The 288,358-nt window shown below is 39.6% G+C and overlaps 1 long non-coding RNA gene and 1 other non-coding gene across 2 annotated transcripts; one reads left to right on the plus strand and one right to left on the minus strand.

Moving 5' to 3' along the window:
- The first annotated feature begins 5,660 nt into the window (after positions 1-5,660).
- On the plus strand, positions 5,661-126,601 carry LOC111751740 (uncharacterized). Its single transcript, XR_002786827.2, has 3 exons — positions 5,661-6,185; positions 7,991-8,051; positions 124,675-126,601. It is a non-coding gene; the product is annotated as an uncharacterized LOC111751740 (long non-coding RNA).
- Positions 62,480-62,584, minus strand: LOC111750447 (U6 spliceosomal RNA). The gene has a single exon (XR_002785579.1). It is a non-coding gene; the product is annotated as a U6 spliceosomal RNA (small nuclear RNA).
- Positions 126,602-288,358: the final 161,757 nt, after the last annotated feature.

The raw sequence follows: 288,358 nt of genomic DNA on the forward strand, positions 1-288,358 counted from the left end.
ACTGTGCGTTAAAGGCTTTGGTTTCTTGAAGATATTAGGTGCATATAGCTTTTTGTTCTAGCAATAAGTTAATAGTAGACCTTCCCAGACCTCAACTGATATCCTTCTTAGTTTTTTTCTTTTCTCTTTGTGATGTTGAAGTCTTTTGGACATTGGTATGCAGTTTGAGCCTAGGCTGGTATAGGGATAATTACCAAAGCTTGGTTGCTGGATTACAAATCTTACCTACCTAACAAGCACACAATAGCAGCTTCCATAAAGGAGTAATATATTCCGTAATGGGTGCCAGAGAGGGCAAAGGAAATGTATTATCCTGCAGCAAATCAACCCACCTCTTTGCTACTGGCTGGAAACAGAAGTTGAAACTTGCCACTGATTACATAAGTGATTCCTTACATACGGTTTGTCTAATTACAAATTTTTAAGTGTAGTGATCATTAGCTTACGGGTAGAGAATTTAGTGTTTTATTTCAATAGAATCTTGGTAATGTTCAGTCCCCATATTTTGCTTCCAAAAAATGTGGTTAGGTGCTACCTTGCTTTTTTTTTTTTTACGCACAGAGCAAGTAGGGGGAATATCGTTACATAATGTAGGCTGAGATGGAATTTCCTGCATTTTGCCGTAAGGCTCTTGTTTGTTAAGGTGAATCAATGAGCTGACTTTGCAGTGTGTGAATGCATGAACTGGGGCCACGTGGACTAGAGACGTGAGTGCCTGGCCCTGGCAGAGCCACAGCTGAATGGGAACCTGGAAGGGCCTATCTTTAGATTACTCAGAGTAACTGTCTACCCTGCTCAGGGGTGCTAGGAAAGCTTTGTTTGCAAATTCCTGCCTGACTTTGGGCCTTATCACCGAAGAGGTCTCTGCTCCAGACAGGGTGGCTGCCTGTTCTCTGGTGAAGCTGCAGGGAGCTGTTTCTCTCTGTAAATAATGATGTATTAACACCTCATTTGCCTATGGTTGTCAAGACCTGTGGAGTTCCAAATGAGTAAAATTTCAGAATAATGGATGCCTCTTTTTAAGAACTGCCTTTTAGCCCTATTTAAGAATTGCTTTTGACCGATGCCTTTTTCAAATGAGGAATCAATTTGGTGTATGGGAAAGAAAACAGTATTAGGCGAGGCCAGCGTGCCACTCCTAGCCATGTCCTCCTGAGCAAATTTGTGATGTCTTTCTGAGCCTCAGTTAACGTATGTGTAAAAGGGACATGAATACACTTATTTTTCGTTAACATTGTTGAGGCCGGTAAACGAGGTACTTTAGGTAAAAGACTAACGCCAGCCAAGAAGTTGCCATAGACTCGACTCCTCCTCATGGCAAACCCCCCATGTGTGTCAGAGTAGAATTATGCTCTAGGGTTTTCAATGGCTGACTTTTCAGAAGTAGATCACTAGGCCTTTCTTCCAACACACCTCTGGGTGGACTCAAACCTCCAACCTTTCAGTTAACTGAGCATGTTTGCACCATCGAGGGACTCTTTTTTAAAGACTAATATACTGTGCAATGGTATAGTGTGCAATTTATGACAGTTACACCTCACATTGTCACGTGTCTAAATTGCCTCCTGCTGACTTGTGAGCTGACCCTTAACTAAATTTTCAGGACATTTGAGAGTTAGTTGCCCTCAAGCTTAAAATCATTTATGGTTGAGTATAAAAGGGACCTTTGCTTTTGTTTGGAGTGTTGGTTGTTAAACATTTAAGGCCACACCACTGACAACCATTAATTCCCCTCAATTTATAACTCCAAACTATATTATAACCCCCACCCCCACCCAGCCTTTTAAAACAAAGCATATAGAATTATAATAGACCAGAGAATAAAACAATCCTATAAAGTAGATTCAAGGTCATCAGAGTGAACATCAGTCACTTTCCATTTTTTAACGCAGAGATGTCATCAGGGCCCATTGAAACCTTTGTCTCCAACCTAGAAGACTGGAGAATGCCTGCTTTTTGAAGTTGGATTTTTTTTCTTTTTAAAAGTATCCCCTCCCAGCCCCACCTTGTTCTATCAGGTTAGAACTGCTTTTCTTGTTGCCAGTGTGTCTGTCTCTAAGAATCCCTCCCCTTTTATGATTTGCTGTTTCTCTTCACCTGTAAGCTGAAAAAATCTGCTGTTAAAATTATGTGTAAAGTAAAAATAAGCTGGCTTCGAGTGACAACCTGAAGGGCCTGTTTAAAAGGGCAGTGCGTAGAATGGATTTCTGGCTGTTTGAGAACTCTTTCATTTTGGTTATTTTCTGGAGAGTTATTATCTTTGATGAGGAAACCCTAGTGGCTAGTGGTTAAGTGCTACGGCTGCTAACCAAAGGGTTGGCAGTTCGAATCCACCAGGCGCTCCTTGGAAAGTCTATGGGGCAGTTCTTTGTCCTATAGGGTCGCTATAAGTTGGAATCAGCTCGACGGCACTGGGTTTTTGGATTATTATCTTAGATGAGCAATGCCCATCCAATGGAATTGTTTTCCATACAGGAATTTTCACTGCCCCTGTAGATGATGAATTCTGAGGGGCTAAAATAAGATTCTTTCTCTCTCTACATTTACGTGTACGGGTAAGTTTAATGGCTTTGGATGACAGTGGTGATGGTGTTGCAGTTCAGAAAAAGTATTTGAATTTAAAAAGATTGAGGGCAGGGGAATGGGGGTGGAATGAGGAGCTGAGATAGCAATACTGGTATCTACAAGTCTCCATGGACGGAGTGGAAGATAAATGACAACTATGTGCGGCCTCAAAACAGCAAACTCTTCCACTTCTGTGTGGATTTTTTATTTTCCTCCGAAAAAAAACTTGCAAGGTATTTTGGTGCAAAGAGTGTACAGCTGAAGATACTTGTGTAAACACTGACCCAGGCCAGTAACTTTCCACATCATATAACGCTCTTGCATTAAACTCAAACCTAGCAGAATCTTCTGTCTTTTATACTTCTTTGCAGAATTGCTGTGAAAATGTTAACTTTATGCCCTCTTTTAGAAAGAATCTACATATTTGAAGAGGAAAATATCTGTGTCACTCAAAATGTGTTATTAAGCACTCAAATGCCTGCCTGAAAGAGGTATCATCCCTCAAGGTAAGCTGATCTTTCCCAGAATGCTTATGCACCGCCTGCAAGATTTGAAAAATAAGAAATGTTATGCTGTGACTCTTCTGTGGTTAATTCAATTTTTAGCTTCTATTAATGCTAGTTTTACGTTAATATTAGGTTTGTTCTTGCTTGTGTTTTATTGCTAGTCATTCTAGTTTATTTTTGTTTACCACAGTGCTCAGGGATTAGATTTTAGGAAGAAAAACAAACAAGGAAAATACTTCTGAAGTTCTGTACCACATCAATTGCCTGAATATAGTAAATACAGGCTAAGAAACACCCAAGACTCCCATAGCTCAGCTTCAACCTTCTGGTGAGGTCTAAATGGGGCAGGAAGGGAGTTAGCAGCTCCCCCCTCTCTGCTCCACGTACCTGCCCAATTGTGCAACCCTTAGCTTGAGCACAGGGTTGCTATGAGTCGGAATCAACTTGATGGCAGTGGGTTTTGTTTGGTTGGTCGCTTGAGTGTGGGGATGTCATTTTCTCAACAAGTACTGGGCCAATTTTAAAGTGCTTTGGGAGAGTATTTCTTTCTGACCTCCATCAGCAGAAGCTTGATCTCTGGAAGGCTGGGGATTGATAAACCCCTGACTTCAATAACCCAAATTGCCAATCTCACTTACACATTTGGGAAGAAGAAAGCAGAGGGGTTGGGGGACATCTTACTGCTCCTGGTGGTCCGTTCTGTGGAGAAATTGCCTTTTGGGAAAGAGGGTGGAAGGAGAGTGGGCAATGATTTGTGTTTCCAGGAACTTAACAGACAACGGTGAATCTAATGACTTACCAGTGGGGTCTTCCTGGCAAGTGCCTTTAATTTTATTGGTGGTGCTAAACAATATCAATATGAAATATTGTGCACCTTTCTGGTGCTAGAAGGAGAGAAACAATCTGTAAATGCTATTGAAAATAATATTTATGAAGCATTACAATGTGTGTGCTTTCTTATTTTCCATCTTATAGAACAACAACAACAAAATGGCTGCTATAGACAAAAAGATAGACTGAGTCCCATGAGAGACAACTGAGACCCATATCAGCTCAAATCAGAAGAAAATTCAGTTTATTTTTGATGTTATTTATAGACAATTTCTAGTCTACCCACAACCTAAGCTGCAAAGATATTATTGTACCATTTTACTTTTATGAAGAACCTATATGCCCCATTATTTTCCTTTCTCATCCATTTCAATTAGTAACTAATTGCTAACTTTAATTTTAAGCCTACCTTGCAGGCATTGGTGGTTCAGTGGTAGAGCTCTTGCCTTCCATATAGGGGACATGGGTTTGATTCCCACCAATGCAACTCATGGACAGCCACCACCCCGTCTGTTAGTGGAGGCTTGGATGTTGCTATGATGCTACTAGGAAGAAAAGCCTGGTGATCTACTTCCAAAAATCAGCCAACGAAAGCCCTGTGGATCACAATAGTCTGGTCCACAACCCATCGCAGGAACGGTGGAGGACCTGGCAGCGTTTCTTCCATTTGTGCACGGGGTTGCCATGTGCGGGGGCCAACACAACAACTTAAAATTTTCTTATAGGAAATTTTGCCTTTCCCATTCCACTGTTTCTAATTATTTTCCTGGATGTTTCTTTCTATTTTTTTTACCACCTTCCTTTGGAAACAAGGTGATTTGAACTGAATGTAGGACAAAGGTGTACCACTGATTTCTGTAATGGTATTGGAATATATTCTCTTACATTCTTGTTGCAATGTAACAGTATATTTGCTTTCCTTTTTTTTTTTTAAACTCTGCTAACCATCATGCATACATCTTCATTAAGATGTCTTCCATGAGCCTAAATCTTTTTTCCTGTAAGTTTAGAAGGAATTCAGAACTCACTCAAGTGGATGAGTAATTTAAATTGCTACTTCCAATGTGCATTACTTTGCACTTGTCTGCTCTGAGTTTCATCTGGCACTGTTTTGCCCAGTTACGGAGTTTGAATTCTGTGTTTCTCACATCCATCTGTGTAGACTTAGGGAATCAAAATAGTTTTGTGTAGTCAGCAAATTTCAATACCTCATTATTTAGCTGGTTTTCAGGGGGTGTTAATAAATATCCTGGAGGACACCGCTCTTGTACCAGTCGCTGACACCCCACTATTTACTCCTTTCCATGCTGAGAGCCGGTCATTTATTCTTCCATTCCTCTTCTATCCCTTAACCCACTTTTAACCCATAATTGACAGCTCTTTACCTCTTGCCCAGTGCTTGCCAAGTTTCCTTAACAGTCTCTTGTGTAGGACTTTGTCAAAAGCCCTTTGAGAGAATAAAGAAATTACATCCACTAGTTTGCCTTTTATCTACCATTTTGTTGCCTCGATAAAACTCTGCATTAAAAATACCAAAGTCACATAAGCAAAATGACAACTTCCAAATGTTTTACCATCTAGGGTTGCTCTTTTTTCCTTTCCCTTAATGCTTCATTTTCTGTTTGTATCGTCCCCAGCGTGTGAAAGAACCCCTGCAAACCAAAAATGTATTTCCGGCTTCGTTTTAATGCTGGTAAGATTCTGAGCTACTTTAAAAAGTAAATAAATTCCACTGGTTGGCCTCTTCAGCACTGTAGGAAACATGCCTCGCTCACTAACCTTCGTTCACCAACTTGTGAGAAATTTCAAGACAGCAAATTTTCTTTTCAGTAGCTCACATTCCAATATTTTGGTTTCAGGGGCATGGTACTTGTCAGGCCTTTTTTTCCTGTAAAGATATTTATTTGGGCCCCATTCATTCTGTTCCCATAACCCTTCATCTTAAACAACAAAAAAGTTTTAAGAAAAGGAAATTTGAAAGTGTCTATGGTAATAGGAGCCCTGGTTGTTCAGTGGTAAGATCTTGGCTGCTAACCAAAAGGTCGGCAGTTCCAATCCATCAGCCGCTCCTTGGAAACTCTACTCTGACCTATAGGGTCCCTACGAGCTTTTTTTTTTTTTTGATATGGTAATAAGCAACTCATTGAAAGGTTTCCTTTGTCATAGCTCCAGGTTCAACTCTGACAATGCTTGCCAGCAATGGCCACTCTTCACCTTGATGAGGTTGTTGATGGCCCTAGCGCTGTGTGGGAAATAGGAAGAAATGCAACATGGAGGTTCTGTGTGAGTACACCATTTCATATCCTTTGAGCCTCACAACAACCTTATGAGATTTGTAAAGCAATTATTATTACTATTTATTTGTAGAGTTGTTGTTAGCTGCTGTCAAGTCAGCCCCTGACTCATGGTGACCCTGTGCACAATAGAACGAAATGCTACCTAGTCCTGCATCATCCCCATGATTGGCTGCAAATTGAATTGTTGTGCTCCATAGGGTTTTCATTGGCTGATTTTTGAAAGTAGATCATCAAGTCTTTCTTCCTAGTCTTTTTTAGTCTAGAAGCTCTAGTGAAAACTGTTCAGCATCACAGCAACACCCAAGACTCCACTGACAGATGGGTGGTTTGCGTGCATGAGGTGCCTTGGCTGGGCATCGAACCTGAATCTCCAGCATGGAAGGCAGAAGTTCTACCACTGAACAACCATTGCCTTCGCAGGGCATGTTTTCTCAAGACTACAGGCTGTGTTAATAACCCTGAACTAGAAATCAAGTTTTTAGATTCTTCCATCTAAAGTTCCTTTTAGTCTTCCACGCTGCCATTGTGAACTCCTCTGTTCCTCTGCATTCAATGTGTAAAAGGATTAAACCATTTTTTAAATTACTTGTAGCTTCTTATATACTATTTATTCAAAGCCTTTTCAGGAGATGTTCAGTTACAAATGTGGAAGGGACGTATCCTTGCCCTCTTCTATCTTAGACCTGCCAAATCTTACCTTTTTCAGTGAAGGACGTTTTCATTTTGGATTAGTATTAAGACTACATAAAAAAGCGTTTTGTTCTCTGAGGTAAGCTTTTCTGCAGTGTTTCAACAAACCATTTATACTTTTATCATATATATATTTTTTTTCCTACAAAAAGTCTCCCTCATTTAAATTGTCACAGCTTGGAAGCCCTGCCTGGAATACATAATAACTGCTTGTAACACTTAAAATGAAAACAAATTTACCAAGGATGGTGGAACAACAACAAAGAGCAAGAAAAATATAAGTACACAGAAAATAGTCTCTCGTATGCATATATTTTCAGCACTAAGTATTTTTATTGAATTTGCTGCAGTCTGTTCTTCTGCTTACCTTCTCTTCACCTGGATTTTTTTTTTGGGGGGGTGGGATGGGGCTAAAAGCTAAAGATGTAAAGACAGAGAGATGTGTCTTTAAAATTGTTATTTGATTTCTTGTGTTTAGAGGGGAGCATTTGGTGAGTACAGAATCCGAGCAGAACATTGATAAGAAGGTAGATGGAGCAATGTTTCTCAACCTTGGTACTGTTGACATTTAGGGCTGGATAATTCTTGTGGGGGGGTGGCGATGGGGAGGCTGTCTTGTGCATTGTAGAATGTTTAGCAGCTTCCCTGGTCTCTAACTACTACATGCCGGTAGCAACTCCCCCCTCCCCCCACCTCCTGAAGTTGTGACAACCAAAAATGTCTTGAGACATTGCCCAAAGTTCCCTGGTTTAGAATCACTGATTTAGATTCATGGTTTTTAGGAGCACACTTCTGGACTCTGGTCAGGGCTTTGGTGAACCTCTCACTTCTCATGGGCAATGTGTCTCCATCCAGGAGCAGTCTGCCCTTGATCCTTGGACATAAATTCACCTCCAAGGAAGCCAGCTTGCTTACCTGGCCCTTGTTATGCTTTTTGCTCAGTGATTCTGAAAGATTCACTTATTCTCTTTTGCCAGAACTAGCTAGAGTTGACAGAAACACTTGGAGAGTTTCCCTGTTGGTTGGGAGGAGCTGATGCCATTTCCTGAACATTCCAGGCTTCTCTCTGGTCTTACCCTGTTACTTCTCCCTTCCACCCAGGGCAAAAAGCTATGATACAAAGAGAACCAAACTGGGTGGCAGCAGACCTCACTGACCTTAGGTAAGTCCTTTCCTGCTCTTGACTTTTGTTTTTTTATACACACTTTGAAATAGTTGGACTACAAAATACATCTTTATGGCTCCTTTTAGCTTTAGAAATTATAGTCTGAAAATTCTTGTTTTTCTTGGCTTCTTTAATCTGCCAATTCAGACTTTACAAGCACCCCCCCCCCCATTTCCAAATGACACCAACCTATAAACCTATTTTTGCAAAAAATGTTGTTTGAGGCTGATTTACCCGAGTTATTTCATCTATACGGTCCACTTTTTCAGAGCTTAACTTTATTAGCCCATAAATGAGAATTTTGGAAAACTTGGTCAAATTTCATGAAATGGACACATCATTTATCATAATGAGTACATCAAGAACTTTTGAGTTTAAACACACCTTATGAGACTACAGTGCGCAGTGTGACAGTAGCTGTAAAGCTTGCGGATAAAAACAAATTTCAGCTGCACTGGGGGAACAGATTACTTAAAGAAACTTACAGGGAAATCCTTTGGAAAAAAGAAGAGTACGTTTTTGTAAATCAAATAATTACTACTGAATTTATCAGGATGTAAGTATGTCGAAAATAATGAAAATCTAACTCATTCTCACAAATGCATGAGACCTTTTGCTACAACTCTTGTGATGCCTGTAGTGTTTATTCTGATGAAGTCCTATTTCTGACTTTCACCAGACATCCCTGGCTCTGCAGGGCAAGGTGTAGTGAAGGTGGGACAGGCCATTGACTTCTCTGTCTTGACTGCCTAGTTGTGTTGGTGTTGTTAGGTGCTGTCAAGTCGGTCCCAACCTCAACCAACCTTATGTACGGCCTACCAAAACACTGCCCTGGACCTGCACCATCCTCACAATCGTTGCTATGTTTGAGCCCCTTATTGGAATGAAAGACTGTGTCAATCCATCTTGTTGAGGGTCTTCCTCTTTTTCAATGACCCTCACTTTACCAAGCATGATGTCCTTCTCTAGGGGCTGCTCCCTCCTGATAACGTTTTCAAGTATGTGAGATGAAGTCTCATCATTCTTGCCTCTAAGGAGCATTCTGGCTGTACTTGTTCCAAGACAGATTTATTCATTCTTCTGGTAGTCCACAGCATATTCAATTTTCTTCACCAACACCATAATTCAAAGGCATTGACTCTTCCTTGGTCTTCCTCATTCATCGTCCAGCTTTTGCATGCATATGAGGCAACTGAAAATACCATGGCTTGGGTCAAGCACATCTAAGTCCTCAAAGTGACATCTTTGCTTTTTAACAGTTTAAAGAGGTCTTTTGCAGCAGATTTTCCCAAGGCAATACATCATTTGATTTCTTGACTGCTGGTTCCATGGGCATTGACTGTGAATTCAAGTGAAATGAAATTGTTGACAACTTTGGTCTTTTTTCTGTTTATCATGATGTTGCTTATTGGTCCACTTGTGAAGACTTTTGTTTTCTTTATGTTAAGATGTAATCCATACTGAAGGCTGGATTACAGTAAGTGCTTCAAGTTCTCTTCAATTTCTGTAAACAAGGTTGTGTTATTTACCGATCACAAGTTGTTAATGAGTCTTCCTCCAATCCTGTTTCTGTGTTCTTCTTCATATAGTCCAGTTTCTTGGATTATTTGCTCAGTATACAGATTAAGTATTGTGAAAGGATACAACCCTGACATACACCTTTCCTGATTTTAAACCACGCAGTATCCCCTTTTCTGTTCTAACAACTGCCTCTTGGTCTATGCACAAGTTCCACATGAGCATAATTAAGTGTTGTGGAATTCCCATTCTTTGCAATGTTATCCATAACTTGTTATGACCCACACAGTTGAATGACTTTGCATAGTCAATAAAACACAGCTAAACATCTTTCTGGTATTCTCTGCTGTCAGCCGTGATCCATCTGACATCAGCAATGAGATCCTTTGTTCCACGTCCTCTTCTGAATCCAACTTGAATTTCTCGCAATTCACTGTTGATGTGCTGCCGCAACTGATTTTGAATGATCTTTAGCAAAATTTTACTTGGGTGTTATTAATTGGGTGATATTAATGATATTGTTCAATAATTCTCTCATACTTCTGGATCACCTTTCTTTGAAATGGACACAAATATGGATTTCTTTCAGTAGGTTGGACATTTAGCCAAATTTCTTGGCATAGAGAGTCAGCACTTCCGGCATTGCATCCATTTGTTGAAACATCTCAGTTGGTATTCCATCAATTGCTAGAGCCTTGTTGTTCACCAATGCCTTCAGCGCAGCTTGGACTTCTTCCTTCAGATGATGGATTCTTGATCATATGCTACCTCCTGAAATGGTTGAATGTGGACCAATTATTTTTGGTACCAAAAACAAAAACTCAAATCCATTACCATCGAGCCAATTCCAACTCATAACAACCCAATATGACAGAGTAGAACTGCCCCATAGTGTTTTCAAGGAGCAGCTGGTGGATTTGAGCTGCCAACCTGTTGATTAGCAGCTGTAGTTCCTAACCACTGTGCCACCAGGGCCCCATTTTTGGTACAGTGACTGTGTATTCCTTCCATCTTCCTTTGATGTATTCAATAATTTGCCCATAGAATCCTTCAACTCAGTCCTGCAACTTGAGGCTTGAATTTTTTCTCCAGTTCTTTCAGCTTGAGAAATCCCAAATATGTTCTTCCATTTTGGTTTTCTTTACGCATTTCATTATAATACTTTGTCTTCTTGAGCTGCCCTTTGAAATCTTTTGTTCAGCTCTTTTACTTCATCATTTCTTCCCTTTGCTTTAGCTACTGTATGTTAAAGAGCAAGTTTCAGAGTATCTTTTGTTTTTTTTCCTTTCTTTTTAATGGCCTTTTGCTTTCATGTATGATGTCCTTGATGTCATCCCACAGCTCGTCTTGTCTTCAGCTTTTAGTGTTCAGTGTGTCAAATCTATTCTTGAGATGTCTCTGAATTCAGATGGGATATACTCAAGGTCATACTTTGGCTCTCGTGGACTTGTTTTAATTTTCTTTAGCTTCAACTTAAACTCACATATGAGCAATTGATGGTTTGTTTGGCAGTCAAGTCCTGACCTTGTTTTGACTGATGATATTGAACTTCATCATCTCTTTCCACACAGCAGTCGATTTGCTCTTACGTATTTCATGAGGTGAGGTCTACGTGTACAGTCAGCATTTTTGTTCAAAAAAGGTATTTGCAGTGAAGAAGTTGTTGGTCTTGCAAGATTCTATCATGTGATCTCTGGCATCTTTTCTATCAGCAGGGCTATATTTTTCAACTACGGATCCTTCTCCTTTGTTTCCAACTTTTGTGTGTCACCTTTGCATGTGTGTGTGTGTGACCATAGGCAAGTCACTTTGACCTCTCTGGGCTTCATTTTCCTCATTGCTCAAATGATGGAGTTGAGTTTGATTTCTAAGGTCTGTTGTAGCTCCAAAATTGTATGTGTTACATCAGAAAGGTTGGATAAGAACATGGCTTTGGAAGACAAACTTCTTCAGCAGGGCTGGGGAGCTGGATCCCAGCAGAACTAGCTCACCCCAAGTGGGCAGACCATGGGCTCTTCTCCCCCGCCCTAAAGGAAAGGTGGGGCTGGAGCTCCCTCCTCACAGCCTAGGAGCCTGGAAGGCTGCAAAGAGTGTCTGTTGATAAAAGGCAACAGTTCTTGGAAAGTGGGTGTTACTCTGTTATAGAAAATGCATGAACAAGTCCAAGGGAAGAAAAGGAAGGCCCTTTATAGGAGTTGGACGTTTTGGTAGAAGGAGAGCTGTTGTTGTTTAGTTGCTAGTGAATCAGCTCCAACCTATGGTGACCCATGTACAACAGAACAAAATATTGCCTGGTTCTGCATCATCATCAAAATTGTTGATGTGCTAGAGTCTGTTGTTACAGTCACTGTGTATTTTGAGTGCCTTCCAACCTAGGGCGCTCATCTTCCAGCATTATATTGGACAATATTCTGTCGTGATCCATAAGGTTTTCATTGGCTAGTTTTTAGATCATCAGACCTTTTTTCTTAATCTGTCTTAGTCTGGAAACTCTATTGAAACCTGTCTTCCATGGGTGACCTTTTTGGTATTTGAAATATTGGGGGCATAGCTTCTAGTATCACAGCAACCTATAAGCCACCACGATATGACAAACTGACAAATGGGTGGTTGAGAAGGGGGATAAGGGGATGTTATCAGCTCATTGTGAGCATACACTCCCTGAGTGGGAAGACGAGCAGATGGGGTGAACAAGACCCTGACTGAAGTGCTCTCACTGTAGAGATTCACAGTGAAATAAGGCATGGAGCCATTCCAAAGGCAAAATCCCAGCTCATTAAGATCTGCCGAAGTCTCCAGAGAAATCCTAGATTCCACTATGATTACAAATCCCTGACTGAAAAATTGTAGCCACTAGGCTTTCCTAGGAATGTTTGTTTAGGAAATTTCCCAAAGACATGCATTCCCTCAACCTTTCTTGAAGGTGCACTGGGGTTCTTGCATTATTATGACATTGTAAATTTATTTGTTAAAAAAATATTGACTTCGTGATTATTAAATGCCAGACACTGTGCTAGATTCTGGGCTACATCAGTGAGCAAAACTAACTGAGATTCCTGTCCTGAGGGAGCATACAGTCTAGCAGGGGTGACAGACAACACACAATATATGTAATAAATAAGTAAATTGGCCAGCATTCTAGAAGGTGATAGAGATAAGAAAAAAAAGAAAAGCTGCTATTTACTTCATCTTCCACCTCTATTTTTCCTAAAGCTATAGCACTCAGAATACCCTAAAATACTTTTGTTTTTATTGCAAATTACTACTGTTCAATTTAGACTCATTACTGGCATGACTGAAACAGTGGTATAGTTGTATTGTTTGAGAATGATTTCATAGTATATTACAACAATTTTATGAGTTGAATGATATTAAAATGGCTTGCATCTGTTCAGTGATACATTTTCTAAAATTATTTTAACAATTCTGTGAGGTGGGTGAGGTGGGTATTATTACCCCTTTTTACAGATGAGGAGCCTATGCTTTCAAGAGTCTTCTCAAAGGTAAGTGTCTTGACTTTTTTTTCAGTATTCTTTTGTAAACTTATCTAGGAAACACCTTTGGTGTTTTATCTATGGGAAAAAGTGTTAGAAATTTCAAACAATTGACTTTAAACAAATATTTGAAACAAAACCAATTTATTCATTGGGAACGTCTAATATGGGGATTACTTTAAGTTGGTACACATTTGATGGAATAGTCCCCATTCTGGGAAAACGATGGTTAAAAAAAATTTACTTATGTGTATGCTTGATCATCTCTGTGGTTCCTGATACCAGTGTTATCATCGTACCCACAAGATTTCCTGCCCAGGATGGGGCGGGGGATGATTTTTTTTTTTTTTTTTCACCCACAACCTAAAATGGATGTAGCACAATTTTTTTTTTTCTTTTCCATTCCTATCTAGACCGTAATGATAGGGGGGAATATTAGTATGTTCTGTGCCATTTTCTTGTTGCCTATCTTCTGGGAATTAACTGCAGCTGCATCTTCTATGAATAGGTCACATCTTTGGTGTTATCTAGGTAAGTCTTTTTTAGAGGACAGATCCGTGCATGTGTGTGCACATGTACGCACACACACAGGATTTTCTAGCGTCCTGGCTATTTTGCCTGTGCAGATTTAGGGTATAATTGGACAGGATATAAAGGTGAAAGTTTCATTTCTGAATTCCTTTGCTTTATTATTATTTTTTTTCCTGGCATTTTTTTTCCTACCTTGGGAGACTGTGGTAAAGCTTTTGCCTTCAGATTAGCTCTCTATAAAAATTCTTGGTCATCATTTCATTGTTTTTTACATGTTCAGTGCCTACAGATTAATTTCAGTATTAGTCCACCCAGAACATAATAAAAGAAAGGTAAATTTATTTCTGCTGGTATTACAAAAAATATGATTGTATAATGCATTCTAACAGCAATGTAAATGACTTTTGCGTTGTATCCCATTGTAAATAATCTAGAATACTGCCCATACCAGTAGTGTGAAAAACTAGGGGTTTTCTAGGTTAGTGTGTACAGTGGGTTGAATTTTGTCCTCCAAAAAGGTATATTCGAATTCTAACCCCTAGTACTTGTGAATGTTACTTTATTTAGAAATAGAAGCTTTGCAGATGTCACCAAGTTAAGATGAGGTCACTCTGGTTTAGGGTGGACCTTAACCCAGCCACTGGGGTCTTTATAAGAGAGAGGAGAGGGAGACATGGACCCGGAGATGCAGATGCACACACACACACACACAGGAAGGAAGTCTGTGTGATGACAGAGGCAGAGATTGGAGTGACGCATCTACAAGCCAAGGAACGCCAAGGATTGCTGGCAACCACCAGTTGCTAAGAAGAGGCAAGGAAAGATTCTTTACTACAGCCTCCTTGCCAGCATCTTGATTTTGGACCTCTAGCTTCCAGAACTGTGAGAGAATAAATTTTTGTTGTTTTAAGCCACCCAGTTAGTGGTGCTTCACTACAGCAGCTCCAAGAAACTAGTACACTGTCTTTAATACCACTTGTTCTTTTTTAGAATATACACCTTGAGGAGAATTCCAAAAGCTTAAAATTAGGCAATCTTGTTTCTTGGAAAGAAGATGGTCTTTCAAGTAAGGGAGCCTTTGGTTTGGAACCTGACATGCTTTTTTTTATTATTATTATTTGTGTGATTTAGCCTATTTAGTTTGCTCCTCTGAAACTTAATTTTCATTTCTGTAAAATGGGTGGGAAAGTACCTATCTTACAAGAATGTTTTAGAGATTAAGAGTGATAATGGAGAAAGTGCCTGGCGTTTAGGTGGAATATACTCAGATAACATCAGTTTTTATCCCTCTTTTTCACCCTCTTCCCCTTAGTTTGGTAATAAACTTTCTTGGGAATAAAGTTTTTATGTGACAGATTTATTTCTCCATCAGGACTTTGTTCAGTCTGAGCACAGTTTGTGGTGCACTGTGGAGGTGCTGGCTCCCCACATGTGCTTTGGTGGTGTGGGAACTGCACTCTCTTCACCACTGTGTCGATTCCAAGACACACTCATCTAAACCTGTGGCTGCAAACATCAGGGCCTGCCTTGCGGCTGATCCTTTCAGTATTGTGGTGTGACGTTTGACCTTCAAATCCACTGGTTTGGTAATTAGGAGATCAGGTATGCCTCACTAACTTGGGAGCGTGCTGAAGAAATAACTGATACTCTTCTGACTTTGTCTCTCATAAATCTCTCCTTCAGACTGAAATGCTGGTGCCAGAGCTTTCTTTGTGGTCGCCGCCACAGAAGTGAGTTTTTGGCAAACAACTCACCCTATAGTCAACTGCCTCTCTCTTGAATCAACAGCTGGTAAAAGCACAATGATTTCAACACTGAGGAAACAAAGCCTGTGTGCAGTGCGGAGGGGCGGGGATATTTTGAGAAGATACAATAGTCCTACCACTGATCCTACCTCTTTTCTGGGAATCAAGTGAAAAGGGTAGTTAGTACTTAATATCTTTAGACAGGGCTTCTCTGGGTGACAAGTACAAATTACCCTTCTTGTAATCTGAGCGGTCAGCACCTGGTCCAGAACATTGGCTTCAGCATTAGAGAGCATTCCAAAACCACATCTAACACTCCACGTGTTGCCTTCCTTTTGAAATAAACAACTGTTCTGCAGAAGAAATAAAATAGAGTGAGGAGAGCTTGCAAATAATTAAGGAAATTAAAATGGGAGTCAGCGTACTCAACTCTCAAAAACATAATCAGACAGAGCTCCATTAACTTTGTGTGAATAACTAGATGAATATACTCTTAGGACTTAAATCACAGAGTCAAAATTGTCCACAGAAGTAAATACTTTCTTGATAGAGCCCTTCATAAATAATCTTGATCTGTCTTTGCCGAATATTTTATATTTAAATCTCCATCAACCGAATGCTCATTTTAGCCACAAGACAAGGGACTGCATTTTTATGATATACAAAAAGCTAAAGACTTAATAGCCAAAGCCAAGCCAAACCCATTGCCGTTGAGTTGATTCCAAATCAACTGTCCCATACGGTTTCCGAGGCTGCAAATCTTTACGGAAGCAGACTGCCACATCTTTCTCCCTTGAAGCAGCTGATGAGTTCAAACTGAAGATTTTCATGTTAGCGTCCAAGTGCTTTAACCGCTGTGCCACTAGGGCCCCTCTACTCAATAACGTCCCCTCAAAATTATTCCTTAAATTCCATTTGCATCCAGAATACAATGAAGAAACGCAGTGAATCAAAGAAAAATAAAACAAATACAAAAACATAAATAATTTTGAAGACTCCTGCATTTTTAATGATAATAATGGCCTTTTAGCATTGAAGTTTTGTCTTCAATGTGCCACAAACAAAGTAAGTGTGGGAGATTAAACCTCTGTGACAAAAGCTAATCTGGGCTGATGTTGTTGTTACTTGCCATCGAGTCGGCTCCGACTGTTGGTGACCTTAAGTATAATAGAGCAAAATATTGCTCTGTCTTGTGCCGTCCTCAAGTTCATTGGTATGTTTGAGTCCATTGTCTGCTCTGATAGGGCTCTTCAAAGCAGTGAAAGTTTTTTCCCCCCATCACTAGGTTTTTGTTTTTTTTTTTTTTGTCTTCAGAGAGGCTCCTTCTAGTCTATACTCACTGAGTTAGATATAACAAAGAGGACCAGCCACTCTGGGTTGGAGATATGAGAACTCTATTGGTTATCAGGGTGCCCTTGGATACTGGTGTGACACCCTTGGTCTCTAGTCTAGTGCAATGGGTTCAGCAAGGGTGGGGGCATCCTCTAGAGTTGAGAATCACAGCAGTGGAGAGTAAATAAATGCTCAGAAATAAAGACTTGTGGGATACAGTGAGTGGCCAGCTGTCAATTTGCATGTGTGATTACTTTTTCAAACAGCAGAATGGAAAAAAAAATATGTGCAAAGATACACGTTTGTTCTCTCTCCCTGATTCCAATTTATCCTTGATTCCAATGGCAGGGTCACCTTTTATATAAAAAGCAGAGCTGAAACCTTTGAAAGGTCTCTGGCCCAGGGAGTCAAGGCCAATCTTCTTGGACAGTCAAGGCATCTGCATCTGCTAACCCTGCCCCTCAAAGCTGTAACTGCCATCATAGCCCCGCTGAGCCCAATTCCTTCACACACCTGTTCTTCCACCTTCCAGCCCCCTCTGTTCATGCTGCTCCCTCCTCCTGGAGAGCACCCTCTTCTCAAACTTCTACATCTTTCCATGGCCCAGATGGGGAGACCTTCTTCTGTGGAGCCTCATCCATCCCTTAATTAGAATTATCTGTTTCTGCTGCCTATAGCTTTTATTCGTCTTTTGGCATCCACCATATTGTTGTTGTCGTTGGGTGCTGTTGAGTTGATTCCAAGTCAGAGTTAATCCACTCCATAAGGTTTTCTAGTCTGTAATCTTTGTGGAAGCAGATCACCAGGTCTTTTTCCTACACAGCCACTTTGGGTTAGCAGTGGAACGCTTAACCGTTCCACCACCAGGCCTCCTTACCATACTAACTCATTGCTGTCGAGTCGATTCTGACTCATAACCACCCCATACTAGGGCTTGTATTCTAGTTACCTGCCAGCCTCTCCCATCAGGTACAAACTCTTCAAGGACCAAGCCTTGTCTTATTCACTCCTGTAAGGGAGTGCCACAGGGACTAGGAGAGTTTTCAGCACAGGGGAGGCTAGGCCAATGCTGGCTGATACACTCTTACCTCTCTGCTTAGATTCTGGTGATTCATGGTTTGAAGATGGAGTAGGGCTTTTAATATTTAAACCCTTTGATACTATTGAATTTTTGATGTGATATCATATTGTGCTCTGGTCTTACCTTCCAAAAAATGCTTACACTTCTGCTTCATAAGAATCTAGGCTCTGGGAGCTTTGGGTTTTATTGTGTCTTTCATTTCAAACCCTGTTCATTAGATTATATTTTCCACGTTGGCTTTCCCCTTACAGCTAAAACTAATTTGAAGTTTGTTCAGATTCAGTGCTGAGTTTTTTAAAAGGGCCCCCTTTGTGCAGGAGCCCTTGGACTGGCATCTGCTAGAGGATTCCAGATTTGTCACTGCTTGGGACTGGCCTTTGGTTGGTGTCTAGTGAGGGTGGTTTCTCCTGTCAGCCAAGGACCCTTCTGGAGAACTTGCCAGGGAAGTGTTTGCTCTTTTTAGATTTTTACGAAATAATTTTTATTCTTTCATAGTTCAGTGCGGATCAGTAATTTTCCACAAAGTCAGATCAGAGTACCTCTGCCAGATGGGCAGTTTCCCTTAGGTTGGTAGAATGTCCCCTGATAAGCTTTGGGATCAAATAAGTTGTTTGCCCATTGTAGACGTTTGGGTGCCAGTGGGGGAAGAGGGAGAAGGGATCCAGGGTGCAGCAGAAGATTGTGAGAGAGTGCAAGAACCCAGAGAGGTAGATGAAATCAGGATTCCAATCAATAAAATACCTAAGCAACACCCAGGAACCTATGGTGACTACACATACTAATGAGATAGCTCTTAATATGAAAGAATGTGTGTTCATTAAAAGCCCAGATGTTTAGCTTCTAATGTTAGGTTGATCTTGCTTGTGTGCTTGCTAGCAAAGCAATAAATCCTAGGGAAAAATAGATAGATAGGTAGGTAAGGAAAGAAAGGGAGAAAGGAAGGGAAGAAATAAAGTTACAGAGGGAGAGAAGGCAGAACGAAAGGAAGGAAGGAAGAGAGGGAAAAAACCACCAACCTCCACCTAGTAGTCAAGGAAGGAAGGAAAAAAGGAAGGAAGAAAGAAACATCTTGTTTATTGAGCTCTTTCTAGGAAAAGGACTTTGTGCTTTACACTGATATCTCTTCAAGTCTTCGTAACAAGCCTAAGAGGTATAATTATCTCCTCTTTATAAATAACCAAAATGGGGCTTAAGGATATTATGTATCTTGTTTTCATACCAATATTTTAATTGGTGGCTTTTCCAAGCTGTTCTTTTTCCTTTGTTTTCCAAAGACTGCAAGAAATAAAGCAGCTTGACAGTTCTTATTTCCATCTTTGACCAAGGGAAAGGGCATTGATGAGGTTTGCTAGAGAAAAACATATCCCTTGGGAGGGCTCAGGCTCCTTTGGCTGAGAATGTGGGCTTGTGAGCAGCAAATATTTTCTTTATGGAGAATATGATATTTTAGGAAACAATACATATAAATTAGGGTATATCTATATTAACCCTTGGAAACCCTGGTGGAGTAGTAGTTAAGTGCTATAGCTATAGCTATAGCTGCTAACCAAGAGGTCAGCAGTTCGAATCCATCAGGTGCTCCTTGGAAACTCTGTGGGCCAGTTCTACTCTGTCCTATAGGGTGACTATGAGTTGATATCAGTTCAATGGCAATGGGTTTTCTTGGATATTAACCCTTTGCTCCTGCCCATTAGCTGAGTGGACCAGAAAATCCTAACCCAGGCCTGGTCAGTAAGCTTCTCTCTCCTGTAAATGTGATAATTGAATTAGAAGGACACACAACTGGCAGCCATGGTGCTGGCTAAACTAATACCACAGAAGTGGGTTGGTCCCAGACTGCCTGCCCCGAGACTTCTGATAGGTGTCCTGCTCTCTGGCTTTTGCTTGGATGTCTTGTGGTTCTGCCATTTAACCAATCCTGAGTTGGGCTGGGAATCCACTAACAGGCATCCCTGTGACATTCGGGCAAGGCAAGGTCAGCCCTGCTATTTTGATGCCTTTTCTGCCTTGAATGTCCCTTTCTATGTTGTTGTCATTAGTTGCTGTCGAGTCAGTTCTGACTCATGGCAACCAAATGTATGTCGGAGTAAAACTGTGTTGGATAGGGTTTTCAAGGCTGTGATGTCTTCCAAGGCACGCTGGGTGGGCTCAAACCACCAACCTCCAGCTAGTAGTCAAGTGCTTAACCATTTTTGCTACCCAGGGAACTCCTCCTTGTCTGTGGGAAGAAGCAGAAATCTATCCCTTCTTTGTGTTTGTGAGGCAGGCACAGAGGCCAATGAGCATCTCCTAAACCTGTGCATGTTACTATGATGCTTGCTAGAAACTACTGGCTCCCCTTCCCTCTCTGCTGCCAGGCCTAAGGTGAAAGGCCTGGGTAGTTGAAGTGAGGCTGAAAGCAATAGAAGGCTGCGACCAAAGGTTGCTGCAGGGTGGGGCTGTTCTCTACTTTGCTCCCTGTTGGGTATGAAAGGAGGAAGAGGAAGGTCAGTTTACAGCAGTAGGAAAGAGCATGTCCACAAGAAATGCGGTGGGGGGATGCTCATCCTAAGTACAGAAAATCTCATCTCTGCCTTGCAACACTGCCAAAGCACTTGAGAATAAAGAATGGATGATTAGGATAAACACCTTGTAAAAATATCTGCTCATAAAAAGTAGGTATCTGAAATGTAAATGCTCTGAAATACTGCAAGTCTGGAAGATAAACTTACTGAGTTATTATTCTTAAAAAAAAAAAAGAAAACCAAACACACACATACACACACACACGTACACACAAACACACAAGAGCTAGGAGGAGAGTCAGAAATAAGTTTGCAAAAGTTGGAACAAGAGCAAGAAGAAATGACCTCCTGGTAGATTAGATATGATGATTTCACGAGAGAGTAGAAGAAAAATCGAGGAAAACATCAGTAGCACAAAACACCTGTGATAATGTAATCAAGGGCCATAAATAATACAGATTTTAAAATGATAAATTATGACAAGCCAAACTGGTGGATTTAAGTTAACTTCTAAGACCAGAAATTGAGGCCAGCCAAGCAGACGTTAATTGTTTATAATTTAGGAAAGCACTTAGGGTGAGCGCTCAAAACATTTTACTTGCAAAATTACTTCAGATTCGTTTGGATGTGCACAGGCTTGAAATCAGACAACAAACATGGGCTCTTGAGAGAGGGAAGGTGCCCAGCAGAAGGGAAGAGACAAGAGGAAGACAGAACTCTCTACAGGAAATAATTTTGTTACTTATCTTTATTCGATAATTATAAGAAGCTGGTTATTTTTTCCTAAAATGTGAGGGTGGGAAATAAAACAGAAGCAAGGACATGGAAAGAAAAGGAAATAAGCATATTAGATTCTATTAAAAAAGAAAATCTGAAGCTGGACATTTTCCGTGTTGACAAGAATCGTGGAACGCAGTGATGAAATCCTGATAGTCTGTTCCTTCCACGAGCACAGGCTCCCCGCCTCCTGTAGGGCAGGCACTGCTCTAGAGCTGTGTGCAGGCTGACTAAACCCAGCCCCTGTCCTGAGGTGCCACTTGGGACCTGAGGTGCCTGTGGGAACCTCAGGAGGGCAGCCCGGAGGACAAAGGGAGGATCTCTGAGAGCAGGTGGGACCTCAGTTCAGTCTTAAGTTATAACAATAACTGCTCATGTCATGTAATATTTTATATTGTAGAGAGCACCTTCACATACAATGGTGTTGAGCTGACTATCACAAATGGTTAAACACCTGGCTACTAACTGAAAAGTTGGTGGTTCAAGTCCATCAAGAGGCACCTCAAAAGAAAGTCCTGGCAATCTGCTTCCAAAAGATCACAACCACTGAAAAGCCTATGGAGCACAGTTCTACTCTGACACATGTGGGGTTGTCATGAGTCAGAATCGTCGGCTTGACAACTGTTTTTAAAATTTTTTCATGTACAGTGTCTTATTTGGTCCTTGTCCTGTCTCTGTGAGGTGGTACAGGGAGTGTTAACCCTCTTGGGTCATTTCACATTACCTCTCTACAATGTTGGCATGGTTGACTACACCTTCCCTTCTGACATCTTCTATGAGACTTTGTGTTAATTGTTTTCTTTCCGTCCCCCTGGGTGCTCCTCAGGTTCTATTGCCAATCATCTCTTTTACTTCATGTCTTAAATGTCTTTGTCCCTAAGGGTACTGTCTCCTGCTAGCTTCTTCACCGTACACCCTGGTAGTAACGACCCACTCCACTCCCATGGCTAACGAGGTCAAGAATTGAGTGGAGTGCAGTTGGGAGTGGAAACAACAGCATCCGACAATTTTAAGGGAATGATATGTGTAGCTGGAAAAGTACTCCAGGTAATTCTGACAGCCCTCCCTCCCCATTGTTTTGACAACCACTTACCTATATATTGGGTGCTTGGGTGGTACAAATAGTTAACGTGGTCGGTTGCTAACTGAAAGTTTGGGAGTCTGAGTGCACCCAGAGGCACCTCAGAAGAAAGTCTAGTGAACTACTCCTGAAAAGGCAGCCACTGAAAACCCTACAGAGCACAGTTCTACTCTGACACACATGGAGTGGCCATCAGCCTGGGTTGACTTGAGAGCAACTGCCTTTTTTTTTTTTAACTTATGTAGGCTGATGGTTATATTCTCAGCCAACCTCTCTCTTGAACTCTGTTGGATCTTTATGGTTGGGTGCTTCCCCTGCACTTTCAATCTCAAATGTCCCAAAGCAAACCTATTAGTTCCTGCTTCTCCCACCCCAGTCGGGAACGTGACTGCATCCTTTATTCTTCTGTCTCCCCTCACATCCCTCACTGCCCATGGTGTACTATCAAGCTCCAAGTCCTTTCAGTTATAACTTTTTGAAATCTCTAGTATATACCCTCTTCTGTCTGGTCCCACTGCCACTGTTGTAGGTCAGGCCACCATCATCGCTATTCTCAACTATAGCAATGAGCCTGTCCTCCTCCTGCTAATCTTAAGCTCTTGATATACATTTCCCATGTTGCTGTTAGAGTAATTGTTCTAAATTAAACATGGCCTATATTACTGTTCTTCTCAAAACCTTTTAATGATGCCTGACTGCCAGTAGATAAACAGGAAGGCTTGTGAAGTTCTTCATGATCAGACCCCTGCTTCCATTGCCAGCCTCACCTCTTGCCATTCCTACTTTATCTTCCCCTTGTATTCTGTGATCGGTCATGCTGTACCACTTCCCCAGATGTGTGATGGTCCCCCCCACCTCCCACACACATCTGTCTGCTCCTCCCATTCCCTGCTCACCACACCTCTGCTAGGCTAACTCCTTCTACACCTGCACCTTCACATTTCAAATGTTCATCCGGCAAATTTCTCCGGACCGTCTTTGAGCCAGACTGAGTTAGCTGTCTCTTGTTTATTTGCCTCCATAATCCCTTGAGTATACCAGTTATCTTACTGTATTGTGCATTTGTTTATGTGTGTCCCCTACTAGAGTTTAAAAGCTCTTTGAAGCCCAAGACAATGGTTATACATCATTTTACACTCAATGCCTGGCACAGAGCAGAGACTCAGTTAATGTTTGCTAGATAAATGATGGTGCGTGTTGAATATTTCACAGATAAAGAAGTAGAGGTTAACTCACATGTCTAAGAGAGACACAGTGAGTCTTCTAATCAAGGATTATTTCCAGTAAATCATGTCTCTATATTCAGAGAGACCTTGTAGATACATACAAATTGCGGTTGAATCTTTATAGCACGAAGCGTTGTTTTACAGGCTTTTCTATTTTGGACTCACAGTATGGTAGCACCCAGTGACAAATAAGGGAATTAGGAGTATATGTGGTTGACAATACAGATACGATAAAGGAGAGGGAAGTAGACTGGAAATCGGGAGACCCACCTCTAATTCTCTGTGTGCTTCTGTTTTAGCAATTAATTCCTCTATGACTCAGCCTCCCTCTCCGTAATAGAGAGGGTAGATTAGATGACATTTCAAGTTCCATCTAACTCTGTAATTAGACTGCAAATGTCACAGTGACGCATAAGCTACTTCTTCCTTAAAAGGTTCAGTGAGCAACTCAGTGAAATGTACCAGGAAGTATGGTGTATTCCGAAGCCTGACATAAGAGTCTCTTGGCACAGGTACCCTGGAAGGTATGCAAGTGAGAGGCACATCTGGCTGGTCTCTGATCCAGAAGATTTCCCCAATCCCTGACCTTTCACCAGCTATGAGGACTCCTATTGTCATTTAATCTCCATCTAAGTATTTGTTGTTAATTGTCATCAAGTTGGCTCCAACTCAAGGTGACCCCAAGTACAACAAAATGAAATGTTGCCTGGTCCTGCTCCATCTTCACAATCATTGGTATGTTCTAGTCCATTGTTGTGGACATTGTGTGTGTGTTTTTTTAAAATAATTTTTATTCTGCTTTAAGTGAAAGTTTGCAAATCAAGTCAGTCTCCCACACAAAAACCCATATACACCTTGCTACACACTCTCAATTACTCTCCCCCTAATGAGACAGACAGCCCGCTCTCTTCCTCCACTCTCTCTTTTCGTGTCCATTTCACCAGCTTCTAACCCCCTCTACCCTCTCATCTCCCCTCCAGGCAGGAGATGCCAACGTAGACTCAAGTGTCCACCTGATCCAAGAAGCTCACTCCTCACCAGCATCCCTCTCCAACCCATTGTCCGGTCCAATCCATGTCTGAAGAGTTGGCTTCGGGTATGGTTCCTGTCCTGGGCCAACAGAAGGTCTGGGGGACATGGCCACCGGGGTCCTTCCAGTCTCAGTCAGACCATTAAGTCTGGTCTTATGAGAATTTGGGGTCTGCATCCCACTGCTCTCCTGCTCCCTCAGGGGTTCTCTGTTGTGTTCCCTGTCAGGGCAGTCATTGGTTGTAGCCAGGCACCATCTAGTTCTTCTGGTCTCGGGATGATGTAGTCTCTGGTTCAAGTGGCCCTTTCTGTCTCTTGGGCTCATAATCACCTTGTGTCCTTGGTGTTCTTCATTCTCCTTTGATCCAGGTGGGTTGAGACCAATTGATGCATCTTAGATGGCTGCTTGCTAGCGTTTAAGACCCCAGATGCCACTCTTCAAAGTGGAATGGAAAATGTTTTCTTAATCAATTTTATTATGCCAATTGACTTAGGTGCCCCTGAAACCATGGTCCCCAGGCCCCTGCTCCTGCTACGCTGGCCTTCGAAGCATTCAGTTAATTCAGGAAACTTCTTTGCCTTTTGTTTAGTCCAATTGTGCTGACCTCCCCTGTATTGTGTGTTGTCTTTCCCTTCACCTAAAGTAGTTCTTATTTACTATCTAATTAATGAATGCCCCTCTCTCACCCTCCTTCCCCGCTTTCGTAACCAGGAAAGAATGTTTTCTTCTCAGTTTAAACTATTTCTCATGTTCTTATAATAGTGGTCTTATACAATATTTGTCCTTTTGCAACTGACTAATTTCACTCAGCATAATGCCTTCCAGGTTCCTCCATGTTATGAAATGTTTCACAGATTCCTCACTGTTCTTTATTGATGCGTAGTATTCCATTGTGTGAATATACCATAATTTATCCATTCACCTGTTGATGGGCACCTTGGTTGCTTCCATGTTTTTGCTATCGTAAACAGTGCTGCAATAAACATGGGTGTGCATATATCTGTTCATGTAAAGGCTCTTATTTCTCTAGGATATATTCCAAGGAGTGAGATTGCTGGATCGTATGGTGGTTCTATTTCTAGCTTTTAAAGGAAGTGCCAAATCGATTTCCAAAGTGGTTGTACCATTTGACATTCCCACCAGCAGTGTAGAAGTGTTCCAATCTCTCCACAGCCTCTCCAACATTGATTATTTTGTGTTTTTTGGATTAATGCCAGCCTTGTTGGAGTGAGATGAAACCTCATCGTAGATGAAACCTCATTGATCTGCATTTCTCTGATGGCTAATGATCGTGAACATTTCCCCATATATCCGTTAGCTACCTGAATGTCTTCTTTAGCGAAGCGTCTATTCATATCTTTTGCCCATTTTTTAATTGGGTTATTTGTTTTTTGCAGTTGAGTTTTTGCAGTAATCATGTAGATTTCAGAGATCAGACGCTGATCAGAAATGTCATAGCTAAAAACTTTTTCCCAGTCTGTAGGTAGTCTTTTTACTCTTTTGACGAAGTCTTTGGATGAGCATAGGTGTTTGATTTTTAGGAGTTCCCAGTTATCTAGTTTTTCTTCCACATTCTTTATAACATTTCATATACTGTTTATGACATATATTAGAGGTCCTAACGTTGTCCCTATTTTTTCTTCCAGGATCTTTATCATTTTAGATTTTCTATTTAGGTCTTTGATCGATTTTGAGTTAGTTTTTGTGCATGGAGTGAGGTGTGGGATTTGTTTCATTTTTTTGCAGATGGATATCCAGTTATGCCGGCACCATTTGTTAAAAAGACTGTCTTTTCCCCCATTTAACTGTTTTAGGGCCTTTGTCAAATATCAACTGCTCATATGTGGACAGATTTATGTCTGGATTCTCAATTCTGTTCCATTGGTCCATGTATCTGTTGTTGTACCAGTACCAGGCTGTTTCGACTACTGTGGCGGTATAACAGATTCTAAAATCTGGTAAAGTAAGGCCTCCCACTTTGTTCTTCTTTTTCAGTAATGCCATATTTATCTGGGGCCTCTTTCCCTTCCATATGAAATTGGTGATTTGTTTCTCCATCTCATTAAAGAATGTCCTTGGGATTTTGATCGGAATTGCATTAAATGTATAGATCGCTTTTGGTAGAATAGACGTTTTTATAATATTAAGTCTTCCTGTCCATGAGCAAGGTATGTTCTTCCACTTATGTAAGTCTCTTTTGGTTTCTTGCAGAAGTGTACTGTAGTTTTCTTTGTATAAGTCTTTTACATCCCTGGTAAGATTTATTCCTAAGTATTTTATCTTTTTGGAGGCTACTGTAAATGGCATTGATTTGGTGATTTCCTCTTCAATGTTCTTTTTGTTGGTGTAGAGGAATCCAACTGATTTTTGTATGTTTGTCTTGTATTCTGATACTCTGCTGAACTTTTCCATTAGTTTCAGTAGTTTTCTTGAGGATTCCTTAGGGTTTTCTGTGTATAAGATCATGTCATCTGCAAGTAGAGATACTTTTACTTCTTCCTTGCCAGTCTGGATGCCCTTTATTTCTTTATCTAGCCTAATTGCTCTGGCTAGGACTTCCAGCCCAATGTTGAATAAGAGTAGTAATAAAGGGCACCCTTGTCTGGTTCCCAATCTCACGGGGAATGTTTTCAGGCTCTCCTCATTTAGGGTGATGTTGGCCTTTGGCTTTGTATAAATGCTTTTTATTATGTTGAGAAATTTTCCTTCTCTTCTTATTTTGCTGGGAGTTTTTTTTATCATGAATGAGTGTTGAACTTTGTCAAATGCCGTTTCTGCATCAACTGATAAAATCGTGTGATTCTTGTCTTTTGTTTTATTTATGTGATGGATTACATTAATTGTTTTTCTAATGTTGAACCATCCCTGCATACCTGGTATGAATCCCACTTCGTCATGGTGAATTATTTTTTTTGATATGTTGTTGAATTCTATTGGGTAGAATTTTGTTGAGGATTTTTGCATCTACATTCATGAGGGATATAGGTCTATAATTCTCTTTTCTTGTGGTGTCTTTACCTGGTTTTGGTATCAGGGATATGGTGGCTTCATAGAATGAGTTTGGTAGTATTCTGTCCTTTTCTATGCTCTGAAAGAGCTTTAGTAGTAGTGGTGTTAACTTTTCTCTGAAAGTTTGGTAGAACTCTGCAAGTGAAGCTGTCTGGACCCGGGCTTTTTTTTGTTGGGAGTTTTTTAGATTACCTTTTGAATCTCTTCTTTTGTTATGGGTCTTTATTTGTTCTACCTCTGTTTGTGTTAGTTTAGGTAGGTAGTGTGTTTCTAGGAATTCATCCATTTCTTCTAGGTTTTCAAATTTGTTTGAGTATAGTTTTTCATAGCAATCTGATATGATTCATTTAATTTCAGTTGGGTCTGTTGTAATATAGCCCATCTCATTTCTTATTTGGGTTATTTGCTTCCTCTTCTGTTTTTCTTTGTCAGTTTGGCCAGTGGTTTATCAATTTTGTTGATTTTTTCAAAAAACCAGCTTTTGGTCTTGTAAATTCTTTCAATTGTTTTTCTGTTTTCTATTTCATTTAGTTCAGCTCTAATTTTTATAATTTGTTTTCTTCTGGTGCCTGAGGGTTTCTTTTGTTGTTCTCTTTCTATTTGTTCAAGTTGTAGGGATAATTCTTTGCTTTTGGCCCTTTCTTCTTTTTGGATGTGTGCATTTCTTGATATAAATTGGCCTCTGAGCAGTGCTTTTGCTGTGTCCCAAAGGTTCTGATAGGAAGTGTTTTCATTCTCATTGGATTCTATAATCCAGTCTTTTTTTGAGCAGGGTATTGTTCAGTTTCCAAGTGTTTGATTTCTTTTCCCTGCTTTTCCTGTTATTGATTTCCCCTTTTATGGCCTATGGTCAGAGAAGATGCTTTGTAATATTTCAATGTTTTGGATTCTGCTAAGGCTTGCTTTATGACCTAGTATGTGGTCTATTCTAGAGAATGTTCCATGTGCACTAGAAAAGAAAGTATACTTGGTTGTTGTTGGGTGGAATGCTCTGTATATGTCTACAAGGTCAAGCTGGTTGATTGTGGCATTTAGATCTTCCCTGTCTTTATTGAGCTTCTTTCTGGATGTCCTGTCCTCCACCGAAAGTGATGTGTTGAAGTCTCCTACTATAATTGTGGAGCTGTCTATCTCACTTTTCAATGCTGATAGAGTTTGTTTTATGTATCTTGCAGCCCTGTCGTTGGGTGCATAAATATTTAATATGGTTATATCTTCTTGGTGTATTGTCCCTTTAATCATTATATAGTGTCCTTCCTTATCCTTTCTGATGGATTTAACTTTAAAGTCTATTTTGTCAGAAATTAATATTGCCACTCCTGCTCTTTTTTGATTGTTGTTTGCTTGATATATTTTTTTCCCATCCTTTGAGTTTTTGTTTGTGTCTCTAAGTGTAAGGTGTGTCTCTTGTAGGCAGCATATAGATGGATCTTGTTTTTTAATCCATTCCGCCACTCTCTGTCTGTTTATTGATGCATTTAGTCCATTTACATTCAGGGTAACTATGGATAGGTATGAATTTAGTGCTATCATTTTGATGTCTTTTTTGTGTATTGACAGCTTCTTTTTCCCACTTGGTTTTATTTTTGCTGAGTAGATTTTCTTTCTATATTGTCCTTTCCTCATGTTTGTTGTTGTTGATTTTGTTTCTGCTGAGTCTGTTTTTCCCTTGTGTTTTATTTTGATAAGTAGGATAGTTTGTCTCCTTTGTGGTTATTTTGCTAAGTTTAAAACTAACTTTTATTTCTTTGTATCGCCATATCTTCCTCTCCATGTGGAGGGTGTATGTGATTACATTTCTTAGTCCCTCTTCATTATTTTAATGTTGTCTTCTTTTATATAGTAACATTGCTGTTTTGGGCTTTTTTTTCTTTAATAATCTTGTTTTTTTTTTTTTATTTCCCTGTCTAGGTTGAGTTCTGGTTGCTCTGTGCAATGTTCTAGCCTTGGTCGATACCTGATATTATTGATTTTCTAACTAAGAACTCCCTTTAGTATATCTTGTAGTTTTGGTTTGGTTTTTATGAATTCCCTCATCTTGTGTTTATCTGGGAATATCTTAATTTCACCTTCATATTTAAGAGACAGTTTTGATGGATATATGATTCTTGGCAGACAATTTTTTCCTTCAATTTTTAAAATATGTCATCCCATTGCCTTCTTGCCTGCATGATTTCTGCCGAGTAGTCTGAGCTTATTCTTATTGGCTCTCCTTTGTAGGTGACTTTTCTTTTATCCCTCGCTGTTCTTATAATTGTCTCTTTATCTTTGGTTTTGGCAAGCTTGATTATAATATGTCTTGGTGACTTTCTTTTAAGATCTACCTTATGTGGGGTTTGATGAGCATCTTGCATAGATATCGTCCCATCTTTCACAGTATCAGGGAAGTTTTCTGCCAACAATCTTCAACAATTTTCTCTGTATTTTCTGTTATCCCTCCCTGTTCTGGTACTCCAATCACTCATAAGTTATTTCTCTTGATAGAGTCCCACATGATTCTTGAGCTTTCTTCATTTTTTTTAATTCTTTTATCTGATTTTTCTTCAAATATATTAGTGCCAAGTGATTTATCTTTGAGTTTAGAAATTCTAGCTTCTACTTGCTCAATTCTGCTCCTCTGACTTTCTATTGAGTTATTTAATTCTGTAATTTTATTGTTAATCTTCTGAATTTCTGATTGCTGTCTGTCTATGGATTTTTCCAGCTTATTAAACTTTTCATTATGTTACTGAATAGTCTTTCTAATTTCTTCAGTTGCTTTATCTGTGTCTTCCTTGGCTTGTTCTGCATATTGCCTCATTTCCTTCCTGATGTCTTGAAGGGTTCTGCATATTGAACTTTTGTATTCTGCATCTGGTAATTCCAGGAATGCACCTTCGTTTAGAAGAGCCCTGTATTCTTTGTTTTGAGAGCCTGTTGAGTTGATAATGGTCTGTTTCTTTATGTGACCTGATATTGACTGTTGTCTCCGAGCCATCTATAAGTTATTGTATTAGTTTATGCTTGCTTACTGTGTCATAGCTGCTTGCTTTGTTTTGTTTTGCTATACCCCTATGGGTTGCTTGAGTGAGCTAGCTTGATTATTTTTGCCTTTGGAGCTCTGGTGTCCTGTCCCTAGCTGGCTAGAGCTGTTATCAGTTATATTAGTCTAGGAGTCCATTCAGTTTTCTTGTATGAATTCAGCTCATATTTCCAGGTAGCTGATATCAAGTGTGTGGTACAGGCTCTGTCCTACAGTCTTAGAGGGGCAGGGGTGATAGGCGTATATACCAGTATTTGACTGCAGCAAGGGGTCATGCTCTGAACAAGGCAGGGGGCTGAGAGGGACCATGGGCACCCAAAATTTTTGTTGTAAGGACTGGGAGGTACCAGTTATCTTTGGGCCCCTGTGACCTGAGTGGAGCTACCAGTCCTTATGTTCCTATTGTGGGTAGGTGAGGACCTTGTTTAATAGGCAAAGCAATGTCAAACGTGAAACACCCACCTCTCCACTGCACAGCTGAAATGGTTGGAGTTTGCCAACAAGGGCCTATTCTCCTGAAATGGGCCCACACAGGTCCATGCAGAAGGGAAAGGTGCTCGAGGTCCACGGACGGTTTATGCCTGGACAGGAGCCACTTCTGTCCTGAGCTCCCAAGGTTAATGGAGCTAGCAAATTATCTTTTCCCCCCAGTTGCAAATTTTTTCCTTCCCCAAGGCCAGGAAGATGGCTCTAGGTGCTCATCAGGGTCTATCTCAGGCCTAGGGATTCAGCTGGTGAAGCCGGCTTGGGGCGGAGGTGGGCGGGCGGTAAAATATACACAAGTACTTAGCTTTTGCTGAGATCCCCGTTCTCCTCAGGTTCCGGAGGTGTGAATGGGCTGTGTGGCTGGCTGCTTCTCCCTGAGGAAACTGCTGCCAACGCTAGTACCAGCCTGTTGCCCCCGCCGCCGCCACTCCAGGAATGCTGCCTGAGGGCTCCCCGTGATTCATGTCCAGTAACTCCTCTCCACTTCTGAATGGCCTCTTCCTCCCCCTGCCCCTCAGTTCGTTGTCTAAGCTTGCCTTTGATGCTCAGGACTCCTAGCTTGTCACAAATATACTCGTTTCACTTGTTTTTTCAGGTCTTTGTTGTAAAGAGGGCTTGACGGAAGCATCTGTCTGTTGTGTCGTCTTGGCTCTGCCTCACATTGTGTTGAGTGCTTTCCAAACTAGGGTGCTTATCTTCCAGCATTATAACAGACAATACTCTGTTGTGATCCATGGGTTCGCTAGCTCATTTTCAGAAGTAGGTCACTAGACCTTTCTTCCTAGTCTGTCTTAGCCTGGAAGCTCCACTGAAACCTGTACCCTGTGAGTGACCCTGCTGGTATTTTAAATTCTGGTGGCACAACTTCCAGTATCATAGCAACACATAAGTGGCCACAATTCAAAAAATTGACAAATGTTATGTAAACATACACCTACCTAATGGTTTGGAGGACTCGATAGCAGACAGACCTTTTTTTGAAATTGTAGAAGGTTGTCAAACTTATGTTTCCCACAGGCACCAGTCCTAAGGCCTGTAGTAGGTAGGCTTATCACCACATCAGTCTATAGAAAATTTTTTGACTTATACCTTCTAATCAGGAAAGTCATTCTAGTGCAGGCATGTGTTTGGTTCCATTGTCTGATTTTCGGAAGTAGATCACCAGACATTTCTTCCTAGTCCATCTTAGTTTTGGAGTTCCACTGAAACCTGTTCAGCATCAGAGCAACAAAGAAGTCTCCACTGACGGGTGGTTGGTGGTTTTGCATGAGGTGCATTGCCTGGGAATAGAATCCTGTTCTCCCGCATGGAAGGCAAGAACTCTACCACTGAACCACCATTGACCCCCACGTCATGAGGTGTCATGATAACCTGAAGTTATGAGGGAACAGAAAATGGAGTTTGGAAAATTTAGAGGTTATGCTTACATATAGGGGTGCCCCTAGATATGAGATAGGCAATGTGGAGTGAAGAACAACAGGTCAGAAAGAAGAGAGTGGACAAGCAGAGAAGGATCCCCAGAACCACACCCACATGTTCCTGCTGGTGCAATCCAGAGCGTTGTCTTGAGACCTGCACAAACTTCTGGTCAATTTTGTGCTCAGAAAACTCTGTCCTGACCACAGTTCCTGCTCCTATTTCTGTGAGGTGCTTCCTCTAACATGTATTCTTACAAAAACCACAGCTTCCTCATTTCTTGTGGAAGCCAAACCAACACAGATTCCCAGAGGGTAAGGCTCCTGATTTCTGACTCATGAGCTCAGGCCATTGGTAGGGCACTCAGGTGACCAAGTCACTCTTTCCCCATGTTCATGTAGCATTTTCCTTTGCACAACACAGCTCCTTAAATATAAATCCCTACACATGGATACTTAAGGGAGTATTTTAATTGGAGTCCAATAATTTGGGGCTTATGAACCCCAAGAAAACCCTGGATGGTCTTCAAGAGAGTCTACAAACCCTCTGAAATAGTGTGTAGTGAAATTGTGTGTGTGCGTTTTTAAGGGGAGAGCTTCCATAACTTCAATCATATTCTCAGAGTGATCTGTAATACCCCCTGAATTAGTTTAAAATCACTAGTTTGTGAAGCAGCATAACTTGCTTGCTAAAAGCTCAGACTCTAGAATCAAAAGAAATGTTACTGAGATTTCGGCAGTGCCACTTATCACCTAGGTAGACTTGCAGTTATTTTACCTCTTTATACCTTAAGTTTTTCACATAAGGTGGGTGTAGAGAGGTAAAATTACTATAAGGCTATCTAGCTGGTGAGTGGTACAGCCAAGATTTCAGGAATTGATGGAATGCCAACTGAGATGTTTCAATAAATGGATGCAGCACTAGAGGTACTCATTGGTCTATGCCAAGAAATTTGGAAGACAGCTAACTGGCCAATTGACTGAAAGAGATCCATTATTTGTGCCCATTCCAAAAAAATGTGATTCAACATAATGTGGAAATTATCAAACAATATCATTAGTATCACACAAGTAAAATTTTTCTGAAGATTATTCAAAAGCAATTGCAGCAGTACATCAACGGAGAACTGCCAGAAATTTAAGCTGGATTCAGAAAAGGACATGGAATCAGGGATATCATTGCTGATGTCAGATGGATCCTAGCTGGAAGCAGAGGATATCAGAAAGCTGTTTACCTGTGTTTTATTGACTATGCAAAGGCATTCTACTGTGTGGATCATAAAAATTTATGGATAACACTTAGAAGAATGGGAAATCCAAAACACTTAATTGTGGTCGTGAGGAACCTGTACATAGACCAAGAGGCAGGAGTACAAACAGAATAAAGGGGTACTGAGTGTTTTAAAATCAGTAAAGGTGTGTGTCAGGGTTGTATCCTTTTACCATGCTTATTTGGTCTGTATGTTGAGCAAATTATCTGAGAAGCTGGACTATATGAAGAAGAATGCGGCATCAGGTTTGGAGGAAGACACATTAAGAACCTTCGATATGCAGATGACACACCCTTCCTTGCTGAAAGCAAAGAGGACTTGAAGCACTTACTGGTGAAGATCAAAGACTACAGCCTTCAATATGGATTGTATCTCAACAGAAAGAAAACAAAAATCCTCACAACTGGACCAATAAGAAACATCATGATAAATGGAGAAAAGTTGAAGTTGTCAAAGATTTTATTTTACTGGGATCCATAATCAATGCCCATGGAAGCAGCAGCCAAGAAATCAAAGTATTGCATTTGGAAAATTTGCAGTAGATTTTGAATTAAAAATCAAAGATGTCACTTTGAGGACTAAAGTGTGCTTCACCCGTGTCGTGGTATTTTCAATCACCTCTTATGCATGTGAAAGCTGGACAATGGATAAGGAAGACCAAAGAAGGGTTGATGCCTTTGAATTACGGTGTCGGTGAAGAATATTGAATATAGCATGGACTGCCAGAGAGTGAATAAATCTGTCTTGGAAGAAGTACAGCCAGAATGCTCCTTAGAATCAAGGACGGTGAGGCTTCATCTCAAGTATTTTGGACATGTTATCAGGAGGGACCGGTCCCTGGAGAAGGACATCATGTTTGGTAAAGTAGAGAGTCAGCAAAAAAAGAGGAAGACCCTCAGTGAGACGGCTAGACACAGTGGCTGCATCAATGGGCTCAAGTGTAACAATGGTTGTGAGGATGCGCAGGATCAGGCAGTATTTTGTTCTGTTGTACATAGGGTCTGAATTTAGGGTGTGACCCTACGAAAAGGTCCTTCTTTGCCTATTTCAATTTCTAGTAGCCGGTGTTCCTGGGCTTGTAGATGCATCTGCCATGTGTGATTGTATTCATATGGCTCCCCACTGTGTGTATCTGTGTCTATTCTGTTCTTTTTATAAGTCAGAAGTTATTATGATTGCATTCTCAGGCACAGGAGCCAGGGCTTCAGTACATATTTTGGGAGGACACAATTTAATCCACAGCAAGTACTTACATATAGGAGTTTGTTATGGATCGGATTGTGTCCCCCAAAATGTGTGTCAACTTCGCTAGGCCACGATTCCCAATATTGTGTGGTTCCCTAATATTTTGTGATCAGATTATCCTATGGGTTGTAAATCCTACCCTCTAATTTTAATGAGGCAAGATTAGAGGCAGTTATGTTAGTGAGGCAGGACACAATCTACAGGATTAAGTTGTATCTTGAGTCAATCTTTTTGAGCTGTAAAAGACAAAATCAAGGAGAGAGGAGAGGGACCTCATACCACTAAGAAAGAAGCACCTGGAGCAGAGCTCATCCTTTGGACCTGAGATCCCTGTGCTGAGAAGCTCCTGGACCAGGGGAGGATTGGTGACAAGGACCTTCCCCCAGAGCTGACAGAGAGAGAAGGACTTCTCCTAGAACTGGTGCCCTGAATTTGGACTTCTAGTCTCCTAAACTGTGAGAGAATAAATTTTTCTTTGTTAAAGCCATGCATTTGTGGTATTTCTGTTGTAACAGCGTTGGATAATTAAGACAGAGTGTCATGAGAATTAAAAGAGATACCACAGATGACCTGCTTAGCACAGTGCCTGTCATATAGCAAGTTCTTAGTGACAGTAGAAATTATGTTTTTATTATATTTAAAAGATGTAAATATAATTAATTCTTCATTGTGACACATGTTATCCAATTCTGAATATATATATATATTACTACTGAGGATGATTTTTGTGTGCAAGAAGTATAAGACTGGAAGAAAGGCCAATAAGTAAATATAATTTTTCAAAAGTAGAATTTTTATTCTCTAGTAAGTCATAGCAGAAATGCAATTAAGTGGGTATTTAATTTTACAAAATGTATTAATGTGTAAAATACTAATGAGCTAAATGGATCTATTTCATACTGATGAACATAACTTTATATATTGCCACAACCATTAATAAAAATTAGAGGAATTTAAAGTCAGCTGCTTGTTGGTTAATGAAATTTTGAAATTATGAAATTTTTGCTTGACTTGAAGAATTGTTATCATTTAATAGACATACATTTAATGCACGTTGGTTTGCCATGGAGAAATAACTGAAAAACCAAATGCAATGACTAGAGTTTACATGAACGTCTCAATATGGCCCTTTTCCCTTGACTGTGTTTCTTTAATGCTAAGTAAGAATCCATTACAAGGCACATTTTTAGCATCAATCATTAACTTGTGTAGGAAAATGTATGATCCACCTCAGAGCAAGCCTTGGAGTAGATATTTTAGAATAAAGCAGATAAAGCAAAATAAGCTGTACTGGAACTAATAGGATGAATGTTATTGTGATACTCTATCGGAATCAACTCGACGGCAACGGGTTTGGTTTGGTTTTATCCAAATGGAAGATACATTTTCTCAACTTACTTCAACTAAATATACCACTGTGGAATCAGACTTCCCAAGCCTCAGGGATGCCCCTAGACTTGGAGAAGTGGTGGAAAGGACTGTGGGCCAATCATGAGCAAGCAATCCGTGGTGGTGACTCAACTGGTTCTAACAGGCAACTCTTAATGAGGCCTCCATGATGGAGAAAATAAATCCTCAAAATTCCTGAAGGAAGTCCCTTGACTTTAATTTGACAGGTGGTTAGTCAGGTGTATGTGAATAATCATTACACAAGAACAAACACAACAAAACAAAACCCAACCCAATTCATGAATGTGAAAAATGTCATGTTTCCAAAATAATAATGTCCAGCCTGACTTTTGGGAAGGGAAGAGGCACACCAATGAAACACAGTGTTCTTTTTCCCCTGAGTGGGAGAAATAGAAGTACAGGATTTCTTGGCCTTCATCCAAACACTCAACCACTGTTGACTGGGTTTTAAGATCTTCAGTTGCTCTAGCCCACAGAGGTATTTGGCTGGACTCCATGTCTGTGTATAAAGACAAAAGTCCTGCTATTTGCAGACTGTGTAGGTAGCAGTGGCCATAACAGCGATGATGACGACGATGATGCTTTAAGTTTGGTGTTCTCTAGCTTTCTGGTGGATATTTGCACATAATGTTTAATCTTAGGGCCTCAAGTACAATATGATAGTGGGACGTCTGTGGGACCATCCTATTTCTGAGAGAATGTTCCTTTGTGTTAGTTGCCTCCATTTGCCCTTGTCCGTGCCCAGGCTCCAATGGCCAGAATTTGGCTTAAATCCAAGGCAGTTGCACAGAAGCTTTCTCTTCTAACATGTTGAGAACTGAATCTGGCCTTTGTCCTGATCTTCCTTCAATAACATATAGGACATTGTATTAGCACTGTGCCTAGCCCATGTGAGGAACTTGTTAGGTACTCTGTACGTGTTTGATGAGTAAATGTTTGATGAAATAAAATATTTTCTTGTGAATGAATACATGAATGGTATTTAATGTAAAGGACAACCTCCTTCTCCTTCCACACTTCTCTCTTTTTGAGGCGGAAGGGGCAGGGAGGAGGAAGGAATTTGGAAAATAATGTACATTGTGGGTAATTGCTTTTTATGCAGTAGAAAATGTAGTCATTGTTGTAATTTCATGTAGTTTCCAGTTTCAGTGTTTGATTTCTATCCCTTTTCTCTAAGAATCTCCCATTAGATTTTGTCCTTCATTCCTAATTTAGGGATAGGAATGAGACCCTTAAGCAAGCCTTATGGGAATTTAGGGCCTCAAGAATGGGGCGCTAACCCTAGGTTTAAAGCACATTTAGGATTATTATAGATATTGTTTTACAAGCTCACCCTAGGGAGGAAAGGGGAGAGGCCTAATGTATGATTTATACTATGTCAATTTAGCTAAACTGCAACTATGTTTCCTAAAATTCCTTTCCTTGCAGAGCTCCAGGTTACAATTAAGCACAAGAGACGTCTGAGTGAGATTAGGAAGGTGGAAGTGAAGTACTAATCAAATGTTACTGAAGGCCAGTGTAGGACTTCAGACAGAATGACAGGTTGTGCTTATCTGCTGGTTCACTTGTGGGCCACTGGGGCCACGGTTCCTCCAGCAATCACTGGTGCTTCTTCATCTTCTCTGAGCCCTGAGCCTGATGTATATGCAAATGCATGACCAAGTGCATTGGCTTCTTCTGTAGGTCACCCACATCTTTGAAGATAAAGGTGATGAAAGGCAGACAGATATAAGTTACAATTTGTCCTCAAGGATTCCAGTTCATCCTGTCAGGTTCCAGTTTGTCCTTACTCTCCCCCACTTCAAGCCCAGCATTGCTTCCTGGCTGCTGGTCCAAGCCCACAGCAACTTCAGGCCCAGCACCAGTCACAGAAGCAACAGTCCTGCACCTTTGGCAGTCTGCAGTCTCACCACTTTTCTATCACTCCTTTTAGTGGAAAATATTTGAGTTTTCCTTTTCTGACAAGTTCCTGCCTTACATAGTTCTGGCTTTTGCAGGTTTTACTGTAGTTGAATTTGTAAGCTTGAACTTGATTTCTGTAACTCAAGTATTATGCTATCTATAGAATGCGAGTAGCTAATGTTTACAGGGAAAAAATAAACAGTCCTTTGCCCTCAAAGGGGTCCTGGTAGCACAGTGGTTAAGAGTTTGGCTGCTAACCAAAAGGTCAGCAGTTTGAATCCATCAGCCACTCCTTGGAAACCCTATGGTGAAGTTCTACTCTGTCCTTTAGGGTCGCTATGAGTCGGAATTGACTTGAAGGCAATGGGTTTTGGTTTGGTTTGACCTCAAAGAGTCAGGTTGAGAGGTCAAACATACACCCAGAAGGTGCAGATATTGGAGGACTGAGTGAATACCTGACGGCATAAGATAAGCGAAGAAAATATGAGGGTCCCACCCAGTGCCGTTGAATATGGGGGTAAGGTCAAGTAAATTAGGGTAAACACAGGTTATGTGTATAATAAACATTTGTTGAATGAATGTATGAGAGGTGTTTTGGCATTTTTAGTTCAAACTAACAAACAAATATACAATATCAAAGAAAACATAAAATTATTTTTTCATCTCCCTTTTTGATGATTCCCCAATACAACTCTTTTCACTTTCAGTTGTTATTCTCTCTATGCATGTGTATGTGTTACATAGTTGGAATCAGTGCATTAGCTTTTTGTTTTTCTTTTCCCACTTATTTTCATATATATGTATGAAAAAATATATATTTTTTCATTTTAAGGACATTTTAAACCTCTGTTCAAAAATGTGTTTTGTTTTTTACTTCAACTCCTGTGTAGAATGTTTGGTACTGAGAGGGACCTGAGCTGTTTTGGAAATCCATCTGACAAATGATTGCTAAAGCAGTGTGTAGCCAAGGTGGGTCATAAAAAGTAAGAGCTGTTGCTAAGGGAACCATTAGAGAAACGTTTAGGGTATAACTTTGCTATCGTATTTAAATTTCTTACCATAGCCCTTGCTTACTGGACTTGAAAATTTAAACAGCTTCAGCCAAGATAGAAATGTCTTAGGGGTGATGGATGTGGCCTGGCAGAGGGCCCTGCCTGAGGAGACAACATAGTCTGCTGGAGGGAAGGGAAGGAAAAGCTCTTGTATGCTGATGAACAAGAGCATTTTCTGGGTCCAAGGATCAGTTCATTTGAATAAGAATCGGTTTCTCATTATAGGGAAATATCAAGAGTCCCTGGGTGCTCTAAATGGTTGCGTGCTCAACTACTAATTGAAAGGCTGGCATTTTCAACCCACCCAGAGGCACCTTGGAAGAAAGTTCTGGTTATCTGTTTTTGAAAACCTTGAAAATTATATGGAGCACACTGGTTTGTCGTGAGTCAGAATAGACTCTACAGGAGCTGGTTTGGTTTTTGGCTTATAGGGAAATATCAGCCCTGTGGAGCTGCCAAGGTCTCTAACTACCTAGGTACGAACGCTGGCTAGGCACAGCCTTATCTACTTTTTAAGCACAAGAACACGATTGAAATATAGCCTCATATTGAACCCCAGTGCATTCAATTGATAAAAATGGAGCTGCTTTGGTTGAGTTTTCATTCAAGTGACTGAGGATTTCTCTTGCTTGGCCTTCTGCCCACCTGTTATGGATTGAATCCTTTCTCCCAAAAAAAAGATATGCCGAATTTCTAACTTTAGTGCCTGTGAATATGACCCTATTTGGAAATAGGGTCTTGGAAGATGTTATCAGTTAGGCTAACATGAGGTCATACTGGAGTAAGGTAGGTCCTAATCCTAAATGACAGGTGTCCTTGTACAAGAGGAGAAGATACACAGAGATAAGGAGACAGAGGGAGGAGGCCATATGATGTCGCAGCGACAAGCCAAAGGAATACCTGGAGCTACCAGAAGGTAGGAGAGAGGCACAAAACAAACTCTCCTTCAAAGCCTCAGATGGAATCAAGATGGCTGACACCCTGATCTTGGACTCCCAGCCTCCAGAATTGTGAGACAGTAAATTTCTTTCTTATAAGTTACCAAGTGTGTGGTATTTTGTTACGGCAGCTCTAAGAAACTAAGACGTGTAGCTTACCCCAACCCATAACCCCTCCATTTCTTTACTACTGCAGTCCCTTGTGTTTATGTGGTTATGAGAAAAACAGTTTGAAAAATGTTAGTTTAGAATCACTTGAGTGTACATTTAGGTCTCCTGAGGAAATTTGATATTTTAATTTTTGAGCCAGGTATTTTGCATTTCTTTCTTTCTTTTTTTTAACCTCTTTGTAATGATAATGATACTGTAACAGCAAGGCTTGCAGTAGCTCTTTACATGCACCAGGCCCCATTCTAAGCGCTTTGCATAGGTCGACTCATTTGATCTTCACAACAACACTGTGAGGTCGATACTCCCACTTTTCATGGATTCTAAACGCATTTTCCCCTCACATTTTAACATCCGTATTATTGGAAGTTGTCTTACTCTTGTTTTTTTTTTTATAATTTTTATTCTGCTTTAAGTGAAAGTTTACAAATCAAGTCAGCCTCCCACACAAAAACCCATATACACCTTGCTACACACTCCCAATTACTCTCCCCCTAATGAGACAGACAGCCCGCTCTCTTCCTCCACTCTCTCTTTTCGTGTCCATTTCACCAGCTTCTAACCCCCTCCACCCTCTCATCTCCCCTCCAGGCAGAAGATGCCAACATAGCCTCAAGTGTCCACCTGATCCAAGAAGCTCACTCCTCACCAGCATCCCTCTCCAACCCATTGTTCAGTCCAATCCATGTCTGAAGAGTTGGCTTCGGGAATGGTTCCTGTCCTGGGCCAACAGAAGGTCTGTCGTCCATGACCACCGGGATCCTTCTAGTCTCAGTCAGACCATTAAGTCTGATCTTATGAGAATTTGGGGTCTGCATCCCACTGCTCTCCTGCTCCCTCAGGGGTTCTCTGTTGTGTTCCCTGTCAGGGCAGTCATTGGTTGTAGCCAGGCACCATCTAGTTCTTCTGGTCTCAGGATGATGTAGTCTCTGGTTCAAGTGGCCCCTTCTGTCTCTTGGGCTCATAATCGCCTTGTGTCCTTGGTGTTGGAAGTTGTCTTAGTCTTCTTGATGGATAGATATATTTTCATTTTAAGGACATTTTAAACCTCTGTCATAGCTTAATTGGCAGCATTTTAAAATTTCTTCATGGGACATAAAATAATGGTATGTTTTGCAGGGAAGGACAGCTTAGATTCCAAGAAATATAATATTAACATCCCCATCTTACAAATGGAAACCCTGGTGGCATAGTGGTTAAGAGCTATGGCTGCCAACCAAAAAGTTGGCAGTTTGAATCCACCAGGTGCTCCTTGGAAACACTTTGGGGCAGTTCTACTCTGTCCTATAGGGTCACTATGAGTTAGAATTGACTCAGTGGCAATGGGCTTTGGTTTTTACAAATAAAGAAACTAAGGCACAGATAAACTAAGTAACTTGCCCAATATCACAAATCCTGGCATCCTGGCTCTGAAGTCCCTGCTCTTAGCTACTGTATTCATTTCATAGGGCTGCTGTTACAAAGTACCATTAACTAGGTGGATTAAAACAAGTGAAATTTATTCTCTCACAGTTCTGGAGATTGCCCTTTGCCCTGTTGCTCTGCAGTCGATTCTAACTCATAGCAACCCTATAGGACAGACTAGAACTGCCCCATAAGGTTTCCAAGGAGTGACTCATGGATTCAAACTGCCAACCTTTTGGTTAGCAGCCAAGCTTTTCACCACTGTGCCACCAAGGCTCCTCTGGAGACTAGAAGTCTGAGTCACGTATCAGCAGGGCTGTGCTCACTCTGAAAGCTCTAGGAATGAATCCTTCCTTGCTTCTTCCAAGCTCCTAGTGGTTCCTGGCAATCCTTGGCATTCCATGGCTTGTAACCTCATCACTCTAATTTCTGCTTCCGTTGTCACATACCTCTGTGTGTGTCTGTGTCCAAATTTCCCCCTTTTTATAAAGCCACCAGTCATATTGAATTTAGGGACCATTCTAACCCAGTATGACCTCACCTTAACTTGATTACATCCGAAGTTTTTCAAAATAGTCTCAATGTCCAGTAAATTTACTCTTACAAGAGTCAGATCTTGTGTGCATGTGTGCATGTTATGTGTGTGTATGTTTTAATTTATGTTATCATCTTAATACCTATGTGGTAGGAGACCATTTGACATACATGCTACACATCTAAAGAGCTATAGAGAAATAAAAATTACCCAGGGAGAAAGCAATGCACACTTTCCATGCTGCCTTCATCGCTGAGAGAAAAAGACGTTAGTGAGCTATTTACTAAGGGAAGCAAGTGACCATGGGGCTTCCAAGATCATCTAAGAAACTTAGCCCAGAAACAATAACTATTAGATCCTGGAGAGAAGTGCTAGATATGTAGGAAGTGATCAATAAATGTTCATTGCTGAATTAAGCGATTATGTAAGTGTTCTTAAACATTCACCTCTCACCTATGTGGGTTATTTTTGCTATTTTCTCTTTTTCTCCTTAGTGATCCTTAGTAAAAACCACAAAACAAAAAGGGCTCATGGGCTTGTCATTAAAGCCAAAAACCTGTTGCCATCGAATTGATTCTGACTTACAGCAACCCTATAGTACAAAGAACTGCCCCATAGGGTTTCCAAGGAGAAGCTGGTGGATTTGAACTGCCAACCTTTTCATTAGTAGCTGAGCTCTTAACCACTGTGCCACCAGGGCTTATCATTAGGAAGGTGTTATGGATTGAATTGTGTCCCCCCAAAATATGTGTTGTAAATCTTAACCTCTATGCATGTGGTTATAATCCCATTTGGGAATGAGTGAGTTTTCTGTTGTGTTAATGAGGTAAGATTAGTGTTGGGTGTGTCTTGAGCTAATCTCTCTTACAAGAGGTACAAAGAGTAGATTAGGCAAGCAGAGATGGGGGAAGATTAATGCCAAGCCACATGGAGATGGCCAAGGAACCAGGAAACAGAAGCTGAAGAGACAATGACCTTACCCCAGAGGTGATAGGGAGAGGAAGCCTTCCTCTAGAGCTGATGCCCTTAATTGGGACTTCTAGCCTCCTAAACTGTGAGAAAATAAATTTGTTTGTTAAAGCCATCCACTTGGGGTATTTCTGTTATAGCAGCACTAGATAACTAAGACAGAGGGGGAAGGAAGTGTGCAGCTGGATAGATTGTACATCACTTGCCTCAGCCTGAAGAGAGAAAACTGCAGGGAATAAACTGGATTGTAGCAAGATTAAGATGAAACCCACAATTGGGTGAGACCTTGGATGTTTGGTAAAGTGAAAAAGAAGGATGTGGGAACAGCTTGGTGTCTGAGGAGAAACTCTTGGGGCCAAGAGTAGGGGGGGGAGTTTGGGTCCCCAAGCAGAGGCTCTATGGGGCCACAAGAAGGCATAGGACATTGATGTTGGCAAGGGGGACAAGAGAAGGGAGAATGACTCTAAAGACAGACTAAGAAGAGATTATGATGGCTTTACAAGTTGCCGGAGTCCCTGGGTGGTGCAAATGTCTATCGGTTCTGCTGCTAACTGAAAAGTTTGGGGTTGGAGTCCACCAGGTATGCCTCAGAAGAAAGGCCTGGCAATCTACTTCAAAAAAATCCCCATTGAAATCCCAATGGAGCACAGTTCTACCCTGACACACATGGAGTCGTCATGAGTCGGGGCTAACTCGACACAACTTTTTTTTTTTAAACAAGTTACCAAGGGCCCCTCCAGTTCTTGTCTCCAAATCGGGCAATTTTAGAAAAATATAGCTTTGTGATGCTTCTCCATTTAGAGCTGCCAAGGATTCAGGTCAAGAAAAGTACCTTCTTTCCTGGGTCTTGGAGTGGAGATTGCAGTAGGTAGGCAAGAAGAAAGGGGCTGTTGGCTAACTCAGAGGAGGGCACCGACTTCACCAGGGGGTGATGTGAAAGCTGGACCGCAACTTTTGAGGCCACCTCCGCTGATATCCTGCACCTGCTCACAGAAAAGTGCTGCTCGTGGTTTATTAACAAATTTGGCTCTCAATAATTCTTTGACTTGGCAGAGCGATCCTAGCTGATTGAAAATAATTATCAACCTCTCCAAATGATTAAATAGCACTTTGGAATTTTCATTTACATCATCATTTTGATTGAATGATGTGGGTATGTGTGTGGGACTGTGTATTAACAAGGTGTCTCTTAAAAGTGATACGAAATACTCAATGAAAATGTTGCTCAGTATAAAAGGAAAAACAAGAAGCTTAGGGCAGATGAACAAAAGAACAGAATTAGAACCTAAAGTAAATTATGAAAGACAGACTGTGGCAGAGATAAAGTGTCATGGGACGTGAGTGATAAACACGTAGAAAAATACTTACGACGTTCCCAGCATAACATCAGAGGTTTGCAAATTCTGGCCAGGATGGGGGAAAAAAAAAGCAGTGTAATTAATCTGGAACAGGAAGAATAGCACAGATGTTTAAAATTATTTTTTTTCTACTAACTGAGTCTCCTGCATATTTACAAATTGAAGGCTGTAGATTAATAACCCTGGAGATTCACGCCCAACAGGCCCAGCTCCAGGTTTATGTTTGCACTCAGTGACATCCTTTTGGATTCAAACTCTTTCCCCTAATCAGAATATAAGAAAAATTAAAGCCCAAACCTGCTTTGTCTCACACTGGCCTCCCAAGTGTATTCTGTTAAGGATTCACTCAACAGGAATAACAAACAAAAACTCCCACCAGAAAGTGCAGTACCTCACTGAAGTCATGCAGGCTGCTGGTCCTTGTGAATGTAACTTAGTTTGGTGCAGACTCACTGCAACACAATGATAGCAACTCACTTGTACCTGGTTCATTTGAATTTCGATTTTGCTTCTTGTCCCCATCTGATTTAACATAAAAACCCAACCCACTGCCACCGAGTTGATTCCGACTCATAGGGACCCTATAGGACAGAGTAGAAGCTCCGTAGAGTTTCCCAGGAGCACTTGGCGGATTCGAATTGCCGACCTTTTGGTTAGCAGCCATAGCACTTAACCACTACACCACCAGCGTGTCTGGATTTAACATAACCAACTTTAAATGCTGGAGAAAAGATGATGCAAACATAGAAGCTCACAAACCCTGACGTTTTATTTCACAACTCTGAGGATAGACAAATCTTTTCATGGGTAGGTAAACTAAGTCACTGAGCTGTTTTGCTGGTAGCTTGAGGTCCCTAGGAAGTCAGAGGGAAAACAAACACTAGACCCTTGGCCCGAAGGTACAATTTTGCAGGTTTTTTGGAGTACTGCCCTCTTCCAGGTTGGTCTTTCTGCTGCCACGCTTGTTAATTAAGCAGGAAATTTTCCTGAAAGGGCAGTAACTGGCAGAGTAGCCCAAATGGTTTGGACAGAGCCAGGTGTACAGAGGGAGGCCCCACCTCACACCTGGCTGCCTTGTCTTTCAAGGTGCGCTGGCTGATGGGAACTCTGAGCTAGCTCAGAGCATGGCTTGCTCCAACCTCTGAGTGATCCAGATGGCTCAAAGAGCAACCACGACTAGACCCATTTTAACCTGGAGAGTTTGTCCTACCCGTCCTATTGGAATCACTGAGTCCTGCAGGGTCTGCACATGCAGAGTCTATCGAGTAGGCCACCAACACCTAAATTAGACCTATGTGTCAAATTGTGAGCTCCTAGATAAAACCTGGGACTTCTTTGGTACGTGTTTGCTTGGGAGCAAATCCCTTAACTCCTGTGTTGTAGGTTTCCTCCTATGAAATATGGCACAGTGGTTAAGAGATTGGCTGCTAACCAGCCGCTCCTTGGAAACCTATGGGGCAGTTCTACTCTGTCATATAAGTGGCTATGAGTCAGAATTGACTCAACGGCAATAGATTTTTCTATGAAATGTTGTTGTTATTTGCTGCCATCTAGTCCGCACCCTGGTGGCGTAGTGGTTGAGTGCTACGGCTGCTAACCAAAGGGTAGGCAGTTCGAATCAGCCAGGCACTCCTTGGAAACTCTATGGGGCAATTCTACTCTGTCTTATAGGGTCACTATGAGTCGGAATCGACTCGACGGCCCTGGTTTTGGTTTGGTTTTTTGGTAGTCAGCACCCGACTCATGGCAACCCTATGCACAAGGGCTTTCTTCCTAGTCCACCTTCACCTGGAAGCTCTGCTGAAAACTATTCAGCAGCTTAACAACAAGCAAGCCTCCAACTGACAGATTGAGGTACATTGGCTGGAAATTGAACCCGGATCCCCTGCATGGAAAGGAAGAATTCCACCACTGACCCACCCCTGCCCTCTTTCTAGGAAATAGGTTAGTGAAATAGAATATGGTGCGAATAGATTAATTCCTGTACTAAAATAAAATGCTCTCATCTCTAAAGAGTATGTATTTGCAATTTAAATGTGATCATAACTTAGAAGTGAGTTTTTGTCCACATTTACTTTCAAGATGAAAAGGTATTCTGATCTACACATACATACACACAAAGAGGAAGTACTCAAGAGATTCTGAGAAATAATCTGTCCACGTGGTAACTAGAATAAAAATAGAAATTTAAACTAGTACAGAAATCATTTCTCAAAGGCTCTGGTTTACAAAAGATCCACTTGGTTGTTTCATGTATTCTGGCCATTCCTGCATTTGCTATTGCCTCTTTATCCTTAGTAATTCCCATCTTCTTTATTCTTCCCAAGTTACCAGGTTCAGAGAATATTAGCAATTATCTCTAGCAAACCCACTTAGGTTATGTTTACATAGCAACAAGCAAATGTTTCAGGAAGGAATTAAACATCGCACTGGAGTGTAGGCATTAATTTCTTCATGTAAGAACCAGTTCTTCTTTACAAAATGTTTCATCAAAATGTTTCAAACCAGTAGTCTCAGCCTAGCTAAGGGGCATTTTCCACCTAAAAGCCTCCTGATTGGAGAAGAACTGGCCTCACCCAGGGTGTCCTAAAACTGTCTTATCTTTTAACACATTTTCTAACTCCTTTCAGACAAAAGAAGGAAACCACAACAAAATTGGGGCTAACAATCTGGTTAGAAAGATAGGGCATCAGGTTGTTCCAGGGACACGTATTCCTGTGAAATGGAAAAGAGAGGATCACTCAATTTCATCATGTTCAGAATTGGAGGGACTTTAATCTAATCTTCCTTATTCTACAGATGTGGGAACTGAGAACCACAGCGAGTAAAGTGTCATCACATTTTCTAAAAACACACACTGGCCTATGTTCCAAGAACTGATTGTCCACTCTAAGGCAGCTTTTTTCTGGGTATTCCAGATAAAATCGTCCAACATTCTCTTCTACTCCAAAATTCAATCATTCTTATTGTTTGGCAGTCTTTTACTAGGTTTCTCTCAAAGTCCTTATGTTGGCTTGCTCAGGAGAGGTCTACTTCTTGGCAAATTGCCTTAGGTAGATGAATATCCCAGGAGAGACCTGGAGTCTGCGTCTGGTTAAAGGGGACCCTACCACCAGCTGAAGACAATCCACTCTAGCTCCCAACTCAGAACTTCATGCCTAGCAATTTGCCCATGATTTAGAGCTGAGGCCCCTTTGCCAACCAAGAGTCAGCATTATAACCAGGGCCCTGTTTTCTGAAGTCATTCTGTTCCTGGCTCAGTCTGAGGGGTAAAGAGAAAGGATAAACCCAAACCTCAACGCCATCGAGTTGTTTCTGACTCATAGTGGCCCCACAGGGTTTCCCAGACTGTATATCTCTATGGACACAGACTGTCTCATTTTTCTCCCGTGGAGCCTCTGGTGGTTTTGAACTGCCAACATTTCAGTTAGCAGTCGATCTCTTTAAAAAGAGAAAGACCCAAAATGAAACCTGTTCCTGTTGAGTCGATTCCGACTCGAAAGATAGGAATGCTTTTTTGTTTTGTTTTGAGCGTTTTGTTTTGTCACAGTTTGACTCTTGTTTTTTCAACAAGTTCACAAGATTGTCCTTCATCTCCCTCTGTCCTCTTTTTTGGATTCTTGATTTCTTTGTCATTTAAAGTTTTCTGTCTTTCCACTTTCTACTCAACTCCTACTTTTAACCTAATTCTCTAATCCCATTTAAGCAAGTAATAAGTTCCTTTTTCTTCTCCCTGTAGTTTTTTTTTTTTTCTTGGAAAGTTTACAATTTCTTATCCAATATGCTTTTTGAATGTTTGGATATTTAAAAATGAAAGTCTTCTGGTGTCTGTGGGTTTGGTCTCCCTCATTTTTTTTAATCACTAAACTTTTTGAAAGGAGTCTATACTTTGTTTATAGTTGGCGTCTTCATATCCCAATAATTCCTCAACCCATTACAGCCTGGCTTCCACCAATACCACTCAACTGAAAAGACTCTCACCAGCATCCTCCCAAATAGCCATTTCAATGGCATCTCTTTCCCTTGTCGTCCTACTTGACATTTATGCACCATTTGACAGAGTTGACGAGTCCCTCACTATTGAAACTCTTCCCCTTCTTGGTCTCTTTTATTTCATTGACTTCTGCCTCTCTGAGTTTCTGTTTTTGGACTCCCTTTCCTGGTTCCTCCTATCCTCTAAGGTTGTATTTTTAGGGTGTTTATTTATGGTCATCTTACACTGCACACTCTTGCACTGCTCTGGTTTCTTAAAAAACCCTACATACATTGATGGATCATAGAGTTCTCTGGCTCATACTTCTTAGCTGCACCCCAGTTCATGTTTCCCATAGCCCAGAGGACATCTTCACTCGTTTTCTCTAAACATGCTGTATTATGATCATTATTGTTATTTTCGTCATCATTATTAAATTCTCTATGCCTTTGCTCTTGTGCTTTCCTTGGCCTACTATGTCTTGCCTTCCCCTTCCCTGCTTGGAGCACTCCTGTTGGTTATTCAAGACTAGGTCTTATGCTACAACCTCCTCTTCAGAATGTTCTCTGCTTAAGGATGGCAGAGTTAGTTGTCATTTCCTTTTGGAACATTTCAATAGTGATAATGACTAACATTGATTGACTCTTAGTTGCCAGTCTTTGCAAGTCCTTCACATGAATTATTTCATTCGATCTGTCAAGCATCTTCCACTGATCTTGGATGAGAAACCTTAGACTCAGTGCCCAGGGCCCAGAAGGATGTTTCAAACTCAGGCAATCTCTGTCTACAGCTAATGCTAAGAATCATGACCTTCTTCTCCCTCCCCAAGTAATAGTAGCTAACTTTTACCAACTGCTAACTTCATGCCTGCTTTTTCATGTTATCTCCTTTAGTACCCAGAACACTATTAGGAAGTAGTAAAATTATTATACCTACTTTATGAATGAGGAACCTGAGGCACAAATAGTTTACGTCCAAAACTTGTTCAAAATTGCATAGTCTACAAATCCATAATCAAGCCTGGAAGCACTTGCATATTTACATCTATTAAAGAATTCCCCAAATTCTCTATGATTGACTATTTAGGTGCTTACATTTTTTCACTCTTCTGTCAGCTCCTTGAGCGCCTGGACTATGTCATGTTCAGCCTTTTATCCCCTTCATCTAGTCACAAAATGGAGGTTCAATAAATGGAGAGGGGAGAGAGACAGAGAAAGAGGGACTGAAATGTGTACTGGCTGTTGTCTTCGTGTTGCTTTTCTAGGACAACTGATATGCACCCACTTTATTATATGTTTTCCATAGCAAATCCTTTTTTGTGTGTAGCATTACGGAGCCAAATGTGAAAATGCTGTCTCTGCAAACTTTCTTTTTGAGTAAAAATAGTTTCAGTTCCCAAAGGTAAAATAATTGCTGCCCTGACAGTCTGTATCTGATTCTGTATGCCTTTAGCAGTTTTTAGCTGTTGTGTCCAGATGGAAGATGGAAGGTTTACTTGAGGAGACCCTTAACATATTCAGAGATAAACACCATATTTCAGAGAATATAAGCCTATAACAAATTTAAGACACATCAGGATTTGAACGAGGCCATTTTCTGTAGAATGAGACTCTATCTACCCGTATTACCTACTTCCTAGCTCTACTGTCCTTCTCCTTCCCTCCCACCCTCCCTCTCTTTCTTTTTTTTTTTTTTTATATTTCTTCCTTTTTGTAGCCGGGTCTCACTGGGTGCTGACGTTTGCACATAAAATCTTAAAATCTACATCCCATTTCTAACAGTGAAAACTCCATCACTCCACCCTCTCCCAAACAGATTGGGTTTGTAGTTTTTCTGTATTTTTGTCATTTTTTTATTGTGGTAAATATGTATGTAACAAATTGCTTGCCATATCAACATTCTTCATATGCACAATTTGGCGACATTAGTTCTATTTATCATGTTCAACCATTACCATTAAGCATTTCCAAATTTTCACGGTTTTACAGTTCTTAAACCATAAAATATAATGCTTTGCATCAGTTAAGTACTATATATTGTTGTTGCTGTTGTTGTTGGGTAGATTCCGACTCATAGTGACTGTATAGGATGAAGTAGAACTGCCCCATAGGATCCCCTAGGCTGCAATCTTTACAGGAGTAGATCTCCAGGTCTTTCTCCTAAAGTACTATAAACATTTGTGTTTATAGTATAAGTACTACAAATGCATATAGTTTTTTAAATGTTTTTAAATTACAAAAGTAATACATGTTTACTGTAGAAAAATATCCAAAAATACAAAACTAAATAGTAAGATTTAAAAACCTTCCTTTGCTGTGCATCCCCAATTCTATTCCTCTACTTGTTTTGCTTGCAGTACTTTTTATATGCATTACAGACATAAATATGCATATATTCACCCATATTGAGTTTTGAAGTTTCATAAATTGAGGTCACATTATACTCTTCAACATATTTTTCTTGTAACAGTGTATCTTCGCATGTCTGAGCTGCTAAATCTACTTCAATCTTTTTTTTTTCTATTTCAACCTTTTTAATGGGTATATAATATGTATTCCTTCTTCTGTGAATTGCCTACTCATAATCTTTGCACATTCTTTTCTTTCAGGTTGTTTGTCTTTTTTCATATTGATCTGCATGAGCTACTTAACATATCTTGTACCTTGGATATGAATATTTTCTTATTGTCTTTTAATTTTGTTCATGGTACTTTTGGACCAGACATTTTAAATTTAATATAGTCAAGTCTCACTTTTTTCCTTTATGATGTCAGGTTTATCTTTTAGCAATTTTACCCCAAAGCAAGGTTATAAAAATATTATACCACATTTCTCCCTTTTTTAAGAGTTGTTAACATTTTTAGATCATTAATTTAAAATAATTTATTTTGGATGTGGTGCAAGGTAGAATCCAACTTTAATTACCTGATTTAAATGTTTTTAAGATTTTTGTTTCTTTGGCCACAAGAAACTTCATAACTAATTTTTTAAAAAGTAAAGATTTTTTACAGGCTGTATTCTCTGATCATAATTAAATGACTTTAAATTAAATCAGAAAACCATAACATGAGATTGTTATATGTCTTGGTGGTGGTGGTAGTTATACCATGTGAAACTGGACACCTAAAATGTTGTACTTATTGCATGAAATTTATACATCCATAAAGGTGATTTTAGGAAAGGTAACCAAAAATCTTAACTGTGAATGTTAAAGAATACTCTCCAAATAACTCCTGGATCAAGACAGAATTTAAAACTAAAACACCAAGTTATCTAGAAAACAGTTCATGTTTTTTCCAAAATGGGTAATCAGTTGTTCCAATCCCATTTATTGAATGTTCATTCTCTCACCTGATTTGAAAAGCTAGCTTAATTATATACTGATTTCTGCTATGTTTCTGGGCCTGTCGTTACAGTGAAAGTACCTGGGGTGGGGGGAGGTACAAATGATTAAGTGCTAAGCTACTAACTGAAGGAAACGCTGGTGATTTGAACTCACCCAGGGGTGCCTAGGAAGAAAAGTGGGGAGATCTGCTTCTGAAAGGTCACAGCCATGAAAACCCTATGGAACACAGTTCTACTCTGAAAGCATGGGTTCACCATGAGTCGGAACTGACTTGATGGTAACTGGTGGTTTGTTACAGTAAATAAAGGAACTGCGTGGCCCTGGAAAGTTAATGTCTTTGGCTTCAGCCTCAGTTTCCTCAGCTCTAAAGTGCAGATAATATTACTTACTGTCATGCAGCCAGGTAACCAGGTACTCAATTAGGACAATGATCCAAGCTGAAAGTAACAATCAAGCCTTTATTCACTTTCTGCAACAGTGTAAGCACGAGGCCAAAAAGGGAGTTGCCAGCTCCCCAATGTTCTATTTTCACCCATGGAATGGTACTGGGTGAGGGTTAGTCAGATGACAGGCAGGGCAGGTGGGGGGAGGTGGATGTGGAACTACCAAGGAGTCCTGAACAAAAGGCTCCTACTGTTTATGGAAGAGGGCGTGGGATGGGGGAGGGAGTGGTAGAGGCAGGGGAGGTGTGGTGAGGTGGGGGAAGAATACAGGCGGAAGGGCTAAAAGTAGAAAAGTAGTGAAGAAAAATATCTTAGTCAAGGTGGAGGTGCATGACAAGTGTCTCAGTCTAGGCCCCTCAAAAAGGAGACAAAAAAAAAAAATATATGAGGAATAACCCATTATGAAGTAGTAGGTTTGTCCCTATGCAGACAGTCTTTGAAAGCTAATACAGAAAAATGTCCTTGATTTGATAAAAGATAGCAACCTAAATGCTACAGCAAATATCACACTTGATTTTGAACTACTCAAAGCATTCTCATTATATTTAGTAAGAAAACACGATATTTGCTATTACCATTTTTTTTTATTATTATTATTTGGCCTTGTTATAAGATGACCTACCAGTAAAATAAAGATTTCATAGATAGCTGAGTACACTGTGAAGCTACAGTAAATAAACAGTGTGGTATATTTGCAGGAATATACAAATAGTAACAACTACAGTGATAAACATTTATGTGCTCACCATGTAGCTGCCCACTCTTTGTGTGTCTAAACACTCAACCCACACAATAATTCTATGAAGTACATGAGGAATCTGGCTCCAAGCCAAAATCCTATAGGTGATCCTTCAGGCCCCACCACAGGCAATTTTAAAGTGGCCTGGCAGGCCCCACGGAAACACCGCCCTCACCGCAGCTGACTTGGTGCACAGTTAATGTACTGCAGTCTCTGGAGGGAGTTGCAATCATGGTCTCAGGTCCCCAGCTCCTACCTTGGGGGACCCACCCCCTTCCCCATCTGCCACTACCCGCTCCCCATTCCTTGCCAACCATGTTCATGACCATTACAGCATTTCTTGCCCAGGTCTCCTTTTTGAGGAGTATCTAAATTATAACGGCATCAGGAAAAAATACAGCTATAGACTAATTTCTTTTATGAAAATAGATACAAGTCAATAAATGGGGAGTGGGAGTGGCAGATGGGGAAGGGGGTGGGTCCCCCAAGGTTCCCATACATGTGTTAGGCACCCTATTTATTTTCTTATATTATCTGGTTTTTTCCCCTTGGCTCTATTTTTCAAATTTGTTTATGTTATTAGTGTTCTCAAAGAAATATCTCTTAGTTTAATTTATCCGCTGCCCTTTTTTGTTTCTGTGTGCTCTCCAAATTTTTGAAGTTTATTAATATTTATTTTTTCATTATTTCTTTCTGTGCTCTATAAGGTTTATTTTAGAAATTTATTTTTTTCCCTCTCTTTTTGTGCTTGTGTTGAGTTGCTTGAGTTTTTTATGCTCCATATTTTGTCTTTAATGCATCTGGAAATATACATCCTGATTCACTTTTCTGTGATTATCCTCAAGTTTATTTTTTAAGAATATTTTCTTCTACAAAAAATGATGTATATGCATTACAAAAATTTTAAACAATAGAGAGAGAATAAAGTAAAAAATTTACTTTAAATTTAGCTACTTAGAAATAATAATAATATGTTAATATTTGGTGACTATCACTCCAGAGCCTGGAGTCCAGACATTCTGTAAATGTGTGAAATGATAGAAAAACAGGTAGATTTATTAAAAAAAAAAAAAAAAGTTAAATGCTACACAAGTCATGTAAAATAAAATTCACTGTACTTAATTTTATTGTAGTTAACAGAAGAAAAATAAGCAGAAGAGAAACATAAATGTTCTCTGAACTTCAGATAAATATTTCTCCACCACCTATTATTTCCTAAAAAATCTCTCTCAAAAATTATCATAAAAATCCTTGAGATTTTAATCTTTAAAAAAATCACCTTAGTATTATTATTGCTCTACTAAAAACAATGAGTAAATGAAAATATTTTTACTTCTTTTAACTTCACTTTTCTCTCCTCACATTGATTTTAGCTAGTCATAAAATTATTTTTACTTTGTCGTTTTTTAGCATATCCATTCTGTTAAAAAAAACATAATTATTTTTACTTTGTCGTTTTTTAGCATATCCATTCTGTTAGGCAACTGTAATTCCAACAATCAAAAAAAAAAAAAGAAAACTACATTAAATAGACTTTGTGCTCAATACTACTATTTTTTCAGTCCTTTGTTATGACTGATTTCTTCATTTTGATTCTTTTGGTTAGAGACTGTCGAAATTTTTCAAGAAAATCTTATGGGTTCTATATCCTGCTTTAATTTGAATGTGCTGTCTTTTGTATCCTTGTAACTGAACAAGCATTCTTTTCCTGTGCTGTTAGCCAATCGAAATAACATGGACGCCACACCGCCAGTTCCAAGGGAAAGAGAAAGCAGAAATTTATTCTCCGTGCAGGATCTAGGAGCAACACAGGGTCTAGCTACCAGAAGGCCATCTGCTCACTGTCTTGAGGGGGTTGGGGAGCTTTTTATTTCCAATAGCGTCTGCGGGTTAGGTTTGGTGCCTGGAACTCTCCACCCTTAGCCCTCCCACGTCAACATTTGGAAATCCCGATGTTGAACCATGTCGGTGATGCTCAGGTCCAAGGGCAGATTGAGGACACAGCTCTTTGGGTCCTGCGCATGCGCCAAAATCTTGGTTTGCGCATGCACAGGATTCTGGCACCAAATTCAAACTGTGGTTAGGGGCGCAGCGTGGTTTGGCCAAACTGCAGTTAGAAGCTGTGGCTTGCCGGGCTGTGAGAGGGGTGGGCAACCACTGTGGAGCGGGGGAAGTCTTGGAGGAGGCTTCATCCTCATACAAAATCTCTTCTTTCCTTTGCCCTGTACATGTCCCTTGTAGTTCCCAGCACCAAGAAGTTGATATAAAAAAAATTTTTTTTTAATAGCTGTTTGAAATTGTGACTATTTCCTTTTTTCACTGAACATTTGAGTTTTTTTTTTCTTTTTTGGAATTTCTTTGTGTAATTTTTGGTAGATTTTAAGGAAGTAAAGTGTTATCTTTAAGTAGAAATCATCCTTAAAATTTGAACAAAAAAAGCTAGATACATATTACCCAACATTGAGGGTTAATCTGAATCTGTAGCTTCCTTCTCTTCCTGAGCATGACAAGACCAGTAACACGCTTTTACCTTTCTCCCTTCTCTCCCACTTTTTTCATTGTGATTAAATTATTTGGAATTTTCTGGATTGTTACTACTGTTTCTACCCGTAGTGAGGTGGGCAGCTGATGGATGGCGGATGGGAGGAGGAGCTAAGCCGCCATTTTTTCTCCGTCGCTGCCCCACTGAGACTGCGTCGACCTGATGATGTTGCCATGATGGCAGGCGCTGTCCACTAATTCTGGGGGACCATGCCCCTGAACACCTCCCCCTCCCCCGAACACCTCCCCCCCCGAACACGCCCTGAAGAAGAGCCCCCCCTACTCTGTTTCCTCCCCATATAAACCGATATGCTGCCCATTGAGGAGTCACCTTGCCAACGCGCGTCCCGGTGTGCTCCTTTGCTTGGCCAACCAAATAAAGTTTCGTTTTTCGTTTTACCCAAACTCCTGTCTCTGTGTTGCACTGAGCAGGACCTGGAGGATCAGTAACACTGTTCATCTATATCTTATAACTTATTTTCTTAATAATTGCATTGAGTTTTATAGCCACACTATCAATTGTAATTTAGGCTTACCTGTGTTTTTAAGCAAGTTAGGCACACTTAGGTTATTTTGCTAAACACCTCCCCCCCAGGAATTTTTGTAAGCACTCGATGCGAATTTTTTTTTTTTAAAGCAAGTGTTAAGAAAATTAGCATAGCGTTCTTACAAAAATACCTGGGGGGAAGGGTGTGGTTGGCAAAAAATGTAAACTGCATTGAGTTATTTATGTAAAAATAAGGTAACTGTTGGTGGTGTTTCCCCCCCACTCATTCTCTTATTCTTGCACCATGTCATTCCTTTTTTAAATTCCTCTTTTGCTGTATCTTTGAATACTTTTTAACACTTGCCACCCAGAAGAGATGCCTAGGTGGTAAGATTTAGAAATCATTGCATGTTTAACAATATATTTTTTTCCCCCTCATATTGGATTGATATTTTATCTGGTTATGGAATTCTCTAATGGCATAGTGGTTAAGAGTTGTGGCTGTTAACCAAAAAGTCGGCAGTTTCAAATCCACCAGATGCTCCTTGGAAGCCGTATGGGGCAGTTCTACTTCCTCTTACAGGGTCGTTATGAGTGGAAATCCACTCCACAATGGGGGGGGGGGGGGTTGGAATTCTAAGTTCAAGGTAATTTTGTCTTAGTTTTTTGAGAGTGTTTATGTATTATCCTCTAATATTGAGAGTTGCCGATATAAAATAGGATGGCAAACTGATTTTTTTTTTTTTTGGCAAACTGATTTTTATTCTTCTAAGTAACGCAATTTTTTTTTTCTTTTTGGAAAATTTTTGGATTTTTCTCTTTGTCCTTGGAATTCAATAATCTTAGTGGGATTCATTTAAATTTGCCTTTTTATTTGTTTATTTTTTTAAGATGTTCTGATTCAGTACTTGGTCAGCCATTTCTAGAAAGGACATCTAGATTTTCGGATCTTAAACTTCTCATAGAAAGGAGATTCTGAATTTTCCTTTACTGTTCTTCCTTGCTTGATACCGTTTTTAAGAACTAACAAGCTATGAGAAAACCAAAGCAAATTTCATGCCTGAAATTAAAAATAGTTTCCCAACGTTTATATTATTTGATCATAGCTTGTCATGACTAATTGTTCCATTTTTTTTCTACTACATAGTCTTGGATATCTAGAAATAAGAAATACTATCATTCTGGCTATGAAATTACTGACAACCAGATGCATGAAGCTTAGATTATAGAACTGATGCATTCCTGGAAAAAAGAATCAGCTTTCTGTGCCTCAAAGCCTATATTCTCACTCATTTTTAAAATAAAATTGGAGATGTACTTGTCTGGAATAATAATTTAGCCCTGTTCATTATGAAATCATTTTCAACAGTTTAATGAGTGTGTTAAGATTATACATGTTGCATGAATTTCTGAGAAAAAGTATTAATAATACACAAAATAACTTGCAAAATATAACAAAGTAATCCCTAGCTTAAGTAAATAGCTTAAATGTATAAAGAAAAAGCAGTGTATCTGACTGAATATCCATGGTTAATCTTTATTGAGTGATTGCTCTGTGCCAACCCAAAACCAAACCTATTGAGTTGATTCTGGCTCATAATGACACTGTAGGACAAAGTAGAACTGCCCCAAAGGGTTTCCTAAGAAGTGGCTGGTGGATTCAAACCACCAACCTTTTGGTTAGTAGCCCTAGCTCTTAATCACTGTGCCACCAGGGCTTGTTCTGTGCAAAGGTCCTCTAATATTCATGTGAGTGTTCTTCCTTTAATCCTCACAACAGCCCGAGGAGACAAGCACTGCCATTAACCCTATTTTACATAGGAGGAAACTAAAGTTGAGAGAATTTACGGAGGGTCACACAATTAGCAAATGATGAAGCAGAATTTGAATCCATGCTTCCTTATTCCTCAGGACTGTTTGGTTGAGGTGCATTATGTATGGAAATGGAGTCCCTGAGTGGTGCAAACTGTTAGCATTCTCAGCTGTTAACCAAAAGGTTGGAAGTTCAAGTCTACCCAAAGGTACCTCAGACAAAAATCCTATAAAGCACAGTTCTACTCTGACACACTAACTGGTTCTGATGTATGGAAAGTGCTGGGAAGACTGATCTGTAAACCTCCCAGTTGAAGAAGACATCCTGGAGGTGGTAATTTCCTGAAAGGATTGGCCAGGAGAAGAAGAAATGGGCAACTTAGGGAAGGGCCATTAAGGGAAATTTCCTGTGTGTTGTTTTATGGATGTAACTATCTTTCTGTGGCCCTCAACTTTTCTGGGGTGTAGTTGATTTGGTACTTTGGTTTTTATCAAGTTTTTATATCTACACAGTTGTCTGCTCAGTGATACCCATTAGTGGTTAAGGTGGCAGAAATAATGGAGCTGATGGAGATCTGTTTATTTCTATCACATAGACTTAGCTTTAAGATTTGGTTTCATCTATTTAGAATTGGGGCCTAAATTATCATGAATTTGAAATTTATTATGAAAATACAATGTGGTTGAATCATATTTACTTAACAAAATAATTGACTGTGAAGTTCAAAACAACGGCATCAGATCTGCATGATTCTGACCCAGAAAGATCCCAAATAAGCTGCCCATTTAGGAGCAGGCACATAACAAAGAAGGGTGAGAATGAATATCAGAGAAAAAAAAAAATGTTCGTAAGTGGAGTACTTTCAAGTTTTCAGAGCATTTTTATGCACATAAATGAATCAAGTGCCAGTTGAACAGTTAAGAAAATGCTTTCCACAGACCTCTTTAAAATTTAACAGGTGTCAAAGAAATTCTACCAAAGAAGCTGAAGTGCACTTGGAGTGTGTTTTATGTTCAGTGTTATTGCCTGACACAAGGACAGAATGTGAGACCAAGCATCTTCATCCAGGGAATGCTAAAATTCTGACTTCAGGTTAGATTTCATCATCAACTAGCAATAGCCTGGATGATTAAATGAATTCACAGCAAAAAAATGCAACTGCTCCTGTAGATCTTGTTCCCATAGGGCATAATGAAAAAAAAGCTGTCTGTAAAGACTCGTTGTGACTTTATGAAGTCAATCCAGTCTATGCTATATGCTATATGTCATGTTTATGTGTGAAAGCCAGTGCAATTGTCTGTATTAGGCTAAATTCCTCCTGTATCTCGAACCCCTCTCTATGGGAGTAATCTCTGGCCACTTGCTATCCCAAACGAAGGCCTCATCTCTTCAGCTCTCACACTGAATTCCATTTGCCTCTGAATTTCAATCAAAGAAAAAGGAATAATCCGATTCCCTTTGAAATAAATTTTTGATGCAATCCCGTGTTGACACGGATCTCAAGAGTGGTCTATGTAAAAGCATGCTCTCTGGCTGGATCATTGCCCTCATTGGTTTTTTGTATCTGATTCAAAGCTGTTTAAAAAAAGTTTCTTTCGGGTCTCTTACACTATTACAGCTTGGACAAATTGACTTTAGAGGGAAACATCTTAGCAGATCAGCTTTGTGAATTTAGGAGATGTAAGGGTTTTCTCAGAGAAAAGTGGTGTGGTTAAGCCTTGATATGATAAACAAATGGGATTCTAAACAAAGCTGTTGTTCAAGAGATAGGCTAAATTTCTAAGAAATGACTTAGAGTCTGGAGCTGGGCTTACCAGGAGGACTTGTGATCTTTGTCCAACATCAAAGGAGTGGAGGATGGAGGAATGAATTTACAAGTCACAACATGTTTCCTGGGGCATGAACATTCTCCTTTCTACACCAGCCCCTAAATTTTATCCTTCAGTGGCCTCCTATTACACCAATTCTCTGACCCTCTCAGATGGGCACTTGATCTATTTATTCTTTTGTCTTGTTTTCAAATTGTTCATGTGTCATCTTGCCTCCACAACCAGATCGAAAGGTCGTGGAGATTAAGGGCCATGTTTTATGCCACTTTTGTGGCTAACACAGCATCTGATACTGTACTGAGTTCACAGGAGACTTCCTGTTAATCCTTGTAAAATTGAACCAAATTAAATAAGTAGCCTTCGTAATCTTGACCCAGGGCCAGGGCAGAATCTACGTAATCTATTAGTTCTCATTAGCAGCCACTTCACATCTCATTTCTCCTGCCAGAGTACCCTCCTGCCCCAGCATCCTACACTCTATTCTTCTCTTCAAAAGGCATCCTCATTTTTGGAAACTTTCTAGGCTATTCTCATCCATAGTCCTCTTTCTTCTTCTTGAATGCCAAATTTAGGCCTATGATGTTACACGATTATTTATCAGTAATTAACAAATTAATAGATTATACCCGTGTGGTTGTCTAGTCTGAACATAAGGATTTAATAATAAGTATAAGCTTACAGGCCTTGTAAGTGGCTTTACAATATTAATATGGTCTGTACTGACCATGGCAAAATAGTCATTTTTGTTGGAGTTGAGCCTTGTCTCCAAAGCCCAAGCTATTTATCTCTTAATTTTTTCTTCCTTTCCTCTTAAAAATGTATGTCTTCTGATTATAAAATTAATAAGTAGTTCGTGTAAAAATTTTGGCAAATAATGGACAACAGAAAATGAAATCCATCCAACATCCCATCACCCCAGAGGTAAACGTTTTGAAGTAATACGTGTACATGGCTCTCATTTCATAAACTTGGATGTTCAAGACAAGTTTTATTTCTTATTTTCTTAAATTCAAGTGAAATCTGACCACATCCTTCAGTCATCCTTCCAGAGGATGTTACAATCGCTTTGTCAACATTGAAGTTTTATTATAAAATTGAAAATTATAAATCAATTCATTAAAAGTAGGTATTTTTATCTTATTCAATCCTTCCTTCTAAGAATATGGCTTATAGTGGTTCTTCGAGTTTTCTTTTGCCTCTCAGAATTTTCTTGGGGGGTGGTAATTATTTTTAGGCACTTAACATTGTTGTTATTGTTGCAATTGTGAAAAGAATCTTTTTATTCTAACAGTGTCTGTGATTGTTGGAATTAAGAGAGTTACTGTGTTGGTTTGTCTTTTTCTTTTGCATCGCCTTTATTTTCAACCATATTGGTAAACTTTATTATTAGTTCCTTAGTTTTTTCTCTGGGATTTTTTATTAGACCACAGTATCATTTGTAAATGATAATTTGCTATACCTCTGATTTCTATTTCGTGTCTTATTAAGTTGACTAGAATTTGAAGAATCCCAGCATCCCTATTTTAAAAGGAATGTCTCCAGTGTTTTAGAGATAAATATTATGTTAGCTGCTGTTTTGAGATAGATGTGCCTTTTCATGTTAAGTAATCAATAGTTATTTTAAAAATGTTCTCTGAACTGAAAGTTTCTTAAGAATTTGATAGCCATCTTTTTTAAAAACTTGTGTCGGAGTAAAATCTATTAATTTATTGATCATTAATGGCTACTAGTAGGGTAATTATAATAATAAAGAGCTTCTGTTGATATTATTCCACTTAACCTAGTTAGACTTTATCATGACATTTACATTTTTGTTTTTATGTTTGTATTTTTCCTTCCTCTTCCATTGCATCATAATCTTCATATTTTTCCTTTGCAACATCTCAGTTTCTTTTAAAGTATCCACATTGTGTGAATATTTGTTATTGTTATTGACCTACTAACCTACAATAACAACTCCGTAATATTTATTGACACTTACTATGTACCACAAAGTTCTAAGAACTTTAGATGCTATATTTTAAATCCATACAACAATCCTTTGGATCCTTTGGGATAGACGATATTACTATTACTCTACGTTTTTTGCCGTACGAGGAAACTGAAGCACTGACAGAGATTAAGCAGGTTGCCTCAGGCACACACGTAAGTAACAGAGCTTGGATTGGAATCCAGGACGCCTAACCCAAGAGCTGTGTTTCCTCCCACAAATGGCCACAGTATTGTATAAATCATGCTGCCAAACTTCTTTAAATGAAATTTGCATCCTCCTTTGAATTTTTTTTTTTTTTTGATATCTATGATGCCACCAATAGGGTGACTAAGACTCAAAACATGCTTCTCTGGAATAGCATTTAACTTTTGTTTTTACTTCTCAGGATTAAACACTTGATTCTTTGATGTGAAATGGCTCTAAGAATGTTTTATTAAAAAAAAAAATGTTTTGTTCAGTATTTTTTACGGCTTGACCTAACCAGTAAAACTGATTTTTTCTTTCTTTTTTTTTTTTTAACTGTGTTTTAGGCTAAAGTTTATAGCACAAATTAGTTTCTCATTATTCAAAAATTTATACAGGAATTGTTTTGTGACCTTGTTGCAATCCCTGCAATGTGTCAGCATTCTTTCCTTTTCCCTTTACACCCCGGTTCCCTGTGTCCATTCCTCCGGGTTTCCTGTCCCTCCCTGCCTTCTCATCTTTGCTTTTGGGCAGGTGTTGCCCATTAAGTCTCCTACACTTGATTAAACTAAGAAGAAAAGTATGGAACGCTTTGCGAATTTGTGTATCATCCTTCCGCAGGGGCTATGCTAACCATCTCTGTACCGTTTAATTTTGATACATGAGCTCCTGAAGCGAGCACTGATTATTTCTTGAATCATTGTTTTCCAAAATTCTTTATTTTTATTGAAAGCAAACATTCTCTCTGCGGAAGAATAAATATTCACTGTTAGCAAAGTTACGATGTACTTTGAATAGCCTACGATCAGATAGTTTTCCCAGGGCTTTCTGGCTAATTGGTGAAACTGTCTGTGCCTGGGGGGTGCAGGGTGATAGCCTCGCAGGGGCCTGGACTGAGGGTGAGGTGGTGGGGCTCTGGTCCAGCCTGTCCGCAGTCACATGGGGCTGCTGGAAAAACAGAAAAATGTTCTCCAGTGTGAAAAGACTGTGTTAAACAAGGTAAAATGTGATTCTCAAGTTTTCTTCCTGGTCTTGAACCTTAATTATCTCTATAATTAATACGTTAAGATCATTCAGAAATTTCAAAAATGTGTTTTTAATATATGTAAAGATAATTCAATGTTTTTTCTTGCCATCTGAAATCTCTCATCATCTTCTTTAATCAATATAAAACAAACTATTTGAAAATCTTAAAAAATTACCAATATACTATGTAAATTAAACCTCTTTGATTTCGAGTGATAAAGTTATCATTTTTATGCTGTTTTAGAAAATAAAATCCATTGACTCTTTGAGATACACTTTAACCACAATCATATTTATGCTCCTCCCTTTACCCTGTATGTCCACACACAAAAAATCATACTAATAACAAAGCAATAGCCACCTCCCAATTCTACTATACAGTGCTTTTGAGACAATGTATTTCAGGTTCTCAAATAATCTCACTCTTCCAAAGTTTTATATCTACCAGAAAGATGCTGTTTTTCATGGTTTTATTTTCTACTAGATTAGTTTAGGGATAGTTCTTGAAGTTGATGTTTTTCAAAATCATCATGGTTCTTCATTAAAAAAAGAGCTAACTTTTGTTCCCACACTCATTTTGCATCTCCCAGTTGTGTCTACCTGTAGTGTTTTAATTGCAGGCTATTTTGGGTGTCTACATAATGCTGAATTTGTTTGGAAGCCAAATTTCATTTTTCCTGCTCCAAAGATAGGTCCAAAACAGATGCAACAAATTTTAAATCCCAGCATTTCCATTGGGATCACAGATGGTATTGATGTGGAAGACATCTGTGGCACAGGCCAGAGGAGAGCTGGTTGGCTTCCTTTTAGAGTCAGGGCAAAGGATGTAGCAAAACAGATCTGAGGATACATTGAGGAGTTCCAGTACTGCCTACATGTGCACACAGATCCTAGTAAACCAATTAGGGCAGATTCAGAGGCCATTTACAGGGGACCAGGGACAGGCTGAGTGATCCAGACTTTTCCTACAGTTTCTAGCAGAGTCTAGAGTGAAGAATAGATGCGATAAAATGGTTGCACCTAAAGAATAGATAGGAAAGGCTTCTAGTGGGAGAAGTGTTTTCTCAAGCAGGAATATGGTCACGGCAAATTTGAGTTCCCATGCACTACTGCTAGGAGAGTTATATGTCTGGAGACAAATGAAGCAGTGAGGTAGATAGATACAACCTATACTGGAAAGGTGAAAATGAAGAAAAAAGTGGAAAGTACTGTACTATGGCGGCCTCATGGTTAAGCACTTGGCTGCTAACTGAAAGGCTGGCGGTTCGAAGCCACTGGCTGTCGCAGGAGAAAAAAACTGAAGACCTGCTCCTGTGAAGACTACAGCCTAGGAAACCCTATAGGGGAGTTCTACTCTGTCCTACAGGGTCACTATGAGTTGGAATTGACTCAATGGCACACAACAACGACTGTACTATTAGTTGAATATATTGACAATGCCAGAAAAGTATATACATGAACTTAGATTATTCATTTAACAAATATTATTGAGCACCTACTATGTGCTATAAACTGTGTCCATTTGCTGAGGAGCCAAAAGCCTGCAAATTAAACATGGTCCTTTTCTTCCCAGTCTTGTGGGGAAGTCTTAATACATATTAAAATACTAGCACAAGTGTAAAGATATATATTTAAAAAAAAGTTACACTTTTTAGTTTTTACCATTCTCAATGTTTGTACTTGTACAGTTCATACATTTCACTATCATAAGCTACGAATGTTAAGTATTGGTGTAATAATGAGCATTTTACGTGTGTTAACTTATTTCTCACACAGTTCTCTGAGGCAGGTGAATGGTTAATATCCCCATTTTATAAATGAGAATGCTGAGGCATAAAAGGATGAAAGTGATTTACCTAGAGTTATATAGCTTCTAAAGTGGGGAGCTGGGAATGAAACCCATACCACACAGTGCAGAGTCTGTGTTCTTAATAGTGACTGTATTGCAACGATGCAATTCTTTGTGCTAAACTTCCTGTAAGACGTGATCCAGAGCATTAGTGTTTATAGGTTTCCCTTTCATTGGGTCATAATGTCCCTATGGACATGTCATTTATGTTTTCCAAAGTGTTCTGTATACAGTGTGTCTTTGGAATATGTTATTGATAAGTGACTTCTCCAGCTGGGCAGAGTCATCTTGTTGCATAAATGATGTTGGTAAAATTCCTTAAATGCAATTTTAATTCTGCATGGTAACCATCAGGTGACCTTAGTTAACAGGGTTTTAAGTTAAAGGTAAACCCACCACCCATCTGTCAGTTTGTCATACTATGGTGGCTTGTATGTTGCTATGATGCTAGAAGCCATGCCACTAGTGTTTCAAATACCAGCAGGGTCAGCACAGTGGACAGATTTCAGCAGAGCTTCCAGACTAAGACGGATCAGGAAGAAAGGCCTAGAGATCTACTTCCAAAAATTAGCCAATGAAAACTTTGTGAATAACAACCCAACAATCATGAAGATGGTGCAAGACTGGCCAAAGTTTTGTTCTGCTATACATAAGGTTATCATGAATTAGAGCCAACTCGACGACACCTAACAACAAAAACAACAAATCCTGGGGAAGTAAGGAGGACCCAAGACTGTTTCAGCTCACACACAAGTCATGATAGTTCCTGGCATTTGGGATATAGCAGTGTTCTGTGGATGCTGGCAGGAAAACTGGTGGCCTGATGGCATCTTTAGAGGAGGCTGCTGTGCCTCCTCTGCCTGCTTTTTCTTCCTAGTGGCATTCTCTCTCCACTTTTATTCTCCATCGCATATGTCTACTAATTATGTTCTGCTTCCGTTCCTTCATGGCTCCTCCCGCAGAGTTGTTCCCACTGTGCTCTACTGTTTGTTGACATATTTGGGAGCCTCAGATTTACATTCCCTGAGATAGTACCTGATGGGAGCCAGTTTAAGGCACCTGGTTTAGGATAGAGCTTTGGGGCTGGTCCTCTGCATGAACTGATGGCCAGTTTGGAACAGGTTACCCTTGACTCAGGAGCTGACCCCAACCCACTAATTTTTAGCCAGGCTGGTATGATACCTAGCGTTTTATATGTCAGTAGCTTTCTGAAGGAGGTTCTGGGCATGTTAGGTACCCTGAGAATCCAAAAAGGGTGGAGTGAAACTTTTCAGACAATTTGCATAGCATTTTAAGTATAAAAATATTTATTTCTTTCCACATTGAGTGCCTGTGTGACTCGTGTCAATGATTTATGTAGCTGGCAGACAGAGAATAGAGGGAAAAAAATCTTTTGGTTAGAATAGAAAGAGAAACTGTTAGAATTTAGATTATTAGAATTTATGAAATTATGAGAATTTAAATGAACATGTTTCACTTTCTATAGCAAAATTGTAAGTTCCTTTGCAGCAGTGCTCATTTTTAAAATATATTTTTACTGTTTCACATGTGGTAGGAAATTAATATATATTGACCGACTCGGAAAAACAAAACAACATTGATACCAACTTTTAAAATAAAAATTCCTTCCAAATGTCTGGAAACAATTCTTTCTTTAGTACTTATCAATATAGTAGAATTGCTGTTAAGAATACTTGCTAATATTTAAGAAACAATTGATCATAAACAATAGGTTGAATCATTTTGTAAGAGTATAAATTATGCCAACACACGTAATTTTTTTTTTTTTAAAGTTTATGTTGTCGTTGTTAGCTGGTATCAAGCCAGCCCTGACTCATGCACTATGGAATGAAACTCTGCTCTGTCCTGTGCCGTGCCCCTTGCTGGCTGTGATACGCAGGGTTTTCATTGGCTGATGTTTTAGGAGCAGATCACCAGAGCTTTTCCTCCTAGTTGGTCTTAGTCTGGAAGCTCTGCTGAAACCTGTTGAGTATCATAGCAACATGCAAACCACCACTGACAGAGGGGCGGTGGCTGTGCATGAGGTACATTGGCCAGGAACCAAACCTGGGTCTCCTGCATGGAAGGTGAAACTTCTACACTGAACCACCAATGTCCCCCTTTTAAGACTATCAAATTGCAAAATTAAAGATAAAGACTATATTAGTGTCCAGTTAGGAAAACAGAGCCTTTACGAGATATAATTCAACAAACACACTTATCATGGGGAAATAGTTACAAAGGGGTTGGAAGAGCTGAAAAGCTAGACAGGGAAAAGAGAACAACCCAGAGATTAGCAGTAGGAGAAGGCTTTCTCACCTTCAGGGCTGGAGGAACCAAGGGAGGAGGTTGTGTTCCCAGAGCCCTGATGCCTGGGACCACAAAGGGAGGAGTTGGCCTGCAGGGCCTAGAACTATAAAGGGAAAGACTTTCTGATAGAAACTGGTCTATGGAGGAGACACAGTTATTAAAGTAGAGAGAGGGGATAAATACTCTGGTCTTTCCCATTCCTCCATTCCCAAATTTCCCAGCAGTGCTTCCATTGGTCACAACTAACAACAGTAAGCTTGAAAGGGATTCCTGGGAAATGTAGTTTATAGAGTTGGCCCCATGCAATACAGTGAGGATCACGGGAAAAATGAGGAATAGTTCTAAGAGCAAATAGGCAAATGATCTGCACAAAAGACATAAAGGAGAAAATAAAATATTTTATCCATGTAATAATCAAGTTTTATAGAAAAAATTTTCAGGTATATTTAGCTGTACACCTACTCACTTACAGACTATCTCCTTATCTGCCATTTTGCATTTACAACAATGGTAAAAAAATCTACTCTTGGACTATTTTGCGCATTAACAATGTACGTCTGGCAGTAACGAATGCCAAGGTGTGAGGTGAGAGTAACACTGGCTGTGATGATTAAGATTATGTGTCAGCTTAGTTAAGCCATGATTCTCAGTGGTTTGGCAGTTATGTAATGATGTAATTTGGCAGTTACGTAATGATGTAGCCATCCTCCATTTTGTGATCTGATGTGGTCATCCTCCATTTTTGCATAATGCCAATTTTTGCATAATGACCTGGTCTTTGGAACATAACAATGTCTATAAGTGAGGAGTGGGTGTAATAATTTTTATACAACCTTTATTCAGGTATATTTGAGTGAGAGTATCAGTGTGGAGCAAAGAACATTGATCATTTCTCAACCTTTTTAGACTCAGGAATATTTTCACAGCAATAGATAATATTGACAATTGCCTCATTAATTCATTATTTTATTTTAACAACACCACCACATGTCTGTCAGTTTGTCATACTGTGGGGGCTTGTGTGTTGCTGTGATGCTGAAAGTTTTGCCACTGGTATTCAGATACCAGCAGGGTCATCCACGGAGGACAGGTTTCAGCTGAGCTTCCAGACTAAGACAGACTAAGAAGAACCTGGCAGTCTACTTCTAAAAAGCATTAGCCAGTGAAAACATTGTGAACCTTGCTTGCTGAAAGTGAAAAGGACTTGAAGCACTTACTAATGAAGATCAAAGGCCACAGCCTTCAGTATGGATTGCATCTCAACATAAAGAAAACAAAAATCCTCACAACTGGACCAATGAGCAACATCATGATAAATGGAGACAATATTGAAGTTGTCAAGGATTTCATTTTACTTGGATCCACAATCAACAGCCATGGAAGAAGCAGTAAAGAAATCAAACAATGCATTGCATTGGGCAAATCTGCTGTGAAGGACCTCTTTAAAGTGTTGAAGAGCAAAGATGTCACCTTGAAGCCTAAGGTGCGCCTGACCCAAGCCATGGTATTTTCAATCACATCATATGCATGTGAAAGCTGGACAACGAATAAGGAAGACCAAAGAAGAGTTGACTACTTTGAATTGTGGTGTTGGCGAAGAATATTGAATATACCATGGAGTGCCAAAAGAACAAACAAATCTGTCTCGGAAGAAGTACAACCAGAATGCTCCTTAGAAGTGTGGATGGTGAGACTGTGTCTCCCTGGAGAAGGACATCATGCTTGGCAGAGGACAGGGTCAGCAGAAAAGAGGAAGACCCTCAATGAGGTGGATTGACACAGTGGCTGCAACAATGAGTTCAAGCATAACAATGATTGTAAGGATGGCGCAGGACTGGGCAGTGTTTTATTCTGTTGTGCATGGGGTTATTATTAGGTGTTGACTCAACGACACCTAATAATAACATTTTAACTACATATTATGGCATCAAAATGAAGTCCATACGTCTGCTCACTCTATGTTAGAAATATTTCTGTTAGTGCAAAAATTAAGCCTTTAGAAAAATAACCTTCTCTGATTTGTTTCTAAATGACAAACAGAGAGACTTTTGAGGCTATATCTGTAAACACTTCTCAAGGAAGGTCTTCCCCCCACAGTAAATTAAAAGCCAAATTAGTCATAACTGTCATTATATTTTTTGTTTTTAACGCTGAGATTTGAAGTAGTGAGACATCTCAATGCGCTATGTAGGAATTCCAATGAATGTACCTTATGGATCTGGTAAGGATCATCTTGAGGTGAATTTGCAGAATTATTATCATTTATTGCTTTTCATCAGCTATATAATTGAGAAGATTTTCCCAGTGATTTATGCCACCATAAAAGACTTGTCTTATTTCTATTAATTATGATTTGGAAGATGTAATATATATAATGCTAATGAATGTGTTGAATGATGTTGGATTAATTGGAATGACAAAAATATGCCTTAAGCAAAGAATAATGGTTTGAGACTATTGGCAAATCCATAGATAAAACTGTTATTTACCTTGACTCCTGCAATGTACTTTGAAATCTGTCAGGTCCATGGCAGCACCAAGAAGTTAGATTGGATCTTTGATCACCATTCCTATTCTTTTTTAAGAAAAAACCTTTTATTATGGAAAATTCCAAATATAACCCCTCAAATACGATTCACCCAGCTTCAACAATGATCAACTCATTATTAGTCTTGTTTTCATATATAATCCCATCCAATTCCCTTTCCTCTCTCCCTGAACTCCACTGGATTATTTTAAAGACAATTTCAGACATCATAGCACTCCTTCCCCGGTTTTAGCAAGGTTTTTGTCTGGGAGAAACTGGTGGCTTTCCACTTAGTAATGTGGTAGCTGGGTCAACACAAAGCTTATCTATTTCACTAAAATGCCTGATGTTAGTGGGCCGTAGTACTGGAAAATTCCAGGGAACTACATATATTTTGGTGTATTGCTCTCAATGTAGATACTAGGTAAATAACTTTGTAAAAGGCACATGTATTTCTTAGGACGGGAAACATGTACGAGTTCAGGAATTATTACTATGTATTTTAAAATTAGATTCATATGCAATCATCTGGTCGAAGGCAGAACCATACAGAAATAGGTTTGGTCTAGTAGATTTTAGAGATAATTAGATGTCACAAAATTCCAGAACCTTCAACTTGCTGTTCATTAATGGTGGCAAAATGTTCTGGAACTTTTGTCAGGGCCAGTGAGGGAAGGAGGAGAGGACTTTGTGGAAAAATAAAGAGAAGAAGGATTTCTTGAATAAGGACATTCTCTTCTCACTCTACACCGCCTTCCTGGAAAATAATATCTCTGTCCATGACACCAATTAATCCCTGTGTTGATGACTCCAGATCTGTATCTCTCTTTAGCTTGGGTTCAACTCTATAGCTCCTAGTAGATATTTCTACATATAAGTGCACAAAGCTCCTAATAGACAACATGTCTGGAACAGATAGTCCTGACCCCTAAACCTACTTTCTCACACTGTTTTTTTTTTTTTTGCTGAATGGTACCATCAACCAATTAGGTATCCAAGTTAGAAAACTGAGAATTTTCTTCTTCCTCTCCCCTACTTCTTGGGCTAATCAACTACCAGTTCTTATGTTGTCAACCTCTTAAAATCCTCTCAATTTATTCTCCTACTGCTACTTCCCCCACTTTCATTTAGACTTTTTATTATTTATTTATTTTTTTGCCAGAGTTGGTGAACTTGTATTAGATCCAATCATTCTCTACCTTGTTATTTGAATATGCAAATCTAATATCTTTCCCATCTTAAATTCTTCAAACTTTTGTTGGCAACTATGACCTTTTACAGTCTAGCTCTACTCTACTTGTTAGGCTCATCTCTTGCTATTTCATACCTTGAACTTTGCCATCAAACCATATGGAAATACATGTAGTTCTCCAAACATTCTAAAATGCCAAAATACATGTAGCTCTCCTAACATGCCAAAATTCTGATTCAGTAGGTATGATTCTGATTCTGCATTTCTACTAAGATTCCAGCTGATACTGCTGGCCCATGGACCACACTTTAAGTGGCAAGGGCTATAGGATTTATTCTTACCCTATCTCTTAATTACCAACAGAATCAAAGTTGTCCCTTTTCCTTGCCGTTCATTCTGTTTTGACTGTTCTCTGGCTTTAACCATTGTATTCTGCAGAATCAGCCACATTCTGTCTTCAGATTACATACTTGACCAAATTCTTTTACCCTTCAAATCTTAGCTCAAATATACCTTTCACTTGGAAAACTGTCCTGAGTCTGTCAGGAAGACTTGAGATACCTCTTCTTCTATGCATACTACTTTTCTTGCATTTTTCTATTACAGAACTCCTACGTTTCATTGTAAATGCTTGCTTGTCTATTTTTCCATTCAAAGAATTCTCAGCATTACTCACAGTGCCAGGCACATGGGAGAAACACCAAAAATATTTGTTGACAGAGGAATTTCTCTAGTCCACTTTATGATTGTCTTTTGATCTGTCCTTTCCATGACATCCTAGTACTGTACGAAGTAGCAAATATTTCTAAAGAGCCCCAAAAATTTCATTGACAACAAACCTTAGAGATAATTACAATCCCATGTTAATATTAGTGTGGTCACCAGGCTAAGGGTCAGGGCTGTCTCTGGACAAGTTTTATTGAGCAGCCACTTGGGTCTTTATTAACTGTGTTATGGTCTGTCTTTAACCTTTAGGCTCGTAGGCTCATAAATCAGATTTGTCAGCATCTTGAATGAGTCTCCTTCTCTCAAGAGGAGACTCACATTAACCCAGCTTTTTAAGATTGATGTACAATTTATAAAGCTAACCAGTTCATTTACCATGAGAAATTATGGCCAGAATAGTGGAACCCACATGATTAGCCCTTTCTTTGCTGTAATTAAGCTTTAAGGGAAGTCAAAGCAAAATTCAAAGTTTGTTTTGTAAGGGAAGAATCTGAAAAGTAGGAATTAGATAAATTGGATGTTTGGCGGTATCAGTTTAAGTTACCCACAAACGTTCAAAGCATATTAGGAATGGTTTTGCCAATGGGATGAGAAATAGTTAAAATTTGTGATCACAAGTTCTGCACCCATCTCCACCACTAGGATTGATTTTCAATGGGACTGGAAATGTTAAGCTCAAAATCTGATGATGTAGAGTGCCGTCACCAGGGAGTGCTTGGATGGCCCTGTGCTATTCGCCTCTGAGACTCTTCCTTTACTGTGCTTCCATGGCAGTGAACACCCTTTTAGGTTGACTCATTTTTGCATAGACCAATTCTCCTTTTTTAAAGGTGACTTTGCATAACTCTCCCCTGCTCCTTCATATGTTGTTTTCCATCCCTTCTAAGTCCTAAGAGGTATATCAAATGAAGCCAAAAAAAACACCCTTCCCCTCTGTGGTGAGGATGGGGCAAGTCTTATGAAGGGGGTTGGTGCCTATGAAATGTAATATAGGAGTTCTTGAAGGTCCACCAATTTAACTTCTTAGCAAGAAAAGGAAAACAAACAATTTTTCACCTTTTCTGCTGTATACTATAAGATGGCACAAATGGTTTGTGCTTGGCTGGTAACCAAAAGACTGGGGTTCGAACTCACCCAGTGGTACTGCCAAAGAAAAGACCTGGCGATCTGCTTCTTTAAAGATTATAGTAAGAAAACCCTACAGGGCAGTCCTACTCTCTAACACATGCGGTTGCCATGAATTGGAATTGACATGACAGCACAAGACAACAAAAACAACTATGTACTATAGACTCAGTAATTTCTTTACATAGAATGAAAATGTAACTGAGGGAGGTAATACTACTCATATCCTCCTTCCTCTCTATGAGCAGGTTTTCACTGGTGGTGAAGGATGAAGCACCCATAGAATATTAAGCGTCTGAGCGGGTAGATGGTATTGGGACCTAAGTTTCTGTTCCAAAGCTCACATTTTGGACTATAGTCCTGTTTTATTGCCATGAAGTTGTTGGGAGAAAGAGAACTCTGGATGTAGAGTAAAGAAAATTTTAGTAAATTCTGAGAGGGGTGGAACCCTGGTGGTGCAACGGTTAAGCGTCGGGCTACTAACCAAAAGGTCAGCAGTTCAAATCCACCAGCCACTCCTTGGAAACCCTATGAGGCAGTTCTACTCTGTTCTATAGGGTCATTATAAGTTGGAATCCATTCAGCGGCAATGGGTTCTGTTTTTTGGTTCTGTTATGAGATGTGTACAAATGGAAGGAACTCTTAGGTGGTACAAATGGGTAATGCTTCTTGGCTGCTAACAAAAAGTTGGATATACAAGGCTACCCAGAAGAGCCTTGGAAGAAAGTCCTGGTGATCTAGTTCCAAAAAATAAGCCATTGAAAATCCTATGGAGCACAGTTCTACTCCGACGCACATGGGTTCGCTATGGTCACTATGAGCCGGAATGGACTGGAAGGTAAGACACAGTGAGTGAAAGGGTGAGGAGTGCAACTGCGTCTCTATCACTGGAGCTAATGGTTCTTGAAACGCTTGCCCAGGAAGTTATGATTTTCCTCTCTTTAAGGTAACTATTTAAACTATTGACAACTTTCTTTAGTCTCCTAGCAGTAGAGACTGGGGCTGTCTTTAATCTGCATGTGAATTATCTAAGGATATTGTTAAAATGCAGATTCTAGTTCAGTAGGTCTGATGCAGAGGAGTCCCTGAAATTCTGCATTTCTGGCAAGATCCCAGCTGATGCAGGTGGGTCCACGGGTTGTACTTTGCAAAGGGCTAGAGGATCCCTCCAGGTCTATTCCGGCCTTCTTCTTGCCATTCACTGTTTTAGCTCTCTAGCTACAGCTGTTTTATTTTGCAGAATTAGCCATGTCATGTGATAGGAAAACTTTCTCAGTCTTGTGGGTTAGGATGCCTTGGAAACATTAATTGGTGTTAAACAACAAGGAAAAATGAAGGGGGGGGGGCACAGTGTGGGTGGAGAAAGAGAGAGCGGGGTGTGTGTTTGTGAGTGTGTGAGTGTGTGTGTATGTGCACGCACGTGTTGGGGGGTGGGGCTGGGAGGAAGAGGATATAATAGGTCTCACTGGAATGTGGAAATGTGTGAGGGACCTGTTAACTCATGTCTAAAATAGCACAACACCCCAGCATGGTTGGGCAAGTACAGTAGCAAAATGTTAAAAAAAAAAAAAAAAAAAATCTAGGGAATGTCAAAGAATATTTTGGAATAATATAACACCCTACATCATAGTTTCTTTTCTATTCTTTACTGTTGCTGGTTGGATACCTTGCTCTGTTGTTCAGAGAGTTTGTTCTGTTCCCTACACTGTTTTGCAGAGATGAGGTAGAAGGCATTACAAAGGGAGAAATTTCTACTGTTTGTGGCCAAACAATATTCAGGATGTCATTATTCCAGTTTCACCTAAGTCTTCTTTCCAAAGTGTTATTATGTAATTTCTCTGCAGAAATCCTATTTAACACCCCAACCTCCCTGACTTTGCTCTCTCTCTTTTTTATAGTCAGTCTTTGTGCAAATTACCATGGCTACATACACATCAATGGTGGAGGAATATTTTTTTCCATTAAAAATAAAACTGCCAAATTTTCAATTGTTAACTTTTCTCTTTATTTTAACCACCCTCCCCACTTCGATTCTCTTTGTCAGAAATTCCACATGTATTTCATTTTGTTATTGTTAGTTTTCTCTTATTTATTAACTGGTCTCCCACAAAAATGCTTTCTAATACCAGGCATCAGAGAAGGGAGACATTTCAAAACAATGCCAATAATCAAACTCTCAAATGGCAGTAAAAACACTTCAAAGAGATTTCCCTTAAAGAAGTGTTTTAAAAATGTAATCTGTCACGAAAAGACTCAAGAAACATTTGCTAGGCCTGTCTTTAAAATCATTTTCCATGATTTTTTTTTTTTCTTCACGATGGTACGAAACACAATATGCATTGACAAAAAAAAAAAAAAAAAACCATGAAGACTGTCAGATATATTGTGATTGTGATACAATTCCAATTTTCAAATTCAAATTCAGTTATGCCTCTCTGCTTTTCTGTTGGGTTTATATTTCCTGTCTATCTGTGCAATACTGTGGATTAGGCATTCCTGTGGAAAGCGTATACTTATTGAGAAGAAAGCAGCTTTCGTGAGGATCACTGGAAAATGTTACTTTTATTACTTGGCCTATTCAGAATTTTATATGTGTTAAGTGCTATCCAATCCTTTCAGTGGTTATTCCTTATAAACAATTTCACGACTTGGTTTATGATTGCTATATCCATTTTATAGATGATACTGCAGAGGAATGGATTATGGGGCAAGTGAAATTAAAACCTACAATAACAAAAGTTATCCCAACTGTTGTTTTATTTGTATCTATTTGGGCTAAATATATCTGATAAAAAGTGACGTATCTGGAGATTTGGTATCTCTGGGGCTGTGTCTTGGTTTATAAAGAAAAAATGAGGAGTTGTGAAGCAATTACATAATATTACAGAGAGAAAAATCCCTTATTGTTAGGAAACTGTGGGTCCTGTTGGTTCTATGATCCCCCTTGGCAGGAGAAAATTTGCTGGACAATTGCTCAACTCTTGAAGCACTTACTGATGAAAATCAAAGATCACAGCCTTCAATATGGATTACACCTCAACATAAAGAAAACAAAAATCCTCACAACTGGACCAGTAAGCAACATCGTGATAAATGGAGAAAAGATTGAAGTTGTCAAGGACTTTCTTTTACTTGGATCCACAATCAACTCCCATGGAAGCAGGAGTCAAGAAATCAAATGATGTATTGCATTGGGGAAATCTGCTGCAAAAAAAAACCTCTTTAAAGTGTTAAAAAGCAAAGATGTTACTTTGAGGACTAAGGTACGCCTGACTTAAGTCACGGTGTTTTCAATCTTCTCATATTGCATGCAAAAGCTGGACAATGAATAAGGAAGACCAAAGAAGAATTAAGGCGTTTGAATTATGGTGTTGGTGAAGAATATTGAATATACCGTAGGCTGCCAGAAAAATGAACCAATCCGTCTTAGGAAAAGTACAGCTGGAATACTCCTTAGAAGCAAGGATGGTGAGACTTTGTCTTATGTATCAGGAGTGATCTTGTCTTATGTTATCAGGAGTGACCAGTCCCTAGAGAAGGACATCATGCTTGGTAAAGTACAGGGTCATCGAAAGAGAGGAAGACCCTCAACAAGATGGACTGACACTGTGGCTGCAACAATGGGCTCAATCATAGCAATGATTATGAGTGTGGTGCAGGACTGGGCAGTGCTTTGTTCTGTTGTACATAGGGTCACTGTGAGTCAGAACTGACTTGATGGCATCTAACAAAAACAACAAAAGCTTAATTTTGTAAACATCACTGTTGTATCTGTTACCATGCCAGGGATATGTTTTCCACATTCTTCTTGTAATTTTAATTTCAATCTTGAAAATGTGCCAAGTAGATTCTTAATGAGCACCTCATACTGCTATGACCTCAGAGAACCAGATTTGGGCAAAGAAGTTCCACCTGTAGAAAACGTCCAGTGAACCGAATGGAGGTAGCTTGACAGTCTTCTTCCATTTACCTAAGGCTGTTAGTATTGGCTTTAGAAGTTTATTCTAAAGTGAATGAGCTGGTTGGGTCAGTGTGTATTCATATGTGGGGAGGGGAGGATTCTTCATACCCCTCTATGGGATGGTATAGTACCGTAGGTTTCTGCTAAGAGCTGACTCCTAACTTTAACAAAGGAATAAGTGGAATGGGACAAAAGACATAGAGAGTGCCAAGGAAGAGGGTATGTCTTCCGCAATGCTCTTGCCACTCCCTAACAGGATGTAGGACCCTCACTGCTTCTTGCCATGGGAATGAGCATAACTCTGGTCACCATATCCTCTGAGCTGGGCTAAATTGGAGAATACAGGAGTGAAGTCATACACTGGGATGTGCATTGTGAGTTTCCTTCTAGGTGATGGAGAGAGAATAAAGGTCAGAACATCATCTTTGAGAATGATGGACAAATTAATTCTTTATGCATTGTTTATTACGTAATGTTAGCTGTGAAGTGCAGCAGATTCTTCCAGAATGCACTTAGCAGGGATGAGGCTAGATGCCTGTTGAATTCAGAACAATCTCTGGGGTTATTGAGGCTGCTTGGTTTGGCTCTTGGTGGTGAGTGTTCAGCTGATAACTGTGCATATATTTATATTTCTTCTGAAATATGAACTCCTTGAAGGCAATAGCCAGGTCTTTTTATCTTTGTAATACAGTCCCTGGAGAAGGACATCATGTTTCGTAAAGTAGAATGTCAGTGAAAAAGGGGAAGACCCTCAATGAGATGGATTGACACAGTGGCTGTAACAATGGGCTCAAACATAGCAACGATTGTGAGGGTCGTGCAGGACTGGGCAGTGTTTTGTTCTGTTATACACAGGGTTGCTATGAGTAGGAACTGACTGGACGGCACCTAACGATAACAACAATACAGTGTCTAACATAGTACCTGTCATACATTAGAGGCTTAATACATGTTAAATGCATGATGGCTTATACTCCTCGTCTACTCTAGTATTCTTCTGTGTCCTGTTGGCTTAGAGTCATAGAGAGGATAGCCAACGAAAAACAGGTCTCAGCAATTACGGAGCACAGTAAACCTGTTGAGCACCTCTGTGTTTTTTTTAGGTCCCTTCCCTAGATTCCTAAGTATGCCATCACTTTCTAACCTTCCTTGTGGTATATTGCTCTCATGGTGTTTCCCCCTTCCTAACCTAAAAGGAACCCTAGTGGTGCAGTGGTTAAGTGCTCAACTACTAAATAAGTGGTCAGCGGTTCAAACCCACCAACTGCTCCATGGGAGAAAGATGTAGTAGTCTGCTTCCATAAAAATTTACAGCCTTGGAAACCCTAAGGGACAGTCCTACTCTGTCCTATAGGGTCACTATGAATAGGAATTGACTTGACATCAATGAGTTTGGTTTTTTTTTTTTGAAACTAAATGCAGATATCTGTACGGGACCATATTATGGTTTTCATTAGCCTTAGGCACTGTGTTTGGCAGGATAATGGCCCCCTAAAGATGTCACATCATAATTTCTGAAACCTGTAAATATGTTACCTTAAATGGCAAAGGGGACTTTGCAAATGTGATTAAATTAAGGAACTTGAGATGGGAAGATTATCTTGGATTATCAGGAGGGCCAATGTAATCACAAGTGTTATTTATTTATTTTTAATAATATTGTGCTTTCAGTGAAAGTTTATACAGCAAATTCGGTTCCCAATTAACTATTTCTGTACAAACTGTTGCCACGTCAGTCAATGTCATTAATATCACACACAATTAAAATTTTGCTAAAGATGATTCAAAAGTGGCCGTAGCAGTACATGGACAGGAAACTATCAGAAACTCAAGCTGGATTCAGAAGAGGACATGGAATGAGGGATATCATTGCTGATGTCAGATGGATCTTGGCTGAAAGCAGAGAATACCAGAAAGATGTTTACCTGCGTTTTATTGACTATGGAAAGACATTCGATTATGTGGATCATAACAAATTAATGGATAACACTGTGAAGAATGGGAATTCCAGAACACTTAGTTGTGCTCATGAGGAATTTGCACATAGACCAAAAGACAGTAGTTTGAACAGAACAAGGGAATGCTGCCTGGTTTAAAATCAAGAAAGGTATGCACCAGGGTTGTATCCTTTAGCCGTACTTGTTCAATAATCCGAGAAACTAGACTATATAAAGAAGACCGGGGCATCAGGATTGGAGGAAGACTCCTTAAGAACCTGCTTTATGCAGATGACACAACCATGCTTGCTGAAAGTGAAGAGAATTAAAGCATTTACTGATGAAGATCAAAGTGTGAATTACACCTTAACATAAAGAAAACAAAAACCTTCACAAGTGGACCAATAAGCAACATCATGGTAAATGGAGAAAAGATTGAAGTTGTCAAGGATTTCATTTTACTTGGATCCACAATCAACAATCACGGAAGCAATGGGCAAGAAATCAAACGATGCATTGCATTGGGCAAATTTGCCACAAAAGATCTCTTTAAAGTGTTAAAAGGCAAAGGTGTCACTTCAAGGTCTAAGGTGGCCTGACTCAAGCCATGGTGTTTTCAATCACCTCATATGCATACAAAAGCTGGGCAATGAATAAAGAAGACCAGAGAAGAATTGATGCTTTTGAATTACAATGTTGGTGAGGAATATTGAATATAACATGGACTGCCAGAAAAATGAACAAATCTGTCTTGGAAGAAGTACAGCCAGCATGCTCATTAGAAACAAAGGCATCAAGACTTTGTCTCACATACTTTGGACATGTTATCAGGAGGGACCAGTCCCTGGAGAAGAACGTCATGCTTGGTAAAGTAGAGGGTCAGCAAAAACGAGGAAGATCTTCAAGGAGATGGATTGACACAGTGGTTGCAATAATGGGCTCAAGCATAACAACTGTGAGGATGGTGCAGGGCCAGCTGGTGTTTTGTTCTGAATGACATAGGGTCGCTATGAGTCAAAACCAGCTTGATGGCAATCTAACAACATATGAATTGTTCCCTGACATTGTTTACATTTCCCCCAATGTGTTAACATTCTCATTATTTCCATTCTGGTTGTTTCGTTTCCATTAATCTAGTATCTCTGCTCCCCATTACCTTCTCATCTTTGCTTTAAACGTTGACTGGTCTCATATAGACTAGTTTTTAAAGGAGCACAGCATTTATGAGTGATATCGATTGACAAAGGTTCTTCTAAGAGGGAAGCAAGAGCATCAGGGTTGGAGAAGGAGAAATGACAACAGAAGCAGAGATCAGCATTGTATGACTGCTGAGAGACAAGATTTACAGTTCTACTCTGTCCTACAGGGTCTCTATGAGTCAGAATCAACTGGATGGCAATGAATTTGGTTTTGGTTTTATTTATCTGAATTTTATCACGTTAAAATTTGACCTATGCTTTTCTATGTAGGCAAAAACGCAAAACACAATTTTTACTTCTTAGTCATATATATTACTTTCCACACTTTGCCTCTGTGAAAAATGATACATTTCAAGCTTATGGCTACAAGCGTTAACGCTGTGAATTGAAAATTACAACATTACTTCATCGCATACCTCATTAACTGTTTCTACATCTCTGACAATTAGAAGCCAGAAAGGCATAACTTCTAGCTAAAAATCAAAGCCAGGTTGAGGGAAGTTCAGTTATGGGATGAAGGAACAAGTATCCAGGGGACCTTACTGTTTACGGAGCTCACAAGGGTTCACTGAGAAAAACGTTCCTGAACTGTGATCCTAACGCAGGATTTGCGGAGTCTGCTCTAATTCGGTGACTTCCATTCTGGAAAAGGCTGCCTTGAAAAGGACTGGTTTCTGGAGATTTTCAGGAAAGTCGCCAGTTCAAACTGCTCAACCTGTGAAATCATTCCTGGCTGGTAGTGTGTCCTTTCTGTAATCGAGGGGCTTGCTGGAGACAGAAGAATAGCCTCATATCTAAAAAAACCCACTGCAGTGGAGTAGATTCTGACTCATGGTGACCCTATAGGACAGAGTAGAAATGCCCAATAAGGTTTCCAAGGCTGTAACCTTTACAGAAGTAGACTGCCACATCTTTCTACTGCAGAGCAGCTGGTGGATTCGAACCGCTGACCATTTGGTTAGCAACTGAGCATTTAACCGCTACACCACCAGGGCTCCCTTCCTGATTATGAATTCATATATGTGCCATTCATGTGGGTTTTATGAACACAAATGCCCTGGCTTTATACCTGCCATTCACAGCAATTGTGTGAACTTATTCCTAAACCTTCAAGTATCCCAGTCGGACCTGTTTTCGTCCAGCTCTGAGAAAACAGGCAGGTTAAGATAGGCTGATACTTTCCATCAAATCAGTTCCTCATTTCACAAGGGCAGTTTTGACGGGATGTCTGGCCTCCATTGCAAGATCTTTTTCTCTGTTCAATGGCAACCAAACGGAGCCTCTGATTTTATCATTCAGAAAAGCGAGTTGCTGTTCCAGCCATCCTCCCATCCATTTTCCTTCAGTCGTAGCCCTTCCCTGCCTGCCTATAGTTAGATGCCTTTTAGAGTTGCTCTCATTCAGGTTACACCCTGCCACACCTCCAGGCCTGAGGATGCTTTCATCTGAGTTCCCATCAGTCTTAAAGCCTTGCCGAGAGCAGACGGAGGCACCAGGCTGAGCCCTGGGTGGAGAGAACCTTTGTGTTGCAAAACAGTGACCCATTTGGCACAAGGAAGAGTAACCCCATTGGGCTCCAGGGACTTCTTATCCCCTTCCCTTGGGATCATCCCATGGAGAATTCTTACAAGCATAACCCCCCTGCTGCAGTTGAGGATCATCGACAAAAACCCATGGACACAGGGCCCTACCTTGTGGCCCTTTGAGTCAATCCCAGAGCATAGTTTACCTGCTGCCTGCAAAAAGAAAGTACTGCTGGGACCCAAAGGCTGGGAACAGGAGGTGTAAAGGTGTCAAGTTGAAAAAACAGGGTGGTTCTCAAATGTCCACCACCCCCCACCCTGCCCTGAAGAAGTCATTCCAGTGTAAACATTTCATTTAGGATATCTTTGTGCAAGAAACACTACTTTATTACTTGACATTAATGACACTAACTTTGAACCTTAATTCTGAAAACCACAGAATTTTAAAAACGCTGTAAGTAGCCGACAGGGGTGTACTTCCCCTGCTTTCAAAGGAATCATTTTTGTAATTACCGAACAGGGGGGTGAAGTTGAATTGTCCCCCCGCCCCAGTAAACAAGAGGGTGTAATAAGATATCCCAACTAAAAAAATTAATCACACTGAAAATAATTAACAACAGAAAAGTTTCAGTGTATTTCTCACGCCTTTTTTTTTTTTTTCCTAAATCTTTTATTTTTTAAGTTGTGAGGTCTCTATTCTAGGTTCCTGAATACAAATAATTGCCTGATACAGGGTCTAAGCCAAATTCCCAAATGCAGCAAAAACAATGCCTGAATATTTGGCAGGAATTTTAAACCGGTTCAGGTCAGTGTCTCTTTCTGCCCGAAGAGTTTCTACATTTACACTGGGCTAGGAAAACAACACAGAGGAAAACACAGGAACAACAAGTAATATTATGAGCTCCAGTGCCCGGCGGGCCAAAGAACTGTTTGGAGCAATTTGGGGAGTTACCGCCCAAGCTGCAGTTTGGGTTTGCAAACCGTTTTGGGGGGCTGTGAGCAAGAGAGAAAGGAGAGTACAGATTGCATTGTTGTCAGGAAAACTGCCTTCTCCCTTCTTAGGTTCTCACCTTGCAAATCACCCTCTCTCAGCCAAACACATCTCACTTGTTAACTCCTCCCCTGTTCACTAACCTTTTCAATCATCCGCCTTCTTCATTTCAGAATGGCCTTGGGAACAAAGCAGCAGTTTAAAGCCTTTCCCACTAAAAGTTCACCCCTCCCCCCCTCTTTTAAAGAGGCAGTGTGGGGTAATTTTCTTTTCTTTTTTTTTTATTTGTTTTTCTGCAATCGACTCTTGTGAAACTGTCATTGTTTGGGGGTTGATGGATATTTCTTCAGCGATACCATCATATTGCTTGTTATTGTAACACTTATTGGTGATAAAGTTCAGCCTAAAAATTAAGCGGCTGCAATGTAGCAGCACAAATTAGTTTAATGTAAGCAGTCAGGAGCAGCTGGCTGGCTCAGGACTCGAATTTAGCCGTGGGGGGAAGGGCTCTGTGACGCTGACAGTGTTTTTTTTTTTTCCCCCTCTACATAAACATTTTTGGCTGTTGCAGCTTTTGGGCTGATCATGTGACAGTGTCCCTAGGCAGATAATTTATTTCTGTGGCTTTCACGAGCAATCATTAACCTTCAGACACCGAGTTTGCTTTTTGCTTTGTGGCATTTGTTATTTTTTTTTTTGTATACCAACTAGTTTAATTCAGAAAGTGTCAGGAGAAAATTACACCCAATTTCTAATAGACTGCAATGCATAATACTTATGTTTCTATTAAAGCAGACCTTGCTTACGAGTCCATTCTCATAGCTTAGCTGGGGTTTGTGGATCAGAATAATTATTTTCGGTGTAGCTGCCACTAGGATGCTCCCTCGGTGTCCTCTTGTGACTGCAAGGCCCCTGCAAGCTGCCCTTGGAGAAACTCGGTTTGGAGATCAACTTCTGGCAGCTTCCTTTACTCTCTGGGAGGCCGGAGCCCTGGGAGCTCTCAGAGGGGCTGGGAATTGTGTTTCTGGAGGTGGGTGCCGCTTGGATCCAATCCATAAACAGAGTGGTCATTTCAGGTGAAGAACTGCAGCTCGAATATACTGGGATTTAAAAACAAAGGAAATCACAAAATGTGTCCTGCATACATCAGGGGAGGGGGAAGCTCAGGGAAGGATCCTTCCTGACTCTACTAATCACGCTTCCCCCGTTTTCTGAGTTTATCTGTTGCTGTCCTCCTCAGATCTGTTTGTGCTGCTCAGCCATTTCTGCCAACCAGTAATTCAGGAGTGCAATGCACAGGGTCACTCTTTGGTGTCTATCATACATGATATCTTCAGACACTTCCAGAATGCCGATTATCTGGTGGGTATTGTGTGGGCCTTGTTAGATATTCATTTATTCCTTCTCTCATGGTGCAGAGTAGGGAGGGGGACGACTCAGGACCACTTGCACAGAGGGATTTGATAAAATGTATTTATAAACCCCACTGAACTGTGTACAGTGCAAAATAAAAGGAAGAATGAACCTTTTCCTTTCTTTCTCATTTCACATAATTCAATGATGAGAGCCGTTCTTAATTGATCCTACTATTTCATAAGAATCGATGGATGATTATAGAATGCAGCCTGAGACTTCCATTCTTCTACATTTGTGATTCAACCGCTCAAAGCAAAGGGAAATTGATATTGTCATTCTTAAACATCTTAAGGCACCATCAGTGGGCTAGGTACCACATAGACTGAACATGAGGAAGCTCACTGCCAAATGAAGGAGATAAATATCCAAAGCATTTGGGAGATCCCGGATGTTGCTGGAGTGAATAAATGGACGCAGAGGTGCGATGTGGTGGTGTAAGTCACTGGGTTGCATCCTTGCTGGGGGCGGAGGTGTGCAGGGTGGGCAGGATATGGGAACCTTTATGTCTGTACCCAAAAAGGAGAGATTTCTCTTCCAAATATAGGACCCTGGTGTTCTGAACTTTCGTTACTCATTCCTCCTAACTTTATTTCCTTCTTTCTTCCTCACTGGATTATAACGCACATGGCTGGCAGGGCTACGTTGTGACTTTTGCAGGCCCAGGGTATTTACCTTCATGAGTCCCTTCCTCCATAAACATATTGATAATTATATTTTACGACTGTGTTGGTATAAAGACAAGTATAGTCCAGGCTGAATTTGTTATTATGTACTCATTATTATTATATTCTGTTTTTCTCTAATTTTAAAACAAAATACAGTTAGAACATTTTGATGGACCCCTAAAAGCATTGTGGACCCTGGGCACTGAGCCTCCTGTGCCCAATGGAGACATCAGCCCTGAGGTTTGGCACAAGCACACAACAGACCTTTACGTAGGTAAAGATACTTTGGAGGCACAAACCAAGTACAGTTGAGAAAAATCACTTGTATCATCTCCTTGCTTCAGGTTAAAGCATTCACGTTTCATTCCAAACAGTCCTTTGTCAGATTCCTCTGCCAGGTTTAGCTCTCCATGGTGGTGCCCAATCAGGGGAGCCCATTTTTTTTCTCTCTGCCCTCTGCCCCTGTTTGCTGTGCTGTAGAACTTCCCGTCCTTCTTGGCCTCGGGCTCTAGCTCTTTGTGCCTTATCTGAGCCAATCTCCCCTTGGGCGCCGTTCTAGAGTGAATCCTCCTTTTTGAACTGCTTGTCTCTTAGTCTCAAGCCTGTGCACTCAGCATCACTGCATTCTAGAGCATTCTAGAGGCCTCTATATATGTGCTTTCCCTCCTAGACCAGACAGGATCCAACAGGGCTGTGACCCTTGGAGTCATTACATCCTCGTTGTTGTTGTTGTTGTTGTTAGTTGTTGATGAGTCGATTCTGACTCATGGTGACCCCATGTGTGCAGAGTAGAACTGCTCCATAGTGTTTCAAGGCTGTGACCTTTTGGAACCAGATCACCAAACCTGTCTTCTGTGGCTGAGATACCTCTAGGTGGGTTTAAAGCACCAACTTTTTGGTTAGTAGTCAAGCACTTAACTGTTTGTGCCACCCAGGCTTTTTCAGTATATCCTAATGACTTCCAATTCAACTCTGTCATTTTATCATTTGAAATTCCCTTAACTTTTCACTACTTCATCCCCACCTCTGAACTTGTATCTGAGTGACCTTGGCCAATTTATTCTCTAGCATCATTTTTCTTATCTGTACAAAATAGATTGTAATAGTCAACAATTTATGGAGTATGCACTGTGGGCCAGGTGTTGTGCTAAGACTTTGCTCAGTGACTAATACACATTATCTCTTTCCATCATGACAAAGACCCATAAGATATATACTATCACTAACCCCATTTTGTAGGTGGGAAAGCTGAGGCACAAAGAGGTTCAATAACTTAAGTTCTCCCAGATCCAATGTGACCGATCAGGACAACAACCCAGGCATTTGTATCCTGGAGCATTAGTTCTCAATCATTATGCTGTACTGCTTTCGATGCTATCAGAACACCTACCTCACTGAGTAACTGTGAGGGCTGAAGGAGATACCATACGTTAGTAGCTTAATACACCTGGTATGTACTTATTAGTTCCCATCGAGTTGGCTCTGAGTCATGGCAGCCTTATGTATAACAGAATAGCTCTGTACCATCTTTGTGATCGTCAGTATGTTTGAGTCTGTTGTTGTGGCTATAGTGCAGTGCCTTTTAACCCGTGTGGCTCATCTTCCATCATTGCACTGGACAATATCCTGCTGTGATCCACAGGTTTTCGTTGGCTAATTTTTGGAAGTACGTCACCAGGCCTTTCTTCCTAGTCTGCCTGAATCTGAAAGCTCCATTAAAACTGATCAACCATGGATGGCCCTGCTGCTGTTTGAAATACCTGAAGCATAGCTTCCAGCATCACAGCAACACACAAACCACCACAATATGACAAACTGTAGATGCATGGTGGTGGCCTATGTTACTACTCAATATATGGTAATAATTTTTAGTCCAAGGAATTAATCATATCTATCTCATTTTTTTTTATCTCATTACTACCATGAGTAGTTACACTACTGAACCTTTATTTTTTTATTTGTTCACTGACTTAGCAAACATCTGTTTCACATCAACTGTGTGCCAGCCACGCATGATGCATACCCTCATAGACCTTCTGTTATTGCTCAGGAGTCAGGATACTCATATAGGAGGGTAGCTAAAAGAACCAGGAAGCACACCGTAAGAATCTCTACGGAGCACAGAATATATGGTAGTCAGGGGGTGTGGTTAATGGAAGGGTAGCTGGGAAGGCTACCCTTTAAAGGAAGGATAAATCATAGATAATAGAAAAAAGGAGGAGGATGTTCTAGGCCAGAACAAAAGCCAGGCAAGAGACCAGAGGTTTTCTGATTTTAACTGTAAGCTTTAAAATAGTCAATACCAGGTATTTACAGTTTAGCCCAGATAATTCTGCCCCCTTCTCTGGGTGGGTAGTTACCAAATTGCAATGATAGTTAGGCAGTTGGAGCCAAGATGAAGTCCACTCACTATGCAGGAGAGCAAGTCAAAGTGATGTCTGTAAGAATAATATGATTTATCCATTCACTCACTTATTTTTCATCATTATTTCCTGAATACCATATTCCAGGCAGTACAGGAAAGTACTGAGAAGCTCAAACCTGAAAAGACAGTCCCCATCCTTAAAGGAATAGGAAAATAAGAACAATTTCCATTCAATATGATCAAGGCAATTAGAAAAGTATGTATCAGGTGCAGAGGCAGCACTGGACAAGCACTTCCTGAATTTGGATCAGAGAATGCGTCATACTGGAAGTGTCAGTTGAGTTGTGTATCAAATTCTGAGTAGATGTTCACCAACTTGAAAAGGTAAGAAAAGGCATATTCTATAGGTGCGAAGAGGTACAGGTGGGAAGCATGTCAAATGCAGAGAACTTCAATAATTTGTTATCGCTGCAACTTCGAGTTCTTCTCTGGGGAATGGAGAGAGTTGAGGTGTGGCTTCAGGCAAGGGGAGATCATAAAGGTAGACTTTAAACAGAGAAGAGCTGCAATCTGTTCACGTGGGCAGACGATGCACTAGAAGGAAAAAGACCAAAAGTAGGAAGGCAGGTTAGGAACTCATCGTAATCATATTAGGGTCCCTGGGAAATGGTTAGGTGCTGGACTACTAACTGAAAAGGTGCAGTTTGAACCCACCCAGAGGTGTCTCAGAAAAAAACTCTGTTGACCTGCTTCCAAAACACAGCCTTGAAAACCCTATGGAACACAGCTCTATTCTGCATGCATGGCGTTGCCATGAGTTGGAATCAATTCGATAGCAACAGATTTGGTGATCATTGTGGTGATAAATAATGAAAACCTGATCCAAAGGAGTGAGGATGAGCTGGAGAGAATGGGTTTATTTAAACTGAGAACTGAATGCCTGTGGATGGGGAGGGAGAAGTCTCAGATTACCTCCCTGGTTCCTGGTAGCTTGTGGATACAAGTGGAGATTTAAGGGGTAAAGAGGTAATTCTTCACTTTGGATTGGAAAATTTAGTTTATGAGGTGCCTTTGAGGCATTCAGCTGGCAGATGAAAGTCAAGAAGGAAGATGAACCAGAAAACAGACACTTGAGATACATTAGTATTTAAATGGCTGAGTGGTATTGACCATGTAAGTAATTATTATGAGGCAGAAGAGATTATTTACGTAGTGTAAGGATGGTAAAGAATATTGCATATACCATGGACTGCCAGAAGAAAGAACAAATCTGTTTTGGAAGAAGTACAGCCAGAATGCTCCTTAGAAGCGAGGATGGAGAGACTTCATCTCAAGTAGTTTGGACTTGTTATTAGGAGGAACCAGTCCCCGGAGAAGGACATCATACGCGGTAAAGAAGAGGGTCGGCAAAAGAGAGGAAGACCCTCAATGAGATGGATTGGTACAGTGGCTGCAATGATGGGCTCAAGCATAACAACCATTATGAGGATGGTGCAGGATAGGGCAGTGTATCGTTCTGTTGTACACAGGGCCGCTCCGAGTTGGAACTGACTCAGTGGCACCTAACAACAAGAGCAACGATGGAGAAAGAGGGACTGTGTCTCTCCTGATGCCAGGCGGAGGGCCAGCAGAGTACCTGTAGCACTGGGGGAACTTTGGATCTTAATGAGGTGAGCTTCTCTCTGCATTGCTTCCCTTGGCATCCTCTGGTGGAATTTGAGGTAAGTCAGTCTTTTGGTGACATCCTTAATAGGGGGTACAGGAGACTGTAGTCAAGATCATTCCCTTACAAGTCACTTTCATAGCTATGGCTTCAAAGAGGAAATAAAGTCTGTTATGGGAGGGAGTGTGAGTCAGAGCTCTGCAGAAAGCCCAGGTAACAGCATGTACCCCTGTGCTCTGGCCCACCATCTTGCCAGGGTAGGGAGTATATCAGCTGCTCTGTCCTGGATCGCTTTGTTCCCGTCATTCTCACACCAACACAACTTCTTTGAGACAATGTGACTTCAGAGAGCCATACTTTGGAGCCAGATACTCTGCCCTAATAGTTTTTCTTTAGTTATCCAGTCTAGTTGTTGTGGAGTCGACTGTGACTTATGGAGACTCCATGTGTGTCAGAGTAGAACTGTGCCCCACGTGGTTTTCAATGGCTGATTTTTCAGAAGTGGACACCAAACCTATCCTTTTGAGGCACCTCTGAGTGAACTTGAATCTCCAGCCTTTTGGTGAGCAGCTGGGTGTGTTAACTGCTTACGTTATCCGGGGATTCCTCTTCAGGTATGTTTCTGATATTTCTACCCAACTTAATCCTTTCTCTGCAAACCCCATGACTGGTGGTCCTTATGTCTGAGTCTGTTCTTTCTCCACCATAACCCTATTTCCAAAGACCCAGCTACATAAGTTAAAATACTTATGACTTTTTTAAAAAGTGAGTTAGATTCAAGATTATCCACTGTTAAATATTTATTCTTTCTTTTGTTCCCTCTGTGCTATGTGCAGAATCCTTGGGTGGGGGGGGAGGGGGGCAAGGGGGCACAAATGGTTAAGCACTCAACTATTAACTGAAAAGTTGGTGGTTTGAACCTACCCAGAGGTGCCTTGGAAGAAAGGCCCGGTGATCTCCTTCAGAAAAATCACAGCCATGAAAACTCTATGGAACACACTACTGCTCTGAAACATGTGGGGTGACCATGAGTCAGAGTCCATTCAACGGCAACTAGTTTGATTTAGTGTTATGTGCCAGACACTGTGTTAGATCCTGGAAAGATCCTGGATAGGTAGTGACAAATGAACTGGGCCTGGTCCTTGCACTCATGCAGTGTATAGTACATGGAATATGATTCAGTGAGAGGCAGGCTGGAGCCAGGACACCAGGGTTCAAGTCTTGGTTGTGTCATTACTAGTTGATGTAACATTGGACAAGTCACTTTAGCTCTTAGAACCTCATCTCTCTTCTGTAAAACATTGGGCTTTGATTTGCAGGTTCTTTTCTGGCTCTTTACATTCAGTGATGCTATAAAATAAAATAGTCTCACATTGTGTTCCAGGGCAGTAGCAAATGTTATTATCAAACTTGATTGTTGTAGGGAAGCAAGACTCTTCGAGCTTGTCTAAGTTGCCGAAAGCTTTGAGCCACCAGCACCGGGTAGGGTGATTGTCAATGCTTGCCATGCCATGGTTGAACTCTGAAGCATTTGGATTCTGTAGAGGGATTTACTGAATGGAAAGGAAGATGTCAACCTTGGGAAAAGGATTTGATCATACCTTGCAGGATTTAACACCAGCTGGAGAATGGATCCTCCACTTCCCATTGTTATGCTTGGGTTTAACTGAATGACTCCATATGAAAGCCACCTCTGAGCCCTTGTGAGCAGTAGCAGGAGTTCGTATAATTGTTCAGGGTCCCCAAGACCATCTTAGAGAGACTAGGAGACTACATTTGAAATACAGAAGTTGGGTTACTTTACCAGAGGCAAACAAAGCCCTGTTGTCTATGCAGTAATTTCTGCATCACAACCCCCAGCTTTCTCAGATACAGATCTATTGAAAGCATGAAATGAAGCATGAATCAAAATAAAAATTGTTTTTGAAATAAGTATTAGGTAACACTCTAGTGGAGCCTGATGGTTCCTCTATGGCACAATGCATATGCATGGCTCAATGTTTCACTGTTAGCAGAAGGAAGTTTAGAGAATCGTTACAAACGAAAGCAAGCACACATGCAAATAATGGCCCAAAAACTAATAGGAAAAGTTTTATTACATTTTGCTATGGTAAGGGTAAATAGATACCTACCCAAACAGGGCATTTTTTTTTTCCAAGGAAAAAAAGATTTATATTCATCCCAAAAGAATAATTTTTAGCTTAAGGCTAAAAGATGGCACTCTTTTAATTAATAACTCATTTTGGTACATTGGATGGAGCAGATAGTTAACAGAAAGGCTGGTGGTTTGAATCCACCTAACAGTGCCGTGGAAGAAAGACCTGGCAATCCATTTCCCTAAGATTGTTGTTGTTATTTTAGTTGGTGTCAAGCCAATTCCGACTCATGGTGACCCCATATGTGCAGAGTAGAGCTGTGCCATGAGATTTTCGAGGTTCTGACCTTTTGAGATCAGGTTTTACTTCTGAGGAGCCTTTGGATAGGTTTGAACCCTAATTTTTGGGTAGTGGTCTAGCACTGAACCATTTGTACCGCCTACGGACTCTGCCATAAGATGACAGCTATTGAAAAGCCTTTGGAGGTCAGTTCTGACTTGGTTTTTTGGTTATACATCGTGGGAGGCAGGGTATGGTGCCTGGTGCTCACTTGCCCCTGATTGGCTGCATGACCCTGGGCATTAGAATACATTTCTCTGGTACTTTCCCTGACTGTAATGTGCAGACAACAGTTTTTATCCTTTTTTCTTACCTTGCGTGTTGATTAATCATAGCTAAGTGTATGGAGGAAACCCTGGTGGCGTAGTGGTTAAGAGCTACAGCTGCTACCCTAAAGGTCGGCAGTTTGAATACACCAGGCATTCCTTGGAAACCCTGTGGGGCAGTTCTACTTTGTCCTGTTGGGTTGCTATAAGTCAGAATTGACTCAAGAGCAACAGTTTTTTTTTTTTTTTTGGTTTGGTTTTGTTTTTAAACTGCGTGGAGCTCTTCAGGAGAAAGGTTTGTATTTAGTACATATCCACTGAGTAATATTTATTAAGTCAACCAGAATGTTTAGAATTGTGATCAGATCTGAACTGAGTTACTAAAAAATGCAAGACATTTAGACTCCTGAGAATATAAAACATAGCCAGAAGTTTTATGAAATAATTGCTAAGATTTGCTGACATTGGAAGCTCTGGTAACCAACTTGAAAGCAAAGGTGTTCAAGTTCCTTAGCATTTTCTTCTCCTGACAGTTTTTTGTAGTAAAGTGTTCTCCCTCTTGTTCTTTTTAATCCTCCTGCTTCCTCCCTCTGGTTCTCTGTGTCCTCCCACTTCTGGCTCCTTGCTCTTCTTTACTCAATGTTCCTCTCTTTCTCACAAGTGTGAGGGGAAACAGTACTTGAACTCAGAAACACTTAAGGCCTAAGGAGGTTGTTCAAGAAAGGTGACACAATCTTTTGTTTGGAATGAAGAAGGGTTATATTACAATGTTCTAGTTCCCCAAGGAAAGGGAACTTGCTAGTCAACAGTTTAGCTGATTAAGGAAGATCCAGTACTGAGGGTCATGCATGAAGAGATAACAAACGAAACTTCCCAAATGAATGCCACCTCACAGAATGTCAAGACTTTAGAAATAGCCTACTATCAAAGCCACAACACTCAGGATGTGGAAATAGTGTGGTTCCCATTATTAGTATTATTTAAAAACTGTGTGGGGTCTATCCGATAAGGTCCACATGTAAAACTGGCCCTCATGTGATTTGGCAGATGGAATCTGCTAAATTTAAGAAGTTTGATTGAACCTTAAACATTGGAGTAAATTTAAAGAAAGCACACTTCCATTGAATCGAGGAAAACAATGAATTGTAAATAATTAAATGTAATCAAACTGAATCACTGGGATTTATTTTAAAGTAGTATGAAATTGTTTTTTGATGTATTACTTTTAAAACTAATTTATTTTACTTCTTTTAAAAAATCTTTTAAGGTTTAGATGTACATATGCTCTTCTGTCCTCTTCAAATGTCTTCCATCAAGGCCTGGCTCCTGGGTGGGGGCCTCTTTGCAGGCTCCTCAGCATTTGCAGGCAAGATTATCTGCCCCAACAACAGTCCTGTGGCCTTTTGTTCAGGCTGCTATTGCAGCACTTAGCATAAAGCACATCTCCAATTATATGCTACTTCCTGTAGTAGGCCTTCTTTGCCACAGCCTCTCTGGGGTGCCCTAGCTCTCTGGGCCAGCCCCTTTCCTTGCACTTGCCCCTCCCTCTGTTGATCTGCCCTTCTCGCTGGAATGTAATCTTCTGCAGAACTAACACCGTCTTGTTCACCTGGTATTCTTTATACTTACATGATGCTTGATACTTAGAATAAATATTTCACTATCATACCAAGAATGAGGCTTCTGATAATTGTTTTAGAAGTCAGCAAATTAAAAAACAAAAACAAAAGAACCTTGCATTTTAAGCTTTGAATCAAGTTTGTTTCTGAATTGTGTTCTTATAAATTGTAAGTGGACTTGTCCTCCCACGAATAAAATGGTTCCATGGAAGAAATTGTCCATATACTTACTTGTGGTATTTCCTCTAGGAGACCTTGTGGCGCAGTGGTTAAGCACTTGGCTGCTAACCAAAAGATCAGTAGTTCATACCCACCAGCTGCTCCACGGCAGAAAGATATGAGAGTGTGCTTTTGTAAAGATCACAGCCTTGGAAACCCTATGGGCAGTTCTACTCTGTCCTATAGGATCCATATGAGTCAGAATTGACTTGATGGCAATGGGTTTGGATTTTTGGTTTTTGGGTGTTTCTTCTGCCTGGAATCCTGCACCCATCGGTCATGTTGGCAAACTCCTTCTCATCCTTTGGATCTCAGCTTGAACACTGCTTCCTTTTCTAGAATCTCCTTCTCTCCTCCTGCCCAATCTGAGAAAACTTCCCCTAAAATAACCACTCATCAGACTCTATTGTTCCTTCACATCACTTATCAAAAGTATAAATGATAGTTTTTTTTTTAATGGTTTCTCTGTCTCTCCTATTAGATTGTAAGCTACACTTGAAAAGAGAATTTATGTATTTACTTCAGTTTGACATTTTTTTAGGAACTTAGCACAATGTCTGGCACAAACTAAGTATGCAGCAGATATTTATAAAATAATATTTTTTTTTCCTACTGTATAAAGGTACTATAGGAATACAAAGATAAGTAAAATATTGTCTCTAGCCTTAAGGGGAACTTTTGTGTTTTGAGCCTTCAGGATGAAAAAGACACATGTTGGGCATGAGGAAGAATGAAACAGTCTAGAGTGGACTGAGTACAGGAATGCTTTCTTACCATAAAATATATAATAAACATATGATAATATTTGTACATTTATTAAATATTGGTTAAGAAAATTCATCATGACAAAAAGTTGTACATTTATTTAGTAACACTATTAAATGAGTTTGTTGTTGTTGTTGTGTGCCATTGAGTCGATTCTCACTCATAGTGACCCTATATGACAGAGTAGAGCTGCCCCCTAGGGTTTCTTAGGCTTCCCTGGTGGCAAAGTGGTTAAGCACTCAGCTGCTAACCAAAAGGTCAGCAGTTCAAACCCACCAGCCTTCTGTGGGAGAAAGATATAGCAATCTGCTTCCATAAAGATTACAGCCTTGGAAACCCTATGAGGCAGTTCTACTCTGTCCTATATGGTTGCTATGAGGAAACCAACTTGACAGCAATGGGTTTGTTTTTGTTTTTAATATTTACAGGAGCAAATCACCAGGTCTTTTCTCCCATGGAGCAGCTGGTAGGTTCTAACCACCGGCCTCCTGGTTAGCAGTTGAGCTCTTAACCACTGCACCATCAGGGCTCCATTGTTAATCATACTGTTACATTATTTTGAGAGATGGTGGTATATATGGTGAGAGATACAGACTACATTTTCTTCTAAGTTTAAAGCTTGGTATCTACATGCATACATCAGACTCCTTGCAATGACAGCCCTAGGGTCCCAAGCTTTGGTTTCTGGACATGTAGGGCTCAGTATTAGGAAATCAGTGCTTCAGAAATATTGCCAAGAGGGGAGAGAAGCCCCAAAGTGTAGTTGAAGAGCATTCCTTCAGGGACTTACCACATTCTAGTCCTGGTGGCATTTCAAGTGTGCCCGTACTTTTGGTGTTGTTTTAAAAATATCATCATCTTCTTCAAGACTATCTGTATCAATTTACTCTTTAAACAACCCACGATTGCTCTGATGTATGTTTAGTGATGACTACATTTAGCTAAGAAGACTGTGTTCTCCTCTATTTGCTTTAAGCTGTGATAGACAGTATAGAAACAAACAATGGCAAGTACAGCAAACAAAGGCATTATGTGACAGGTAGAAGCAAACCTATAAATAATCAATCAAATACATAAATATTTACAGAGTTTATCTGTTTAGGGCATCGAAATAGAAAAAAAAAAAATTACCGACACCCTTTGACTTAGCTACCTAGTGCTGCTATAACAGAAGTACCACAAAGGGATGGCTTTAACGAACAGAAAATTGTTCTCTCACAGTTTAGGAGGCTAGAAGTCCAAATCCAGGGGAAGGTTTTCTGTCTCTGGCAGCTCTGGGGAAAGGTCCTTGTTATCAATCTTCCCCTGGTCTGGGAGCTCCTCAGCACAGGGACCCCAGGTTCAAAGGATGAGCTCTGCTCCTGGCTCTTCTTGCTTAGTGGTAATTAGGTCACTCTCCTCTCTGCTCAATTCTCTCTTTTATATCTCAGAAGAGATTGAATCAAGATACAGCCTAATCCTGTAGATGATGTCCTGTCTCATTAACATAACTACCTCTAATCTTGCCTCATTAACATCAGAGGTTAGGATTTACAACACACGGGATAATCACATCATGTTACAAAATGGAGAACAATGACACAATACTGGAAATCATGGCCTAGCCAAGTTGACACACATTTTGGGGTATGGGGTACAATTCAATCCATAACACCCTTCTTTCTAAATTTCAGTCAGGAAAACTTGAGGTAAGCAAAGAGTTTTTCTAGGCCATGAAACTGATACAATAGCTAACATTTATCTTGGGCTAAAATATACCAGATGCTATCCTAAGTGCTTTATAGGTATTGATCCATTTAATTCTCATACCAACTGTAGTGGATGCTATGAGGTGTTACACAGATTCCTCCTACAGAACAAGGCATTCTTTGTTCCCTCACTTCCTGGAGTGGTGACTGCTAACAGCTCACAGCTAAGCCTCTCCCTAGAAATTGTCCTTGGCAGAAAGGAGCTGCCTTGCCCAATGGTACATTGTTTTCTAGGGATGGCCTGCATCCAATCCCTGGTCAATTCAGGGGTACGAAGGCCTGGCTGCCTTGCCTCTGTTCAGGATATCTCTGAAAGGTCATTCCCGTTCAGAGCAATTTTTGGGATTCACTGAAGCCTCTGTTGCAACAGCTTCACTGTTCAACTTCTCCCTCTGTTCAATCTTCTTCCCCCACTGCCTTACTTGGTGCTTTTCCTGAGAGCACTGTCTACACATATGTCTATCTCACAGTCTGTTTTCCAGGGAACTAGACCAATGACATCAACTTTATTGTTGTTCCCATTTTACAGGTTAAGAAAATGGAGGCACAGAAGATGAGTATGTTGCCCACGGTTACAGTCAGGATCCAGACCCTGGTAGCCTAGCTCAGAAGACGTACTCTCAGCCATTATACTCTGTCGTGAAAAAAGACTAGGAAAAACAGATGGGCTCTGCATGTTCTAAAATCTGGTTCTGTGTCCTCCTACCTTCTCCATTTCAGCCACACTGGCTTTTAAGTCTCTATTCCAAAAATAAGCAACCCATTGCCATCAAGTCAATTCTGACTCGTAGTAAACCCTATAGGATAGAGCAGAACTGCCCCATAGGGTTTCCAAGGCTGTAAATCTTTATGGAAGCAGACTGACACATCTTTTTCCTATGGAACAGATGGTGGGTTCGGACCACTGATGTTTTGTTTAGCGGCTGAGTGCTTAACCACTGCACCACCAGGGCTCCTAATTGTCCATTACTGATCATGAGTGAGTGGGCAAATTTCCAGGGGTACAGCCAGTGGAGCAGGGATATTAGGATCTAGGCTGGACATGATGAGAATCTAGAGAAGGAATTGGCCACAGCAAAGAGAAGAGGGAATGAAATGTAACTGATATTTCAATTAGTAAATAATGATTTATGAAATGCAAATCTAAGGTTCTGAGCCTGGGGCCAAAACATTTAGTGCTTAGCACAGTATTAGGTTTTTAATGTGAAGCATACATGAAATAATGTCTGAATCATTAGGAAATTCCTAATCATTTTGAGAAGAGAAAAACACTATGCAAGAAAGAACAAAAGAGTAACAGAAGATAATATGTAATTAAGAACAAGATAAGGTGATACACTCTAAATATAATTGTGAGAGCATGTAGATGAGATCAGGAAGCTTTAGCTACCAAAAAGATTATAGGGAGATGGAATTAACCACTAGGGTTAATTTTGACTTCGTTTGGGTCTTCATAGTTTGAAAGGAGAGGAAAGATTGTTCTTGACAGAAGAAGCAGGTAGAAATCAGTGTGAAGAGCCCTACAGTCTCATTTAATCTCACAATATTTCTCTGAGATAAGGGCTATTGTCAAAATTTATGAGAAAGCTGACGTACAGAGAGTTAAAGTAATTTGCTGGGGTGGGGTGTCATGGAGCCCCCAACTGGTAAATTGGGAGTCATAGAGCCAGGACCAGAACCCAAGCAAGCTGATTGCAGAGCATGGCCTTAACCAGCATCTTTGCACCATAAGGTTTGTGGGGATGTCGCAGATGGTGATGAGGCTGTTCAGTATGGAGGCCGGAAGAGTTTATATAGATTCATTAGACCACCAGGGACCTTCACCATCAGGAAAATGCATGGGTTTAGAAGTCAAATTGGTCAGAGTTCTAATTACAGCTTTATTCATTACTAGAAAAGTTGCATAGTAATATTGAGTCTCAGTTTCCTCTACTGTAAAAGGAATAACAAAATTTAGCTTCCAGGTTTGCAGAGAGGATTAAATATACATGTAGGTTTTTTTTTTTTTAAGCAATTTGTATAGCACCCAGCATGTGTGTAGTAGGTGCTCAGCTCACTGGATGGTGGTTGGTCTTGTTATTACCGTGGATTTTTAAACCAGAGTGGAGACTTCTGGAGAAGATGGGAATGGAAGGTAGAATACTGAAAATGGCATTTTAGGAAGGTAAAGATGGCTGCACCGGGTATGATGGACTGAAAAAGGATGAGGTGGAGGAGCTAGATGGACCTAAATGTGTTCTAATAGGTAGGGTTTTTCCAATAATAGAGATATTTAGTAAAGAATGTCTGGAGTTTGGCAGTGGCTACAGAAACCTAAAAAAGGAAGGGCTAAACCTGAACAATATTATAGAAAAATAATTGACAAGATATTGTATGTAAAAGGTAAGAGAAGAAGCAGGGAAAAACAGCCAGATGGTCTGAAGCCCAAAAAGCTAAGAGAAAGGTAATAGCATTGAGGAAAAAAATGGGGAAACTCAGGGAGATGCGGATCTTTGGGGCATGATGATAAATTCTGCTGTTGAGGTGAAGACGAGGTAGATGTGACAGAGACAGAAAAGATTCTAAACAATGGAAAAGGAATTAAAACAATATTTTAGTTAATTTTCACCTTGAGAAGGTGAGATTTCTGTCTGTAACTTTTCTGGCTAAAATTCTCAGGAAAAGGAGCCAAGAGGTGTGGTCACCCAGAACTGGTGCCATCTTTACAGCGAACGGAGATGAAGTCATAAGGATGGGTGAGGGCAGTCAGAGATTGGGTTTATAGAAAGAATGGTAACCAGTTGCCATTGAGTTGATTTTGACGCGTGGTGATGCCCTGTGTGTCAGAACAGAACGGCACTCCATGGGTTTTCAATGGCTGAATTTTCAGAAGTGGATCACCAAGCCTTTATTCTGAGGAGCCTCTGGGTAGACTTAAACCCCCAATCTTTCAGTTAGCCGCCAAGCACTTAACCATTTCTGCCATTCAAAGACTTCCTTATGGAACAAAGGGACAAGATAAATTCACACATAGAGGTCACAGAGGGGCCGATCTTGCCCTCTTACAAACCATATTCCTTCCTATGTGGGTTCAATGTTACTCTTCCTGAGAAACCTAGGAATCCTTGGACTAGCTCAGTAGTTTTTCAAGTTTTCACTTTTGAAGGTTGTTTCAGAATAAAATTTCAAGTCCATTGTGTCTCTTCTGTTCTTTTGCTTTGAGAACAACACAGTAGAACGCCTTGGCAACACCAAAGGAAGAACTATTTCTGTTTTTTCCAAAGGACTTAGTAAGGAAGGAGCTTATTCTCTCTGAGGAAAATGACACTTCATAGAGGTCAAGCATATTTCTGTAAATTGTGAAGGATAATAATATTGTTCCAATTAAGCTCTTCATGCTCACGGAATAAAAGCCAATCTGACCTACAAAAATAGGATGGTAGGAGAAGGAGCATGCTATTGCCAGAATGCTCTCACCTGGAAGATAAATATCACAAATAAGCAGTTGCCAAACAACTCTAGAGAAGCTAGAAGCATCATTTTATTTTGTTTTGAAGAGATGAATGGATGAATTTGTAAACTGAGAAGCTATAGGGAGCTGGAAGCCAGGAGCTTGGAAGTATCAGCCATGCTGAGCCAAGTGGCCTTTCTCGGAGTCTAGAATTTCTTATGTTCCAATAACAAAGGCTAAATCCCTCGGGCAAGCAGTCTTAGAAAAAAAAAAAAAAAATCGTTATTGCCTCATTAAATGAAGTTAACTCTGAGTTCCTAAAATGTATTTGTTTTACTGAGTATTGCTGATAGCTTCCAAAAGATTTCCCCAGAATTTACATGCCCTAAAAATGGTCAAGGCTGCGTTTTCTTTAAGGTCCACCTTCTTTTCTCTCTTGCAGGGTTATAAAGTAAGAAGGAGAACAAAAACCCTAAGGAAGGCATTTCCTTAGTCCATCTGTGAGCCATAATGCTGTCTACTAATGTGTTTTTTTAATAAATATATAGTGAAAAAATTATTTCTGCACTCAGCACAGTATGTTAGAAGTGGGAAGACGGTGGTGGACACCAGCAGGAGGAACTCACTACCATACTTAAAACTCAACTGCATTGGCTGCAGGGTTGGCGTAAGATTAGCTTGCATTGTGATTTTGTTTTCCCCTTAATGCACAAATTTTTGTTCTCAACCATTAATATAAATGTTCAAGCTGAAAATCGTTAAACTCCCTGGAACCTTTTTTTTTTTTTAAAGGCAATATTGCCTTATTTCAACAAACAAAATGCAGTTGGGAAAGAAATACAGTACAGTCTCATGTGCACTGACTAGGGTACCTTCACGCTATCTGTGGCTCGTTCAGAAAGGACCTCTCATTTGAAGCTTCCTAATTTCTATTCTGTGATATGTTATGCTTGACGCTAGAGGGGAACTGGTAGCTGGAAGACTTTTTGGGTTGATGATTGCAAAGTATACCAGCCAAGTCCAAGGTGGTAAAAAACCTTGAACCAACATCTTATAGAACTCACAGCACAGTGGTTTCCTAAGTTTTACCCCTCCGACCTCTCTTTTCCTTCCACTGGAATAGTTCCAAAAAAAGGGCTTATTGAAGTGTCTGGATTTTCTTATGCTCGGTTTACCTAGGAGTCTATTCGTCTTAATGCCAAGAGATTATGTTGTTGTTGTTAGTTGCTGTTGCGTCAGCTCTGACTCGTGGCGTACAACTGAACAAAATATTGCCCGTTCCTGCAACACCTTCAATATCGTTGGTACGCTCAAGTCCATTGTTATTGCCACTGTGTATTTTGAGTGCCTTCCAACCTAGGGGGCTCTTTGTCCAGCAGTATATTGGACAGTATCCTATTGTGATCCACAGGGTTTTCATTGGCTAATTTTCAGAAGTAGATCGTCGGGCCTTTCTTCCTAGTCTAAGTCTGGAATCTCGCCTGAAACCTGCTCAGTGTGGGTGACCCTGCTGCTATTTGAAATACCCATGGCATAGCTTCCAGCATCATAGCAACATACAAGCCATCATAGTATGACAAACTGACAGACTGGTGATAAGATTATACTAGACTTGAGGTTTTCAAAAGTGTTGTTTGTTTAATCCACAGAATTAAGAACGACATTTTACAGGGAGCCCTATGGAAAGAAGAACTGACGGGGGAGGATGAAGACAGGACAGAGGGGTGAGTGAGTGAGAGGTGGGGCAACGTTAAACCTTTGCCCAGTAAGGCCTAACTTGCCTTGCTCTGGACTGCTACTGTCTGTGAGAGAAGAAATATATTGCCCAAACTCTTATTGTCTCATGATTTCTGATGATGAAACCAAAATTATTTCAGCTTTGAGAAAGATCTCTCCCTCCTAGGCACTATGCTGGGAATGGGTGCTAAGTCTTTTTTCTTCATCTACCTGTATGTGTCCTGAGTCTCTTAGGCCTGGAATAAATTAACAGCAATCCTTGCCTCTACTCAGTGCTGAAGGTTTGAAAAAAAAAAAAAACAACCTGTTCTCCCAGGGAATAACTAAGCTAACGCGGACACTATATTCCTTCTTTGGAGGAAAAAAAAAAGCATATTTTTTTATTAAAAAGCCAATCTTTTAAAAAAGATTGAATAGGATGCTGCTTTAAAAAATTCTGGTTACTTAAATGTAGGATGCTGAACAGGCTCAAATTCAAGAATATTCCATTGATGAGCCCTTTTATTTTCACTATATTGTGAATTGGGTAGTTTTGTTGGCTTCAAGCTTTTGTGTCTTACTTTTTTTTTCTGACTTGGTTCTTTGATACAATAGTTATGTCAAACCCAAAGATTCTCCTCTTTCCTTACATGTTCTCTTGTATTTGCATTGTTGCTGGCTGAAAGGTAAGATGGCTCATTCTCACAAATACCTGCTTTGTTTATTTTTCTAGCAATTTGGTTAAGAAATGTTGATATCTTCATAAGCTATTTAGCTTCTTTAATCATTTATTCAGTCTATTTTAATTTGTTTTTTTTCTTTATAGACCTGCACTGTTTTGTTGTTTCTTTTAAAATGAAAATGTGCAAAGATTACATGAGCCTTTTTCTAGACCTTGCTTAAGTTTATGAGTGTTTTATTTTATTTTTCAGCATATTTTTTTCTTTTTTATTGTACTTTACATGAAGGTTTACAGAATAAACTAGCTTCTCATTAAACACTACACATATTGTTTTATAATATTGGTTAACAACCCCAAGACATGTCAACACTCTCCTTCTCGACCTTGGGTTCCCCATTACCAGCTTTCTTGTCCCGCTTCTGCTTTCCAGTCCTTGCCCTGGGCTGGTGTGCCCCTTTAGTCTTGTTTTGTTTTATGGGCCTGCCTAATCTTTGGCTGAAGGGTGAACCTCAGGAGTGACTTCATTACTGAGCTAAAAGGGTATCAGGGGGCCATACTCTCAGGGTTTCTTCAGTCTTTGTCAGGCCAGTAAGTCTGGTATTTTTTTGTGAGTTAGCATTTCATTCTACATTTTTCTCCAGCTCTGTCCGGGACCCTCTATTGTGATCCCTGTCAGAGCAGTCAGTGGTGGTAGCCAGGCACCATCTAGTTGTGCTGGACGCAGTCTCGTGGAGGCCATGATAGCTGTGGCCCATTAGTCCTTTGACTAATTTTTCCCTTGTATCTTTAGTTTCCTTCATTCTTTCTTGCCCCCAAAGGGGTGAGACCAGTGGAGTATCTTAGACAGCCACTCACAGGCTTTTAAAACCCCAGATGCTACTCAACGAAGTAAAATGTAGAGCAATTTTCCTTATAAACTTTGTTATACCAGTTGAGCTAGATGTTCCCTGAGGAGTGTTTTATTTTTTTTAAAGAGGAATTTATTGTCTTACTTGTTAAAAAATATGAGTTTGAAAATTTGCAAAATAGTAATTGCTTGTTGTAAAAAATGCAGAAGTATGTAAAAGGATAAAAATTGAAGTTCTTCTTCTTATACTCCCTTAATCCCACTCCCCTGTGGTAACTACTATTTAGCCCTTTGGTGTATATTCCAGTGGTAACTACTATTAAATCTTTGGTGTATATTCCAGATATTTTTCTATGTGCATGTGCAAAGTTTCTTTCTTCTTTTCTTGTCTTTCTCTCTTTCATTCTCTTCCTCTCTTTCTTTCTGTGTGTCTATCTGTTGTCATATATATATATTTAAATGGAACAGACTATATATGTATATACACATGAATAAATATATATTTCTTCCTGTAGTATGTTTTTTTTTTGGTCTACTCTGCAATAATTTGTGGATATCCTCTCATGTCATTGCATATGTCTTTTCATTCATTTACCATGTATTTGTTGAGCAAATACCAGAAAATTGTACTTGGTGCTAGGGATACTGCAATCAATAAAACAGAACAGAACCTATCTTCACAGAGCTTAAGTTCCTTATTTATTATAATATAATCTTGAGTAGTAGTAAGTCCTTTGAAGAAAAATAGAAAAGCATTGTGGGTAAAGAACAACAAAGAATGTAGTTAGCTGGAGTGATTAGGGTTGGTCTTCCTGATGAGTTGACATTTGAACAAGAAATGGATGACCTGAAAAAGTATGCCAAGAAGCTAATGAAGATTATACATCAGGGTCCCTCACTCTGATCCTATTACCCTGGAAGGGATTCTGGCAAAAAAGTTATACATTTTTGTAAGATTTGTGCAGGAAGATATTTCAAATGCAGTTGGTTAAGAGGGCTGATGCTTTCCTCTACAGCTTCCCCTCTATCATACTTTCCTTTGTATTTGGCCATGGGCATTTTGGGGAATTGGCTAAGGCAGCGATGTGCTAGTAACTTTTTAATGGAAATAAAATCCTAGTTTGTGGCACTCACCATTATCTCAGGTGTAGATACTCCTATCATGGCAAATTTCAAGCTATTGACATGAGGTTACGGGACATGGAGTTGGAGAGATGTGCAGTAACATGTTATTATGTAGTATTTCTACCCCACAGATACAGTACCGCAACCAAACCCAGTGCTGTCGAGTCAATTTTGGCTCGTAAACACCCTATAGTGACCCTATAGGGCAGAGAAGAACTGCCCCAAAGGGCTTCCAAGGCTGTAAATCTTTACAGGAGCAGACAGCCCCACCTTTCTCCCTCAGAACAGCTCGTGGGCTCAAACCACCAAACTTTCAGCTAGCAGCGGAGTGCTTTACCACTGCGCCACCAGGGCTCCTTTCAGATACAATGGATGTAAATAACTTCAAGAACATAAATAACATGTTCCTTTGACCCCCGAATTTTCTGTAAATTGGCAGCTAAATTGTCACGCTTGATCAGATTAAAGTTTAATTTTTTTTTTTTTTTTGGTCCAGACTCTGTCAGGAGATCCATAATGTACAATTGTCTTGTCTTAAATAGTTTAATTGTTCACCAGACTGAAGTGAAGGGACAGCTGTAAATGGCTTATTGAAAATCCTTCTGGAACAGTGAGTCTATAAAAACAAGTAAACTTAATTTACATTTGTGGGGATGAGCTGCGAAAAGCACTTTTATAGTATGACCATAATCTTCTCAAGAATTTGGATTACTGACCACAGTAATTCTGACTGTTGGAATCTTAGTAGAAAAGGATGATCAGATGATATAATTTTTCGTCATTGGTGGATTGAGGTCCTGGGATAACAGTTTGGAGTCTTTTGTCAATGTTGAGGCTAAGGTAATGCAGTTGTTGCAGATGTCTCAATTTTTTTTTATGAGTTAGAATTTTTTTTTATTATACTTCAAATGAAGATTTATAGAGCAAATTAGTTTCTCATTGAACAATTAATACACATATTGTTTTGCGACATTAGTTGCCGGCCCCATGACATGTCAACTCCCTCCCCTTCTTGACCTTGGATTTCTCATTACTAGCTTTCCTTTTCCCTCCTGGCTTCTCATCCTTGCCCCTGGGCTGGTGAGCCCATTTAGCCTCGTTTTGTTTTATGGGCCTGTCTAATCTTTGGCTGAAGGGTGGACCTCAGGAGTGACTTTAGTACCGAGCTATAAGGGTGTCCAGGGGCCATAATCTCAGGTTTCTCTGTCAGACCAGTAAGTCCGCTCTTTTTTTTTTTTTTTTGTGATTTAGAATTTTGTTCTACATTTTTCTCCACCTCTGTCAGCGACCCTATTGTGATCTGTGTCAGAGCAGTTGGTGGTGGTAGTCAGGCACCATTTAGTTGTACTGATCTTAGTCTGGTGGAGCCTGTGGTAGTTGTGGGTCAGTGAAAAAGAGGAAGACCGTCCATGAGATGGATTGGCACAGTGGCTGCAACAATGGGTTGAAACATAGCAATGATTGTAAAGATGGCGTAGAACCAGGAAGTGTTTCATTCTGTTGTGCGTTGGGTCGCTATGAGTCGGAACTGACTTGAGGCACCTAACAACAGCCATATATGGATACAGTTTCTATAATATCATGTATTACATTTGTAATATGTATGCATGTAGTACTATAATATGAATGCAAAGTATGCTTATTGCTTTGCTACCGAGACGTCATTACTTCAGGCCTTTGAAGTGGGCACAGTGAGGAAAAATCTTTTCTCCTCTTTTTTGAAAAATCAAGGGCTCACACTGAGCAATCACAGGGTTCCTTGCACCCCCCGTTCCATATTTGTATCTCCCTTCTCCCACAGTGAGAACCTTGGTTCTCAACAGTGTTAATACAGTTGCCCATTTTCTCTATCCCAAAATATTCATGAAAGTTTTTTTTCAGAATTATTACATCAATAACTCTCCCAACAATAATTTCTTAATAATTTTATGTTTTTTGGTCCTTAGACTTTATTCCATCAAAGTAAGGTTTTTCCACCTTAGCATTATTGACATTTTGGACCAGATAATCCTTTGTTGTTGTAGGGAACTGTCCTGTGCATTGCAGCATGTTTAGCAGCATCCTTGACCTCTAAACACTAGATGCCAGGACCTCCATACCTTTGCTCCCAGTAGCAACAATCAAAAATGTCTCTAAATATTGTCAAAAGTCCCTTTGGTGGGGGTAAAATTGTCCCCAGTTGAGAACTACTGCACAAGAGGGTATATATAGCCTGAGTACTGTTTTCAAAAGCTACTTGAATTAATTGATTTTATTGTGCTGTTATATTATCAGTTTGATTTACAATTAGGCTCATTTATTTCTGTTTGTATTCAATCTCAGGATTTGCTTTTCTTTTATAATTTTTACCTTATATTTTACTTTCTGAATAAATAAAGCGTCTACATGGTTCAAAAGTAAAAACTTATAAGGAGATGTACTCAGTAAATCCTCATACCCAGCCCTAATCCTGCCACTCTGTTCCCTCCCTCCATCTACAAGTAATGATTTTCATTAATTTCTGGTTATCTTTATGACATAAGATGTAGCATACTGTATATTGTCTTTGGACCTTGCTTTCTCAATTTACAAAAAAATATCCTGGAAATCACTTCATACCAATCCATGGAGCTCTTTCTCACTTTTTTTGTGCAACTGTTCCGTAGTTTGTTCCCTTAACTCTTAGGCAAAGGCAATTTAGATTGTTTCCAGTATTTCTCTATTATAAATGAATTCACAATAAATAACCTTTGCATATGCTGTTTCGGATTTGTGAAGGTGCATCTTGAGGTAAGTTCTTAGAAATGGGATTGTTGGATCAAAGGGTAAATGCATGTGTTGTTTTCTTAGCTATTGGTAAATTCTCGCCCATGGAATTTTTACCACTTTGCATTCCCACCAGCAAGATGTGAGAGAAGGGGTAGTCAAGCTTTTGAATTTGTGCCAGTCTGACAGGTGAGGAAGTATCTCCGTGTGGAGTTAGTGTAATTTTAGTTTGTATTTCTTTGATTATGAATGAAAGTGAACATCTTTATATATGTTTCAGTGTTTTTTAGTATCTTTTTTTTTAACTTAACTGTCTATATATGTCTTTTACTTGCGTTTCCCACTAGGTTTTTCGTCATTTCTTTCCTAACTTTTTTTAGAGATATTAATATATTAGATTGAACTTTTATACCTGTGATACATGTTATACATATTTTCTCTCAATTTTTAAATATTTATTTATTTATGCCATGTCAATTTATATTTGAGATTGAGAAGATACGTTTCTCAATTTACTTTCTTCTATCTGGGTTTTGAGTCAAAATTAGAAGGTTTTTTCCCAGACCGGGTTATGGAGATATCCACGTGTGTTTTTTTCTACTTCTTGAATGATTTTATTTTTTACATTTAAATCTCTAATGTATTATAACTTTATTCTAGTATATGTATCTAGTTTTATCTTTTTCTGAATAGGGTTACATTTTTCTCAATGCCATTTAATATGGAATCCTTTTCCGCATTGATTTAAGATGTCGCTTTATTATGTTCTTGAGTCTGTTTCTATTCTATTCCACTTGTCTGACTCTCTATTCATATTAGAGCACCATACTTTTTAAAATTATTTTGTTATTGTTAGGTGCTGCCGAGTCCACCCCGACTCATTGTGACTGTATGTACAACAGAACTCCATCTTGCACCATCCTCACAATTGTTGTGCTTGAGCTCATTGTTGAGCCACTGTGTCAATCCATCTCATTGAGGATCTTCCTCTTTTTCACTGATTAATTAATTTTAGAGGCTTTATAATATACTTTTATATCTGGTAGGTTTAGTGCCCTCTTGTCGTTCTTTCTTACACCCCCGACTAGGGTTTTTGTAGCTGTTCTTTTTGTTTTATAATTTTTATTGTGCTTTAAGTGAAAGTTTATAAATCAAGTCATTCTCTCACACAAAAACTTATATACACCTTGCTACATATTCCCAATTGCTCTCCCCCTAATGAGAAAGTCCGCTCTCTCCCTCCATTCTCTCTTTTCATGTCCATTTCACCAGTTTCTAACCCCCTCTACCCTCTCATCTCCCCTCCAGGCAGGAGATGCCAACATAGCCTCAAGTGTCCACCTTCCAAGAAGCTCACTCCTCACCAGCATTCTTTTCCAACCCATTGTCCAGCCCAATCCATGTCTGAAGAGTTGGCTTTGGGAATGGTTCCTATCCTGGGCCAACAGAAGGTCTGGGGGCCATGACCACTGGGGTTCCTCTAGTCTCAGACAGACCATTAAGTCTGGTCTTTTTATGAGAATTTGGGGTTTGCATCCCACTGCTCTCCTGCTCCTTCAGGGGTTCTCTGCTGTGTTCCCTGTCAGGGTAGTCATCGGTTATAGCTGGGCACCACCTCATTCTTCTGGTCTCAGGGTGATGTAGTCTCTGGTTCATGTGGCCCTTTCTGTCTCTTGGGCTCGTAATTACCTTGTGTCCCTGGTGTTCTTCATTCTCCTTTGATCCAGGTGGGTTAAGACCAATTGATGGATCTTAGATGGCTGCTTGCTAGCATTTAAGACCCCAGAGGCCACTCTTCAAAGTGGGATGCGGAATGTTTTCTTAATCGATTTTGTTATGCCAATTGACTCAGATGTCCCCTGAAACCATGGTCCCCAAACCCCTGCCCCTGCTACACTGGCCTTCGAAGCATTCAATTTATTCAGGAAACTTCTTTGCTTTTGGTCCAGTCCAGCTGTGCTGACCTCCCCGGTATTGTGTGTTGTCTTTCCCTTCACCTAAAGTAGTTCTTATCTACTATCTAATTGGTGAATACACTTCTCCCACCCTCCCTCCCTCCCCCTTCTTGTAACCACAAAAGAATGTTTTCTTCTCAGTTTAAACTATTTCTCAAGATCTTGTAATGGTGGTCTTATACAATATTTGTTCTTTTGCAACTGACTAATTTCACTCAGCATAATGCCTTCCAGGTTCCTCCATGTTATGAAATGTTTCACAGATTCCTCACTGTTCTTTATCGATGCGTAGTATTCCATTGTGTGACTATACCATAATTTATTTAACCATTCATCCATTGATGGGCACCTTGGTCACTTCCACCTTTTTGCTATTGTAAACAGTGCTGCAAGAAACATGGGTGTGCATATATCTGTCCATATAAAGGCTCTTATTTCTCTAGGATATATTCCTAGGAATGGGGTTGCTGGATTATATGGTAAATTCTATTTCTAGCTTTTTAAGGAAGCACCAAATCGATTTCCAAAGTGGTTGTACTTTGGTTGGTTGGGCATTTGACATTCCCACCAGCAGTGTAGAAGTGTTCCAATCTCTCCACAGCCTCTCCAGCATTGATTATCTTGTGTTTTTTGGATTAATGCCAACCTTATTGGAGTGAGATGAAATCTCGTTGTAGTTTTGATCTGCATTTCTCTGATGGCTAATGATCGTGAACGTTTCCTCATGTATCTGTTAGCTACCTGAATGTCTTCTTTAGTAATGTGTCTATTCATATCTTTTGCCCATTTTTTAATTGGGTTATTTGTCTTTTTGTAGTTGAGTTTTTGCAGTATCATGTAGATTTTAGACATCAGATGCTGATCAGAAATGTCATAGCTAAAAACTTTTTCCCAGTCTATAGGTAGTCTTTTTACTCTTTTGGTGAAGTCTTTGGATGAGCATAGGTATTTGATTTTTAGGAGCTCCCAGTTATCTAGTTTTTCTTCTGCATTCTTAAATAATGTTTTGTATACTGTTTATGCCATGTATTAGGGCTCCTAACATTGTCCTTTTTTTTTCTTCCATGATCTTTATCTTTTTAGATTTTATATTTGGGTCTTCAATCCATTTTGAGTTAGTTTTTGTGCATGGAGTGAGGTATGGGTCTTGTTTGATTTTTTTGCAGGTGGATATCCAGTTATGCCAGCACCATTTGTTAAAAAGACTGTCTTCCCCCATTTTACTGTTTTGGGGCCTTTGTCAAATATCAGCTGTTCATGTGTGGATGGATTTATGTCTATATTGTCAATTCTGTTCCATTGGTCCTTGTATCTGTTCTTGTACCAGTACCAGGCTGTTTTGACTACTCTGGCAGTATAATAGGTTCTAAAATCAGGTAAAGTAAGGCCTCCCACTTTGTTCTTCTTTTTCAGGAATGCTTTATTTTTCCGGGGCCTCTTTCCCTTCCATATGAAGTTGGTGATTTGTTTCTCCATCTCATTAAAGAATGCCGTTGCAATTTGGATCAGAATTGCATTAAATGTATAGATTGCTTTTGGTAGAATAGGCATTTTTATAATGTTAAGTCTTCCTGTCCACGAGCAAGGTATGGTTTTCCACTTGTGTAAGTCTCTTTTGGTTTCTTGCGGAAGTGTACTGTAGTTTTCTTTGTATAAGACTTTTACATCCCCGGTAAGATTTATTCCTAAGTATTTTATCTTCTTGGGGGCTACTGAAAATGGCATTGATTTGGTGATTTCCTCTTTGATGTTCTTTTTGTTGATATAGAGAAATCCAACTGATTTTTGTGTGTTTATCTTGTATCCTGATATTTTGCTGAACTCTTCTCTTAGTTTCAGTAGTTTTCTTGAGGATTTCTTAGGGTTTCCTGTGTATAAGATCATGTCATCTGCAAATAGAGATACTTTTACTTCTTCCTTGCCAATCTGGATACCCTTTTTTTTTTTTTATCTAGCCTAATTGCTCTGGCTAGGACATCCAACGCAACGTTGAATAAGAGCGGTAATAAAGGGCATCCTTGTTTGGTTCCCGATCTCAATGGGATTGCTTTCAGGCTCTCTTCATTTAGGGTGATGTTGGCTGTTGGCTTTGTATAAATGCCCTTTATTGTGTTGAGAAAATATCCTTCTATTCCTATTTTCCTGAGAGTTTTTATCATGAATGGGTGTTGAACTCTGTCAAATGCCTTTTTTGCATCAACTGATAAAATTATGTGATTCTTGTCTTTTATTTATGTGGTGGATTACATTAATTGTCTTTCTAATGTTGAACCATTTCTGCATACCTGGTATGAATCTCACTTGGTCATGGTGAATTATTTTTTTGATATGTTGTTGAATTCTATTGGCTAGAATTTCATTGAGGATTTTTGCACCTGCGTTCCTGGGGGATATGGGTCTATAATTTTCTTTTCTTGTGGTGTCGTTACCTGGTTTTGTTATCAGGGATGTGGTAGCTTAATAGAATGAGTTTGGTAGTATTCCGTCCTTTTCTATGCTCTGAAATACCTTTAGGAGTAGTGGTGTTAACTCTTCTCTAAAAAGTTTGGTAGAACTCTGCAGTGAAGCCATCTGTCCAGACCAGGGCTTTTCTTTCATGGGAGTTTTTTGATTACCTTTTCAATCTCTTCTTTTGTTATGGGTCTATTTAGTTGTTCTACCTCTGTTTTAGTTGAGGTAGGTAGTGTGTTTCTAGGAATTCATCCATTTCTTCTAGGTTTTCAAATTTGTTAGAGTACAATTTTTCATAGTAATCTGATATGATTCTTTTAATTTCAGTTGGGTCTGTTGTAATATCACCCATCTTATTTCTTATTCAGGTTATTTGCTTCCTCTCCTGTTTTTCTTTTGTCAGTTTGGCCAGTGGTTTATCAATTTTGTTGATTTTTTTAAAAAAACAGCTTTTGGTCTTGTTAATTCTTTCAATTGTTTTTCTGTTTTCTATTTCATTTAGTTCAACTCTAATTTTTATTATTTGTTTTCTTCTGGTGCCTGAGGGTTTCTTTTGTTGCTCTCCTTCTATTTGTTCAAGTTGTAGGGATAATTCTTTGCTTTTGGCCCTTTCTTCTTTTTGGATGTGTGCATTTATTGATATGAATTGGCCTCTGAGCAGTGCTTTTGCTGTGTTCCAAAGGTTCTGATAGGAAGTGTTTTCATTCTCATTGGATTCTGTGAATTTCTTTATTCCATCCTTAATGTCTTTTATAATCCAGTCTTTTTTGAGCAGGGTACTGTTCAGTTTCCAAGTGTTTGATTTCTTTTTCCTGCTTTTCCTGTTATTGATTTCCACTTTTATGGCCTTATGGTCAGAGAAGATGCTTTGTAATATTTCAATGTTTTGGATTCTGCTAAGGCTTGCTTTATGACCTAATATGTGGTCTATTCTAGAGAATGTTCCATGTGCACTAGAAAAGAAAGTTTATTTGGTTGCTGTTGGGTGGAGTGTTCTGTATACGCCTACGAGGTCAAGTTGGTTGATTGTGGCATTTGGATCTTCCGTGTCTTTATTGAGCTTCTTTCTGGCTGTCCTGTCCTTCACCAAAAGTGGTGTGTTGAAGTCTCCTACTATTATTGTAGAGCTGCCCATCTCACTTTTCAATGCTGATAGAGATGGAGTTTGTTTTATGTATCTTACAGCCCTGTCGTTGGGTGCATAAATATTTAATATGGTTATATCTTCTTGGTGTATTGTCCCTTTAATCATTATGTAGTATCCTTCCTTTCTGATGGATTTAACTTTAAAGTCTATTTTGTCAGAAATTAATATTACCACTCCTGCTCTTTTTTGATTGTTGTTCGCTTGATATATTTTTTTCCATCCTTTGAATTTTTGTTTGTTTGTGTCTCTAAGTGTAAGGTGTGTCTCTTGTAGGCAGCATATAGATGGATCTTGTTTTTTAATCCATTCTCCCACTCTCTGTTTCTTTATTGATGCATTTAGTCCATTTACATTCAGGGTAATTATAGATAGGTATGAATTTAGTTCTATCATTTTGATGTCTGTTTTTGTGTGTTGCTGACAGTTTCTTTTTCCTACTTAATTTTATATGCTGAGTAGATTATATATTGTCCTTTCCTCATATTTGTTTTTGTTGATTTTGTTTCTGCTGAGTCTCTATTTTTTCCTGTATTTTATTTTGATGAGTAGGATAGTTTGTCTCCTTTGTGGTTACCTTATTATTTACCCCCATTTTTCTGAATTTAAACCTGTATCGCCGTATCTTCCTCTCCATATGGAAGGTGTATGATTACATTTCTTAGTCCTTCTTTATTATTTTAATGTTATCTTCTTTTATATAATAACATCACTCTTAACCCTGTTTTGAGGTTTTTTTTTTTTATTTAAATAATCTTGCTTTGTTTTTTTGGATTTCCCTGCCTGGGTTGACTTCTGGTTGCTCTGCCCAGTGTTCTAGTCTTGGGTTGATACCTGATATTATTGATTTTCTAACCAAAGAACTCCCCTTAGTATCTTGTAGTTTTGAATTCCCTAAACTTCTGTTTATCTGGAAATGTCTTAATTTCACCTTCATACTTAAGAGACAGTTTTGCTGGATATACGGTTCTTGGCAGGCAATTTTTTTCCTTCAATTTTTTAAGTATGTCATCCCATTGCCTTCTTGCCTGCATGGTTTCTGCCAACTAGCCTGAGCTTATTCTTATTGGCTCTCCTTTGTAGGTGACTTTTCATTTGTCCCTCGCTGCTCTTATAATTCTCTATCTTTGGTTTTGGCAACTTTGATTATAATATGTCTTGGTGACTTTCTTTTAATATCTAGCTTATGTGGAGTTCGATGAGCATCTTGAATAGATAACTTCTCATCTTTGGCAATATCAGGGAAGTTTTCTGCCAACAAATCTTCAACAATTTTTTCTGTATTTTCTGTTATCCCTCCCTGTTCTGGTACTCCAATCACTTGTAGATTATTTCTCTTGATAGAGTTCCACATGATTCTTAAGGTTTCTTCATTTTTTTAAATTCTTTTGTCTGGTTTTTCTTCAAATATATTGTTGCCAAGTGATTTATCTTCGAGTTCAGGAATTCTAGCTTCTACTTGCTCAATTCTGCTCCTCTGACTTTCTATTGAGTTATCTCATTCTGTAATTTTATTGTTAATCTTCTGAATTTCTGATTGCTGTCTGTCTATGGATTTTTCCAGCTTATTAAACTTTTCATTATGTTCCTGAATTATCTTTCTAATTTCTTCAGTTGCTTTATCTCTGTGTTCCTTGGCTTGTTCTGCATATTGCCACATTTCCTTCCTGATGTATTGAAGGTTTCTGTATATTAAACTTTTGTATTCTGCATCTGGTAACTCCAGGAATGCTCTTTCATCTAGAAGATCCCTGTATTCTTTGTTTTGAGAGCCTGTTGAGTTGATCATGGTCTGTTTCTTTATGTGACTTGATATCGACTGTTGTCTCTGAGCCATCTATAAGTTATTGTTATTAGTTTATGCTTGCTTACTGTGTCGTAGCTCCTTGCTTTGTTTTGTTTTGGTATACCCCTATGGGTTGCTTGAGTGAGCTAGCTTGATTATTTTTGCCTTTGGAGCTCTGATGTCCTGACCCCAGATGGCTAGAGCTGTTATCAGGTATATCAGTCTAGGATTCCATTCCATATCCTTGTATGAATTCAGCTAAGGCTTCCAGGTAGCTGATCATCAAATGTGTGGTACAGGCTCTGTCCTACAGTGTTAGAGGGGCAGGGGTGATTGGCATATATACCAGTATTTGATTGCAGCAGAAGGTCATGCTCTGAACATGGCAGGGGGCTGAGAACCGACCCCTGAGTATCTCTGAGGAAAGCGCATCCCTGTTGCCTACAGCATACAGGTGGGTGGGTTCTGCAGATGGACCATGGGCACCCAAAGTTTTTGGTTGTAAGGACTGGGAGGTACCAGTTATCTTTGGGCCCCTGTCACGGGTGGCTGGGTGACCTGAGTGGAGGTACTAGTCCTTAGGTCCCTGATGTGGGTAGGTAAAAAGGACCTTGTTTAATAGGCAAAGCAATGTCAAACGTCAAACACCCACCTCTCCACCACACAGCTGAAATGGTTGAAGTTTGCCAACAAGGGCCTATTCTCCTGAAATAGGCCCACACAGACCCATGCAGAAGGTAAAGGTGCTTAAAGTCCACGGACAGTTTATGCCTGGATAGGAGCAGCTTCTGTCCTGAGCTCCCCCATTTAGTGGAGCTAGAAAATTATCTTTTCCCCCAATTGCATACTTTTTCCTTCCCCAAGGCCGGGAGGATGGCTGTAGGTGCTCAACAATGCCTATCTTAGGCCCAGGGAATTCAGCCGCTGAAGCTGGCTTGGGACTCGGGGGGACAGTAAAACATACGCAACTACTTGGCTTTTGCCAAGAGCACTTTTCTTCTCAGGTTCTTGAGGTGTGAGTAGGCTGTGTGGCTGGCTGCTTCTCCCCGAGGAAACTGCGGCAGAACACTAGTACCGGCCCGCTGCCGCCACTCCGGATATGGTGCTTGAGGGCTCCTGCGATTCAGGTGTGGTAACTTCTGTCTGCTTCTGAACGATCTCTTTGTCCCCTTGCCCATCAGTTTATTTTCTTAGCTTGCCTTTGAAGCTCAGGGCTCCCAGCTTTTCACAAATATACTCGTTTCACTTGTTTTTTCAGGTCTTTGTTGTAAAGAGGGCTCGCTGGAAGCGTCTGTCTATCCGCCAACTTGGCTCTGCCTCTGTAGCTGTTCTTGCATGTTCGATTTTTTCTTATGAATTTTAGAATCCACTTGTCTAACTTCAGCAAAAATTTATTGGGATTGGATTAAATTACATGCTAATTGGGAAGAACTGCTATCTTTGTGATATTGAGTCATCTTATGCAAGAACAAGGGAAATCTCCATGTTTTGAAGTCTATTTTTGTGTTTTTCAGGAATATTTTAAAGTTTTAAATTTTTTCTCATGTAAGTTTTGTGTATTTCTTGTTAAGTTTATAGTTACTGTATGTGTCTTTTAAACTTTTGTTTAACACAATGTTATCTTTTCTCTCTTTCACAAGCATTCTTTTTTTAGTTATTGTTCATATGTTTGAAGGCTACTGATTTTTACATGTTAATTTTATACCCTGATATTTTACTGAATTACTTGTGGATTGTGTTTTATCACTGAACTGCTAAGATTTTCCAGGGATTCCATCACATCACCTGCAACCAGAAATAATTCAACTCTTATTTGCCAATTTTTATGCCGTGTGTGTCTGAAATCCCCTTCTGACCTTTTGTACTCTTCAGTATTGCGCTTGCTGTTATATGGACCTCAAGTTACCTTTGTCTTTTCTTTTTCAGTAGTATACCCGAAGGAATACAAGTGCGATATGCTATAGGCTCCACACCTCACTTGGCATGATCCTAGTGACAGCATTACCTATAACAAGAAATGTGTCAACATGTCCTCAATTGAAGTTGTCACCTTCATGCTCAAACCAGGTCTTCCACCTTATTTCTAGGTTTTCCCTGTCTGTTACCCAAACCTTGGCCTTAGCTCTGACTTTTCTTTTCCCTTCTATCGCTTCTACATCATATCAACTACCAGTTCATGCAGATTTCACTTCAGCAGCCTTAGTTCCTTTTCTTCCTGCAATAGATGCTATGGTGCGCCACCCAGATCCCTCCTATGGGACCCAGACATTCTTTTATTCCAGCTACTTGGAGTGTTGCTGGCTTATAATTCATGCCTGAGTTGTTCCCTAGGAAGTGTCTTCAGCAGCCGAAGGGCTCTGCTTCCCCCGAGGTCACGTCCTGTCCTGCACTCAATCCAATGCCTAGTTCACTTGATGGATATAAAGTCCTTGACCCATTGTTTCAATACGAAACCTCTAAAGGGCCCTCTCAGCTTCACAATGTCACAAGGGATTGGCTCAGCCCTTTGCTACAACTGCATGTAAATTAAACTTCTTCCTCTGCCCAATCCTCCCTTCCTCATTGCCTAAAAGATGTGTCTGAGAGCACTCCTCAATAAACTTCCTGCATAAATATCTCAGAGTCTCAGATTATGTTTCCTGGGGAATCCCACCTGTGATATCTCTTTTTTCATATGTACTGCCACCATCCATTAAAGAGCCCATTAGTTCTTATTTAGAACTTTTCAAAAAGCTTTATAACTGGTTTCTCTGCACACTGGCTTCCCTTCTATAATCATTGTACATACCGTACAGTTATACAAACAAATTATTTGTCCTACAGCACAGCTCTAATGATGATATTCCTACTCAAAAATCTTTAGTGGTGCCCCAGACCATTTATTTAGTGTCTTACTCATTACTGTGATCTTTATGCTTCTTCCTTGTTTGTTGTTGTTAGCTGCTGTTGAGTCTTCCCCTGACTCATGGTAACCTTGGGCACAATGGAATTGGACCGTTGAGATCATAGGGTTTTCATTGGCTGATATTTGGAGAGTGCTCAGGAAGCTCCGCTGAAATCTCTTCAGCATCGTAGTAATGTGCAAGTCTCTGTTGACGGACAGGTGGTAGCTGTGCTTGAAGTGCATTGGTCAGGAATCAAACCTGACTCTCCCACATGTAAGGTAAGAATTCTACCACTGGACCACCACTGCCCCTGACTTCCTAGTTTGGTCTCTACTATTTTCACCTATCATCCTCTACTCTAGTATAAATATACTGTGCTCCATTTAAAGTCACTGCTTGCTGTTCTCCAAATGTACTGTAAAAATTTCTCCTTACAGTTTTCTTTCTTCTATTATCTCTTCTGATTTCAACCATATTTCAAGGTCTATCTCAAACACTGTGTCCTCCAGGAAGACTTTCCTTATATCTCAACCAAATGCCATCTCTTCTTCTAGTCATCCCAGCGCATTTCGTACTTCTTCGTGGTATCTACTTGATTATATTTACTTGTGTACTCGTTTCACTTCTCTTCTCCACCATGTCACCTGCACTGACATTATCTTCAGAACAAGATTTTTCCTCAATTTTCTTTGTATCAACTAAAGCAGCAAGCATAGTCCTTAATACTGGAGTTCAAAAAAATCACTAATAAATTCAGCTGAATTCGAGCTGCCAGTTTGTTTGACATTCACATGGATGCTTTTTCTTTTCCAGCTTCTCAAGTTTGGGGGAGATAGGCTTCAGATGTGGAGCAATATTTGGCTTAAGTTTTTTCTGATGGAATCCCACTTACACTATCTTTCCTGGCCCAGTTTTCACTGGGAAAAAAACAATTCTTGAAGATTCTCCAAGAAAACGTCTAAAGCTAAGGACTAAATGGTGCCACCATAGGATAATGGCTGTGTCCTAGGAGAGATAGTCAGGAACTGTCAGGAATTCCTGAGGGTGGAGAGGAGAACAATGAGACCATGTAATCAGATGATGTGACATCAAATCCATGGTGCAATTCAAAACACAGCTGTGGGGCTGGGACCTGGAACCAATCATGAGTCTCCTTCTCTTCTGTTTCCATCCTACAATTGAGGTGATGTAGGTTTTGGTTTCCTTATTCTGCACAGCCAACTTCACTCTTATCAAGATTCAACTTTTCTTTTTCCACACACTATAGCCTCATCTTATTCACCAACACCTCTTTCCCAGCCAAGTGAGAATAGTGATGTTTTCCAAAGCACTCTTGACTGATACTTGATATTTCCCATGATACTCAAATTAGAGACCGTGAAAATAGCTATTAATTAAAAATAAACTTTCTGGTGTTAAAGGTAATATTTATGTAGGCAATCTGTGGAGAAATAATTGAATGGCACATCATATAACTCAAGGCATTTTTTAATTTTACCCATCTATTTCATCCTATTTCTTGGAGTAAGCCAACTACAAATAGTACAGCACTGTGAAATTTAATTTCTCTTTTTTGGGCTATAGGTGTTGGGTTTTCAGCAAGCAGAGTGCGGTTATGATTGGATAATCCAGTACAAGGTTGTGTTTATGTAGAATCTTTCACTGAAGGAACTTTGAGTGCTTCATAAATATTGCCTCATGAATCCTTCTACCACCCCTAATTGGTGAGTGGAGTTATTATCCTCATTTAACTAATGGAACAATTAGAAAAGAGAGACCTAGGGCTTCCTATTTACCAGGCAATGGTTTATGTGACCATACAAATGTGATCTATATAGCCTTTTGATTCTTGATGCTATAACTGTATGCATATAAATTATATATTCCCATTCTGGTTTTATGCTACTAACAGTTTTCTTTGCTCGTGCATCAGACTGTTAAAAATTTATTGTCTAGGAACTTTCACAAATGCCCTCTATTACCAGGTATGATTCTTTAAACTTCCACAAAGCTTTTGCTATCCTAGTAGTTCTACTGTAATCAGCCTTTGTTTTTTTCCCATTTATCCAGAGGTTACATTTCATGTCATCTCAAACACCAGAGATATAGCCACATGCCACATTTAAACTCTATGTGGGCAATAGCTGTCATAAAGCCCATGGACCTTGCTTTGTAGAAGACAGGGTTAGTGCAGTCACCCAAGCAATATGTGTGGAATAAAGCAAAGAATAATAGGATAATCCAGTAACATCAGTAAGAAATGACAGCTGAGAAAGGAGGAGGAGAATAGAGGATTCTAAGAAGCATCTACTATGGTGGAGAGAATATATGGAGAATTGTGAGTATTCTCAGAAGACAAGCTGATTAAATGATACAAACTAGTTATTAAGTCTTATTTCTAGTCCTTTAGTACAGTAGTTTGGGGGTGTTCTCTCCTTACATAGCTCTAAGAGAAGAAACAAAATGGCAGTGGTAAACATCCAGAGTTAACGTAATGTGATCATAGTTCTTAGGTCAGTTAGAATTAAGTTATATTCTGTATGTCTATGAGGCAAGACATTTGTAATTCTGTCTTAAAGATTAATATCAGAAATGGTTAAAAGAAGAAAAAATGCCTGAAGCAATATATGTCAGAAAATGAATAGAGCCTCATTCCTCTCAAAAGGGAATGAGGAATGAGTTTGTCTTTTATCCAACATGAATATAGAGTCTTACCCAATCAGTGGGTAAGGTATAAGCTGACCCTCTGACAATTGTCAGAAGGTCTTGACATTGCTATTGGTGATCTGTTGACAGGAACACCTGGTAATAGCAGCAGAGGTGAGGGGTTACCAGAAAAGAAAGCATGATGTCCTCATGGAGGTAGTGCATGGTTGCCAGAAAGCAGAAGAAAGGGTGCCATTAATTGGCCCTTGGTAAGTTTCAGGCTCTACATTTTATGGACTCTACTGGAATGGAATAAAGATGAAAAAGAGGGTCAGTTTGACCATCTGCTTTATTTCCTTACACAAACAGACACCAAGGAGAAAACATGATTGCACCATTTCTTCAGTCCTGCACCTGAGTCTATAAAATCGCAACATATTTTGGACCTGGAACTCATTGGATCATTCGTCATCTTTCCAAATAATTTCTGGCTCTCAGAGCAGTTGAAAAACATGTTTTGGAGAGTCTGTGAAACATTCTGGGTGGGGTAGTTTCTAAAAGGCTCAATCTTAAACACAAAGCAGAGTTTTAAGGCCAGTGATTAGTACTGTTGCAACAACTTCACAGCTATGCTGAATATATGTAGTGTTAGGAATGCTCTAAACCCATGCTGGGTTAAGACACATCTTTCATCATACGTTGACAGAAGAGGGCTAAATAGTGTGTGTTACACATTTTTAATCTTTGTGCAAATCAACTCAGTTTCTGGGAAAATCAGTTGATAATAAAAATTTATATGCATTTCCCTTTTAACATAAAAAATTATGAAATATTTCATACATGCAAATAATAAATCTAAAGTAAGAATAAGTGATACCAATAATATTTATACCCCTGTGTTTACCACCTAGCTTAAGAAAGACAAATTTTCAAATCCCTTTGAAGCTCTCTGAGTTATTTCTCACTCTCGCGCACTCTAGAGGTAACTACAGTCATGCACTCCATAATGTCCTTCTGGGCAAAGTCCAATTGCAGATACAGAGAAAGTATAGGGAGCCAAACATGTAAAGGCCTGAGAAGTGGGAATGATAGGTAGAGGGAGATTCATGATTTTTTTTTTTTCCCCAGATACGCACTTTCAAATGGTGGTGAAAGTTCAAGAAATATGAGAAAAAAAATTCTGTTACATTTAGTGACATAGTGTCCATGCATGTCTTGGCATCTGCTGTTCTCTAGTCTCTTCTTTATAGTGTAAATTGGCTCTGAGAAGATGAGAAGAGTTGGGATTTAGAGTATAGGTGAAGAAACTGGCTTAAGGCAGGAGGGATTGCATTGGTTTCACTGTAACTATAGGAAATTTATGCAACTGTTGGTTTGACGGTTTCTATTTACTCTGAGAAGTGGAAGAGAGTTGAAAATGGAACATTTGAGGAAAGTGAAGGTTTGAAATTTCCATTGAGAAATTTGTACCAGCAAGAGGCAAAAGAGAAGTACCAGTTTAGAAGGGAAACAAAAGGTTATTAAACAGCAGAAGATGGGAAATCACTGAATGCTTTTGCTTGCGATTTAAGCACGATCACACAGAGTCCAAATCACATACTGTCCTAGTTCACAGAATGAATCGTGGACCGTAAGCGATACATGATTGTCTTGTACTATCTTGAATTTGTGCTTGTCATTCTCATGTTTTTCTTTACTGTTTGACCACACCTATGTATCCCTAATAACCTTGTAAGAAAGGTGTAATATTATATTTGCTCTTCTGTGGTTTATTTTGTCCAGAATTTTATTTGTGAGATTCAATCGTATTGATGCACGTAGCTGATTAATTTTTTCTGTTGTAGTAATCAATTGTATAAATATACCAAGATTGATTTGTTTACTCTTTTTCAATTGACAGCCAGGTTGTTCCCAGGCTACCAGGAACGTTCTTGTGTATGTGTCCTGGTGTTCACAAGCAAGATTTTTCTCTAGGGTGTAGAAAGTGGAATTTATGGTTAGTGGAATATGAGTATCTGAAAAAGTAAAGATAATGCCAAATTGTTTTTCAAAGTTGGTGAATCTATTCACACTCCTACCAATAGTGGATGAGAGTCTTTACTGTTCCACATTCTCTCCAACCTTTGGGATAGTGCGACTTTTACATCCTTGCCAATTCAGTGGGGGTGAAATGGTATCTTGTTGTGGATTGATTATTATTTTCCATGGTTGCTAAAAATGTTGAGCTTCTGATTATATGTTTATTGGCCACTCATGTTTCCTCTTTGGTCAAATGTCTGTTCATTTTGTCTGTATTTTGCCATTAGGTTGTTGACTTTTTCTTGTCTGTTTTTAGGAGTTCTTTATATATACTGGATATGAACGCTTTGTTATGTGTGTTGCAAAGATCTAGTTTGTTGTTTGCCTTTTCAATTTCTTTTGATAGGGTCTGTTATCTTCTTTAATATTCTCACCTAGGTAAACAAATATTCTCTGCTTAGTATTTAAAGAAGTAAAAATAGATCAATTATAATACTTAGATTTTTATTCAAGCATAAACATTAGAAATGGTTCATTTGTGTTAATTATCTTAAAAGGCAAAATAGTAGGAATATGATTCCTGACAGACTCTCCAGAGGAATCTGTTGAGATGACAACATACTAATTTTAACCAAATAGATTCACTCATTTATTTAGCTGAATCCTGTCATCATTAAGGGCATATCTAAAAAGCCTAGAAAAGTCAAATAGTGGCACATTTCTCTCCTCCAAGCATTATATTTCTGGAAAAAGTAGTCTGCACATGTCTCCTTTTTCTCATAATCACTCCTTATCCTTTGTTGATCTAGCTTCCTCCATGACTCCCTTGGAAACTGATCTTTCAAAGGTTGCAGTAACCTTGTAATTTCCAAATTGAATGGCCTCCTATTTAGAGTTGCCATATTTAGCAAATTAAAACAGAACATTCAGTTAAATTTGAATTTCAGATACACAATGAATACTTTTTTTAGTATAAGTATGACTCAAAGATTAATATTTCATGGGACACACTTATACCAAAAAATTATCATTGTTTATCTGAAACTCAAACTCAATTAGACATCCAGAATTTTATCTGGCAACCCTACTCTTATTAATGGCTTCTCTTTGTAGCACATTTCTAGTTCTACTCAACAATTCTCTGATCCTTACCGTACTCCTTTTCAACCACTATGTTAAATATAGATGTTTCCAAGGTTCATGGCCTTTTTTTATTTCCTCTGTCTACATTTCTTTTTTTGGAGATATTATTCACTCTTAGCATTCAAATATTTTTATGCCAATAATGCAAAAGCCTAAAGCCTATGTATTTCCCTAGAATTTCAGACCTGAATTTCCAACTTGAGCATTTCCACATGAGTAACGAAATGATACTTTAAGTTCCACATGTCTGAAACCAAAACTGTCTTTCTCCCTGCCACATCAAACTTCCTCCCTATTTTATTTTGGTTCATGACATCACCAAATTCTCAGTCATGTACATTAAACAACTTCTCTTTTATCTTTAATTTTATCCTCAGTCCAGTATTGTTTTCTCCACAACCCTCACTTTTCCTCTCCCCATACACATTCGATCCAGCACGAAGTGCTGTCAATGACTCAAGTATTTATATTAATAATTCTCTTGTGGTGATTGTAATGATGGAATGAAACAAAGATGTGGGAATTTTGGTATTTAGTTTGTGTGGCACACTTATAGAACAGTGAGCTGTGAGTACATTGTTTTCTACTCAAATGTTCCACAAGTCTCCAGGCCTGAGAGTCCCTCCTTCTGTTCTCCTAGGCAGGAGATTGGGGAAGAAGCTGGTGGCTAACATAAATTATCCTACTGAGGAGAGTTTAGAGCCTTGGAGAATGGCTTTGATGAGAGAATCTAACTCTGAGGGAAAAGAGAAGGTCAGGCTCCAGAGAAAAACTTCAGAATGGGCCCCGGGGCTCTTCCTCCTTTCTATCACGCAATCCCACTTTTCTTCTCTTTCCTTCCCTAATCTCCCATTACACACTCCCAACTTCCCCTGGAAGTTTTCCCAACTTCCCCTGTCCCCTGGAAGGAAATGCAAGAGACCAATAAACATAAACCCCAGAAATGGAAATTAAAGCAAGCAACAATAAAATACCTTGGAAAAGTTTCAAACAGGTGAGGGATGTGGTCAAAGCCTTTCTAAATAAACATGCTTTTGTTTGATTTGAAAATTTAATTGTAGCAAGAGTTTCAAGATGTAAATGATCTGAATTACAGATTTTCAATAACTTGGAAATAAGAGTAGTATACTATAAACAATGGTACCATTTAGTATTTAAAAACAGTACAGTATGACAAAAACCAGAATTCCTAAAATGAATATTGCAGTCGTTGTTGTTAGGTGCTGTCAAGTTGTTTCCAACTCATAGTGACCCTATGTACAACAGAACAAAACATTGCCCATCCTCTGCAATCCTCACAATCGTTTCTATATTTTAGCCCATTGTTGCAGCCACTGTGTCAGTCGTCTTTTCAAGGGTCTTCTTTTTCTCTGACCCTCTACCTTACCAAGCATGAGGTCCTTCTCCAGAAACTGGTCCCTCCTGATAACGTCCAAAGTATGTGAGACGAAGTGTCGCCATCCTTGCTTCTAAGGAACATTCGGGCTGTACTTCTTCCAAGACAGATTTGTGTGTTCTTCTGGCAGTCCATTATATATTCACTATTCTTTGCCAACATGTAATTCAATGGCATCAATTCTTCTCCCTTCTTCTGTATTCATTGTCCAGCATATGAGGCGATTGAAAATACCATGGCTTGGGTCAGGTGCACCTCAGTCCTCAAAGTGACAATTTTTACTTCTTAACACTTTAAAGAGGTCTTTTGCAGCAGATTTTCCCAGTGCAATACGTCATCTGATTTCTTGACTGTTGCTTCCCTGGGCATTGATTGTGGATCAAGTAGAATGAAATCCTTGACAACGTCAATGTTTTCTCCGTTTATCATGGTGTTGTAATCATTACTCCATTTAAAGCTCAAAGTCATCGCTTTAGGTGATGTTGTTATTAGGCATCATGGGGTCCATTTTCAACTCATAGTGACTCCATATGACAGAGCAGAACTGCCTCATAGGATTTTTTTGACTATAATCTTTAGGGAGCAGATCACCAGGCCTTTCTTCTGTGGTACCGGTGCCACTTGCTGGTTTTCAGTGACCAACCTTTTGGTTAGTAGGTGAGTTTTAACTGTTGCCCCAGCGTCACTCCTTATTGCTTTAGGTATTGACGTTCAATTCTTCGTTCATTATCTACCTTAAAAGTCATTTTCTTCTTGATTTCTTCGTCTGTGTTAACAGTCAATCCTGGACTCAGGTAAGTTTGCATTTCAATTTAGTCCTTCCTTTATGTGGCTGTACAAGTCTGTGTCCCCTCCTGGATTATCAAGCCTTTAGGGGAAGAGACCATGTCCTATTGTTTTTATACCTCCATTGTTCTTTGCACTGGGTTGTGCTCAAAAACTGTTGTCTTGAGCCTCACTTAACCTTAAAGCAAATAATAAATAATTCATTTTGCTCAGTTTGACCAGCATGGGTGATGTAGATACAATAAGCTATATATAGATATATTAGTAAAATAAATTGATAATACGTGCTATCTCCAAAAATGTACCTTTATAATCTGTCTTTGAGTACAAATGAATTCAAGTTTTGGAAAACACTTAAAATTTTTAAAAGAGAAAGTTGCATACTGGAGCACTAAAGACTTATTTAAAAAGCATGGGTCTATAAACACTCTTCCCACTAAACAAGCAAAGGTTATTTTTAAATGATGGATCTTTCTGTTATCTTGCAGTTCAGAAGAATGATCCCCTGCAAGGACAGAGTTTGAGAAACATGAATGTGGCCTTTTCTTCAAAGAACTCAGATGTGTATTATCCTGGATTCCGATTTATACATGTAGAAACTGAAGACATTAAACAACGTGCCTAAAGGGAGTTATTGACTAGAGCTGGGGAAAGACTCCCAGCTTGTGCCGTAACCCATAGACCCTGTTGACAGAAGTCAGGCTCTGCCGGCTGTTTTGTAAGTGCAATGTTAGCAAACAATAAAGCCACATCTGCTACAGACTTGACCGAGAAATCAGTTTTTTAGGAGCACAAATGACCTGGGAGAGAGGAAGTAAATCTGAGAAAGATGAGACCCTACGGTTGCTAAGGTTTGTATTAGAGACTTGCAGAAATGAACATTTACTCCCAAGAGTGCTCAGGGAACATCCGAGCCACCACAATTATTCCTGCACAAAACCTCTCTATTACTTGCTTCTAACTAGCCTAGTTTTCTAGTTATCTGACATGGACATAGCTTTACTGATAACAAGAGTGAGGAGGGTGCAGGAGCTGTGCCCAGTGTGGGGGAAAGGTATGTGGAAATAAACTCAGAGATAAAAAATAAGCTTGGTATTAATGGGGTGTTTTAAAGAATGTTCCCCCATCATGTGACTAAAAAAAAAGGAAGCATGCCATTTAGGTCATTGCTAGAATATTGAATTGCTAACATCGGCTTTTCACAGTTTGGATAAAATATGCAACCAAATCCCAACTAACACTCATTGTGAAAACACATATTGAAAATCCTTTTTCATTCAGAGCAGACAATCTAGAAGCACTGTTTTGGCCACAAGAATGTGTCCCTATTAAAATGACACCAGAGCCCCAGACTAGAGCGGTGCTTTAACTTGCCACACAAGAGCTGGGATTTTTACTTTGTTTCACATTCCTCACAAGGCTCCGTTTTGAAGCTTTTAGGCAAGAGGTGATGCGGGGACAGCATTGTATTGATAAAGATTTCAAAGCTGAGGAGTTTCCCACCGACTGACCTATTTTACCACGGATGTGTTATATACTGCAGAAAGTTTCACGCACACAGCAAATTCATTAAGGCATGGCATTCTTACGTACGGATGTGTGTGTGTGTGTGTATAAAGTATATACATATAAATAAGTGCATACTTTTGCTGGAAGACTGAATAATCTGAGTTTGATCAATTATTTATGCATTTTAATAAGAGATCATGGCTAATACCTTTAAGAATCCGCTTTTTAAATCCAGAATTTTATTTTTCTGTCTTGTTGTTGAATTTTTTTTTTATTGTGCTTTAAGTGAAAGTTTACAGCTCAAGTTAGTTTCTCATACAAAAATTTATACACACATTATTATGTGACCCTAGTTGCTCTCTCTGTAATGTGACAGCACGCTCCTTCTTTCCACCCAGGATTTCCTGTGTCCATTCGACCCAGCTCCCTGTCCCCTTCTGCCTTCTCATCTCACCTCTGGACAGGAGCTGCCCATTTAGTCTCGTGTATCTACTTGAAAGAAGAAGCACATTCTTCATGAGTATCATTTTATATCTTATAGTCCAGTCTAATCTTCGTCTGAAGAGTTAGTTTCGGGAATGCTTTTAGTTCTGGGTTAACAGAGAGACCGGGGGCCATGTCTTCCGGGGTTCCTTCAGTCTCAGTCAAACCATTAAGTCTGGTCTTTTTACTAGAATTTGAGTTCTGCACCCTACTTTTCTCCTGCTCTGTCAGGGACTCTCTGTTTTGTTCCCTGTCAGGGCAGTCATTGGTGGTAGCCAGGTACCGTCTAGTTCATCTGGTCTCAGGCAGATAGAGTCTCTGGTTTAAGTGGCCCTTTCTGTCTTTTGGGCTAATATTTTCCTTAAGTCTTTGGTGTTCTACATTCTGCTTTGCTCCAGGTGGGTTAGGATCAGTTTGATGTATCTTTCATGGCCACTCTCTAGCTTTTAAGGCCCCAGACGTGACTCACCAAAGTGGGATGTGGAACATTTTCTTAATAACCTTTGGTATGCCAATTGACATAGATGTCCCCTGAAACTATGGTCTCCAGGCCCCTGCCCCTGCTACTCTGTCCCTCGAAGTGTTTGGTTATATTCAGGAAACTTCTTAGCTTTTGGTTTAGTTCAGTTGTGCTGACTTCCCTTATGTTGTGTAAATCCAGAATACTTTTGGAAAAGAGAACTCATTTTAACATTCCAGAACAAAACAGGTGTTAACTGTAGTAAATACGATGTGCCAGATTCTCTCTGTTATCAGCACCTTTCGAGCCATAAAAAGGTACTTAAGAAGCTCTGTCAGTTCTGTCAGGCCACTAATACATTAGTGTACTAAATAGCCTAAGGATTGATGTGACCATTAAACGTGCCTAACTTACAACTCAGAGTAAGTTATATACCAGCTGAACCTAATGCAATATAAAGTCACTGCCTAAATCTCAGAAATATCAAATGGTTGTTTACTTGAGGAATTTAAGAATAATAGTAGGGAATAAGTTCCACCCATCTATCAATCACTTACGGATTCTTTTACTTAACACGTTTTTACTGAAGGCCTACTCTGAGCTAGACACTGTTTTATGTTCTCGTGTAGAATGTTGTATAACTTCGACAAGTCTTTCTTTTAGGAGTCGATATTTAGTGAAGAGGACAGTGCAATAAAAATTATATACTTAAAGAAAAAGACAATTTCCATCAATGATAAGTGGTATAAAAAATAAAATGGGACAACTTATTTTGTGGGAGGGTCAGGAAACCCTTCTGAGTTCCAAATAATAAAAATAAGCTATCTATGTGCAAGTCTATAGGGTCGCTGTAAGTCGGGATCACCTCGATGGCAAGTTTTTGTTTTTAATGTGAAAGTCTGGGAAGTCCTTCGATGGTGCAAATGGCTAATGTGCTCAGCTGCTAACCAAAAGTGGGAGGTTCCAGTCCATCCAGAGGTGCCTCAGAAGAAAAGCCTGGCAGTCTACTTCTGAAAAATTATCCATTGAAAACCGTATGAAACGCAGTTCTATTCTGACTCACATAGGGTCGCCGTGAGTTGGAATGGACACAATGGCAATTGGTGGTATTGGTGAAGGTCTGGGGAGTGAGTGATCCAGGCCAAGTGAACAGTAAGTTTAGGCCTTGAGGCAAGGGTGAACATAGAGAAACCGGAGAGAGGCAGGGGCCTGTGGTATAGGATGAGGACAGAGAGGTGGGTAGGAACAGTTCTTATTAAGCCCACTGCCATCATGGTAGAAAGCCTGGATTTCTGGGGCAAAGAGCTACTGGAGGATTTTAAGCAGGCCACAACCTGATTTATATTTTGAAATTTTCCTCGGATTACTGTGTGGAAAACCATTGTGAGGAAAAGAATTAGGATCCTGGATGAGGGTCTACTGCTATAGTCCAGAGGACAGATGCTGAGGGCTCACACTGGGGGTTACCAATGGAGACAGAGAGAAGGATCAATGAGTGGAATCAGGATGTGTTTTGCAGGTAAAACCCATAAGATATTGGGTTGAGAGAAAAAGCAGACTCTAAGGTGGCTTATACATCTAGGTAATGGTGGTGCCATTTACTGACGTGAGGAGTTGAAGAAGGAACAGTCGGGATGGGGGGAGATGGGGATGATGACAGGTTGGGACAGAATCCAGAGTGCTGTTGGTTAAGTTATATTTGAGATGGTAATGGAATATTCAGTTGAGGTTAGTGATCTGGGGGAGAAAAAGCAGGATTGTTGGTTGATCAATAAACAGAGGATGGGGGAAAACCGGTGGGAATTCAAAAGGGGCCTAAAATGTCCTTACCAAAGCTTTGAAACCCTTCTACCTAAGTCAGCTTCCTTCTGTCTTATCTTGAAAATCCTCTCTCTCTCTCTCTCTTTTTCCTAAGAGGGATGAGTGCCTTGGCCAAAGAAGTCAGGACAATTGGGAAATGTTTGTAGACTCCACTATAAAAACACAGTTTCAGCACAACATCCACACCCACCCCTGCAGTGCACCTTCCCCTCTGGTCTGTTTTTCTCTTCTTCATTTTGAACTACATTCCATCGACAAATGGGCAAGGAAGAGAGCTGGTTGTACTTGTATTGCTCATTCCACTCATCCTTCCAGGAGAACAGGCTGTATGTTTATAACAAACCAGTAAAACTTTGGGTGGGAACTGTTTTTTCTTTTTTCTCTGTTATCAGAATGTAGCCAGACTTAAAGAAGACTGGTTATCTATTAGTCATTTGGTATTCTAAACATGTGGGTGTGGACTCCCCACCTGCCTGTGGCTTCCCTCAATTGTAACCAAGTTTGTCCCAAATAAGTTGCCTAAATGCAGGAGAGATCATATTTTTTGACTGTTCAATCCAAAATGCAATGCTTAGGTTAGAAAATTAATTATATTGTAAATTCCTAAAGGACAGCACTGACATTTTCTAAGAAGTATAACAATAAAGTAGAATGACTACTTTAAAAATGAATACAACAAAACATAAACTCAGTAATGAGCTGGCTTAAAGTCACTTAGGGAAACAATACAAATCCAAGAATTTTTTAGAGCCTTTAAAAAAAGTTTTTCAGGAACACTTTTGTTTGCACAGGTGGAAATTATTCTTTTTATTGACATTTCTCATTTTTGATCAAAACTCATTTATGATAATAATAATAATAAAAATCACAGACTTGAGAGAGTCACAGACTGGAGTCAACCCCAAGCTCTGCTACCTTCTGTGTTTCTGACCTTGGCAGAGTACTTCTCAGAATTTTCATTTACTCAGCTACCAAAATGGGAAAATTAAAACAGCCTCTAAAAATATGAATGCCTTGTACCCAGCAAGTCTACTTCTAGGAAATTATCTTAAGGAAATAATTGTAGAAATCCACAAAGACCTCTTTGTGAAGTATGCTCATTCAAAACAAAAAAAAACCTGTTGCCGTCAAGTCGATTCTGACTCATAGTGACCCCTGTAGGACAGGGTAGAACTTCCCCATAGGGTTTCCAAGGAGCGCCTAGTGGTTTCGAACTACCGACCTTTTGGTTAGCAGCCGTAGCTCTTAACCACTACTCCACCAGGGTTTCTGAATTCTCCTTCGCACCATTGGAATATTGGAAACTAAAGTGTTAGAAAATTAGGAGATAAATTGAATAGATTGTTGTATATCCATATACAGAAGTTAGTAAATGATGATGTTGTAAAGTAAATTTAAGGACATGAAAAACTGTTCACAACATAATATCAAGTGAAAAAAATTATAAAACTATGCATACTGTAATTAAACTTTTTGCAAAGGAACCTATTTATATCCTCATTCGTGGAAGAAAGACTAGGCTGATAAGCGTGGAAATGTCAAAAATGGTTTGATTTGTGTGGTGAGAAAACGAAGGAGGTTTACTTTCTTCTTTCTATCCTTCTATATTTTCCAAACTTTTTCAATGAATGTTTCCTGATTTTGGCATCAATAAAGACACTAATACCTACTTTATATGTTTGTGAAGAGAATTAAACTAAGTGAGATGGTTTATAAAGAACACTTATTTTAGTGCTTAGCATTTTCTAGGTATTTTCAATTATTTTTACCCATTTTAATCGATCTTTATGGACTTGGCTCAAAATGACTTAAAACAAAACCAAAAATAATTCTCTTTAAAGGATGACAATTTGTCACCATTGAGGATACTCAAAAGAATGGATTGCAAGCTATGAGGCAATTTCAAAAGAGACAGCCTTGAACTGCTTTGAGCAATGGGGGAGACACTGAAATAAGCATTTAAACTTAAGGTGACTACTTGAGAAGCATTTATTTGGACATAGAAGCTTTGGTTTGTTTGTTTAAAAACCTGTCATTACTCTCTAGCCACATTGGGTATGTAGAAAGATGGAACAATATCTAACAGAAAGTGAGCAATTAATCTGTCATGATAAATGCCCCCTCTTCTTCAGGCTGAAAAAAGGGATCCTGTCAGGGCCTCCGTGTCATCCCTGAAACACTGTGCACCGACACTGCTGAACTCCCTCTGCAGCTTTCTTCATCCTGCAGGGAGGGAGACAGAATTATTTTGTGGGTATAGTTGAAAGACAACTCATATTACCCCCATCTTTCTTTTTGGACTATTTATTCTCAGTGTGAGTTGCCTTCTCCTCCCTCTGCTCAGAACACACACACGCACACACACACACACACAGACATGCATGCACACACACACGGACACACATGGACACACACAGAGGCACATACATCTTCCTACTTTCCCCTTTCCCTCCTATCTGCCTTCCCCATGCTGAGTCAGCAGCGCCTCCTTTCCTATCTCTGTTTGAGCGTTTACTGTAGAATATTGTAAACACTAGTTTGCTTATCTCTTTCCTGCACTAGAGTGTCTTTAGAGGTCTGCCACTTTTATTTAATCTCTCAGACCCCTGGTTTCTTCCTCTTGCTTTTTCATCTGAAAAGTGGGAATGTAATGTCTAATTTAAAGGTTTGTTGTGGGTCTTCCATTAGGTGATGCATGTACAGTGCCTAGCATGCATTTAAAAAAAGCAAAAAACTAAAGCCATTGCCATCGAGTTGATTCCGATTCCTAGTTACCCTATAGGACAGAGTAGAACCTACCTCATAGGGTTTCCGAGAAGCAGCTGGTGGATTCAAACTGCTGCCCTTTTGATTAGTGGCCGTAGCTCTTAACCACTTTGCCACATTAGGCACACAGTAATGGAAGCTCTTGTTATGACCAATTATAATATTTATTCACTTTTGTATCTTCAGTGCTTGGTGTAATACCTGGTGTGTGATAGGCGCAAAATAAATTTCTGGAGAGCTAATGAATTAATGTACAAACTTATAGAATATAGCTTTAAAAGAAAAGAAGTTTTTTTATAGGGTTTATTATAGGAGAATTCTGTAACAAGCCGCACATTTTCTCTTCTCATCACTTTTTCCAAGCAACCTGCCTGGTGCCTGTCCTTGGATGCTATCTTTTCTTGGGAAAAGTGACTGTTATCATAAACCTGAAAAAACCAAACCCATTGCCATCAAGTCGGTTCCAACTCATAGCGACTCTATAGGATAGACTAGAACTGCCCCTTAGGGTTTCCAAGGAGTGGCTGGTGGATTCGAACTGCCAACCTTTTCATTAGCAGCCACGCTCTCAAACGGTGTGCCACAAGGGCTCCACCGTCATCACAGAAGTATGTAAAGTCTGTTGACTATTAGTTCCACGTCATTATTAGCTGCCTTTGAGTCTCCAACTTATGGTGACCCCAGGCACAGTGAGATTGGACCAGCCCATTGTGATCCATAGCTAGTTTTCATTGGCTGGTTTTCAGAAGTAGATCGCCAGGCCTTTCTTCCTAGACTGCCTTAGTCTGAAAACTCCACTGAAACCTGTTCACTATCACAGCAACACAGCAACAGGCCTGACAGATGAATGGTGGCTGTGCATGAGGTACCTTGGCTGGGAATCGAATCCAGGTTACCTGTGTGAAACACTAGAGTTCTACCATTGAACTACCATTCCCTTCTATTAGTTCCATGTAAAAACCACTGCCGTCCATGTACATGTGGCTTAAGAGGGATAAGAGGAATTGTCATTCTTGATCATTAACCTCTTTATCTACTACTTTATTGTGAAGAGACTAGTTTTTCATAACATTATTAAAAACCTTTATACTATCTCTAAATTCAACAAGCAGCTTTTGGCTGCAGCAACCTGATCAAGATGAATTCAAACCAACTGCTAACTCCAGACTCCATCCAATCTGTTAGTTCCAATCTATTCACCTCTCTGAGTGTTGACAAAACCTGTTAGCTGATTTGCATTCCACCTCCTGTCTCTCCCCCACTTCCTTTTAGGAAGATGTTTGTGACTTATTTTAAGCCAGTTGAATCACTCTGAGAGTTAGGTGCTATTTTTAAGCTTTGGAAGGGCAGTTGAGAAGGGATGATTTAGGGACGTGAACTATTCCACAATAACATCTCACAGAAACTTCACATCTGTGGTAAGTTTCAGCACATAAATGGGTCACTGTTCTCAGATACCAAAGTCTAAGCTCCTCAGTAGCAGAATACCTTGCTAAAGCAGTGGTGTGTTGTGCAGGTGAGACACACATGAAGCATCTGCTGTTTAAGGGAACACTTTCTTTTCCAACAACTCCTAAATGTATTGTTTTTGTTTTTTTCTGTTTGTCTCCACCTGGATGTAGAACTTTGTCCTCTTTAATTGGGATCACTGTTGCTGTGTCCTTATCAGACTTCTTGTCTCCCACCAGTTCTTGCCAGCTGGTAGTCAGCTGCTCTCCTTCCAGGATCCAGTTGAAATCTTCTAATTGTTCCATGGATCTAGGGTCCCAGGTGGCCTTGCAGGGTGAGCAAGAGACCGCCATAAGCAAGTCATAGGTGAGAGCCCTCTTGATTGATCATCCTACTTGTGTTTATGAGCCATTCCTTAGCCTCTGGCCCTCAAAGTACATTCCTTCACCAAAAAACCCCACTAACTCCAGGAAGTCTTCCTAGATTGATAAAAACACTGGTGTTTTATCTCAACTTTTCTAGACCTTTATATTGTTTGCTTCCATCTCAGTTATGCATCTACTATTGCTCCTGATCGCTCCTTACTAGCCGCCCTTGTATGTAAGTCTGTGCCTCCTTCTTACTTGATTAACTGCAGTGTTTCATTTTGCCATCTCCATGTCCTTCTCATGGTGGCTCAGGCATTATTTCCAGGAATAGATTGTGCACAGTTCGAACAGAGGGACCATGTTTCTCTTCTGTTTTCTTTCTTTCTTTTTTCTTTCACTTAGGTGATCAGTGAAGCCCCAAGTATACTTAAAACTTAATAAATGCTTTTTTGTGGATGATCATGAAATGTTCTTTCATAGTCACAGACTAGACTTTCCTATAATCCAGGTACTAGAAGTCATGGAGAAACAATAGTGAGATGTTAATGTTGGTGAAATCTGAAGTCATATCTTTGTTATGAACCAACTAAAATCTTAGATGCAGTTTTCAATAATTTCTCCGTATGTATCAAACCAGCTACCACATCAGAACTGAACCTTAAAGATAGTTTTGCTCTCATTACGGGTTAGGAGTGAATACAAGTGCACGGTTTTCACCATGGATCTTGGCCTTTGGATAAAGACAAAGAATTCTCTGAAATGCCACGTCTGCACCAACCTTCGGGGCACTCGTCCCTCTAGCCAATGGCATAAGGTAACATACACTGATGTCTTTTACAGCGAAGACACCAGATTTCTCTCTGTATACGTTTTCTTTTGACATATGGAATACTGAGAAAAAATATCACTAAATTTGGGAGATTTTGTCATAGTTACTAATTTCCAAGGGAAGAAGGATGATTGCAGTGATATTCTTATCACTTTATTGCTGTCATTCCTGGTAATAATTCATAGCATTGCTGGTTTAGGGCTTGACACTTCATCCAGGCTTATCAATAGGAATATCGGCATGGCAGTTTTTAAATTAACAGTTAGAAGGGACCCAAGGGTACTTGTGTTCTCTCAATAAGGAACCCAGTGCTTAAGAAGTGACTTGTCTGAAATTAAAATAGATGGTTAATATATTGTGAGCCCGGGCCCTCTGATTCCCAGTCTAGTACCCTTTCCAGTAAACTGTGCTGCCTCTAGGAGAGCTTGGCAGTGGAAGTAATGTGGGTCTGGTAGATGTAGAGAGATGGCGCCCAAGGTTTGCCTGTTTATATACATGCATTCACAGTGCTTTGTTGATGCCTTCATGTTTACAGAGATGTTTTTGTGGAGGTAATCTTATGTGCTGGTGTGTATGGAACACATATGCACGGTATGTAAAGTAACAGGATGTTGTAATAAAAATTTTTGTTCTAAATTGTGCTGAACCATCACTTACCTGACCTGTACATCTCAGTGAGTAAAGAAAATGCAATCTGATGGCAGCAAATATTTAGCGTGGGAAAGAAGTTAGAAGACTGGAGACAAGTGGAGGCAGGACAGGTCTTTGACTTTAGGTACTTTTTCTGTACATAAAGAAAACAAAAATCCTCACAACTGGACTAATAAGCAGTGTCATGACAAATGGAAAAAGTGTTGAAGTTTGTCAAAGGTTTCATTTTACTTGGATCCACAATCAACGCTCATGGAAGCAGTAGTTAAGAAATCAAACAATGCATTGCATTGGTAAAATCTACTACAAAAGACCTCTTTAGAGTATTAAAAAGCCAATAATTATACCACTATGAGGACTAAGGTGCACCTGACCCAAGCCATGGTATTTTCAATTGCCTCGTATGCATATGAAAGTTGGACAATGAATAAGAAAGGTCGAAGAAGAACTGATGCCTTTGAATTACCGTGTTGGTAAGGAAAATCCAATATATCATGGACTGCCAGAAGAACAAACAAATCTGTCTTGGAGGAAGTACAGCCAGAGTGCTCCTTGGAAGCAAGGATGGCTAGACTTCCTCCCAAGTGTTTTGGACATGCTTTCAGGAGGGAATAGTCCATGGAGAAGGACATCATACTGGGTAAGGTAGAGGGTCAGCAAAAAAAAGGAAGACACTAGACAAGACGGATTGACACAGTCGTTGCAACAGTAGGCTCAAACATAGCAACGATTGTGAGAATTGTGAAAGACCGGGCAGTACTTCATTTTGACATACATAAGGTCACTATGAGTCAGAACCAACTCAACGGCACCTAACAACAACAATCTTTTAAAAAATAAAGAGTTGCTGTTGAGTCGACCCTGGCTCATTGCAATGTCCTGTGCGTCAGAGCAGAACTGTGCGCCATAAGGTTTTCAATGGTTGGTTTTTTGGAAGTAGATCATCAGGTCTTTATTCTGAAGCACTCTGGGTGGCCTGGAATCTCTAACCTTTTGGTTAAAAGCTGAAAGCAGTAACTGTTTGCATCACCCAGGGACTCGATGCTCTTCTTAGGCCATATGATTTCAGCAGCTGAGCTCTGGGCTCTTGGCAGAAAGAGATTGTCCCTCTCTTCTCTTTCATACTCTATTCCCATCCCTTGCTCTATGGCGGAGTTCCAGAAGCTGCTATCTCCAGTCTAGAGGGAAAAATAATACCTTGCTTCTTAAAAGAGAAATTTAAAAGGAAGGAAAAAAAAAAGATTGCTAGTAATTTTTTTTTTTTTTAATCACATGGCTCATTCTAGCTTTCCCGCATCCATATTTGTACCTCTCTGATAGTGAACAACCTGACGGTTATTATCTTTGATATATTTACTTATTTGCTTTGCCTTCCTGTGTGTAGCCTGACACTGTTAGGCTGTCACCTTGCTAAAACTTCCTCCTTGTGCAGACCCTAACCCCCATGAGGCTGCCTTCTGACCAGGGAAGAAAAGAAGCTCATTCTATTTATTTATTCTACATGTCTTATTAAGCATATCCTTTGGTATTTTGTTGATATTTTGAAAGGGCTTTTTTTTAATTAAATTTTTTGTTTATTGCTTGTATTTGAAAAGGCTACAATATGCAGTCTCATTTTTTCATATTTGCCAATCTTAATTAAAAAAAATTTATTGTGCTATAAGTGAAAGTTTACAAGTCAGTCTCTCATACAAAAATTTATATACACCTTGCTGTATACTCCTAATTGCTCTCCCCTAATATGACAGCACATTCCTTCCCCCAACTCTCTCTTTTTGTGTCTGATCCACCAGCTTCTGACCCGCTCTGCCCTCTCATCTCCCCTCCAGATAGGAGATGCCAACATAGTCTCAAGTGTTTACTTGAAGCTCATTCTTCACCAGCATCATTTTCTTTCCCATTGTCCAGTCCAATCCCTGTCTGAAGAGTTGGCTTTGTGAATGATTCCTGTCTTGGGCTAACAGAAGGTCTGGGGACCATGACCACCAGGGTCCTTCTAGTCTCAGGCCATTAATTCTGGTCTTTTTACGAGAGCTTTGGGTCTGCATCCCACTGCTCTCCTGCTCCCTCAGGGGTTCTCTGTTGTGTTCCCTGTCAGGGCAGTCATCAGTTGTAGCCAGGCACCATCTCATTCTTCTGGTCTCAGGGTGATGCAACCTCTGGTTTATGTGGCCCTTCAGTCTCTTGGGCTGATAATTACCTTGTGTCTTTGGTATTCTTCATTCTCCTTTGCTCTAGGTGGGTTGAGAGCAATTGATGCATCTTAGATGGCCCCTTGCTAGTGTTTAAGACCCCAGATGCCACTCTCCAAAGTGGATGCAGAATGGTTTCTTAATAGATTTTATGATGCCAATTGACTTAGATGTCCCCTGAAACCATGGTCCCCAAACCCCTACCCCTGCTACGCTGACCTTCGAAGCCTTCAGTTTATTCAGGAAACTTCTTTGCTTTTGGTTTAGCCCGGTTTTGCTGACCTCTCCTGTACTGTGTGCTGTCTTTCCCTTCACCTAAATTAGTTCTTATCTACTACCTAATTAGTGAATACCCCTCTCCCTCCCCCCTCTCCTAATAGTAATATTAAACTTTTCTTGATCTTATTTCCTAGTTCAGGAGCTGTGGTGGCACAACGGTTAAAGTGCTGGTGTGCTAACCTGAAGGTCTGTGGTTTGAACCCACCAGCCAGCTCCAAGGGAGAAAGATGTGGCAGTCTACTTCCTTAAAGATTTATATTCTCAGAAACTCTATGGGACAATTCTACTCTGTCCTATAGTGTCACTATGAGTAGGAATTGACTTGATGGCAATGGGCTTGGTTTAGTTTTATTTCCTTTTTCTTGTAGGAATTATGAAAACCCAAACATTGCCTTTGAGTCCACTCATAGGGACCCTACAGGACAGAGTAGAACTGCCCCACAGGGTTTCCAAAGAGCGCTTGGTGGATTCGAACTGCTGACCTTTTGGTTAGCAGACATAGCTCTTAACCACTATGACAGGTACAGGGGGTTAGGACTTCAATATATCTTTTGAGGGGACACAATTCAACCCATAACAGGCTCACATTAGTAGCTCTGTTGTGGTGCAAAAGAGGAGCCTTGAGAACCACAATGTGCCTGGAGGACACAACCAAGGCCTACAAGGGAGGAATTAGACTGTGGAAATGATTGACCAGTCTGTAAATTAAAAACAAACAAAAAAAGATCCTAAACCTTTTATAAACTCTCTTTATTTCTCTTTGCACCTCCTTCGAGTAAATCCCACTTGGTCTTGGTTGTGTCCTTCAGGCACATTGTGGTTCTCAAGGCTCCTTTTTTGCACCAAAACAGAGCTACTAAAGTGAGCCTATTGTGGGTTGAAATGTGTCCCTTCAAAAGATATGTCAAAATCCTAACTCTTGTACTTGTGAATGTGACCTTACTTGGCAATAAGGTCTTTGCAGATATAATTAGTTAACATGAGGTCATACTGGAATAGGGTGGGTCCTAATCCAATATGACTGTTGTCTTTATAAAAAGAAGAGAAGAGACCCAGACCCAGGCAGACCCAGAGGAAGTCGGCCATGTGAAGTTGAAGGCAGAGATTGAAGTGATGTGTCTTTAAGGCAAAGAATGCCAAGGATTGCTGGCTATCACCAGAAACTAGGAGAAAGGCATGGAACAGTTTCTCTCTCAGAGTCTTCAGAAAGGATCAACATGGCCTACACCCTGACTTCAGGCTTCTAGTCTCCACATCTGTGAAAGAATAAATACAGTTTGTTGTTTTAAGCCACCCATTTTGTGGTTTTGTTAAGGCAGCCCTAGTAAATGAGTACCAAGGATGATCCTTGTCCCCCGTTCACCAGAATTATGACAAGATTCTTTTCTTCTGTTTCACTTTTCAGAGTAACTCATTGCTCTGAAGCACAGGTCTTTCCTTCCCAAGAGACTTTAAAGTATATGTCTCTCATCCAAAATCATGGGAATCTTAATTTGTAATAAAATTACATGAATGAGCTGTGGTAAGTTTTTGGCAGGATCTAGAAAATAATGGTTTTATTTAAACATGAATCACTAAAACACAGCTTCCTGACACAATTACCTCAAAGCAGCCCTTATTGTTAGAATTAAGAGATTTCCTCCACAAAGCTCTCTGCCTTAAGCAGACTTCTAGTACAAAGGTCTATGTACCATAAGGACAGAAAATTGTCTTAAATTGTCTTCCTTTCTCTACAGCACAGAATCAAATTGTGTTCATTATCTTCTTAAAGACATTTTCTCTGTTTTCAAGAATATTTATAGATTAAGACATGCATAAATATGTCAAAGGTGAAAAAAAGTTGAGGAATGCCATTTCCTCTGAGGAAAATTTTTCGATAACCAGGTGAAGAACATGGGAATTGCTATTCTTAGTGTCGAGGGCACTGTGGAGGGTAACTTTGCTAGGGTGGAAGCTTGGAATGTGCACCGGGGTCATCTTAATTCTGAGAGGGATGGCCGCAGGGCACATACAGCAGTGGTGAAGCCAGAGATGGCAATTGAGAATAGGAGGGTTTAATAAAATATCGGTAGAAGCTTTTGCTTGCTGTGGAATCAGGTGTTAAATGACATTGCTTCTGAGTCACATTAAGAAAGAAATAACATTATTGTCAAACAGTGTTTAATTTTAAATATGGGTGGACTTGATAGTGCTGAGATACTGAAGAAAATCAAAATGCCCTCCCTTCAGAGAGCTTACAATCTGAAAGACAACATGATTGGCAGCCTGAATGGCAACTTTTCTTTTCTTTTTTCAAGTAAAGGAAAAATTAAAAGGCTTTACCTTTTTCTCCTCAGCCCGGTGATACTGATTTGTTCTTTCTCTTCCAAGTTGGTGCTCAGGTAAAGAGGAATAGGACCAAATTTTCATTATAGAGGAAACCAGGTGACTGATAGAGAAAACAAAGCTTATTGGAGAAAAGGAATGGAAAAGTTTATAGATTAAGTGTTTTTTTTCTTTTTTGGTTGTTGTTGTTAGCTGCTATCTAGTTGACCCCTGACTCGTAGTGACAGCACAACAGAACGAAATGCTGCCTGATCTTGTGCCATCCCCATGATCGGTTGCAGATTGACTGTTGTGATCTGTAGGGCTTTCATTGACTGATTTTCAGAAGCAGATTCATTCACTGGCTGATTTTGGAGGTAGATCATCAGGCCTTTCCTCTTAGTCTGTTTTAGTCTGGAGGCTCCACTGAAAGCCGTCCATCATCATGGCAACACCCAAGGCTTCCATTGACCAATGGGTATTGCTGCTTACGAGGTGCATTGGCTGGGAATCGAACCCAAGTCTTCTGCATGGAAGACAAGATTTCTACCACTCTCTTGCTACCATACCACTAGTATGGGCCAATTATAAAATATCAGGGTTTCACATGTTGACACATTCCATTTTTCCTATTAAGAAAAAATTTAATATTTGGGGTGCTTGATTCCTTCTTTAAAGTAGAAATCTATGATCTTCTAATCTTCATATGGGACACTTTCACATCGAGTGATTTCTGCAGAGTAGAGTAAAGCTCTGAATCAGTATTACCACTAACGTAAAGCCAGTGCATAAAAAGGAATGGATTCAAAATACTACTTAAAAACATTACCTTTTACTTACCTGTTTTGACTGAGTTATGTATATACACGATACGTAATTAAAAAAGCACACAGTGAAAAATTAACTTCCCCCCTACCCCTGTCTGCCTAGCCTTTCTCCCCAGAGAAAATAACTGTTATTTTTTTATTGGTCTGGAGATAGTCTATTAGATGCTCCTTTAAAAAATACTTTTTCCATACTTCTGATAATATCAAGTCGTGTGTTTCTAACGTTTCCTACCGGGGTAAGTTCTTTGGCTTCTTTCTGGCAAGACAGATGGGTATAAGCTCAGATTTTCTTTAGAAAGTGGCCATGCCTCACAACAACCCTGAAAGGTAGGTACAAATAGATTATATGATTTTCCCAGTCAAACAGACTGTTGTTACTGGTTGGAACAAGGATTCTAGCCCAGGTGTTCTGACTCCTCCACCTTGTTCTCTTCACTGTGTCATAGTATTTGACCAACGTAGACATCTCCTCTGGCACCAGATAGACTTCTTCAGGGTGAGTGCAAATTGGTTTTCCTAATTTGAAATTATGCTCCAAAGTAGCTTGTAAGTAACCAAGAAAAAAAAAAAAAAAAACTTAAAAATTATACCAGCAAACTAGCAATAACCAGAGTTCCAACAAGATTTTTTAGGTACATGAATATAGATACACACAGGCCCACAACCTCCCTGGCCTCCTGTCTCCCTGCCCAATTCTGATAGCGTGTTTAATGGTTACCACCACTCACAGATACCCTCAACCGGAGAGGTCCGAGCTTGTTTCTATTCAGCCACAATAAAACATATAAAGAAAGAAGGTGATTACAGACAGACTTGCTGGAGTAGCCTGCCAATTATTCAATGGTGGGTTCCTTTCTGCAACTTTTTGCCATTTCTCTCATCCCCTCCCCTCACGCACCCCATTCCTTCTTTGAGATAGCACTTCCGACAACAACATCCATGAAGCATCTGAAGTTGTCAAGAGTTCTATCGGTTCTCAGATGGATTTCATTTCTTCAAAAGTTCTTGTGCACATCCTGATTTGGTTATACCTGGCCCCATTTCAAGCCCTGTGTGAATTTGGTCTGATGGGCTTAAAGCATATTTTAAGGATCACTTTTTAAATAAGGATAATAAATAGATTCTGAATTATTAGACATGAGGATATGTTGTTCCTCACTGGTATTATCATGTCACCTTGATCATCATTAATGATTGGGTTGCATCACCCAGATACAACTACCCTCACTCTCTAGGGGTAATAATTTTGGTTTTGTTTTTAGTTTGTGTACATGCTTCTGAAAATGACCCAAGAGGAAAATTCTTTTAAAGGAGATTCTTTCTGAGCTTGGGCTTATCGTCTGTGTTCACAAAGAATGATGTGTTCTGCTATTTATCCTTGATCCTGTGACACTGAAATATTCCTTATAGCTCTTTAGACATCTCAAAAGCAAAGCCCATAAATATCAGTGTATGCAGGATGTACTTTTTTTTTTCCTCGTGATATTAAAAGCACAGAAACATGACTGACTCAGATTAATATTTCTCAGGATTAGAATGAATAGACTTTTAAATTCCTTTGTAACTATATCAGTCTATTGAAATACACTTAAATTTTTCTTCTCTCAGTCATGTAATAAAGAATGTTCTTGAAAGTAATATTCCTCATTTTCAGTATTAAAAGAGAAATTGTTCTAGCACTCCTATTCTCCCCTCTCCCCTACCCCAAGGAAATATGGCTGCAAGTGACAACGAATTTGTTGCAGAAACTTGGGACCCTAAAGCATGGAGTAGTTGAGACTGGGCAACACTGGAGACATGTGTGCGTGCTGTGATGGAAGCAGAGGCCTTGGAGATAGTCAAAGAATGTCTTCGCCATTGGTGCCAGAACGTTGAACATGACACAAAAATTCTGGCCTCTGTGCACAGGACGAAGTATTTCCAAGCATGTTCTAGTCGGACGTTCACACCCGCACACTCTAATGCTTCTGTCCCTGAAATTTAGACCTTTCATTTTAACTCTTAACTCAGTGTTGCTGTTCGCTTCAATCTGAGCCATTTCTTCCTCATGACCTAGAGGGCCTATGTTATGGATTGAATTGTGTCCCCCCAAAAATGTATGTCAACTTGGCTAGTCCATGATTCCCAGTATTGTGTGATTGCCCCCTATTTTGTCATCTGAGGCGATTTTCCTTTGTGTTGTAAATTCTACCTCTATGATATTAATGAAGTGGGGTTAGCAGTGGTTACGTTAATGGGGCAGGACTCAATCTACAAGATTAGGTAATGTTTTATGTTAATCTCTTTCGGGATATAAAAGAGAAGAGCAAGCAGAGAGACAGGGAAACCTCATACCACCAAGAATTAAGAGCCAAGAGAATAGTTCTGTGAATATTCTATACTATCTTACAGTTTAGTGGAGACAATTACTCTTCTAACAAGTGTTAGTGGTAGAATAGTGGTAGGTGTTCCTAAATGTCTTAGTCATCTAGTGTTGCTATATCAGAAATACCACAAGTAGATGGGTTCAACAAACAGAATTTTATTCACTCACAGTCTAGTAGGCTAAAATTCCAAATTCAGGGTGTTAGTTCCAGGGGAAGGCCTTCTCTGTCAGCTCTGGAGGAAGGTTCTTGACATCAATCTTCCCCTGGGCTAGGAGTTTTTCTGCGCAAGAACCTCAGGTCCAAAGAGCGTGCTCTGCTCTCAGCATTGCTTTCTTGGTGGTATGAGATGCCCCCTGTCTGCTTCCCTTTACTTTTTATCCCTTGAGAGATAAAAGGTGGTACAGGCCACACCCCAGGGAAGCTCCCTTTACATTGGATCAGAAATGTGACCTGGGTAAGGGTTTTACAACCCTGCCCTAATCCTCTTTAACATAAAATTACAATCACAAAATGGAGGACAACTGAACAATACTGGGAATCACACCCTAATCAAATTGACACATATTTTACTGGAGAATAGTGCATCCTTTGGACCCAGAGTCTCTGTGCTGAGAAACCCCTTGACTGGGAAAGATTGGTGACAAGGACCTTCTCCCAGAGCCCACAGAGAAAGAAACTTTCCCTTGGAACTGGCATCCTGAATTCAGACTTATAGCCTCCTAGACTGCAAGAGAACAAATTTCTCTTTGTTAAAACCACTTATGGTATTTCTGTTATAGCAGCACTAGATAACTAAGACAGCCTACCAGTGAATAGTCCTCTTATAGTTTAGTGGAGACAGTTATTCCTCTAACACTTCCATGTTCAAAGAATGATGGTAGATGTCCCTAACCAAAGGTATTTTATCTTCTTTATTACATTTCCCTGATAATTCATTCTTACCTCTTATCACTATCACTGTCTGATTTAATTTCCTAAGGCTGCTATAACAAAATACTACAAATTGTGTGTGCTTTGAGCAACAGAAATTTATTGTCTCTTAGTTATGGAGGCTGGGAGTTTGAGGCAGGGTGCTGGCTGTGCTGATTCCTTCTGAGGCTTTGAGGAAGAATCTGTCGCATGCCTTTTTCCTAGCTTCTGGTGACTCTAGGTGTTCCTTGACTTGCACTTGCAGAATCACGTGGTGTCTTTCTTCTTTTCTGCGCTCTACGTCTCCTTTCCTCTTTGATAGGTCATCGCTCAGACTGGATTAGGACCCATCCTACTCCTGTATCACTTTATGTTAACAGAAGTGATAACATCTTCAAAGATCCTTTTTTCCAAACAAGGTCAAGTTCACAAGTACCAAGAATAGGGACTTCATAAATTTTAGAGGGACAAAATTCAATCTATAAAAAAAAAAAAAAATCTGTTTTTTTCTCTCTTATCTCATAAGAGAGAATCTAGTAAATCCTCTACTAAAATTTAAGTTCTGGAAGGTTGGGGGTTATTCTCTTTAGTTCTTTTTTTGCAACTTAATCACCTAGCCAATTGCCCAGCTACAACAGGTGCTGAATGGATGACCAACTGAGGAGTATTCCAGGGGAGCGATAATGGTCTCTAGGTGAGGGGACCTCTGATGCAGTGCTACCTTGGTCCCTGCAAAAAGCTAAGAAATTCTTTGGATGATGCTTTCCCAGGCTGTGTCTTCTGCCCTTCTCTCCCCGCATTCCTCGTTTAGACCCTGTCAAACCCATTCCCTTGTTCTGCTTTAAACTGACCGTTCTAAACTGACCAGTGAAAAGAAAACTGAGTTACCAAAATGGATTCCCTAGAGCTCTGAAGGATTTTGCTCATGGAGTGAATGGGGGAACTGCTTGGCCAGATCTGGAATCTCAAGCAAATAACAATTTGTACTCATGAACCCAAGGAGAAATCTAGCACAGAGCCTAGATTGTTGTCTCTGACTCTCCTCTGTTGTAAACTGGCTACAAAGCTAAGATTGTTGAACACTTACATATAGAGAAGAGGGAGAAAAGATTTCTCCAACAGGCAATTATGTGCCCTAAATTATAATGTAAATTTGCATACAGATAAGGAGAAAACTGTGGGTGGAGTATATGTAGATTTTCAGAATGCATTTGATAATTCAATTGTTGGTGTAGTATCCCAATGATTTTCTCACTGGGGGTGGGAGGATGACTAGTCATAGTTCTGGAACTAACTTAAAAAGAGGAAATGAAGGATATGGTAAAGGGAGAGTTTCACTATGGAGAAATATAAAGGGAACAATTCTCAAGCTTTTGTTTTAATTATTTAAAGTCTTTACAAATGAATTTTAGTCTAGGATAAAATGAACAGCAAACTCTCCAAATTTGTGAATGATACAAAACTTTTTTTTGGCTTGGGAGGTGAGCCAGAAAAAGAGATAAATGCAAGAAGTTAGTAAATCTGCATACGTGGGTATAAAAATGACAACTAGAACATTTGAGAGGTTTTGCGTAAAAAAAAAAAATTTATCAAGGGCGTACAATATACTGGCCACTATTTTAAGCACTTGGCACCTATTACTTCACTTAGCCTCACAACCACACCATATGAAGTAGATGCTATAATCATTCTCATTTCATTAATGATGAAACTGAGATAGTGAGTGGTTAACTTGCCCAAGATCACACAAATAGTAAATGGTAGAGCTGGATTTAAACCTAACGAGCCTGGCTCAGAACTGGGGAGCCTTATTATTACCCACCAAGGCTTCATCAAATACATATTAAAAAAAACCAAACCTGTTGCCATCAAGTCACTTCTGACTCATAGTGACCTTATAGGACAAAGTAGAACTGCCCCATAGGGCTTCTAAGGAGCACCTGGTGGATTTGAACCAATGACCATTTGGTTAGCAGCTGAACTGTTAACTATTATGCCACCAGGTTTTCCTCAAATACTTATAGAAGGAAGGAAATAGAAACCAGGAAAGAGACTAGAGATCCTAGGAACATTGTTCAATGAGGAATTCTTCCAGGAAGAAAGGCAAAAAAAAAAAAAAAAAAAGAAGAAGAAAGGAGAGAACAAAAAGCCAACCATCAAAAGTGTTGAAAAACCAAACTAAACATTGTTTTATTGGTTTGTAATTAAGACACATTTATACCTGCATTATTGTAGGCAGTTCTGGTAAAATTAATTTAAGAAGGAACCAATACAAGGAGATTGGCCATAAAAATGGCAGAACAGATGAAAATGCGAGTTTGGGAGAAAGACTTTAGTTTTTGCAGAAAGGTCTGAGATAAGGCTGAGATTAATATCTGTGAAATCAAAATTGGCATGACTAAGGTGGATACAAACATTAGTCATGAAATATCTGGCAAAGGCAAATTTAGGAGACGAAAACAAAGTAGTGCTTCACACATTTAGTAATAAAGCAATGGCATAATTACCCCAAAAGTTAGTACGGGGATCATATATAATATCTCTTCCTGTGTTTAACAAATTAATAAGAATAGTTATAAACAACTCCTGAAAATAGAGATAGGTCCAGCCTACAAGAGTGACGACAGGGATGGTAGTCATGGACCTTACCCAGTCAAAGGATTCTAAGAAAAAAACAAAGTGTACTGAAGTGACCAACGTGGCTTTGAAGTCAGACAGACCGGGGTTCAAGTTCAGACTCCACAGTTCACTGAGAAGTTACTTAGCCTGCCTGAACCACAGTTACATCACCTCCCAGCAACAGATGATCATATTTCACTAGGTAGTTGTACCTGGCACATAATTGACTCTCAAAAATGTTGGGTGTCATTATAATTAAGACGGTTTCATGTTTGTCTGCTTGATGTCTTAAAAATACTTTTCTTTCCCATTAGGCTGAAGGATTTTGAGAGTTTCAATTTATTTTACTCTGAGCTGCAATTCACAGGCTCAGCTCAACTCAACGTATGTTCGTATCTCTATATGCATGATGGAAAATTGCCATGACCCCCTGAATCTAGACAAAATACGTACTTTTGTGGCATGGCTCTTATAAATTAAAGCAGCTTACATCTTGTTTCTTAATTATCTTTTTTTGATAGCTTATGTTTACATAGTGATTTCTTATATGTATCATATGGACATTTGTTTGTTGATTGGTTGGTTGGGTTTTGATGATCCTTTTATGCCTGTGAGAAAGGAGAAGGACATTGTGTGTTTTGTCTTCTGAGAGTGGGCTCTTTTAGTTTGCCATTTCTTATCTCCTGGATTGAGAATTCCTTGAGTCCAGGCACCAAACATACTGTAAGTAGCAACAACATCAGCAACAGTAATAATAAGCTGTCTCACAGAAGGCATCTGCAATGGAAATGACAAGTTGAATGTGTTTGTTATGACTCACATGTTGCCTAGAACTTCAGAGTTCCTGCTGCATTTTGTTAAACATGTTAGGCGATCTGGCCCCAAGAACTGAGTGACACTGATGTGCATTTTGCTGAAAAAAGCTCAACAGTCAGAGCTGGAGTGCTACACCCAGCTGGGGCAGTGGCCCAGAAAATTATAATTTAGGAAATTATTTCCTAAAATTCAACATTTCTCATTTCTGGGCAGTGGCATTTCTTTCTCAATCTTATTTTTCCCTTCTGCCTTGCAAGTAGGTGACTCTTTTTTAGTGACCACAGTGAGAGAATGTGGAAGATTGACCTAAGAGAGAAACAGGAAAAAAGAAATTGTCCAGAACTTTGAAGCGATGTATTTCCGTTTTTGTTATATTTATATTTTCAAAGAAATAGAAGAATGCTTTTTTAAAAGGGAGCACCTGCCAAGACAAACTAACAAAAATGCAGTGGAAAACAAATAGTTGATTAGAATCTGACAGTCTATTAGTTTATTTGTTGTTTTTGTAAACTGACAGCCACCTTAAAGCCACAGCTTTGGAAAAATGTATAAAATTGAGAACACATTTATAACACAACAGACTTATCCCATCCTCCTTTTATTTTTATCTCAGCTTCAAATTTTCTGGCTACACTCATAAAAAAGAATGAAAGGTCAACAGAGAACCACATAGTCTTGTTTAATCTTTCAAACTTTTCTAGCTGGCATCTAACCACATCTTGGTGCTGCGTACATAGACTCCTTTGAATTGTTTCTTCTGCATGTTCCCCAACAATGTACCTGGGATGGAATCCACTCAGAAATGCAGTCAACATTCATGTTTGCTTTAGGTGAAAACAAACAAAAACACAAAAGATGTGTTTTAATCAGCCAGGTAAAGAAATCACAGAGAATTTCAGTTACAAAGTACACTATGAGAGAGGGATGATGGGGACTGAGATGTCTGTATTAAATTCATGAGTCTTCAGACAGTTGTATTTACATGACTAATCCTTCAGCACTCCCCAATCCATATATTATTTTTTTTCCTTATTCTTAGCAATTATCTAAGAAATGGCAAAGTTCACCCCTTCACATTCTTTCCTTTGCATTCATATTTGTCTCTTTTTTAGGCCAGTTTTGAAGCATATTTGATACACTTCATATCCAACAGTGAGAAAGAGGGGGAAAAATGAATAAAAAGGAATAAAGGGCCTCCATTCAGAGGTGCTAAGTCTATACTTTTTTAAACGATGTAAGTCCTATATTTATGGATGAAACCTTTGTAAGTAGAGGTGAAAATGCCTGAGCAGCTGTTTTTAAATTTTTACATTTATTTTTAAAAATTAACCTGGATTACGGAGAGGACGAAGTTGTTAATGTGTACTCCAGCAGTGAAAGAAAGTTCCAGAATGGCTGCTGGGCTGCTTCCATCAGAGAAGGTGCCTACTTTGGGATGGTATGCTGGTCCTTGTGACTTAAGTTCAAATTCCAGTTTCCTTGCTCAACTTGAATGGCACACAAGAGTTGGCTGTAATTTTTTTTTCTTTTTTTTTTTGTTTGAACTGTCTAATTAAAGAATTCTGGATATAGATTGGAACCCTGGTGTTGCAGTGGGTAAGAGCTTGGCTGCTAACCAAAAGGGTTGATGGTTCAAATCCACCAGCTTGTCCTTGGAAACCCCAGAGTTCTACTCTGTCCTATAAGATCCCTATGAGTTGAAATTGACTCAGTGGCAAAGGGTTTTTGGTTTGAATATAGATTAACTTCTCTTCCTCTTCCTCCCCCAATAGTTTTTCTGCCAAAAGCTAAGAACCATAGTACTTTGAAGGATTTCCTATTTTGACGGTAAAAAGTTGTCTCTGCTGCTGACAGAATCCGATTCTTGCCTCCTGCCCTCGCATTCACTGTACCCCTTCCCTCCGTGTTTCATGGAAGAACAATTAAGCAACAGAGGCTGTGTCTCTTTTGAAAGTTGCTAGAGAAGAACCTGGCTGTAAGAGTCTTTGTGCTGAGTCATGACATAGATACTTTTTCTAAACCACTCAGAACATTTTTTAATTGAGGGAGGAAGCCTGATTCTAAGCCATTATTGAACTAAGTCCCTGAAAGGAAGAAGTGTGAAAGAAGGTAAGAGAGCTGAAGGAAAGGAAACTTTTCTGAGTAAAAAGTTTCTCATCCAGTGTGTAGTTTAAAGGTACTGACTCAATAGAATGAATTTGAGGTTCAGGTTATAATTTTCTCATAGCAGATTTTGTGATTAAGTTCATTGAATAAACTCTTTTTAGCCCTTTATGTGATATCTTTGCAGTTGTCATTATTTGCCATCAAGTTGACTCCTACCTAAGACAATACCATGTGCAGAGTAGAGCTGCTCCATGGGGTTTTTGAGGCTATGACCTCTTGGAAGCAGATCTGTAGGCCTATCTTTAAAAGTGCCTCTAAGTAGGTTTGAACCATCAACCTTTTGGCTAGTAGTCAAGGGTTTAACTGTTTATGACACTCAGGGACTCCTATATGTGAAATCTACATGGAACTAAAAGAGATTAAATTCTGTACCTCCTTGACCCATTCCCTCCACTAATCAAAATCATTAACAGCCAACTTTTTTTTTTTGCAAAGGGCCCCTGGAAACACGCTTGCTTTGGAGACCCAAGCACGGGGGCAGCTGAGGGAGCCTACATTCCTTTGCCCTTAAGTGCACTGGGATTATGTTCATGGGTCCAGGGAAAGCTGCATTCCATCATTGCATGGCCCACGCCCAGGCCACACCTTCAGAGTCACATGAAGCAGGAGGGAGACAGAGATAAGGTTCACTGAAAGGAAAAAAAAAAGAGAGATCTCTTTTTTCTCCCTTCACCCCCATCTCCTTCCTTATACTGAGAGCCAGTGTCTTGCCATTATTTTTTCTTCTTATGAAAGAAATGTGACATGTGACCTACTTCTCTCTCCTCCCAGACTCAGTAAAAGGTTAAAGTCTATTTCTTCCTAGATGAATTTTCTAATACCCATTCCCACCCCTACTGACTTCTACCCTCAAAGTGTTGTTTTTTGTCTTCTTCCTCTGTAGCTCGCTAATGCTCTATTATGCCTCAGGTGTGAGACTTTCTAGTTGGTCTTTCTCCAATCTGGGGAGTAGTCTTTGTAGACAGTGAGCTCTGAGAGTGTTGGTAAATCTTTGTAGACTCATATCTAGCACTTAGTAGATACACAATTGTTAACTGACTGAGCAAACAAACTGTGGGGACCCAAAAAGCTGTTCTGACTTCCTGAGTGCTCTAGCAAGCTACTTTTACCTTGAATCAGATAGGCCAGGCATGTTGTTGTTGTTTGCTGTTGAGTTGATTCTGACTCATAAACCAAACCCATTGCTGCAGAGTCAATTCCAACTCATAGCAATACTATAGGACAAAGTAGAACTGCCCCATAGGGTTTCCATGGAGCAGCTGGTATAGATTTGAACTGCCAACCTTTTGGTTAGCAGCCTGAACTCTTAACCACTGTGCCACCAGGGCTGTGTCTAGTGACCCTGTATTACAGAGTAGAACTGCCCCATAGTTTCCTAGGCTATAATCTTTACTGGAGCAGACGGCTGCTGCTGAGTTTGAGCCACCAACCTTTTGGTTCTTAATCATTTCACCACCAGGGCTCCTTACCCCTTTCACGGCCCAATTATTTTCCACTTTGAATTTTTTGTTGATACCATGTGTTTCAGTAGTGGAAGGCATGCCAAATCAAGGAGTCTTTCTGAATTTTTTTGTTATGAAATATGGAGTTTGATACACACTATGCGGGACACATATGTCCCTCTGGACTCTGGGTCTGGTATTACATGGGGTACATATGTCACTCTGGACTTCTGGGGATAGGATTATGTGGGACTCATATATCCCTCTGGAATCTGTATTGCCTTCTAGATCCCTTGACACACACATGCAGTGTATGGTGCCTGAAACCATGGTATTTGCATGAACATGGAATCACTGCAAGAAAGGCAACTTCCAAATAATGCAAAGGAACTCAGAACTATACATACAAGGCTTATCTTGCTATACAAAAGCCAAAAGAGAAAAAAATTTTATACAATCACTCCTCCAGGATGCACCACCTAATACAATACCCAGTAAAAACAGTAGTTCATGGCATGTGCCTGTTTCTTCAGTTTCAAACTATTATACAGGTGCCTGCCTGCTGGCATCATGTACTGTCAGTCAGAAAGCAGTTTCCCAAGAAAACCCAGAGGCAGAAAATGTAGGTGAATGCTATATGTCTTGTGGGTCTTGAAAGAGTTACTCTTCTTAAAACAGGAGATGCGTTGAAGGAGAGGGAAGAGAAAATCATGATAGACCTGCCTGGTCTCTGGGTAAACAAAGTAAGAGCCTTTGAAAGGATCAACAAGTAAAGCAAGCTGGGAATCTCTATTTTGCTGCAAATCTATTATTCTAAACCTAGGTTCAGTGTGGCCTTGTTCTATCAGTGTGGGTCCATCACAAATCCAGTTGAGTGTCAGTTTCTGCATATATTTTTTCCCCTCCAGTTCTGTGGTATAGTTGGAGCTATCAAAATGCTAGTTTGAGCTATACCAGTTGTCTCTAAACTTTTAAACTGTGCATTCTATAAGTAAAAATTTATCAGCCCACATCTTCTCTTTCTACATAAAAAAAAAGCTATGTTATATTCATGCATTACTCTGCTAATCCATCATGTACATTATAAAACATTACAGATATAAGTTAAAAGAATGAGATTAAAAAATATCTATAGGTAGAAATTCTTGTATGGTATTTTCTGGCCCAAATGGATCATCATTGCTCCCTATGTGCAGGGCATATAACCCAGTTTGGAGGCCACTGCTATAGGCAAAGCATTTCTCACATGTGGTTGAATTGGACAAAGTTGGGCTCTCATTTGACTCGTGGTGGAGAGTGATGTGAGTGTGAGCTACTCATTAGGTATGCTTCTCTCTGCCTTGATTTACCTCTCCTGATAATAGAACCTTGTTTATCTCACAGAAATGTATTAATGGATAGAATTCCTGCTTCTAAGGGTGGGGTCATCTTTGTTATTGTTGTTAGGTGCTGTCCAGTTGGTTCCAACCAACTCATAGCGACCGTATGTATGTACCACTGAACGAAACACTGTCCGGTCCTGGAGCATCCTTATAATCATCGTTATGCTTGAGCCCATTGTTGCAGCCACTGTGTCAAGCCATCTCGTTGAGGGTCTTCCTCTTTTCCGCTGACCCTGTACTTTACCAAGCATGATGTCCTTCTCCAGGGACTGATCCCTCCTGACAACATGTCCAAAGTATGTAAGATACAGTCTTGCCATTCTTCTATCTTTAGTGATGTATTAATTTCTTCTGATCTCTATTGTTTTCCAGGAAAATCTTATTTCACTAAATCTTGTTGAGTCTTCCATTAAGTAGGAGTGTTATTGTCAACTTCATCTTTGAATTGTAAAATTTTAGCACTAGGAAGAAACTTAGTGGTGATCTCTAGTTTTTACCCAACGACATGAGGAAAAAAGTATAAAAAAATATAACTGAACCATAAAAAGACAGTAGGTTTTTTGATGTCACAGATAATCACTGTTGCCTATAAAACTGATCTCTCCTCCTCCCCTCTACAAGAATCATACTTTGTTTGCCCTTCTCTGAGTGGGTGCATGCCTGAAGGGAGGATAAGCCCCACCTTCAGCCCCAGGGAGTACATCTTGATTAGGGTAAGTCAATTATGGAGATTCCATCTACCTTGCTAAGTGACTGGTTTTACGCTTCAGCATGTACCATGGTCTGATCAGGCTTCTTGAAGTTTTTCTTTCCCTCTTAAAAAGGAACACAATTCTTGGACATTCCCTTCCTACCTCCGGACCGTGTCATCTGCAGATAAAGCGACATCTACACTTCAGCAGCCACCTGCATGCCAAGGAGAGAGTTAACCTACAAGGATGAACCTGCCCGTGGTGCATGGCAGAGTAGAAAGATAGCAACAACCTGGGCTCTTGGTGAAGTCATGGAACTATCAACTGAACCACTCTGGAACTTCCATAACTCCAAGCTTTGTGCTACGTAGGATAATAAATGTCTTTATTGTTTAATTCGCTTAAGTTGAATTTTCTGTTATTTGTAGCCAAACCCTCCTACCTGATACACTTAGCAAAGGTGGGGGTAGGGAGGATGACAAAATTGGAACAAGAATCCAGAACTTTAAAATAACAAGTACTATTCTGCTTGTTTTTTTATTTACAAATAATGGTTTAAAAGAATTCATTCATCCTTCGTAGTAAGGGCAGTTTGTTCCTCTCACTTCAGGAACTTCAGCCTCTGTGCGTTTAGAAGGCTCTGAAAGAATAAAAGTGTTTGATCCTAAGAATGTTATGCTTCCTCGCTTTCACTGAGTGTTCAACTCTGGTGACATCTTGATGGGCTTCTTCTGGGAATACATATTTACTTTATTAAGCTTCTCGCGCAGGAATATCCAGTTACGCCATAAATGTCATCTATTGGCATATATAATTTGCCTACAGAAGCCTGGGCCAATAGTCCCTCGCTGAATTCATGGCAAAGCACTTAAGTGCGGAACCGAGGTAGTTGTGTGTTCAAACCTCTGTCCGCTGCTGGGCCAGGCTGGCTTTGCTGCTGCTGATTAGCTGGGACGTTTAGAATTAACCCAGGAGCTTATAAAAGTAATGAGTGGTTTCAAATCACCCATAGACACCCATAGTAAATGGAAAAGCTTTTGTCAACATCTTTAATGGGTTCAGTTGGTAAATTATTAACAGAATATATGTGGAGTCCTCAGCATTTCAAACGCATTTACTTTCTGAACAAGAACATTGGAGAACACTCTCTCTTGCCAACTTCCAAGCCACAGGTGCCCCCTTTCCTGCCCCTCCCTCCGTCTCCCGGATGGTGTTATGAGCCTTGCTCCCCTCACAGAAGGGTGCTTCTCCCAGCACTGCTGATGCCTCTTAGCTTCTGAAGCATGTACCCTTACCCTTGTCCCAGCCCTGTCATGTGAATACTTTCGTTCCATTCGACTCTGACTCCTCCTCTCCTGGTGTGTGGGGGAAAGATCACAATTTGAAAAAAATAAACAAATGAAAACCCACATTCTAATAAACGCTTTGTGACTTGTTAACTTATTAGCCTTTGGTAAATCACTTAACTGCTCTCAGACTCAATTTCTTCACCCGTAAATTGGGGATAGGCATACTATTTGTGTTACTTACATCCCAGAGTGTTGTTAGGGTCACATCACATGTTCCTCGTGGAGGGGCCGCATGAGCCTTATGATTTTCAAGTGCTAGTTTTTGTCAGGGAATTGTTTATATTGACATTTTTTCTTCACAGGAGGCTGACACATTCACTCAAACGTTCCAATTTTGACTGACTCAGCTGGCAGGAAGAACAAGTTCACATGCCACTGAGTGGAATGACCCGTATGACCCATTTGCTGGAAAATATATAGTGTGTTGTTGTCTTCACAGTAACAAACATTGAGAAGTGGATCTTGTTATTATTTTTCACAGCAACATTTTCTGGCCTGAACCTGGCATACTGGGTAATGGCTGTACCCCGGGGGTTTCAAGGGAGAAAGGGAAAGTTTCAGAGTAAAAGAAGGGTGGGTGGGAGAGATATGTTACACTTTATCAAGATGTGTTTCTTTTTTTTTTTTTCTAAAAAGAGTTGGCTATTATGTTATTATGGTTACATCTGTGGGAAAGGAGATACTGTCTTGAAAAAGGAGGCAATAAAGTACATTGTTTATTACTGTCACTTACTAACTCTATGACTCTGGACAAAATATGTAACTTCCCTGAGCTAAATTTTACTCATGAACTAAAGGGGAATGAGAATGGTACCCACCTCATAGGATTTCTGTGAGTATTAAATAAGATAACACACAATGTAACTAACACATGACGATGATGAGGCTGTGTGTATGTATGTGTGCGTGTGCGTGCACACATGTGTTAATGTTACCCAGTTTCTGATCCACTGAAGAGCCACACATTCCACTGAACACTTACTGATCATATTAAGCACAGTGGCCTGCTGCAAGTCAATGAACTTTAAAGGTACTTAGAAACTAGAAAAAAAAATGGAGAAAGCAAGGGCACAGAAACTAAGGAAAAGTATAGAGGGAAAGTAAACAAGTTCAGATGTTAAATACAGACTACCATTGGCTGGAGATGCTGAAATGAGTGAGAATTTCTTGAGATCTGAAAAATTTATAGTATGTGGGGTTCATAGGTAGGGTTGTGGAGGATGCCTATGTTTTGAACTGAGGAATAAATTCCTGGTGTAGAAACAACAAGAGCAAAGGTCTGCTGAGAAAGCAGTGAGAAATTCAGCCTGGCTAGAATGGCCAGGGAGTGTGGGGATATAGTGGGAACTGGCTGGATAGCAAGGTAGGACCAGTAAATGAGGACTTAGGCAACATTTTCATTGATGCTGACACTGTCTCCACCAGTGAGGGAATCTCCTAGTCATCACTCACTTAGTTTTGCTTCTTAAATGGGCAGCTGCAGTGAGCAATGCTTGGGAACATCCCATTAACATGTGATACACGGTATGGCCCGGTCTTTCTCTTTGTAAAGAACTACTTGTTCGACAACATCTAGCGAGTGATTTTAGTATGCTGGGCATCGAGGAGTTCCTGGGTGGTGCAAATAGTCAGGATGTTCAACTATAAATTGAAGTCCACCAAGTGCCTCAGAAGAAAGCCTTGGAGATCTTCGGAAAAAATTGGCCATTGAAAACTCTATAGGGCACAACTCTACTCTGACACAAACGAGCTCACCATGAGTTGTAGTTAACTTGACAGCAATGGGTTTACGGTTAGGCATCAAGGAAATTTATGAAGAAAGTAGAGAGCTTGCAAGATGCCTGGTCAGAAAAAATCATCATCATTGTGAACACAGGATAGTATACCATCTCAGTTATCTAGTGTGGCTATAGCAGAAATACCAAAAGTGGATGGCTTTAGCAAACAGAAATTTATTCTCTCACAGTTTAGGAGGCGAGAAGTCTGATATCAGGGCGCTGGCTCTAGGGGAAGGCTTTCCTTCTCTGTCCACTGTGGGAGAAGGTCCTCTTCAATCTTCTCCTGGGTCTACAAGTTTTTCAGCACAGGGACCCTGGGTCCAAAGGGCACACTCTGCTCCCAGCTCTTCTTTCTTGGTGGTAGGAGATCCCTTTCTCTCTCCTTTTATCTCTTGTAAGATATAAAAGGTGATGCAGACCAACACCCCAGGGAAACTCCCCTTACATCAGATCAGTGCTGTGAACTGAGTGAGGATATTGGATCCCACCCTAATCCTGTTTAATATAACCTGATTTTGCCTCATTAACCATAGGCAGAGATTAGGATTTACAACACATAGGACAATTACATCAGATCACAAAATGGTGGACAACAATGCAATTCTGGGAATCATGGCTTGGCCAAGTTGTCACATATATAAATTTTATTGTGCTTTAGGTAAAAGTTCACAGCTCGAGTTAGTTTCTCATTCAAAAATTTATACACATATTGTTTTGTCACGCTGGTTGCAATCCTGGCATGTGAAAGCACTTTCCCCGTTTCCACCCTGGGTTCCCCGAGTTGACACATATTTTTTGGGGACAATTCAATCCACGACAAACATACATGTAGAGAAAAATGTATCTTCATAGAATAGGATAGCTGCACATTTTAAAAGAGAACATCTTTTCTTAAACAACAGCAGGACATAAATAGAAAACTGGGTGACTTTCCCTGTTGTTGACCAGGGTGGGGTTGTTGTGAGGCTGGTGTGTGTGTACTCAGCATTTGGAAAACCTAAAATCATGAATTGACTGTGCTTTGCCTGACGCATCAGAGGCCCACTCAGCCCTGGGGGTGCAGTCTGCATGCCACAATATTTCCTGTTTTCTTGTCAGGTTACCCATCTTATTTTGATCTTGCTCCATCAAAGCAGTGACGATGTATTCAGTGATTTTTTTTTTTTTTTTTTTAAATCTTGCTCATCTTCTTTTTTATTCCTGGATCATTTGTCTCCACTTATTCCTCCTCAGACTGCCTCTTGGTGCAAATTTAACACTTTCCGTCCCTTGTTCCTGGTGCTTCTCCCTCCTCATACAAAACATTCTTTACCTTCCCTAGGAGGACACTTGGATGCTTCCTGCTTTTTGCTAAGTGTTGGGGCAAGAGAGACCCTGACAGGTGAGTTGGCTACATCTGCAATTTAGATTTAGGGTGAGAGATAGTATAAATGTGGACACTAAGTGAAAATGGTGTCAACCTTGGAAAATGAGGCTAAATCATAGCTATGTAAAGTTTTTATGTGCTCATAAGCACAACTGATAGAAACAGAGAGCCAACTGTTTCCCATCACAGATGTACCAAGCATAGAGAAAGGTGCAGAGGAAAGAATGATGAGAGTTGTTAGGTGGAAGCCCCCACCAGCTTGAGCATCTTGGGACAGGGATGGTGTATCTTTTGTTCCTTTGGCCTAGCACGGGGCTCGACCTTCAGAGGGGTTCAGTTAGAGCTTCATGTGCGTGCATGAATGAAGGAGCTCCAAAACAGTTTCGTTGATAGGAAGTAGCTTCAAGCAGAAGGCAGTCTTCTGAGACTTAACTTCCAGGTTTAGCAGAGAATCACTGTGGCTCTGTATTGTCCCTAGACTGATCTCAAGTCTTGGTTATTTGGTGTCTCCTGGAAAACCGGTATTTGGAGCCTAAGACCAGAAAGTGCCTATATAACTTTCGCTCAAGAAATACTATTGGTGGTTGTGGAGTCATAATTTTTTTTCAGCTCATTCCTAGAATTTTCTTTTCTCATAACTCTTGCTATTAATATTAGATTTATTTTTAAAATACCTTTAGAATTTCACTGTTTAAAGTTTGTGTGTAAATTATAGCATTTAACATGTGAGAGATCCATAGCTAGTTACTTTCTAGATAAAATATGCCTGATTTCTAGCAGGAATAAATAGAAAAGCAACTTTGTGATGATAATATTTTTGACTCTATCATTAGTTTCTAGAAAAAAAAAAAAACATCTATTTGTCTTATGATCTAAGTAAGACTGGGTGGGGAATACAGGCACTTTTCTTACCAAAAATGGAATCATATTGTGTGTTATTGAATGTTTTGTGTTCTTTTTCTCTCCCTCCTTTTCCCTCCCTAACCAAAGAACAGAACAAAACAAAACAGAGGATCAAAAGAGAAAACAACTACATCAATAGCAGCAACAACAAAAACAAGAAATGAGAGCATTTAGGTGGAATAGTACAAATACTAGGTCAGCCAAAGAAATTTTGGAATTTCATGTGACTTATAAAATTTGGTGGTTAATTCTAGGAAAGAGATGTTTTGTGTGATGCCATCAAAGAAAAGGTAGAGGATAGAAAAGAAAAGAGAAGAGGAGCAAAGAGAGAAAAGAAAAGAAGCTCTGCGCTCGAGTCAGTGTTTCTTAGCAGGGACACTTTTGGCATTTGGGGTAAGGCGGTTAATCGTATTTTACAAATACATCAGAGAATTCAAACAGGGACTTAAAAATGAGTTGGATTCCTCTTTATTAATTGTATTTTTATCCCCACTTCTAAAAATCCTAGTGTTTTAAACATTTTAAAAACTTTTTTGAAAGAGGATTTTCCTGTCACAGTTTATAAATGTCTCGAAGTGTGGGCTTATTGCAAACCGTTCCAAATTTACTCTCAGAGCAGTATTCTTTAGTTTTGACAGTGGTTCTGGTTCTCCATTTGAGTTCTGCATGAAAATCCACAGCTCACTGTGCTCTTTTGTCTTCACACTCACTCTCTTTGGGTGAACTAATTTACTCACATGACTTCAATTGCTGTCGATCCCCTAGTTTTTACACCCATTACTGTTCAACCGCTTTTCAGCCCTCTTCCTTAGCTCGGGTGGGAAGCCTGCATTTCGATCTATTTTCCACATATAAGAAAAAGGTGGAAAAAAAATTGAACTCATCTACTTCTCTCTACCCAGTGCCCTCGAGTAGACTTTTCTCTAGCTTCCTTTATATCAATGACATCCTCATTTACTTTTTTTTTTTTTAGCTAGGGCTGCTAACCAAAAGGTCAGCAGTTCAAATTCACCAGTAGCTCCTTGGAAACCCTATGGGGCAGTTCTATTCTGTCCTACAGGGTCACTATGAGTCAGAATCAACTCCTGGCAATAGGGTTTTATTTTGTTTGTTTGTTTGCTTTGTTTTATTATGCTAAGTTCTGGTGGTACTAAACCCATTGCCATTGAGTCAATTCTGACTCATAGCAACCCTATAAGTTGGAGTAGAACTGCTCTATAGGGTTTCCAAAGCTGGAATCTTTACAGAAGCAGACTGCCACATCTTTCTTCTGGTGAACAGGTTCAAACAACTAACCTTTCAGTTAGTAGCTGAGTGCTTAACGACTGTGACACCAGGGCTTCATTCTAGTTAGTGGTACAATGGGGACCAAATAGGCAAAATTCCAGACCTCATGGAGTTTTACAGTCTAAGGGTAGAAAAGCATCAGTAAAATAATCACACAAAGATATAATGACTAGTAGAGATAATCACCGTGGAAAAAAGTATAGATCCCTACAGGTGTATAAGGATTCAGTCAGAGAGTCAAAAAAGACTTTCTAGGATTTGTGTTTCCTTTAACTCCCATGTCCACTCAATCACTAAGACCCAATGGCTGCACCACATTTCTATAGCTGCAGCTCTGATTGGGGGCCCTCCATTTCTGATGTTTGAATTACTCCAATTGAATCCTTGATGGAATCTCTCCACTACAGACCATTAGCACACGGCTACCACATTAATATTTTTTAAATGTTCATTTTCATCACTTCATTCCCAAATTTCAGTGGTCCCCCATGGTCCATTGAATCAACTTCACCCAGATTACTTTGCCTAAAAGTTTTCACTGTGCTAATCCAAAACATTTTTATCACCACCTCCTTATGTAGGTTTACTCAGCTGTTCTCCACACCCAGAAGGCTACCTTCCCTTTTCTTCTGTACCCTGTAGCTTCCATATTTCACTGATTTTCAAACTGTGCTGTGCAGAACTCTAAGGGTTCTACTGAGATGCCCTGGAAAGTAAGCAAAGACAAAGGAAGAATATGGGAAGTGGAGGGGAAATAGGTGGGCTCTGTTCTTGCTGTTCTCTGCACTGGATTTTCATGTAATATTCCATTTAAGGAAAGAGGTCTAAGGTTAAAAAATTACTTGATAATCTATATATCATTGAAGTTTCCAATTAAAAATCACTTCTCCTCAGATGTTTTTCTTACTAATCCCCTTCCCTTCCATACTGACTTTTTTCCCTTTAAGTAGAGTCTATAGAGTGATATAACACTGTAGTCCTAGATCACACACTTTCTTGTCTATTGCCTTGCATTATACTCTTAATAAAACTGTCTCCTTGAGCCCTGTTTTTCACTTTTCCTTTACCTTTGAATAACTGAATGAATACATTGATGAACACATGAATATTTGACTCTGTGGACATTTTCTGTTATAAAATTATGCTTTCAATCTACGTTTCTCCATTTTCAGCAATGAAATTGAAATGATGCGTATATCAAAAGTGTCATTCTGTTTGGGTTCTCCTACTATACTAAGTCACATACATGTACAGAGCCAAAAAATAAGACAGAGTAATGGTAAGAGGTGACGAGAATGTTCCCTCTGATATTCTTTATTTACTAAGTTGACCTCCTGCTTTGCTCTGCCGCCTTTGCTCCCCACCAGGCTGACATGAGTCTGCTGCTAACCTGTGGCATGGATGTTCAAACTTTGTATCTCACATCTCTTAGGCCACAATGAAAATCTCTTTTAAGATCAAGGTCTACTTTATTAAGTTGGAGTAATGTGAGTTTAATTGGCTCGCACACATTGTTAGCACTTATCATTCAGGCCTATTTCTGAGCTATCACAGGACACCGATTTATCCCAAATTCCGAATTGGGAGCAAACACCAACGAGAACAAGTCCCTGCCATGGTTTCTTCACTGAGCCCAACAAACCACATCTGATAAGCTAAGTAATTTGCTACTGCAATTTGTGCCAAAAATAAAGACACACTTCTGCAGAGTCACCCATTTCTAAGAAAAAACGAACTCCGCCCCATGCTAATCCAGCTCCTTTGCTTTCTTTTTTGAACTTGATGATCATGGATGGAAAATACCAGGCTGCATCATATTCAGTCACATCACTGATGTCCCTTGGCCAAACGGCCAAGCCCATCCTCCTCTACTTACTCCAAGCCTCTCTCCCTATCACACTGAAAACCTGAAGGGTGAGCAAAAGCCACAGCAGCGGTCTGTTTTACAACACCCCAGTAACATGATGTCTTTAACAGCACAGCAGATTCTTGGCTGATGGCCCTTGTTAAAGGAAGAGGCATAGAATCTTCATAGTCATCAATTTTAATGAGCACTGCAACTATTCCAGTAAACTAGATCCGTTTATTTTTGTTTGCTTGACAAAGAAACTTGATATATCTAAGAAATTTTTTCCTTTTTAGTTCAACAACAGAACAGAAACTTGCTTTTTCATCCCCAGTGTTAGGCCCCCAATAGTGATAAAAATTCCAGTGCAGCCTTTCAGAGGGGTGTAGAATACCTCTGGCTATGGGGGCGGGGGGGAACCCAAAACAAAACAAACCTTTTTGAAAAATTCAGGCTTTCTTTGACTCAGAGGTTAAACATGAATTGTTAGAGTTCCCTTTCAATGTTGGAGTTTGCCAAGGTATCTCACAAACTTGGATGGCTTTGTGGAAGTTACAACAGAAATAAGAAATTTCATCTGCGTTTTGAAAAGCAAGGAGTGCTCAGTCTTGCGACTGTGTGTGTGTTATGTGTGTGTGTGCATATGTATGCGTGTATGCGGGAGAGAGACAGATACATAGAGCCAGAAGCAGATGAAAATTCAACAAATTTATTTATAACTCACTAAATTGATTTTTTTGAAGGAATATTTCTGAACTTTCTGGAAAGGTCACAGTAGAGGGAGTAAGCAATTTCTAAGGTTTATGGTGAGGTAAACAAACAGGTAAGTTACTTCAGATGTTTGTGCACCAGAGAAAACAACAACCCAGCCTTTGCTTCTAATCTTTTTCATCTTTGTGCAAACTCTGTGAGGTCTTATCCCAGGTCCGAAAGCAACAGTCAGGCATTTGTTTTAACTCCTTAAGTAAACTGGATTTCTGGAATCGTTAAAGTTGAAAGTCATTGTACAATCACTAAATTAGCATTAGGAAGGGATTAATGGCATGGGGCAAGCTGTACCAACTCTTATGAATTTTTCAATTGAAAGAAATGCCTCTTCTTTTTTTTTTTTTTTACGTCTGTTAAAAAAACTTCTTTAAATGGAGGGGAAAAAACCTAACCCAGAAAAAAAATATGCAAATGCCAAGGTAGTGACAGGGCATCTATCAAAGTGGCTCTGGAAATTCCAATTTTTAAAGTACTATGAAAATATCATTATTAATGATGATTGACTGGGTTTTCAGTGCCAAGATATTTTAGCATTGCTAAGTTAGAGTTGAGGGCAAAAGTGGGGGCACGAAAATGGCTTCAGGGTTCCCTCGCTTTGTGTCTTCATTGATTTTTAAGTAACATGTGAGCACACTCAAATTGATGATCTTCATTTTGGATTAGTTTGGCCTCTGTCATGGAGAGCCTTCCATCCTTTCTTGACTGTCAGTGTCTAATTCATTTTCATCGAGTCCCCAGCAGGAAGATTCGGATCTTATTACTCTTTGTTTTACAGTTTTATTGTTTACAGGAAATGGAGGGGTGAGGGAGGGGGAGGGGGAGGGGGGAGAGAGAGAATGAGGTAGAGGTGAATCTACCCAAGCTTTTGGTAGAACTACCGATAAAGAAGATACAATGCTTATGCTTCTGCTCGTGGACCTAGACACACTAGAAACTTCTGGATTGTTGCAGCTATAGTAGGTGAGACAGTTAGGACTGTCATCCAATACTCCCTTGAGGTGTTTGTCCTTCTCCTCAGATTACTGAAGAATATCAGCTCTTGGTCTGTGTAAATCTGACACCTTTTATCTGGTGTCTCTATGAACTTAGACATTCTCTCCATTTTACAGATGGAAGAACTAAGGCTAGAGAAAAGTACACAGGATTGGCAAAACCATATCAGATTTCAATAGGGTCAACAGGTGCTATGAAAGTCTTATATTTCATTCTATTTGCAGTCACTGCCAGGACTGTGAAAAAATGACAAGTCTGATTTTTTAAAATTGGAACTAAAGTGTGCTTGGAAAATATCACAAAAACATTGTACTGTTTAGGCAATGCGGTCCAAGGCACAAGTTGGAGAACTTCAAGGACACAGAAAAACAAGCAAACAAACAAAAACCAAGTAAAACCATAAAACCAGTCATTTACTGAGAAAATCTGCTTTCCACCCCCTGAAACTCCTTAACTGTCAACCCTCTGCTTTTAACAGCTGGCACTCTTGTGTCCTCTCTGAAGACTCATTCGTTCTTGCACCCCTTTGGGAAGACAGCAGTTTTTCCCTTCAACAGAGTGCCAAAAATGGAAAAAGGAAGGGTTTAAGCAACTGTCAACCAGGAAACTTTTTTGTTTGTTTGTTTTAAAAAAAGAAAACTAGCCGACCTAGCCAAGAAATTTTGTCTAAGTTACAGACTGTCAGTCTTTATAATCACTCCTTTTTCTTTTTTCTTTGCTGAAGCCCGCATTTTCACCAAGGGTAGATAATCTTTGGCATTATCCTCATTGGCTCAGCTTAGCTTTCAGTCCCTTGGGAGCCTGCTGACTCTATAAACTTTTAACTCCTAAATCCAGTTCTGGCTCACCCAGGAAAGAAAAAAAGCAAATTGAACTATAAAATTCAAGCTGTAGCTTCCGTTGTGACTCAAGAGCAGAAAATATTTTTAATAGCCAGGCGCACAGAAAGTGCCGTTAATAACCAAAAATTTATTTTTTTCCCACTGGAGGCTCCAAACAAACACCATGTCACCCAACTCCATTGTTATCCAGGATTTGAAAAGTTTTTCAAAGGTGATTATCTGATTGAATCTTCACCTACAGTTGAACATTTTGCAAATCCTTTCGAAAAAATTATATATGTCGAAAAGGAGAAAGTAACACTTTTTCTTCCTTTCTTTTCCTTTGCCTTCTTCCCGTTTGTCTCTTTTCCTTTCCTTAGTGACCCTTTTGCTGTGTCAGCCCTTCTTTGCATGATCAGTTTGCTGTGATCTGTGGAAAACTCCCACCTAAGGAATTTGAAGCCTGTGTTGTCATTTCACTTTGTTAGATTCAGGCTACAGATTTCTGTTTAGACAAAGCTGTAGAGGCTTATGTTATAGTTACACGTTTTTGTTCTTAGAGGTACATGGATAAATTAGACCATTCTCGGAGAGAACTTTGAAGCCACACTGCTAGGAACACTTTACTATGAAACCCTGAAGCATTAACAATCATTTGGATGTTCACACAGTAAGCTGACAGGATGTTTTCCTTTTTTTCCCTGATGTTCTTAGCTCAGTAAAAAAAAAAAAAAAAGTGAAAGAATTTTACAAATTCATTGCTGGTAATTCTTGGAATAAAGAGAATAATTGATTTGGGGACCTCAGCAAACATTTTTCATAACAAATCGACATTCCTAATTTCACGTGGATGAGAACTGTGTTTTCCTTTGTGCACAGTAATCAATTTAAAAGCTCAGGTTGAGCAATTGGAACTCCAGACTGATGCAGTCTTAAAACCAATTCTCTGGTTTTGGGGGACGTAATGTCTTTTGGATGGTTGGACTGGAGTTAAATGAGAATATTTAGGATGAAAGTAAGAATTAAACAAAAAAAAGTTTATTCTTTTCCTGTGTTGTAATCAACAAATTTAATAGTTTGTTGTTTTTTTTTTTTGTTAGGTTTGAGATGCCAGTCATTTTGGTTCCAACTCATAGCAACCCTATGTACAATGGAACAAAACACTGCCCAATCCTGCACCATTCTCACAATCATTGCTATGTTTGAGCACATTGTTGCAGCCACTGGGTCAATCCATCTCGTTGAGGATTTTTTTTTTTTTGCTCATCTTCTACTTTACCAAGCACGATGGCCTTCTACAGGGACTAGTCCCTCCTGATAACATGTCCAAAGTATGTAAGACAAAGTCTTGCCATGCTCGCGTCTAAGGAGCATTCCAACTGTACTTTTTCCAAGACAGATTTGTTTGTTCTTCTGGCAGTCCATGGTACATTCAATATTCTTCACCAACACTATAATTCACATGCATCATTTCTCCTTTTGTCTTCCGTATTCCTTGTCTAGATTTCACATGCAAATGAGGTGATCGAAAATACCACGGCTTGGGTCAGGCTCACCTTAGTCCTCAAAGTGACATCTTTGCTTTTTAACACTTTAAAGAGGTCTTTTGCAAAGATTTGCCCAGTGCATTATGAAGTTTGATTTCTTTACTGCTGCTTCCCTGGGTGTTGATTATGGATCCAAGGAGAATGAAATCCTTGACAACTTCAATCTTTTCTCCATTTACCATGATATTGCTTATTGGTCCACTTGTGAGGATTTTTGTTTTCTTTATGTTGAGATGTAATCCATACTGAAGGCTGTGGTCTTTGATCTTCATTCAGTAAATGCTTGAAATTCTGTTCACTTTCATCAAGCAAGGTTGCATCATCTACATATTGCAGGTTGTCAATGAGCCTTCTTCCAATCCTGATTGCAAATTCTTCTTCATATGGTCAAGCTCCTTGGATTATTTTCTCAGTATACAAATTGAATAAGTCTGGTGAAAGATACAACCCTGACATACCCATTTCCTGATTTTAAACCATGTCGTATCTCCTTTTCTGTTCAAATAACTTCCTCTTGATCTATGTACAGGTTCCTCATGAGCACAGTGAAGTGTTCTGGATTTCCCATTCTTTGCAATGTCATCCATAATTTGTTATAGTAATCTACACAGTCGAATGCCTTTGCATAGTCCATAAAACACAGGTAAAAATGTTTCCGGTATTCTCTGATTTCAGCCAGGATCCACCTGACATCAGCAATGATATCCTTCATTGAAGTATCATCCTCTTCTGAATCCAGCTTGAGTTTCTGGCAGTTCCCTGTTGATGTACTGCCGCAACTGTTTTCGAATGACCTTCTGCAAAATTTTACTCGTGATTGATATTAATGATATTGTGCGACAGTTTCTGCATTCTGTTGGATCACCTTTCTTTGGAATAGATACAAATATGGATCTCTTCCAGTCAGTTGGCCAGGTAGCTCTCTTCCAAATTTCTTGGCATAGACGAGTAAGTGCTTCCAGCGTTGCATCCGTTTGTTGAAACATCTCAATTGGTATTCTGTCAATTTCTGGATCCTTGTTTTTCTCCAATGCCTTCGGTGCAGCTTGAACTTCTTCCCTCAATATCATTGGTTCTTGATCATGTGCTATGTCCTGAAATAGTTGAATGTAGACTAATTCTTTTTGGTACAGTGACTTTATGTATTCCTTCTATCTTCTTTTGATGCTTTTTATGTCATTCAATATTTTGCGCATAGAATCCTTCACTGTATAACTTGAGGCTTCAATTTTTCCCTCAGTTCTTTCAGCTTGGGAAATGCTGAGCTTGTTCTTCCCTTTTGGTTTTCTAACTCCAGGTCTTTGCACGTTTCATTATAATAGATTAGTTTGTCTTCTCACGCCGCCCTTTGAAATCTTCTGTTTGGTTCTTTTACTTTATCATTTCTTCCATTTTCTTTAGCTACTTTATGTCCAAGAGCAACATTCAGTTTCTTCTGACATCATTTTGGTCTTTTCTTTCTTTCCTGCTTTTTTAATGACCTCTTGCTTTCTTCATGTATGATGTCCTTGATGTTATCCCACAACTCATCTGGCCTTCAGTCATTAGTGTTCAATGTGTCAAATCTATTCTTGAGATGATCTCTAAATTTAGGTGGGATATACTCAAAGTTGTACTTTGGCTCTCATGGACTCGTTTTAATTTTCTTCAGCCTCAACTTGAACTTGCGTATGAGCAATTGATGGTCTGGTCTGAAGTTTGCCCCTGGCATTACTCTGAATGGTGGTATTGAGCTTCTCCATTATTTCTTTCCACAGATATAGTCAATTTTATTCCTGTGTTTTCCATCTGGTAAGTTCCACACGTGCAGTTGATATTTATTTTGTTGAAAACAAGCTATTTCCAAAGAATAGGTCATGGTCTTGCAAAATTCTATCATACCATCTCTGGCTTTTTTAAAAAACTCATTTCTGTCAGAAAGGCCTTATTTTCAACTACTGATTCTTCTTCTTTGTTTCTAACTTTTGCATTCCAATCACCGGTAATTATCAATGCATCTTGATTTCAGACAGCAGCAGTTGGTAAAAAAAGACTTGAATTTCTTCATCTTTGACATTAGTGGTTGGTACACAAATTTGAATAATAGTCATATTGATTGGTCTTCCTTGTAAGCATAAGTATATTATCCTATCACTGACAGCTTTGTACTTCAGGGTACATCTTGAAATGTTCTTTTTGATAATGAACCCAATGCCATTCCTCTTCAAGTTGTCATTCCTGGCATGGTAGACCATATGATTGTCCAATTCAGAATGGCCCATATCAGTCCATTTCAACTCACTAATGCCTAGGATATCTATCTTCAAGTATTTCACTTTATTTTTGACAACTTCTAATTTTCCTAAATTCATATTTTGTACATTCCATCTTCCAATTATTATTATTGGATGTTTGCAGCTGTTTCTTCTCTTTTTGAGTTGTGCCACATCAGCAAATGAAGGTCCTGAAAACTTGACTCCATCCATGTCATTAAGGTTGACTTTACTTTAAGGAGGCAACTCTTCCTTAGTCTTATTTTGAGTGGTTTCCAACCTGTGGGGCTCATCTTCTGTCAGTATATCGGGCAGTGTTTTGCTGCTATTCATAAGGTTTTCACTGTCCAATATTTTCAGAAGTAGAACACCAGGTCCTTTTCCCCAGTCTGTCTTAGTGTGGAAGCTCTGCTGAAACCTGTCCACCATGGTGACCCTGCTGGCCTTTGAAATACTAGTGGCATAGTTTCCAGCATCACAGCAACATACAAGCCACCCCAATACTACAAACTGAAATATGAGTGGTGGTTTTAATAGAGCAAAACATTGTAATTTTATCTACTCCATTCAATAAGAGAACTAATGGGGGCAGAGAGCTGCATTTAATGAAAGCCTACTGTATGCCAGGCACCACGTATATTCTCCCCACAGCCCTGGAGGGTGGGTATCATTATCCACACCTCACAGATGAAGAAACAGAGGCTAAAAGGGCTAGGTAACCTAATCAATGCCCAAAACATAATAACTAGCATCTCCTGGGAGGTCCAAGAGCTCCTGGGTGGTGTAAATAGGTAATACACTTGAGGTGTCATCCAGAGACATCTCAGAAGAAAGGGCTGGTGATCTATTTCCACAAAAATCAGCCATTGAAAACCCTATCGAGCACAGTTCTACTCTGGCACACATGGGGTCTTCATGAGTCAGAGTCAACTAGTTAGCAACTGGTTTTGCTTCCTCTTCAATGCTTTTGTCTCTCTATTATGGACATTTCTCAGGCCTCTTGGACCCTCATAGTGTCTCTACTTGCCTTCCTCACAGTCTGCTGTGATGAATTATCACTTGAAAAAGATCTAGACAATCACTTCCTCATTTGCAGGAATGACTGGAATGGTGGAATTTCAGGAATCAAGGCTGGCGAGTCAGAATGAAATATCAGAGCAGCAGAGAATTCTTAACACCTTTTTATGATGTATAGGATATAGGTGACGACCCAGTTATGTGTAAGGCTGATCCCGAATGGAGGTGGCTAATGTATATGACTGAAGGGCGCTTTAACTGAGTATGCCTCTGAAAAATAACCAAGAATTCCTTCGCTGGCACTTTATCTCTCTGTCACCTTCTCTGTTACTTTATGAGAACTCTGACATTTAGATTGAAACTGGTGGGGCAGTGCAGGGGAAACATTTTCTTTCTTGTGTTCTCAGTCTCTTTAGAGGAAGGCCAAGATTACTCTTCTATCCATTGTATCTTGGCCAAAGATGTTTCCTAGAGAAGAAAGAGTGATTATAAAGATTGATGCCCTAGGAAAAGCAGCACATTCTTAAAAAAGTAGTCCATTGATTGACTGTAGTGCCTGTATCTCTGATGAAGGCTTCCTGAAGCTGCTTCCATGTCTGTTTTCTATGCGAAGCCTTTTTTTGAAGGTCAAGCTTTGGAAAAATTGATTTTAGAATTGAGGAAGTGCCCTGGAGCATCAGTAATTTACCTATACCCTTAGTTATATATTAGTTAGAGTGGATCCCTGGTGGAGCCGTGGCTAAGAACTTGGCTGCTAACCAAAAGGTCAGCAGTTCAAATCTACCAGTCATGCCTTGGAAACCCTATGGGGCAGCTCTACTCTGTTCTACAGGGTCGCTGAGAGTCAGAATTGACTTGATGGCAACAGGTTTACTTAGAATGGATACTGACTAGGACCGAAGTCCATTGCCAACTTTTAACATAATCCATTGTGAAGGAAAACATTTTCTAGGAAGAAGGTTTCCTCCGTGGCTAGCTCAAATGCACCACTAGTTTATCTAGAGTCAAGGAACACTGAAAGCAATCTGTGGCAGAGTAGGTGGATAATATGTTTCTTTTGTGCTTGGGGAGGTGGACAGTGATGTTGTGGTTTTTCAACTAGCCTATCTCCTAAAGGAGATGGTGAAAGTGCTTGAATGTGTAGAGTTTTTAAAAATCAAGAGGCTAAATATTTCAGTTCAAAGGGCCAACTGGAAACCAAATCATATAGCTAAGTTCTGTTCTGCTATTACAGACTTGAACAGCAAGTTACAAGATCAGATTTGACAAACAAATTTGTTGGCATTGTGTTTTGTTTTTATTTTTAATGGGCCACACAAACCCAAGATGAAAATGAGCAAATTCTGTATCAATGAGTAATTTATAGCCAGTGTCTCAACCAACATAGACTCTGTATATTCCACACTGTTAGAAGGATGTGTCGGGGACCTCGTACAGAAAAGAAGCCAGGTGAAAAAGAAGAAGAAGAGAAGGGAGATCTACGTTAACAAGTAGGTATGATGAACTAAATTATATTTTTCCACTAGTGTAAGCTAGGCATATTTACAGTTTTTGTTTTGATTTGTACATTGCTATTAGAGTGTTGCTCTAGGTGTTTTATAATTAGTTCTCTAGGTCCGCCAACCCCTACTAGATTATGAGCTCTGTGAGAGCGTGCATCCTCTTTATTTTTGCATCCCTAACGTCAAGCGTGGTGCCAGGCATAGGTCGGGTTCTCAACAAGTGATTGTTGAATAACTGAAATTATTTTTATATTATAGAATTTTAATTCTAAAATGGTCACTTCTCTGGGAATACGACACTCCTATGAGTCATTTCAGAGAACCTGAGCTGAGTCAGGCTAGATTATTCATTAATCCTAGAGATGTCAACCTTCCTTACTGCAAACTGACTGAATCTGAAACATGAATATGGTGAAGTTAGCCAAAGAAAGTACCAGAGGCAAGGCTGATCAAAAGGTTGAAGACTGTCTGAAGAACAGGATTCAAGAAAGCCATGTTTCTAGCAGGGCTGGCTTCAAGGGAGTGCAACCTGTGTAGGTTCATACAGTCCTGCACCCAAAGAACCTCGTGCTTGGTGTAATGCTCTCCTATTGCATTCTTGAAATTCTTAACACTTCTTGAACAAGAGACCCTGCATTTTCATTTTGCACTGCACCCTACAAATTACACAAGTGGTCCTGGCTTCTACCAGTATGGTGGGAGCCACAGGGGCCAAAGCTAGAGAGGCAGGTGGGGAAGCAAGTATTGGGTATAAGTACAACTCATCTTACCTGGCTGATGAGTGTGCTGCAGACACTGCATAGGGCAGATCCTCTAGAATGTTGAATGACAGGACTATTGGTCAGGGAAATCTCCTGGGGCAGAGTCATTAGGAAGCAAATGAGAAAGATTCTTTTTCCTTTGGGGTGATAGGAAGTACTAACAGTTTTGAAAAAAACCCTGTTGGCGTAGTGATTAAGAGCTACTGCTGCTAACCAAACAGTTAGCAAATCGAATCCACCAGGTGCTCCTTGGAAACCATATGCGGGAGTTCTACTCTGTCCTATAGGGTCGCTATGAGTCGGAACTGACATGACGGCAATGGATTACCAGATTTGGAAGACTGAAATAATCTCAAGAAGAGTGCATACAACATGCAAATTCAGACTAGAATACTGTAAGTACAGAGAAGGAAGCTTTTTTCTTTTTCAATACATAACAGCTTGTCTATTTATTTGTTTTTATTTTTTCTTTTTATTGTACTTTAGATGAAGGTTTATAGAACAAACTAGCTTTTCGTTAAACAATTAGTACACATATTATTCTGTGACATTGGTTGCCAACCCCACAACATGTCAACACTCTCCACTTCTCGACCTTAGATTCTTCATTACCAGCTTTCCTGTCCCTTCCCGCCTTCTCGTCCATGCCCCTGGGCTGGTGTGCCCATTTAGTCTCATTTTGTTTTATGGGCCTGTCTAATCTCTGGCTGAAGGGTGAATCTTAGGAGTGACTTCATTACTGAGCTAAAAGGGTATCCGGGGGCCATAATCTTGGAATTTCTCCAGTGCCTCTCAGACCAGTAAGTCTGTTTTTTTTTTTGTGTGTGTGTGTGTGAGTTAGAATTTTGTTCTACAATTTTCTCCAGCTCTATTCGGGACCCTCTATTGTGATTGCTGTCAGAGCAGTCGGTGGTGGTAGCCAGGCACCATTTAGTTGTGCTGAACTCAGCCTGGTGGAGGCTGTAGTGCGTGTGGTCCATTAATCATTTGGCCTAATCTTTTCCTTGTGTCTTTGGTTTTCTTCATTCTCCCTTGCTCCAGTAGGGGTGAGACAAGTAGGGTATCTTAGGTGGCCGTTCTCAAGCTCTTAAAGCCTGAGACACTACTCACCAAAGTAGAACGTAGAACATTTCAGAGAAGGAGTCTTTAGTGTTCCTAACCTTTTAGGAATCTAATCAAAGGGCCTCTCTAGGAACACCAGATTGGTCAACCAGGGAAGCCCCATATCATGAGCAAAGATTAGAAAGTAGAGTGTAGAAGACTCCAAAAATCCGCAAGACTTCAAGCTGGTCTCCAAGTATACTAGATAAAAAGTGAGTCGGTAATTACATGTTAAGGAAAATAACCAGGGAAATTTTTAGATTTCTTAGTTTTTTGGTAACATTTTCATGTTTGTTATCACTGTTTTCATCTAATTTTTAATAGTGATTAGTAACATCATCTTAAACTGGAAGGGCCTATGCACTTACTCTGGGGTATAACAAGGAAAAGAGGAAGTGGAAGAATCATTTTGTGTTCTGCCTCCTACCTTGGGAAGAAACAAATACTGGGTATAGAGTAGGAGGGGAGAACTTTTAAAAGGAAAGAAGGTTAAATCCCTGGGGTCTATTGGGAGGAATAAAAAGGTGCCCTGGAAAGGTGTCTGAGACTGTGAAATGACTTTAGTGCCTTCCCCGGGAGAAGCTGGGACAACTGTGACACAGCTAGGAATGAGAAAGAGGAAACTAGCTGGTATGGAGACTTTATGAGGTTCTTCTCTTGGAGGTCATTTCTAGACATACTCAAGAAGATGCATTATCCCAGCCTCCAAGAGCTTCTAAGAGATTCTTAAGCCTTAAAAATATGATGGGATTGTGTTATCTAAAACAAATAAAAATACGTCATAATGGTTTTGTTTCTTCGGTTAGGTAGAGATGGTGGTGTATGAACCTGACATGATCATCGGAGGTATGCTGCCTTCTTGGTGCAGGCCTCTAGATATTATAGAGAGCATGCAAAACTGGTTAAAATCATTGATACCCACTACTCTGAAGGTTCATGTGGGAACAAAGTTTGCAGTCATAGGGATCTGCAATGTATCTCTAAGACTAGGTAGGAAAGTGAAAAAAAATTGGGGAAATGTGTAGGAATTTTTTTTCCTTTCTTTTAGTTGTGGTCACGACTCTGGAAGAAAAAAACCAAATCAAACCAAACCTGTTGCCATCGAGTCGATTCCGGCTTATCATGACCCTATAGGATAGAGTAGAGCTGCTCCATAGGGTTTCCAAGGCTGTAATCCTTATGGGGAGCCTGGGTGGTGCAGTGGTTAAGCACTCAGGCTGCTAACCAAGAGGTTGGTATTTCGAATCCACAAGCTGCTCCTTAGAAATCCTATGGGGCAGTTCTACTCTGTCTTACAGGGTCTCTATGAGTTGGAACTCACTTGGCAGCAACAGGTTTTCGGTTTTTGGAATCTTTATGGAAGCAGACCGCCACATCTTTCTCCTGTGGAGCGGCTGGTGGGTTCTCACTGCCAACCTTTCAATTAGCAGCTGAGTGCTTAACCACTGTACCACCAGAGCTCCTCCCAGAGGAAACCAAAAAACCAAGTCCATTGCCATTGAGTGGATTCTGACTCATCAGGAGGGTAAGAGATACTCACATTAAAAAAAAAAAAAAGTTCGGTTTGAGTCAACTCATGGCAACCTCCATGTGTGTCAGAGTAGAACTGTGCTCCATAGGGTTTTCAGTGGCTAATTTTTGGCAGAAGTAGGTTGCCAGGCCTTTCTTCTGAAGTGCCTCTGGGTGGATTCAAACCTCCAATCTATTGGTTAGCAGCCAAGCACATTAACTGGTTTTACCACTCAGGGAACTCCAAGCTGGTTATGTAGAAAGCGTGAAAAGAACTTGTTTTCTGTATAATAACAGAAAGGTCAGGAAGATGTACTGCTGAAAATGGAAATGGGCATTCTGGAGATCAAAGTTGAGAACATTATTAACAAGGATGGATAGATGAAGGGTGGAGTAGAGAGAAAAAAATCAAGATTAACTATCAACTAGGTAATAAGGCCAGTGGGCATGACAAACAAAGAAGTTGTATAGTAGAAGTAAAAACCTCCTCCCAAAAAACTCATTGCCATTGAGTCAATTCTGACTCATAGAGACTCTATATTGACCCTATAGGACAGAGTAGCACTGCCCCATAGAGTTTCCAAGGAGTGTCTAGCGGATTTGAACTGCTGACATTTTGGTTAGCAGCCATAGCACTTACCCACTTCACCATCAGGGTTTCCATAGTAGAAGTCTCAGTATAGTCCCCAGTAATTATCGTTCTGTCATTCATTCAGCAAATAATAGAGAAGTTCACTAAGAATAATATTTATGGCCTTACCCAACCCAGTGCCTTTGAGTCGATTCCGACTCATGGTGACCCTATAGGATGGAGTAGAACTGCCCCATAGAGTTTCCAAGGAGCACCTCTTAGAGAACCATATATGTCAATATAGAATTGGGGTGGCCAAATGAATGCAAAGTTTTAAAGCAAGAAAAAAAAAAGTGAACATGATGTTATTGAGAGCGCAAAGATTTAGTAGATGAAACTCAGCCTAAAATATATAGCAAGAGAAAAATGTACTTTATTCAAAAACTTATCTAGTAGGAGGAAAAATAGAACAGCACTCTGCATAACTAAGGTATACATCTAGATGGAAACAAAGGTAAAGCGAACGAGAAGCGAGTCAATTATACAGCCATGAGAATACGCTTTAAACCACTCCGGGAGATGAAAGATATGAATATTGTGGTTTTGGTGTTACTTAATATGAAGTAACCCATTGCAGTAATGGGAGAATATGATTATCTTTTGGGAAATCAATTTTTTTTTAAATCAAAATATTTCATTAATGTCTAACTTTTAATGCCGACAGTTTTATATCTAAGAACAGAGAAAATCCAAAAAACCAAACCTGTTGCTGTTAGTTGATTCTGTCTCATAGAGACCCTATAAGGCAGAGTAGAACTGCCTCATAGAGTTTTAAGGAGCGCCTGGTAGATTTGAGCGGCCAACCTTTTGGTTGGCAGCCATAACTCTTAACCACTATACCACCAGGGTTTCCAAACGCAAGAGAAGTAAATGTCTATTTGGAAATATTAAGGGAGTAACAGAACCTTGGAGTTCAGAACATTGACAAAGTCACATATGTACCTGTCTTAATTATCTAGTGCTTCTATAACGGAAATACCATAAGTGGATGGCTTTAACAAGGAGAAATTTATTTTCTCGGTTTGAAGCCTATAAGTCTAAATTCAGGGCACTGGCTCTAGGGGAAGGCTTTTTCTCTCTTGGCTCTGGGGGAAGTTTCTTGTCTCTTCAGCTTCTATTCCTTGGCTCCTTGGTGATCATCATGTGGCATGACAACTATCTTTCCCCATCTCTGCTCGCTGCTCTATGCCTGATTTGCTATTTTTATATTTCAAAAGAGACTGACTCAAGATATACCCTACACTAAAAAAAAAAACAACAATAACAACAACAACAAAAACAAATCCATTGCTGTTGAGTTGATTCTGACTCATAGTGATCTTATAGGACAACCTAGAACTGCCCCATTGGGTTTCCAAGGAGCAGCTGGTGGATTCAAACTGCTGACCTTTTGGTTAGCAGCCAAGGTGTACAACCACAGGGCCACCAAGTCTCTGCCCTACACTAATACCGCCTTATTAATACAACAAAGAAATCCATCCCAAATGGGATTATAACGATGGGTGGAGTAGGATTTGGACCGGGCAGTGTTTCTTTCTGCTGTACATAGGGTCAGTATGAGTCATAACAACTTAATGGCACTTAACAACAACAACAATACATTTTTGGGGAATACAATTCAATCCATAATAGTACCCTAGCACAGTACTCCTCAGAATGAGGTTCTTGGGCAGGAACAAGTTTACAGATTGGTTGTTATTGATCTGCAATGGGATAGGAATAAGTATTCAGAAATTTAAAGCAATTCTTGTCACCATGACTTTTTTTATTTTATTTTACAAAATTAAAACTTGTCCCTCACCACAGATAGTTTGAAAAACACTATCCTAAAAAAAAAAAAAATTATCCTAGTTCATAATGAAATAGAATTAAAAAAGTTTACTGCCCTTAGTCCTAAAAAAGTTTACTGCCCTTAGTCCTAAAAAAGAGTGTTGTTTATTAGGAAAGGGAATTTGATAGGGAAAATTAAAGAGGGAGTGATTTGAGCATACATTTGGGAATGATTTCAACAAGACAATTGAGGAAAACCACCCCAAAAGCAGTGTGATTGTATTAGAAGCTCTCTTGATGAGAAAAGGGAAGAATACTTAATAGTTATTGAGCATCTATTATAAACTGGGCAATTTTATTTAGATTATCTTATTTAAACTTCACTCTTTAGATGAGTGATATTATTCTAAATTTTATGGAATGAGGTGGGGGTGACTGAGGCTCATTAACTGCAGTGGTTTTAATGATGGTCTACAAAAAGCTATGCCTACGTCCTAAACCCCAAAACCTATAAATATTACCTTTTATAGCAAAAGATGTGATCAGGTGAGGATCTTGAGATGACAAACTTATTCTGGATTATCTGGGTAGCCCTAAGTACAATCACATGTATCCTTATAATACAGACACACAGAGGGGAAGACACACAGGAGAGAAGGAGGCAATATGACCATGGAGGTAGCCACAAGACAAAGAACTTCTGGAGTCACCAGAAGCTGGTGATTATCACAAAATGTCAGATCACAAAATGGTGGACAACCACACAGTACTGGGAATCATGGCCTAGCCACGTTGACACACAGTTTTGGGGGACATAATTCAATCCATAACAGCCACCTTCCTGTTATAGAAGATGGCAAATTGAGCATCCTTCTCTCTGGAGGTTCACCCTAGTCTCATGTGCCAGCAGGAGCAACAAGAAGGCTCTGAACCTGTTGAGCAATTTCCATTTGCAAGAAAACCTCAGCAGCTACCACGCCAAAACAAAAATAGCTGTTTTTGGCAGCTTTTTTTTTTTTTTTTTCAGTATTCAGATGGACAATACTAAATAACTCCATTCAACAAGCCAATTCATTTTTACTTGTTTACTTAAACCCTGCCTTGTTCCAGAAAGGATTTAAGGTGGATTACCTATTAATACCACACAAGATAAAACAAAGTGAAAAATAAGTGGGTGAGAAAAGTAGGACAACAGGAAAATGAGACTCAGAAAAATAAATGAAACTAAGAGTGCATTAGGACTCATTGTGTGCTGTAAGTTCTTGTACACTCACCAGTGTTGCGCCACAAATGTGTCTCCAACCTTTTTTGCTATTAATATAGAAAGGGCTCTAAATCAAGGTCCCCAACAACATCCTCGTTAAGACATAATCTGGGTCTGCCCAGACACTGGCTGTGGGGATCAAGGACACAGTGATCTCCATACTGAGCACAACAACAATTACCTTAGCTTGGATTAAAAAAAGAAAAATAGGTAAAGCATCAAAGAGATTTGTGTCTCTGAGAAACAAAATTTCTTGATGTCCTATCTAATATGTAATAGCCCCCCAATTTATATAACTGATAAGTAACTAATGGCACAGTATGATGAACCATAAATCAGGTAAGAGAAAGGATGTCTACCAAAAAAGATGACTGGTTGCAGAGCCATTCATGTCCAGCTCTTCTTTTTGGCACAAATCAGGGCAAACTGGATCTGTAACTGCTCACTGTTGTTGGCAATAAACGCAGTTTCTGCTTATGAGATAATGCCTATTTTTCTGTCTCTAGAACAGCCGGATATAAGTCAGCTTATATGAAACCAGTCACCATGGAGATGATTCCAACTCATGGCAATTCCATGTGTGTCAGAGAAGAACTGTGCTCCACAGGGTTTTCAGTGGGTGCTCTTTTTTTTTTTAATGGTAAAAATACATACTGTATAACAAAACATTTTCCAATTCAACAATTTTTACACATATAACTCATTGACATTGATTATGTTCATCATATTCAATGACTGATTTTTCATAAGTGGATTTCTGGGCCTTTCTTCCTAGGCAACTTTGGGCGAGCTTGAACAACCAACCTTTAAGTTAGCAGCTCAACACATTAACTGTTTGCACCACCACGACTCCAGTTTATATAAACGTGTCACTACATTATTAAGATTCAAATTAAAAGGCAACGTGGCCATAGTACACGTCTCTGTTTTTGTCCTACCGAAGTCACCTTCTGAAGATTAAGTTGCTGAGCTTTCTGGGTGTGAATTTTGCAGCTAATTAATCTTGGAGAGCCCTTAATGATGATGTCCTCCTCAAAAGAAAAGAGTTGATAAGGGCTATAGTAAAATAATTTTATAGTAACAATTGATTATGGGTCAGTGTGGTTCACAAACCCATTTAGATGTGAATTATCCCTTTCTGTTCTACGGCAAACCAAAACCAAACCCATTGCCAATGAGTTGATTCTGACTCACAGCAACACCATAGTACAGAGTAGAACTACCCTAGAAAGTTTCCAAGGCTGGAATCTTTATGAAAGCAGACTACCACATCAGTTCTCCTGTGGAACAGCAGGTGGATTCAAACCACTGACCTTCTGATTAGCAGCCAAGCACTTAACCACTATACCACCAGGGCTTCTTTGTTCTACGGCAGAGGTTGACAAGCTTCTTCTGTAAAGGATCATGTAGTACCTATTTTAGACTTTGTGGCCCATATAGCCTCCATCATAGCTACTCAACTGTGCTTTCATAGAGCTAAAGCAGCCATACACAGTTTGTAAGCTAATGGGTGTTGCTGTGGTTCCAATAAAACTTTATTTATAAAAATATGTGGTAAGGGTATTTTGCCCATGTGCTGTAATTTGTCAACTCTTGCTCTATTATATAGATCTATGGGGTTTTAAGTTCTTATTTAAGGTTTTCATTATATCCAAAGCTGTTTTCTTAAGAGACATTTTGGTTTGACAGCCTATGTCCCAGAAGATGATGGGAAGACTTTCCTTTTAGGTAAGAACATACTAATTTTTGAAATAGACCCCACCACATGTACACACCGGTGATCGAAAGCATGGGGCTCTCCACTCTATCAATATTATAAGAAAAACATGTTTTTAGCTTCCAGTGTAGGTTTCAACCTCTACGTATCAGCACCCTTGCCTCTTGACAAGGTCTGGCTGACACAGAGAGATAAGAGAGATAACTTAATGGGCATGATAATAATTCATTCCTCTAGGTTTTAAAATTTTCAGCCTTGTATCAAGTGAGATTACTAAGAACATTTCTGTATGTACTGTATTACTTTCCCTCCCTCTCAGAGAATTACAGTTTAACCTCACTACCTCATCCTTTATTAAGGTTTGTTTATAAAAGTGACCATTTGCAAGATATATTTCCCCCTTTTGTAAAATTGCTGTTGAAGACACTTTGCATTTTAGGTTGTTTTGTGACCTTTATATAAAAGATCTATCTGAGATCCCTCTTAGAGCTTAGGGGGGTGTCAGAGTGTGTCTCTTGCTCTGCTTCCTGTTATTAACCAGAGAGTACATGCAACTCCTCTGATCCTACCCCCCAGTCTGGTTTTTTTTTTAGCTTTGTTCTCAGAAAGTAAAGCTAAGTATATGTTTAATCACAGAGATTAAACTTTGCCTAGGTTTTCTTACCCAACCATCTCTTCCTTTACATTCTTGTTCTCTTCATTTAATTATTTCTTCTTCTTATTTTACTGGAGCTGATTGTATTTGGCCTTTATGTAGAATAGCATAGGGACATGAATAAAAATAAATCATGAAACGTGGACATGTTAAAAACATTATAGACCACAAAAGGGCATTTTTATTTGTGTTTAAAACTAGAAAAACAAGGAAGTGATAGACAAGCCACCTAGGGTAGATGGTGTAATGATAAGAGATAACAGAACTATTAAACTCATATTTTGCTTTCAGGTTCTGCAGTAATGGAAGTGGTCTGCAGGCTGGAAGGATAAAAACAAATAACGCCTTAAATTATTATTATGTTTTGGGTGTTTTGTTTTTTTGGAAGGTGCTTATTTAATACCTTGCCTCATCATATTTTCACTCTGTGAGTTAGTCACCACAGTTGTTATTTCCTACTTCACTGGTGAGATTCTGACTCAGCATTAAATGTCTTGTCCACATTCACAGACAATGGACTAGGGAACTGAGTACAACTCTAAGTAGATGCGGCTACATTAAAACAAAGCCTGGTCGCTTTAAATTTGTTCTAGTAGCCAGCACTGGCTGTACCTTATGCCAAGCTGTTGAGAACACTGGATTGCTGGACACATAGCTGATGCTCAAAATAATTATTTTGAATGAATGAATATGAACTGAGTAATTACTAAGATATTTGGGAGACCAAAAGATGAACGGATAAGGGAAATGTCAATCAATTTTTCCAAGAGGGAAATAGATTTCAGGAACCACAAACACTTCAACTATTTTCAGTGATCCTAGAAAAAGTCAAGAATGGGTTATTAAGCTAATGGTTTGTGATGATTAACCAAGGAATGTGGTGGTTACTAGGAGCAAACACAGATTCACAAGGAATGTCATGTCACACTAGCTTAATTTAATTTCTTGCTTTCAAAATACAGCTACTTTAAAAGAACAATGGATTGACTAGACCCAGGAAAATGTAATTTTCACAATAGTGTCCTAAAAATACCAAAAACCAAAACCAAACCCATTGCTATCAAGCCAATTCCAAATCATAGAGACCCTGTAGGATAGAGTAGAATTGCCCCATAGGGTTTCCAAGGAGTGCTTGGTGGATTTGAACTGCAAACCTTTTGGTTAGCAGCCATAGCTCTTAACTACTATGCATCATAAAAATAGCCACCTCTTATTCAACACTTGGTGTATGCCAGGTTGTATTTGCCTTATTTCATTTAACCCCTATAATAGTCTGAATTGGTAGGTAACTTTGTCTCCTTTTTTACAGATAAACAGAGAATGAGTGAGCTCAAGTAATTTACCCAAAGTCACATTGCTAGTGAGTGGCTAAGCCAAATTGGAAGCTACATTTGTCTGACTCAAAGCTACTGATGGTAACTACTATACATACCATCATACATTGACAGGCAGCCAGGCTCAGGAGATCTCTGAGGCTACGGTAAGTTATACATATATACGTTGGATCATAATATCTTTAGACAGATTCACACACAGCAGGTGAAAAACAAACCCGAAACATGTTGATTAATATTTCAGTCTTAATCTGCTTAACATTTTAATCAATGATTTGGATAAAGACATAGAAAACATATTTAACACCTTTGCAGTTGTCAAAATCAAGAAGAAAAACCAATCCTATCCCTGCTATTAACTAACATTTGCATAGTGTTTCCCATTTTACAGAAGAGTTTCACCTAGATAGCTGTGTTTGATTCTCAGGACTGTATAAGAAGGCTTTATTATCAACATTTCCTCCCCTTCTTCTACCTTGCTTTTGCAATGAGTGAACTGAGGCTCAGGGAAGTCAAGTGACTCAATCATAGTCATAGAGTGAATAATCTGTGGAGTTCTTTTTTCTAACTGCAGTAGATAGGGAGTCATGATTAGAGATAATATCAAGACATGCAAATGCCAGATCAAAACCAGTAAGATGAAAACATGACAGCAATAAGTGTAAAGTCTGACATTAAAATAAAAAGCCTGTTTTAGTTGAATGTAAGTTTTATCTGAGCCATAAGCACAAGGTCTACATCACGATAAACAATATTCCTTCTAAACAGACCACCTTCCAAAACGTAGCATATACCCTGGGCCCAGTATTTGGTAGAGAGTACTTAGAGGCAGAGATCATGGCCAACACATGATAGTGGAAGGAAGTGAGAGAATGAATAGAAACCCTGTCTTCAAAATTTTAAGAATTATCATGTGGAAGAGGAAAAACACTTGCTTAGGTCCAACAGTTTTAAGTAACAGAAAGGCAGATTTTGGCTCAATATAAAGGACAACTTTAATAATTGAGCATGTCTCAGTGGAATAAGCCTTGCTGTGAGGTTGTTAACACGCTGTCATGTGTCCTGTGGGGGCTGGGTGCTTTTTCTCTTGCTTATGGGTAAAATTATCAGATGAAAAGTAAAATTATCGTGAGTTATCATGGCTCCTTCAATCTAATATTACGTGATAGTTTGTAAACGTATTCCATTTTATGGATTAAATTGTGCCGCCCTAAAATGAATGCTAAGGAGCCATGATGTGCAATGGTTAAGCACTCTGCTGTTGATTGACAGGTTCAGTTCTAGCCCACCAAGTGGCCCTGCAGGAGAAAAGACCTAGAAATCTGCTTCTGCAAAGATTATAGCCTAGAAAACCCTATGGGTCAGTTCTACTCTGTCACATGGGGTTAATATGAGTTGAAACCAACTCCACGGCACCCAACAACAACTAAAAATGTGTGTTAGAATTCTAACCCCTGTACCAGTGGAAGTAATCCTGTTTGGAAATAAGATTTTCTTTGTTATGTTAATTTTATCATGCCCAAGTAGGGTGGATTCTAAATCTAATCACTTCTGAGTTATAAAAAGAGCAGATTAGACACAGAGGCACCCCCACACTGGAGAAGACAGATACCATGCGAGGACTGTCTATGAGCCAAGGAACCAAGGAGTGTCCGGTGCTACCTGCAAGGAAAGAACTGACATGGTCAAGACCCTGATTTGGACTTTTATGCTCCATAACTGTGAGAAAATGAATTTCTGCTCTTCAAAGCCACCCACTTGTAGTGTTTGTGTTACAGCAGCACTAGGAAACTAAGACAATCCCGTAGGGTAATAATGATTCCAGTTTTCACTAGGTTCACTTACTTCTAAGCAATGCCTTGAGTACAATAGGCGCTCAGTGAACATCTACTGAAATTAACCTACAAAGGGATGAGGAAAGGAATAGGGGTGGTAGTGAAACATCTACCTGGATACATCATTTCTGACATAATTATCATCCTGTCTTAGTTATCTAGTGATGCTATAACAAAAATACCACAATTGTATGGCTTTAACAAAGAGAAATTTATTCTCTCACAGTTTAGGAAGCTAAAAGTCCAAATTCAGGGCACTAGGTCTAGGGGAAGACTTTCTCTGTTAGCTCTGGAAGAAATCTTTATCATCAATCTCCCCCTGGGCCTAGAAGTTTCTCAGTATAGGGACCCCGGGTCCAAGGGGTACACTCTGATCCTGGCTCTTCTTTCTCAGTGGTAGGCTGTCCGCTTCTCTCTGCTCGCTTCTCTGTCCTTTTATCTCTTGTATGATAAAAAGGTGATGCAGGCCACACCCGAGGAAACTCCCCTTACGTGGGATCAGGGCTGTACCTGAGTAAGGGTATTGCATTCCACCTTCATTATCTTTAATGTAACCTAATCTTGCCTCATAACCATAGACAGAGATTAAGATTTACAACACATAGGACAATTACATCAGATCACAAAATAGAGGACAATCATACATGGCCTAGACAAATTGACACATGCTTTGGGGGGCACAATTCAATCCATGACACATCCCTGGGACCATTTTGCAGTGAGAAGTTTCAATGAGAGCTTCTAGTCTCACTCACCAGGCCCTTCATCTGGAATGTGCTTCCCTTTGGATTTCCACCAGGCTCAACCCTCATTTTATTCAAGTCTGCCCAAACGGCACTTCTTCAGAAAGTGTGTATCTGAAGTAGCAACCCCTTAAACTCCATCACTGCATCACTGCACTATATTTTTACCCTCCTTGATTACTTCCTAGCATTTTTCACCTTCTGATACACACACACATACACACACACACGCACACACTTAATATCTGTCTCCTGTCATTTGAATGTAAGCTCCTTGGCAGCAGGGGTTTTGTTATGTTCCTTACTGTATCCCTGTATCTAGAACTGTGCCTAGATAGAGTAAGCATTCAATAAATACTTGTTGAGTAAAATGTTGTAAGAATGCGTAAATGGAAAAGTGAATGAATACGTTATCTCAGGAAAGTCACCTGTATTTTTCTAGTCCTCAGTGTCAGTTGTAAATGTCATCTGTAAAATTACTTCCACTACAGTCTAGAAGATTTATCCAGTTCTCATCTATTCTACTACATTCATAAAAAAGAACTTTTGTGACAGGAGAATTGATCATGTATTAGAAGTTATCAAGGATGCTTATTTAATTTGAATCTATTTTTAAAAATACAGACATGGATTTTAGGGATGATTGAAATTTTTATTTGACCCTAGGCAAAGGTCTGAAACAAATAATCTCCTGAGATCAGTTTCAGGTTTCGATTCTGTATTTCTCCTTGACAAATTTATCTATTTATAGAAATCAGGACAGCAAGACTGTGTGAGTTATAGACAATACAATTTCATTGCACTCTGGGCTCAACTTTGTATCAGAGTAGAATCTTCCTCACTGAAGAATTGGACAGCCAGCAAAGAAATACTATAGGAATCAAGTCAGAGTAGAATACAGAAAATTCTCTTCATGGTTGGCACATTTGGGTGCATCATTACCTGAGTCGATATTAGATTTATCCATTGGCTCCCAAAAAATGGGCTTTGAAGAAGTTGCTGGATGAAGAAACAACGAATGGACTGCAAAGACTGATCTGGCTGTGTCTGGATTCATTAGTCTGAATTCATTTGTCTGGAGTGCTTCACCTGACCAGGGCGGGCCAAAGTTTTCATTCCTTCAGGACTAGCGTAGGTGGGCTCCCCATGGCTGATCCAAAGAGATGGTTTTCCAGAAACCCACTTCACCTTACTGAGCTCTAGTTTTATCTCCCTTTTTAGATCCCTTATCTTCCATTAGAGGAGTACCTGGGTAGTACATATGGTTAACACACTCAATTGCTAACTGAAAGATTGGCTGTTTGAGCCCACCCAGAAACACTTCAGAAAAAAGAACTGGCAGTCTACTTCTGAAAATTCAGCCGTTGAAAACCCTGTGGAACATAGTTTTACTCTGACACACATGGGTTTGCCATGACTTGGAATTGACTCATTGACAATTGTTTTTTTTTTTTTTTTTTTTTTAACCTTCCAGTGGACCAGGAGAGCCAGGTTTTCTGTGTCCTGCCATTCAGAGCCTTTGACACTTCCTGAGTGGAACTTTTCTAAATGTCCTATGACTGAAAGTTAACACCCTTTATTTGACTCTTTTCCCAAATGCTCATTTCTTGAGATTGGTCTTTGTTCCAATAAAGATAATTGATGGCTGGGTGTGCACAACTCATAGATTCACGGGAAAATGGGTGAGAAGGGCAGAGAATTTACAGCCTTGTATTAGTTTCCTTGGGTTGCTGTAACAAAATACTACACACTGGGTGGCTTAAAACAGCAGAAATTTATTGTTTCACAGTTCTGGAGGCTAAAAGTTCAAATCAGTGGCCAAGCCATACTCCCTCCAAAGTCTCTAGGGCAAGATCTTTTCTTGTCTCTCCTGCATCGGTAGCCCCAGGTGTTTCTTGGTTTGCAACTGCAGCATAACTGACCAAATGACTCTCTTTCCTTGGTCTCCTTGTGTTTTTTCTCCTCTTTTATAAGGAAACCACTGGAACTGGATTAAGACCCACCCTACTACAGGTATGACCTCATCTTAGCTTAACCAATAACATCTTCAAAGATCTTATCTCCAAAAAAAAAAAAGTCATATTCACAGGTACCAGTGATCAGTAGTTCAACATCAGTTTTTATGGGATACAATTCAATCTATAACAAGCCCCAAGAAGAGTTAGATTAAACTTCCATTGGTCATCTGCTGGGACTAGGAGTAAGATATTTTGAGCTGGGATTTTGGTGCTTTTTGGCTTCACAAAGTCTTGGCCTTTTCATGCTGTTCTCACTTTAGGTCAAGCCCAAGAAGACCACCATGGTATTAAATATATGGAATCAAAATCAGCAAAGAGCAGATCTCTCTGCCTTTTACTTTTCCACCTCTGCCCCAATTTTGCAAACGGGTTAGTAAAAATAATGTTGATGATTTGGGCAAGAGAATAAATTAGCACAGTGCAAACTCAAATAGAAAACGGAAATCCCCAGAGCAGAGGGTATTTATATTTTGAATCTTTGGATTATGGTGAGCAGTTAGGATAAATTTGGAATGTCGTATAATTTAACTCACTTATTTTACAGATTGAAAGGAGCCCTAATGGCACAGTGGCTAAATGCTCAGCTGCTAAAAAAAAAACTGCTAACTCGCAGCAATTCCAACCTACCAGCCATTCTGAGGGAGAAAAATGTGGCCATCTGCTTCTATAAAGACTACAACCTAGGAAACCCTATGGGACAGCTCTACTACCTTATAAGATAGCTATATGGTCGCTATGAGTTGGAATCGACTCAATTGGCAACAGGTTTAGTTTTTTAGTTTGGGTTTTAATTTACAGATTAGGAAACTGAGAATGTTTCGAGTAAGAAATCTTCTGACTCACAGACCCTGTACATTCTTCACGTAAGTTTCTATTTTTATATTTTTAGGATTTATTCTTCTTGCCCTATCTTTCCCTGGTCCTGGGCAAATTAGTTTATAAAATAGGAGAGTGGATGAATTAACCAAGATCAAAGAGCTGGCAAAAGAAGGACTCAGAATAGTTCATGTCCCCTGGTTTGTAGTGCCTTGTGGTTTAATTGAGCATTAAAGAAAATTAAGGCTGCAAAGGAATTCGAATTTGTGGTCCCTGGACTCTTAAGTAAAATGGGCTCCTGTGTTACTCTCTATAGCCTACAGTTTGCTATCTGTCTCTACAGCAATGATTTTAATTTCTTTTGGAGGTTAACATGATGGTCTTCTTTGAGAGTCCAGAGAATATCAAGTATACTCTTTCCAGAAAAATGCACGCACACAATTTGCATACAAGTTTAGGTGGCTCGCATATTCATTAGTTTAAGTACAGGATCTAGGCTAAGAATTAATGTTGTAAATATTAATGTCAGCTAACATTTATTGCATGTATGCTATGTTTCACACATTATCCTGAGGATTGTACATGTGCTGTTATCATCTAATCATTACTTTTTAAAACTTTAAAGAGGCCTTTGTAGCAGATTTGCCCAATGCAATATGGCATTTGGTCTTTTGACTATTGCTTCCATGGACAATGATTATTGATCCAACTAGAAAGAAATTATTGACAACTTCAATTTCTTCTCCAAGTTTTAAAAAGCAAAGATGTCACCTTTATGGCTAGAGTGTGTTTGCTCCAAGCCATGGTCCTTTCAATTGCCTCATATGCATGCAAAACCTGGACAATGAGAAAGGAAGACAGAAGAAGAAATAATACATTTAAATTCGGGTATTGGCAAAGAACACTGAATACATTGTTGAGTGCCAGAAGAACAAACAAATCAATCTTTTAAGAAATACAACCAGAATTCTCATTAAAAGTGATGATGGTGAAGAGTTCTTACTTTGGACATGTCATCAGGAAAGGCTGATTGCTAGGAAAGGACATCATGTTTGCAAAAGCAAGGAAAACCCTCAGTGAGATGGACTGACACAATAGCCATAACAATGGACTCAAAGTTACCAATAACCATGAAGGTGGCACAGGATTGGACATTTTTTTCACCATGAGACAGAGCCAACTTGCTGGCAACTTTCCCACATCAAGACTTGAAATAGATACTATCAGCATCTCCATTTTATATAGAGATTTAAAGATCATCTGTTCATTTATCAATTATTTTTAAAATATTGAATGATACCCAGCACAATGTTTGGTGCTGAGAAGATAATGGTGCACAAAAATGGGCATAGTGCATGCCCTCGTGAGCTTGGAATCAATCTGACTTCAAGAGTGTGTAGAGACTTGCCATGAGGGAAGTAGACATGGAAGAGCATGGCAGGCAGGATAACAACATATACGTGTTGAGTATATGTTGGAAAATTGAAAGAAGGGAGCCAAGCCTGAAACACCAAGAAAAACAGGTGTGAGGGGCACCTAATAAGGGCTGCAGAAGAGGTGAGAGGTGCCCACCCATGTTAACTCCCTCACTGGACGTCATCTCCAATTGACAAAGCCAGACTCATGCTAGGTCAGACCCTTCCCCATTGTTGCTAGAGTTCAGTTCCTCTAACCCACAGTGACTGCTAGTGATACTTATATAATACCCTGCCCTGGTCTCCTCTATGGGAGCCCTGGTGACACAGTAGTTGAGAGCTATGGCTGCTAACCAATAAGTGGCAGTTCAAATCCACCAGCCACTCCTTGGAGACTACTGGGCAGATCTACTCTGTCCTATAGGGTTGCCATTAGTTGGAATCGACTCGATGGGAATGGGTTTGGTTTTTTTGGGTGGTCTTCTCCATATTCAGTGAGAAGTACACCTTCCTAAAGTACCCAGAACAGAGCTTCTTAGACTACCTGTAGTGAAAGACTAAGTTTTAAAATTTTCAATCTGTAATATTGTGTACCAATGCTTTCATAAAATACAATGACTATTAACTACCAGAAAAATGATCCTGGGCTTGGTTGTCCTGGCAATGTAAAGTTGTTATAAAACTGCCTAAATTGTTACTCTTACTTTCTGTACCCATCACCTGGTGGATGGGTAACAAACAGTTCTGAGCTCCCCACTTGTCTTCAGAAACCACTTTGAGTAGAGTGGTTTAGAAAGGACTAGAAGAGGCTAGTATGTAACCATGTAAGGAATGAACTCAGCATATGATAGAAAAAGATAACTTAGTTTTTTTGGATTACAGGACCTTCAGGGCATGTGCTTGGATTCTCCCCTCATTTCCTGCTTCTGCCGAATAACCAGCTTGTCACTCTCCTCCCTGAAGCTTTGGCTCCCAAGATTTCCTCCTGTGTCTAGGGGGGGCTCTAGCACAGAGAACCTTGGGGAACTACTGGTTCATGCCTATTCATTTCCTGCCTCGCCCTAAATGTTGAGGGATTGTGCATTCAAGTGGGTACCATAATTTGGTGAAAAACTAATGTCTAATCTCTATTTCTAAAAAATTACCTTAAAACATCAGCTCTCATCATTGCCACCAAGTCTGCTCACAGACAATAGGGCCTTTATTTCTCTTTTCCAGAGCAGCATCTTGCTAACATATGTGATTTCCAGGCCCGGGGCTGGAACCCTGCCCAGAGTGGCTGGGGTAGGTACCCAGGCCACATATGACTTGTACTCTGTAGTCCGCCAATGTAGTTGGCGTGCCACCCCTGGCAAGTGTGCCACACACAACAAACAGCAACACAGTGCTAATTTCAAGGTCTATTAGAAACACAAGGCAGTAGAAATCAAGGTTGATAGAAATGGTTGGGATTGGCAGGTCAAGAAGTGCTATTCTAAAAGCTTCTAGGAGATGTTGACAAAAAAACAAATAACAGGAAATAAGGAAATACACTTTACACTCGTAAAAATGTACTTGACAGTGTTCTTTTGAATGAGCACAGTGAGGGACTGAAGTGGATGAGATGTGACCATGGTTTCTGCCCCACATCATCCAGAACAGCTGATTAAGTCAGGCTGAGAACAGGATCTGTGCATTCATGTACGAGCTGTTGGAACGCAGAGTGTTCCTAATGAATGCATTAATAATTTTCAACAACCTTCGCTTTGGACATGATGTAATTAATTTTTGAATCGGAAAAGCAAGATGGTCTGTGGTCTGATTTTTTCATTTGAAAGCGAGTGGGAAGACAAAAGCAAACAGGCTTTTTGGCTATGAGAGAATGAATGACCTTCCGAGTAAGGAATTTAAATTGGAGCTTTGGACTTTAGAGGAGAATGAGACTGGAGAACTGTTTGTAGCAGAAACACAAGGTGAAGGGATGGTTGGGGGGCAGCATGCCCCCCACAGCCCCGGGCATACACACCCTTCCTCACTGTACATACCACTTCCAAGGATTCCAATATTCCAGAACCGCTGTTTAGCAGGAAAACATTATTGCTAACAGCTCTTTTTTTTTTTTTTTTTAGACGCAGGGCTGGCATGCCAGCACATGCTTGAATGCTCTTACAGTTACATATAAACTTTAAAAAGAGGCCCCCTTCTCCCTAGCCTGACTCATACTTCATGCATCATATAACTAGAGTTTGGAAAGGCTAGGAAGAACGCACATGGCAATGGCATATCTTTTGTTAGATCGCGGGAGTGATAAAAGCAGGTGATCAAGTAGGGCGTGGGAATGTCAAGTTAGGGGTCGCAGTGGGGGTTGGGAAGGGGTCGTGGAAGGCAGAAAGGAAGTATCTCATAACTCTTGGCTGTTCTTTAGAACATTTGGGATAACAGACTCATTGCATTTTAAAGGTAGAAGAGAGCTGAAATGAAGGTTCAAAGGTGTTTAATGCTAGCCCCAATTCACACAGCTAGGCAGAAGCTGTGGGGAGCCAGCCTGTGAGTACTCTCTGTATGGCACGGACCCTATTTTTCGTCCACAAAATCCATTTGAGAATCTAATAAAGGCTACAAGCACTTCCTCCTGAAAAACAAAACTATACTTTGTATTTTTTGTACAGTTTCAAAGGATTTATTGACTTCTTCAATGAGCCCATTAACCTGAGCGTCTGAAAATTTTTCCATTATACTACTATAAGTTATTGATCAAGCAAACTGTTAACGTTCAGCCTTGGGTTTAAATTTCTTCTTCTCTTCCACTTACTGTTCGAGCACAAGCAAGCATGTAACATTTCTAAGTCTCAGTTTCCTGATGTAGAAAATGGGTATAACAATAGTTAAACACTCGACTATTAATCGAAAGGTTGGCAGTTAGAGGTTGGCGATTCGAACCCACCCAGAGGTACCTCAGAAGAAAGACCCGGCAATATGTTTCCTAAAAATCGCAGCCTTGGAAACCCTATACAACACAGTTCTGCTCTGACACAAATGGGTTGTCCTGAGTTGAATTTGACTCTGACAACTGGTTTGGTGCACTGGTTATAACAATAGTACCTACTTCATATGTTATGAAGCTTAAATATGATCATGGGTTTAAAGAACTTAAGTAAACATAAAGCCTGGTATGTGCGAAGGACAACGTCATGTTGTTGTTGTTAATACTGCCCTCCCTCATTAAGCTGATGGCCTCTGTTGTAGGCTGCTGATGAGCTACTCTAAAGCCAAAAAAACCAAACCAAACCAGTTGCCATTGAGTCGATTCTGGCTCATAGCAACCTTTTAGGACAGAGTAGAACTGTCCCCTATAGAGTTTCCAAGGAGAGTCTGGTGGATTTGAACTGCTGACCTTTTGGTTAACAGCTGTAGCACTTAACCACTCTGTCACCAGGGTTTCCTACTCTAGAGCAGGTGTCCTGAATTTCTTTGTGGTTCTTTGCTTTCACTTGCTTCCTGCTTAAATCTATTTGTTTCTTGGCCATTCTCTTTTTCTTAAGGGCTTCTCCATCTCCCCACATGAAAGGCATACTATGTTAAAATGTCTTGGTAAATTTGTTGTGCAGAAATCCACCAGAAGGAAGTACTAGGAAAATAAGATTGCTTGAGAAAATGTTATGCCTATGAAGTGCTTCCTCACTGTAGAGAAGATTAAACAGTAGAACAAGTGGAAATACCAGGTCTGCAAGAATGGTTTGGTGCCCGTATTATTCTTTCACCTTCCCTTTCGTAGCAGGGAAAAATGACTCATTTTCTTTATATAGTTTATTATTTTCTTAATCAAAATTTTCAGTTTGGAAAACTTCTATTTTTAATATCAGTTTTCTTTGGTTGGTGTGCTTAAGCTATGTAAAACTTCTACCTAATCTTTTTTCCTCCTTGAATCTTTGTTGAGAAACCGAAAGGTACACTGAAGAGTAGGGGGATATTAGAAATACGAAACAGAGAGAAGCCTGCTCATGAAAGCCTCCTTCTGGTTCAAGTTGTCTATATTTTGGTATTGGAAGTTCTCCTGGGAATCAGTACAGAGTGAATTATATGAAACTTTGGAAACTGAGTCCCTAAGCTTCCCTCCTACCTGACAAAGATGGATCAGGAGAGCGATAATCTTTCTTGTTTTTCTTTTCTTTTTTGTGCCAATTCAACTCCCACCCACTTTCACTTGAAAGTAGGACTTCAAGGTACTTTACCACAGAAGCCAGAAAACAATCTTTAAATAGTTCCAGAAAAGCAAAAGGTTGCATTCTCATTAGCCTAACTACTGAGTTTAACTTCACCCACACAAGAATTACATGATTGGAGCCAAGAAAGCAAGTTTCTGACTTTCTGATGCCCTAAGACTAGAGATAGTCATTCTCTTTTATGTTCTCCTTTCACCACTGACCTGGTAGGAATAAACGTGTGAGACAAGGGACGATCCTAGGGACCAAGTCTTCCACTTGGGGTGAGGACGAGCGTCATGTGACAGTTCTCCAAAGATCCGCAGTCTGAGATTGCATAAAATGAGGCTGCTTTGCTATGGGAGACAACCTGTTTTAGTGGAATAATCCTGTCATTCTGCTCTGGTCTTAGAAAGATTTGGGTTCAAAGTCATCCTTTACTACGCTCTAGTTTTTTTTTTTTTTTTTTTTAGTTATGTAACCCTGTGAAAAGCACTTACTTCTAGTTTTGTAAACTTCTGTTTCTATACCTATAAAGCGAGACATGGAGCCATTGATGGAACCAGACAATATGCAGCATCTCACACATTTTATTTCCTCATCTTGAAGAAGGAAATTTTATCTCAAGTAGTGACTAACTGTACTAGAGAATGAGAAGATACCTTTTGGATAATGATTTAATCTCCAGGGTTGGTGGAAATGGTGGGTTTGAGAGTTGGAGAGTGTATGTGTTGTGGGGTAGTATTTATACTCACTGAAAATAATGAATGTTTACTCTGGCAGGTTAGAAATGTGCTAAATCCTTTCTTCTCCCCTTTTACTCAATGCCTCACAAGAATGTCTATAAAGAAACCAATTAGGCTTGTACAGTGGCAGCTCATTACTTCTGTTATCCAGGAGACAAGTTGATAGAGCCATCACCAATTTGCTATTACATTCAACTTGATATCTAGGAAAGAGCATCAACTGGGTGCCAAGAGGAGAAGCATTCATTCCACAAATACATATTGAACACTTGCTATGTTCCAGGCACTGGGCTGGGTGCTCCCAGATAAGCCAACATCACAGAGCTGAGTGAGTCTACTGCAGAGTTTCTTAGTTGGAATCCAAGAATTCTCAGGGATCGCAACTTCCAGAGGAACTGTTTGTTTGTTTTTGCTTTTGTTTCAGTAATAAATTTTTCAAGCATCATTTTACTAGTTAAAAAGGTAAAATATTTTTATAGAAATAAATCACATCTGAAAGATAAAGGGTACGAATTAAGTGTCTTAATCTGGTGTCTAGGAATATTCTCAGAATCCTCAGGAAGGTTCCTTTCATTCAAGGTGCATATATTAACAAAGTTGAAAGATACTGGCTTAAGGGACCTAGTTCTTAGCCTCTCCAACCCCTAACTAGGTGTACATCATAGCCAAGACACTTAACCTCAGTCTCTCCCTCTAAAATAAGTGGTCTGGACCAGGTGACCTCTGAAGCTCTTGCAGCTTTAATAGTCTATGCCTCTGTGACTACCCCTCTGAATGAAATTGAAACCTGGATTTTTTTTTTTTTTTTGTAGTTTCTGGTTCAGAGGAAAGAGCACGGCTGGACATCAGATCTGTTCTGATTCTGCCTTAGAAATGACTTCTAGAAAAACGCTGACAAAATAATTTTTCTTCTTTGTGTCTTAGGCTTTCCATCTGAGAAATAGGAATGATAACGTTAAAAATGGACTTCAAAATTAGTGATAAAACATATTTGAAAAGCTCTGGAGTACAGCAGTAATGCTATTATGAAGATGAGCCCCGTGGTGACACTAAGTGAAAGGACAAATTACTATCTCTTGGTTAATCAGTTAGGATGGTATAGGTTGTGCTGTAGTAACAAACAACCTGAAGGATTAACTTGCCTTACAAGTCAGTGTGGGTTGCTCATGATCATCATCAAGTTTCACCTAGACTCGTTGTCCAATATCATAGGAGGAGAGAGAAGGGGGTGTGACAAACTGCACCCTTGCTCTTAATCACATTTCATTGGCTAATGTGAGTCACATGGTTACACCTAAGTTCACAGAGGGTAGAGAATAGCAAGTCTACCTTGTAACCAAAATGAGTTTATCTGGAATATTTGTGAAATTATTATGATACTAGGTCTTCATCACAAATATTGCATCCATCTTATAATTCTAGATAGTCATCATTCTAAAATGCAAAACAATGAACAAATTCAAGTTGACTTTGGATTTACCACACGCATTTCTCAGAAGAGAGTTTTCCTGGACAGGGCAAAGGAAGAGAAGGAGGATATTTGGCAGAGGCTGATTGGTCCTTTGCCCATAATAGAAGTGGCAAATAAGAATTCTTAGCAATGGGAATGTGCAAAAGGAACAAAGTAAAATGAACTGGGGTTAAGGTTCCTGGAGCTTGAAAGAACATAGGTAGAACTGTGATCAAAGGAACAAGTGGTTTATGACAGAACTTCTTTACTAAAAACTCAGAAGTCACAGTCATGTTTGGGTTGAACTTAGAAGGATCGCATGTGGGGCATGGGAAAGCAGGTTTGGAATGAAAGAAACGTGTTCAAATTGAAAGAGATGGAACAAATGACAAGAAATACTATAGAAAAAGTACAGTGAACACTCAAATTCCCAGGGCAGGTCATATGAATTGGTTTTGTGAGTGGTTAAAAAAAAAAAAAAATTTTTTTTTTTACACCTTAACATTTACTGCTTACTAAGATTGTCACTACACAGCTCACTCTAGCCCAGCAGAGTAAATGAGAATTCTCCAGGAGAGGGATATTTTAATCAAAACATGTAATTAGTTGATTACCTGCTTTGTAGAGGTAACAGCAACTTTGCTTTAATGTGGTATTCTGTCATCAGTCATCAGGTGAGGTATTCTCAGTGGAACGGCTTATATAGTTCCTTTCAATACGACATTCTCAGAAAGACATCACGATTTAGGGTAAAATATTACTAATGCCCCAATCTCCAAAAATACATGTTCAAATATAAGTTTAAAAACACATTCAGAATGTCAAATATAATGTAATAAAATTACACACACCCACACATACATATATGTATATTCCAGTGCTGGCCTGACTGGAGATATAAACATTTATTTCCATTTTAGATTACTTTTCACTATTGTTCCTTGTACTGGGGTGGTACAAAGAACAATAGAGAATTTGCTGGCGTAGAAATACAGGTGAAAAACCTATAGAGGGGAAGCAAAAAAAAAAAAAAAGATACTTAAGTGGGAAGAGGAAAGAAAATTCATTAAGCGTGGTATGCATTTTCTTAAAGAACTGTTTGTGATTTGGGGACAGCAAAAATTAGGAGGAAAAAAAAACTTTGTACTTAAAAAAATAATAATACAGTGATGCTTACATTTCTAACACATATGAGAATGCAGGTAGAAATGAACTTGATGTGGAGAAATAGCCTCACAAAAATGTGACACACAAGTCCATGCATGTCATCTGACATTGTATGTCATTTGGCAAATCTCTTTCATGCTTGAGAAATGCAACATATACATCAATAATATTAATGCTAGTAGCAGCAATAGTAAGTTCCTGGTCTTGCCCGCCCTAAGGTGTCTCTGCTTCAGCGGCTGTTATGGGATGCCACAGCAGTACAGGACTAGAGTTAATGATTGAAAAGAATGTTCTTTAGCTGTTCGGTTAGGCTGACCATGAGCTTAGATTTCAGGCCCTGTTCCTGCCCTTCTATACAACCATAGGCAGTAATGAAAAATTCAACCAAAATATAGTTACTAATGGTAGTTATGACCAAGATGGCCTGATGACAACCTCCAAATGGCAGAGAAGCAATTTTAGGAGAGGAAAGAAGTTCAAAAATGATGGAGAGAAGGATTAACACTCAATTATAATTCTCTTCCTTCTGCTTGCTGCCACCAAGTTCTGATCTTGGGGGCTGTCATTGACTGAATTGTGTTCCCCCAAAATATCTGTCAGTTTGGCTAGGTCATGATGCCCAGTATTGTGTGATTGCCTACCATCTTGTTATCCGATGTGATTTCCCTATGCGTTGTAAATACTATCACTATGATGTAATGAGATGGATTAGTGGCAGTTATATTGGTGACAGCTACAAGATTAGACAATGTCTTAAGCCAATCTCTTTTAAGACATTAAAGAGAGAAGCAAGCAGAGAGACATGGGGACTTCATACCATCAAGAAAGCAGTGCCGGGAGCAAAGAATGTCCTTGGACCTGAGGTTCCTGCGCTGAGATGTTCCCAGACCAAGGGAAGACTGATGACAAGGGCCTTCCTCCAGAGCTGACCGAGAGAGAAAGCCTTCCCCTGGAACCAGCGCCCTGAACCTACTGGAGTGTGAGAGAACAAACTTCTCTTTGCTAAAGCCATCCACTTGTGGTATTTCTGTTATAGCAGCACTAGAAAACCAAGACCAAACCAAAACCAAATCCAGTGCTGTTGAGTCAATTCCAACTCCTAGCGACCCTATAGGACAGAGAAGAACCGCCCTATAGAGTTTCCAAGGAGCGACTGGTGGATTCAGACTGCCGACCCTTGGGTTAGCAGCTGTAGCACTTAACCACTACGCCACCAGGGTTTCCAGATAACCAAGACAGGGGCTAATCCTCACTTTGTGTTGCCTGAAGTAGTCATAGTGCCTGCCTTCTTTGTGTGCCTATCCACACGTAAAAGCATTCTGATGTTTGATGAATTCCCAGCCAAATGCACCTCACGCGTAGTCACCACCCATTTGTCAGTGGAGGCTTGCATGTCTCTTTGCTACTGAACAGACTTCAGGAGAGCTTCTAGGCTAACACAGACAAGGAAGAAAGGCCTGGTGATCTACTTACAAAAATCATTCAGTGAAAACTGTATGAATCGCCACGGTTTGATCCACAACTGATCATGGAGATGGTGCACTGTTTTGTTCCATTGTGCATGGCTTTGCCATCAGTCAGGGTCAACTCAAGAGCGGCTAACCACAGCTGCAACAACTCTTCTTAGACAGGAAAGAGGCGAAACACTTGAAACCAGAGTGTTCTTGTCTGGTGTGTGTATATGTGTGTACATGCATGTGTGTGTGTGTGTGTGCATGCACACTTGTCTCATGCCCGCCCATATGGACAAACTTAGCAAAGGCATGAAAAGGACTCAGACATAGGGTCAGAGTGACTCGCTAGTTCATGGGACTGGAAGGACCAGGGTGATGGCTGAGGGATGGGCCTTTTCTTCTTGGAGCCTGAGACAGACTATAGCTATTGCCTATCAAGTTTTAGACAGGAATTCAGGTTATTATGTAACTTGTTTTCAAAACATTCTTGTGGGGTGGGAAGGCTGCAGCTGTTCATGGCCCCTCTTGCCAGGGAAGCACTGTACCACCTTTGGGTTTAGTTGCCCACTGTGGTGGGGCCGGCTCATCAGGTTGGTCAACCTTGTAGATCCTGTTATGCATAGAATATTTTCTTCTCCATTCTCTTTTGTTGTTTACTTAGCAAAAGGCACTCCACCCTCACTGCAAGTTTTAATACTTTCTCTGATATACCGTATGGCTACTGTACCTTGACTTTCAATTACGATGAATCCTATTATAATCATTTTCTTATAACAAATCCTCTTTAACACCTGAAAGCTCAGCTCCCATGGGTGTAGTGTTATGTTGTCAAAATAAAAAACAGAAGAATCTTACTGAGATTGCAGGAGCTATTGCATGTGCTTGAGAATAAGATCAGCATAAACTACACATGCAGTTTGCATTCAATTCTGGTAGCAAAAGATGAAAGAAAAAAGTTATTCTAAGCCCTTCGAATACATTTTGCCCTACAAACCAGTGGTAGTAATTCTGTGATTTTTAAATAAACGTGATATCATGTTAAAATACTTTGGGAAAGCATTTCTTTCAGAAGTGAGGTCTGGAATTCCTAATGACTACATTATGATAATTAAAGTAGAACGGGATGTTCTTCAATAGGGACATAACAAAAATACACTGCATGGGAGGGTTTTTTTGTCTGTTTGTTTTAACATGCATGGTGTATTGACTCAACCATGAGCAAGTTTCAGATTCATGTTACTCATAATTCCTTACTTAGACAAATGGACATGATCGTTCCACCTTTTCTGTCTTCATTATTTTTGGCCAACATCTAGAAGGAGGCTCATTTTAGTGTTCTACTTATTCACGTTTTATACCACGTGGTATACGGATGTATTGGGACAACTTGTCATTTTGAGGGACATTCTAAAGGTCAAAAGAGAGGAGTGGATATCTGAAGAAAGTAACTGGTTTTGGCAGCAATATCATTTTAGTGGAGTCCTTGGTTGGTGCAAACAGTTACCATGTTCTGATAACTGAAAGGTTGGAGGTTGGACTCTACCCAGAGGCACTTTGGAAGAAAGGCCTGGTGATCTATATCTGAAAAATCAGCCATTAAAGTGGTATAAATCATCCAAAGAAGAGCACAGTTCTACTCTGACACTCATGGGGTCACCACAAATTGGAGCTGACTCAAAGACAACTAGTGATTGACAATCTTTTCAGTATTAGTCATGGTTGTTGATTCTTCAAACAGCACTCTCTCAATTCTATCCTGGGCAGTGACAGTCTTTTGGTAAATTACTCCACTCCACATATAACCAAAGGCTATTGCTGCTTCCATTATTTTTCCAGTGTGCTTGGAAAATGAGTAATTTGACCATTATATATCAATCAATTATTAAAATTTCTCTTTTCTTTTTGACTCTTTACCTCTATTTGGCAGGTTAGGGAAGTCTTACCCATTCTGGCAATGAAGATATACCTCTGTAATGCTGCTTTTTATTTACTCTCTTCAGGAAAAAAGTAAGGTTGCTGAGGGCTCAAGTCACCATATAGAACACCTAGGTCTTTTGCTATAACCTGGGAGAGGTAGCTCGCTCTGTTTGCATAATGTGGCTTTGGTTCAGGCCCATCTTTCTAGCCAAGGGTAACATGAGCTAGAATTGGTCACAGAGGCCCTGGCAGCTGGCTTAACCTGTTTATATAAAGATGGAACACAGCCGCTGCTTAAGAGAGTCACCTCCTACTGGTTAGTTTTGGAGTGGAGCCCAGAATTTTCCATGGAGATAGCTTTTAAAAGTTAGGTCAGCATCTCAGTGAAAGATAAGGACATACAAGAAAGTCCTTGTGGGTTTCCCTGTTTTCAGAAACCCACTGTTCAGCAAGGATCAGGATAGATATATTTGACCAATGAAATGCCTCTACTAGGTTTATCTCCATGAAAGACTCACTCTTCCTGGAGCGATCCTCTGGGCTGAGGACTAAGTGGATCAGTTTGAGCCAAGCTTAGCATTTAGTAACTTATGTCTGGCCCTGGCTCTTCAATTCTGAAACCTTTCAGGGTTGACTGGTCAGCGATAAGATCCGACATTTAATTTCATATGGGAGATATTAAAAAATGGTAGGGACGAAGTTATATATATTGAAAGTCTATTGTTTCTAGGTTTAAATCAGGGTGTATGGTTAAGGAGAACAAGAGAAGGATTGGCAGGAAGGGGAGTAGGGAACAAAGACCTGATGGAAGAATTTCATGGACAATCAGTGGAAAAAGTATAGGGCTTCAACAAATTTCATCAGCACCATCTCTGTTCAGACACTCTTGAAGGCATCAGATACCCTGAAGAAATCATATTCCTACAAAACTGTGAAAAATTATCTCAGGCTATGGTGCCATTTGTGGATGCAAAGGAATTCTTCAACTGGATTGGTTTTGACTCTATATTTTCATTTATTTAGTAGAGACTATTCTTTCATTGAGTTTTCTAGCTGTATCCTCAGAAATAGACAGGTGGTAATGCCAAAATACTACTTGGAGTCTTTAGTAACTAGGCTACATGCAACTAAAAGAGGTGATTGGAGAATATCCCTGCCCTCTTGTCTATAACTTCTAGAGGTAAAAAAAAAAATCCATTTTTATAGAAGGGAAAAAAAATCCTTTGCATAGATTATTATATAAATAAATCTTAACAAGCACTGCGGTTCTTTTTTTTTTTTTACATAGCACAAAGAGTTATTGTGTGATTTATGTGAAAAGGTTATATAACTGTACTCTGTTACTTTAAATAGTGTTTTTTATTTAAACTGCCAACTTTTTCATCACCAGCAAAGGGAAAAAATGCATATTTGCTAAGCACAAAGGTAATTTTCAAGGACTGTAATTAGCTCATGATAACTCTGTCTTTTGTGATGTCTTTGCTGCTGAACTAGAAACGAAGTGGACTTTTTTTTTTTTCATTTTTAAATCTAAACTGTGGCACCTGCAGTGTGTCAGTTCAGTGAGAAACAGGGAAGGAAAAAGTTTGTATTACCTCAGTCAGAGGAAAATTACGGATGTAATAAAGTAACAGATCTTGTAATTTTCATTTGGCTTCATGTCCTCTCTTTACAAACATGACAAGGCCCTGTTTCCCCCTGTTCCTGTTCTCCAATTGACCTTATATTTCTGAGATATTAAAAAACCAAACTGAATACATGCTGTAAAGGAGGAAAACAATAATGAAATTATGGTGAAAGATGGTAGGAAAGCAAAAAAAAAAAAAGCGCCAGGAGTACAAATCTACTCATCTGTGTGTCATAAAAACGGGTGATAGGACAGAACACAGGCAAGAGAAAGGCAAGTAAATGAGGGAAACATTTGGAGAAGAGAAGGTTAATTAAATTAACTCATACCAGGAAAATCAGTGATTAAGAAAAACCATTTCCGTGAAACATTCTATCTTCTAAAGGCCAGAGGAGATGTGTACACAGTAGTGTGTGTGTTTGTGTGTGGTGTACAGGAATGTGCGTGTGTATTTGTGTATGTGTGTATTATGTGGTATATGCGAATATGTGCGTGCATTTGTTCATGTGTGTGGTGTATATGTGAATGTGTGTACATTTGCATGTTCACTCGTGTGCGTGTGTACGCACGCATGCTTGAAATGTGGCTGAAACTATTTTTGTGAATGGTTGAGAGACAGTGTTATGGAGGAATTTAGGGAGTTGAAGTCAGATTCAGAAAAATTTCCTCCTTGTGAAGAATATCTCCAAAGAAAATGTAGGAAGTTTCTTTCCTAGGAAAATAGGCTGTTTCAGTCAGTGGAAGTCCCTAGAGGTCATAACCATACTTCATTCTGGGATTTAGAGTCCTGTTTCCTTCTGAGAATTAAGCCCTACCTTTGTAGGCTGAGATCTGGGCCTCTAGAGGTTGTTTTTCTCACCAGGTTTGGACTCTAATCAGACAAACAACAAGAAGACCTACAAAATACTTGAAGTCAAAGAATTGCACTGTGGGAATATTAGTGTTGGGTGTGTATTCTGTGGAACTGTGAGAATTTTATCACCTGGTTGGTCACCAACCTGGTTGTCCAGGTGGCAGTTTGGAAAACAACCAGCAAGAGCAAGCAGAGCCTCTCAGAATGGGCTGTGAAATACTCAGGCATGGTTGTTCCCAGAAGTTATTGATCCTTCTCAACTCAGACACTAGATTTCAATTTTTATGGGAATGAAGAATATATACATATATGAGACTGAAAATGAATAAATACTTTTTCAGTCAAGGCTTCATGTGCCTACTTCTAGCAGCTCTTGCACAAGAACTAAGCAATTAATTTTTAAAGAGGGTCTTGCAATGGGCGGAAAGAAATGAGACAATAGCTTGCTGTTTCCATATACTATGGACAACACTGTCAATCAATGTGCTTTGCACTGGGGTTCCATTTTAAGTTCGATTGCTGTATCTTTAAAAGTGATGTGAGAAAGATGAACCTCTATCACCTGAAGCCTGCGACATTTAGGATCTCATTAAGTCTTGTTGTCTGGGAAGGTGTCACATACCCTGCTTAACAGATCAAATAAGGGAAGACTGAAAGTTAATTTCCTGGCCAGGAAGGAGGAAGTCAATTAAAAACATACATTTGAAGAATGATGATCAATTTCCTTCACACTAGAATCCAAAGGAAGTGTTTTGAAAGGTGCATTTAAACTAAGAAGCAGAGTACATATCAAAGGGGGAAAAAAAAAAGTTAAAACTGTGAAGAGAAAGCCCACAGTTAGTAGCAGCGGTATATACAATAACAAAAAATCAAACCCATTGCTGTCAAGTCGATTTTAACTTCCAGCGATCTTACAGGGCAGAGTAGAACTGCCCCATGGAGTTTCCAATGAGCAGCTGGTGGATTCAATCTGCCGACCTTCTGGTTGGTAGCCTGAGCTCTTATCCACTGTGCCACCAGGGCTCCATATAAGAACAGGTGAAGCTTTTTCTAAGTTCACAACTACCTTCTCTGACTTCAACACACGGCCTGAAATGCACAAGATGTGGGAGAATCTCTTCGAACAGGTGAGTCTTTCTCGGAGACTTAAAGGCTATCTTAGGCTCCAAGCAAAGGTTGATGAGTAATGTAAATTCCTCCATGAGCTCAATATGATGATGGAGCTAAAATTAACCCCACTTGTAGACAGAAGTCAGCCAAGATGACACTATTATCCATTATGCTAAAAAAGCAATGCTTCACTTTAAACCGAGAAGAAAAATGCAGAGTCAAAAAAGTCTTTCAAATGAATTCTGTGCCTGGTTTTATCCAGGCTGGGTCACTTGGAGAGACACCTCTCTACTTCTGTCTTCTTCTCTAAACTTCATTTAGACCTTAAACAATTAGTCCTCTTTAAACTTAAAAAAAAAAAAAAAAAGGTCACCTGCTCTAGAAATTCCAACATTTTGTATTTTTAAATGTTGGGGTCAGGGCAAGGGCAAAAATGATGACATTTCTGCCTTTATAAGCAATTCCTTTTGATTTTAGCAGGACACAACAGACTACTGAAAAACTGGGCACATTCCCTTTTAACCTCTTAGGGTCAGAAACACAAAACATAAATACTAGTATGTTCTCAGGAGGCTAACCCCTTTAGAGTAAACTCCGTTTAGAAAGACAAGTGTTCCCTGTCATGAAACCCCGCAAGGTCCTACCAACTCTACAATTAGACACATTAATTTTCTCTGTCTGCTGTTACTTAATTGTAACCATGAAAGTAAGGCAGGGAGCAACTTTCTGATTTGATTCTTTTTTTTTTTTTCCCTGACAATTCTAAATCGAGTGTTCTGTGAGCAGTTGAGCTTTCTATTTTTCTTTTTGAGGGAGAGGAAGTGTGTGTTCTGTTGGAGGACAGAACCTCCTGCCTTCTCAATTACATTAAAACATTCAGCCCAAGTCTCTCAGGATAAACGACACATGACAGGAAAGGAGGACGATTAGAGGGAAAAGATGGAAAAACACACTGAATTGTATGAACGTTTTGACTTGCAAGTGAATATGGGCAATTCCTTAGCTGTGGACCCACTTATTTATGAATATCTAGATGTACATGTAAATATCACCCCTTTTTCCTCTTTCCTCCATACTCGGTGAGAACTAACCCCCACAAACTTCTCATCTGGTGGCTGAGTGTCTTCTCCTCATCACATCTCATTCATTCATTCATTTACTCAACACCTATTTATTGAATATTATATGCCAGCACTAGGTAAGCACTATGTGCCAGAACAGATCTTTTGGAGCTCATAGCCTAAACTCTAGAAGGAAAAATAACCTTTGATCCAAAAACTGCATGTTGTTGTTGTGTGCCATCGAGTTGATTTTGACTCATGTGACAGAGTACAACTGCCCCATAGGGTTTTAGAGGCTGTAATCTTTATGGTCAGGTCTTTCTCCCGGGGAGCTGTTGGGTGGGTTTGAACCACCGACCTTTCAGTTAGCAGCCAAGTGCTTGAGCGTTGTGCCACCAAGGATCCTTACAATTGCATGAATAGATGTAAAATAAGAACTCTGATCAGTGCAATAAAGGGAAAAATCCATGATGCTATGAGTAGAGGTAATAGACAAGCTCTAACCAAATCCAGGAATCAAGGAGGATTTTCCAGAGTAGATGATAAAAACTGAAGTATGAAGGTTGAATAGGAATTAGTTTATCCAAGGAGGAAAAGAACTTTCTAGGTAAAGTGAGAAGCATATGTGAAGGCATGAGGGGGCCAGGGCAGATGCATTGGAATGACTGAGAGACGGTCAGTGTGGCTAGAGAGGGCAGGTCAATGGCAACCGTGCAACAGTGAGGTGGGAGAGGAGCCAGACAAATGGACCTGGGGTCATATTAAGATTCTTGTCTTTATCTTGGTCCCTGGGGGTGCAAAAAGTTTGCTCTCAGCTACTAACCAAAAATTTGGCAGTTCAAACTTATCCAGCACCATGAAGGAAAGACCTGGCAATCTACTTCAATAAAATTATAGTCAAGAAAATCCTACAGAGGTCAATTCTACTCTGTAACACATGGGGTTGCCATGAGTCAAAATCAACTCTGTGGCAACAGATTTAGTCTTTTGCTTAAGAGAATTGGGAAGAAATTTAAGGGTTTTATCATGGTGCTGGTGGCTGTGAGGAAGAAGAGTATTCACAGCAGTTTAACAAGAGTCCTTAGGTGGAGCAAATGGTTATCACAGTAGAGTACTAATCAAAAGGATGGAAGCTGGAGGTTTGAGTCCACCCAGAAGTGCCTCAGAAGAAAAGTCCAGTGAGCTACTTCCAAAAAATCACCCATTTAAATCCCTGTGGAGTGCAGTTCTACTCTGGCATAGATGGGGTAGCCATGAGTCTGAATCTACTCAACAGCAACTTGTTTTTTTTTTTGGATTAAAGGAGTAAAATAAAGCTCCCACCTTCACCTTAGCATCTCCCAGGTGTCCTATTTCTGCTTCTCACCCTCTGTTCATCCCACTCCTTTCTCCAAGCTCCTGCCACCTCTCACCCTGTTTCCCTGCTTCTCCTCATTACAGTTTCCACCCTCTTGGCCTCAAATGGCCCACCAGTAATTCAGAGTTAAGGAAAGCAGGGATTAGTACAGGAGAAATTCTTGTGAGAGGGTTCTGGCACCCCAAATTAGAACTTTGAATGTATTTGCCCACAGAGCTAGTGATGTACACAGTTGTAAGATTCTATTGCGTCTACGTGATTGATAGCATTGGCTTTGGAAGGCTGCCCTTGGAGCCTAACATCATAGGGCATGTTGTTTCCCAGAGGACATTATTTCTATGGGAAAGCTTATTTGAACAAATGACTTGTAAATAAACTGCTGAAGCTGAATGTGTTTGTTCATTAGGGCCTGCCTTTATATAAAGACATTGTTTTGTGTGTTGTAGGTGCCTTAGCGACATTTCCCCAACTTTTTCAAATCATTCATTCTTTATCTGTTGAGCTCAAGAAGGTATTGAATGAATGAGGAAGTGACTGGAGAGCCCTTTAGCCACACTGATATTTTCGTTGTTGTTGTTGTTCCAACCCTGGCTAGGACCTAGTTAGATCAGTGATTTTACTAGCTTTGATAAAGTAGCCAGATTAGAAATTGTTTTAATTTACATGTTGAATGGAAATGTAACTCATTATGAACCATTTGTGTTTTTGTGATTACTGAATAGGCACACAATTGTGTTTGGCTTATAGCCATTCTTCCTGCCCACATTTATCAGAGCTATTTTAACTAAGCCTGCCTTCATTTTTTTTTTCCAATGAAAAATTCTTTTTAAGGTCTCATTCCTCTGTCTTCCCACATTGCAAGTAGGAGTGTTCTTCCTGGATATATGCTAAGCATTCTAGACCCTGGGCTACGGTAGGAAACACAGATACATTTCTTGTTCTCATGGATCACAGAGTCTTCGGTAGCACTGTCCAAGAGAACTTTCTGCAGTGATGGAAATGTTCTATATCTGCACTGTTCAGTACAGTAGCCATTAGCCACGTGTGGCTATTGAGCACTTAAAATGTGGCCAGGCCAATGGAAAAACCTAAAATTTTCATTAAATTTAAATTTAAATAGCCTCATGTAGCCACTGAGTTAGATGGTGGGGTCTAGAAAGCCAGAGAGGCCAGATAGATGGACCTAGGAAGAAAGAAGGCAAAAAAAAGTCTGGAAGAAAATAAATAAATAAATAACTTCTTACATCTTTTGGAACTAAAGAAAGAATTGACTGAGACTCACTTAAGTGTTATCTGAACATAGAATAATGTGGGGTAAATGACATTCACACCGTCTTCTAGGGAAATAAGTTTAAAAGTCTTAATAAAACCAAAGTACACTAAAAAAAAAAGATGGTTGACCATTCACTGGCTCTTCTCTAAATCTGTACAGATGCCACCTCTCTGCTTTCCCTTAAAAGGACTCTGTGAGGGTTTTCAATACCAAATGTACAAGCACTTTGAGCTTATTGGATGTAACAGAAGACCCTTAACACTCTCATTGCCCTAGAAATCATTATTTAACCGAACTACACAATATGGAAACCCTGGTGGCGAAGTGGTTAAGAGCTACGGCTGCTAACAAAGGTCAGCAGTTCAATTCCACCAGGAGCTCCTTGGAAACCCTGTGGGACAGTCCTACTCTGTCCTATAGGGTCGGTATGAGTCCGAATCGACTTGACAGCAACGGGTACACAATAGGAAAGAAGTTGTGCTTTTAAGGATAACTGGGTCATGCAATGATTTAAATCACCGTTGAAAAATCTAGCATAAAATGTTTTGTTCTGGAAGAATATCATCTATTTTAGAAATCAGTTTGGAGGAACTACTTGGCTAGAACAGTTTGTATCAGACAGTTCTTTAAATGGTGTATGTTGTGTTACTGGTAGCAACAGGCTTCAGAGACATTTTGTAGTTGAAAGTCGTTACACTTTGCAGCTGCTAATCAAAGGACAAATTAAGAGAAGGAGGGTCAACTTTATCTCATATTCAGAAAAAACCAGTGCTAGGGGAAACCTTTCTTGAATTGGGAAGAGTTAGTAGTTGGCGGGGGAGGAGGCTGGCAAAGTCCAGGGACACCCTATAGGTCAGTGATCACCTTGTACTTCATCTGTGTGGGGAGAGACAGCTCAAGACAGATCACAGCCCTTCCAGCTAATGATCAGGGGCTAGGAAGGAAATTAAAGCTGTTTATTTGATTGTTTCTTGAAAACTCATAAGGTAAAAGAGACCACATATAGCGAGAGAGAGGGGTGCACCAGGAGTTAAACCTAGGAGAACTCTGACTTCAAGGCCTAGTCAAGTTGGAGTGGAAGACCAAGGTCAGGCTAAACTCTGATAGGTAAAATTTTGAGAAAGGTACTTATAAATTCAACTTTATGCTCTTTAAAAGTTTGCTCAAAATGCACTATAACGAAATAATGACAGACATGTTTTTAATTTGATTAATGTTGGTATGTTTATATCCATCATTGGAATCTCAGTTCAATAATCATCAGCTACATTCATCATCTAGCTGCCTCCCATCACTTGGTGACAGTCTACCTCAAGTGTATTTCTCGGAGACATTTTTATCGCTATTTCATTCCCCTCATCAGTAAAACAAGGGCAATGGTACCTACCCCTGCCTGCTTCACAGAAGTGACAGTCAAACTAGATGACAAGTGTTAAACACTTGGAAAATTGTAGAACACATACAAATATAAGCAATTTTATTATTTGACTGACAAATGATCTCTCTGAAAGCTAAATCTATAAACTGAAAAACACAGAGAGTGATCATACAACATTGTGACATGATATATTCCCTTCACCGGTTAGGTGAAAAAAAAAAAGCCCTGGTGGCACAGTGGTTAAAGTGCTCAGCAGCTAACCAAAAGGTCAGTGATTCAAACCCACCAAACAATCTACAGGAGAAAGATGTGGCAGTCTGCTTCTATAAAGATTTATAGCCTTGAAAATCCTATGGGGCAGTTCTACCCTGTCCTACAGGGTTGCTATGGTTAGGAATTGACCCCACTGCAATGGGCTTGGTTGTTGGTTTTGGCTAGGTGAAGGGGAGGAAGAAAGCATGTCTGCCCTCAGTGGTTCAAGTTGGATCAGTGGCTGGACTTCAAGAAGTATTTCAGGACCTGCACTTGTGAGAGGAAAAGCTGGAATGAGAACACTGAATAAAGTTCAAATTCTTTTCTGCCCATCATAATAGAAACACACACACACATGTGTTTACATATATTATACATATATACACACATATGTTTTATTTGTGGTACAACCTCTAATATCTATATCCTGTTAGTTCCAGACACATGTATAATTTCTTGTCTGTTCATAGAGCGCAGCTAAGAGCTGTAGAAAATAGTCTAACAAGAATTACTCCAGCCTCTAAGTCATAAGACAAGATCCAAGCTGTCCTTGGTTATGCAACTTTGAGTAATTAACTTACTCCTTCTGGGACATAGTACTCACAGCTTTAAAGTCCATGCAAGGTTTTGGATTCTAGGCTCCTGAGATTAAAGATCACGGAACGAGCTCACTTTAAAAGAGCTTACTCGAATAAGTAGCTGGAACTGGGCTGTATTGATTAACTTCTTTTCAGATTATTCCTCTTTCTCTCAGTCACCGTCGGTCTCAGGAAAGCAGATGAAGCAACGGAAGGTGCTTGAAGGAAGGAAGAGGCCCTGCAGAGCTTTGGTGAGCATCATATGTACTTAAGGGTTGGCTAAGCAATGGTGTGGACCAAGAGATCTCAGAGCAAACTTGTCTGACCCAAGAGGAACAAACTAACATTTATTGAGTGTCAATAATGTGCAGAAACTCTACTAGGGAGTTTATATGTTTTCATTTTGTTTAATTAACAGGGAATAGGAAGAGCTGAATAATGTCTTGGTTTATGCAATTTGGTTATAAAGTCAAATTCTTCCTTGTGAATTCCGGTTTCATATTGACTCTCATGTTGCATTAGAAGCCATCCCTGTGGCTTCTCCTGTGATCTCTCTTTCCTGGAAGCTTCAGAATTCACATGCTCAATTATCATAGCACAGTTGTGTCTGCTCAGTCAGAATCAGGCCTGCTTAAAGGCATGTCATCCTTGTCATTTTTGTTCCAAAGACATCTTTTTCCCCAAGTTGGTTAGAATTAAAATATTGTCATTGTTTCCTGAGCCAAATACAAAAAAAGCTATGTTTGTGTTTTAAGTCTTCAGATCCTAATTTCTTAATTCCATGCATTTGATTCTTCTTATGTAATTTCCATAGGGAGGGAGGCTCCTCATGGCTTGGGGAAGAAACTGAAGCTGAGCAGGCTGAAGTCAGGCTGGGATTTATCTAACTGTGGGGTCAAGTCCAAAGCAACAGACAGGCAGAAGTTGCAGGCTTTTTCTTTGCAGGCTCACTAGACAACTTGGTTGTTTCTTTTTTTACTATTTTAGTAGCTCCCTCTATGAGGACATTTTCTTCTCATATATAGAAGCCTTTTCTAAACCTTACTGAGAAGACTGTTAAGAAGAAGAGGCACCCACTCATGGGCTCTCAGAAAGAAAGCATTGGATTTAATGGCAGGGCAATACTGCTTCGATTACCACAGCCCAGCTGACAGAAGGTTGCCAGGCAGCATTTGCCCTGCCAAGAGTGGTGGTGCAATGAGGCAACCATGTGGTTTTCATTACAATTTTTCAGCTTTTTAAGGTTTATGAAGGAAAGCATCACCAAAGATGATAATTCCATTTGGAACGAGTACATTTTCAATGAAGTGTTTGGCAACTGCTAATTTTTTTTTTTTTTAAATCTTAATGCTCACATTCACATTTTACAACGTGGACAAGATAAAGCCCAGGATATGTCAAGATTCTCCTATATGCAAATATCTAAGCTTCTGGCCAAACTCTTCCTTAAAAAAAGAAAGAAAGAAAGAAAGAAAAAAACCTCTCCAACATGTCTAAGTTGCTACTTACAGCATTTACAAAGATAGCTCAGGAAAAAAAAGCCAACGCCAAACAGTAAGCTAAATTCTGTTCCATTTCCTTGTACCATTTTCTTAAGTTGGAGTTCATTTCTTTTTTCATGTCTCAAATCAAAATTTGCCACATACAAATCAATCTAGGTAAGCTTATATTAAACAATAAAATTCAAATGTCTTAATTTGTCATGAAGAAGCCCTGGTGGCGCAAATGGTTAAATCCTTGACTGTTAACCGAAAGGTAGGTGTTTGAACCTACGAAAGGTAGGTGTTTGAACCTACCTAGCAGCTCTGCAGGAGAAAAGACTTGACGATCTGCTTCCATAAAGATGACAGCCAAGGAAACCCTATGGGGGCAGTTCTACTCTGTCACATAGGGTTGATAGGAGTCGGAAGTGACTCTACCATACCTAAAAACAACAACAATTTGCATTTAATATCTAAAATTTTAGTTTAAAAGAGGAGAGGTAAATCTGGGATTATTCACACCTTGCATCTTCCTCGATGTTTTTGGAAATGCTATTCTCAGAAAGTCTGAGATGCTAAATTGGAATCAATGATTTAATTCGTAGGCACATTTACAGATTCATATGGTTTGAGGACCTATGTGTTGTTGTTGTGTACTGTAGACTCTGACTCGTAGCGGCCCCTATAGGACAGAGTAGAACTACCCCTGTAGGGTTTTCAAGGCTGTAATCTTTACAGGAGCAGATAGATTGCCAGGTCTTTTCTCCTGCAGAGCTGCTGGTGGGTTGAATCTCCTACCTTTCAGCTAGCAGCCAAGCGCTTAACCATTTTGCCACCAGGGCTCCTTTTAGGACCTGTATTGAGTTTAATTTAGTCAATTACCCTATGCATTAAGCACCTTCCTCAAAGAAGCACATCCATTTCCCTTGCAATGGCCCTGTGCCACTGTTTCTAGTTTCCTACCTCTCCCTAAAAAAGTTTTCAAAAAAACTATATTTTTTATTCCTTTTAGCAGAACTCAGGTGATTCTTAGAATGATGTTGTCTTCTTATAACATTTAAGGATTCTGGGAAACCCACTAAGACACTGCACTCCTAGAAACATTGCCTTTCTATCAGAGGTTGTAAAACAGCAGAAACCAGAAGGAATCCATAGCTGGAGGAGCCATACATTTCTGCAAAGACCTTCAAACAAAGATAAAATATAACTTGTCAGTCATGATGCCTTGGTCTAAACAAAATGCAGGCCTGCTTAAACAGATGCTGTCAAACATAGTCATTTGGGCTCCAAAATTATGCTTTGCAAAATGCTAAATTAGTTTTGTCAAAACATAACCTTGGTTCTCAAAACATTGTCAGAACTTTCAAAGTTCAACAAAAGAAGGCAACATTTGTGGTTTAGGTGGACATTAGCCTCTATATTTAGCCTCAGTAGCAACCATCTAGCCATTCGTCTGTCTGTCTATCCATTCATCCAACCATTTCTTTCAGGCATTCAACAAGTATTATTGAATTTTACTATGTGCCTGATGCTGTGCTCACCCTGGACCCGAAGATAAAAAGACACAGGCATGTTCTCAAGGCTAGTGTCTTGGTGAGGAGTCCTAATGAGGAGACAAACATGAATAAATTGTTACAGGTAAGTAAAATGATTGCCGTGATGGACAGGCAGTGAAAGCATGAGGGAAACTACAGTGTAATATTGCATTAGTTCAGTATATTTTAGACACTAAGATGAATACAGGCCATTCTTTTTAGACATCCTTTAATCTTTATAGAAGACTGAGTATTCTAGGTTACTTTTATTTCCTCTTGAAATATACATGATTGATGACACCTTGATAGGGAACACAGCACCATAGGGGTACCTGTCTTGTCTCCTAGGGCTGCCATAACAAAATACCACAAAGTAGGTGGCTTTAATGAACATTATTTTCTCACAATTCTGGACACTGGAAGTCCAAATCAGGGTATCAGCCATGTCAATTCCTTCAGAGGGCTTTGAGTGAGGAACTGTTCCATGCCTCTCTCCTAGTTTCTTGTGGCTGCTGGAAACCCCTGGTGTTGCTTTGCGCTTTCTAGATGCATCTGCCTCCATTGTTACACAGTCTTCCTCCTGTGCATCACTCTGCTTCTGTCAACTTCTTTTACAAGGCATAACTCATGCAACAGTAGGACTCACCCTACTCTGGTATGATCTAGTTAAACTGACAACATTTGCAAATAAAAAGCCTATTTCCCCAAACAAGGTCACATTCACAAGTACAGGGGTTAGGATTTCAACACACACACACACACAAACACAAACATATATATATATACGTAATTTTTGTGTGTGTGTGTGGGACACAATTCTATCCAAAACAGTACCCAAGTAAGGTGTCCAAACATGGTATTCAAACTTGCCAGCACTAGATGTAATTACACAATTTTCTCCCTGAACTCATCCAGGGGTGTTTCAAAAGACAGGCCTAGCAACCTGCTCCCAAAAGGTCACAGCTTTAAAAACCCTATGAAGCAATTTTACTCTGCATGCATGGGGTCCTCATGAGTTGGAATCAATTATATGACAACTAGCAACAACAACAAGGAAACATACAAGGATGCAAATGAATGAAAGGAGTATTATGGTACGGGTAACATAAATCTGATTTAATTTATTAAAAAAAAATATGTTGAACACTCTTACACTTAGCTATAATGTATATGTGATGGATCTCAAACAGATCCTGACATGTGCATTGATTCACTGCAGTTGATAATGACTTGTTGAAAAAGCTTACCAAAGACATCCTCCAGGAGTCTGCATTCTCCTAAGTTAAGATAGCTGTTTTTTTAAGTGCACCACTTCAGTAACAAACCAAAGGAAAAAGTTTGATTTTATAATTTTATTTTTGATGACCCTAGGTGTCATCAACTGCATAAAATGTGACAACCAGAACTACCCCCCTCCTTTCCCAACAAGAATGAGAAAGCATGGTTGGGCTCAACGTTTATTTATGGCTGGGGACGTGCCCTCTCTGCCACACAGTATTTTAGTAGAGCTCCAAAGGAAATTTAGAAGGCAAGGCTTATGATCTTAAAGCAATTCTTCTGAAGGCCTTGAGTTCCAGCAAAACTTGTCAAGAGAATGCAGCTGAGTAATTTATCCATTCGGCCAGGGGTGGTGGGGATTGGAGCAGGATATTGTTTATTCTGGAATCTGTAGGCCTAGGTGATGACAATATCAGAGGTTAGTGCTGGACAAGGCAATATCCCCTTTATGTTATAGGTTGAAAGGGTTTTGTCTATACATGTGACAGAATAAGGCATTGCAAAGCAAATTAATAATTTAGAATGATTTTTTGTTTTAACCTTTACACAAGCCATTTTAATAAGAATCAGCTGAGGAGATAGTTTGCTGAACTTTTTCAGGTGCTCAGACTGAAAATAAAAAATCCTATATCTATAGTACCATGGGCCATGCCTTTTAGTCGTTGGGATGCCAATGATATTTCTGCTAAACAAATAAATTGTAATAAAGCCATTAACAGCTTTTATATCTTACAAAATTAAGAGCAGGAAACGAATTTAATATGTACATCTGAAAATTTTGGTTCTTTAAATCTACTTATCATTATACCAAAAAGAATTGGTCGACATTCAGCCATTTCAGCAGATCAGGAACTGATGGTATTGAAGGAAGAAGTCCAAGCTACACTGAAGGCACTGACAAAAAACAAGGCTCTAGGAATTGACGGAATACCAATTGAGATGTTTCAACAAATGAATGCGGCACTGGAAATGCTTACTCATCTATGCCAGGAAATTTGGAAGACAGCTACCTGGCCAACTGACTGGAAGGGAGCCATATTTATGCTTATTCCCAAGACAGGTGATCCAAGTGAATGTGGAAATTATCCAATAATATCATTAATATCACACATGAGTAAAGTTTGCTGAAGATCATTTAAAGGTGACTGTAGCAGTATATCGAAAGGAACTGCCAGGAAATCAGGTCGGATTCAGAAGAGGACGTGGAATGAGGGATATCATTGCTGACGTCAGATGGCTCCTGGCTGAAAGCAGAGAGTACAAGAAGGGTGTTTAACTGTGTTTTATTGACTATGCTAAGGCATTTGACTACGTGGATCATAATAAATTATGAATAACATTGCAAAGAATGGGAATTGCATATATAGATCGAGAGGTAGTCGTTCAAACAGAACAAGGGGGATACTGCATGGTTTAAAGTCAGGAAAGGCATGCATCATGGTTGTACCCTTTCACCACACCCTTTCAATATGTATGCTGAGCAAATAATCTGAGGATGTGGATTACATGAAGAAGAACAGGATATCAGGATTGGAAGAAGATTCATTAATAACCTGCTTTATGCAGATGACACAACCTTGGTTGCGGAAAGTGAAGAGGACTTGAAGCAATTACTGATGAAGATCAAAGACCACAGCCTTCAGTATGGATTACACCTCAACATAAAAAAAAAAAAAATTTTTTTTTTCAACATAAGGAAAACAAAAATCCTCACAACTGGACCAATAAGCAACTTCATGATAAACAGAGAAAAGACTGAAGTTGTTAAGGATTTCATTTTACTTGGATCCACAATCATCACCCGTGGAAGCAGCAGTCAAGAAACCAAAATAGGATTGCATTAGGCAAATCTACTGCGGAAGACCTCTTTAAAGTATTAAAAAAGCAACGATGTCACCTTGAAGACTAAGGTGTGTGTAACCCAAGCCATGGTATTTTCGATTGCCTCTTATGCATGTGAAAGCTGGACGATGAATAAAGAAGACCAAAGAAGAGTTGACACCTTTGAATTGTGGTGTTGGTGAAGAATACTGAATATACCACGGACTGCCAAAGAACAAACAAATCTTCCTTGAAAGAAGTACAGCCAGAATGCTCCTTAGAAGCAAGAATGGCGAGACTACATCTCATATGCTTTGTACATGTTATTAGGAGGGATTAGTCCCTGGAGAAGGACATCTTTCTTGGTAAAGTAGAGGGGCAGCGAAAAAGAGAAAGACCCTCAACAAGATGAACTGACACAGTGGCTGCGACAATAGACTCAAACATAACAACGATTGTGAGGATGGCACAGGACAAGACAGTGTTTAGTACATAGGGGTACAATGAGTCGGAACCAGCTTGAATGTACTAACAACAAGAACAACTTGCTATCTACTGAAATTTTTCATTACTTGTTGTTTGACGTTGGCATCAAGGAGCACTCAGTGGCTTGGTGCATGACCATGGTCAGAGCCACTGAAGGAGGTAAGCTGCTGTCCTGGCAATATACCAACCCATCAGCAAGTATTTTTGAGCCCATGTGTGTTCCTAAGGAATGCTCCTATGCTCTGGTCCAGCAAATGCCTTCTTGGCTACTTTATGTTTAGAAGTTCATAATCAGAATTTGTTTAACCTAAGTATTTTTTTTCCAGTTAAAAGATAACTTATAACCTGAACCTTGTTAGTCATTTAGTTTGTGTATATACCACTGACCCAATCCAAGCCTCAGTCTACCACCAGACACTGAGCATCGGCCAGCCACAGTTTCCCCAGTGGAGCCACATCTGGGCAGGACCATTAGAGCTGCTCCCAGCCACAGGGCACTGAGAATAGTCTTCCCTGCTCCTGGATGGTATAAGAAAGCTCTGGAGATGGCAAGTCTATGGATTACAGTGCACTAGATGGGAAGGCCCTTTCTTCTATCATCCGGATTTCTCTATTTCCTCCAATTTTCTGGTGCCCAGAAGGGTGCCTGGTCTCTGTTATAATTTGCTATTTGAAGGCATTATTTTTTCCTCTGCCTTATTCTTGTAGGCCCCTTTTCTCAGCGCTGGACTGTGTCCTCCTATTTCTTATCTCATTCACCTCAGATAGATAGAATTTAACTCAGCAATGGGCACTTCTGATTTCATCCTAGAGCTTAGAAGCTTTGTCCCTACCTTGCTTCTTAGATCAAATACCATTGGATTAGGAGTTTTTCTGGACATTAGTCTGAAATAACCCCACTGCCCTCTCTTTTACCCTCCACCTTACCTCCTGCCCTAGATTTACCTCAGAGTTGCTGACTCCTACCTGGGCCTCCCTTCTGTGCTGGTGTTTGTGCTGCTTGCCAACTCATTTCCTCTGCTGCCACCTCCCTCTGTTGCCTTCGTTCAAATGGGACTTACTGCTGACAATAAGTACCTTAGTGTGAATTATTTTATTTGACTCTTTGTTGACAGCTGATAGTGACAGCAGGAAGACAGAAATAAGGGTTTTGAAAACTTTAAGGTGAAACAGGGATAAAGGGAAGACCACTGAAGGAGAGGTGAAGGACAGAGGCAGCAGGAATTGTGGAGATGAAAAGCAAATTTGACAATCTGTCTTCATACTTATTCCTACAGCCTTGTAGATTTTGTCGCTCTGAACCTGTTCATTTTTACATTGTACATCTTACCTTCATTCACCTATTAATTCATTCAACAAATTTATATTGATTCTTGGAAACCCTGGTGGTATAGTGGTTAAGTGCTATGGCTGCTAACAAAAAAGTCGGCAATTCAAATCCACCAAGTGTTCCTTGGGAACTCTATGGGACAGTTCTACTCTCTCTTGTAGGGTTGCTATGAGTCAGAACCAACTTGATGGCAATGGGTTTGGTTTGGGTATATTGATTCTCAACTTCATGCCAGTCATTGTAGGTATTGTGGAAACAACGAGGAGCAAACAGAAGCCTCATGAAGTCTAGTGGGAAAGAGTAGGAATCAAATTGTCACATGAAAAATGCTATATGGGATGGGGGAGATTAATGACACAGAAAGAAGTTAGAATAGGGGGATTTGACCTGGTCCATATGTCTGAAAAAAACACCTAGGGAAGCAACACAGGAGCTGAGATTTCTTAAGATGTATAATTAAGTGAAGGTAGAAAGAAATGCCTTTCCTGGAAAAAAGAACATGAAGAAACGTCCTATAGCAGAAAGGAGCAGGGCGTGTTCAAAGAACTGAAAGGAGGCACAGTGGTGGAATATGGGTTGCGGCATAGAGCCTGGGAAGGTGGTAGACACTCTAGAGCACATTAGAGATTTTGATTTTCGTCCTAAGAGCAATAGGAAGTCATCCACTATTGTGAAATAATTTATTCCAAAACTTAGAGGTATAAAATAATAATAAACATTTAGTATCTCACAGTTTCTGTGAGTCAGGACTCAGAACAGCTTAGCTGGGAGATTCTGGTTTGGAGTCCATGGTTTCAGTCATCTGAAGTCTTGACTGAGCCTGAGGATCTACTTCCAATGTGGCTCACTCCCATAGTTGGCAAATTCGTGTTGGCTGTTGGTAGGAGGCCTCAGTTCCTCCTCACAGTGATTGCTCCACAAGGCTGCTTGAGTATCTTCCCATCATGTGAGCTGTCGTCCCCCAGAGCAAGTGATCCAAGAGAGAGAACCAAATAAAATTGTCTTTTTTAAAGACCTAGCATCAGACTGGGTAGCATCAGAAGCCACATTACTTCCATTACATTCTATTTGCTAGAAGCGGGTCACTAAGTGCCAGCCAGCCACTTTCAAAGGGAGGGGAATTAGGCTCCACTTTTTGAAATAATTAGTGTAAAAGAATTTGGGATACCATTTAAAACCACAAAACCATTGAAGGATTTTAAACAGGAATGATGACATGATTAGAGTTGCACATCAAAAATATCACTCCAAAATGGAGAACAAATTAAACACAGCCAGTATGAAAAGTAGATATACTTGCTAATAGATATTAGAGTGGTCTAGGTATGAGATGTTCCGCTGCTATTCATAAGGTTTTCACTGGCTAATGCTTTTCAGAAGTAGATTGCCAGGTCCTTCTTCCTAGTCTGGAAGCTCAGCTGAAACCTGTCTTCCATGGGTGACCCTGCTGGTATCTGAAAACCAGTGGCAAAACTTCCAGTGATACAGCAACACGCAATCCCCCACAGTACGACAAACTAACAGACACTGGGAATTCTAGAATTCCAGAAGACTTAATTGTGCTCATAAGGATCCTTTACATAGATCAAGAGGCAGTTGTTCGGGCAAAACAAGGGGATACTGATTGATTTAACGTCAGGACAGGTATGCATCAGGGTTGTATTCTTTCACCATACCTATTTGATCTGTATGCTGAGCAAATAATCTGAGAAGCTGGACTGTATGAAGAAGAATGGGGCATCAGGATTGGAGGAAGACTCATTAACAACCTGCGTTATGCAGATGACACAACCTTGCTTGCTGAAAGTGAAGAGGACTTGAAGCACTTATTGATGAAGATCAAAGACTACAGCCTATTTCAGTATGGATTGCACCTCAACGTAAAACATAAAGGAAACAAAAATCCTAACAACTGGACCAAAAGAGAAAAAACTGAAGTTGTCAAGGACTTCATTTTACTTGGATCCACAATCAACACCCACAGAAGCAGCAGTCAAGAAATCAAAAGATGCATTTCATTAGGCAAATCTGCTGCAAAAGACCTCTTTAAAGTGTTAAAAAGCAAAGATGTCACCTTGAAGACTAAGGTGCACCTGACCCAAGCCATGGTGTTTTCAGTTGCCTCATATGCATGCGAAAGCTGGATGATGAATAAGGAAGACCAAAGAAGAATTGACACCTTTGAATGGAGAGGAGTATTGAATATATTATGAACTGCCAAAAGAATGAACAAATCTGTCTTGGAAGAAGCACAGCCAGAATGCTCCTTAGAAGCAAGGATGGTAAGACCTCATCTCATACTTCAGATGTGTTATCATAAGGGATCAACTCTGGAGAAAGGCATCGTTGGTAAAGTAGAGGGTCACCGAAAAAGAGCAAGGCCCTCAACGAGATGGATTGACACAGTGGCTACAACAATGGGCTCAAGCATAACAACGATTGTGTGGATGGCACAGGACTGGGCAGTGTTTCCTTCTGTGGTATATAGGGTCGCTATGAGTCGGAACTGACTTGATGGCACCTAACAACAACAACAGGTTTCTGGTTTGTGTGTATGGTTGTTGTGGCATTCAGCAACATAGAACACATTAGGAGAGTACTGGTTTTTGGTCTATGGGAAGCTGTGGGGATGATCATGAATTTTATTTAAGACGTATTAAGTTTGAAATGTCTTTAAAGTATCCAAGCACACTTATCATGTAATTCTTTGGTTATAACAATCTGAAACTCAGAAGAGATTTCTGAGCTAGAGATATATAAATTAGTGAAGTATCCATGCATAAAAAGAAATGAAATCTGTAGTTTTGGATCCATGACCTAGAGAAAAAATAATATGAAAAGAGAAGAGGACTTTGGGAGATTGAATCCCCCCCCCACCCCCACCCAAGTATTCACTCTCTTTTTTATCTCCGTGGGAGGAATATAGTTCCCTGCTCCTTTGGTGCTAGGCTTGGCCATGAGATTTGTATTGGCCAATGAAGTGTTAGCAGATGTGACTTGAAACGTGTGGTGACATGTTCCCTTTTGTGTTCTTTTCTTAGGTAGCCACAGGTTCACAGAGGATGTAGTAGACCTGGACCCAGTCCTAAATTTGGTGCCAAGCCCAACTGAGTCCAGCCTACATCAGTTACACCTGATCCTTAGACATATGAGCAAAAAATAAAAGTTTATTGTTGTCAGTCCCTGAAATGTCAAGCTTTATTTTTGCTGTTACACAGCATTGTTATGGCAATAGCTGACTGATATAATGACCTAGGATCTGCTTGTGAGGAGCACTATTATTTAAAGTTCTTATGAGACTATATGCAAATTAAGGCCAGTAATTATGCTTAATATATGATTGTATGGGCAAAAACTAGCATAGCGGCTTTGTCAATAATTGCTCGGTCTATCTAAGAATGCCTGCGTGGATCACAATCTAATTTAGGAATGACTTTATCTACTGTGAATATCTGTAAGCCATGCACATATATTCTTATAATAACTCTTCCAAGCAGCATGTCCTCAAATAACAAGAAGAGAATCAACCAAACCTGGATATAATAGTCATCAAGATCAACAACTGCATCCTTCCCCTGTCTCTGAGTACATTTTTATTACACGTTGTAAAGAATTACTCAAGAAAATTGATGCTCTATCCACACGCTCTGTTAATATTTCAGACCACATTTTATTGTTGTTGTTAAAGCAGATTTCAAGCGAACAAATTTTAAAATAAAAAAAAAAAGTTATTAGCAGCCGTAATCAGGCCTGTAAATGGTATGCCAATGGAAGGGAGATAATCACAGTGGCTCTTTTGGCTACTAGCATTTTCATAAAAGCCTTGATTAGTTATGAGGTAATTGTGAGAGATGATGAGTTAGAATCAAAGAAAGAAAAAGAGTTTCTCTGGTTTAACAGCTGTGGAATCTTTTTTGTAATTGCTGGAATATCCCTTTTTGGTAAACTTAAAGTTTGCTTTTTTTAAGTTGCATTAGAATGCTCGATCTGCAATATATATCTTTAACTTTATCTTATTTAGAACTTTCTTCCTCAGTGTAACTCTAAAATTATAGCTGAGAAGGACAGTGCCTGGATTTATATATTAACTCTATTAAATAGATGGGAAAACTCTATAGGAAACGCAAAAATAGGCCATATTTAAAATATTTGACTGTCACATTTTGGATACTAATTAAAGTGTGATTTTTTCCCCCAAAGGTACTCAACTTAAATGTCCATAAAAACTGTGTGCTTGGGTGCACACAAACAAGTGCAGTTATCCAGTGTTTACAGGGGAGATGTTAAATTATACCTTACCTAGTTTGACCACAGTGTGAAATTTTAAAGTATAAACAGGATCAAAAAGAAGAGTGGCTTCGAAAACTGAGAAACAACAACATTCCATTCTCCCAGAACCTTTTCAGTCTCTCAGTCAGGCAGCTGCCCCCACTGCCTTCTCCCAGCAGTCACTAGAAACAACATCCAGTTCCCCACACCATCCCCCGCCTGAAAGGAAAGGGCACCATCAATTCTGAGAAAGAAATTGCCAAAATAACAAAACTTATTGGAGTGGATAATTTCTCACAGAAACTGCCCATCAGCTACAGACACAAATCTACCTTCCTTACCCCTCACCCCACCTCTTGGCTAGGGAAAACAACCTAAACCCTCAGGAGAAACTCCGCCTTTCAGCTGAAGAATAATACAAACGGCAGGCACTGCCATCTTGGAATATTTTACTTGTACTTCCCTTCTATTTTCTTTATTACACAGCTGTGTGTGTATGTGTGGGTCTTTTTTGCCTTTTAATTTTGTTTAAGGTTCAAAAAATTTATTATTTTACCTGAAAAGATCACGTGCACATGGTTTTAAAAAAACAAACAGTCCAGAAAGGTAGGAAATAAAAAGTAAATGTGTCCTCATCTCGCTCCCTCATAGTTTTCCCCAATTCTCTCAGACTCCTAACCAGAAGAAGTATTGTGGGGCAGGAAGAAGGACACTGTGTGTGTGAGAGAGCGTGTTGTGTGTCTGAGAGATAAAGAGTCTTGATACTCTTATTTTTAAGGAAGAAATACGTAATATGTGTATAGCACACATACACGTGCATTCTTCCATCTGCTCCTACCCTGCCCTGTCACTAAACCTCTGTTGTTTACGAATCTAGGAGATTTGTGGTAAAAACTTTTAGATTAAAGTTATTACAAAGACATTTCCAGTATAACCAAACAAAGAGAAACATTGGTATCTAGCCAGTCGCAGCCGTGCCATCTCTGATTTAATGCAATTCGATGATGATTAACTCAAAGAGGATGGAGACTGGACTTACGTAATAGAAAAACAAAGAAAAAAAAAAAACTCTTCCATTTATTTATATTTAAGATATCATTTTATTTTACCTATTTTAGATAATAAATTTATATACGTTTAGGATGACTTGATCGGTAGGGAAAAGTCTGTTGGAACTTGCATTTTATTCTTAATTATAAAGGTTTGTGGAATGTTTTTCTTTGAACAGAAACCCTTTCTCAAGGAATTATTTTTTCCTAGGATATTAGGAGGGTCTCTACTGGGTAAACAATGATGTCAGTGCTAATGCTTTAGTGTTTTCCTCTTTCATCCAAACTGGCTTAATATTTTTTAGCTCTATTACTTGCCTTTTTTTTTAAAGATTGAAAAATGTGCTCACCCAGATAATACTGATTAACAAAATCTTTACATTGCCGTTTCACTTGCTAATCAATAACTCAAAATAAAATCAAAATCTGTGACTAATTGTCCAGGAGTGAACTACTTGCTTAGAGGAATCTGTTTAGACCAAATTACTATTTTAGAAATCTTTTAAGTTTTTTTCTTTCCGCTTATCCGTCTACAATTTTTTTTCCAGTTTATATTTTTTTTATACTCTATTTAAAAATACGTATTTCCAAACTCTGTTCTGTATCTATGTACACAGCTGAGTCTCAATAGGTTTCTATTCCCAAATCTGCCACGAAATAGTACAGGAAAAAAAAATAGTATAGAGTACTGGTTAATGTTTTGTGGGTTCTGGAAACAGCCTAACCTGACTTAAGATATGGCTTAGATTAACTGTCCTGATCTCTTGATGCCTCTGTTTTCTCAATAGTAAAATGGAAATAAAATTTGTAATTGTAGTGTGAATTTAACAACATTGTTGTAAAGTTTCAGTGAGAAACTATAAGCCAGGTTTTTAATACATTTCAATCCTACAATAAGTCTCAATGAAGTGGAGTTTAAAAATTAAAATGTACAAAAACAAGAATTTTAAACTTTGAAAGTGTCCCCAAACTAAAAAAAGAAAAAATTCTCAAAGTATGTGGCCTTGGAAAAATCATTTCTCCTGGTCTTCCCTAGATGTCATATTCTATGATACTGAGTAAAAAAGTGTGTATTGCTGCAGCCTATTCTATTGATGCCAGTGGGATAGGGATTTAGGGATGTCCATGGCATATGCTGGGCTATGAATGTCTTCTCTAGCCCTTTCAAGACCCAATTATTTTCTCCTTTGAATTTTTTGTTGATACTATGTGTTTTCAGTAATGAAATCACGCTGATTAAAGGACCAATTCAGAATTTTTGTTATGAGTTATGGATTTTGATACCCATTATCTGGGATCCCATTTGTCCCAGAGGCTTCTGGATGACATAAATCCTGCCAGTATAAGTCAGTGATAAAATTGTTTTTTTTAAATTTAATTTCTTGAAAATTTGTAAAACATGAAGGCACCTGGCAATGACTGCACATACATTTTATTCTAATCTCCTTCTTCTTAGCCTTTTTATTATTTTTCATGAAACTTTTTAAAACATGGCACAATGCATTTTTCCTTACTGCAAAAGCAGTACTTACAGCTCAAAAAAAAAAAAGCCAAAGGATTTTTTTTTTTGAATCTCAGGAAAATTACTGCTACAATGCATTCTTCATTACTGCAAAAGCAGTGATTACAGGTCAAATAAATAAAACTAAAGGAATTTGAATCTCAGAAAAATTACCACAACTGTGTATTCATTATAACAAAAGCAGTACTAACAGCTAAGAAGCAGAAAGGGCTGCCCTGGAATATTACAGAACTGCTCACAGCAGTGCATACCACCTGCTACGTGTGGAAGCAATGACTGGGCCCTAGGATCGAATGCAGAGTAAGAATAACTCATAGAAGTTTCAGTCTCTTTAAAAGTACCACTGCAATGCATTATTCCGTATTGGAAAGGCATTATTTACTGTTCAGAAGCTAGAAAGGAGGGAGCTAGTAACACCTGGAAACAATAAATAGCTTAAAGGAGAAAATGGCCGCTATGAGTGAAGACTGGCAATAGCTTATTCATGTGATAAGTACATTATCACAAGAACATAGTAACTGAGAAACATAGTGAGGAGGCTTATCTCACAGAAATAAAGGCAAACCTGTCAAAAGCTTAGGAAATTCATACAACCAGGAGGCTTCACCTAAGACAATGCTCAATTTACACAAAAATGAGATTCCTACTCAGGATTTTTGAGTTTCACACATTTCAAAAAGATCCCATCTTGAGGCTAAACAGTTAAAATTAGGCTACCCCCTTTCTGAAGGACTCCAGAGGCATAAAAAACGGGTGGGATATCATCTGTCCCACTAATCTTGGAAGGGCTAGAGTTAAGACTCTGGAGGGAAAAGGTCAAGAGAAGTTATGTAGATCATAGAGAGATTAGAACAAATGGCATAGAGAAAAATATGTATACACTATCGTATTATGGATTGGAGTGCACAAGAACGTAAATTGTAATTTCACATTTAAGTTTGGACATTGATGCATGTAGAGATAGCATTCAGGGCCAAAGAGGTTGCTGACTACTACTGAATACAACTATTATTGATTGGAAAAATATAATACTCCAATGATCCAAGTGTACATATCAGGGTTATAACGTATATCTACATCAGTTCCTTTCATAAGCATTTTCTCTAAAATTGAAGCATTCTATGTATAACGCCATGAGTTGATATACATTTCTTTATTTATGTGAACTGTGCTGTCAAGGCTGGAGCCCTGATGGCGCAGTGGTTAAGAGCTCAGTTGTTAACCAAAAAGTCAGTGGTTCCAATCTAATAGCTGCTCCTTGGAAACCCTATGGGGTAGTTCTACTCTGTCCTATAGAGTCACTATGAGTCAGAATCCACTTGATAGCAACAGGTTTGATTTTCTGGTTTTACTCTCAAGGCTAGTGAGGCATACTGGTAATTTCAATAGGGTATTAAGGGGTATTATGGGAGCTCTTGAGTAATATCTACCACCACTTGTAGGGAAGGTGGTTGGTGTCACAGCTAGGAAATCACATCTGAGATGATTCTAAAGCGATGTGTGAATTTTCTAAACTTTTGGCAGTTTAGTGGTCAGCAAAATTAAAGCAGGGAGGTGGGAGGTAGTGCAGGGGACAAGATGAGCAAAGATGCAAAAGTGATAGAGATTGGTTGGCAGCTAGAGATGGACACAAGTTCAAAGGAAGGTTTTTAGTAAATGTCAAGGATGTGAGAAAATTTTTAAATTGAGGGAGAAAGTCAGAAAGGGGATAAAAACTAAAGGTACAGGAAAAGGGGGGCAACTTTTCAGAGGAGGTGGTGGTAGCCTTTAACTGAAGGAAAAACCTTCCCCCCCACCCCAATTTGAGACTAGAGAAAAGAAAGTAATTTGAGATATGGAGACAAACTCTGATAATTGCTCTTGATTTCACTTTGATTCGAAAATGGATTTTCCTTTGAACATCAGAAAGCAAGCCATTGATTTACTTAGAATTTTCCTGAATGCAGAAGAAATAGAGAAAAAAGGAAACAGAAATATATTTTAGAGTTAAATATATAATTCTTGTTTGGAAGATACTGACTTCAAATTAGTTTTTCTGTTTCATCCATCTTCCAGAAAGATTTGTGTGGGTGGCAGCTGACTGGAAACATTTTGCATTTTCTACAAAATTCTAAGTGGTTTAAAAACTCATGTATACACAGGGCAGAGGCATTCTTCACATTATCAAATATTTGATTTCCTGTGAGGTTAACATTTTTCATATTTTTATTTCCCTCTTTTATGAATTGTCAGTTTTGTTTTCTGAAAGAAGGCTTTTTATGAAATGCCTTCAAGCTAAAAAAAAAAAAAAAAAAGCCCCGAATCAAGAGATTAAAGATGCTCTGATCTAGAGTAGATAATTGGAGAAGCAAGAAAATGAAACATAACCAAGACAGAAAATGATGGAAATATAGACTCTTATAAATGAAAGGGACTTTAGGTTCCCGGCCCAATCAATTATCAGGTGAATTACTCTGATGTGCAGTTTCCCTGCACATTGCTCATCCAGCTCAGTTTGATTACTTCTACAGATAGGGAACTCACTGGCTCTTGAGGCTTCCCATTCCTTTTTGGGTAAAATCTGATCCTATTATGGATTGAATTGTGTCCCCTCAAAATATGTTTTGAAATTCTAACCCCTGTGCCTGTAAATATGACCCTGTTTAAAATAGAGCTTTTTATGTTAATGAGGTCAACCACACTGGGTCCTAAACCTAATCATCTCTGAGTTATTAAAAATCACAGAAGGGACCCAGAGACATAAACAGGGAGATGGACCTGTTTACAAGCAAATAAATGCCAAGTATCACTGGGAGACACCAGAAACTAGGAGAAAGGCTCACAGAAGGAAGGAATTGACATAGCCAAGATCCTGATTTGGACTTCGAGCCTCCATAACTGCAAAAAAATAATTTCCTGTTTTTTAAAGCCAGCCACTTGTGGTGTTTCTGTTACTGCAGCACTAACACAGATCTCCAAAAGATCTATATGTTAAGAGAATAAAAGTATTGATATACAATATAATAATAATAATAATAAAACCATTGCTGTTAAGTCGATTTTGACTCACAGCAACCTTATAGGACAGAAACTGCCCCCTAGAGTTTCCAAGGAAGGCCTGGTGAATTCAAACTGCCTACCTTTTGGTTAGCAGCTGTAGCTCTTACTCACTACGCCACCAGGGTTTCCATATAATATAATAGCTAGTACTTACAGAGAGCTTCCTATGTGCCAGGTGTAGTTCTAAGTGCCTTACTTGTACTACATCATTTAATGATCTTAGAGTCATAGTAGGAATTTACTATTATTATCTCCATTTTACAGATGAAGTATATAAAGTACAGAGAGGTTAGATAAAGCTATGAAGGCCACACAGCTAATAAATAATAGGGCAGGGCATGAAACCCCCACATGCTAGCTCTACAAAGCTCATGCTTTTTCACTGTTCTTCCTTTTACTCTGTGAAAGTTCCAAGGCTTTCCTCATCCCTGCACAGTCAAGAATATTTTAGCTTTACTGACTTGTTTTTCCTTTTGGTAACATCCGTGGATAGATCTGCTGTTGCCAGACTATTTGTTCAGACTTTGGTGATGCAGAATCAGGAAAGGTAAGAGGAAAAGGGAAATTTTAAGAGACATCACAGAAAACTCTATGTATGAATACAAGGGAGGAAACAATTATTCTTGTTACTTTTTGTTAGCTGGAGTGTGTTTCTTTGATTGCTGCACCATTCTGACACTGGACCACATGGAGCATGGGTTTAGTAGGGTTACATACACATCTTTATTATTCAAATATTCCTTCCTGTAAACTTCTTCTAGAGCCATTTGGGCTTATTAACATATTAAGTTACTTGGAAACATTTTGTAACTTTTGTGTTCTACTTTTAATATTTTTTTATTCACAAAAAAAAAAAAAAAAAAGAGCAACGTTTATTCTGGGGGCAAATTATTCCCCACTACTGAGTTAAAACCATCTCAGTCCACCCAATGCCCTGTGAATTCTGAAGTTTTCTATTGTGGCTTGTGGGAACAGACACTATTCCAAGCCCAGGTCTTGTTTGATCTAATCCTCTCAGATGGTTCTTTCCCAAATCTCAAGTCGTTCCTTCTCGTGCATACTCTAATAAGTATTCTGCTGAGTAATCAAGAAGGATTCTCTGCACATGTCCAGGTTTTTCTCTGTTAATGTCTCTCCTTTCTAGTACTCTTGTTATGCAAACTCTGGCTGCTTCGGCCTCTTTGGATTCTCAGCCTCCATCCTCAACTCATGGAGCCCACCAAGTTCCCTGGCTTCCCTCCCCTTGCATCGCTGCCTATTACCTCTCTCTAGCAATAACTTGGAGCAATCATAGATTTCACCTGGTTTGTTTTCCATCTCTTGGGGATCACTATCCTCTGTTGCCTCATGCCCAGTGTCTTGAAAACTGTTGTTTCATACATTTTTCCAAGTTCTTTTTTTAGGCAGTGTGATCATTGGGGTTGTGTGTCATCTTGGCTAGGCCATGATCCTTAGTGGTTTGGCAGTTATGTGGTTTGGCAGTTGTATGATGATGTAATCACTTCCATGATGAGATTTGATAAAATGTGATCACCTCCATGATGGGATCCGCTGTGAATAGCCAACCAGTCGAAAGGGAGTTTCCTCAGACATGTGGCCCGCATCAGGTAAAAGTGGACATTCTGGCAAAGCTCATGGGCTTTTGCTCACTCTGGATCCTGCAGCTGGCTCCTGTTAGTCTGACCTCTGGTTCTAGTTCTTGGGACCTGAGCTAGCAGCTTACCTGCAGTCTTGCCTTTGGATCTTGGATTTGTCAGTCTTCATAGCCTGTGAGCAAGAGCCCTGCTGTCTGACCTGCTGATCTTGGGCTCACCAGGCCCTGTGGCTACGTGAATCAGGAGAAGCCTCCAGCCTGACCCACCAGCCTCTACAACTGTGTGAGCCATTTTCTCTATATAAATCTCTCTCTCTAAAAAAAAAAAAAAAAATTTTTTTTTTCCTGTATATAGATATATATACACTTTACTGGTTTTGCTTCTCTAGAGAACCCAGCCTAATATAGGCAGGATGGTTAATCATGGTTTCTTCATGTTGATCAGACTAGAAGTTTGTCAGTTATTTTTACTCCTTACTTGTGTGCTCTGGAAATCCTCTAGTTTGTCTTTATACCTTTTCAAATGTATCACCTATACCAGAAGATGATAACCCAGGTAAACTCTGAAAAATTAAGAGAAAAATAGAGCTGTCCCCATTCTAGTCTATTCTTAATATTTCTATGAATATAGCGTAAGAATACATTCCTCTTTGTCAGTCCCATTACACTGTACCTCTCAATCAAAACCTCTCAATATGTATGCAAAAAAGAAAAATTCCAAATAGTCCTTATTTGTGTGGCTATAAACTATGGTCCTCATCTTGTATTTGTACAATCATTCATATTTTTTCTAACTGTAAGATTTTTTATTTTTTCTTATTGAATTCCACTTGGTTGGATTCCAACCAGAACTCACTGTTCACATTGAGAACAGATTTTAGGAGGTACCTACTGTCAAGAACCAGAGAAAAGAGGAAAGAAAATCCAATTCTTAGTTGTTCCTAAGATCAACCAAGTTGATGATATAGACCAAACATATGGTGGTTGTAATCAGGGGGAAAAAAAAGTTATAAAATGGCTTCTAACTGGTAAAACCTAAATGATGTGGACGCCACAAAAAGTTTAAGGAAATGCCTCATTCTTGTTCTGGATTTTGGAAATGGAACGTACTGGTCTTCACAATTCTGAACAAGAATATAGAGAGCCTTTGGGCTAAAAATGAAGTGATTAAAAAAGATTACTTTCGAACTGATGTTTTGAACCCGTTGTCTAAAGGATTGAATAAACTTGAAGACTAGTTGCAGCTTTCTACAGTTTATCTATGATGACTGTGTTTTCTTCAACTGAACTAAAATTTATCTGCATATTTAAAGCTACTGTCTGTGATAGTTGGCAGGAGACAAAATTAGAAAAATGTGTTATATTGGTGAAGAAGGAGTAGAGAAAGGTTAAGACACAGGTATATCATGCTAATGGAAACAGTGCCATTCTTTTCTTTATTTTGGACAATATCAGTGCAAAGCTGACCCATGTAAATGTGAAGGGAGTACTCTTGGTCTGAGCAGGCCACAAAAATGCTGTTTTAAGAATAAAATGAGTTTCTCTCTTTCCTTAGGTGTTGTTCCATTCCTCTGCGATTTTTTTTATCACTCTTTGTAATTTTTGTCTCTGTTTTTTCTTGCCCATTTTTAATGCTTTATTTCTCTTATTAAAATTTATTTCTTAAACGTTTTGCTACTTGGCGACACATTCTCTTCTAATCACATTTTATTTACCACATTTGCAGATAATGTCTTCATGGGAACAAAGAGGAATGTGGACAGGGAGTGGAATAAGGCCGGGAGCTAATGTGCTTGTCCTGCAGCAACCGATGCACACCACCTGGAATAGAGAGACATTTCTGTAGTGACATGATGGGGCCAATGAAAAGAATAGTCAACAGGAGGTGGAAGAAAAATGGTTCTGCTTGCTATACAGAAGATTCCCCTTCTAGCCCATCCAGCAGAAATATGAGACCACAAATGATAACCAGGTGACCCTGTATTTTGTGTCACAGTCTCCCCTACCTTTGGAAATATTCCTTCCCACATGCCCACAGCAAACTCCTCCCATCTTTCTGCTTAGTCTAAAAATGATACAAGTGGGAAACATATATTCTCCATCAAATATAAAATCTAACAGGATTCCAATTCAACTCAACAAACATCCATTGAATACCACCTACTACATGGAGTGGTTGAGTTCAATGGTTGCACAAGCCACGGTCCTTGATTTTTAGAAGCTATAATCCAGATAATCTCAGAAATAGCAATACTGAAGGAGTCAAAAAAGGGGGGGGGAGGTATCATAAGAGGGATGCAAGGGTAATCTACATAGGTGAGAAACCATTCCTTGCTCTGAGAGGAGGCTTCAGAAAGAGCTCAAATTTCATCTGAATCCTGAACAGTGACGAAGCTTGAGGAAAGGGCTGTTATGTAAAAACAGAGATGAGAAAATACAGAGGATGTTTGTACAGGAAGTGATGGGAAGACCATGGAATAGAAAGGGCATTATCAGGCCAAAATATGAAAGGCACCGGGATCCACACTAAGCAGGCTAGACTTTATTCTGTAGGCAAAAGACGAGCACTGATGGGCTTTAAGTAGGAGTGAAGACATGATACAAACAATGCAAAGGGATACAGGCATTGGTAGCTGCGTAAGGATGGAATGAAGTTGCAGCCAGGAAGACCAAGCAGGAAACGGGAGACAAATAAGCCAGTTCTTAAGGAAGAATGGCAGCAGAGCACTGGCATTTGAATCTTGGACTTAGGAGCCGTGACCTTGGGGGAAGCTACTTCATTTCTTTATGCCTCTGTTGCTTCCTCTGTAAATCAAGCATCATAATAGTACTTATTTTACAGAGTTGTGAAGATTAATTAATACATGTAAAGCACTTAGATCTGTGTCTAGCAAATAGTAAGCAGTCATGTTATGCATTATTAGAAAGGCTGTGGTAAGAAAAGACAATAAGGAGTGGCTTTGAAAGTTATTGTCCTATATAATTATGTCATTATTTATATTGGAGTTATTTTCAGCTATTTGCCTATTAAACATAATTCTGTCATTTAGTAAGCAAAGCAAGAAATCAAGTTGCTATCATAGCACTTATTAAACATTTCATTTATTTCTTGTGACTGGTGTCTTCTGGAGTCTGTCTCAGAATTTGAGATAATGTACTGAGTTGCTCCTGATATATATTAGATTTAAAATACAGCTTGAAAATACAATAATGGCCACTTGAACTATGTGGTTATAATTAGTTATAATAGCTGTTTTATCTATCTATCTATCTTTCATAATTTATTTTTTACTTTCTTACATAGCACCTAGCCTTTGAAAAGTTAAAGAATTATCTGCAGACATTAAACATATAACCTTCATAACCCTTTCGAGGCAGTGAAAGTTAATTGAAGTTTAAAAGGACAATCCCACCAATTCCTGCACTACTTTCCTTTCCTTCCTTCTGCCATATTTGCAATACTGAAGTCCTTACTGCAGAACCACAGAGAGAGCCCCTTTCCTGGAGGTGTCTGCTGCTGGGAAGGGGCCTCCTCCAGACTTTCTGCTTATTTCTTTAGGTTCCCTCCCCTGGGACCTGGTGGACAAGGCACAAGGCAGAATGAGGTTGAAAAAGAGAAAACAAAGAGGCCACTCTCTTTGTTCCAAACAAGGAAAAGGAAAAAAAAAAAAAAAAGGGGGGGAGGGTGGAGAGAAGAGGAGATAAGCAATTCTCCTTTACTGTTTCCTCTGTAGTCTGAGTTTGAAGTGGACTTATCTATGGTCTGGACCACACTGAAAATGTGAAGGTCCCGTTAACAGAGACATCTGCAGTCAGCATCTAACTGTAAAATGTTTATCTTGATTTGCTCTTGGGTTTAATAATAATAATATCCAGGACCTGAAAAAAAGCCACTGATAAGCACTGGTGGGCTGGCAAAGGCCATTGTGATGGGTCTTCTGTGAATGGCTGAAATTTCTGGAGGGAAAGAGCAGGATTGTGTGGTATTCTCATGGTCTTGGCTCATCAGCTCTTTTTCTGGGCACCCTCTGACCCTTCTTTTTCAGAGGTTCCTTCTCAGCAAAAGATACCAGCTTCCTTCCGTTCTTATCCCATGGCAGAGGATGAAGTTGAGGGAGCAGAGGCTTGCCTTAGAGTTCACCCTAAATACACTCTTGTCTCTATGAGTCAATGGCGGCAGCAAAAGCAATTATGGTAGTTAAGTTTGCCTTTGATGCCTTCATTTTCTCAACTCTGCTCAGGGGGGATTATCCAGCATCAGAAAGGCATGAGCCCAGAGGCAGCCATTAAAAATAAACATAGACAAATATTTACTGGCAGAAAAGTTTATTCACGAAATGTTAAGTGTGAAAGCCATGTTAAAAACATTATGTACAGTACTGTCTCTTCTTTGGGTGCCAGACCAAATCCACCATACGCATCACATATGTGCAGAGAGAGGCTTAACCAGATTTAGTCATGGTCTTCTCCGGTGGGGGAGGGGAGTATAGGGTTTGTATTGATCTTTTGTTTTTATTTTTTCTTTTAGGAGAAGTCATTATGATATTCAAAGTAAGAAAGACATTAACCCAAAATTTCACACCATCTGTGTTGTGAAGCTGCCTAATGACATCTCTTACTAGCTGGTTTACCTAAATATGAATATATATGGGAAATAATGCATTTGTCATTTCCTTTTTGGTTTCTATTGTCGTCTCTCTTTTTTTTTTTGCTCAGACAGTGTGGAGTAGCAGTCTTCTTCCCCAACCAGGATCCTGGATTGTGGGCAACTGAACTAATTCAGAAAAGAGAGGTAATGGTTAAGGTGCTCCCCTCCCACACCTCCATGTGCCATTGGCTTCCTGCACAAACCACCCCTATCCCATCTTCCCGCCAGAATCTTTTTAACATGAAAAGACATATAGACTGAACTTCTAACACTTGGAGAAATATCTCGTTCCTTACCAAGCTTATTATTATTTTGGTAGAAGTGTTTGGGGAGAGAGGGCGGCCAGTGGTGGAAAATCTGTTCTTAGTATATATCATGTCCTATCCTAAGTACTTTCAATCAATATTGTTACAAAGTTCAGCCTACTTCCAGACTCTTCTCTTCCTTGGCTTTCAATGACCAGTGACCCCGTCACTTGCCATGATAACTTCCTTCCCACAGAGCTGACTTTTAAACTGACAACAAAATTAGCAGTTATACTTACACAAGAGAAGATGAAGAAACTTCAGTCTGGTCACCGTGTTTGCTCACCAACTGCCATTATTTGGGCCCCTTCTGAAAGAAGAAAAGAAACAGCAGGCCACAGTTTAATTTAAACAACTGTAGCAAGGAGCTGGTAAAAACAAGAAAATCCAAACTGGGATGCAATGAAATGTGGGGAACTCTAGAATTTCACTGATTAACCATTGATAAAACAACAGAAGTCTATCTCCCCCAACTCCCTTCTCCCAGGGCCCCTTTATTCACAACCTGAATGTGAAAAGGAAGAAATCCAACTTACCTAGACTTTAAAAAAAAAAAAGACTTTACACTGCGCTAATTGTGGGTGAGATGCTGTCATTTGAGAGTGTCCTCTCAGATCTCTTTTCTGAGCTACTTCGTACAGAACAAGTGCCCAGTCACCTTCTCTACCCTGTGAGGAGGTTGTGATGAGCACAAGGGCTGATTCTTTCCTTCTTACTGTTTGTTTTTTTTTAGGAGGTATGTGGCATTTGTTTTTTGGTCTCATCTTCCTCAGCTCCTGTACCAGCAGGGTTTCCTCTCTACTCCATTATCTTCAGGGGGCACATTTCCATGTCAAAGACCTCTCTGGATAGAAAGCCTCTTTTTCTTTCACCCCCTGCCTTGTTTGGGCCTGACTCACCTTAACTCCATCCTCCCCAGTTCTGTTCTACAGAAGCAACTGCAAGGAGCAGAACCTGATTTAGAAATTGAAATCACAGAGGAAAAAAACAGCCTTTTTCTATGAAAGATAAGAGCAATTTAATTGCCCTGGAAAATATCAACTAGTTGTAAGAAAGGCTGATTATTTTCTCTTACAGTAAACATAGAAGTCAGACTCATTCTTCAGTGAAATTATAGATTTTACTTAGGAAAAATGGAAATGCTGAGACTAATATATACAGCTAGGTAACTGCAGGGCAGGATAATTTAGAAGAATTTGTAAAGAAGAAGTGAGCATAGTTTAACTTGTCTTTTATATGTAAAATGTCTCTTATAGGACACAGAATAGAACTGCCTCATAGAATTTTCAAGGAGAGCCTGATAGATTCAAACTGTTGACCTTTTGGTTAGCAGCCATAACACTTAACCACTACACCACCAGGGTTGGAAGTTCTTAAAAGTTCTGTCCTTTTCATTTTCCAGGTATGTCACAAAATATTTTTTTTGACTGGAATGTTCCTTTCCCTATTTGTACCTGACTTTTTTTTTTTTTTTTTTAACATCTTGGAAACCCTGGTGGCATAGTGGTTAAGTGCTACAGCTGCTACCCAAGAGGGTCCACCATTCAAATCTGCCGGGCTCTCCTTGGAAACTCTACAGGGGGCAGTTCTACCCTGTCCTATAGGGTCACTATGAGTTGGAATCGAATCCACGGCAGTGGGTTGTTGGTTAACGTCGTCTTGGTTAGCTTTTATGTCTAATTAACTCCTGTGTCTTTGAAAATTCTGTTATGTTCTTCCTATGTAATGTCACAAATGGCAAGAGGAACAAATAAAACAATCATGGGGAAGAAATAAAAGTTCCACAAAACCTTCCAATTCGTTGTCTCTTAGCTCCCTTTTTATGTGGTACTTATGTGGAGTCCCTGGGGGGCACAAGCAGTTAAACTCTTGACTACTAACCTAAAGGTTGGCAGTTCAGACCTACCCAGAGGAGCCTGAAAAGAAAGGCCTGGTGATGCGCTTCTGAAAGGTCATAGCCATGAAGACTGCATGGAGTGTAATTCCACTCTGCAACACATGGGGCCGTCATAAGTCAGAATAGACTTGACAGTGGTTAGAAGCACTAATGACTTCTTCTCCTCTTGAAAACAGAGATCCTTGGAAACCAGAGCAAGAACCTCTGCCTAAAAGTAATGAGTTTATACTAGTGGGACTTTCAAGTGTCCCATAGATAAGTCAATTAAGGAAACATAAGAAGTGCTTTTCACGGGAAAGGTCAGCCTAGGATATTGACTCTCAAAGGTGCCTAGGGTATATACTGATCTACACAAAATCTTTGTTCTCAGATATTTTACAGTCTAGTCATGGGATAAGGTACTTTGTATTAGTTTCCCATTGCTGCATAGAAAATTACCACAATTTTAACGGTTGAAAATAACATCCATTTATCAGCTCCGAATTCTGTAGTTCAAACTCCAGGCATGATTTAACTGTGTTTTCTGCTCAGGTTCTCACCCTCGAAGTGTTGCCTGAGCTGGGTTTTTATCTGGAGACTTGGGGTCCCCCTCCAAGTTTGCTCAGTTCTTTGCAGTAGGGGACTGAAACACTTGTTTTGTAGCTGGTTATTAGCCACTCTCAGGTTCATGCCTGGAAAGACTGGTGCCGTAGTGGTTAAGTGCTACAGCTGCTAACCAAGAGGTCAGCAGTTCGAATCCACCAGATGCTCCTTGGAAGCTCTATCAGGCAGTTCTACTCTGTCCTATAGGGTCACTATGAGTTGGAATCGACTCGACAGCAGTGGGTTTGGTTTTTTTTGGTTTCAGGTTCTTGCCACATGCCCCTCCTCCCCCATCCTCAAGCCAGGACATTGAATCTCCCACAGGCTAAGTCCCTCTCCATTTCAAATCTTTTTGACCAGGCAGAGCCTCGTCCCTTTTAAAAACTAACCTGATTAAGTCAGGCCTACCATAAAATCTCCCTTTCTTAAAGTCAAACGTGACATAGAAGCAAATAAATAAATAAACCAGTTGTCATCTACTCGAGTCCCACTCATGGATACATGTCAGAGCTAAACCCTGTTCCATAGGATTTTCAATGGCTGATATTTTAGAAGTATATCTTCAAACCTTTCTTTCGAACTTCCAACCTTTCAGTTAGCACTGAGTGTGTTTACCTTGCACCATCCAGGGACTCCATAACATGACTTAATCATGGGAGTGATACCTCATCATATTCACAGGTCCCTCCCACACTCAAGGGGGGGAGATTACTCAAAGATGAGGGTCTTTGTGGGTCATCTTAGAATTCTGCCTACCACAACACTCAACTGATAATTCTAAAGAGAAGTAAGGTAAATTCTGCTTGAAAGATATGAAATGTTACATGGATGCATAGTAAAGAGATGACCTTACTCTATGCTATTGTGTGCTAAAAACCAAAACAAAAACACCAAATCCATTGCCATTGAGTGGATTCCGACTCATAGCAACCCTATAGGACAGAGTAGAACTGCCCCAAAAGGTTTCCAAGGAGCGACTGGTAGATTTGACCTGCCAACCTTTTGGTTAGCAGCTGAGTTCTAAGCCACTGCGCCACCAGGGATCCCATTGTGTGCTTAACATATGGTAAATGTTCAACCTATACTGGTTAGTATGTGGGAAATACATATTAACCCAAAAGCACAATAAATGTATTGAACTGCATTAATCGGAATAAGCTTTCCGACTCAAGTAAGAAAAAACTTTTGATCCACAGTTTGTATATTTTGGTTGTCAAGTTTTGGGTGAGGGGAAAGTGAATTCCACCAGGCAGTGTCAAGGGTGCTTTGAGTCTTTCCACTGTGAAGAAGCCAGAAATCCTCAGCCCTGAAGTGAAGCCCAGTTAGGAACCACAACCAATAGCAGGATATTAAAGACAAGAACAGAGAATTAGTTACAGCTGCCTTCAGTAGACCAATGTTATTTATTGAGGTGCTGGAAGAGTGTGATTACTCACACAGCTTACTGGCTTCCCATTGAAAAAGTTAATGCTCTTTTCTAAGTAATGCACTGATAACCTGGCAGCCAATGAGATAGACCTATGCCGACTGAAGTTCAACACCCGGAAGTGCTGGCACTATCTCCCAGTGTCTAATAGGAAACTGAATTTTGGTCATTGAAAGTGGCTCTCTGGAGTCACTTAACAATAAACATAACAGAGGTGCTTCCTGGTTACATAACATCTTCATTTGAAGCAATTTCAGAGCATCGAGGACAGATCTATTTAAAGCTCTTGCCATTCCTATTTCACAAATGGAAATAGAGGTATTCTGAAGGGAAGTGACTTGCCCAAGCTCTTAGTAAATCAGTTGAAGCACAGGAAAACTAATGCAATATCTCTGAATAGTTTTTAAATTTCTCAAATGGAGATAATGAAGCCATGCTGACACTCTAAACTAATGTCTGCATCTCTAATTTAGGTATTCATTTTATGCATTGTATTAAAATTCTTTCATTGTTCTCAAATTCTGTAGTACTGGAAGCTTTGCATTCATGCCCTATGCAGAAAATCTCGATATTGCATAAAAGCAACTTACATTTTGAAGGTTCAGCTGAAGCCTGACTAACTATGTATGCATCTTTGGAGATTTAAGACTTAATCATTTTTATTTAATTGCTAAATACACAATTGAATTATTCGACTGAACTAACCAGTCTGATTATTTCAACGTTGTGCAAGAGGCATTATGAACTTCCTCTAAATTTCTCAGGAACAAATATTAAAAAAATGACTTCTAATATAAAGTTAAGTCCTAAGCACTCCAAAGTAGTTTTAGAAACCCTTGGCCACTGTTTACCACACTCTTAGCTGTTAAAGGAGAAGTGAGAGAAGCACATAAATAGGATAGAATGACTTGTGTAACTCAAGGAAATACAAATGCAGTCCTAGTAAAATTTCAGTTCACTGTGGTTGAAGCTCTAATGAAGGATAAACAACGAGAGTTTACATATTGTTATGTAAGATTAAAGACTCACAGTCTTCAGTATGGATTACATCTTAACATAAAGAAAAAAAAAATCTTCACAACTGGACCAATAAGCAACATCATCGTAAACGGAGAAATGATTGAAGTTGTCAACGATTTCATTTTACTTGGATCCGCAGTCAACAACTGTGGAAGGAACAGTCAAGAAATCAAATGACTCTTTGCGTTGGGCAGATTTGCCACAAAAGACCTCTTTACAGTGTTAAAAAGCAAAGATGTAACTTTGAGGACTAAGGTACACCTGACCCAAGTCATGGTATTTTCAGTTGCCTCATATGCATGCGAAAGCTGAACAATGAATAAGGAAGACTGGAGAAGAATTGATGGCTTTGAATTACAGTATTGTAAAAGAATGTTGAATATACCATGGACTGGCAGAAGAATGAACAAATCTGTCTTGGAAGAAACACAGCCAGAAGGCTTCTTAGAAGTGTAGATGGAGAGACTTCATCTCACATACTTTGGACATGTTATCAGGAGGCAGCAGTCCCTGGAGAAGGACATCATGCTTGGTAGAGGGTCAGCAAAAAAGACGAAAACCCTCAACTAGATGGATAGACACAGTGGCTGCAACAATGGGCTCAAACATAGCAATGATTGTGAGGATGTTGCAGGACTGGGCTGTGTGTTTCATTCTGTTGCACATAGCATCACTATGAGTTGGAATTGACCCGATGGCACCTAACAACAAAAAAAAATTAAGGATAAGTATATTGAAGTGCTTGGACGTCTATGGCCTAAAGGTTTACAGTTTTTTTCTCATCTTAATGGCAGTGGCCAATTTCCATAGAAATATCACTTGTGTGGATACCTGGAGATTTTTGGGTAGGAGAAATGCCATCAAACATTAAAACAACAGAAATATATTTTAAGAACAAATTCTGAAAACTCATTACAAGAGACACAGATGTTGGATATTTATAAGTTCCTAAACTAAACTATGAGTTTGCATGTTTTTATAACAAATTGCTCTTAAACTAGAACATTAAGTAGGAAAACAGAAGAGTATTTTAAAATGGTGAGTTTTAAATTAGGAAACAACAGCAAAGTATCTAGAGGGACAGGATACGCCAAAGGAAACCCACAAACCACAAACGCAGACATTGTTAATATGTGGACAGACCACGACAAAAATGCTCTCTCCCTTTTCCTTTACAAGTGCTGCTTTCAGTTCAATACTAAATATTACTGACATAAAAAACTCAGCACACCGAAAATGTATCTACGCTGTTTTCCTAGGGTTTGTTTTTCTTCCTCATCTGCTCAATGAGAACTGAACGAGTTCCCAATGACTGAAAACCAGTGGCTAGAATCTGAATAAAGACTGTCTGTTAAAGGATGGAACCAAAACCTAACAGCTTTTGCTATCTTTTTTTGGTCCTCTAATGAGGAACAAACATTAATGGAAGAATGCAAATCTAACCAAGTCTCTCCTAGCTCAGAAAACGAAATGTATATATGAGAGAATTGACATTCAATCTTGCCACTTTTGTAGGGGCATTAGAACTGGGCTGGCCTCATGCCAGGTGTTTAAGGCAATTGGTGGGGGAAGGGGAGCAGGAATGCAGCCAAACATATGTAGTTCCCTTTTTTGGTCTTAATGATCTACCAGACATACAATGGTTGGCTGAATAAAGTGAGAAAATTGCTCTGTCTTGACAGTTACAAGTTCCTCGGAACAAACAAACATCTAAAATTTAGGTTCTAACTACTCAGTGTTCTAGAGATGGTGCAATTGTTGTCCACAGAAATCTTTATGAAACTCTCCCAAGTGAGGAATGTTCAGCATAATAGATGGATGTATGACTTGTACCAGCTGCTCCCTTTGTGTGGAATGCTAATCTCCTGTATTTATGTATAGCAGTTCCTTCTTGTGATATAAGTCTCAGTTTACATATTACCACCTCCAAGAGGACTTTTCTGGCCACTCCACCCAGTCACTACATGTTTTATTTTCATCAGATCCCTTGCCACTACTTGCTGTGTTCTTGTTTGTTTTCTGTTTTGTTTATTGTCTGTCTCTCCATCCCTTGCTTGAATTTAAGGTTCATGGAAGCAAAGACTTTGTCTGTTGCATTACTTTTCCCCCTTATTTAGAACCAGTCAAGCCTATAGTAGGTTCTTAACAAAGGTTTGTGTAATGAAAGAATGAATAAATGAACGAACAATAAAATAGAGATATGTTCTAAACCAAAACCCACTGCTGTAGAGTTGATTCCAACTCATAGCGACACCATAGGTTTTCCGAGGCCATAAATCTCTATGGAAGTAGGCCGCCACATCTTTCTTCAGCGGAGCTGATGGTAGTTTCCAACCACTGACCTTTCAGTTAGCAGTTAGCCCTAGTTAGCACTAGGGCTCCTATAGCTTCTTTCTCCCAGGAAAATTTAGTTGGTTTTAATATTCTGCTTCATACGCCTTCTGTTCACCAATAATGTTAAAAAGCATACTGTTGCCAGTATATGGGGGTTTATATCAGGCTTTATCTAAGAGCTTGGAAAAGGTTTCTCTAAGAGGGAAAAAAGATGATCAGAGAATTTACTTTTAAGATGAACAAATAGTAGATCAAAGCAAAAAAAAGAACATTACCTTAAAAAGAATGACTGGCTTCTAGGCCTACAAGACTTGATTGCCATCAGATTAAATGTGTTATCACATCTAAAGAAAAGAAATAACAGTGAAAGCGTTGGTCAGCCATGGAAGCATGAAAAAATCTTTGATGAAAACCTGTCAGTGCCTGTCCACAAAGTCAAGGACCATCCATCCTGGGAGATAGAGTCTTAGCCAAGAGAACCATCTTCTGTGAGATGGTTATATCAAGCCACCTCAGGCTGATCCTTTAAAGATTTGTTTCTTTCACTCTATTTGTTCCTATTTCCAGGCTACAAAGTTTGCAATGTGGTTTGGGTTTCCACGAAGGTGCACCTGCCACAAGAGATGTACAAGTAGTATGGACTTGAAGTCCTTCAGCCCCTATGATGGTTCACACATAGTTAATAAATTGGCATTGGGTTTATATATTTACCCTGTGAGCTTGGTTAATGTGAGTTGTCCCTGAAAGAGATGTGCTGACAATTTCTATATCTGAGCCAGCTGGGTTCCTGGCCATGCTTTCCACATTCTCGATCTGGATAAATTAACCAGGATGAAGAATAAAGACCTTGTGAGGGAGGCTCAAGCACTGAGCCAGAAAATTTATTTGAATTTTTGAATTAATGCCCATCTACTATCAATTAAACAGGTTGATTATGTAACTGAGTATGGTGCTCTGAATATTTCTAACCTAAGAGTTTGGGTGTGCACAGAATCTAAGTCATCATCCTCGTCACTCAGCACAAGAGAGGGGTGAGGAATTTGGGGGACCCTGGTGGCGTAGTGGTTAAGTGCTACGGCTACTAACCAAAGGGTCGGCAGTTCGAATCCGTCAGGCACTCCTTGGAAACTCTATGGGGCAGTTCAACTCTGTCCTAAAGGGTCGGTATGAGTCGGAATCGACTTGACAGCACTGGGTGGGTATTTAGAAGTTCAGGTCTGAGACACATTTAGTCCCCTTTGAGGCTCTGCCTGGGACAAATCTAGATGTAGGGGATAGAAGGAGAAGGGGCAGCTTTTCTCCTCACTGGGGAACCTCCTGTGAACCTAATGTTGTGTTGGAGTTCTCACCACCTACTCAGTGTTTAAAACCAAGCTCCTTAGCAGGGGTTCTGCACCACAGTCCGAGGCCCAGGAGCCCAAATGGAGCGTGGAGAGCCTCTGGATCCAGCCTCTGTTTGCCTGTGTTTGGCTGCATATAAATAAGGCTAGACTCAGCAGAATTGTCACATCAGTGACGTTTGCCTTTGGCACCTCCCAGTCTCTGCTTTCTGAGCCCCTTTCACCAGAGATGGCATCCTTCCTGATTTTAGCTACCTCTTTTTTTTTTTCCTATCACCATTTATATCTGATCAAATTTCATTCTCCTTGGTGCCTTACTTCTCCCAAAATCCTTTTATTTAAAAATCTTTCCTCCTGAATTGTATTGTAGGAATCAAAAATCAAGGGAAAGGAGTGTCATTTCTTTGTGTCTAAAGTCATACTATGGCTTGAGGACAGCAGAACAGTTATGTCTTTCACAAAGGAAATAGGGTGGAAAAAAAAACCCGTTGCTATCAAGTCAATTCTGACTCATAGCGACCCTATAGGACAGGGTAGAATTGTCCCATAAGATTTCTAAGGAGCAGCAGTTAAGAATATGGCTTGAAGTCAGAAAGACCTGGTGTCAAAGTCTTGTTTTGCCACCCACTAGTTGTTTGACTTGGGGGCATGATTTTAGCCTCAGTTTTTCTCATCTGCTAAATAACAATAACTGCTTTAGAGTATGGTTGTGAAGATTAAACAAAATAGGGATTTAGGGCTTAGCCTGGTCCCTGGCTCACAGCAAGCCCCCCCCCCCCCCCAGCCTTTTTTTTAAACCCAGTTAAACCCGTTGCTGTGGAGTTGATTCCAACTCATGGCGACCCCATGCATTACAAAGTAGAACTGCTCCATGGGGTTTTCTTGGCTGCAATCTTTATGGAAGTAGTTCTCCAGATCTTTTTCTGTGGCCCTGCTGGGTAAGTTTGAATCACAAACCTTTAGCTTAGCAGTTGATCACAAACATCTTGCGCCACCCAGGAACCCAGTAAGTGTTATTATTATTGTCTTATCATCTCTGTCCTCACCCTTAGATTCTTTTTAGTTTTACTTGGGAGAAAGAAGCCTCCCTTCCCACAATCTTCCCAGCTTCTGGTCCCAGAGGAATTTGCCAAATCTCCTGGCTACACAACAGTCTGACCCTCTACTTTCCCCGGCCTTGCTATTTCTTATTCTCATAGCCTTAACCTGTCTCAGGAGTCCCTGAGTGGTGCAAACAATTAATATGCTTGGCTGCTAACCTAAAGATCGGAGGTTTGAGTGCACCCAGAGGCACCTCAGAAGAAAGGCCTGGTGATCTACTTCCAAAAAATCAGCCACTGAAAACCCCAAAGAGCACAGTTCTACTCTGACACACATGGGATTGCCATGAATCAGAATCAAATTGACAGCGACTGGTTGGTTACCCTGTCTCTACCTTTATTTCCCACCTCTAGAGATCTGAAGCCTTTTCCACTGTGTCTTGTCTCTTGTTTTACATTCACTGCATCCTGAGACCAGGATAGTAAAAAGTCTGCTGATAGCCCACTTTATTTAGCAGATATACTGTCGGCTTTTTTTTTTTTTTTTATGGAGCAGAGATTCTACTGGGTTGAGCTTTAGACTGGGGCTGAGGGACAGAGTCCAGGGACTGCTCTGGTGAAAGGCAAAGTCTGGCAATGAGAGAACATGGGAGATGAAAGGGTAGGAATGGAAGCCAGGAAATGTCAGTCCTGAGAGCTGGGGACTGGGTGTGAGAATTGTCATCAAGCAAAGATGACAGAGAGCTTGCTACCATGTTCCCTGTGTCTATAGCACTTGGCACAGTTTTCAGCATAAACTGGGCACTTGAATATAGTTGGACAATTACTGGGGAGTAAGGAATCCATATGAGTTGAAAATCAACTTGATGGCACCTACAGCAAGATGAAGGAACCTGGCTGTTGAAATTGTGTGTAATTGGGAAACTATTAATTTTCCCTAATACTGATAACAGCCTCTCTAAAAGGACATTAGAAACAACATATTTGCTTTGCCTATTTAAAAACTAGGTATTAATTGACATTTGTGTGACCTGCTTATGGTTTACTAGCATGTAGCAATTTTTTTTTTTTAGCAATATAACAGTCATTACATTTGTCTTTACATTTGTATCAGATTAACTTTGTTGTCTTATTTGATTGCAATCGTAAACAGAATATATTTTAAAGACGTATTTACAGAATATGAGGCTTAATCCATAAGGAACGGCAACAGAAACCTTTCTTAGAGCTCTATAGCCAGACCTCATGAGTTCAGTTTTGGTAGAATGCAGCACATGTCCCACATTTGTTCACTCACAAATTTAAAAAGAACAAAAGAAGAAGACTAAGAACACTGCTGAGAACTAAGGACCAGAATGATTAGCGTGAGTGCAGAACATTTAAAAAGCCCATGTCTTGGAGTGAAGAATATGAGATGTGTGAAGACCCAGGGGCAACAGACAAGAAGGTGAGAAGGAGGAAGAGGAGTGAGAATGGGCAATGGGGGAGAGCACCATGAGGAATAACAAGTGTCTCGAACATTCATAACAGATTTGTTATTTTCTCCAGAGAAGCAAAACCAAAAATCAAACCCATTGCCATGAGGTCAATTCCAACTCATAGCAACCCTATAAGACAGAGTAGAACTGCTGCATAGGGTTTCCGAGGAACAACTGGTGGATTTGAACTGCTGACCTTCTAGTTAGCAGCTGTACCCCTGAACCACTACGCCACCAGGGTTTCCATACCTTTAACAGAGGTATTTTAAAAGGCAGTATAACTTAACAACTAGGAGCATAAGCTTCAAGACATATGGATCTGTGTCCAAGTTCCAAAGATCAGGTTTAAGTCCTGGCTGCTGCTTACTGATTGACTAAACTTAGGCAACTTTCTGAGCCCAGTTGCACTAAGTTTCCTCTTAGAGTCAATTCCAACTCATAGCGACCCTATAAGACAGAGTAGAACTGCCTTATAAGGTTTCCAAGGAGAGGCTGATGGACTCGAACTGCCAACCTTTTGGTTAGCAGTTGTAGCTCTTAACCACTAAACCAAAAAATTAAATCATGTTTATAAATTAACTTTCTACTTAAATGGCATTTATCCTTTTGATTTCCAAATACCTGTTTATGTAGTTTGTTTCACCAATTATTTTTTTTCTAATTAACATTGCTTCCCTTATCCAATCACTTACCAAGTTCTGTATATTTCTTTTTTAACAGCTCTCAGATTTTCTGTCTTAGGACAAATGTACCAGAAGCACATCTCAGAAGAAGGATTTATGTCTAAATGAATAATTAAGGCAGTGCTACCTGGAGAAACTGGTACAGGAGTAAGGGAAGTAGGACAGGAGAGGTGTGATTTTAGACCATGTGCCACAGAGAGTGATCCCGTCGGGGCCTCTGAAGTGTAAATTGTACCTTGGAATTTGACCCAAGCAGGATCAAAACAACTAGACTTTTATATTTTATATTTTATCATCACGGGCTAAGGTCTATGCTTATTATAGAGCTAGCAGTGGTGGGAGTGGTGTGTGGAGAATAAACTTCCAGTTACTTTGAGTGCTCTATTCCTGTGAGCAAAACACCTCCAGTAGCCAAGAAGTATCCCCTGAAGGAGAGTCACAGGTGTGGGACTGATGTAGCATTCAAGGAAAAGCACACCAAAACCGGGGGAGTGTGCAAAGGAAAGGTTAACAAGGATTCAAGGGGGTCAGGGTGGGGCTCTGAAAGTGTCCACTACATCTTCCTGATTCTCTCTGCTCCCTACTGTGCATCTCCACTTCCTGTTCTATGATTAATTCTCCTCTGGATTGCATGATAGGCTCCTAATAGATGTCCTCTGATCCGGTTGGCCCTCCTCTAGTAAATTCTTACTGTAGTCAGTGATTTAGCTAAAATGCATACCTGGTAGGGCTAATCCAGTGCTTAAAACTCTTCAGTTTTTGCTCGAAGTCCAAGCTCCTCCGCGTGACTTGCCTGACCCTCTGGATCCAATCCCAAACTCCTAGGGCTGCCTCCATGCTCCACAGTGGCATCACTTGCTGCTCCTTGACCTCTGGGATTTTGTAAAGCTATACCAACTGCTTGAAAGGCCTTCCCCTACCTTCTAACTTGGCTCAGTGCTGCTTACCTTTGAAGATCCAGCCTAATCTTCGTGGCCTCTGGCTTCGCACTTAGCCTTGGGTGCTCATACAGTGGTAATATTTGCCATACTGTATCCCTTGGGGGCCCCGGAGGTGTAGTGGCTAAGTATTTGGCTACTAATCAAAAGGTCAGCAGTTCAAATCCACAAGCCACTCCTTGGAAACCCCCTGGGGCGGTTCTACTCTGTTCTATAGGGTAGCTGTGAGTTGGAATCGACACTATGGAAATGGGTTTGGTTTTTTGGGGGGGTATCCCTTGGTAGTGTAAATGGTTAACATGGTTGACTGCTAACCAAAAGGCTGGAGGTTTGAGCCCATCTAGAGGTGTGTTGGGAGAAAGACCTGATGATTTACTTCCCAAAAATTCATCATTGAAAACTGTATGGAGCACAGCTGTACTCTGCCACACATGGGGTCACCATGAATCGGAACTGACTCAACAGCAACTGGTATTTTCCCACCAGACTTTGAGTCTCTTGAAAGAAAGCCCTGGGCCGTGTTCATTTCTCCATCTCATCATTCTTAGATTCTGTTAGAGGATGAGGTGAAATGAAGGAGGAGTGGTAAATCTTTGTTTGCATGTATCTGCAAAACGAACATGGTGACACGGTCCTAGGCCTCAAAGGCCTCATTCTTTATGTGTTAGGTCAAAAGAGCCAAGGGAAAGAGCTGAGCACCTATGTTGTGCCAGATAGTGGGCTTCACACACACTGTCACAACGAAGCCCCTCCCATAGAAATGTGGTAGATGTTATTATTCAAGTCACAGGATGATCACATTGAGATCTTTTGCACTCAGAAGGGTCTATTCCATTTCCTGGCCTTCTGATAGTTCTACTCAGAAAAAATTCAGGCTCCCATATTCAGTTTGGCTTGCATCTACCTTGTAAATGCAGGGGATATTGAAATCAAATAAACATATATTATTGAGGGTCTTGGACTTCAGACAAAACCTGGCACTGGGCTAGGTGTCAGGTATGCAAGGATGAATAAAACATGGAGCCCCATCTCAGTCAACTAAAAGACCAGACATAAAAATAGGATGTTATATTGTGATGTGACAAATAGTAGAAGTATATGCAATACATCAATGCAGCACAGGGAGAGGGAGGGTTAGCTATGAGTATGGGGAGGAGGTGTATGTGGTGGGGGGTGCTGGTTAAGGGAAGGATGCATAGTGGAGGAGTTGCTTGGGCTAGGTTTTGAAAACTGAATCTGATCAAGATGAGTTCCTCTCTATGGTGGCTGTGGCATTCATAGATAAAGCCAACTACAGTATTTTCCCCCATTTCCTCATAATAACTTTTGATGGGAGCTACACAGAGAGGCCTTAGCAGATAATGGAAGCAAGCAGGTGGCTCCGAGGCCTAACAGTAGCACATGCTAAACAGCCTGTGATCTTGCACCAATGGGTGTCATTTCCCCCAACCCCCACTCCTGATATAGCACATCCTTTGTTCTCCCCTTTCTTTTTTCCTTTGAGTAAGTCTGTTTACTCCCCAGAAGAAGAACAGGGAAGGAATAGACCAGTTGCCTGGGGCAGATGGTGCAATGTTAACAGATGACACAGAGAAAGCAGAACTCCTCAGGTCCTATTTTCCTTCTACATTCTCTAACAAGGCTCTTTAAATAGCATAAAATAAACATCAGTAAGAGGAAATTAAAGCACAAGTCAATGGAAAGATAGTAAACGAACTCCTGGCTCCTGGCTGACTGAAATAATTTCATATCTTCAGGTTCAAGCAAATTATACCCAAATAATAAAAGAACTTCGAGAAATGATGAATGAACTACTGAGAAGAAATAATTTTCAAGTAGTTTTTTTTTTTTGAAGAAATTCTGGATAATATAAAATGTGCCTGAAGATTAGACAAAGGCAAATGTTGCTGTCATATTCAAAGAAATATAAAAGATAACCTCACAGAAAATACAAGTTCACTTTGATTCCATGGAAACATTTTGTTACCTGAACTATCCACATACAAGCATACAAAGAAGAAAGGAGAGAGAAAATGAAGGAAGGAGAAAGAGGTTGAAAAAGACAGAGTAAAAGAAGGATAACACAACCAAAAAGACTGAGAAGGAAGAATAAGTCTATTGGATTTATGAAAACTACCTTAAGTTTATAGAGTACACACAACTTGATTTGCCTGTAGCTGTAACCTCAACAATCCGGCAAAATTTCAGAACTGGATATTAAATAAACATAATGTGTGCCCTGAGAAAATAAGGTGATGATTAATAAGAACCAGAGAAGTTTAATTAAGAAAAAATCATGCTAAACTTGGAACTTCCTTCCTTACCAATTTCCTTTGTTGTCTTTTCTCATTTCCCCAGAGTGGAATGCACTCTCATTTCACCCCAAGATGCAGTACCACCTGAACTAAACTAAACATAGTTGCCAAATTCTGCATAAGATTCCCCAGAAGTGGATAGAACCAAGAGAACAAGCAGTGCTGGTCACAAAGTAGTGGGCTTTCAGTTCCCGAATGGTATTCTCCAAGTTCCTCATACTGAGGCCTCTTTCCCTCTTCCAAGTATCCACAAATTCTGGGCTTCTGCCTTATCCCTTTTCTCCATGCTCATGCTCTGATAGTCTGTTGTCGTTGTTAGTTGCTGTGAAGTTGGCTCCAACACATGGCAATCCCACGTACAATAGAACGAAACATTGCTCAGTCTTCCATCATCTTCACAATCATTGGTATTCTTGAGTCCATTGTTGTGGCCACTGTATTTTAATTGTCCTGGTGGTGTAGTAGGTAAGAGCTATGGCTGCTAACCAAAAGATTGGCAGTTTGAATCCACCAGGTTCTCCTTGGAAACTGTATGGGGCAGTTCTACTCTGTCCTATAGGGTCTCTATGAGTCGGAATTGACTCAAAGGCAGCTGGGTTGGTTTTTGTTTTTTCCCACCTATGTCGGTCATCTTCCAGCACTATATTAGACCATGTTCTGTTGTGATCCGTAAGGTTTTCATTGGATAATTTTCAGAAGAGGATCACCAGGTCTTTCTTCCTAGTCTATCTTAACCTTGCTCTTCTGAAACCTGTCCACCATGGTTTACCCTACTGGTATTTGAAACACCAGTGGCACAGCTTCCAGCATCATAGCAACATGCAGATCACCACAGTACAACAAACTAACAGATGGATAGTGGTCTGATCATCTATCTAGTATCTTTTTTTTCTTTTAAAACTGACTCTGGCTTGCTTTGGTCAGTTGCTTCTCTTAGGGCTTGAAGGCTGGGCCCTGGATACTTCACAGAAGGGTGAGGCCAGGGTACCTCTGAGCAATCTAACCCTCAGAGGCAGATTTTCTTTATGGTCTATAAATGTTTTGGATTCACATCCTGTGTTCGCCAGATGGGACTAGGCCTGCTTCTTGAACTATGTCATTGTCATTTATTTATTCTATACTAATTAGACACTAACTTTTTGAAACACAGTATGGCCCTGAGGTTAAGAGCATGGGCTTTGAAGTAAGACTGACTGAGACTTTTATCTCTTAAAAAAAAAAACATAAGTTAGATCATATCTCTCTCTTGCATCAAACATCCCCTAAATTTTTCATCACACCTAGAGTGATGTTTTCAATCTCCTCATATGCATGTGAAAGCTGGACAATGAATAAGGAAGACCAAAGAAGAATTGATGCCTTTGAATTACGGTGTCGGCAGAGTATTGAATATACCATGGAATGCCAGAAGAATGAACAAATCTGTCTTGGAAAAGTATAGCCAGAATGCTCATTAGAAGCAAGGATGGCGAGACTTTGCCTCACGTACTTTGGACATATTATCAGGAAGGACCAGTCCCTGGAGGACATCATGCTTGGTAGACAAGAGGGTTAGTGAAAAAGAGGAAGACCCTCAACAAGATGGATTGATACAGTGGTTGCAACAATAGACTCAAGCATAATAATGATTGTGAGGATGGCGCAGGACCGGGCAGTGTTTCATTCTGTTGTACATAGGATGACTATGAGTTAGAACTGAATTGACGGCACCTAACAACAGCAACAGCAACAGAATAAAATTGTAACTCCTTACCATGACCTGCAAGAATCAACATAATCTGGCTATTGCCTACCTTTTTGTCACCATTGAGCACCATTCTTGGCTTTTTTTTTTTTTTTTTTACATACACTTTGGAGGCATTTGCCTTCTTTCTGTTTCTTTAACATGCCACGCCTGTTCTTGCCTTGGGGCCTTTGTGCTTGCGTGCTGTCTGCTCTCATATCTTCACGTCTGGATCTTTCTCTTCATTCAAGTTTCAGCTTACATTTTTATCTCATGGAAGAAGTCTTCCTGATCACTCTGTCTAAAGCAACATTCTTCTTCACCTGCCAGTCATTCTATGTCATGTTATCATGCCTTTTTTTTGTCTTTTGTGTCACTGAATACTCTCTAGAATTACCTTGTGTACTTATTTGGTTTCCTTACTTATTTCCCTTACCTTGACTTCCAGAATATAAACTTTATGAGAGCAAGAACCCTATCCCCAGCACCTGGACACTCCCTGACACACAGTATTGTTAGCTGATGTCGAGTTGTCTGCTGACTCATGGCAACCCCACGCGTGACAAAACAAAATGCTGTCCGGTCCTCTGCCATTCCCATGATGAGTTTCAGATTGGATTGTTGTGATTCATAGAGTTTTGACTGGCTGATTTTTGGAAGTAGATGGCCAGGTCTTTCTTTTTAGTCCCACTGAAAGTCTCATTGAAACCTATTCAGCACCTTACCAATATGCAAGCTTCCACTGACAGGCTGATGGTGGCTGCATATTACATGCGTAGACTGGGAATCCAACTTGAGTTTTCCACATGGAAGGCAAGAATTCTACCACTGAACCATGATTGCCCCCATCTGGCACATAGTTGTTTTTGTTAGTTGCTGTCGAATTGATCCTGCCTCATGGTGACCCCATGTGTGCAGAGTAGGACTGCTCCATAGCATTTTCAAGGCTGTGATCTTTTCGAAGTAGATCACCAGGCTTGTCTTCCAAGGCTCCTCTGAGTGCCTTTTGGACTAGTAGACAAGCACTTAACCGTTTGTGCCACACAGAACTCCTTGACACATAGTAAGTGCTCAATAAATGTTTGAATGAATGAATGAATCTTTGTTCCATAGTCATTGGCTACATAACCCTGGACTAATTACTTCTGTGGGCTTTAGTTTCTTATGTTCACAACGTGGTTAACAATTACCATCTCATTAGGATTTTTCAAGAGTTAAATGAGACTGTGTAGGTAAGGTGTTGAGAGCAGAGCAGGAATAGAAGAGGCACACGCTACCTCCTAGTTGGGGTTATTATATGTTAGTTTCTGAGAAAGGCCATGGGAACACAGAGATGGCTGTAGCAAAGTCCTTTTTCTCAAGACGTTCAGTTGTTTGTTTGAACGAGGATTAGTGACTGCTCACGTCTTGGACACCACACCTCCCCTGCCCTGCTGAGCCTCTTCTGTGTGCCAGACCTTCCCCAGGGCCTGTCACACCCAGTGGCTGGGCTGCGTTCTCTGTCCTGATTATCCACATTGCCTTGTCTTATTGTGAATAAACACCCAAGATGCGCTGATAATCCCTGAGATGACAAAACTAACCCAATTTCCTTTTATGGATGGAACTATTAGGCATGTATCTTTAGGTATAACACAGACACAGTTATGTCTGGATTTCAACAGAGAATATGACAGTCATTTGTGATATTTTTGTGAATATTATGGATAAATTTGGGATTATGCTCTTTGACATTAATGACTATTTAACTGGATAAATCTAAACAACTCCCAGTGTTTTCTAAGATTCAAAAGTGTTCTTAAAGTTACAAATTATAATAAATACTCATAGTCAGAAGACCAAATTCCCAAATTAACAAGTCTGTGTAATCAGACTAAAAAAAAAATCAGACTAGGGGTGTGTAATTCATTCACTCTCCTACCAATCAGTCTTTGTCACATTATCTTAGGGATGATAAGCCCCTAAGGTCTAGTAACTCTATTTTCTAATTAATTGAAGATAGGAAGAAGGTCACAAAATAATATGTATAGCATGATATAATTTTTATGAAAAATATATATATTCATGCCTGGGAGGGAAAAATAAAAAAAAAACGGACAAGTAAATCAGTTACTGCTGAGTCCACTCTGACCCATGATGACCTCATGTGTGTCAGAGTAGAACTGTACTCCATAGAGTTTTCCAGTGGCTGATTTTGGGCGAGTAAATTGCCAAGCTTTTCTTCTGAGGCACCTCTGCATGGACTCAAACTTCCAACCTTTCAGTTAACAATTTGCACCACCCAGAGACTCCAGAAGGATATTGTTAAGGGTTTAATTGTGTCTCCCCAAAATCTGTGTTATAAATCCTAACTGCCCTGGTGGGAGAGTGGTTAAGAGCTCAGCTGCTAACCAAAAAGTCAGCAGTTCAAGTCCACCAGCCACTCCCTGGAAATCCTATGAGGCAGTTCTACTCTGTCCTATAGGGTGGCTATGAGTTGAAACTGACTCAACGGCAACAGGTTTGGTTTGATTTTTTGGTATATCCGTGGATGTAATCTCATTTGGGAATAGAGTTTTCTTTGTTATGTTAATGCAGGTGTAGGGTATGTCTTATGCCAATCATTTTTGAGATATAAAAGAGCAGATTAGGCACAGAAGCAAGAAAGCATAGATGGGGGAAGATAGATGTCAGGTCACATGAAGATCACCAGAGAGAATCAGAAGCTGAAAAGAGACAAGGACCCTCCCTAGAACCGATAGAAAGAGAAAGCTCTCCTCTAAAGCTGGTGCCCTGAATTCAAACCTCTAACCTCCTAAACTGTGAGAAAATAACCTTCTGTTCATTAAAGCCACTCACTTGTGGCATTTCTGTTATAGCAGCACTAGATAACTGAAACAGACTTGCTAAAAACAAAAACAAAGAAAACCAGTGGCTGTAGTGTTGAATCTGACTCACAGTGACCCCATGTGTGTCAGAGTAGAGCTGTGCTCCATCAGGTTTTCAATGGTTGTGATCTTTCAGAAGTAGATCGCCAGACCTTTCTCCTGAGGCATCTCTGGTGGATTATTGCTGTTGTCGTTAGATGCTGTCAAGTCAGTTCCAACTCATAGCGACCCTATGGACAACAGAACGAAACAGTGCCCTGTCCTGCACCATCCTCATAATCGTTGTTATGCTTGAGCCCATTGTTGCAGCCACTGTGTCAATCCATCTTGTTGAGGGTCTCCTTCTTTTTTGCTGATCCTCCACTTTACCAAGCATGATGTCCTTCTGCAGGGGCTGGTCCCTCCTGATAACACATCCAAAGTATGTGAGATGAAGTCTCATCATCCTTGCTTCTAAGGAGAATTCTGGCTCCTTAGAACAAACTGAGGACAGATTTGTTCATTCTTTTGGTTCATTCTATGAATGAACATTCAGTATTCTTCACCAACACCACAACTCATAGATTTCAATTCTTCTCCCATCTTCCATATTCATTGTCCACCTTTCACATGCATCTGAGGTGACTGAAAACATCATGGGTTTGGTCAGGTGCACCTTAGTCCTCAAAGTGACATCTTTGCTTTTCAACACTTTAAAGGTCTTTCGCAGCAGATTTGCCCAATGCAACGCATCTTCTAATTTCTTGATTGCTGCTTCCATGGGTGTTGCTTGTGGATCCAGGTAAAATGAAACCCTTGACAACTTCAATCTTTTCTTCTTTTATCGTGACATTGCTTATGTTGCTTAAACGTGGTGGATTATAACAACGTGTTGATAGAAGAAGTGAAATTTTAGGGTTTTTTCATTGTTGCTTTGTTTCTAAACTTTGCTGCCTTGATTACACATGACTTTTGTAAGTCAACAACTGCACAACTACAGGATGGGAGAGGGATTGTCTACGATCTTTTCACGTTAGCAAAGACAGGAGGGGCTGAGCTGATCACGAGGTGCAGGGCAGCAGCTGTCTGAGACTCAGGCCATGCGCCAGTGTTCAAAACAGGCAAATGTGGTTCTATACAGGTCTCTGCCCCACATTGTAAGAGACTCATTTTGAAGTTAAAAAAATAAAAATAAAACCAAACCCATTGCCGTCAAGTCGATTCTGACTCAGCAACCCTACAGGAAAGAGTAGAGTTTCCAAGGAGAGCCTGGTAGATTTGAGCTGCCAACCTTTTGGTTAGTAGCCATAGCTCTTAACCACTATGCCACCAGAGTTTCCCATTTTGAAGCTAGGATGAAGTAAACTTTGGTTTACTTTTATTTTTTGATTCTATTAAATACTTTATTTTGTAACACATTTCCTTATTGTTAACTTAGAAGGCACACACTTAAAAATATCAAACTTATATATAATTCCATTCCTTAGTCAGAACCAATGTTAATAATAGTCTAGGGTATAATCTTTCAATGTTAGTGTCAATCTATTTTAGCACTCAACATACTGAATTTTACTTGAAAAAATATTGTGATGAAGTATATACAACCAAACTTTGCCATTTTAACCTTTTTTAACATCAACAACTCAGTGACTCTAATTATATTCACCATATTGTGCGACTGTCATCATTATTCGTTTTTAATTTTTTTTTTATTACCCTTAACAGGTCTTAGGGTCGCTGTGGGTCGGAATTGACTCGATGGCACTGTTTTTTTTTTTTTTAACAGGTCTATTCACTGATATTTTATCCTAGTGATGTGTAGCCAAGGTCTCAGACTGTGGCGACAGGGCCTCTCCTCAAGGAGAGGTGGAGGCATTCAGTTCTTGGTTCAATGGGAAACCTAAATCTGAAGCACCCACTTGATTCAAGGTGCTGCTCCAACAGAATTTTGAAAAGACTACTCATTTCTCTCGCCATTTCTTCCTCTCTGTTGTGATCAGAAAAATGCCTTAGTACCTGACTGAGGGTGAGGTAAGATGAGCCAGGTATAGGGTCTTAAAACTTCCCCTATTCCATTCCCCAAGCCCTTCATTATTCAGTATGTCTCCTAATAATCTTTTCTTCTCATTTCTTGCTTTATAAAGTGTTATGTTGATGGGGAAGCAAAACTTCTGGGGGGTGTATTCTGGTCCTTTGGGGTTGTATTTTGATATCATTTATTTTGCCTTTCACATCAATTTTTTTTTTTAAATGACTTTTTCCTTCTTGGTTTTAGTTCGTTTCCCACAATTTCTGCAGTTGCGGTAACCTTGCCACCATTCTCACATTTGTTCTTCCCTCCATTAAATTGGCTATGGGTTTGGCAGCTTTTCCTATTCCTCATTTCTTATCTAGGGCATATTTGGAATTGCTTCTCACCTCAAGAAACAAAGATTCAGTGGCTAATATATGTCATGTCAACTTAATGACTCATCCTTTCTGTTCTATTTTCTGTTAGAGATGGAGAACCAAACCAAAAAAACTCGGTGTCATCAATTCCAACTCATAGAGACCATATAGGGCAGAGTAGAACTGCCCCATAGAGTTTCCAAGGAGCGCCTGGTGGATTCGAACTGCTGACTTTTTGGGTAGCAACCATAGCACTTAACCACTACACCACCAGGGTTTCCAGAGATGGAGAACAAGGCTAGAAAATGATAGTAGAAAAAGTCTTAAGTATATGAATATATTTTAAATGATTTTAAAGTGCTAAAACAGGCTGATAGGAATCAAAGTGAAAAATTTCATAGGACTTTGTCCTTTTTTGTCTGACTAATGAACTCTTCCCTCTATTTTATTACCATTATGATTGTTTTTTTAGAAGATACACATTTAAAAATATGTGTCTCCCTCCCCACCAACAGTAAGCATTACTTCCTATTTCCCCCTCCCACCTATCCCTGGTTATCACTAGAAAATTTTGGTTTCCATCCATTTGCCAGTCCTGGGTATTTCATATCAGTGGAATCATATGATATTTGCCCCTTTTGTGTCTAACTTATTTCACTCAACGTAATATTTTCAAGGTTCATCTATGGTGTAGCATGTAAATTTGGCTTAATTTTAAGAAAGTATTTCTAATAACGACAGCTAAACTCCACGTTCAGCAGGTGGCTTTTCCCTGACAGAGGTGCTGGAGAGAGGATTCCTCTACTGGGTGGGGAGTTGGACCAGATGATGCATAATGTTTCCTTCTAGGCTAGAAGCTATAATTATCAAACCTGCCACTTTTACTTGTTTCGTTCTCACAGATGGGGATTATTTTTTATCAATGAAGACACTGACACTCAGACAAGTTCAACACTTTGCTGAGTAACCCAGATCTTGCAAGTTTCTGAGTTGGGACCTGAGCTTAGATCTGTTTGAGCCCAAAGCCCAAATACTATTATGTCCTGCTGCGTTTCAATATTGTGATTCTGTACTCACTTTCTCCCTTTCTTTCCTCCTCCTTCTGTGTATTTCCCTGCTTTTCTTCCTCTTCTTTCCAAGCCTTAGGTAACAATGGCCTCTGGTAGCCAGAATAATTTATTTGGCTTTTACTTTTTTCCTGGTATTGACAGTCAAGACCGAAGAAGCAGACGATTGACCCCCCGGGATAACAGAACCAGTAAACCATCGAGGCGACCCTGACTCACAGCGACCTTGTGTGTGTCCGAGTCAGACTGTGCCCCACAGGCTTGTCAGTGCTGACTTTTGGGAAGCAGATCACCAGGCCTTTCTTCCAAGGTGCTTCTGGGTGGTTTGAACCTCTAACCTTTTGGCTAGCAGATGAGCATATTAACCATTTGTACCACCCAGAGAGGCCAACAGAACCGTTATTTATTTAGGTATTTATTTATTTACCGACATAGTTGAAGAGGCATTAACCGTCATTTTAAAACTTCCAGTCACAAATGTCTAGAAAAATCTACGATTATTAAGAGTGCTTAAAGAAACTCTTCTTAACATTAAAATTTATAGGAGGCTCTCAGTAAGAAAGCAATAGAAGCCAATTGAAGAACAAATTGGAAGTGAAAGTACTTGATGCAGTGTTACTCTAACCCTGCGTGCTCCGAGTTTCATTTATTTACAGCGTACACCTTCTCCTCCTTTTGTGGGATTATTAATTCTTCTGCATGGATTAAACCCTAATAGTAGTTTATATATTACTCACCAAAAGCAAACCCACTGCCTTCCAGTCAATTCCGACTTACAGCTACACAGGACAGAGTAGAGCTGCCCAATAGAGTTTCCAAGCAGCACCTCGTGAATTTGAACCGCCAACCTCTTGGTTAGCAGCCATAGCACTTAACCACTATGCCACCAGGGTTTCCATATTACTCACCGGCAGTAGCTTTTAACTAGGCCGTCTAACTTACCCTACTCTCGTGCGGCGCAACCAAGTATGAGTTAAACTTTGCTCCCCGACCTCGGCACAAGCAGGGCCCACCCTACATACGCATCAGCCTCGAAAGCCACGCAGTTGGGGCTCTTCTTTTGTTTGAATTATGTTGCTGCAGCAACAAGCTCAAGAAGGGCTGCAGGATGGGAATAGTGCTAAGGAGGATGTTAAGACTCAGGCGAAGTGACCCCTTGACAGCCTAACATGGAGGCTTTTATCTTTGAATTTAACGCATTTGTCAATTTGAGAGGAAGCTTGGGCTGCAGATTTCTGCCTTCCTGAGACTCTGAGGCTCTGAGGTTCTGCGGAAGGAGCCTGGGCCTGGGAGCCACACTCAATGGCGGGTAAATCCTGACTACACAGCTTGCTACGCTAGGATCTTATTTCCCCTGACTGAAATTTTATCATCTGAAAACAGGAGTAGTAATAACTTTTGCAGGACTTTTGAGAAGATTGATTGGTTAATGATGCAGAAATAAGACTGTAGAAATAAACAAGGAAATAGAAGTAAAACAGTGGATGAAGATCACCCCAAATCAATGCCCTGCTTCACAAATGTCCTATTTCAATCCTGGTCAAATGTTTATTAACGCTCTCGGAAATATAGCCCTAGCCTCAGTATCTTGTCAGGCTCAAAAAACTGTCTTTTCAAATTGAACAGCCTCATATAATGGCCAAAAAAGTATGGATTTACACATGAAAATTAATGCAGATGGAAATAAAGCTGATTAACAAACGGGAATACTTAATCGCAATTTGGGAAAGAAATCTTTGCACTTTTAACAGCCGTTCTATCCCTGAAGCGATTATATTTTATCAAAAGGGCATCCTCATGAAGGGCTTGAAGTGGAAAAATAATACTTTTTTCAAGTGTTCACCATGGCAGTGTCAGAACAGCAATGAAAGTAGTTATTAAAAACCTTAGCTGTGCTTTCAAATAAGAAATAAACTAAAACATAAATTGCCTTCATGAAATAAAGCTAGTTACAACTATTAATTGTCAATAGTATGTCTCATTTATTCTACATGGAGCAATAACCAAAAACAACAACAAAAAAAACCAAACCCAGTGCCCTCGAGTTGATTCCATCTCATAGCGACCCTATAGGACAGAGTAGAACTGCTCCATAGAGTTTCCGGGAGCCCCTGGCGAATTTGAACTGCCGACCCTTGGGTTAGCAGCCGTAGCACTTAACCACTACACCACCAGGGTTCCCACGTGGAGCAATAGGCAAGGATATTTTGAATATGACTGGTTACACATCAGTCTATTTTATTTCCTAAGCGATAGTTATTTCCTACGTTAAGTAAAACTCAGTCTACTTATCCAGAACGCCTATTTCAGTTTCAGGATTCAGCTTTGGCTGAATAATCAGAAAACATCATTGTGGACTAAAGCAGAGAAATTTTTGGTAAAGATTCTGTGACTTGGTTTATATAGAAGACCTAGTGGATTTGGTTAAGGCTGGATTACTTACACAAAGTCCAAAGATAAATTTAGTTGAAAATTGGTCACAGGTAGCCTTGCAGTCTCAAAGGGCATTTCTGACTAGACAAACAGCGTCTCCCAACATCCCTCCACTGAAATAAACAGCCAAGTGTTCGCTCACCACAGACTGGGTAAATACTAACTAAACTGCTGGCCTGTGCCAGTAGGAGCAACACTCCCTATTTTTCAGCAAAATATTTTTCCACTCTGGCCATCCAAGAAACTCTCCAAACCCAATACATGTCAATGGAGTTTTAAGGCTTCTCTATTTTTCTCCCTATTTATAGCTTTCAGATGTTGGCAGGTAGGGAACTACATTTTCTTCAGAAAAGAAACTTATAAGCGGTAGTGATACAGTTTCATCATGTACCACACAGCATTAAGCAAGTATTGAAACGATCCTTCTTCCTTATGAATGCAAACATTTACAAAGGCTAGAAAACAAAATAAATCCTTCACAGACATTAAATCAAAGGTCATGTTTATATTGTGAAGAGTTTTGTTGGGCGAGTACACTGGGACAGGGCCTACAGGGAAAGCCTGAGCCGGTCGGGGTAACGTGTGGGGATAACCATTGTGATGCCAAAGGACAAAAGCCTAAGATGTGACAATCTGCTCCTTCAATGGAACTGAGGCTGAGGAGAACATAAAGGAAATATAACCAGTTGCCAGTGAGTCATTCCCGACTCATGGAGACCCCATGCACGTCAGAGCAGAGCTGTATTCCGCAGGATTTTCTGTAAGTAGATTGCCAGGTCTTTCTTCCTAGGTATCTCTGGGTGGACTCAAATCTTCAACCTTTCAGATAGCTGAGCTTGTTAATTGTTTGCAACACCCAGGGACTCCAAAGAAAATATACACTTGCCACAATGCCTGAATGTGTGTAAACCAAAAATCCAAACCTGTTGCTGTCAAGTCGATTCTGACTCAGAAAAATCCTACAGGACAGGGCAGAACTGCCCCATAGGGTTTCCAAGAAGCTCCTGGTGGATTTGAACTGTTGGCCTTTTTGGTTAGTAGCCGTAGCTTTTAACCACTACTCCTCCACAGTTTCCAAAGTGTATACTATTTAGTAAATTAAAAACTGTTTGCAAATACAACACCTTACTGGTTTTTATAGCTGTGCATTAGACAAGGTAATTATTCACCCCACTTTATAGACGAGGAAACTCAGTTTCAGCGAAATGACTTAACTGAGGTTACAAGGCTCGAAGTGGCAGAGCTAAAGGGGAAGCTAGATATTCTGACTGCAAACCCTGTTTCCCTACCACAGCTTGGCACTGCCCCTCCCACAGAGCTCGTGGTTTCACCAGGAAGACAATCTATTTGAACGAATCTATTCTATTCAAGTGAATAATGAGAAAAGAGAGGTAAAGGGTTTGTGTAGAGAATAAAATTCAGCATTCTAGATCCTATTAAAGTGTTATATTTGGCTGATTAGGAGGCAATAATCTGGTACAACTGAAATGTGGAAAAGTTTAATTTAAATCCCTAGCTCTGTCAGTAACCAGCTAGGTGCTCTTCAGTACCCTATCTGCGGAGTTGTCAGGTCCCGTGGGGATTGTGGTAAAACCACCAAGGATGAGGGTAGACCTCTGGGGTCACTTGAGAGACAGCTTCTAAGATTTTCCTTAAGAGTAGCTAGACCAGGATCCACCATGGAGGTAGGACTGAATAGAGAGACGATAGCTAGAGTGAACACAGAAGGGAAATACTGAGGGGGAAACACGCTCCAGCAGAGTGATGGTGGCAAGGGCGAGTATGCTGCTTATGTGGGACAGTAAGGGGACATTCACGGACAGGTAGATACAAAAACAAAATCTGACAATTATTAAATTCGTTTTATCTAAGTAGCTAGTAGGTCTGGACATTTCAGGTCAAAGTTTTCTTTTTTATCTTTTAAGTCGATTATCAAGATAGTTGTCCTAAGTCTGTTTGTATTCTTTCTCTTTTTCTTCCCCTCTCCCTCCCTTCCTTCCTCCATCTCTTTTTCCTTTCTCTCTCTCTTCCTAGCTTTACTTTGCTGCTGTGTAGACACAGACTACTTTGGGGTGTATTTCAGGAGGGGTGGATTTGTTTGACTAGGGCAGGGTTGTTAAATATAGGTCATGCATGCTGCCACACCCCTGCCATGACAGACAGTGCTAATCAATCACCACTGTCTGGGCACGATCTCAGAGTTCATCTCAAGGCACATGGGTTGCTTGGAGTTGGCACAGATGATAAGAGCTATTCGCCAATGCAAATCTAGGACACAGATAAGACAAATATGGTTTTCCATAAAAAAGAAAAAGTCTACTAGAAAACGTACTTCCTTTAGACTCTAACCCCCCTCCCCCGTTTTGATCTCAGCAAGAGCCTCAAACAGAAATAGGCAAATGTTATTTGAAGGCATAATCTACTGAACTGAGAGTTTAGTACAGATTTTCTTAGAAGTTTGAATATGTTTCGTGAACGGATATCACCTTTGAACACTTTGTCAAACAAATCGACTTCTGGACATTCTGATGTTTTGCTGCCTTGTAAATTTGAATTTCCCTCATGCCAAAATTTGGTTTCTTAGCCCTAATGCAAATATATTACACATGTGCATATATGTAAAGGTTATGAGCTCAGTTTCTGAAGGCAAAGTCGAAATCCCAGCTCTGTGTCTTTCTAGCTGAGTGCCCTTAAGCAAGTTAACTCGACCTTTCTTAGCTTTAGTTTTGTCATTTTAAAAATGGAAGTAATAATCACTGCTCTTGCCTATGGTTACTGGGAAGCGCAAATTAGATAATTCCTGTAAAGCATTTGGCACAGTATCTAAAACCAAAACCAAGACAGTAATAATAAATGTGAGTGTGTGTTGTATGTAGCTGACACTATCTAGAGTGAGCTAAGGACTCTGTTGCTCACTGAATTGTTTGGCAAAATGCTACATTTGTTTTTGCTCTTGTGGGTTTAAATCAAAGTTTTTATATTACTTGAATTCTGTTTTGTGATTCCATCTTGATTTTGTGTGTGCGTCTGAACTCCAAAAAAATTCCCCTTTTTTGGTAGCTGATATATTCAAACCACTAGCACTGGAAGAAAAATGTGTCATTGAAGTAGATGAGAGTTGATGTGACAGACTGTGCACTCTATCTTAAACATTCATAACATGCATAATATGGTCTCTATGGAATGAAATAACTTCTTTAGAGTCTTTGCAGTCCCTTGTATCATGGCTCACATAGAGCAGAGGCATTGCCATTCTAAAACAGCCATGTGTGCTTGGGAAGGGGAAAAAAAGGCATCTCCCATATATAACAACTGATATTTGTATGTTGCCTGGATATGTGTGCATATGTGTGCACGGATGTATATGGATGGGATGTGTATACAGCCATGTACACACAGACATGTGTGATGTTTTAAAATGTGGTGTTTGATATTGTTATGGATTGAATTGTGTCCCCCCAAAATGTGTGTCACCTAGGCTAGGCCGTGATTCCCCATATTTTGTGATTGTCCACCATTTTGTCATCTGATGTGATTTTCCTATGGGTTGTAAATCCTGTGTCTACGATTTTAATGAGATGGGATTAGCACCAGTTATGTTAACGAGGCAGGACTCAATCTACAAGATTAGGTTGTATCTTAAGTGAATCTCTTTTGAGACATAGAAGAGAGAAGACAGTAAAGAGACATGGGAGACCTTGTACCACCAAGAAATAAGAGCCAGGAGAAGAGCACATCCTTTGGACCTGGGGTTCCTGCTTTGAGACACTCCTAGACCAGGGGAAGATTGTTGACAAGACCTTCCACTAGAGCCAACACAGAGGGAAAACATTCCCCTGGAGCTGGCACCCTCAATTCAAACTTCTAGCCTCCTAGGCTGTGAAAGAATACATTTCTGTTTGTTAACGCTATCCACTTAGTTTCCTGTTACTGCAGTACTAGATAACTAAGACAGATATATTAGAACTTATTGGTTAGAAGTACTTTGCAATCTGAAATACGTTGAATTCTTATCCTGACTTTACTATTATATTAACTGAGTGATTTCGGACAAGTCTACCACTAAATCTTAGATCTACTGCCCGTCTATCAGTTTCTCACGTTGCAGTGGCTATGTGTTGTTGCTATGATTCTGGAAGCTATGCCATTGGTATTTCAAATACCAACAGTGTCACCCATGGTGGTCAGGTTTTAGTGGAGCCTCCACCTTGAGACAGACTACGAAGGAGGGGCTGGCAATGTACGTCTGAAAATTAGCCAGTGAAAAGCCTAAGAATCACAACAAAATATTATCTTTTATAGTGCTGAAAGATAAGCCCCCTAGGTTGGAAGGCAACAATGGACTCAAGCATGCTGGCAATCATCAGGATGGCGCAGGAAAGGGCATGTCGAACATGGGGTTCCCATGAGTTGGAGTTAACTTGACTGCAGCTAACAGCAACAAATTTTAGGTAACTCATTTAAAATGGGATAAATATGCCTACTTCAAAGCAAGGATTAATTCATATTAGACAGTGCATATAAAATGCATAGTAAAATGTCTGGCACATAGTGATCACTCAATTAATAGAGCTATTAATAATAATAATAAATAAATAAAGCAAGTAATTAAAATCATGTCCATAGCAAGGAAGACTGACTTTTAACTTCATTACTCAATGTCCTGTTTTGATTTTTATATTATAGAATAATCATGTGCTAGCTTAAGTAATATATCATTCCTTAATTATAACTGTCATGTGGGAAACTTTACTAATCCATGCCTCTTCTGAGAACTATAAGCACTTGAGCAGGTAACTAACTTCCTGATCCTGAGTTTCCTAATCCAAGGAGAAAGTACACCTCTGGGACTGCATTCTGTCATAGACATTGCTATTGAGAAAATGAACTCAAATAATGGATTTTACACATCCATGCAAAGCACAAACTGACCATACAACAGAAGAGATATAAAATTGCACATATTTATGAAATACTCACAAGTTTATTGGCAGACAGCAAGTCTAAAGAAGACTAGAATATTGGTACAAACAAATAATTAGCCTCATAGCAGGTTGTGATTACTACATTTGCTAATTATTCTTCTCAGTTGGGAGAGTTGACATGCATTTGTTTTAAATAAAAAAGTACAGTACATGCTAAATTTTGTCTTTAAAATTCATTTGTTTGGGAACAAATGGCATTCCCAAAAGACCTCTTGAGTGCATGTTCCCAGATCCAAGAAGATGATAGCATTTGGTCAACACAGTGTAGTTGGAATGACTAGATACTGCTGGGTCTCGGTGGATCATGATACTGTGCACGTGGCATCACAAACGTAGGTTTGACCAAAAGTTCCAGCATCAACAGTCTCTATGCTGTCTAGCTTGGAGTCGAGCAAAGAACAGGAACATTGCAAGTTTTTTCATACCTCAGCAAGAAGGAGCCCTGGTGGTACAGTGGTTAAGATCTCAGATGTTTACCAAAAGGTTGGAGGTTCGAACCTACCAGTGGTTCTGCAGGAGCCTGCTTCTGTAAAGATTACAGCCTTGGAAACCCTGTAGGACAGTTCTACTTGTCCTATAATGTCACTATAAGTTGGGATAGACTCGATGTCAACAGGTTTGGTTTTTGAATTTTTATACCTCAGTGGACAGAGCCGTTACTACCTACCCAATTTTTGAGTGAGAAACACCAAATCAGTCTAGTGGTTTAATTAAAAAAAAAAAATTTTAGGGAGAGTAAATTTGGATTTGAAAGATAAAACCTATCTTTGGGTGATAATTAAGTTTACTATTTCTGTCATCTGTAAAACAGGGCTAATGATACCCACTTCACAGGACTATTGTGAAAATTTATAAAATTGCTTGAGAAATTGCTTTGTACACAATGAAACACTGTAAATATGTAAATTAGTCAATTATTATCCTAGTCTTCCTTAATTCTCACTGAGGATATGATCAGTTTGTGGTGTTTGGAAATTACCTTGAATCATTAGCTCATATACTCAGGTTAAAATTGGGCCTCTGGAGTAAAATAAGTCTATACTTGATACTCAATTCAATCATATTAAAAAAATAAGAGCTCAAGGATTTTTCTTACTGTTTGCAGGTACCGATGCTGTATACCTTTTGGGTTCTGGGTAAAAAACAAATCCTCTCTCATGTCATTGTTATATGGGAAAGTACAAATGGGACCATGACAAACCATGGCAAGGAAGAAGCAGAGTGAGGTGTGTGGCTACAGATTAAGAACAAGAGATATGAAATCAGACAGACCTGAGTTTTACTATAATTTCTGGTATTTACTGATAGTATTATTTGTAAATTAGATTTGATAATACTTCTTAAGGACTTAATCAAATCTGTGATAAGATGATAGTTGTTATTGTCGCTGTGGAGCTGGCTTTGACTCACGTTAATCCTGTGTAACTGAATGAAGCATTGCCCTGTCCAGCGCCATCTTCATAATGATTAGTATGTTTGAGCCCACGGTTGTGGCTGTTTTTTTAATCTATCTCATTGAGGGTTTCCCTCATTTTCTCTGTCTACCTCGGCAAACACGATGTCTTCTTCTAGGAATTGGTCTCTCCTGATGACATTTCCAAGCTAAGCAAGCCCAAGTCTCATTATCCTCATTTCTAAGGAGCATTCTGCTTGTATTTTTTCTAAGCCCGATGTGTTCATTCTTCTAGCAGTCCATGGTATAATCAATATGATTCACCAACACCACAATTTGATTACCTCTTCCTTTTTCTTTGTTCAGCTTTCGTATGCACATGACCATGTTTTGGGTCAGGCACACCTTAGTCATCAAAATGACATCTTTGCTTTTTTAAAACTTTTTAAAGAAGTTTTTTGTAGCAGATTTGCCCATCGCAATGTCATTTAATTTCTTGACTGCTACTCTCAGAGACATTGATTGTTGATCCAAGTAGAGCGAAATTGCTGACAAATTTAATTTTTTATCCTTTCAGCATGATGTCATTTAAGGATTTTTGTTTTCTTCACATTCAGACATAGTTCATACCAAAGGTTGTAGGCTTTGACCTTAATCAGTAACTGCTTCAAGTAGTCTTTATTTTTGGCAAACAAGGTTGCATCATCTGCATGTTGTCGATTGTTATTAGGTCTTCCTCCAGTCCTGATGCCATATTATTCTTCTTATACCCCAGCTTCTGGAAATATTTGTTCAGCATACAGATTGAATAAATAAGGTGGAAGGATACAACCCTGCCATACACCTTTTCCAATTTTAAACCTTGTTCTGTTCAAATAATTGCCTCTTGATCCATGTACAGCTTCTGCATGAGCACAATTAGGTGTTCTGGATAATGTTATTCATAATTTATGATTCACACGGTCAAATTATGACACCACCATACAAATACCAGAAATATATGGAAAAAAATCAAGTTAATACTCAAAGTGGCAATCAGCTATAGTAGAGGACCCCTCTTTTTCTTCTGCAAAGAAAGATGCCTCAACTTTAAAGTAAATGAAGTAGATTAGCTGTGTTCTCTAGAGAAGCAAAACCAGTAAAGCGTATAAATATATAGACAGATTTATATCAAGGAAACAGCTCACACGATTGTAGAGGTTGGAACGTCCCACGTCCTTGGATCAGGATAGACGTCTTTCCCAATTCACAGAGCTGCAGAAGCTGACAGACCCAAGGTTGGCTGGTTGGAGAATAGGGCTCTTGCTCACAGGCTGTGAAGGTTGATGAATTCCAGGATTAGCAGGTGAGATTCCTCCTGGTTCATGTAGCTGCAGGGGCTGGCCAACCCAAGATTGGCAGGTCAGGGAGCAGAACTCTTGCTTGCAGGCTGTGATGATCCACAAATTCAAAGATCAACAGGTAAGCTGCTAGCTCAAATCCCAAGAACCAGAGGTCAGACAAGAGGGAGCTGCCAGATCCAGGACAAGCCAGAAGCCTCAGCAAGGGGAGCAGGAAGGAAGTAGGTGGAAAGGGTGGTGAGATGAAGGCTGAGGGGTCAGTGAGCCACCACAGGCTCGGTACCACTCAGCAGATTCCATCATGGGGAATGATCACATATCAAATTTCAACAGGGAAGTGATCACAACATTATACAACTGCCAAAACACTGAGAATTATGGCCCAGCCAAGCTGACACACAATCTTAACCATCACACAGCCAGTAGAGAAAAGGAGTATATGATTGTTATTGTCATGACTCTTTCAAGGGACTTGAGACTTAGAAGTAGAAGTGTAGGACTCTGGAAAGTGTTGAAAATAGGAAGAGTTTAGAGCATATTTGATTTACCTTGAGGTAATGTGACAATAGAAAGGTCAATTATAAAATATGAAGGTATTTTACTATATTAAGATATTTACTGTATGAGGATATTTTACTCTTAACCTGTCATACAATTTACCCTCTGTAAGTTAAGCTTGATGATTTTTAAATTTTTTAAAATTGTTCAGTTATCATAACAGTTGTGAGATAAGTGAAAACAGAAAGGTTAATAGTATATGTAACCTTTTGTGTATGGTTTTTTTCAAGTAATATAATGTTTTTTAGGTTTATTCCTATTGTAGATATATCAGTAGTTTATTAATTTGTATTGCTGAACAGCATTCCATTCAATAGATATTCCCATTTTGTTTATACATTCCCCAGATGACGGGCATTTGGATTGTTCTCAGTTTTGGGCTGTTATCAATGGTGCTGCTATGGACTTTCATGTACAAGTATTTGCATGGACATATGTTTTAATTTTTCTTGAATAGATACCCAGGAGTAGAATTGCTAGTTCACCTAATAAGTATATGTTTAACTTTTTAAGAAACTACCAAACTGTTTTCCAGTGGAGCCCTGGTGGCACAATGGTTAAGAATTTGGCTGCTTACCAAAAGGTCAGCAGTTCGAATCCACCAGCCACTCTTTGGAAACCCTGTGGCGCAGTTCTACTCTGTCTTATAGGGTTGCTATGAGTTGGAATTGACTCAGTGACAACAGGTAGTAGATAAAAAAAAAAAAAAATTTTTTTTTTTTTTTTGTAGATAGTACCAAACAATTTTCCAAGCTGGCTGTACCATTTTATATTCTCAACAGCAATGGATATGGGTTCCTATTTTTTTCATGTGCTCATCAATTGTTGGCATTGCCAGTCTGTTGGATTATAGCCATTCTAGAAGATTTGTAGTGGCATCTCCTTGTTGTTTTAATTTGGATTTATCTAATATGCATAACCATAACTCTTTTCACCAACATAAAAGGCAACTTTGCCAGATGGAATACACAGGAATCAAATCAAATACATCTGTGGAAAGAGACAATGGAAAAGCTCAATATCATCAGTCAGAAAAATGCAAAGGGCCAACTGCAGAACAGGCCATTAATTGCTCATATGCAAGTTCAAGTTGAAACTGAAGAAAATAGGAACAAGTCCATGAAACCCAAAGTATGCCCCACCTGAATTTAGAGACCATCTCAAGAATAGATTTGACGTGTTGAACACTAATGACTGAAGAACAGACAAGTTGTGGAATGACATCAAGGACATCATCCCTGAAGAAAGTGAGAGGCCATTATAAAGACAGGAAAGAAAGAAAAGACCCAAATGGGTGTCAGAAAAGACTCTGAAACTTGCTCTTGTATGTCAAGTAGCTAAAGCAAAAGGAAGAAATGATGAAATAAAAGAACTGGACAGAAGATTTCAAAGGGAGGCCCCAGAAGACAAAGTACTATAATGACATGTGCAGGGAACAGAAGATAGAAAACCAAAAGGGAAGAATAGGCTTGGCATTTTTCAAGCTGAAAGAACTGAAGAAAAAATTCAAGCCTTGAGTTGTAATAGTGTATGAGACTATGGGGAAAATATTAAATGATGCAGGAAGCATCAAAAGAAGTTGGAAGGAATGCACAGTAATTATACCAAAAAAAAAAATTGGTTGATGTTCAAACATTTCAGGAGGTAGCATATGATTAGGAACCGATGGTACTGAAGGAAGATGTCCAAGCTGCACTGAAGGCATAGGTGAAAAACAAATCTCCAGGAACTGACAGAATACCAATTGAGATATTTCAACAAGTGGATGAGGTGCTGGAGTGCTCACTTGTCTATGCCAAGAAAATTGGAGAAGAGCTGCCTGGTCAAACAACAGGAAGAGATCCATATTTATGCCTATTTCCAAGAAAGGTGATCCAACCAAATGTGGAAATTATTGAACAATATCATTAATATCACATGCAAGCAAAATTTTGCTGAAGATCATTCACAAGTGCCTGCAGCAGTATATCGACAGGAAACTGCCAGAAAATCAGGCTGGATTCAAAAGAGTACATGGAACCAGGGATATCGTGCTGATGTCAGATGGATCTTGGCTGAAATCAGAAAATACCAGAAAGACGTTTACCTGTGTTGTATTGACTATGCAAAGGCATTCAACTGTGTGGATCGTAACAAATTATGGATAACATTGAGAAGAATGGGAATTCCAGAACACATAATTGTGCTCATGAACAACCTGTACATAGATCAAGAGGCAATTGTTTGGACAGAATAAGAGGATACTGCATGGTTTAAAGTCAGGAAAGGTGTGTGTCAGGGTTGTATCCTTTCACCGTACCTATTCAATCTGTGCGTTTCAGGATTGGAGGAAGGCTCATTCACAACCTGTGTTATGTGGATGACACAGCCTTGCTTGCTGAAAGTGAAGAGGACTTGAAACACTTACTGACGAAGATCAAAGACCAGAACCTTCAGTATAGATTACACTGCAGCATAAAGAAAACAAAAATCCTCACAACTGGACCGATGAGCAACATCATGATAAATGGAGAAAAGATTGAAGTTGTCAAGGATTTCATTTTATTTGGATTCAATAACACAAATGAAAACAGCAGTCAGGAAATCAAAAGACATATTGCATTGGGTAAATCTACTGTAAGACGTTTTAAAAGTGTTGAAAAGCAAAGATGTCACTTTAAGGACTAAGGTGTGCCTGACCCAAGCCATGGTATTTTCAATAGCATCATATGTATACAAAAGCTGGACAATGAATAAGGAAGACTGAAGAAGAATTGATGTCTTCGAGTTGTGGTGTTGGCAAAGAATATTAAACATGCCATTGACTGCCAAAAGAACAAACAAATCTGTCTTGGAAGAAGTACAACCAGAATGCTCCTTGGAAACATGGATGGTGAGATTAAGTCTTACATACTTGGACATGTTGTCAGAAGAGATCAGTCCCTGAAGAAGGACATCATGCTTGGTAAAGTAGAGGGTCAACGAAAAAGAAGAAGACCCTCAACGAGATGAATTGACACAGTGACTGCAACAATGTGCTTAAGCATAGCAATGATTGTGGGGATGATACAGCACCAGGCAGTGTTTCATTCTGTTGTACATAGGGCCGCTAGGAGTCGGAACCAACTGGACAGCACCTAACAACAACAGCAACGATATGAATAATGATTTCGCATGTCTTATTTTTTTTTAATTGTTATGGTGGTAAAATATATATGACAAGAAGTTGCTTATTTTAGCCATTTTTTAGTGTGTAATTTGAGGCATTAGTTACATTTGCCACTTTGTGCTACTATAACCACTACCCATTTCCAAAACTTTTACATCATCCCAAAAAGAAACTCAGTACCCCTAGCAGCCATTTTTCCTCCCCCATCTCCTGGTAACCATTCATAAACTTTTGTCTCTATGCATTTGCCTAATTTACATATTTTATGTATATGGGATCAAACAATTTTTGTCATTTTTTGCCTGACTTATTTTTACCCAGCATAATGTTTTAAGGTTTATTCATGTCATAGGATTTTTATTTCTCCTCATGATTGAATAATATTGCATTGTATTTGTCACATTTTGTTTACCCATGCATCTATTAATGGGCATTTACTTTGCTTCTACCTTTTGGCTATTGTGAATAATGCTGCAATGAACATTGATATGCAAATATCTGTTTGAGTCCCTGCTTTCAAGTCTCTTAAGTAAATACCTAGAAATGGAGTTATCGGGTCATATGGCAATTCTATGTTTAACATTTTTGAGGAACTTGGCAGTTTTCCATAGCAGCTGCACCATTTTAGCTTCCCACCAACAGCGCATGAGAGTCCCAGTTTCTCTACATCTTCCCCAGCATTTGTTACAATGCATATTGCTAAATGGAAGAAGTCAGTCTGAAAAGGCTCTGTATTGTATGATTCTATTTATATGACTTTCTGAAAAAGGCACAATGGTTAAGCACTTGATGGCTAACTGAAATGTTGGTGGTTTAAACCCACCAGCTGTGAGAAGAAAACATGGCAGTCTGCTTCTGTAAAGATTTACAGCCTTGAAAACCCTATGGGGTAGTTCTACTCTGTCCAGCAGGGTCACTGAGTTGGAATTGATTCTATTGCCGTGGATCTGGTTTTTGTTATGCAGATGCTAAATGTCTCGGTGTTGGTAGGGGCCTGGGAAGGAAGTAGACTGAACTGGTAAAGCACAGGTAATTTTTTATGATGAAGCTATTCTGTATGACACTATACTGGTGAATACATGACATTATACATTTGTCAAAACACATACAACCCAAAGTATGAATCTTAATGTAGGCAAATTAAAAAAACAATAAAACAATCAGGAAGTCAGGAGACCTCAAGATGAAATGCAGATTATGATAGAAGAACCAAACTGTATTACAAATGTATGATATAACTTTATTAAAGGGGGTAGAGAAAAAAGTTGCTGACCTAAGTAACTTTGGAAATGAGTGGCGATCATAAGACTAAAGGTAAAATAAACTGTACCTAAGCACTGCGCTGTAGTTAGTAATGTTGATTCCCAAGGGTTCATGGGTTAATAATTCTGAAACCACTGTACATGTATGCTGGGAGTGAGGAAATGAATAATGGATACCAAATGTTGGGAGCCAGATTTCTCTGTATTGTAGTGGAATGTTCCAAGCAAGCAAGGAGAGAAGGCTAGAAGGAGTCCTGTGGTACTCATGGAGACATCAGTATGAACTCATGTTTAGTGTACTATAGATATAGATGGACACCTATAGAAATATTTATAGATGTGTGAATATACACAGGTGGTTAGTATACACAAATATATTTTCTTGCATTGTCAGCTGAGAGGATCTAGAAGCAACAACGTCCCAGTAACACTGAGTATACCACCACCCAGATGATGGTTTCTGATACCATCTAATGAAATTAACCAGAACTCCTTGGAGAAATGGCTAGTTCTAGAGCTGGTACAAGAAATGTACAAGATGAGCCTAGAGCACCTCATTGCCAAAGGAAGAGCTAAACAAACACAAACAAAACAAAAATTAAAAAAAAGGAAAGAAAAAAGGAAGAAAAGGGAAAAAATTAAAAAGCTAAAGAAAAGAAAAAACCCACAATAATGGTGCTATATCAAAGAGATGTAGCAGCTAATTAAAAGAACTTCTGGTGGCTGGATATGGAATAATTTGAGCAACAGAATAAATAATGTAGCATTGGCTATAACCCAAAGTATAAAATAAAATGCTCAGGAATTCACATAAGTATAAATAAATGATTTTGTAAATAAATAAATAGGAGAGAGTAGACAGATCTCCCTTGCAGAAGAATTCCAAATAATTTATGTAGGTACTTCCCCGTCAAGGAGGTAGAGCATAAAGCCCCATCTCTTAAGTATGGACTGTGTATAGTGACTTCTTTCCAATAAGCACAGTATGGAAAGGAGGAAAAAGAAAAGACATCTGTGGTCTTCCTCCCAGAAACCCATAACCACAGACTAACCATGAGAAAAACATCAGACCTGTCTAAATTGAGTGACATTGTGCAAAATACCTGACCACTACCCTAAACTGTAAAATTCATCAAAAACAAGGGAAGTCTGAGAAATTGTCACAGTCTAGAGCAGACTGGTGGCATAGTGGTTAAGAGCTATGACTGCTAAGCAAAAGGTTGGCAGTTTGAATCTTCCAGCTGCTCCTTGAAAACCCTATGGGGCGATTCTGTTCTGTCCTATAGACTTGCTATGAGTTGGAATCACTTGGCAGCAACCATTTTTTTTTTTTTTAGAGCAGCCTAAGGAAATGTGAAGACTAAATGTTATATAGTATTGTGGATAGGATTCTGGAACAGAAAAATATGAATTAGAATTAGGTAAAACCAAAGAAATTTGAATAAAATATGGACTTCAGTTAATAATAGTGAATCAATATTGGTTCATTCATTGTGACAAAACTACCATACTACCTGAAGACATTAACAAGAGGAAAAGCTGGGTCTGGGGTGTATGAGAACTGTCTGTACCATCTTCACAGCTTCTTTGTGAATTTGAAACTATTCTAAAATAAGGTTTATTAAAAAAAAAAAAAAAACCTATGAAACCTTTCTCATACCATACATAAAAATCGATTCTAGATGGATTGTTGTCTTAAATGAAAAAGGTAAAGCTCTAAAGTATTTAGAAGAAAATGTGAAATAATACCTTAATGACTTTAGATAAGTAATGGCTTTTAAACAAGGTACGAACATTGCATACCATGAAGATATGCACATAAATTGTACTTCAGGAAAAAAAAAAAAAAACAAACTGGTTTATAAATGTCACTCTTAAATAGAAAAAGGAATACCACAGTTTTTTTTTTTTAAACAGCCAAAGGTTAATATACAGTATATATAAAGAACTGCTATGAATCAATGAAAAAGAGTTAAAATACTCAATATAAATGTTCACAAAACACGTAAAGAGGAATATCACAAAGAAGAAAGAAAAACATAACATGTATATGAAAAGATGCCCAATCTTATAATTCATCTGGGAAATGAAACTTAAAATACAATGATACCATGCCATACCCCAATAAAATTGGATAAAATAAAAATATTGGATAAATACAAAATGTTGACAAGAACGCAGCTTTATGGAAACTCTCAACTTTTGGCGTGAGCGTAAAGTGGTACAACCATTTAGAAAACTGACTTCTATCACCTAAAAACCTGAACATGTTTACTCCCCACAATCCAGATACTCCCTTCCTAGGTAGAAACCTTAGAGAATGTCTTGCACCAGTACGCACATAGAAGAATGATCATCGAAGCATTGAGTGTAATAGCAGAGAACTGGAAAGAGTCTGTCTAACAGTATTAAAAAAATAAAAAAAAACTTATTTTTTTTTTCATTTAGGATGAATAAATTGTGGTTTATTCATATTTAGTGAAAATGGGCAAACTAAAGCTAAACACGTTAAAACAGATAAATATCAAAAATAATTTTAAATGATAAGTCAGTTTTAGCAAACTTCATATAATATGATTTCATTTAAACAATGTTCAGAGACTTACCAAAGTAAACATGTATTATGTTTGGACACATGCATACGTGGTGAAATTATCTGCGTATCTGGACATTATCTAGAACCAGATGACTTATGACATTTTTGCATAGAGTATATATACATAGACTTATTTGAATATCAGTTGTCATAGTATGATATTATAGAGTAATACCTTGGAACATTGAGGTACTCAAATATGAAATAAACACTCTTCTTTGTTTATTTGGAGAACCTGTAACTATATTTTATAGTTTTTCTGTCTCTTTCTCTGATAAAGGCTGTCAGCTTTCTTTTTATTATATTGAGTGTGCATGCTTCTAACAGTACTCCCCCATGTCTCCGAAATTTACTGCTTTTTATCTTTGGTGGTTTGGGCAACCAGATAACTAAGGTTGTTAGAATATTCCATAAGGCAAGCAATCTCTAGACGTGGGCCCAGTGCACTTGCCCATGAGCAAATTGCACGCTCTTTTGTGCACAGACCATGTAACATTTATTTACTCAACAGTATTTAGCAATTTCCTACTACATGTCAGTCTCTATTCTGGGTTCTAGAAATACAGCATGAACAATAAGACAAAGCCCTTGCACTTGTGTGGCTTATAGTCTAGTGACATCTATTCAGATTCTCGACTCTATTCTAAATAGAAAAGGCTGCTTCATAAGGACAACTTTGGTGAGCGAGACATTTCTGTCTATGTACACACATACAACATACACACTGCAGTGTGTACATGCAGAAAAATAAAGTCTCTAGCAACGTAGGCTTCAGCTGTATGTGTATGACTGTAGACAATGGTTGATTTGCTGATGGACTTGATAATGGTGCTAACTGAAGTTGCCATTATACCATTGGACATATTCTGTATCCCATATTACGTTTGCTACAGCCCCACCAAACAATCAGTGGTTGAAAGTAAAGCAGAAAATGTAAACTATATTTGCTTGATGGCATTAAATTTCCTTCCCACGACATTCCCACTGCCGTCAAGTCGATTCCAACTCATGGGGACCCTATAGGACAGAGTAGAACTGCCCCATAGAGTTTCCAAGAAGTGGCTGGTCAATTCGAACTGTCAATCTTTTGGTTAGCAGCTGAACTCTTAACCACTGCGCCACCAGGGCTTCTCCTAGTTTGTTAGGGGAATATATTTTATTGGTATGCAAAATAGACAATGTTTCTAAAGTTGCCTTGCAAATCCTTTGGGGTGATACCCAGTGCTTCAGGTCATAAACTGATCATCTGGGAATATATGACATTGTGGTAGTAAGGGCAGTATAAGACTTCCTTCTCTGAACGCCTTTGTCATTGATCACTGATGTTGGGTAGGGTAAAATAGGACACTTTAGCTTCTGGACCTTTCATCTATTCCGCTTAGCTCATTCTTATTTTCTGAAAAAACTTAACCTCTTCAGGTAATACATAGAAATAAAATATGTAGAAAGAAAGCATGCCCCTTCACCAGGATGGTATGTATCATGATCTATATGTGTGGTGTTTGTTAAATGTCCAATAGCATTATCAAGTTATCTTGCATTAAAATTCAGAGTACACCTTCCTGTTACCTGGTTCAGAGACATGAGCCTATTTGACATGTCTCTTTCAGTCAAAACAACTCTTTTTTACCACGTTCTGACACAAACACTTTGTTTGTTTGACACTAATAGTAAGTAGTAAGGGAAGCATTTGAGAACAAGAGGACACTGACATTTTCTCAGAGTATGAAAGTGTACAGCCTCAGGACCCATATTCTCATTGAACTGGGTGACTAATCAATACGAAGGGCCTGGTGGCATCGTAGGTTAATTCGGTAGGCATCTGGGAGTTTACACAAACATCTTGTGTGAAAATGAGTCCTGTGTGTTAGGTATTTGTGGTGAGCTGTTTTTCCACCCTCTCCCTTGGTTTAAAACAACAAATATTTTAAATAGTTTGATTCAAGTCACATGATGGTTGTTTCTCCTGAGGAAAATCACAGCACTAGGTCAGCATGTGGGTTATGGATTAATGAGGCTAGGAGGTGCTGACAGCTGTGTTCTGAGGGTTGCCTGGCGTCTACTCCACCTCTCTCCACTAGGCCACCCCAGGCTTTTCAATCATTCCCGGCCATTGTGACTGTAATTTAGCTAATTGACTCAAACCGTAACTTTGGAAGACAGTAAAACCAACATTATCAACATCATATAATATATAAAGCCGTACACATCTATCCTATGGCTTAAAAAAAAAAAAGGTCTTACACTTTATAGTTCTAAGTGATTACTTTCATAGTACTTTACAAAGTAAACTCAATTGGAGATCATAATGAATGAATCCCTAGATGTTTACCAAACCCCCAAATTCAATTGCATTCTTAATTGTTTTGCAAAAACATTGGCTTGACTAATTAAATAGGAATGACTCTCTGTGTTGCTATAGAGGGTAGAACATTGAAGCCTTTAGGACTCATTTCAAATTAGCTATTCTGCTTGATTAACAAATTTGGCCCATTCAGGTTTTTTGGTACTGTGAAGTAAGATCAGACTACTGACACAAATTTTTTTTTAAATATGTAGATATTGTTATTTTGGAGAGTTACAAATAAAGAAAAAATATGTTTGCTTTGTTTATTTGCAATTTCAAATTATGCAATTTTTGAGAACACATTTTTTCTTATGCATTTTGAAGAAATAAGTAAATATGAGTTTTTAAAAATACTTTTCTAGATAGAAAAATAACAGAAAGAGATTCATTTACATTTAAAATACCATAATACAAATATAAAGTCTGGGTGTACCCTGATGGTCCAGTGGTTAAGACCTACGTCTGCTAACCAAGCAGTTGGCAGCTCGAATCCATCAGATGCTCCTTGGAAACTCTATGAGGAAGTTCTACTCTGTCCTTTAGGGTCGCTATGAGTAGGAATCAACTCGACAGCGACCAGATTTTTTTTTTTCCCACAGGAGTGGTACATTGGTAAAGAGCTTGGCTGCTAACCAAAAGGTCGGCAGCTCGAATCCATCAGCTGCTCCTTGAAAACCCTATGGGGCAGCTCTACTCCGTATTATAGGGTCGCTATGAGTCAGAATCCACTCCATGGCAACAAGTCAGGTTATGGAATAAAAATATTGCCAACAGAAGGACACAAAATAATTTGTTTGAAATCTCATTAACCTTAAAATTAAAGTAAAATATTTGGGCACATGTATAAATATTCCAATATAAAATTCTATTCTATAAGAAGATTAAATATAAACAGTCTTATTCTTACCTTCATAGATTATTAACACTTTTTTCCACTTAAAATCTAATATTATATTTGAAAACATTTTTAAAACAGTGGCATGAAACAGGCCCTGTGAATTTTATTTGTCTAACTCATTTATTTTTTTTCCAGTTTTTCCAACTCCTTAAGACCTACCCTCTACTTTTGAAAATGATAGTATTGATGCCAGTTTTTATATCTTCTGAAAGGAGTTTCCCAGGGTATCTCTGTTTTTATTAGAATTTTTAAAATTTAACAATTTCTCAGAGGAGGAACAAAAAACAAAAACAATTTCTCTAATCTTTTCCATGTAGTTCAGGAGCAATCCGTAACTGATGACAGATATTAGAACTTTCTAGTGCTTGTTACTTTCATGAAAAGGAAGGAATGGCCACATTATTTTATTTGATTAGGTGACTAGTAGATACAACCTATTTTATTTCTTATTGCAGTCCTGGAGCCACGGTGGTGCAGTAGTTAAGAGCTTAGACTGCTAACCAAAAGGCCTGCAGTTCGAGTTCACCAGCCATTCCTTGGTAAACCCTTTGGAGCTGTTCTACTCTGTGGCATAGGGTCGTTGTGAGTTGGCATCAGCTTGACGGCAATGGTTTTTTTTGTTTGTTTGTCTAACTGTACTCCTATCTTTACTTATAAGAGTGGGTTGTTTGACTACAACGGTTGCCAACTTACTATTTGCTTGTAAATATTTTTTCCCTATGAGTTTTATTTTGACGATCCGATGGTTGTCTCATTAGGGAGTTTGGCTTCCAACAGTCATCTCGCCATGTTATAAAGGCTGCTGGTATTTGTGGCACAGACAAGTGTGGAGTGTGAGATTCCTGGCTAATAATTTCATTATCATTTTTTTTAGGGGAAAAAGCAAAACTACTTATGTATTCCAGGCACTGTGTGTCTACACTTTCACTCTTTTTCTCATTTCCTATGACTGAGAGGTTCAGCACATTTTCTGAAGGAGAGGCCATTGCTTTCTTGTACTTCAATTATGAGGCCTGATGAATTGTTTTCCATGAGCCATTAATGCCTAGAAATGTAAAGACCTAGAAAAAACTAGAGAATTTTTTATTTTTTATTCTCATTCTGAGAAATTAAAAAAAAAATTTTAAACCCTTAGTTCTAAAATTACCCAGTGGCCACAGTATGGTAATTTTAGAGTCTTAGTATATTTTGTTTTCAATAGTATTTGGCTTTCACAAATAACATCTCATAAATAATGGAAGAATAAAGTGAAATTAACAGATGCAATAATAGCTATAAAATGCCAAGTTATGAAGACAGTTATATTGACAATAAACCAGGTACAATGGTGACAATGATAGTAATATTAGTAATTTACTTAATCATACCAAATCTTCGTACTTACATAGCACTCCTCATTCAAGATAAAACCAATGCTGTCCAGTCAATTCCAACTCATAGTGACCCTTTAGGACAGAGTAGAACTGCTCCATAGGATTTCCAAGGAGCTGCTGGTGGATTCGAACTGCCAACCTTTTGGTTAGCAGCCATAGCACTTAACCACTGCACCACCAGGGCTCCAAATAGAGAGCTTTACAACATTGTGGCTTTTTGGAAAGTGATCGTATCCATTGAGAAGGTTTTTCATTTCTCAGATATGTAAAAATAATAATAATAATAATAATTCTCATCCATTCATTCATTTAACAAGGGAATATATTGGTAAAAAAAATTAGACATAGTTTCCATCTTCATGAAGCTTACAGTCTCGAGGGAGGGTCAGACTTCCATCAAATAAACACCTAAACAAATGTAAAATTGCAATTGTGATATTAGAAGCATTTGATCCTTTAGGGAGGATGAGGAAGGCTTTCCCGAGAAAGTGATACCTGAGTTGAGACCTGAATGAAGAGAGAAAAGAGTGGGAATCAGAGAGATTGAACAAAACCTTTGTAGTCTGAGTGGATGACAGGGGAGCAAAAAGGAAGGAGGCTAGAGAGGTCTATAAAGGCTAGACCACCACGGACTTGTATACCAAGTTCAGGTGATTCGTGTGTATATCAATAGGTATACAAAAGCCACTGAGGTGACAATGTATCATGGGGTATATGTGTGTGTGATATTATCATAATTAAGGTTTGGAAAGATTATACTGGGTACAATTTGGAACACAGATGAGAGAGAGGCCGGTTTGGATATGGGTATATTAGATAGAAGATAATTGCAGAACCTCAGTTCCTGATAGTTTAGGCTAGGAATGTGATGGTGGAAGTGAAAATAAGTGACCAGATTTCCAGAGCTGAGAAAGTAATCAGATTTTCTTGACAAATAACTGGCAATGTTTAGATAGAAGGCAACTTTACTGGCAGTTCTTATACTTGAGTGAAACCTTCCCTTTTCCCATGACAGAACCCCTGGTACTGTAGGAAACAGTATGAGGTTTCCACAACTTTCTTCGTTAACTACTTTTGCCTTCTCTACTTTGGTTTCTGAACACAGGGAGTTCCAAGCACAGTGGCCAATGGACTCTAGATCTTAGGCTTCTCTGGTTCCTTCAGCAGATGCATGGCAGGGCAGAGCAGAGCACTGTTATCTGGAGGATATTTGGTGGATCCTTCCAATTTCTGAGACCTAAAAAGGAAAACAAGCTGTAGTCAAGCCGTTTCCGACTCATGGCGACCTCATCTGTGTCAGAGTAGAACTGTGCTCCATAGAGTTTTCAGTGGCTGATTCTTTTGAAGTAGATCCCCAGACCTTTCTTTCAAGGTGCCTGTGGGTGGATTCGACCCTCAACTTTTCAGTTAGCAGCTGAGTGCCTTGTTTTGCACCACCCAGGGTCTCTTCTGAGATCTATAGTACTACATCGTGAGTACTGCTGCTTGGGTTGGCTTAGGTCGTGAATTCTTTATAACCTCAAGTGCTGGAGTACATGTGAAAAACAAAACCCACTGCTGTCGAGTCGATTCAGACTCATAGTGAACTTATAGGACACAGTAGAGCTGCCCCATAGGGTTTCCAAGGCTGTAATCTTTAAGGAAGCAGACTGTTCCATATTTTTCCTGAGGAGTGGCTGGTGGGTTCCACCTGCCGATCTTTCGGTTAGCAGCTGAGTGCTTAACCACTGTGACACAAAACCTTGGAAAGCATTCTCTTCCATGAAAAAACAAAATTAAAGAAAAACCCTTTCTACTTCTCCTTCCTGCCACTGATGTTTTCCTTTGGCGGAGGTGCTTGGTTTGACACTTAGTACAGCCCTTTGTATAGTATAATATTACAGTATTTTATATATATATATATAATATTATGTATACAGTGTCTTAGGCTGGGTTCTCAAAAGAAGCAAAGCCAGTAAAGCATATAAATATATACTTAGAGAGAGATTTATATCAAGTAAGTGGCTCACAGATTGCAGAGGCTGAAACATGCCAAGACTGTGTATCAGTATAGAGGCTTCTCTCAATCGACATAGCTGCACGGGCTGGTGAACCCAAGACCGGCAGTGGGGAGAGCGGAGCTTCCACTCTCAGGCTGTGAAGATCAACAAATTTCGAGATCTGCAGATAAGCTGAGAGCTCATGTCCCAAGAGCCAGAGGTCAGGAACAGGAGGCAGTGCAGGATCCAGAGTGAACGAAGAAGCCAGAATGTCTGCTTATATTTGAATGCAGGCCACACCCCCGAGGAAACTCCCATTCAACTGATTGGCTACTCACAGCAGATTCAATCATGGGAGTGATCACATATAAACACTGAGAATCATGGCCCAGCCAAGCTGACACACAATCTGAACCATCACATATAGTATAATATTATACTATTAATATTGTATAGGTGGTTTTTCGGGTATAGTATTATCCTATCACTCTAAGTGTATGAAGTAGGAAGAAGCATATATATATATTTGAAGCTCTCTCCTGTTTGAGCTGTTTGTTCCAGAAGAATTGCCCTTAGGGAGAACTTCTTAGTTTTCTTTTTTGTAAGGCAACCTAATGAGTCCAGTGACTAGGAAAAGTAGGCCATAGACTCTGGAATTTGAGGCTTCTCCACTGGTGGCTCTGGGAGAGGAGAAGTTTTGGGGAGAAGGGATCCCAGGGGCCCCAGAAACCTAGCTGCAGACCAGAACACAAATTTATAGTCAATGAAAAATGTCCATGGACCGGGACTGGGGCGGGAGGGGAGGCAAATAAATTTCAAGGAAAAGTAACATCTGACATTCAATATGCTTCTTCAGCTTTATGCTGTAATTATTCCTATTACCCCTAAACTTTCAATAAAAGTCTGTTACACAAAACAGTTTTTGGTTAGTGTGGTGCAATCAGTTAACATGCTAGGCTGCTAACCAAAAGGATGGAGTTCTCCTAGGGGTGCCTTGGGAGAAAAAAAAAGTCCTGGAAATTTACTTCCAAAAAAACTGTCCCTTGAAAACTCTATGGAGCACAGTTCTGCACACATGGTGTCTCCATGAGTCGCATTCTATGCAACTTTTTTTTTTTTTCCTTAAGGACAAGAAAGAAGAGACCATGTCCAGATGCAAGGAAGGTCAGACCAGAGAGGAAACAACAGCTTAAAGAAGAGAGATGGGGTAGGAGGCAGGAACTGAGTCAAGAGCAGAAATTTCCAAGTGTGCTGTGATGTACATCATTCCATGTCTCAGAAATCCTGTTTTTGTTGCTGTTGTTAGGTGCCGTCGAGTTGGTTCCGACTAATAGTAACCCTATGCACAACAGAACGAAACACTGCCCTGTCCTGAGCCATCCTTACAATCGTTGTTATGCTTGAGCTCATTGTTGCAGCTACTGTGTCAATCCACCTTTTTGAGGGTCTTCCTCTTTTCTGCTGAACCTGTACTCTGCCAAGTGTGATGTCCTTCTCCAGGGACTCATCCTTCTCATTTTAATATAACAGAAATTTGGTACTTCTCCACTGGTAGCTCTGGGAGGAGAGGAGAAGGCTTGGGAAGAAGGGATCCCAGGGGTCCCAGAAATTAGCTGCAGACTAGAACACAAATTTTACAGCCAATGAAAGAAATCCTAAGATATATTAAAGAGTGTTCTAGAATTTCCACAGTACCAGGAATAGGGGCTTGGGTCACTTTATTTGGATTCTAAACATAAAGTTACAATAAAAGGTTGGAGAACTTGAGGCCACCTTGGTTGTACTTGTTTCAGCACTGTTTCCAGGGCTGGAATCAGGAAGATGGTGCTCCTGGGACCCCAGGCTGCATTGGGTCAGATGAATGGGCAGAGGCGCAGGAGCTCACTGAATTTAGACATGGAACTTGGATCCCATGAACTTCTGGGTATAGATTTGACTAGTAAACTTATTCTTTCCCCAACTCCATTAAGCTAAACTTTTATAAAATCCCTAAAGATTGTACATCACTCTTCTCTGCTTTTGTTGTTAAAGTTGTGATTTTTAAAACAAAGTAAGAAAATAACTAATTTATATCACCATCCAAACTACGAGTACCTTCTCTGCTACGTGGATTCACACAGATGCGCTTGCAACAATGTTTTATTATAGTTAGTATTACCATTTCAGAAGAGGAAAATAAAGTTTAGAGAGGTTGGGACTTATCCAATGCCACACTGCTTGTGGTTATGGAATTACAACTTGGAACAAGACCTTTGACTCCAAATCCAGTTCTCTTTTATTATGCTAGTTTTCTTGAATTTATTGTAGTCCAAAAGCATTGGAGAGAGCAGTTTTTCATTGCATCTTCCCTCAAATTCCAAACCGTATCACAGACAGCCGTGGCCATAGGAGCATGCTAAGGATGTACCTTGATGGCATTGCTATATTTTATATATATAAAAAAAACTATATGGCAACAAACAACAAGATACAAGGAATAAGTTGGAGTTATTTAATTGGGAATCTGTTTTTTAATTTCTTCCCAATAGATAAATAATATATCATTTTAGAGAATCATAATTCAAGAACACTCTCATCATAAATAGTCCTTGGGATTTACAAGAAGCTAGGGGAATGGCTTTTCAATCTAGTTAGTTGTTTTTATGTGTATTCACTTCCCGTTGGTCCAGAAACTCAATGAAATGCTATTTGTTCTCTTGGGAAATTACTTCCAAAACCATTGCCGTCAATTCCGACTCATGGCGATCCTATAGGACAGAGTAGAACTGCCCCACAGGGTTTCCAAGGAGTGCCTGGTGGATTCGAACTGCTGATCTTTTGGTTAGCAGCCATAGCTCTTAACCGCTAAGATCGCTACATCGATAAGATACACGTATGTATAGGTTTTCACCTATTTAAGATATTAATTCCAGGAAAACAAGTAAAAAGAACAAAGCTGTACGGGATTTCATTAAACTTGGTTTTATTCCTAACTTCACGGGCTAGTGAATGACCTGAAATATTTCTTCCTCCAACCCTCTGCTCCTAGTCTGTGTGTTGCTTAAACCTTTTAGAAAAAGGCATTTCTGCTATCAAAATTCTACAATTGACTCGTGGTCTTTGCCAGCATGCTCTGGAGCATCTATACATCTGGGAAGTTTCCCATCCACATAGTCTCACAAGCTGGGGAGGTCAGGAGATGGGAAGTCCCACCTCCTGGCTTAGAAGGGAACAAAACTAGGAACATACTTTCAAATAAAACATTGTTATCTTTGGTGGCTCCCTGCACTTCTGGTACTTTTTTCTGTAGGCATTTAGTGGGTATGTGTGGTGACTAAATTTCTATGTATGTCATTGTTTCTATGTATGACAAATTTCTATGGAGGAAAAAGTATTTTGCATCTCAAACAACTTACAATCAAACACCTGGAACGTATCCAGTTTTTAAGTTGGAGATTATCTACACATCTGTATAAATCTACGTAGAGGATGGGGACGTGTGTTTAGACACACTTAGACATACATTCACATAAATATAGCAAAACCAAGATAGAAGCCACTCATTAAACATGTATTTATTGTGTGCCTGTTCTCCACAAAACATGGAGCTGGACTCTCTCTTAGTAAGAGTAATGAGGGGTGCATAGTAGTTGTGAGGAGAAAGCCTGCTGCTTCCTCACGTGATTCTGATGCTTAATACAGTTACTCCGTGTGTAACTTGGGGAAGTAATTTAACCATTTTAACTTCAATTTCCTCACCTGAAAGTTTAGATAATAGCTTCAAAATTATAGTAGGCTGTTGTTAGGATGGAGCCCTGGTGGTACAGCAGTTAAGAGATGGGCTGCTAACCAATACGTTGGCAGTTCGAATCTACCAGCCTCTCCTTGAAAACCTTATGGGGCAGTTCTACTCTGTCCTATAGGGTCACTATGAGCTGGAATAGACTTGATGACAATGGGTTTGGTTTTTTGTTTTTGTTTTTTGGTCGTTAGGATTAAATGAGATGATATACATGAATGGAATGGTATTGGCTATTCAAAAATGTCTATTTTTAAAAAGTAGATACGGATTGGATTCTTCCCTAAAGGAAGAATAAAACATGTACATATACATGTGATATGTATCAGAAAGAGGTATAGTGAAAGTGGATGTTGGTTGAGTTCAAGAGGAGATTAAAAAAAAAATTTTAGGGGTTGGAAATTGAGGAAACCTGCTGAAGGAATGGGTATTTGAACGGGTTGGGATTTACACAGGAGGAAAAGGCTAAGAGTAGGCTAACAAGAAGCAGAAGTCCCTGGATTGTGCAGATGCTCAGCTGCTAACCAAAAGGTTGGAAGCTTGAGTTTACCCGGAGGCACCTATGAAGAAAGGCCTGGCTATCTACTTCTGAAAAATCAGCCGTTGAAAACCCTTTGGAGCACCGTTCTATTCTGATACACATAGGTCACCATGAGATGGAATCAACTCAGTGGCAAGTGGTTTTAAAGAGAAGTAAGATCATGAGAAGAGTGAAGAGTGAGATCACTTGTAACAGTAAACTTTAAATACTTTAGCCACACACACACACGCACATTCTTTGTGTAGAAGATGATGCTACAAAGTTGCTGTTATCTAGGCCTTCTCAGGCAGCCGTGTAGTGTGTAATTTAAGATAATAATTTTTTACCACAGTCAGTACACCAAATACTCAGAGTCCAAAAGGACTCGATTTTCTAATTTTCTCCCTTCTAAACCATTTGAAATTTTAAAATCAGGAGAAGCATCTGATTTCTAAACGTCAGGTATTCCTTGTCTTTGTATTCCTCACCAGTGACATAACTGCACACACACACAAAAAAGGCTTTAAAAGAAAAGTATTTGAAAATATTCAATAACCAAGTTTCTTAAAGGTCATAGGAGTTTTAAAACATGTAATAAATTTACATAGTAACTTCATGAACTTAGTCCAGGCTCCATTCATCTAAGATACATGGAGTACTCTTTATTCTGCCTTGTTATGTAGCCTCATAGATCACAATTCCTACCCCAACCCCAAAACAGAAGAACTAACAAATCTGTCTTGGAAGAACAGCCAAAATGCTCCTTAGAAGCAAGGATGGAGAGACTTCGTGTCACATACTTTGGACATGTTATCAGGAAAGACCAGTCCCTGGGGAAGGACATGACACTTGGTAAAGTAGAGGGTCATCAACAAAGACGAAGACCCTCAGTGAGATGGATTGACACAGGGGCTGCAACAATGGGCTGAAACATTGTGAGGATGGTGCAGGACCAGGCAGTGTTTCGTTCTGTTGTGCGTAGGGTCGCTATGAATCAGAACTGACTCTAAGGCACCTAACCACAAAAACAACCCCCAAAACACACACACACACTCCACTGACTTCCAGCCACACCAACTAGTTAGAGCTCCTTGAACTCCCCTGACTTGTTCGTGCTTCCGTGCCATCACAGAGATTTTCTCTCTGCCTGGATTGCCACTCTCCCCTCCTTCCTCTGCCAGCTTAGGGCACCTACATCTTCTCCTAACCAGCTCAAATGCAGTTTTTCCCCTAAAGCTGTCCCCGATACCTACAAAGAAAATGGTTCTTTATGCCACACTGATCACCCAGTTACAGTAATTAAGTTTATCCCTGACCATTTTCTCTATTATACTGTGAGATCTTTCAAGGAAAAGCTTATGCTTTAATAAACTTTTATAAAGTCTAGGCTTATGGCATAGATGTTTAGAGAATATTCATTGATTAAGTGAATAAAAAAATTGAATGATATGGGATCCAGGAAGGGTCCCCTGACTTGTCTATACCCATAGTTCTTGAATTCAGCTGAGCACACTATGGGAGAAACCAACCCCAGGATTTCCCCTGGGCGTAGGAGTGAGGAGAAAAATTGGCTACTTTTAATCTATCTTTTTCAGGCTATTTTGCAGAAAAATTATCCAACTCCTAGATCAGTGGTTCTCAATATTGGCTGGATATTGGCATCACCTGGGGGATTTTACAAGCGATGCATGGGTCTCAGTCATAGAGATTTTGCTTGAATTGGTGTTCCGTGTGGCCTGAGCATTAACTCCCCAGGTGATTCAAATGCCCAGCCAAAACTGAGACTCATTCTCCTACACATCGCACATTTTAGATACTTCCCTGAGAATGAGACCAAGGTGGATACGAGGATCAAGTCATTGTGCGTGCGTGCGTGTGTGTGTGTGCGCATTAGTGACAGGCAGGTTAGGAAGGTGCTTTGGAATTTATATTAATATTTTAAAGTTTTTAGGTGTAAATCTGAAGTAAACAAGACCAATATTTATTAAGTATATTTAAAAATATTTCACCAAAAGAGGTTGTTTTAAAGTCAAATTCTTCTTTGAGTTTTCAAAGTAGTTTAGTTTTTTTCTTGGAAGTTGATTCATTTGTAAGCTTCTAATTTCAGACCAAATAAACGCAAGTAGATTATCTAGATAATTGAAACCAAACCTATTTTAGGCTGCAATTATTCTGCTACTTCAGGTAAAAATGAGTCTTTATTTTGAATTATTTACCTAATTGAGGACAAAGCATAGTTCTTGTCTGTTTTTTTTTTTTTCCTGGATAATTTACAAGTACCATTGTAGCTTTAATGTCTTCATTTTCTGCGGAAAATTTAGGCTACACGTCAAAGTGATGGGAACTTCAGTTCGCAGCTAATTAGCAATTACGCTGTATGATCAGGAGTTTTTCTGAAATCTAAGGACAGAATCTATAGAACTAAGTAAAAAGTGTTGCTTTTAAACAAAATATTGGCCACATAATCCTGGATTCTAGTCCTAGATCCAGTTGAATACTTGGAACCTCAGCTAAGATTATCCCAATTACCGAGAGCCAATGATGGACTGACTCTCTTCCCCTGCACAGGAGCCTAAAATCTCTTGGCACCAAGACCAGGTTTAAACTGAACCAAAGGCTGGAAACTCTGAAGTACCCCGACAATACAGCGCTATTTTTATTTCTATTGTTGTGTCAATGTGGAATGCATGAGAACATTTTTTTTCTTTAAACTTTTCACATACTAATAAAAGCCTCATGCAGCATCAGTCCTCATTTTAAAGAGCACCAATATGAAAGAAATACTTTATTTCTTTATATTGCAATAAAGGGCAAAAAACTATGAGAACTATATGTTCCGTTGTCTTGGAAGAAGTACAACCAGAATGGTCCTTAGAAGCAAGGATGGCAAGACTTTGTCTCACATACTTTGGACCTCTTATCAGGAGGGAACAGCCCCTGAAGAAGGACATCATGCTTGGTAAAGTAGAAGATTATCAAAAGAGAGCAAGACCCTCAGTGAGACGGATTGACACAGTGGCTGCAACAATGGGGTCAGGCATAAAAATGATTGTGAGGATGGCACAGGGCCCAGCAGCATTTCCTTCTGTTGTACATACGGTTGCTATGAGTTGGAATCAGCTCAATGGCACCTGACAACAACAACAATCCCTAGCATTCAGTGGAGTAGGCCTATTTTGGACCTTGTGTATGGTAAAAATACTGGATGATTCTGAGGAGTATGATAATATTTCACTGTAGGTAAAAAAGGAAATAGATATTTGTGGGTACAACTCATTTTATAACACAAAGTATTAAATATTTGCTTAGTACTGATGATACTTTGATAAAAATCTAGTGATAAAATCAGAATTTTTTAAAATTCCATTTTTATTTAAATAGCAAGCCTTCATATGTCTTCTCTAAATCTGGGATAGAAATATAGAGGAATTTTGGTTGCTGGCTCTTACTCAGAGTTATCTTCAAAATTAGCTATTTTTATCCCCATTTACTAAAGAGCAATGATTCACCAAGAATTGTATAGTCCATAGCAACATTAATGGAAATTAGTTCTTTCTGTACATCTTCCTCAGCTTATTGATGTCATGAGTTATATTAACAAATTCTTAGTGTTTAAATCCTTCTTAGTCACTCTGGTTTTCATGTAGTCATCTCCGGGACAGATGAGTCTTGGTGTCTGTAATCTTTAATGTGGTTTCTGGGAGCCTTCTTGGGAGGACCATGAATATTCACCCCTAAAGACAATAAATCCTGCACTGTGCCTCTTTCATCAATTATAGAAATTGAAAAAAAAAAAAAAAGTGTTGCTTTTAACCAAAATAATGGTTACATAATTATAGAACAAGGAGCCCTGGTCGCACAGTGGTTAAGCGCTTGGCTGCTAACAGAAAAAGTTCTAATCCACCAGCCAGTCTGCAGGAGAAAATGTGGCAGTCTGCTTCTGTAAAGATTACAGCCTTGGAAGTCCTATGGGGCAGTTCTACTCTGTCCTATAGGGCTGCTACAAGTTGGAATCGATTCGACACACTGGGTTTGGTTTTGGTTGGAGTTAAAGTACAATATTGGTGATGTGAGACTGAATTGTTAGGAGTCAAAAATTAGAACAAGAGAAAGCCTTTTCACTCTCCCTTTACAAAACTGTATGTTCATTTCATCACAATGTTGAGAAAGACTCCAGGTTCATCTAGTGCCATCGTCATGCTGTTGAGGCGCATGAATTTCCTTAAATGAAAACTTCTAGTATTTTCCAGTCTGTTTTCAAGGAAGTGAGTTTTTGAAAATAGTGATTCTAGATAAGTCCTTGTCAGCATGAGCACGGTGAGAGTTGAGCTAACGATTATAATAAAAACTAGTTTACTGAGTAACTACTAAATATATGGTCAAGCACAAAGGTTAA

This window comes from Loxodonta africana, chromosome 1, assembly GCF_030014295.1.
Source record: "Loxodonta africana isolate mLoxAfr1 chromosome 1, mLoxAfr1.hap2, whole genome shotgun sequence".
Lineage (NCBI taxonomy): Eukaryota > Metazoa > Chordata > Mammalia > Proboscidea > Elephantidae > Loxodonta > Loxodonta africana.